The sequence below is a fragment of the Polistes dominula genome, unplaced genomic scaffold, assembly GCF_049000335.1.
Source record: "Polistes dominula isolate Pdom_NZ unplaced genomic scaffold, Pdom_raw_medaka contig_49, whole genome shotgun sequence".
NCBI lineage: Eukaryota > Metazoa > Arthropoda > Insecta > Hymenoptera > Vespidae > Polistes > Polistes dominula.
Genome location: NW_028300914.1, coordinates 3,451,146 through 3,695,000, shown reverse-complemented (window position 1 = coordinate 3,695,000; position 243,855 = coordinate 3,451,146). Strand labels below are relative to the sequence as shown.

Genomic DNA, 243,855 nt, shown 5'->3' with positions numbered 1-243,855 from the left:
GCTAACTAGTTATCTTTTTTTACCCCACTCGTATAACGAAACTTTGACATCAAAATGATGATATACAATCAGAAAAGTCAAGTGAACGAATCATCGTCATCATCATTATCATCATCATCATTATCATCATCATCATTATCATCGTTATTTCAAAATCATATAAATATCTACGTAATATGATTATACCGTATACAATATATCTCGGATTATAATTTGTTATTTTTTTCTGGCTTGTCAAAAGTTAAAGTTTGTTAAACTTAGTGTAAACTAGTTAAGCTTTTGTTTAATTAAAAACTTTATCACCGTATGAACCCCCCTGTATGATAATACAATATTTTGTTGGATAATAAATAATGATGAAATTTTCAAGACAAAAAATTCTAGCATTTTTTCCAACGTTACTTATTAACCAACAAAATATGTACTTACGTATTTTGAAACATCGTAGGTATTATTACCCATGGGTTAACAGACAGAGAAAGAGAGAGCACATCTCGTTGAAAAATAAAAAGGAAGAAAAGAAAAAGAAAATAAAGTTGGAAGGTTTCAACTCGTAGCATAAAAGCAATGCGTGCAACACCGCAAAGAAACATTGCGGTCCAGTTCGGACATAGAGCAACAATAATAATAATAAAAGCGGTTTGACTTCTGCTACCGGAAGGATATTGCGTAAACGGAAATGCGTGTGTTTTCCTCGTTTCTTCCTAACTCCTCCCTCATTCAAGGGATGAATAAGCGAATGTAACAATGCTCCTACGTGGAAGTAGAATGAATGAATGGGACCAAGGGATATGAATAATTATGAGTTGTCTCGGAAATCGATGCTCTTTCCCCATAGGAGGATCTAAGCCGATCGTTGACGAAAATTATTAAACTTGAACAACCCCACCACCAACATCACCCGCCACTTCCTTCGTACTTTTAATTTTCTTCACGTGAAACAACTTCTTTACGGAGTGGGGGAATAAGATATCCTGTTTATTGTAAAAATATATCTTCTTTATATATAAAAATTTAGTGTCACGTTGTTGGTTTCCAATAAACTTCGAAAATACTGAATTTTTGTTTTGGGATCTCTAGCACTTGAATACGCTATCTGGTGGTTAAATTTAAAATTAGAGTAGATAGGTCGAATTGCTACGCCACGCCCCTGCCAGAGATCCCATTATTTTGTGTGTTATTTTCGACTTAGTATTGTTAAATTTTCTGTGGTTATATTACTCAATAAATTTAATATTTCAAAAAGTATATAGGATAGTTTTTATCGCAATTATTTGTTATTTTTTATTGCTAATATAAGGATTTATTATTTAGAGGTTATCTAGGTCTCTAGGTACTGTAAGTTTTCAGTAGATAGCGTTGTATTACAATTCAATTATTTCACGTTTTTTTCAGATTTACATATGACTTATCTAACCTTACTTTCTATATTTTTTCGTGTATTATTATTTTATGTATTCCATTATAATTGTAGTATTATTTTGTGTGGTGTTATTATATATTATATATTATATAATATTATTTATATTTATATTTATATTTAAATATTATATATTAGATATTTATTATATATTATATATACTAACCCTTAGCACTCCGCAAATATTTGTACCACTGCTTGTAATTAATTATAACAAATATTATTTTTAAATATTTACTTATCGAATTTTTTACATTTTGTTTTTTTATTTTTCTGTGCTTTCTTAAATAATGCATGAGCACATTTTAACTACAGATAACAATTATCAATCGAAGATACTGTAGCATCTTAAGCATAAAGCTTAAAAACATTTAACTCCGCTGAGCTTTAAGGGTTAAAAATTTTATATTGTTATAATTTACTAAGTAGTTTAGAATTACATTAAATCAACATTTTATAACAAAACCACAGCAACGCGTAGTTGATGCATCCTAGTATTGAATATATATTTCAAAATTGAGATACCAACTTTTCGAACAATCCTATAATATAAAGTTAACAAATGTATATTCTATTTTATAAATCATGCATTACTTTTTCTATGCTTCGATAATTAAATAGTAATCGTTTACAATGAAATATTGAAAGAATTTCGTACAGTGATATAATATGTTTCAATTGTCTGAATCAATTTGCTTTATGCGTGTGTGATAATTCTCTCTTTCACATACACACGATGAACGAACGCACAAAATAGTCTTAAAAAGTACAATCTTCTTCCGAAAAAGGGATCGTATACTTCCGCAAAAATCAAAAAATATTCCCTGACAATCCACATGATCTTTTTCCATTACGACGTGTTTTTTTCGTTCTTTTACAACTTTTGGTACGCGTATGTCGCGTCTACACACATAGTGACGAGCACACGCGTTACCTGCATTTAAAGTACAGGGTACACAACGCGAAAAGAAAGGTCCTGATTATACACCGAGAGGTACACCGGACTCTGTGCATGACGACGCCGATCTTAAAAGTCACGGTCGCATATATCGAACTTGTGTACCCCCTGCGGGTTAACGACGATGATGGTAATGGTGATGGTGTGTTGGTAGTGATCGTCCACCGACAAATTTTACTTAAAAAAAAAAAAAAGAAAAGAAGAGGAAAAAAAAGAAATACCAAGGAGAGAAAATTAGAGCTTTTACTCAATCAAAAATAAAATAAAATAAATCTGAAGGTGTAGCTTTTTATTCTCGGTGTATACCTGTACGAATTAAGAAACGAGTCGATGTTTCTTCTTCCGATACTGACCTCGCTCTTCTCCTCAATTTTTTATTTTCTTCATAAAAGAAAAGTATGGTTGAAATGTATCGTGAAATGACGAAGATTCTCACGTTGAGATTTAAATATACGGAATTAAAGGATATTTTCAATGATCTTCTTGGAAAGTGATCTTACGTTTAAAGTAAAGTTGAACACAGCTGGGGGAAAATTTCGATTAAATGTAGAGGAAACGATTAGAAAAAGAATACAGGATCAAAATGATTTTATATATTTTTTTTATGATGATTGTGATAGAATTAGATCATCTGTGCCTTTAGTTATTGTTCGTATCTGCGTCAGATTGATCATGACGAGTATCTATTTTATATTATTTTTTCCTTCATATCCTTTAATTCGATTAAAAGTGTTATCGTCAAAATGAAATCCGATTAAACCCCTTGGTATTTTTTTTCTTTCTTTTTTTTTTTTTTGTGAACGAGTATAAAAGTGTCCTGGAACAGATCTTTTCCTGTAGAAAGATCCTTTAAAAGAAATGGTTCAAAACATATGGGGGTTGTTTAAAAAGGGTATGCTAGTCATCTCTTAAAAACTTACGATAGGAAATTAAAAAGGAAAACGTGAAAAGGGGTGGTATCAATGAGGTGATATTTCACGCAAAATATCATTAAAAAAAAAAAACAGAATCGATCGGCTATTAAATAAAATCCTGGTAGGTGTTCTCTAATATGGGGGTATATCGAAAAGAAATGATTTCTCACTAAGCAAGAAATTGTCTATTGTCTAAATCGTCTTTTGTAGTGCGAACCGTTTAAACTGTCTTAAAAGGGTCCACATAGAATTCATGCCGACCCTTTTTACCGCCCACGTGGAGAGAGTTCTAATGTAAAAAAAAAAATTTCCTTAGTAAGGAAAGAAGAAAAAAATGTAGAGAGGTGGAGCTTTCGGCTATTTTCACGCGGTCAAATCGTTTACAATGGGTTCGATAAATGAAAATGAATGGTGAAGAAGTTTCCTTAAAACGATGATTGAGAACCACTGGAATAGGTATAAACTCTACTAGAGGAAAAAGAAAAAGAAGAAGAAGTAAGAAGAAGAAGAAGAAGGAAGAAGAAGAAGAAGAAGGGGTTACGACGAGCACGTGCGAGAAACAAATTGCTCGCGTGGTAGGTGCCACGAGTTGAATCCAAGTAGAAGAAGAGTATCCGCTCGAAAACCAAGATTTCTAGCACGATCAACGCCATCATTTTTATTGGTCTAATCGCAATAGTGATCCCTAATGACCGAACGTAAGTATTACACCAAATTGAGATATTCCAATTTAACGAGTACGTCTAACGTAGAGTGATTTATGAACGAACGATCCACTTTTCTTTGTAACTCGAGATGTATCTCTCTCTCAACGGGGTACGAGTTCAGATTGAAGATCCAGAGAATGAGAGAAAGAAAGAGAAACGAAAAGAGTGAGAAAGAAAGAGAGAAAACGACCACCCATCGCGGAAGTGCCGCGAAGACGAATTAAGTCACAATAAAGCCCGTGAAGATTTCGGGATCGCATCAAGCCGAATTTTGTTTCTTTTATCTTCGTTTTGCCGCTGGCCAAATAACCTCAACACGGCTGCCAACTTATTCCTCGTATAATATACTTGAACAACTTAGAGTTTCTTCTCTTTTTTTCAATCTTCTGCATTCAGTTATGTTAATTCATTTAACAACTTGACAATCATATTCATATTTGTCATACTTCTTCTTTTCTTTCATTTTTTTTTAATGAAATCTGCATATTAAAAATAGTAAAACTATGAGATAGACAGTGGTGTATTACTTTATAATATTGTAGCTCGCATCTCTCACTATGATGTCATTTGCCTAGGAAGGCGAATTTAAATTTAAGAAATAATTTAGATTTAGGTTAAAAAACCTAGCAAGATGAATTTTTATCTTTTTAGAAAATAAGAAAATTTTATAAAGTCATTAAGACGATCAAATATAAATAAATAATAGTTTATAATAGTTTATAATAGCAAATAAATAATAGATTATAATAAATTATAATAGAAAAATATATATTTATTATTATTTTTTAATATTCTTTTACATTCTTAGCAATAAATAACGATTTATACCAAAATAGAGTGGTTATTGGTTCAGTTATGCTCTTTACTGTATATATTTAACAGAAATTAAGATAAATGTAATTTTACAATAACCTATAAACTAGACACCTCAGTAATCTTACATATAAATAACAAAAATGTGAAATGACCTGAACGGTTAAGTTCAGAGTAAAATATACACGACCTATAGGGCACTATGAAACGTGTTTTAACAACACAGTAGCGGAATTTAAATATAAAGGAAGTACTTATTTTACAAATGTTAATTTAACACCTTTTTCATGGATGTTTTGAAAATGATCCATAGATCTTCGGTCACGTGAGATATCCGTGCGTGACAAACAATTAAAACATCGTAACGCGTACGCAAGATTCCGTATAAGGAAAACGACAGTTAAAAGGTAACTTTTAATTTACAACTTATTAAATTTTTCCTTCGGCATCTCTTTGACGATTTGACTAACTGTCCACTTCGTAAGAGATCCTCTCGTCCTTGATCCCCGCAACATGATTTATGATGAAAATACATTGACAACGACACGATGTACGTTCAGTACCAATGATCTGTCAATAAACCTACCAACGGTACTTTAACAAATAACTAAACGGAATTTTCAATTCAACTCAATTCTTTTTCTTTCTTTTTTTTTTTTTTAAACAAAGTTATTGAAAATAATGGATATATCGAAGGAATGCATCATTAACCACGAACAAAATATACAATGATATTTATTACTGTTTTCTCTACTGCATTTTATTTTGTATACAGTCACATAAAGAAAAAAAAATACGAAAAGACTTATATTTATGCAATTATCTATAATATACAAAATGTGATTTAATCTCGTGACTTTGATCACGGTAGCACCCAACCCTGACATTTGTTCATTAGACACATGTTCTATTCTTTATATTTCTACAAAAGAAAAATAAAAAGGAAATAAAAGAAATGAGAGAAAAATTCATTTCCATTTTCATCAGAACGTCTAGGTGGTCCTTTCATAAGACCAATTTAACAGGAGAGAAGGAAAATGAAATCCACGGCAGGTTAGAATATAACAACACGGTAGCGATAATTTCGGTCATCGAAATCAACCAAGGAAGAATCACATCAATTTCAACGCGTTGAAGTCTCCTCTCTATTCCTCTTTTGTCATTCGAAGAAGTAGGAAGTTCATTATGTCGAATGCATTCGCGTCGATACGCTTATCTAACATAACTCTGGTAAAGACTTTCATCTCTTTCTTTCTTTCATTCTTTCATTCTTTCTTTCTCTTTTCTCTTTAGAAGAGAGCTCCCTTTTCGGAAATAGAAAAAAATATGAATCGAGTCTCTAGAATGGGAAGACCCGTCGTGAAAGCTTTCCAATGAGTCATTCTAAACACGATCGTGAACCACCAACCGCCAATCGTACGTCATGACGATGCGCGAATCACATCATAAGACGAAGACGTGCATACAAACGATTAACCAAACGAAAGATCTCATCGATATAGCCCCAATGCGACAAACTTATTGATTAAGAATCTATCAAGTTTTCATTTTAGTTTTTTTTTTCTATGAAATCGTGTGTGCCAATTTTCCATCTGAATAATATCATTTCTATAATATTATATTATATACATACTACATACGTATGTACTGATAATTATGACAACCGATTAAGTTCAAAAAATTTATTTCTTCCTTTTTCTCTAATTAATTTGATGATTAATGTTGTATCATACAATTGGATTTATTTTAAATAAAAAAAATAAATTTTATAATTTTGTCTTACTTTACCGACACAAATTATTATTATGAATTTTTATTTTTAAAAAAATTAAGTGTTATTTCTATTTGATACCGGAGAGAAAATATAATTTTTATTACACACCAGTCACCTGACCGGTTACGTTATAAATAGGTATACATAAAATTGTCGGTAAAATTAATGTTTAAATTTTTTACGTAAAAATACAAGACGAATATTAAGTGTAGCTATACTCGATTAATTTTGTAATTTAAGACTCTATCTTATACTTACTTTGTTTCCCCTTTTGTATCTCTTTTTATGTAGATATAATATCAACAAAAAATTCTACGCATATTATCGAAGTATTTAAACTAGATTCAACACTTGTTTTTTTGTTTTCTAACGTAAGATATCAACCATAAGAGACCGTCCATTTCCTTTGCTTTACCTGACACGTCCATGTGTTTTTAAAACAAAGTTATCAAGTAATCTTTATTAGACAGTAGCTACTGATCAGGTATAAAAATATGATAGACAAAAAAATAGATGAAGCGTGCGCATCCTTGAGGAAATCACTGATAGAAAAAGAGAGAAAAAAAAAGAAAGAGATCGTTTCTTTTTAGAAGAATCTATAATGAAGATGAAAAAGAATACTACCCTTCACTTTAAAAGCTTAATATTCAATGATCGGTATCTAATAATTAAGCACCTGTTATATGCCACCACTATTATCATCATCATCATCATCATCATCATCATCACTACCGGACATATGGAACATCATCGCAACTCTTTTCTTTTCTTTTATCTGCTTCTTCTTCTTCTTTTTATATCTATTTTTTTTTTATTCTTCAACATCCCTTTTCCCAAAGGCGACCCCATTTTTATATACACCCACCTTACAACAACGACAAAGTCATCCCACGCTTCTTTCCTTCTGACTTCCTTTTGACTTCCTTTCATCTCTTCGACCTTCCATCTCACGCGAGAGATACATGAGGAGTACATCCCGTCTTCCGTTCCCAGGACTCTTTCCTTTCTTATATTTCTATACGAAAAACATGAAGACCTTTATTTTGTGATTTCCAAAGACAACATCGTTTCTTTCATTTCTTTACGATGTACGTTTGTTTCTTTCTTTTCTCTTTCTTTGAAAAATAAATTTAATATAACACACAATAATTCTTATTGTATTTTTACGATAATATTAAACCTATCAATAATTTAATTAAATCCAATTGCATCATTCCTGAAGGATCATGTTTTTAAACAATAATGTAAATTTAATATAACACACTATCCTTTGCTAATAATTTTTCATATATTTTTACAATAATATTAAAACTATCGATAATTTAATTAAATTCAACTAAATCATTCCTAAATTGTCGTTTTCTCAAAACCCTAGTAAGGTAAAGACACCATTAGTTGATCAGTTAAGACAAATTTTTATCGTAAACGATCGTAACTTATTGTATATTTATTATATAGTGGGGTTCAATGCCTGAAAATATTCTTTGAACTTCAGACATCATATAGCAAAGCATACTTTTTCGAAAAGTAAAGCATGACACAAAAATTATAAACGTTCATCGACGGGGTATCACTGCATACGTAGTTGACCTACAGGTAAATTAAGTTTTTGAAAGTAGAATAAGAAAAACAATCTGCTTAATAAATATAAAATTTATTGACAATTAAATTGTGAAAGTTTCAAGCAGAAAGGTTCAAAACTTAAGAAATTAATTACCGTCAACTGTGCACGATTCTTAATGATAATGTTAACAAGGTTATAGTGTCGAGCAATACAACTGACATTACCAAGTTTAATCGTCCGTAGTTTTGATAAACAGTTGTATCCAAGGAAAAAGATATGTGCATCGCGTCGATAAAGGACGTAGCGCGTCTATCTTATTTGTTTTCAGAGACATTCATTTATAAAAAGCTTATTTTTAACGTTTTAATTGAAAGTGGTCAACTTCAGGCACATGGTCAATGACTGATGCTTTTACCTTATGTCATGAAAACAAATGAGATTTATTTTAGATGAAAAACATTATAAGAAGTTAAATTTACTTTTAAGTGAACTTATATTACTAAAAATGTGTTCATGTAAAAAAAAAAAAAAAAAAATTAACTCAACACTTTTTCCTCTTCTTATTCTCACATGATCTGTCTCAGTATATCTCACATCAATCTTGTATGTATAAAATAAACGATTTCACATAGTATCGTATCATCTTTGGATAACACAAAAATGATGAAAGAGTAGAAAAGCACGGTGGAGGCAGGTTTTAACACCCTTTTAAATCATAGTCGAAGTTACATGGAGAACGAGAGGGTATAAGACCGGTTAAGAGAAGGGAAGAAGATAGAAAAGAAAAGCAAAAAGATATATATATAGAGAGAGAGAAAGAGAGATAGAAGTAGCATAAAAATAATGAACAGAGAGACCGCCAAGTCGAGCCGTTTGAGCAAACGTAAAAATGACTACGAGATATACGACGTTGTTACCAGGATTGGAGCTAATTACCACCCAGAAGCGACGTCCATATCCTTGGTAATAGTGAATCAGCGTTAGCTGACCTCCTATCAGCCGACTATATAACCCGACCTCGAAGTCGACCTTACCGATTTATTCCCGATCTAACGAGCTAAAAAAGACAGAATATCATAGATGATACGACTACTCGTCGTGTGTCGTGTCTTTACGATATTATATGCGAAAGAAACAAAAAAATAAACAGATATAGGAAGAAGAAGAAGATAAGTCTAAACAGAACCCTACGCATGCTAATTGTCAAGCAATACTCATAGACGTTCGTTTAGCGTACCCATCATCATCATCATCATCTCTAACCGTCATCATCACTGACAATGTCACGTTTCATCATAGTTATTAGCACTCACTATTAAACAAAAATATTTTTCATCGAGAAAATATGGTCATTCGGTTAAATCACGATACAATGTTTTGCAGTTAAATAAGAAACGTTTAGATTTAACGAGAGAGAAAGAGATAGATAGATAAATAGTAAATCATTCGCAAATGTTGAAAAATAATGATCGATAGTTATCTGTTAGATAAATTTTTTTATGAAACAGATCTTATATATTAATAGATACAAGTAAATGTGAGAATTTATTATTGATACAACTGAGATAAGATAAATTTGAACTAACGTATCATCTTTCTCTCTTTCTCTCTCTCTCTCTCTCTCTCTCTCTCTCTCTCTCAATGTTTCAAATGAGGAAAGAGATAGAAGTAAATTAAAGACTAATGATTGTTAACATTTTCATTTAAAACGATTTAAAACGATTAGAAAATCAATCGACGAGGAGTTCGATGATGATGATAATGATGATGATGATGATACGAAACCATGAAGGAAAGGTCAACGAAAGAGAGAGAGAGAGAGAGAGAGAGAAGAAGATAGGTGCTAGGAGTTGTGAAAGTACTCACTGATCTCAAAGGGAAAAGGCAAAAGCAAGAAGGTTGTAACGGTGGCTGCGAAAGGTAGCAGAGTGAGTGAGAGTGAGAGAGAGAATATAAAGAGAGAAACAGAGTGAAGAAGAGAAGAGACGCCAGCACCTCGCTCGGTTTTTCAAGCGAGTAGCAGAGGATAGGAGGGAACTGATTGCGCGGGATTCCCGCTTTGAAGTGGCACCGCGAACGATGCACAACCATCTCGACTCGTTACTAACTCTCTTCTTTCAGTTTACGGAATCGGTATAAGGTTCTTATGAATTTCCTTTCGATTCTTTTTTTTTTTTACAAACATCCAACAGTTTACAAAATTTTCCTTAACTATACGTAATAATAATAATTGATTTGTGTGTGTGTTTTTTTTATAAACAATAATTATAATTGTATTAGGTCGTCCCAAAAATTTTTTATATTTTTTATGTTGAATAATATACAATAAAGCAAAAGGTAATATAAAGTAGAATCGATATTATTTAGTAAAATAATAAATTATATACAACCCAATAATATAAAAAAAAAATATTACGCATACAATATTGTGCAACTTATCGCAAAAAAAAGGGAAGAAATTTTCGGGACGCCTTAATAAATAAGAAAAAATAAAATTAAAAAAACATATAGAACTAGGGTATTATAACTGATTCGCGTTAAAATTCGTTTGAAGAAAAATAATGATAATACACAATTATTGCAAAACGATTCGAGAAGACATATGTAGAAGCAAAATAACACGAATTTAGTTATTTCGATAGGGCGCATATGCCGTGTACGGTAATGATCATTACCCCTCTAATGACCGGAGGAATCGATCGAGTATGATCGATATAGACAGATATATATATATACTACGAGACAGGTACGCCAACGTATTTGTAAAGCCATGTCAAGAGTTTCGCACCACCATAGTGGATTGCCGTATCCCTCGCTTGCAACACCGCTTATTAGGTGAATTAAGTGGTTATACTTTGTTTGATCGGGCCCACGGAGGCCCGAATTAAGTTGTTATCGGGAATTAGCTGATTACCGGGCCGCCGTAAGGTGTCGACTTGATTTGTTGTTTGCGAAATAGTGTATGGTTTGTTTAACTTCTTGTTTTTTTTTGGGGGAAGAGATTACTTTTTTTGCGTATGTGTTGTTGTTGTTGTTTTTCTTTTTATTCTTTTCTTCTGTTTGTTTTTTTAAGCAAATCGCTGACTTGGCCATTAAAGCTCGTGGTTTCATTGAACTAAGTTGTATTTCTCTTTCTTCATTGGTTGTTTCACTTCTTTCTTTCATTCTTTTTCTATTTTCATTGGATACACATTTCTCTCAATGTCTTTCTCTTTCTTACCTGAATAAAATGTATTTACCTATACCAAGAATAATCGTAACTAACGGTTTAACAAGCAAATTTTTATTCGATGTTACCAAAACGAACGAATGAACAAACTCTTCTTCTGATTTTTGATAAACGTTCTTTGGAACGTAGAATTCGAATCGTTGTGTTCTCAAAAAGAGCTCCTCTGCACGTTCGTTCGTTCGGAATCTCAGTGCAAGAAAAAGCGAGGATGGCACTGCGTGGACGTGCCAACCTGTAATTGTTCTCCGATGTAATTGTCGAGTGCCCTACCACCACCCTTTCCCAAAGGAATTGAAAAAAAACCTGATCGAAAATTGCTAAGCCAAATATATATACAATATAATATTTCAAATAGAAATATTATTCGAACGATACGTATTATTTTATTTACGAATAATCTCGTAATAAATAATAATACAATGCATCAAGTCAAATATAACGCGATAATTTAACAAATATTATTTATCAAAATTATTATTATCTATTAAGTTGTAACATAAATTTGTCCCGTTTGATTATATTTTTGTATTTAGACAAAAGAACGTTTCTACGTACAGCTGTAATATAATAAATGAGAAAAAATTGAACAACAGTTACTACAATTAAATATTATCAATAATGATAATACAAAATCATATTCTATTAAATTCTATCAAAATGTTCTTATTGAGAGAAATGATCCTATATGAAAAAGATAATTCGCAGAAAAGCAAAGTCGATGTTGGTGTGATTAGAACGTAATAAATAAAAGAAAAAAAAAGAGATATAAAAGAGAGAAAGAAAGAGGAAAAGGTTGGATGGGATGGGGGATAGAAAGAAGAGGGTAGAAAGGGAAGATAAAACGGAGAATTCGATACGTTTACGGAGAGGATCGAATAAGGGTCTCGAACATAATTATCCCTCACAAGTGAAGGAACCCAACAAGGGCTGCGAGGAAAGGAATAAAAAGAGAAAGGGAGAGATAAAGTAAATGGGGGGGAACGAAAGTGAGTGAGTGAGATAGAAAGAGGGAATCTTATTCTTCGGTACGGTTGGAATCTGAAATGTTCGGAGGGCGTATTATCTTCTTGCTGAGGCCCCGGTCAGCGCCACTCGCGGATTCCACGATAGGAGGATACATCGTACTACGTATGTGTATTTATACGTGTTAGTAGTGTGCACATCATCATGAACGTTAGAAAGAGAGAAAGATAAAGTGAGAGAGAAAAGAAAGGAGTATGCTCCGCTATTGGAATATATAACCTTGGACGTTATTCTACGGGAAAATCTCATTCGATGGGTAGAAGGGGGGGGGGGGTAGAAAAAAAATGAAGGTCGTCCTTTTTAACGAGCAATTAAAATTCCAAAACCATTCGGAAAAGTTAACAGCTAAAGGAATATTGACGATAAGCTTGAGAACTCTTCTCGAAGAAAAATGTTTCTTTCATTTTTACTCTCTCTCTCTCTCTCTCTCTCTCTCTCTTTCTTTCTCTATCTTTCTTTCTTTATTTATTTCCTTCTTCGTCTATCATTCTCTTTCTTTTTCTTTCGATACTCTCGAACCGGACCCTCCTCTTCGTCGTGTCTCGTACATCGACGCTCGTGTGGCTCGTGCCTTTTTGCATCGTCATCGATGCTACTAAGGGGTGAGAAATTGAAATGTAGCGACGCGTTCGCCTAATTACCACTTTGATTTCAACTACGATACTACTGTGTGTCGTTAAAAGTATATAATGTAATAGAAAAAAAATAATCTTCAAAATAATTACCCTATAAATTTATACGTATATACATACTACATATGTGTATATGTGTATATTAAATACTATACTATTAATGGTATATTATATATATTATTTATTATATATACTATAATATATTATTATATAATATAATAATATATATATATATATAATATTATAAATTTACCTATATATATAAATTGAAAAAAGAACAATGGTAAAATTGGTTGAAGATCATTGAAGTATTCTCGGTATAATATAACCAGTAAAAAAGAAGAGTATAACGAGACACGATTCTGTTTGCTACAATATAAGCGTTGTTGGCTTGACCACATAATTTGGAGAACGGTAGGTATGTATGTATGTCTACCTTAGGTTCGCGTGGAATCTTCGAGAAGGTATTTCGAGTTATGCGATCACACCCGAAACAAATAATCATCCATTCTCTAACACGTCTTTCTCGTTGCAAGCACTTCGATTGTTTGTATTAGAAATAGAAGTAGGATAAATTTAGATTCAAATTTTACAATCAAAAATCATACCTAAACTGTATGATCAGTTAGTTTGTTTTCATGCATATTTCAAGATAAAGTAAACATTTATTAAGAGATTTATTAGCATAATGTTAATTGTAATCAATTGTTAAAAAATTTTAATTTTCAATTCTTCCATGTTGCAAAAAAATGATATTTTATATTTAAACCTATAATTTTCTTCAACATCGTGTCGACAATACACCAATTCATAATGAATAAAGATGATAATAATAATGGCTCATATTTATGTAGCACTGGTGTTATAAATTAAATAGAATATAGGTATACATATATAGAGAAACCGAAAATTATAGAAATTCGGCGCTCGTGCGTATTGAAAATTATCGGTTGAACAACCGTGGTAGAGTTTATTAAACAGTAACAGAAGAAGAAGAATAGGCTTGAAACCGCAGTCCAGACGCTCGAAAAGGGGTAAAAAGAAGGAATCAACTAAGAGAGAGGGGGGGAAAAGAACAATGTACGATCAAAGTTGAAGAAACGAAAATAGGGTGTACCAAACATAGAAGAAAGAGAGAGAGAGTAAACTTCATCGTGACGAAGAAACCCGCTGTTATTACCTTCTAATATCATGGGGTATTGTGCCCCCAGTGAGAAAGCTCAAACGATATAAAAGAAAACGTGCTGAGGGCTCGTCGTCTCGAAAAAGGAAGTAAATAATTTCAAGCGGAAAACAAAAAGTGAGGACGTGCGACGATCAGGTCCGACACTTCTTTTCTTGAAATTCTTTTCAACGGCACGACAGTGTTCCTCCCCCCTCCCCCTCCCCCTACCCCTGTCCCGCGTTCTATTCAATCTCACTTTTAGCTCACGCTAGGGGTGCCTTCTCCTAATCACTGAATTTTACCAACTACCGAGATTAGCGTTGTTAGAAATTCAGATGAGCCAATGTTACGACGTGCACGCGACGCGATAAATCAGAGACAAAAACGTATAAGAGACTTCAACTTTTTTTTACTGTCTTCGAAGATTATTTCAAATCTAAATTATTTACAATTAGACGACGACAATGTCTTCTGTAATCTAATTATTATAATAAAATTCGTAACAGTTGACATAGAATTTTGAAAGCATTATAAGTAGTGGTATCTTATTACTGAAATAATAATCCATAAAGAATAACAGGAATAACTTTATATAATGTCCTAAATATTATAAAACATTTATTCATTTGGACAAACTAAATTTACAAAATCGTTCGATCCTTTTTTTTTTTTAAATTATTATTTGAAGGAACCCAAATTCGGAATAAGAGAATGCGAATGTAAGGTTCGATTTTAAAGATGATGATCGTTTGTCCGTCCGTTCGTTCTCTTTCTCGGTTTGTCTCCCGTCTTACGTCGCATTGCGGTCGATGTTCGATAATCGCGAACCGGGACGACGAACGATGGGGTTTGTTTTTGCTCGTGGCGCGCGCGCACTGCTACTACGTGCTCTGATAATTAAGACATTTCCATTTAGAGTTGACGTCGGTCAAAGATTGGTCAGAGTCCCACACCGCTCGTGGCCCAGACGTACGCTTTCGGCAGTACGATGAGATCGAGAAAAAGGTAAATCGTTATGCATCGTGTCGATAATTAATGGATGTATGATTGAAGACGAATCCTTCTTGGAACTATTAGAATTTCATTCGAATGCAAAAAAAAATAGAGGAGTGAAAATCTTATTTGCGATATATTTCAATTTATCACACGCTATTGTATTATATAATATACCGAGAAAACTGTAAAAGAAAACGTAAGTAAATTTAAACTCAATCCATCATTCTTATATTTTCTTATTAAAGAATAAATATTGGCTTGGCAAGAAAGTAATTTCGGTTTTCTAGCGTAAAATAAAACTCAATTGTTTCTAAGCTAATAGTTGTAAACAAAATTACACGAAATTTGTTTCTATAGCAACCTAAAAGTGTCAACTATCAAACCTCAAAAGAAAAAAATTCTAACATTAACAAAAGAATAACGAAACAAATATAACGCTATCTATTGGTGCAAGCCGAAATTACTTTCTTGCCAACCCAACATATATATATTTAAATTTTCTAATCATAAAAACAATTTAGATATTTACTATTATTACACGAAATATTAGTACTTTTGGTAAACTAGCACCCCATTCTAAAGAATTGTCCTTGTAATCTCTTTAACACGATTTTAACTTATACACACTACAAATATATATATATATATTGGGTTATCCGGAAAGTTCGTGCCGATTTTCGATAGATGGCATTAAAATTCTTTTGCTAAAAAACCTGAAAAATTCTGGAAGCACGAAATTTTAAAGTTATTATATTATTATATTTATTATTTATTATTATATATTATTATATTATTTTTATAATTATATATACATTTATATAATTATTAATATATATATATATATATATATATATATATATGTTATATTCATTATGTAATAAATATATAACCCAAAAAAAACTTAAATGGTTTGAATTTCAATCTTCCGTCAAAATCGGCACGAACTTTCAGGACGACCCAATACCTTTACAGTAATAACGTATGTATAAAATCTTGTTCGATATCGCTACTCGTGTTTAACCCTTTCAAGATTCCTGTTACCTATTGAAAGAAGACGAGAAATGAAACGTATTGGCGGTGATTCATTGCATCGGGCAGATGTTCATAATTTACGAGGATTCCCGCGCCAACTAAGTCAGCTACGGTCATAGCGCCAAATCCGAACCCAGAACCAGGTACGAGAGAACGTTGGCAGGTTCTTTTCTACCTCTGTGGCTTGACAAAATCATTAAGAGACTAAATCCAATAAAGGGGGATGGACCTCGTCGTACGGGGACACCCAGCATAAGAAAACATTCTCGGTGAGGCGATCGACTGCATCGTAATCGACATCAATGATATCTCGTCGAGAGTTAGCGAACCAAATCGGATTGTATGTCGACAGTCGTTTCCATGTTAAACTCTTACCGTATATAACACATATATCCTTCTTATGACACGTCTTTCTACTTGCTACTCTCTATTAAATTAGCGAAATTCCTTTGAGGAGTAAACGTACTACCCATCGGTAGAATAATTATTGCGTGTTTCGAATTCTTCTCTTTGAAAGTAACGTTTATAAAAAAGAATTATTATAGAATCGAGTCGTACAATTTATTACACCTGAAATAACTTTTTCGAAATAGGTGATATTTACTCAACGTATATATTTGCCCAATACCAATTACTCTTACGTCTTCAATTTACATTGAATTACATTTTCAACGAATTCTTGGATCTCTGAACGAAGTAGAAAAAAAAGGTACCTAAGAAGAAGAAGAAGAATTACGTATCGATGATCGCGTCAATCATAGAGAGAGAATAAACTGATCTCATCTTGGAAAAAGAAAGAGTATTGAGAATGGAAAAAAATAAAAAAGAACAAAAATAAAAAACAATCAATCGCAACGGCGCGAGTTTCGATGAGAATGATCACCAACCGTTTCGTATTCACTAGGTGGTTATAAGGGAGAGTGATCATCGAAGGACAAGAAGGTAAGAAACGAAAACACGAAGATCGATATATAAGAAAACGGTCGCTTGGGCAAACTCCGACCGGATATATATAATGGATATCTCTTTATTATCGTTGGAAGAGAAAATTTCAGTTCATGGGAGTTGGAGTTCATCGATGATGGATCATAACATAGTGGTGATGATTCCGATCAACAACGACAACAACGGTTAAGCTACACTACTACCCATCACCAGTAGAAGTTGTAGTAAAACTTCGGTTCCAATTGGTCCCCGTCTCTTCCCCTATCGCTATAAATATTTATTAAAACGATACGTTTATACGTGAACGACAAGACCGTCCGCAAGTTTGAAAAAAAACCGGGAGATTTATCGGAACGTGGTCTCGCGCCGACAGCCATTTCTGAAGCCTATCATACATCAAGTCGTGCTGCCTCCACGACGATCTGAATTCTTTCCATTACTTTTCGTGGGACTTAAACTCGTGAAATCCTTCACACTAATTTTGATATATTATTAATTTATGTTTTTCTTTAGATAATTTTCTCTACTAACTTGGTTTAGTAAACACAAAATGTTCAGTCGTTTTTGACGTGCAGTGGCAGTACAATGCTAATATAGTTTTCTTCTTGTTACAGATGATCATCGTTGGATTTAACAACAAACCTTTGAGATTTTCTTCATATGTTTATACATTAAAAATTAAATATAATTATTTAAAATTCTATTAGACACTACAACTGTACTATTATATATACTATGAAAGAATACAATACTCTTTGATAGTATTGTACCGTCGTCACGTTAAGTACCTACTATCGCCAACTGGTGGTCACGATAGTAACTACGATGAATCTGATTAGAAAAAAAGGGGTACTTTTGAGTTTTTATGTACCTCTACACTCTTTGGAAAAAGTATGACACTTACGTGCACGATGTATAAAATAATATACAAAAATTAAATAATACATTTACATGTGTTTTCTTGAATAGTAAATACTAAGCAGTTGTAAACTGTTTAGAATTAAGAAAAGAAAATTTTACGATACAAATATCGACATTCGCTTTTAACTAATTAATTCATATGTTTCTCCACTAGATGGCACTAAACAACCAAAAATCGATTAATAGATACCTGCAAGTTGGGTTACCTACACACACAAAACTTTTATTAAAAATGTGATATACTCCGCTTCTAAAAACTGTTCAAGTGCTTTCTATGAGAACGTTTATTATAACGATCGCGTTACGTCATTAATTATGTCATAATGGAGGCATAAATACTATTAACGTATTGAAAAATTCACCATTTTTAAGGGTAAAACATAAAAAATTAGATTTTTAATATCATACATTAGACGAAATATTGAAAGTTAACTTGCGATTGTACTATGCTATCATTAGAACTATACACGTTATTATAACTAGATGCAAGTTCGTAAATGCACAACACGACACGATGATACGCCTACCATTTTTAAAATGAAGTACTGCTTATATGTGCTTACGGAGTACAAATGAATTAGAACTATTATTTTATTGATTAAATGTGAATACAATAAAGAACCATATTCGCACAATGCGATTAGTATTAGGATGTACAGGAGGTAAAATTAAAAGATTTACGAATACTAGAAATACTGTTATAAACTATAAAAATGAACCTATCCATACTAACCTCGATACTATCCTGAAATCAGCTGTTACAAGCAGACGATAAGCAGGTAACGCATTATCTTTTATATCCAATAAAATATGTACATATTAATTATTCATATTTTATTTCATTTTATACAAAATTATATTATATTCTTGTTATAATTCATTTTGTATAATTTTATATTATATTTATAAGAATGAAATACTTGATTTGTAATATTCCAAAGTCTTGCACATAAAGATTTATATACATATATATGGATATATATATATATATAATTAGAGCATATTTATGTTTAATATTAGTTATGTTAGATTTTTTTATTTATTTAGGATATGGAAATTAGTGAAACAGATGTACAGATAACAAATCGTCCTATTGACTTTATTTCGGTATATGTCAAGGAAGAGAATGATGAATGTGAAACAGACTTTAATGATGTTGAAATTATTGCTGCAGCACAGCATTTTTGTTCTATTGAAATAAAAGAAAGCAAATGTTACGATAAAAATTATAAACGAAGAGAGTTTAATATAGATAATGATAATAGCTGGGAAGATAGAAAAAATATAGATTCACCCAATTCTAATACAGATGCTATGCAATCTAGCGAAGCTTGCAATATTGGTAGCATTCTAACAGACTCTATTTGTCTGGATACATTAGATTCTGATGCTACAAATGATCAAATTAAAAAACAAATTAATCAGCCTTCCGAAGTTTTTGAATCTCAATCGGAAGATACAGAAACAAATTATAATATCTCGACTGTTGCTACGTCTAATCAATTTTTAGAAAGCTTGAGTCTAGATATAAAGAAAGAAAATAAACAATCAGGACATAAATCTAATTCCGATGGAATTTATATGACAGAATGGTTATGCGACGTAAACAATGATGCAAATCTAAGATTAAAAGTTTTGAAGAACGATAAACAAGAAGTACAAATTCCCACTGACATTGAAGCTACAATTACACCGATAGCTATTTGTAAAGATCAAACATTAGACCACAGTGGTAATTTGACAAAAGAAGAAACTAAAAAATACAATACAAGCAAAAAAAGAACAAAATTAAAGTCATCGACAATAAATGATTACGAAGAAAGATTAAGGAAAAAAGCTGAATGCATGAGAGAAAAACGTAGAAAGTTGTATGAAAATGAAAGTGAGGAACAAAGAATACAAAGACTTGCAAGAGAAGCTGCCAAAAGACGAGAAATGAGAATGTATTACGAAACTCCAGAGCAAAGAAGAAAACGACTTGATGCTGAGGCAGCAAGAAAAAGGCAATATAGATTGTATAACGAAACACCAGATGATAGAAGAAAACGATTAGACAGAGAAGCAGAAAGAAGAAGAATTAAGCGTCTCTCTTTATATGCCAGTGAATCTCCAGAACAACGCAGAGAACGATTAAACAGAGAATCTGCCAAAAGAAGAGAGGCTAGATTAAATCAATATGCAAAAGAAACGGAGGAAGAAAGGAAGGAAAGATTACGTAAAGATGCTTTAAGAGCCCGAGAAATAAGATTCACAAGAACTGCAGTAGAAACTGAAGAGGAACGTAGACGAAGGTTAGTAAAAGATGCTCTTAGAAAAAGAGAGGTAAGAATGCATGGAAATCATTCGGTAAACAGCGGTTTTACAGAACTTCAAACTGTTCGTAATTTTGAAGAATTAAACAATGCACAGATAAAAAACAATCCAGATAATCAAATAGGAGGTCATTATCTTAGTAACTGGATGATGTGGTTTCAAAATACACTAGCTCAGCCTGTACATATTGGAGACCAAATATTCGAATCACGTCCACAAAATAGTGGATAAACATATTATTCTCTATATTACTTTTTACTGACCAAATAAATTAAAAACTATTATAGACAAATAATAACTGGAATAAATGTGCTTTTTCCATACTTCTCACGCCATTTTAAAAAATAGTTATCAGACTGTTTTCTTATGTTTTGCTTACATTAAAGAGTATTTTAATCCATTTCAGTTGGAACAGTATTATCACTGATCTACCAAACTAGAAATGACTGTACAAGACTTATTAGTAATAATATTTTATATAATGTAAATATTATATAATTTAATATGAATTATGATTTTTTTCAATTTTCAAGCTTTGTTAATTTATGTAAATATATTGAGCTTCCAAATTAAACAATAAAATATTTATGAATGTGTGTGTCAAAGAATTTTAAATGAATATATGAAAAAGATATTATTGTTGTCTATTGGCTTTCATTCAATTTTTATTAATTTCTAAATATGTTATTGATGAATTGAACAATAAATTATATCATTTTTAATCTTAAGCGACACATATCATACATCCAAAAATATACTGATTAAAATATAAATTAGATACTGCTTTGTAATAAGTGTTTGTTAAAATATATATTGTAAATAATTAAAAAAAACATATTATTCTTGCCAGTGCCTTTTGTTCAATATTATTTATCCAGATCATTTGATTATTATCAATGCTTTATCATATATCTGCGTTAATATTAATCTGTCATTCTGCATAAAGCTCGTCATTGGTGTGCGGATATACATAAATATTATGTACTTTTTACAATCCATTTATAATAAATAAAGATTGAGTAGAGATCTATTTGTTACTCTTTTTGCCTTTTTTTATTCCTTAATAAAAATTATTTAATGCTATATATATTATTATTAAGAATATACTAATATATATCAATTTGTATTATTAAATAATTTATCTTAAATGAGTGTATCATAAAAATCATTTATGTCTATGAAACTGAAATCCTATTTTTACTATTTTATAATTAATATATCATTATCCTTCTTATATAATTATTTATTAGCTCAAAATTTTTGCTAGATCCAATTTACATCAATATTAAATTTAATTTAATAAACAATTGTTATAAAATAAAATTTATTTATATCAACATAAAAATCATACTTTTTTAGTTCTAATATATATATTTTCTATAGAGGGCTCTGTCGTTACGTGCGTGCATATTAGGGACCCTATAGGAGGGACGCGCCATACATATTGCTGGGGTTGCTATTGGCTGAAAATTTGGGGGGACAGCTTCCGATGCGCAGCCATGTTTATCTTTAGTATGTATAAATAACAGCTGTGGTTCTATTTTTATATAAATTAAATATGGTTCATTTTTTTCTGTATTTGATGCAATTCATTATTTCATAATTTTTTCAAACCAATTCACCACTCTACCTCCTACACTATTCACTATTACTATATACAACTTTTATACTATTTAAAATGTTTGATTCATTCGCGCGCAATCACGTGACTACATAAGTTCCTGTCTCCCAAAATTCTTTGGCGCGTCCCTCCTAGTGCATATAAAACTGTTTACATCACCACGTGGTTTTAATAGTATCGTGTTATTTCCATTGAGTTTGTATCATGTGCATAACCTCAAAAATTCAAATTTATTATTATACGTATTAATAATTGTACTTGTGCATTTGTTATTTATACGCATATAAACTATAAATTAATAAATAATCAGTATTTATACTTAAAACAGTCAAAATGAGTGTTAAAATGGGTTTAACAAAGCAATATTTGAGATACGTTCCATCCGGTAATGTGAATATAATAGCAAGTTCCCGGTGCAACGTGATTTTTGTAAAATTAGAAGGACAAGAAGGAAGATACGTAGCAACAGGAGCATGCGAACATATTATTATTTGGGATTTAAAATTAAATGAAAAAGTACAAGTTTTAACCGGAGAAAAAACAATAGTAACGCGTTTAGCTGGTTCACCAGACAAGCAATGCATTGCTGCTGGTTACGAGGATGGTATTATTAAGATATTTGATCTTAAATCTGGACAGGAAGTTAGTATATTTGCTGGACATCGTTCTGAAATTACTACATTATCATACGATGATTTAGGCCATAGATTAGCATCTGGATCCAAGGTAACATTAGAGAACAAAATAATATATTATATTTATTTTATATATGTGTTGATATTCTTGAATATATTTTTTCTTTTTTTCAGGATACAGACATAATAATTTGGGATGTAGTAGCAGAAACAGGAATATGTCGGTTGAAAGGACATAAGGATATCATAACTAAAGTTATTTTTATGTCTAAACATAATGTAATTATTAGTTCCAGTAAAGATACATTAGTCAAATTTTGGGATTTAGATACAGAACATAATTTTCGAACTCTCGTGGGTCATAGATCAGAGGTACATATATTGATTACATTTTTTTGTAATATCGATAATAAGTATATATAAATATTTCTTTTGTTACTAACATTTAGGTCTGGAGTCTTGCATTAACAAAAAATAATCAATATTTAATTACTGGATGTCATGATAATGAACTACGTCTATGGAAATTGTTTTTCATTGATGAAGGAACTTCTGAATGTGATATTAATTTAGATGCCTTAAATATCGATGAAGACGAAACTACAGACATGGTATGTCTGAGTTCATTTTTTTTTTTTTTTTAAATATAAAAAATGAATTTAATATTTTTATTAAAAACTTTATAGCAAAAGCATCCTTTAAGATGTAGTTGTGTTGGAAGTATTTTAAGAAGTTCCAAAGGAAGAGTTGTTTCTCTTGAAGTTGATCCATCGCAATCAATACTTGCTTGTTACGGAACAAACAATACAATAGAATTATTTCATTTCTTACAAGAAAGTAAAATACATGAAAATATGTCAAAAAGACTGAAAAAGAAACTGAAGAAGGCATCTGAGTATGTTTATGAAAATTGATAAATAAATATATTAAAAAATTTATTCAATTAGAAATAATAAAAAATCTATGTTTTTTTTTCCTGCAGAAATCCAGATGAAGCAAATACTCAATTGCTTAATGCGGCAATTTTAAAAGATGAAATTAAACGTTTACCCCAAATCAAAGTATCTCATAAAGTTAAAGGATTAGATATGGTTATGGGTAAAGGAAGTGAACTAAGGGTTAGTTTTATAATTAATATTATATAGGCTCTCTCTACTCTCTTTATTATTATTATAAAAAATTACTAATTATGACATATGTTTGTTGTAGGTTTGCGTTGGAGTCGATGATAACTCTCTTGATTTATATTCTTTATTAGTAGAAGAAAAAGAAGAACCCAAATGTTTACGTTCTATAAAAGCTCATGGACATCGTACCGATGTTAAAGTTGTATGTTTCAGTTCTGATAATCTAGCTTTCGCCACAGTAAGTGGTGATTCTATTAAATTATGGAATAGGTACTATTTTTTATATATAATATTATTTTATGCATACTTTAACTTTAAGTAAATTTATTTATTGTATATTTTTTTTATAGATCTTCATTAGCTTGTGTTCGTACGATAGAATGTGGACCTGCTTTAACAGCCACTTTTGTACCTGGTGATCGATATTTAATAGTAGGATTAAAAGCTGGTACCATGCTTATAGCAGATATGGCGTCAGGTGAAATTATAGAAAAAGTAGAAGCCCATACTAAGGATCTTAGAAGTATTACTTTATTCCCGGATATGGTAAATTATAATAATAATAATAACAAAAGATCATTTACATTTTCTTATAAAGATAATTCAATTAAATATTAATTTTATATATAGAGAGGAATTGCAAGTGGTGGTGACGATAAAATGGTACAATTCTGGAACTTTGAGCTTATTACTGATTTTGATAGTACAACAGGTGCTAAAATTTTATCTGTGACACATAGCAGAACTCTTAAACTAGAGGAGTGTGTATTATGTGTAAAGATTAGTCCAAATAATAGATTTGTTGCAGTTTCTTTATTAGATACCACTGTAAAGATATTCTTTTTAGATACATTTAAGGTAATTAATAACGAAAATATTAATGACAGTAATATTTAATAAGATAATATATTTTTTTATATAATTAATTTCAGTTTTTCATATCACTTTATGGTCATAACCAACCAGTTTTATGCATGGATATATCCAGCGATTCTAATCTCATAGCAACAGGTTCTTCTGATCGTAACATTAAAATTTGGGGTTTGGATTTTGGAGATTGTCATAAATCAATATTTGCACATGGTAATTCCGTGACAGGACTTGCATTCGTTCCCAATACTCATTATTTTTTTACTTGTGGTAAAGATGGTAAAGTTAAACAATGGGATGCTGACATATATCAAAACATCGTGACCTTACAAGTAATATATTTCATAAATAATCAAAGTTTATATACATAAACTAGGAAATAAATATATATAAATGTTTTTAAATAGGGACACGCTGGTGAAGCTTGGACATGTGCAATATCACCAAATGGTGTTTATGTTGTATCTTGTGGATCAGATAAAGTAATAAGATTATATGAAAAAACTGCTGAACCTTTAGTATTAGAAGATGAAGCAGAAGAAGAAAGAGAACGTGCAGAAAATGAATTAATTACTGGAGAATTGTCTGCTGTACAAGGTCAAAAATCCCAAATATTACCTTCAAGAAAAACTGTGAACAGTGAGAAAGGGGTAAGAAAGAAAGAATTACATCTTGAAAAGATAGTCTATCATTTTGGTTGTTGCTATATTGTAAATTATTTATTTTTTTTTATATAGGCAGAATTAATACTAGAATGTTTAGAAGTGGTAAAAGCTTATGATGAAGAATTATCTAGAGCTAAAGATTCTAATGCAGTAGAATTACCACCATTGATGCAAGCTTATAATTGTAAAACAAGTGAAGACCTATTCTTAGAAATTATAAAACGTGTTAGAGCAAGGTAAAATTGTAATTGATTAATAGATTTAATTTTAATAACAGTTTATTAAATTAAAATGTTTTTTCTTTTTCTTTTTTTTAGTGATTTAGAAGAAACTTTATTGCTACTTCCATTTACGAATGCGTGTGAGATTTTAAAAATGATGCCAAGATTATTGAAAAATAATTTTTACACAGAATTATTAACTAGATTGACTGTTTGTTTAATACAAGCTCATAATGGACCCATCACATCCAATCAAAATCTTTTAGAGACATTAGAAACTATAAAACCAATTATCTTTGAAAAGATTAATACATTAAGGGTAATAATTTATTTTTTTATATATAATTATTTAAATATTAAACAGTGATCAAAACAAAGATAATGTATTTTCAGGATACTATTGGATATAATTTACATTGCATGTTGCAAGTAAAACGTAAGCTAGAAGAAGATGAAGGAGTACAGTTCTTTAAAGATGCGACTCAAAAGAAAGAACATAAAAATAGAATCAGAAAAAATAAGGAGAAAGCTTTAAAAAGAGCAATTATGGCTTTATAATATAAGCAATAGCACTGTGCAGTCATGACACTGAAGTAGTGCCATCTGCCATAGAATTAAAATAAAAACCTGTGTATATACGCATACTAAAATATCAAGTCTAATAATAATTGTGATATTTTTGTTACGTTTCTTTTAATTATTATGAAATAAAAATAACATAATTATTTAATTATTGCTAGATTATTTAAGATTTATCTTAACGTTATTACATTTTTAACGTTTGGTGGCGTTGATGTTTCGAATATTTAGTACAAAGTTCGACCGCTAGGTGTTAACACACCACCACCACGTGACACGACACGCTTTAATCAGTTTTGTAACTTTAACATGGTGGTTGTATTGTGTAAGAAGTACGTGTTTTCGAATAACAATTAAAATAAAATAATGTTTCTCTTAAGTTAGAAGAAGATATCAATTACTTTTTACGATAAAATAAGAGGTGTATACTTTTTTTTAATTATATAATCTAAAATTAAAATACACTATTAATAAACACGGTGTACGTTCCTAACCTATATTTTTCGTTTCAAGAGATCTTACAAATAAAAATCATAATGGAAGATTTTATACAAACCAGAGCTTCGAGACAATTAAAAAAACCAGTTGAAGAGTTTGTCTCGGTTACTTATATAGCTCCCAAAAAGAAAGCATCAAAATCGTCGAACGATATTAGTGAACAAGATAATGTTAACATAAGGACTGACAATGGTGATAAGTTATCTAATAAAAAAGTTAATTCACAGTTAGATCGTAAGAAGCAACAAGAATTAGAAATGAAGAGAGCTAGGTATGATGTCATCAAATTTGGTATTTCCGGTTTTAAAAGTGCAAAGGCTAAAGAAGCTAAAGTTGAACTGGCTATAAAATTAGGTGCAAAACCTCCCAAAAATCCAAATTTGAATTATAAAGTTTTGAAGGAAAAAAGGAAGAAAGAAGCTGCACGTCATAAGAAAAAAGAACCGATATCTGGACTTAATAAAAGTTTGATAAAACATAAAAGTAGGAACAAGTTAAAGAAAAATTCAGGTATTTTAGGAATGTATGGAAAAGTGCACAAGGATGCACTTGTTAAAAATAAGAAATAGATTTATAACCATAAACATTTAAAATATCTTTTGTTAACTCATCGTTGTCATTATACAACATCAATCATCTATGCCTAACAACGTCCTCTATATATTGTATATTATATAAGAAGAATAACGAGTAATAAAATAATATTTTCATGTATGTTCTTGGATAAATCCAAGTAAACTTCGAGCATCGATAAAACGGTATTTTTGTTTTCTGTAGTTACATTAAAAATATATTCTCACATGTACATTTGAAATATGCCATAGTGGAATGATAAGATCTTTAAAAAACCATTTTCGATGTTTTATATCGGAATCAATCGAAAGCAGCTGCTGTCGGCGCCACCTCTAGTAACATTTGAAGAAAAGCATTTATTCCTTCTGAAATAATAAATAATAATAATAAGAATAAATATTTAATTTAACAATTTAAATGCAGTTATAAAATAAATTATTAACTTACCCATAAATTTCGGCACATATCCATATTTCACGAAGGGAAGATAAACAAACATGCCTGCGAAAATAAATCCGGTTGCATATAAGTACTCGATTTGAGGCTTGTCGATAATGGGAGCCACTATCAGGTACGCAGAAATTACAAGTACAAGTACGGGTATAATCAAAGGACATTTGTAAGGTCTTGGATGATTTGGTCTAGTTCTTCTCATCACCAACAAAGCTAACATCGATCCACCATAGAAAATCCATGCGGTAAAGGAAAAGAAATCAATTAAGGAATCTATATTTCCAGAAACGACCATTGCACCTGCACAAATTGGATTAGCATATGCGAAATTGTATTTGGTTCTTAGTATTTGTAATACTGATTTTTATGATGTATCGTTATTATACCTGCAACGATAGAATGAAATATAAGGCCTGGCGCAGGCGTAAAACGGCGCACATGTACATAACTCAAGCAATCGAGCAAGTGTCCTTCTCTAGATGCAGCAAAACAAAGTCTACCTGCCGCGAAAAGAGTTCCATTTGCAGAACCGAAAGTGCTTATAGCAACCGATAAAGGCATAAGCCATGCCATTACGCCGAGTATCCGATTACCAAATGTCTGCAAAGGGAAAAAACGAATAAAATTTGTAAATAATTAATAAAAATAATAAAAAATAATATTAAAGCCAAAAATATTCGTTTATCTTACCACAGCAACAGCTTCGCTTTCGATCATTTCGGTAGGCGACATGACCGCCAAATAAGAAACATTAATCAGCGCGTAACAAAGCGTAACAAGAGGTATCCCAATCATAATAGACCTCGGTAGATTCTTCGATGGGTCCTTGATTTCCTCCGTAACGTAATTCAAATTATTCCAGCCGTCATAGGCCCATAGACCCGTGTAAAAAGCGGTAGCGAGTCTACCGAAGTTAATGTTACTACCGTCCATGGTATCTAAGGCTCCTTTCAGGTGTTGCGTATTTCCCTGTATCAACTTGTACGCACCGCCGACGATAACTACAAGTATAGCAATAAGTTTCGCTGCGGTGAAAGCATTTTGTACTCCGGTTGCCAGATTAACGCTGTAACAATTCACCAGAAGTATGAGAACGATCGCAAGGAGGGCGACCAGCTTGACCACCTCATCGGGAGGATCGCAGTCCGCTACGAAAGCTTCAACGACGTATTGGGCGAAGGAGAGGCAGATTATCGCCATTTGCGATGGTTTCAATACCAGGGTGGATACCCAGGAGAAAAGGAAAGCCGGTGGTGCACCAAAGGCGTCCATGAAATAAGCGTATTCGGCGCCGCTGCTGGTGTTCATCGTGCCAAGCTCTGCGTAAGCGAGTGCACCGCACAAGCTTAAAAGCCCACAGGCCGTCCATACGAAAAAGCTAACCCCGACGCTGCCGGTTCGAACTAGAAGGCCCGATGGCGAAACGAATATCCCTGATCCGATCATGGTGCCAACGATTAAAGCCACCCCACTGACGAGTCCCACCCGTCTCTTGAGGTGAACAGCGTGGTTCGCCTCTGGGTCCGTCCCCTCCAACCCTCCGCTCCCTCCACCCCCGTCTTCGTCATCCCCCACACCTCCAGATTCGCCTTGTTGCTCTTCTTGGTGCCTCCGCAATTGTTGTTGTTGTTGTTGATGTTGCGGTAACGACGATGATTTAATCCCTTCCCATCCACTACCGTTACCACCGTTGCTGTTGTTACTCCGAGCAGCCCTTGATACGACCGTCGTTTCACCTGGACTTCCCAACCATTGAAGTTGTTGCTGTTGTTGCTGTGCCTGACTGCCGTTGTTCGTCTGCGGGTCATGTCCAACGGTAGCTGAAATATACAATTTTCTTTGTTAGTACAACTTAAAATCGTAGAAATATTTATAAAGAATTTTCTAATTGGTCACAAGTTATACGATACTATAAATGCATATACGTATTACATATACGTGTAGTATATATGTATAATATACTCGTATATAACGAACGAAAGTAGATTGCATAACAAAATGACACGTAAATCACGAACTCTAACAATGATTCCTTTGTACGAAAAAAATAACGTATTAAACGAAACGTGAAAAATATTACGTTCCAGCTAGATGATCTCCTAAGTTTAGAGTTACCAAGGATGAACTACGTGATCAAACTTCATGCATAATTTTTACTACGCGACGTATAATCCTACTTTGTCTTGAAATAAGATTAGATACTTTAAATAATGTATCAAACAACCAAAAATGTCTTCTTCATTCTTTATTGAATGAACCCTTTGAGCTAAAGATGTACCAAAAAATTACTTCGAAAAAAAACTCTGAAATGTTAATCGGCGAACACAATAAATTTTTCTTAACAGGTGTCACGAATGATATATATATATACATATACACCTGTTATTTCAGTATGTAAAAAACAATCTTATAAAACATCTGGTTTGAACGTTATTTATTAGTAATAACTGTGCTAATTATAGCCGAATCAAGATTACCGAATAAATAATAATATATTAATAATAATATATTATTAATGATATATTAATAATAATATAATAATGCTTTTATAATAATATTACTCGAATCTCGTAGATACTCGTCAAATAACGTGGCCGTTTTGTGTCGCATCCCTTCACCGACTGACCGAAGTAACGTTTCTTCAAAACCGAGAAGGAAAATTAAATGGTGCGTATATTTGCGTTTTTGTAGCACGTGACAAGATATATGCTATTATATTTATTGTCATCGAATAGACGTCGCAACCATTATGGTTCGTATGGCAGACTGCCAAAATTCGTAACTTGCGAGAGTATTTCGTTTTCTTTCTTGTCCAATGATTACGATATATATATATATATATATATATATTTTGAAGATATTTTTCTGAACTAATTTGTCAAACGGAAAGAAATATTGTTTTTAAAACCGATATTGGTAAAAACATATATATTTAAACATTTGTTAAGAAATTAAATATAATTAGTACAATTTACGTTATCTATGTTTAGTAAAGAAATGTTTTAAGTAAAACATGTTAAGGTGCACACTTATCTCAACTGTGACGTATTGATTTATTGATCATTCGTCAAAGAGAATTCTTTATCGGTGGCCACATGTAAAGAAAGATTGCGTTGTTTAAAACGATATTGAAATAATTAACAAAACGCTTACGTAGCTTTAAGCATAAACTGAAATCAAATCTCAACGATGAGATATTCTTTGTATTCTTTTATCAAATCCCTTTCTTTATTTCACAACATATATATGTAAAATCATAAATTTCACAATTTAAAATATGAATAATCGATCGAAATTTCTAAATATAAGAAATTACAAAATATAACAAAAATAAAACGTCGTACCTTCATTCGAACATATACATTATGTTATAGTCGACAGATTTCAAATGAGTACGTTTCTACCGCTTTTAAAAGAGTGATGACGTAAATGATCACCTTTAAACCATCGCTTCTAAGTAATGTTAAGTCAATATTTATGAATTCGCTAATACAGCAAATATTTCGATATAATATGCTTACATATTCTCTAAGAATTCATCTTTCTTCCTTAAAGTGGAAATACAACAAATTTTCAAACATTTAATCGTTCAATTAATTTATCGATTAATTTCATTCAAATTAATTCATTGATAATAAACAAATATATACATATATATATTTAGATTAATTTATCGATTAATTTCATTCAAATTTAATTCATTAATGATAAACAATATATATATATATCATATCATCATTTATATTATATATTATAGTATATAGTAGTATATTTAAATATTACAATATACATAGTATTATATTTATATTTATATATTTAAATATATAATACTTATTTCTATTTCGAAAAATAATAATGCGATAATGTCGGATGATAAGAATAAAAAAGAAACGAATATTTTTTTTTAACTCGTAGTCGATCGTACGAAAGAAAAATAAAAAAGGATATAATTTCATATACATTTATTTTATCTACCTATGCATATTATATATATATATATATATATATATAGTGTATCGAAACAAACTCAGGCAGAAAGTTGATCATCTCCATTAGACATGTTTTATACACACGGGAAAATCAAGCACCACCTTTTATTCGCCAAGTATTTACTATGTAGATACGTTCATCGCACATCATTCCCGTTCGATAATTTAACCCAACGTATAAAACGTCATAGAAAATATATATATATACATAATATTCTTCTATATTTATGTTTTAACAAGAAATAGACTAGAAATAGAGTCAAGAACTATACATTTTTTTTCCACGTTTTTAAAGGTAGAAGGCTAAGCGTATAGTCAATATTACGACAAATAATGTTTCTATCGAAAGGTACTTTCACTGACCAAAGAAATAAAGATAACCAAATAATTTCATTTGTACAAGGACATGAGTTTAAAAATAAAAAAAGGAGGAAAAATTATATAAATTACAATACATTTTCGACAATAATTACGATATTTGTTAAAAATAACTTAACGATACGCGTAATTTGTGGTTTTACCAATGACACGTCATACTTTTTTTATTTTTTTTATTTACAAGATAATAAACGCTCTTAAAATTTATGTATAGTTATATATATGGTAACATGACCGGTCACGTTATAAAAGTAGTTAATTGAATGATAGAACTTTAAATTCTAATACGAAGCGACAACGAGTTAAATGATAATTGTTATAAACGAAGACAAGAAATGTATATACATATATATATAACACATATATATAACACATATATGTGGATGAAAATACGTATAACAGGCGTCTCTCTAAATTCCATTAAAACTCATTGTCACAAAATCATATCAATGAATCAATTGCAGTTAATTCTCGGTGCCTCGTGAGGATCTCTACCTAATGCAACATCGACTTAAAGAAAATATTTTTTGTTATATATACTTAGTAGAACAAGGTTAAAATAGAACATAAAAATATATCAAACAAAATAAATTACGAGAAATTCTATTCTTTAGAATTCATCGAAATGTTTCTCCTCTCTCTCTCTCTCTCTCTCTCTCTCTCTCTCTCTCTCTCTGTCTGTCTGTCTGTCTGTCTCTCTTTCTCTAATAAAACCTTGAAAATCAAATAAACACGAATTAAATTTGCATATTGGCAAAGTTAGAGTTTTAAAAAAGAAAATATACGAGAGTTTATTTCTTACAATCATATCCAATTTAATAATAAAAAAATAATAAAAAACATAACCCTCATTATCGCATCAATTTTCATCGTTAAATATTTATCTAATCTATGTATACAATATGACACTGTGACATAAAATAAGATTATCGATAATTGAAAAAAGAAAAAAATGAAAAGGAAATAAAAATATATTAGTGCGATAATAATCGTTAGTGGTATTAAAAAGTGACACGCATAAAGTTGCATTTAACATAAGACGTAAAACGTGTAACAAGTTAAGTTCTCTCTTCGTAGAAATACTTAAACAGATTGGAATGTCTTTGTTGGATGAGAATGACCAGCATGACCAGCAGCATATAGTTTCGCGTGTAAAGAATAATCAGCTTAAACGATAGGTCGAAGCCTCTTCGATCAGTTTATATACATACATCGAAGATTCGTCCGATCTATTTTTGTAGAACACAATTCACGTGTTATATATCTTTAGTCTGAAGATTCTTTTAAGAACTCGTCGAGATCATCATTCGCGCATTATGGTTAGTGAAAAACGATATCTAATCTTTGTTTATCGATTACTTCCTTTTCTTTTCTATTTTTTTTTTTTTTTTTTTTAATTTAATTTTATTATCGATATTAGATCGTATTAACATTAGATATACCAGACCAGTCATTTTAATTCAAAATTTCTACTTCATGTAACATTTGATTTCTGTAAATAATTAAAGCGTTTTGTTATTTAAAAATGTCTATAAATCCATTTATCTATTAAAATTATTATTGTTAAACATTTTTTGTTATTTTTTAAGAATAAATAAATACTGGAAGCCTCAAAAAGCATTTTTTTTTATACACCAATCATTTTGACTAGTGTGGTAGAAATAGATATACTAAAAATGGTGGTATATCTAGTGTTAAATATCAAGCAAATATTACGGTCTGTGAAAAAAATTCTGCTGCTGTTTGCTGCACTCTTTCTATTCCGAGATGATATTCGAAAAGACAAAAAAATAAAAAAATAAAATAAGGTAGAGAAGATAGAAAAAGACGATGGTGGTTGAGATATTTTCGAAACGTTGCCATCACGCGTTCTGCGCGTTCCAGAAGTACTGAGTTTCTGGTTTCGTGCTATGACGCAATCGTCGTAAGTTTTAGTGCACAGTGCTTGCACACATTACATAATAAGCTCTTTCCGAGACTAGTTTCGGATAATAGATCAACGTAATTTAAATCTAATTCGTCTGTTCCTATAAAAGAAAAAAGAAAGGAAAAAAGAACAATTCATTTTTTTTCTTTCGATCACATTTTTAATTGAATCGATTGATCGTCCTTGTACGCGTAATTTGTGATTGCGACTTAATTTATTTCTTTAATTTTATAATTACATTTGAATTTGGCGCCCTAAATATAAATAATTTCATTCTATTTAATTCAAAATTAAAAAAAAAACACATTCCAAATATTTTTATATATAATTCTATAAGAGAGACTTATTGTTATATAGATCTTTTCAAAAGATTTCACGAGAAATTATAAATTTGTTTTGAAAATACACGTAACACATCGAGGACAACAACAACAATAGATCCCCGGTGTGTTACCTATAACAATTATAATTAGCTCGCCAAGGCAAACAAATAGGAAGTGGATGGCTCCAACAATGGATCTTGGCACACACGTGGTTTTAAACGTCCGATGACCAAACACAAATTATTGCTCCGTAACGACCAATAAATGTTTTTCTTATCATCAGAATGACGATTTAAAAGAAAAACACACACACACGAAACGTTACATCATAAAAATACTTATTACACGAGGAAAGCAATAAGAAAAAAACCCATCGATAAAAATCTTGCAAATGATTTGAACAAAGATAAAAAAATAAAAAGGAATACGTCATATAATTGAAATAAAAGGGTTAGCCTATCGTAGATGAAATTTCGCAATCTAAAAATTGATCGAATAAAATGCCAGTGACCTAGTGAAAGTTACATAAAAAAAAAATGAAAAAAAAAAAGCGCGCGAATCATTTCCAGATTTCATTCATGTCTCATTGACCAGTTAAGAAGAACCACTCGAGTAGGGTTGTGTGAAAACGTTAAGATAAACGAATGTTAGTGTTTAAGAGTTGGTTAGTTTAGAAGAAGTGGGCGGGCATAAGGGTCTATGCTTACCTCGTTTGAAGGGCGCGACATGCATGACTTCAGGAGGGACCGATTAAAAGGGCGGACCGTCAGACCGCCTCTCATGACACTATACGCCGACTTTTCGGTGCAACCAGTTGGTCCTTTGCCACCCCCGCTTTGCTACCGATGTCAATACCTTCGAAAAATTTCACAGCCCTATTTTGTCACAGCCCCTTAGCGAATAAAATTATCCGCGAGCCTTTTTTTTTTTTTTTCTTTTTTTTTTGCTCTTCTTGCGTGCACGATTTTTCTCTAAACTTATGTTCTCTTTTCTTTACAAGCTTTACGCTTTTATCTCACTCTATCTAGGGGGGAGGTCGTCTGGCTGTTTTACCCTTTTCTAAATTTGATTTCTCGATAATAGAAATAAAATAAATTTGTTTTCTTTTTTTGTTTATATGTATATATATATATATATTTCTTTCTTTTTTTTTTATGAAGTTATATTTTACTTTCGTGTCGCAATATTCAAGTATTCTATTTCAATGTAGTAATAATACCTAATTCGTAGTATGTTAGTTTTATGTCGTCTAACGTGTTACGATCCGCGTCTTACGAGCTTTCGCGCTCAACTGGGCGTTCGCGATACGGAGAAGAAGGATGAGAGAGAGAGAGAGAGGAGAGTAGCAATGTGGTGGAAAGATGAAGGGCGATCGGGGCACAAATGGAAGGATAGAGATGAAAAGAGGGTATTTCGTACGACGAGAGAGACCGAATAACACCGGCGTCGGCGCTTCGAGTCGCTCGATATTCATCCCCGCTGTCATTGGACTCTTTCTAACGGGTAGTCATGAAACTGTACGAACTATTTTTACGTCTACAATCTCCTGTTTTAACTCTTGTTATTTTTTTGCTCTAGAAACAAAACAAAAATCTAAACGAATGTCGAAGCAAATTTTTTCAAAACGATCATTATCTTAAGTTATTTTCTTATCGAAATATATTAACGAATTGTACAATCGATATTTTATATACATTTTTAGTTTTTCTTTTTCTTATCGCGTCAATCAACGCGTAGCTTATAATCCCTTCCATAGTAAAATAATAATTTTATATATGCTAGATTACAATCTTTCGAATTACGTGACTTTCAAAACGTACAAACGATTAAGATAATTCTAATAATTAATCTGACGCGTATCGATGCTACGAGATATGCTCATTGATAAGGATACTAATTGAGATTGGTATTTTTTTTTGTTTTTTTTTTTGTTTAAATATATTTGTGCTATATATCGATATATCGATATAGAATTTTATATTCTTTGAGTATTTGAAATTGATCTTAAGATACAATGACGTAAAACTCGTAAAGAAAAAATATTATTAAACAAATTGACGACATCGTTAAATAATAATGCTTAAATTTTCATTGATCATACATTATCTATTCTGTAGATAATTATGTTAATGATGTCGATTTTTATTTATTTGTCCCATCTGCAAAAATGAAAAAACATAAGTTATTACCTGTGAACCTATTTCATAAAAAGTTTATAATAAGAATATCAACATTTATTTATTTCCAGGAATATTCATTTACATTTACACATCTTTAATTTCTTAATCGTAATGTACTGTACATTCATTTTTGACGAAAACATTTAATCTCTCACGTTTCTCTTACATCATATCCATATCATATCATATATCATTATTTATAAACTTATTTATAAGGAAACATTTTTAAAAATGGTAATAAAAATATAGATCACGCACATTTATATTGTTGTATAGAAATGTAAATTGTACGATTTCTCAAATTCTTTTAGTATCAAAGGTAATGTTTTATTTTTTTCAGGAAGCTCACCACAGTCATAAAAATTAAATTAATTTATTTGTTTTGCTTCATAGCACTGTAATGACTTATGCATGTGTATATATATATACGTATATTATATATATAACGTCGTTCGATGATATCTTTATATAAATGCTAGACCGTCCGATTTTATATACTAATAGCTTCCAATAAAAAATAATTACAATATTGTGCAACATAGAATGATTGATCACGCGAAATGATACATAACAATTAATTCTTAACGTGTTAAGATATAAATATAAAATAAGATAATAACCTTATGGAATGTCTCAATGTGCACTGATGAAATAACGGTAGACAACAGTCGCTAGTAGTCCAAGTAAAACAGGAATCAGCCAGGATTTCCAAGAGCCACTGCAATAGCCAATCATCACATGACTATGCAGCAACTACTATTTATACATATACATGTAATTTAAAATAAAATTGTCTTTATTTCATTCATTTGAACAACACATGGATGAAACCAATGGAATTGAACTTCTCACCACCATTTATATGATTAAAGCCAGGATCAGACTGCTTTGCTTTAATACTTTTGCATGTAGTAAAAATAAGTATTAACAAGAAACGTTTTATAACTAATAGCAAAATTTCATTAGCATACCAAAGCCATGAAAAAAGCAACCCTTATGATGTATATGAAACAGAATCTTATTTTAACAAGAAATAAATAATAATTAAATTGACATGACAAAAACATAAATATTATATAAGAATGTATAATACATTCTTTTTGATAATATCTTGTATCTACATACCTAGAACTGTCTCCATTTGAAGTTCCATTTGCCGAATCCTGTTTTTTTTTATTATTTTTGGTTCTTTCTTCCTAAATTGAAATTACAGAAGTATATAGAAATGTTTTATTATTTCTATATAAAATATTTATACAATGAAGATATTAATTTGAATCTTATTTAAATTTTACTTACTTCTACTAATTCACCTATTTTATATGGTTCCATCATTGCTCTTGCATCACTGGAATGACCAATATCTTCAAAAGGTTCTGTTCCATCTTTTCCAGCATGTTCTAAAACAACTTCTTCACCACCAGGATGCTTCATTGAAGACAAAAAAATATCTTATTTTAAATGGCAACTTTAAACCGGTAAACTTTAATAAAAATTATAAAAGAAAAAACTACAAATAGGTTAAATATTATTATTCAAAAAATTAGTTACAATGTTACTATAAAAATTTCATCAAGAAAAAAAATCATTTAACTTAACATATTAATATAACTATGAATATAATGTAAATAAACTTTTTGAATAATATAAAATGTCATATATTATAATTAATATTAAAAAATGATTACTATAATTATTATAATATTACGATACCTGTTTAACAAAATTGGTCACATCGTACACTTTATCGTGAATAATTATCCATGCACTTTGCGCAGTATTATATTTTTCAACTTCTGCACGCGTATAATATTTAACTGTAGAAGCACCAGTATCATTTTCGGACGCCATCCTACTATTCTATATTTTACAATATATCTTTAGGCAATATTAAAATAATAAATTAATACTTGTATAATTAACTACTGTAATATCTAATCTTAGAATGATTTTATCCTAAAAGAGATAACCATTCAAGACTAAAGTCTAACGAGGACCTCTATTATCAATAGATAACTATTGACATTAATGAATATATATATATATATTCCAACTATATGTCATGTATATATGTGTAGTTATCATAGATGCTATAAATTTCCAAGAAAATCTAGTGATGCAATATATACTAATTTAAAGGCGAATTTTCACGGATCATATGATTAGGTAATACATGCAATATCGTTTTCATTACTATGGCAAAATTATTTACATTGCTATTGGTGGATAAAAAAATTGAATTATTATTAATTATTTAAATTTAGAATTATTAAAATAATGAAAACTATATAAATCATTCAAGAGCTATATATCTATTAATTAGTAAATATACGTAAATATATATGTAAATATAAATTTCTATATAGTGATAACAAATATAGTGAAAAATTATCTAAGTTGGCAATGTTGCTACAGTTAAATCCATACAAATTCAAAAATCGCGTAACGGTAACAAAAGTTTACATCGTCTTTCTTTTACTTGACTTAAGAATTTATTTTGATATAAAATATTTTGTAAAACATGGCAGAATTCCGGACACCTATTAAGACAAAATGTAGTCATTTAATTGACAGCAATTTATATTCAAATCCCATTGAAATTCCAGCTTCTCCATTTTTACAACAAATAGGGCACGGAACTGGTATGTACATTTAAATAAATATTTTTATAATTTTATTTATATTTATTTATAACTTTGTTAATTTAAATATGTTAGGGGTGGATATTCTTAAATTTGAAAGATCTCCATCAGTTGGTTTTGTGAAATCACCATGGGCAATCAAAAAAAGAAATAAAAAATTTTGTGGAGGTAAAGACTATGACAATCGTTTAGAATTTGAAGCAAAATTATTGAAGAAATTAAATCACCCAAATATTGTGGGTTTTAGAGCATTTACATTATCCTCCAAAGGTGATCCATGTCTTGCCATGGAACAACTGGACATTTCTCTGGGTATTTTATAAATCATTCATATTCTAAATAGATTATCTTCTCATAAAATATAAAATAGAAAAAATTCATAAACAAATATAAAAAGTTATTTTTAATGAACTTTGCGGCATAGAAAAAGCTGCTTGAAAAGAAATGATCTCCAGCACTTATTCTTTTTATTAATTGTCTTATAGGAGATTTAATTGAAAGTAAAGTTGACAAAGGAGATAACATTTTTCCTGCTAAAGATATTTTATATGTAGCTTATGAAATGGCAAAGGGCTTAGATTATCTACATAATACTATGCATATTTTACATGGAGATATGAAGAGTTTTAACGTTTTAGTTTCAAATGATTTAAAAAAAGTGAAACTTTGTGACTTTGGAGTTTCTGTTCCACTGACAGAAACTTTAGAATTGAAAGATACAAAATTTAGATACGTTGGAACTGAATGTTGGAGTGCACCAGAAGTATTAGGTATATCAATATTTGTATTAATAGTTTCATACATGGTCATGGCTATTTTATAGAATTGATATTTGGTTCTTTTTTTTTCTTTTTTTTTTTTTTATAGAGACTGGTCCTATAACAGATAAATGTGATATATGGTCATATGGTCTCATCTTATGGGAAATGATCGCCTTGTCTCCACCTCACGTTTATTATGATCCAAATGAATTGCAAAATAACACTGAGGATGAAGAATCTTTATCTTTAAAAGTTGAAAGTGATATTGAAGATCAAAGTCTCGATGATAGTTCGTCATTTTTTTTCAAGATGGAAAAAAAATTTGGTAAATAATTCTTAGATAATTTGATGAAATTTTTAATGAATATTTACAGTAAAAAATATTTTTCTAAATGTTTTTGTTTAGGCACACGTCCGCCATTACCTGCAATTAATCTAGGTGTAGAATATGAAAATGTATTAGACATATTTTATACGTGCACTTGCAATGATTACAAACTGAGACCAAGTGCAAAAGGTTTACTTAATTATTTTTCAGTATGTAAACTTATTAAAGTGTAAAATGATGTCTTCAATTGACTTTTTGTACAAAGAACATAACTTCAATCATATAAGAATGTTTTGTGAATATTTTGTTTACGAATAGAATAACATATAAGTTAAATTTTAAAAAAGAAATTAATTGAGAAATAAGATAATTAGTAGAATAAAAAATATTATTATCCCAACGATAATACAAATCTTTATTTTTCTCTGAAAAAAAAGATAAGAAATTTTAGTAATAGACTCTTATATTAACGTGTTTAAGAAAATATCTATTATGTTTACTTTTTTATATCTGCCACTCCTTTTCTCTGCTCTTTTAAGATTTTTTTTACCACTTTCAACATCATCTGTTGTATTTTTTGCAAAATATTCTACACTGTTTATCTGCTCACCCTATAAAAATTAAATATATTTATTATATATATATTCAAACATGTATAGTATTAGTAATTACTTATATTCAATATTATTGTACTTACTTGTTTTTCAATAAGAAAAGCTGTTTCAGTAAACATATCTTTAATATCATGAATAGATTTTTCCAATTTCAAAACTTCATTATGCCGTACTTCTATAGCAGACAATTGCTCTTTGGTAATTTTGCTGTCTTCTAGGATCTACTTATGAACAATTTGTAAAAAAAATTATTTATACGATTTAAAACATCTTTCACAATAACAAAAACTGTTTGTAAAATTACATTATGAATACTCACATTATCTACAAATATATTATTTCCATGTACGCTATCTGGTTCATCTATCTCATATGTCGTATGTTTCTTTACTGAATAGAAATGTAATTAATTAATTATTTTTAACGATATATGTTATATATATATATATGAACATTTAATTGATTATTGAATTGATTTTTGAAATAAAAATTTTAAATATTTTGTAAATTGAAGTTAATGTCTTTGACTTACAAATAACTTTTACATTATTATACTATGTATATAACTTACTTAACATTCTCTGTTGTTGCAAAAGCTGTAAACATTTATCATGATATCTTAATAATGATGCATTATAATCCTCCATAGTATCTGAAAACATCTTTAACATAGTTGCATATTGTAATCGTTTGATTCGTATATGAGCAGGATTTTCCTTTATATTATCTGTATTAAAAGAATCTGTAGCAGCTATACTTTCCTTCATACCTGAAAAAATGCTAAATAAATAGGTGTACATCATATCCGGCTAAATTTATTTATAGGTATATATTCGATTTATATATAGTAAAAAATAAAGCCTTTTTTGTTATCATGTAAAAATGGTTTATTCTATTTAAACAGGTGTTTGCCGCGCATAATAGACCAAAATGGTAGACAAGTGTAAAATAAATAATTTATTTTTTTTAAATATACAAAATAACAAGTCAATAAATGTCCATAATTTTATTTATTTATTTATTAGTCTTTATTTATTCAAATGTAAAAATTCTGAAAGTCTAAAAATAGAAAATTTATAAACAAATACATCAAAGTAAATTAATTTTATCCATGTATATATATATATGTATATATATATAGATTTTATAACGATTATGATTGGCTTCTTGGTTTCCCTCCTTTAGGTGAATGATATCGTTTGTTCCAGCGGCAACTGTATTTTAAACGAAATGTTATATCACATGTATTTAATAAGTATCAGTTTTTGTGATATCAATTGGAACAGGAACATATATTCATTATCTATAGGTGTTCAAAGAATGATAACCTGAAGACTAAGCTTGCTTTATCGAAAAATGATAGATTGAGGTTATCTTCTCATATTATACATCATTTATAAATAGTCATACAAAACAATTTTACTTTATTCTTATTTCTATGATGGAGCTTTTACAAATTTTTAAGAATTTTAAATTGCACGATTTGAACGATAAGTGGGTAAATACTGTGTGGGATTCACAATTCTTAACCTATGAAGAACCACCTCAGGATGATTACTTTAATTTTATTAAAAGCGAGGATATGGATTTATTATTACAAAACACATGTGAAGTCGTCAAAGATTGTCTTGCTGAAATTGATACTTCCAAAGAATGTAATAATGAAGAAGGAAAGATTTCTTGGGATGCATTAGTAAGTTTGAATATAAATGTGCATGCTTTGTTATCGGTTTTACACTATATAATTAAATCCGGTCAACATGACAAAGCTAGCAAAACAAGTAAACAAACTTGTTTAAATGCTACAAGTTTATATTTCATGTTATTAGCCATACCTGGAAGTCATGCATTTAATATATTTCATCCAAATCTATATGAAAAAGCAATTGAATCTTTGAAGTTGTGCAAGCTCCTAATTCCAACGAATAAAAAAGGAAATAAAACTGTTCATTTAGAATGTATGGATATTAGTGAAGATGAATCAAATGATCATGTTTATTCGCCTTCCGAAAAGATTTTATTGATCGAAGGTCTGGAAAGTATTTTGTCTGATTTCATTGCAATGATTAAATTATTTTCATTTCGAACCTATTCAGATTCATTAGATATAACTATCTTCATATTACTTGAAGTTATTGATATTAATCAGTTTGAATATCAAAATACAAGAAATAACTTGTTTTGTAATGCTTATACAGCACTTTATGAATTATGTGATAATAAACACGGACCTATCAATTCAACTATTATGATAATAGTAAAATACATACATCCTTATTTCCTCTTTAATAAACACAATGATCATCAAACGAAATTAATATCAAATATGCATGAATTAACAATAGATTTATTAAGAAAATTATTAGATACTTATGAAAAAGAAACTAAGATTGCTTTAATGACATTGATACAATATATTATGGTTAAATGTCCAGAAAGACAAGAAGCTCGTCAGAAGCAAGTTACATTATTATTAAAACTTCTTACGATATGCAAAGGAGACATCATGGTGTATATTATTAATGATGTAATATCTCTTTCACATCATACGAAAGTGTCCTGTAGAGTATTTGCTCAAGAGATCATTGGAAAACTGTTACTAGAATCTAATTTAAGTAACTACAATTTAATTGAATCTTTTCAACAAAAGAAAATAATAAAAACATTGATTGCTACAACATTAAGTAGATGTATTGATTCTTCTAATATAGTAAGAAGCAAAGCTATGGCAATAATTGCAGAGTTTACGGACAAACAAAATAATATCACTGATATGATCGTTGAAAACACATCTAAAGTATCATGCTCAGATGAAACACTTCCTTTATTTGATGAATTAAAAAATATGTTAGTAAAAGATGTTAATCCAATAGCATTGAATGTAGTATTTGTTATGTTAATAGATCGAGTAGAAGACGAAAGAGCATTAGTAAGAAAAAGTGCACTGCAAATTTTCAAAAATTTGACTATTAAGTTTCCCATACTGACATGTCAAGTTACTCCTATAATTGGTCGTCGTTGCAGGGACCCTGTAATGACTGTACGTCGTTTTGCTATACATACATTATCTGTTATTTTACAATATTTTCCTAGTGATTCACAAATTCTTAACGAGTGGATAGAAACAGTATTACCACAAATATTTGATACTGAAATTAAAGTACAAGAAAAAGCACTAGAATCTTTCCAAGACTTACTAATAAATAAGATAACAAATCATTCCAATTATATTGATAATGCATTAAACAGTTTACCATGGAGAATCGTGGATAAATTAATTGATATGAAAATGATAAAACATTTATCAAAAGCTTGTGAAATATGGATTAAAAATAATCTTATAAATAATTCTTTAATCAAAGATATACAATCACATATTGGATCAACAAATGATAGATCTGCATGGGTTCTTTTAACAGCAATATCTGAAAGCATGAAACTACCAAATTTGAATAAATATATTGGCAATTGTAAAGATCTTATAGAAAAAAATAATTATCATACAAATTTAATTTTACAAATATTGAAAAATTCTTGGTCGTCTTTAAGTAAAGATGACATGAAGGATTTGTATAAATATCTTTATAAATGCCTTCGTGAATTTAAAATTCATTTTGGTTTAATTGGTATTTGTCTTGATATCATTGGTGGAATAATCAAAAAATTGCACCCTGACGATAATAACCAATTAGTTCAATCGAACATGATGGAATTAATGGAAATATCAGAATTACGAATACAGAACATATTTGAAAATGATAATAAAACAGTCATAGATATATCACATTTCATAAAAGCTATGTCTACATTAGGACATACTGCATTTTCATGTACTAATAAACTTTCATCATTTACTTTACGTATTTTGGAAGGCATATTACTCGAATCGGAAACATTACCAGATTCAATAAAGGAAGTAAAAGAATTACATGCTTTTGCTGTGGTTGTACTTGGGCAACATGCAATCAGAGATTATAAAATAGCACAAGAAGTAATACCAATTTTAGGTAGACTTTTGCGTACAAATATAAATCACAATTCAAGCACAGAAGTAGCAATAAAGGTGAATGCTGCAAAAGCTTTAGCAGATCTTTGTATTAGGTTCACTACATTAGTTGAACCTTATTTGACAGATATGTGTATTTGTATGAAAGATCGAAATCCTATAGTAAGAGAAGCTATTGTTATAATATTTATACAATTATTGTTAGAAGATTTTATAAAAGTAAAAGGACCATTCTTTTTTCATATATTAACCATGTTATTTGATCCAGATAAAATGATACGAGAATTAACTATTTTTTTAATTGAAGAAAGACTTTTAAAAAAGAACAAATTACTAATTTCACAAAAGTTTTTGGAAAGCATATTTCATTATAATAATTATCAATTTAAGCACGAATTATATAAGCGTAAAATGCGAAAGGAAGAAAAAGAAATATTAACATTTCCTGGAAATAAAAATCATAGTAACAGAACAATTATTTATAATTTTATGATAGACCATTTAGATCCTCCTGAAAAAATAAAATTACTTGTAAAACTAACTACGCAAATACTAGGTAGAATTTGTAATGGTGCAATTAATGTTACAAAGCAAGAAGGAGCATGTGTTTTAAAAGACACATTATATATACTTAATAATGAGAGTTTACAACTATTTCTATCATCTAATAAAAATACTATAAATTCTCAAGATCCAGATGATTCTATAAATCCATTAGATATATTAACTGCTAATGCAATAACTGTAATTATAGAAGGAATGAAAAGGCATGGTTTAGAAGTATTACTGCCAACATTATTAAAAGTTAAAGAGAAATTAGAAATTTTAAAATCACCTTTAAAACAGGATCTAATGAGATTTGTTTGTAGAATGTGTACTATTTACAACAAAGAACAACTTACAAATTTGTTAAATGAATATCCACAATTGGAAGAAGAAATAGATCAATATAAAAAGTATATCTTTAATTTCTTCTTTTCTATATAAAGATATTTTATGACAATAATGTATTGATTACTAACGTAACATTACATTTCAGAAGTGTTGATAAAGATGTAAACATGGAGACTGATAATATTGAAATACATGAAAATTTGGCATCACATAAGAATGGTACTGAAAATCTTGAAACCAATATACAACTTTCAATTTGTAATCGTATACCTAAAGTTATTTTACATCGTATTTCACCAGCATCGCTTAAAAGAAGGTATTCCAAAATATTATTTTTCGATATAATCAATAATTCATAATCTCAGATCTCAATTTCTTCAGATAATCTATCTCATTTAATATTTAATAAGTTAAGTAACTCGTGTATTTTTAGCCAAGAATCTAAACCAAGTACAAGTACACCCAAATTATCTGACAGAAGATCCAATCATAAACGTAGTTGTATATTACCAATTAAAAAATCTACTAAAAAATCTCATTCTCAGGAAATGGTATTAAATCATAAAGTTATAAAAAATAATACAGAGCAAATTGAAAGTGATAATGATTCTGAATAGCTAAAATAATAAATTTTATATTTAACAAGAGAGGTGGCAATAATAAAAAATAATATATATATATATATATATATATATAAGAATTATACCTACCTCGTAATTTTTGTTGGATGTGAAAAGCCGTTTGTGAGATGATTTGAGTACGAGTTTCAAGTTCTTTTTGCAAATCTAGAAATAATGAGATAAAAATGGATCTTCAACTAATATTAATATTGTCAAAATGAAACATACCTTTGCTTGTGTGCGATAAAACATTATTATGCAAATCCTTAACAATGGATATATTTTCCATAAGCAATTGTATTAAACCACGTACTTCTTCAACCTACATTAATATTATTTTATATTTTTATTATCCAAGTATCATATAATTATATATATATTAATTCATTATACATACTTCCATTAGCACTTCTTTTAATTTTTTATTTTGTGCTATTTGAATATGAACATCTTGCAAAAATCCTCTGCCGAACGTAGTACTGCTATTACGACACTTGAAATAAAAATACATATATTTATATAATGTTCTTATAAATTAAACAATAATATGATTAACATGACTAAGTATTTAAGTAACACAAGAATAAGATGAATAAGCACAAAAAACAAAGTAATATTTACTGATAAGCTTAAAATAAACTGTATTTGTATAAGACAACAAAATATTACACATTCATATGTGTAAGCAATATTAATATATAATTCTTAAATTATATAATTTTGAGAAAAAATATAGATATATATATATACTAACGGCACATAAATCCGGTAAACGATCGCGAACCATGATGAGTATTGTTTCAAGATCAACGTGTAACTGACGATACTGATGAACTGAATACACTTGATATATATCTCATTATCCATCTTATCAGGGCGTTGCAGGTAATAGATAAAAGTTGATATTCCATTTATTTCGTGAAATCGGGTGTGTAATTTAAATTTATGAACAATTTTTCCATGAACATCCTTGGCATAGTTTTAATTTAAAATAGATCGTCTGTGTAAATGAAGATACTTTGCATCTGGAATGTAATAGGAAACAGCCACTTAGCAGCTGAGCTACAAGGCCGAAATTTAAATCAATTGCGAACACGTGTTTGCCTTCTTCATCTTAAGTGAAAAGCATTGTAATCCCATTTAATATACTCTGTGATATCTGTATCATAATATGCATGATGCATGCAATAACTTTTTTATTTGGAAAAAAAATATATATATATCTTAAATTTTTATTTAAGAAAAAATATTGTATAATTTTTTCTTTAACTAAATACAGGTATATATATATATATATATATGCAAAATATGAAATTATATTAATATAAATATTTAAGGTATATAAAACAGAGAAAGAGAATATTTATTAGATTTAGTTATATATATATATGTAAAAAGAGAGTATAACTTATCTTTACTTTGAGTAACATTTAATTTTTTATTTTATTATTTTATTATTAATTATTAACATTAAATTTAAGCAATACTGTGATATTTTAATAAAATAAAACTACTAAATAAGACTTGGAACATGTAATGTAACGAAATATTATATTAGAATCTTTATTATACCTAAATGTATATTTATATAGGTAAAAATATAATTGACAAAGTTTATATATTTATTTTTTAATTATATATATTCTTTATATAGAATAATTATAATAAATATATTATTATTATTATTATTATTATTATTATTATTATTATTATTATTATTGCTATTATGAGATTTCTATATTATAAAACAAGAAGCTCTTTACATTTTATATAATGTAGAATCATTTAATACATATTAATACACGATAGTAAAAAAATACTGTGCTGCTATAGTGATATTCATTGCATTTTATTATTGCATTTTATTATATCTATCATTTAATAACAACAATGTGTGTATAATTTTTAAACTATCTCAAAAATAGGGAAGACAATCAGGGTGGTGCAGGTAACATGATATGATAAATCAGAACTTTATCAAGCATTACTGTTAAATATTAATGCGTGGATATATTAATTATTTTAATATTATTTAGATGTTTTCAACTATTGATTGAATTGTTGAGTATATTTCTTAAAAAGAAATATAAATTAAATTACTCTGCTTTAAATTGATGACATTATGTTTAAAAACAAAATTATAAAGTTATTATGACATTTATGCTTGGTCTTGTCTTTTCATTGACACTGTAATATATAGTACATTTTTATGTATTATTACGACACAATAGTATTTACTTTCCCACCGGTGGAAAGACATACATTTTACCAATTTCTAAGTTTCATTTCTACGTGATATGTTTCAAGGCAAATCAGTCAGTCTTTTAAAGATCTTAAATCTCACGAGAATCATTACCACGTGTATACCACTATCAGTTTCTTACACTTCTCAGACTGCTAATAAGCACTGAAACTTTGTAAGTTTAGTTACTTTAACAATTACTGTATATAAATAACAAAGTGTATACATAAAAAATAAATATATAACTTTCAACAATAAATGTATGTATATCAATTTTTCAAAATCAAATATATCTTCTGCATATGCAGTAATTAGTTTTAACTTATTAATCGTTAACAATAACATGAAATTATATTACTATGCTATATTATATATTATACTACTAATATTAACAGGAATAAAAATGGAATTTCTGAATTATCACTGAATGTTTACTATATATACTGATTATCTTGTTAGTATCACGCACAAATTTATGTTTTTATACGATATTAAAATTGCACTTGATCAATATTAAAATACATAAGGAGTATTTTACCTTATGCTAATGTGCGTACACTTGCACATACGTTTATCTGTATGATATCTTTGAAGACTTGAAAGTAATCTTTAAAAATCATGGATATTCTTTTTAAAGTATAAATAAAAAGATTCTAACATGCTGCGGTTCGTGTCCTTACTTTATCTTTAAGATAATTGGCAACTTGAGTTTGTGAGTGTCTAACAGCTAGTTGAAGAGGTGTCACACCTTCTTGGTTTACAAGTAAGGGATCAGCTCCTGCTCCTACCAATTGTCTTACAACTGTCATGTGTCCTGCTAAAGCTGCAGCATGTAGTGCACTTTCACCATTCTAGAATAACGCATAGATATATATTTTCTCAAATTCTATGATGTATATTATAAAATTATCATTGTTTTGTGATCATATCAAAGTAAGAATATTAATATTTATACACTTTTGGTTTTAATTTATAGTTTTATGAAGTGCATAGACTTTTATATCCGTGAAGACAAAAATTTGTCTACTTATTTTATTGAGAGGAATTGTTTGGTAAAAGAGTAATAACTTTTATAAACACCAGCCACAAAGCAAGATAAGCAAATTTGCAACACTTTTGTGTTTTATATAAAATTATTTAACTTACAGGAAGAATACCAAGTGAAGGACGGTATTTGAGTAACTCTCCAATAACAGCCGTATGACCTTTATGCGCTGCTTTAAATAAAGGAGTTGCACCATCCTATATAAAATATAATAATTTATTAAGGAAATCATATAACATTTACAAAATTAATTAATATTTGATGTTGCAAAAAAACTTACATGTCTGGTAGCATTAACATTTGCTCCGGCTTTCAAGAGTTGTCTGACAATATGATCATGCCCCATCTGCGCTGCGATCCATAAAGGTGTAGCACCATCTGTTCTTATAGTATCTATTCTTGTATTATGCTCCAATAAAACTTCTAAAATGCGCACATGACCATTTTGTGCAGCAATGAATAATGCACTAGCTCCATCCTTTTATATTAATAATAGTCATTTTATTTAAATATAAAATCATTTTTTATAATAATAAGTTTGCTTACTTTCATATGCGCATTTGGATTGGCACCTTTGCCCAGAAGACCTTCGACAACATCTAAATGACCATATTGACAAGCTACGAATAATGGTGTACCTCCATCCTACAATTTATAGGAATGCAATAAATATCATTGATATTTATAAATTTTTTCATTCGCTTACCATACTGGAAGAATCAACGAGTGCTTCATGTTCTAAAAGCAAATTAGCAATGTCCATAAAACCACCTTGGGCAGCAAAGAAAAGAGCTGTGGTCCCTGTCTAAAAAGAAAAATACCCTACAACTAAGTTAAATTAATTTAATGTAAGCATATACTTATATAAATTAACAGATTATATAATACCAGTCTTTTAGCATTAGGATCTGCTCCTTGTTGTAATAGTTCAGTGACAGCTTCTATATGTCCTCCAGCAGCAGCAAGTATCAAAGGAGTAGTTCCATCCTTTTAAATTTAAAGTTTCTATATTTATTTTGCTATATTAATTAAAATTGTATACATTAATAAATGTTACACAAACCTTGTCTTTACAATCAACATGAACTCTACCAGAATCAAGTAATATACGCAAACGTTTTGCATCCCCATGTGCAGCTGCAAGATGCAATTCTACATCCCAAGGTGATTCTTTCTAAAAGAGAGAAATGAAAAAAAAACCTATTACACAACTTTTTTATCAAATGTTAAAATCTAAATTATTTAAGTCACTGAATAGAACTATCATTTTTAAATTTATGAACTAAGAAACGTACTTTCATTGACATGTTGAGTCACGCATTTATTGCACGTTCACATGACATTTTCGAACGGTGATATGTCAAATCCTTGAATTACTTCGTTACTATTGCATTGTGCTGCAGCAAGTATACTTTCGTCTGTGTCCACGTGTCAACTTCGCCCATATCATCTTTGTAAGTAACATATGATGTATTATGTGTCACCTCGACGACTTTTTTGCACATTAAAATTCATTATTTTGACGAACATTAATTGTACTAGCTTTTAATACACTGCAATGCAACAATCAAAACCTCCATTTAATCACAATGACATAGTAGCTAAATAGACTGTACTATCTATACAGTGTTGTCAGCTTGATATAATCATTTTCAATATGGCGCTTTATTTAAACTCAATTTTAAATCTTTAAAACAATAAGTAAAGCAATAAAATTAGTTAATTATTCAAGCTATTAAGTGCTACAACAGTAATCAATATACATTTTAACAGGATAAGTACCAAGAAATAGATATATATAGTATAAACAAATGAATAAACGTAAAATAATTGATATTTTTAATAATTAATAAAAATCGACTGAAGAAAAAAACAAAAATGAAATTTAAAAAAAAGTAAATTGAAATACTTCGTATCACTGAATATGTTATTTGTTTATTCTTGTAGAGAACGTTTCTTCGATTGTCCGCGGAATAATAATTCGTGCAACATTGTATGTGATTCTTCATTTTTATATACGTGCGTTGCATACACGCGATAAACGCATTTATCTATATATACATGCAGGTGCTTACTTGTATGCATTTAGCGCGCGTAAAACGAAATTTCATTGTATATGGTCTAAACACATACACATACGTTTCTCCTGCATATTTCTTGTATAATAGTCACATAAACAAGTCCTGTAATCGTAAAGTTTATCAAATTACAATCAATCAAGTTAACGTTAATAGAAATTCTTCTTTTTATAAAATAAAATGCACGTAAAAGAAACAAATAAATAAAGAGAAAATCGGAGCATTTGATACACAGGAAGATGATTTTACGAAGGCTTTTAAGAGGGGCCTGATTCGGACTGATGCGATTGGTGGTCTTAGCGTGTCACGTGGTGGCAGTTTACGTGGGTGGGGGTCGGAGACGCGGCACCGCGGGCGAAAGCGGTGAGTTTCGTTCTAGTATTTACCTCGCAGTGCGAAGATACTTTACTCATGGTTGTTCTAGCGTAGTATTCTCTATAAACTGATCTGTGGGTTCTGTGAATCAGGTAAATAATCAAATTCAACGACCTATCGAGAATAACGGCAAATATTATATTACGATGAACGTCAAGTGACAGAATTGGCGAATCATGACGCGGACGTTCGCCATCTTCACAAAATCGCGCGAGTGATCGGTTGATTATAGGAAAAGGAAATATTTTTTTCTTTTCAATTCTTTCTTCTTTTTCTACAAATGAAGAATTTGAATTTATTATAATAACACTATGTCAACGTTCCTCGATCATTTTTCACCTTACGGTACGTTCTTGGATAAGTTTACGACTATAAAATAAAAAGGTGATTTATAGAAAGATAAAAAAAAGAGAGAGAAAGAGAGGGACTGTTAGTAAAAGGGTAAAGGTAATAAGGACGAGAAAGAGAGAGAAACAGTGAGCGCAACACCGTGGGATTGTGGAATGTGCGCGCTTACTTTACTACAGGTATCGGACAGACACTCTGCCGCGCATTACCGTAGCGTTTCGGAATTCTCCATGCGTTTCTAACCTCCTTATATCCTTTTTCTACTCTATGCTCCTTTTCTTCTTTTCTCCGCCATCTCCTTCTGCTCCTACCCGATGATCGCATACTACCCTCTCCTTTCTCCTTTCTTTTCTTCTCTCTCTTTCTCTTTCTCATCTCATCCTACTCTAATCGGTACGTTATGTCCTACGTATTTATATATACGGTGTCCCATTTCTATCGATCTATTCCGACAGTGAGTAACATCAAAATTCATTCAGTTCATAAAAAAAAAGAAAAAGAGAAAGATAAAATATTTATATAACGGTTAAACAAATACAATCGATGTAGATATTGAAAGGATACTTGAAAGATAAAGTTTTTTAAATGACTTCGTTCTTTTCATCATTTATAATTGTATTCTCATAGATCGATTAATATGTAACACCTGTTACCTGTTGTATTTGAACAAACAAACATACATATATTTCTTTGTATGTGTCACGCGTGCATTTGGATTACTTATATATATATATATGACATGCGACTACGTTTTAACACGATCATTCACCTCTTTCAGTTTTTTTTTCTTACATCTCGATCTTCATCCAACATTCTTCTGTTTGACGCGTCATGGATGCTGCGGTGTCCTTTGACAGCTGCTAACGGGTGAACTTCCTCAGGGGGATATAACACCGTATATCATTCCCAACCGTCTTTCTCTTTCTCCCTCTCTATTTCTCTTTAATTCGATCCTTTCATTTCCTTTCGTACGTACGTACTACAATGTGTCAAACAAGTAACCCCAATAAAATGAACACTTAAGTCGGATTTATTCTTTTATCGGATCAATCTACTATCCATATAAACTTTAAATCACAGTACATACCTGTATCCAAAGGTTGCATAACACCGTCACAGATATTAACACCGCCACTTTCACCTCACAAAATATAATTTAACCACATATATACCTACTTTTTCCGTAATAATATATGCATACGATCTGCTGGTAATTATGACAATGGATTAAATCAATAAAATGGGAAACAATTGTTTCCTCGGGATTTACTTCAAACCAATTTTTGTATAAAGTAAATTGTAAAATAAATTTTGTTATTGGTTTTAATTAGTTATCATAATTATTGGCACATATATCTTACATGCACGCACGCGTTCTTAAATTCTAGGAGACAACACAAACTCCGTTTGAGACTTCGTATTCTTCTTGAAAAATAATTCGGTACAAACCGGATCGAACGGAAAGAGAACATTTCACTCTCTCTGATGATCGTAGAACGTAATTACGTTTTACACGAAGTATCCACTTTCTTTAATTCACCCTACGTTGGGGGCGTATACTTAAATTCTTATCGAATTAAGTCGTCGGTACTTTAGCGAGTTAAAGAGAGTTTCACTCGTTGACGCGTCGTTGTCCGATTTCGTCCGGTTCAACGATCCACAAAAAACGAAAGATCAAATCAAAGTAGACAAGTCTTCCAATTTAACAACACATTTTTCTTCTTTTTCTGATTGATTTAGCGTTACCAAAATGGCCGCCGTTGTCGTCGTCGTCGTCGTCGTTGGATTCGATAATCGAACGTACGAGCTTTGATAAAACATCGAAAATCTTGGGCTATCAATAAACGTAGATTCTTATAAAAAGAAAAACATGGTATTAAATCATTGGAACCATAAGCCCGAAGGCTTCTTCTTTCTCCTCAAGGGTGAATTAGACGGGAAAGAGATAGATAGTTGAGTATGAATGGTGTTTAAACGGTATAAAACAAAAGACAGGCGATTCACCGAGGCGATTAATGATTGGCTGCGCTTGAGGGGCTCGAATATATTGCTCCCTCTTTTTGATCTCTCTCAAAGAAAGAGAGAGAGAGAGATAGAGGAAATGACCGATAGCGATTTGGGAATGGTAACGTCGCCGCCGGCGTCTGTGCTGGCATCATCATGCACAGGGACAATGGAGGACGAGCAGGAAAAGTCCTCCCTCGATGGATCCATCGACATGAATCTGGTAAACGGACCGAATCCATGGCTTCCGGCCTATGGTTTCCAACTACAACATCATTCCCGTTTTCAATCCACACATGAAGATCTACGTGTTAAAGGTTTGCTCGTTATATATACATATACATATATCTTTCTCTCTCTCTTTCTCTTTTTCTTTTTCTTTTTCTCTCTTATTGCCAGTCTTTGTCTGTCCTTTATATCTGTCTGTCTCTTCTTCTCGCACCTTCCTCTTCTATCCGTTCTCATACCAGTTACTTCTATTTTCTCTCTTCCTCCTCTTTCTCTTTCTATTTCCATCTCGCTCATACTCATAGATCATTTTATTCAGTACTTAATACGGAACAACCTTCTTGCTTTCATGATCAAGACCGCTTTCCCTTCTTTCTTGATACCATCTATCTTCTACGAGATACTCCTTTGATGATTACTTCAATAGCTCGTGGGAGGATCTTTATTTTTCAAGGATTTTCCGCGATCAAGTTTGTTGTTGTTGTTTTATTCTGAACAAAATATTACGTCGCTATTGCAAGTAATGTAAATACGTTGGAACGAATTATTTGAACGTTCGCGTTTCACATCGATCGATCGATCGATGAAATAAACCTTTCTGAAATTCCGTTCTTGATATACTCTTTAATAAATTTAATTGACTTGGAAGTAAAAACTAACGATAATTTTCCGTACAAATAAACTCGTATTTAATGATCGACCAAGGATAAATGGAAAAGTTATTATCTTTTCAATGTATCTTTTCTTATTATATGAAAACTTTCATAAAATTTCTACTTGAGTGGTAAAAGAAAAAGTTGAATTTTGATAAGAATCATAAATGTTTGTTTTATTATACAGCTCATAAATTTACAATAGATTTAGTTCTATTCCATTTATTTAACGTTATTTTAAAAATTCGACATACTTACTTGCTCTACATAAAAGAATTATTTGTAATTGCAGACGCAGTACCAGTACAACAAATAGATTTTTTAGAAACCATTTTCGAAGAGACCTCTGACGATTTGCAGAGTGATTCCGATCATAGTGGTACGACTTATTGGTTGGGATCAGATTCGGAAACGGAAAGTGTTATTCACATTGAGAGAAAAAACGTTACGGGTATGTCTAAATGGATCATTATTTATATGGTAATATTTCACATTCAACCTTATATACATATAATCATTCAATATTATTTTCCAGGTGAAAGAATAAATGATAATGATGTCGAATATAATTCTATAATACCTAAGAAGAAATGCCGAAGAAATAATAACACAGACGAGCGAGATCCTTATGCGACTTTTGATGATTTTCCAAGATCTCCGAGATCTTCAAGGTCCTCTGGATCATCTAGATCCAGTTCATTGTTACAGTTTGAGTCTCTAGAAAGGACTTGCGCCACTTTATCACCGTCCAGTTATAGTTTCGATTCTCTTGAGTATTCCAATCATTCGAATGTGTCTCACTTGGGGAACACATCACCGGATAGTCTTGAACAAGATAACGATGCAATAGTGCAAAATGGGTTTTCCAATTCTGTCGATAATTTTCCAAGAATCAGGCCCTACCGTAGTTTCGAAAGTTTAGATATTTGTCAAAAAGCTACGGACTTTGAAGAGGTGACAACTTTCAATGAACGTATATCGTCTTATCCTAAGAGGAAGTTGAATTTTCCAAGATCCGAAAGAAATGAACTGCGATCTAGGTGAGATTTTCATTTTTTTTTTTCAGAAACGAATTTTTATAACGCGACGGTATAGTTTTTAAAGTAAAAATAAATATATTATTATTGTATATAAAATTACGTGAATTGCATGAATAATCGTGTATAGTGCGAAATAGAATATACATCACATTTTAACTGTCTTGGCAGCGGTTACACAAATCGCGCGAATTAGCTTTAGGTATAACAAATGTTTGTTGGCTAAGATAAATGTGATCCTGGCCATGAAGAAACATCCTTGACTTTACACCTATTATTATCAAGTTTAGAAGTTAAACTATTGTACAAATTATACATTATATTTAACAAGATTTATACACACAAAAAATGTATTGTTATTATCTTGCCGTTTCTATTGCATTATACTTTCTAAAGTAACTCTATAAGTTTTTATTTTATATGAAACAGAAGCTTTTGGTATGGAGAGGAAGAAGAGGAAGAGGAAGAGGAAGACGAAGAAGAATACGAGAACGACGGTGACGACGAAGAATTTGAAGGAGATGATCGGTTATTAAATTCAAGTCGCCATGGTTATTTCGAAGACCGATTGCACATCTTCGGTGATTCGAGTTGCAACTACGCGACGTCATTGGATTATAAAAACACTATAGATTTGCGAGAGATCGGTATTGAGTCAAAAAGGGATGCGTTCTTAGATCTGAAGTCTGGCCAAAAGTCAACGTCGTCTTCCACGCGTCTGCTACAGACAAGTTTAAATATAACCGGTAGCACGGCTCATGGTCATAGTAAGATGAACAGCGAACACGATGCTCGTCATTCTCGTCATCATCTTCGTCAGCAACAGCAACGTTTCGGTCACGAGCATCTTCACGAGCAGCGGCAGCACCAGCAATATCAACGTCAACGTTGGACCGAAGAAGAATGTTTTAATTTTAGATTCACGGATAAATCTCAAAGCGCACCCAGTCTGCCTTCGATCGTCGACGAATACGCTCACGATCCAGAACTCGTTTCTTCGAGATCAAAGTCGTTCGTATCAACGTCTAATTTATTCGAGAATTATACTAAAGTTAACAGCGTACCGATAGATCTGGATCTTTGTGGGGTATCAACATCAACGAGAGAAGAGGATGAACGATCGTGTAACGATATGAGTATGAGAGATCACAAAATGGCGGAAGTTAAAAGCGTACGCGGTCTGGAGGATATGCTGAATCACGAAGATGGCGAATTGCTTGGATCTAACGAGATGGAGAATAATATAGAGACAACAAAACGACAACGATCAACATGTTCGGTTAGAACTCAGCCTGCGCAAAATGCGAGAATCGATGTTGGAGCGATGCACAATGATCTATCGGCAACGAATATGCAGAATGGCGAGGATGAGAACATTGATGCTGACGGTGATGAATACGAGGGCCAACTACAGATCGCATCTACCGTGAAGACTCAAGATCGTAGTAACGTATTGGATATAGCGATGGCTATGGAGAACAATATAGATGCGGTAGTCGACGTGGCCATGAAACGGTTGCAACAAGAAAATGGTGGTAGCAACGATATTGTAGATGCTATTCGTAAGCAGTATGCCAATAAGCAAGTATCGCAGAAGGTAAAGAAAAATGCTAGTTACGAATTGGCCCAACAATTTGAAGTTGACGAGAGAAGTTTCCGAAGGCGTGCGATACCATCCTCCAGTGATGAAAATACGAGATCACCTAGAAATACTGGTAGGAAGAAACGTGTTATCAATAATGCCAGTTATGAGTTGGCACAGCAATATGATTACATCAAGTCTCTTGAAGCTAGTAGAAACGCTTTTCAACGAATGGACGCCTGCGATGAACTGGAGGAATCCAGTTCAGGACGATCATCGCATCTCAAAAAACCTGACTCTATATCGGCGCGTACTGGCAGCAGCTCAGCGTTGAATCTAAGCGGTGATTCTCGTGCCAACGATTTCGCACCCTCCCTCGGCTCCTATTCAAAGTCTACGGAGAATGTATCGAAGCGTATCGACGACGAATCGCTTTTTGGTCAGATAAAAAAAAACTCGGCTTTATTTTCGGTGCATGGAGAAAATGTTAATAAACGTATTTTCGTAGACGATGAGGTAGATTATCCCTGCCTTGAGAGTAAACCCATAGGCAAGCTTAACCTGATGGATACCATGTTAGAAGAGGAAGAAGATCCCAATAATAGTGAACAAAAAAATAATGACAGGACCTTTCGTGACCTTTTGGAGGAAACGATGTTGCTTGAAAATATCGCTTCCTTGTGCGACGATGAGACGACGAGAGAAGAAGAAAGTCCTGGCGAAGTGAAATTGCAAAAAAAGAGATCTTTCATAGGTGAATTTTATCCAGAAAAGAACAATTTGTCTACTAGTACAAGAGAGAACGAAGATGATTCACCATCGGAAAAAAGAGAGAAGAGAGAGGAGAAGTTGACAGATGGTGGCGGAGTAGACGACGAAGAAGAAGAAGAAGAAGACAACAACAAGAAAAAGGAGCGGCAAGTTAAGAGTGAGATTTCCGGTAGGAGCATTACGAAGAAGATGGTAGACGTTGGGGAGAATGTAGAAACGATGATAGAGGGGCATAATAAGAAGAAGAAGGAGGCGGAAGCGGTGGTAGAGCAAGCGTGGGGACAAACTGTTCATGGTGATCGTACTTCCCCACCAAGCAGCAGCAATAAAGCCTACAGCCTGAAAGTTAGTCAAGGTAGTGGGAGTCAGTCAGCGACGGCAGTTGCTTTGCCAGTTGATACGAATCATTGCAGTGATCGCGACGGACAACAGGAGGAAATGATGAAGTCTGCAATAACAACGGCGACGGTGACAACGAAGACAACGGAAAATATAACTTTACCGGCAAAAATTGACGATTTTTCATCGACGAGTAAGACCATGGATTCCTATACAAAAAATGTTTCAAAACCAAGAATAAATACCACAGTTGAAAGATCAGCAAGTCTCAATTCTAAGCAACCAACGGTGCTGAAGAGCGAAGAAAGGAAGAAGGGTGGTATCGGTTGTTTTTTACAGAGATTTTCTAAGTTAAGGTTCAGTGGTAGATCTAAGGTACCTCGCTCGGAGATACAAACTAAAGGCGATTCACGTATTGCACAACATTCGAATCGCAATGAGTTTTATCAGGAAAGAACGAAGAAGGAACCGGATTACATCATTATACCCTTGCATCCGCCGGACGAGGAAAGATCAAAGGATGAGGTCGTTGCACTTGAAAGTAGACCTGACGATACTAGGAGAATAAACGTCGATCTTCAAAGGAGTGCCTCTAGTGTTAGGTGAGTCATTTTGTTTTTCATCGGTTCCTACTGGAGTCAAACCAACGAGTATAAATTCTATGCTATTTTTGTATCAGACGTTCTGTTACGTTGCCACGAAATAAGATCAAGTTACGAACTACCCAAATATTACGAATCGTCGTTTTCTTATCATTTTCGTTTAAAATAAAGCAGACCTAGTTGTGTATATAATACGTTTGCGCAGCAAGCGATTTAATTACACAGATATATATATATGTATAAATAATACGTTTCGCAAGAACGCCCTTTCGTTTCTATCATTATGAAATACAAGGCGTATCTTATACTAAGCTTGACTGGTACCCTTACGCCTTTGCCGCGTGTTTGTTTACATTAGATTCGATCTGATGCTTTTATCGAGCAAGGGATCTCTTGTTTGACACGCATTTTTCTTTTGGACGTTAGCCAAAATTTCTCTCTTATCTTTTAATATGCACATTGATCTCGTTTAACATTATTTATGGATCATTGCTGGAATATTATGAATAATAATAGTAATCATTTTGTTTTTCAAAGTAAACAGATTTATTGTTACGCGAAACAAAACTGCTATCTTGACAGTTTCTGATACGTAATAGAGTTCCCCGGGACAAACATAGGATAGTTAACAAATGACGTGTAGCATGCATGCATGCACCACCACCAAACGTGGATAATTCTATTTTACTTTATTGGATTTTCATGAAATATATCAGCTTGTTCGAGAATAAGTTTCTTAGAAAATACTAGTTACCGTTTGACTAGCTTCGAAGAATAATTTATAACGTGAGTTCGCGTTGAGAAAACCTTAATTTCTTTCTCTTCTCCCCCATACCCCTTCTCCAAAGATCTGTAGAAACGGAGCTTTTTATAAACCCTCGTTTATTGCTCGTTCCGGGAAGTACAACCTAGTTAAAAGTATAACACCAAACATTCCCACGTTTTCGTATCTCCATTCGCGAATGATTCTTATTTTTCTTCTTCTTCTTTTTCTGAGCTTTATTAAAGTCTCGTTTTTTAACATCATTCTTCTTCGTGAGATCGTATAAGTTTCTTCTGATTGTTTTTTATCACTGTCTTTGTTTATCTCTCTCTTTTTCTCATTCTTTTGAAACGTGATAAGTAAATGCAGTTACAGTGTTTAGATACGATGCACGGTGCATTGTACTTACGAAGTCTGGCCATGTTTGAATTGCATGTTCTAGTAAGCATCAGAAATAACGATTACGTAACGCACTATACATGCATATATGATGAGTTACGAGAGAAGAGAAAGAGAGAGAGAGAGGGAAAGAATATAATTCTTACCGGTTTAAGTTAATTGCAAAGTATTTACTAAGATGAGTTAACTCATATAAACACGTAATATTATTTAATGAATGTAATATTATTTTGTATTGATTATAATATGTCGTATAAATGTTGTTGCGTTGCTAAATGAACTTAACTCACTAAAAAGGAACAGTTATGTCGTTCTCGACAGCAGAATTGGTGTTCCGTTACGAAGCTCTCCAACGAAGGGGTTGAGATACTCATCGTACATACTTAATTCACGATTTCCTCGATTACATCCGTTAGTTAGAACCTGCACGTACCACTTTCACGTTTAGGCATACTCTGCTATTTTGTGTCATTGACACGCGACGTCGCGTAGGTGTCATTCTGTGTCGAGTACATGATTATTGAGTTCCTGACTCATGTTCGTTACTATTCAAGATATTATAAACTAACGAGATATGATTTTTAATCTAACTAACTTGTTTATAATCGATTTATTTATAAATATCGATGGGAAGATAATTATCCAAATTGAACGGATACAAATTGGTTTCATATGAAATGATTACAAATCTAACATGGCGCTTGGATTTAATATAAAAAGGTAATATTTAATAATTTGTAATATATTCTAACAAATGTGCAAATAAATCTTTTGCATACTTAAGCGATAGAAAAACATAGTAGAAAGTTGTAACGTACGATGAAATTTTTCTTTTTCTAAAATCAAAGATTATCGCCAATGGTTTGACCATCGACATATTTTCTTCAAATAATTTGTTTATTTTTTTTTCTTTACATATAAAATTGCATCTTCGTGAGATTCTTCGAGATTACATGCAATAATAACTTATTGCTATTTGTGGGAAATGATAAATGCAAATTTATACATTCGCAATATATCTGAATCGTTATCTGTATGTTTTAGAATTTTTCTTTTTTTTTTGTTTCTCTAATAAATTATCTTTCAAACGGTAAAAAGATAAAGAAACTTTCTTTAATGGATATAAGACACCATTCTATCGTTAGATATAACTAACATAAGCTTTAGAACAGTGGTTTACCATATGCTTTTTAACATCGAGGACAAACATGCACTGTTCTAAGACTCGTCGCGGAGTATGAACCCTAAATAACTACTATTTTATTCTTATTTGATAACTACGAAGAAAATCCGTGTGAATGGAAACTATTGTAAGGAATACGCGTTCTCATGAATCGGATTCTAACGATAAGTAATAGAAATAGTATTAGTAATAGTAATATTCTTACTGGAAATTGTAGATATTAAATGGAATCTTAGTTTAAACGATAAAATAACGATAATTATCAAAATTTGACCAAAATCATTATCTCGATGTTGCGAAATGAAAAAATCTAGCAAACATAATGTATTTACAAGTATCAGAACTGTTTTGACCAATCTTAGACGTTTTGTCGATGTCTTATTGTCATGTATACGGTGTCTTAGAAAAAGACGGAAACCTTAAGGAAATAAAGGTGTTATTTTTTTTCAATGCGAACTGAAAATAACTATAATATACGAATTTGTTAAACGAGATCATACGTAATATCTAACACGTTATTTTTTTTACAAAGTAAAATTAAATAAAAAGAATTTTATGGTTAAAAAAAAGAAAGAAAAGAAAAACACAAGTAACAAGGGAAGTTAAATTGACTTTCTTGGTAGTAGTAGAGTAATAGGTAGCTTCTTTTTGGGGTAACGTATGATGTAAGAGTCTGAGAGGGTTGTTTCAGTTCCGGTAGGAGGGCGCCAGTATGCAGCAGCAAACCACCCCTACCACCACAACCACCCCGTCTAGTATCATCCGGGTGTAGAAACTCGGGTGCGGTGGCATCATCGTCGTCGACGACGACATCGGCACCGTTGTCGTTGTCGTTGTCATCGTCGTCGTCGTCGTCGTCGTCTTCATCGTCATCGTCGTCGCCAGCAGCAGCAGCAGGGGTGGTGGTGTCGCGCCGACGCGCCGCGACAGACCTTGGAAATCCGGCGGCCATCGAAATGGCGAAGGCCCGCGCGATGCAGGCTGCTCAGCAAGAGCAGCGTCCGGTCGGGCTTCTAGAAACCGACCTCGATGACGAGGTCGTATTAAAAACAACTACGACAACGATTAACAACATTGTTGATTCATCGACGGGCTGTAACAACGTTGGTAACGGCAACAAAAAAACTAGAAGTCTTTTAGATCTGAACCACACCTCCTCAGCAAGCGTCATCGTACCCCAAGGTACGAGCTTAGAGAACGCCCTACGTGTACCTCAGTTGCCCGTCGGCTCTTGCCACAGGAACCAACGAAACGACGGAACCGCGTCTGGCATCGATCAACGCCCGCACAAATCCATGGAGTTTCTCCTTGACAAGGAGAACCTTCATTTTGTTAAGGTAAGATATCATCGTTTCTTTGCTTTTTATATTCTTATTCACCACCACCCCTATCTTTACTTTTTTTTTATTTCTTATCTGGTTACTCTTTAACGCTATTTCTTTACTTTATTAACGAAGAAAGAGAAAGAAAAACTAAGGAGAGACCTATATTAAAATTTCTACTACTTTCATGACGTTTCTCAATCATTTATTTCTTCGTCCATTCTTATAGATCATTTTTTTTCTATTTTTTTTGTCGGTGATCTTTCTCATTTTCTTTTTTCAATTTTGCACCGTGTTTTTCGCGTTAATAATCGTCGTCTCAGCTACTTACTTACTTACTTACTTACACTTAACGATTACCGTTTCGCTCGTAAAGTCTATAGACAGATGTCAGCTTTAAGATATAAAATAGATAATGATCTTGACAAGTATTAGAAAATACCTTATCGGGTTTTTTTGTTTTCCTTTGACATTAATCTCTTGCTCTTTACGAATTCTTTTGATATTAATTATCTCTATAATATAATAAAGTGTCAATGTTAAAAACTAGTCATAGGTAAGTTAACTACCTCTACTACTCGTTTTATCTCGTTTTAATTGCGACGAGTCTTTGCTCGCGTAACGCTTTTGATATTTTCAAATTATTATTTTCTCTGGTCCCCTTTTTTATTTTTTTTTTTTATCGTAAGTATTCTCGCGTTACTTGGTACTCCCTTTAATAGCGCGCGTGCTCTTTGTGAGAAGTACGGTAAAAGTGGAAGTCGCATGAAGATCATCTATCTCCGTGGTGTGCGTATATATACATTTATATATACATATATCATGTACTTTCATATGAGGGTGCTATTTCGTTCTCAGTGTAGTATTTTACACGACTTCTTCGTGTATGTTCGCCATTACAAAACATCAAATGGTAAATTAGCATCCCTTTCAATTAACACTGTTAAACATCGATCGTTAAACAATATGATGCATCCCGATACAATTTATTATATTCGTGATAATGTCTCTCTTAACATATTCATGTTATAATTCAATATTCATAACATATTTAATTTTCAAGGTCGCATTTTAAAATATTCCATACTATTTCTATTTATTTTTTCTTTTACTTGTCCTAACATGTCCAATAAATTTTCCATTATTCTCTGATTAAACTCATTTAATTTCGAAGAATCCCGATAGGAATGTCTGATATTGAATCTCGATTGCCCCTCATAGAATATTAAATTAGGTTAATCAAGGATAGAAGATAGTTCTGGTACAATATCCTTTGAATGTAGTGGTACCTCTCTCTCTCTCTCTCTTCGAACCCTCCGTCTACCTGCCCTCATTACACATTCCAAGCCATTTTCAGCCGTACTAAGATTCTCCCTTATCATTTCCCTTTTCTCCTAAGATGACGTACGCACGTTCATACTTTATAGAAACTATTTTTGTTCTACTTTCCCCTCCTCTCAACCCCCTTCTATTATCATGATAATGGTCGACATCTGGCGTGATGAAAAATGTTCATACCCTCTTAATTACTTTGATACGCTCTTCCATCTCCCTTCTTCCCTCCTCCTCTTCCCATAAAGGAATCAAACACACGTCATGTTCAACAAGTCCTCTTTAATATGCCATTGTTACATGTCACTCCAAACGATTCATAAATTTCTCCATGTGGAAAGCAATTGTTCCAAATTCCTCCTCCCAACGAATCAGACAATGCTCGTTGCTTTTGACAAAAATAGGTCTCCAATATTGTGCTGATATATTTTTAGAAATCTTATCTGCAACTATCTGTAAAATCTAGAACGCTGTCTAGAAAATCGTTGGAAGTTACCGATTATCGATATCCGTAGTTTTGTGTCGTATCTTTTCTCTTCGTTACTACATAAGAAGGAATCTACAAACTAAACATGTGTATAGGAACAATATTGTATAACTCAATATCCATAGACACTAACCTAAAGCAGTGGTTGTTGTTCGTCGTGTCTACTACGGTACCGTCATCGGATATCATGATGAGATCAATAGCGTTCTTTTACGAAGTGCGCATAACACCTTCCAAAGCAGAATCAGCTTTCCGCTTTGGAAAGTTTCCACACATCGGTTACAGTTACTACCCTTTTTTCTTTCTCTCTCGACATTACTATTATTCTATATCTCGTCCTTATTGAATAGCATAACTGGAAACATTTATTCTCGAAACTGATCACAACTCTGCATTGATAACTTTTACAAAATTCTTTTTCATTTTTTTATATTCTTTTTTTCTCTCTTTTACTTTTATATTTTAAAACATCGATCAAATTATATTTCGTCTTACTTTCAATCTTATTTTTGTCAGTGAATTTTGATCAAAAACAAATATTTATGATCTCATTTTTGTCAAATGGTATTTTATCATCGTATAATGAAATAGGAACTCTTCACTTCCGGTTTATATTTGAAAGCAACGAAGACGAAGTCGAAGATGAAGAAGAAAACGACAACGACGACGATGATCTGCGCCAGCGCCCGTTTGTCTCTCTTCTCCCCTCTTATCCAACAAAATTGTGTCGCGTTTAGATTCTTCGTATCTCTGGCAAATCGATTCGAAGACCCCCACACCACCTGCATCTAAGTACTTTCATACCACGCATCTATGCAAATGGCACACATGTATTATGCCGAGGCGTAGAAAGAGAGCTGCTGCTGCTGCACGTGAAATACTTAACCGCGTGCCACGCTTTTACAATCATAAACACACATTGCATTGAAGGGACCCTCATTGCGTAACATTCTTCCTATTCGTACATTGACGTTAGGCTTCATTCGTACAGGAATTTATGTCACTGTTTTAACATAATGAATATATATATTTATTTGTATGCATATATATATATATATATATATATATATATGTAATATAAGTATATTTACTGTGCCACTTACCGACCGAATTCCATGCTCCTTAAGAAACACTATTATGTATTCATCGAGATCTATTGTTATAATATATTATCTCTCTTATCTGAACACACGTATAAGTTTTCTTAAATAATAATTAAAAAAACATCGATCATTAGCCTTTCATCGAGATTCACTCGAAAAACTTCTAGGGATGTATCTTCGATTGTTTTTTAATATTTAACGATCAAAATCAGTGTCATGGTAAATTTCTGTAAAAATAAAAAAAGTAATTATAATATGCATAGAAGATAAATTTAATGACAGTAAGATTAGATTAATATTTTATAAATATGGCAAAAAATGTTGCAAGCTTTTTATGAAGAGAATTATTGAAGTTTAACAAAATTTATACAGATAGAATGATATATAGAAACGATATCAATCGTAATGATTTTGCAAAAGGTTATTTTTTTTTTATATAATATTTTTTTTTTATAATATATATAAGTATATATAATATGTATATATATATATACATATTATATATATATATATATATATATATATATATATATATATTTTTATTTATTTATTTATTTATTTATTTATTTATTTATTTATTTACGTATATCTGTGTTGAACACAGCCACCAGAAAACGAACTGCAGAAGGTCGGTGAACGTGTGCCAAGTGAGCACGAATTAAGGGTACAAAGGTCTCTACAACGACTGAACGTTCCGGACTGGTACAAAAATTCTCCCACGGCTCGTGATGGTTTCCGATTAAAGAGGCACTCCGATGCATCTCAGCATGGAGGTTGGCGTGCGCTCGGCTCGAAAACCACCTCGTTGTCATCTCTTTCATCCTCCTCGAATAGGCAACCAACCACAGGTAAATGCACAATATGTTTTTTAGACTTCTTTTTTCTCTCTATTTTATATACCATGTACATTTACGTAAATTTTCCTAAACTTTCTACTCTTTCTAAGTAAAAAGGTTTATAAAAAAAACCAGTTGAACTCAGCTATAGTTAAGGTTTTTATTGTTGTTTCTTAGGAGCACTATTAAGCCCTAGTCCTACACCTCCTGTATTCTCAAGATGGAGTACCAGTTTGCTAAACAGTGCTGGAAGTTCACCGGCGAGTTCAGCAAAATTATCGTTCTATCATCGGCAACCATATTTGGGTTGGCGTTCGCAGGAACGGCTAAGCAACCCACGTACACCGGCGGAACGTCTCGCTCAGGGTATACTTTCTCAACTGCAATCGCCAAATAAGGTTAGTCTATAATTCATTCGTAAGGCTAACGAGCGTAAGACCGATTTGTCTAAAGGATAAAAGATTTACATTCACCTTGCAGCAACAGCAACAACAACAGCAACAGCACCATCAACATCAGCACCAACAACATCAGCATCACCAACAACAGCAGCAGCAACAACAGCAACAGTCGCAACAACCACCGCAACAGCATCATCAACAGACGACGAATCAGCAATTGGCAGTGAGAAATTCTATAAAGGAAGTGACTTCAGCAATTGTGCATTATGTACAAAGCGGCCAGGAAGTCGACGGAAACGAAAGACTCTCTCCCTTGCCTCGACCAGAAGACTGGGAAGATAGGGGTGAAGTAAGATCCACCAGTCCCAGAGGTGAGCACTAAACCCCGCCAAAAACACCTCGTTACCACGAACGCACTATCACCATTTTTGTTCTGCAAAACACAGGTAAATTTTTATTCTTTCGTCTTTTTTGCATTGAATAATTATATATTTATATACATATTGTTTATATTCTATCTTTCTCTTTGTTTCTCTGTCTCTCTTTCTCTATCTTTTTCTCTTTCTCACTGTCTCTCTGAGGAGTAAGTCGTCTCTAATTTATATTTCTTTATCTCTTATCACTGTCGTTCTCTTTATCTTTTATCTATCACATGTCCATGCATCTTTACATTTGCACACACACATACACACATACACACACTTTGTCGTCTACGACTTTTCTATTATAATAGCTAAATAATAATTTAATTTAGAATTTATGATTATCAAACGAAAGCTTTTTATCTTTGGTTGTTCGGTTTTTTATCGTTTAACGATGGATCATTTTATTTTGTCTATCCTTATAGCTATTTCATAAGAATACTTTTTCCATAGAGTACTACTACCCATACGTACTCTATAAATCGCAGACATCGTTATCCACATTTGTTGTTATTTGTCGGTTCCAAATTTTGTGTTCCTAGCAAAAAAAAAATACTGTGTACAAATTTTCTTTCGATTTTTTACTTATTTATCAAGGAAATGAGAAAAAAAGAAACTGATAAACTATTATATCATCGTCACACACATGCTCGACGTGGATTTTACGAGCGTCGTTTTGTCGAGCATCGTTTATTTTTAACGAGACGTCGCCGAAGACATTTACGCAAAATTCAAAATAGGTGAGCGAGAATTTAAATGTCTCTAAAAAACTTCTTACACATGTTTTGTACGAAGACGCCACTTCAAAAACGGAACAAAGCTACGCGGATAATCGTCACCTTGATCTTTTTATCGAAGAGAGAAAACAATATGGGTCAGTGTTTTAAAAGCCCTATCATATATATAGATATATATATACATGTATATATATATATATATATCATATATATAGATATATATACACATCGATTCGACCGCGAAGAAACACTGCTTCCTCATGTAATTAAAATAGAATGATGCCAGAATACATATTACATAATTTCCTGACGAAAGAATCATATATTACTTACGTTCGCAGTGAAATGAATTTCGAGAGAATGATCAATTCCATAAGCGAGAATAAAGCTTATATAAATTCATGGCAAAAACGACGAAGAATTGATGGAACATTTTCTTACTGTAATACAATTTTCAACTACTAATATTTGTTCCAAGGAAAATATCGAACGTTATTAACTCCTATGATTAATTTCACTCGTACTTCGCAAAATGATCTTATAACTTTTATTATATATATATATATATATATATATTTATTATATATATATATTTATGTTCATTCCTTTTACTATCACGATTTATTCTCCTTTTAATGAAATTAAAATAAACAAATCAATAATGCAAAATTCATTTGCGAAATGCGATGATAATAATGGGACGTGGTATTTCTCATCGATTTCTTTTCTTTTTCAACACATTACATTCTCTACTTTCTGTCTTTATTTCTAAAAACGGTGTTACTACTAACGAATGTCGACATTCACCTAATTAATATGTATATGTCATAAAGGTCACGCGTGTGGGTTCTTTTTCACTTATATATATGTATATATATACATATATGTATATATACATATATGTACACGTGAGAAATGTTACGATGGAAAGAAAAATAAAACGTTTTTAGCGACTGAGAAAAAGTAAATAAGTTGCGATTCAAAAAAAAATTAAAAGTTACCAAATTGTGTGTAAGATAATCCTAAAAAAGTCGTGTGATCTATTTCATCGAAGGAAGCGCGAGGCTCTGCTGGATGGAAAGTTCGTTCGTTGGTACGAGACCTATGGATTCGCCGGAAACTCCGATGAGCCTGGCTACGGATACCGAATGTTGCGTCGGGTGCAATGCTACCGGTACAGAATCGTGCAGTTGCATGGACTCTGCAACTTCCGGTCTTTATCTAGACGTTACACCGCCACTCGATGATGCACAACCACTAATGTACGGAAGTTTCCGTGGCAGTCTCTGTCCGTCACCTTCGTCTTCATCCGCCAATTATAATCATCCTCAGATATATCAACAACGGCAACAACAACCACAACAACCACAACACCATCAACAACAACAACAACAACAGCAACAACGACATCACCGTGGTGAGTTGTTGCTCGCCTAGCGGAAAACCAAAATCAAAACCAAAACAATAATAAATAAAAAAAAAAAACAGAGCTGAAAAATGTCGCCAAAGCCGCCAAAAAAAAAAACGTAAACGAGAAATGGAAATGATCTTCTTCTTCGGATTATTATTAATCGCGATAATATAAAATACCTCGAATTTCGGACAATAGAAAATACCAACTCTTCGTAACTCCTTACTTCTTCATTCATTCGTATCAAATTTATTTTCTTAGGCAAGAGCGATTTTTCTTTCTCTCTACTTATCTCTCTCTCTCTCTTTTTATTCTTCAAATATTTTCTATTTTTGAACGAGAAAATTCCTATATATATATATATACTCGTACACATACAATACATGCGACTTATATATCGAGCAATGTTTCGATTCTCGCTTTTCGCACATTTTTTAAAATACACCTAATATCATAATAAGGTTACGCTAATATTAGTGACCTATTAATTGATTTCCATATCAGAGAGAACCCCGTGGACTCTAACAATATGTATAAATATTTTTGTTTCATGTATAATGATGTTAGCTATTTTCTTTATTAATTTTTATGACTATTTTCTTTTCTTTCTCTCTATTTAGTATCATTATCCAATAGTAGAGATTAGAAGTAGCAGATAAATAGAAGGGAGGATGATAATACTCCCTCTATTCTCCCCCCAATTATAGTGCAATTTTTTACACACTTCAAACAACAAAGATTTAAACTTTTTAGATTCATTGTTTTTTCTTTTTTAAAATAACAGTTATCCATGTTGCGATCGAAATTCAATTGTATGTTTGTTGTAATTGGTGGTTATTATCACGTCTTTCATAGATTTAAATTTACAATTTAGATCGCTAAATTATAAAGCTATCCCTGATATATCTTATGTCCAGTAAACGATTCGCGATCATGCACGCAATTAGCGTGTCAACTTACGTACCTGGATGTGCCTCTTTTGCTATTCGTTTCTTCATGAACATCATCAATCAATCTATTTGTATGTACAGCGTTTACAATTATTTTTGCTTTAGCAATGCGCTGATCGCTTTTCATTTATTCGTTTTTAGAAGAATAGTTATTGAAAATGATCAATGGTTGATACAAGAAAGCGATTAGGCTATTTAAACAAAACAAAATATTTAAAAACAATTCTCTATTCTTCTGCTTGAACGTACGTACAAAATATTATCATAACGTGCCTATGAAGAAATTCACAATATAAATATATACAAATATAATATACTATATTAGTACGCGAGGAATAATTTTTTATCTAGTTGTTATTATTATTATGATTATTATTATGATTATTATTATTATTATTATTATTATTATTATTATTATTATTATTATTATTATTATTGTTATAAGCGTCGAAAGTAATGTGCATGCCTACAAATGTGTGCGAAAGAGCATCCAGTGCTTTTCCGAGAGTATGTACATAAATAATTTTTTCATTAAATTAGGCTAAACTTTGTTACAATCTATATATGCTATTTTCGTTACATTAGATTATAGTATTATCGATTATAATAATTATGGAACGATCCATGACATATCGCCAATTAACGTCATTTTTTCACGAACTGAAATGAACAGCCAACTATTAGTATAATAATATTAATATCTTATTTTAGATGAATTTTTTATAGTTATTCAATGTATATACATACATAGATATATGATGTATATTCATATATTATATATGTGTATATCTGATTAGTACAATTATTATAGAGACAGACTATTAATGGTGCATTCACGCAGTGCTTTCATTAACAGTTTCAAATAAATTTCGTTTAAATAGATCGACGAAATAATTTACATTATTAGAATCGTCTAGTACAATCAGTTTACATATCGTTCTTCTAATTTTCATTGAAACTTGTTCTTCGCGTTATATAATCGACGGGTGCTTCACAATCCCTTTAAGTCGCTCTGTAAAATATTATATATATATATATATATAATACATATCGTTAAAATAGAGTCGCGAAAGGGATAAAACTAAATAATTATAGTTCTTTATTTCTATAAAAAAAATAATCATTTGTATTTGTTATTAATCGTTAATCTTTTTAAAAATCATGACAATATACGTTCTCACTTAAAACAAGCGAGAAATCTTCCGATATTTCTCTACGTCCGAGCGATCGCAACTAAATTGTGCGATTAAAAATATGCAAATGCACACATATCCTAATTTCAAATTCAATTCTTCTTTTATGCTACGCCGATAAAATGAATTTTTTTTTGTTTTATTACTTTTTCTATTGCACACTTATATATTTTTATTCTTCCTTTTTTGTTTTTTCTTTTTTATATATAATAATATTACACAATCTATAAACTTAATGAAAAAGGATTCTACATTTGTATGTCGTACGAAAAAAACCGTTTCATTTTGTAAATTAGATTTCGTGTGTTCACGTAACTGAAATAATACAGTATTTGTTAGAAAAGGTCTCATTATTTCCTTTGTCGCACGAATTTTTATGATATATTAATATAAAGCTACACGAAAGGTCCACCTATTTTCTTTATTAATTACCACATTCTGTGCTCTCTTTATAATTATAATTACGAACCTATATAAAAAGAAAAAAAACATTTAAAAAAAAACAACAAAAAATACAACAAAATAGAAAAGAAAAAGAAGATTCTATTAAACCATAAAACGAACTTTAATAATAGTACTCGTAGTTAAACTGCTTCTTCTTAGGTGCATACGTATAATATTCACTATAAAATTGATTACGTTTTTGTGCTGTATAAAAGTATCGCTGCCACAGTATTGCATATATACATACTGTAATTCAATTTTATTTATGCATACTTGATAAATTTACTGCGTGAATATGCATATACATATATAAATATATATTTTACATATATAATATACAGTATGCATACATGTAATGTATGCGTGAAAACGTACACATTAGTGGATAAAATGTGTGTACATATATCACATGTATTACTCATTATTTGTACGCTATAGCTGCAGCGACGTTATTGTTATATTGTTGTTGTGTTGTTATCTTTCTTCTTATTCTTAATTATTGATATCACTGTTCATTGTATTATTGTTTAATATCGCTATTATTATTATTATTATTATTATTATTATTATTATTATTATTATCATTATTATTATCATTATTATTATTACCGTTGTCAGTCGTAGTAAAAAAAAAAGAAGTAGTAGTACTACTATTATCAGGATTGCTATTATCATCATTATTCTTGCAAAAAGAAAAGAAAAAGCACATTCGCGATATACAATCAATTTTCTCGGGTAACAATTTGCCCAAAATTCGGGAAGGTATACTTCCTATTACAGAATAGTGATCGCAATACCATGATCGCTCGCCGTAGAATGTATGTACATACATCGTGTTCAAAAGTACGTCCGTGGGCCGCATTAATTTTGCTCTATAAATATCGTACTTTACTCTTTTTTGTGTTCGTTAATACATATATATGTATTATAACGAATATATATACATATATATATATGTATATATAAAACAAAAAGCCGTTCACGTATGAGTGCTTCCAGTAGAATCACTCTTCAAAGATAATTCTTGTACTTATATTTTTTGTTCTTATTTATCTGTAGAAAGTATATTTATCCTTTTTAACAATAAATTATTCTTTTCACCCTTTGCGTTAGGTTCACCCTTGTTTCCTTTTTTCATCCCTCTTTAAATCAATCCGAACCGTTTTTCTAGCATTCTTCAGATGCTCTTATATAATATTTTATCCAATACAATTTTCGTCCAGAATTTTTTTTTTTTTTTAAGGAAATATTTTTTCTTATTATTATCATTATTATTATTATTATTATTATTATTATTATTATTATTATTATTATTATTATTATTTATAATCCATCCATGTTATATTTCCACGGTAAGTGACGAATTTTGTGTTATAATTGGCTTGTTATCATTTTTCGCTATACGCTTTTTTTCGTTTAAAATATTCAAAAAATCACATGTGTTTGTTCTTTTTTCTTAATACTTTCTATTTTTTTTCTTTTTCACTCTCTCTCTCTCTCTCTCTCTCTTTCTCTTTGTCTTGCTTTCGCGCGTTTTTATTATTACATAAAAAAAATCTCATATAATGTAAGCTCGTTCGCTCCATAAGAATAAACTTTAAGTATATGAGAATAATAAGACTTAAAAATTAAGAAACAAAAAGAAAAATTATAAATTACGCATAAAAACAAATTAGAATTTTTCTCTCTCTCTCTCTTTTTGAGAAGCAATCGTAATACAACGGATTCTTTCCACATCGATTACATTTCGGTCTAGCTCTAGGTCAAGACTAGTAGACGACAGCGTGGCTCCCAAACGGAATCACGGTCAGAAGTATATTTACGTGTAATATATCTATCACTGGCCTTAGTTTACAATCTATGATAAAATACTTCAACAGTATTATAATAGCCAACCCATAAATGCTCAATGACACGAAGAATACTGGTTTGTCCCATATTCATTAACCGTAAAGTGATATAATTATTTTTTTTATTTTCTTTTTTATATAACGTTCATCTAGTAAACCTGCATTAACGATAATTTAAGAACTTCAATAGTTTCCTTTCGTATAACTCTTTATCATAACTACTATTATATATATATGTATAAAAAGAAGAAGAAAATTGGCAGCAGCTACAACTAAATTGCAGATGTTTGTAATTGCTTCTTTCACCGTATATCTTTCGTGTGATTTTCATAAAAGCGACCCATATCCGTAGCATGCCACACAACTGGCGCACTTCCTTATGTAAATTCCTATATTTACTTCGTTCAAACTTTTCTCTCGTTGAAAATCGATTTCATATAAAAATTTCATTCACGCGCGTTCTCAACACTTACAAGGATTTCATATGACCTCGTCGATACCGATTTTTTTTAAAACTTTACACTATTATAGGGGTCCATTAGGAGACCACTGATAAATTGTACAAGCAATAAGACCCAACCGTTTTCTATAAAAAACAAAGGAAGAAGTTTCAACCCACTGTCGCGTGTTAGGCTCAAAACTTTTCAATCAATCCCATCGCGTGTTGTATTCCAAACTTTTCAGCCCCTCTCGTCGTGTTAAGTTCAATATTTTTCAATCCACTTTTGGTGTTAGACTCAAAACATATCATTCCAACGTCGCGTGTTAGACTGAACATTTTTTAATCCATCCTCGTTTATTATTATTATTTTTATACTACTATATAACAATGAATGTGAAAACTTTTCCCTTCGTTTTTGTCTTAGAAACGATTGAGTATTGAATAGTCTTATTGTTTGAACTATGTATTTATGGTCCTAATGAAACCTGACAATAGTGTATAGTTTTTCAAAAGTCGGTATTTTGAAGGTCTAATGGAACTCTTGTCAATCGTTTTTTCTTTCAATTATTTAAATAATAAATGAAGTTTTTTTCTAAATTCGTATTTACGCGCATGCCGCTTCTGATCGTGTTCTTCTTCTTATTATTATTCTTGATTCTCTATTTTTACATAATAATAATAATAATAATCGGTATTAATTATATAGCTCGCTTGGACTAATAAACGCGATATGTAATAATGATTAAATAACGAGTTAAATAGCATTATGGGAATAGGAAGTGAGATGATATAACAGATAAAAATATTCGCTTCTTCTAAGAGAGTGACCTTGTGCCTTGTCTCTATTTTTTTTTCTTTTCTTTCAATAAAATCGATTAGATTCGGGACAGGGTGACATGGTCGAGATGACGATGACATCGGCTGTACCGCGAAACAAACCAAGCCCCGGGTCAACGACTCTAGAGGATGTCCTTGATTCCCTTCTGGGTCTGCCACCTGCGTCGCGTACACCTAGTCCTGGACCAGGTCCTGTAGTTAGCTCTGCGACTTCGGCGTCCATGCGTCATCGATCTAACATTGGTCAGACTAATGCTAAAGCCGGGAAAAGCTGCAGCGACCTACGTCAAGACCTCCAAGGTAGGAGGACTATGTAAGTTTACGTTTTGACGCACAACAAATTTCTCAACAAAATTTCTATTGAGTTCTAATACCGTGTATGTATATCTGTACATACGCAGGTTGTATCACTTGACGTAATCATCAAAATATACATTATGTAGAACTCCTTTATCAAAAAAAGATACACGATCAAAAAATTACTCATAAATGACGAATCTTTATAATACGAATCGAAATAATGCTTAACGCTTTAATACGATAATGGTGCAAGATGGAGCCAACGCAATTAAATAAGAAAACGAATGTACAAGAGAATCAACACGAACGATCGAAACGGGCACTTTTTAAATGTCCGAAGAAATAATAAAAAGAGAGGAGATGTTCAAAAAAAAAATAAATCAAAAAATAATAATAATAATAATAATTAAAATACAATTATAAATATATCTTATTAACGATACCAAGTGCGCAGTGGCAATCACTACAAAGTTCGAAATAGAAACCAATGTGTAAAAATCTTCGATGAATATCAAAAGAGAAAAAGATTTCTGGGATCGAGTATCAACGGGACAATCGTTTATCATCACGTCACGACGGACTGGAGTATCCTCTATATCTGTAAAAGATTATTTTATTAAAGCATTATGAATTAAAATTGTATTTTTAAATGAAAAATGTGTGTGTGTGTTTCGATCGAACGGAAAACAAAAAGTGATATAGATATATTAAACGTTCAAACACCTGTATATGTATAATTGTTACAATTATAAGCTTGAATTAGTAATAGCGTAGGGAATATTGATAATTTTACAAAATCGATTTACCTAATGAACATAACAATTTATGTAGTTAATTTAATTGATAGAATAAATAAATATTTATGAATGCACGAATTACATTGAGATAGCTATTAACGGTAAATAATTTATTATGCATGATTAAAACCAACGTTTTGATTTGAATTATTACACCACAACCTGTGTTAGAAAAAATTATGTTTGCAACAGTTATAAAATTCCTGGTAGAAGTGTAAAGTCTGTTGAAATCACAAGGACATCACCAATTAAGTATCTTCCTTGTGTTAATTGTTCCTGTCTATTACCTATCTCATCCTAAAAATCAATAAGAAATATGTTCTTAGGTAAATATAATAGAATTGTATTAGAAAACAGACAAATAAGGTGTCCTTCCTTCTCCGCAGCTTATTGTTATCCCATCTTGCCTTTTATCGCTTAAATTCAAAATTATGTCTTACTCTGACGATATCGAAAATTAATGAAATGTCGCAGAGTCCGTTAGAAGCACGCTCGAGCTACAGGAACCGTACGAGGATCAACGTGGCTCGTGTGACGCAGTAAAGCTGACAAGACGAAAGAGCGATGGGAGCGACCTGATATCTTCAAAAACTTCATCAGCTTCCTTGCAATCAAAATCTGTTGGTCAGCATCGTCGACGACGGGTCTCCTTCGATAATGCTCAACAAGAGAGAAATGGTCTGACAACGAATGCTACAGACAAGATAGTGCACTGTCGAAATAATAAATGCACTAATTCTGCCACTTTACTCGAAGCAAGAAAATCCTACAAGAGCTGCCATAATTGCACCTGCTTGTACTGCTCAAGAGAATGTAGAAGGGCTCATTGGCAGCGACATAGAAGAATCTGTTTGCATTCTCGTGCTGGTAGTCTCTGCAAAGAAGTATTATCATCAGCAAAGGAGGATCCAAGAACTTTAAGGCACATCTCCGCCTTGGCTAAACGCGGTTATGCTTCCCATGGACGTGGCGCAGTCAAATGTTTCTTTTCAAGTCCAGAAGCAGCAGAGAGATTCGTTGGAAATGGTTTTCCAGAGCTTGGCGAGCCTACTTACATCAGATGGTCAGATCTCTTACCTGGTGAAATGGGTGCAGAGCTCTATGCTGAAGTAATGAGGCTTTGTAAATCCTACAACCCAGACACCAGATTGGTCCTTTATGTTGCAATTTGCGTTGTTAGCGAGGTACCAACAAGCGGTGCTGTTAAATGGGAACGGCAATTAGTATCACGGTGCGCCAAACTTCGTTTGGATTCAGCTTTTAGACAGCCAAATTTCTCTACATCACCACAAGGTAAGCAACAAACAACGTCGCCATGCAACATTACCAGGGAAATGGACTCGCCAGAAACGCTTGTTCTTACATCATTGCCAACTAGCACCAGCGTTGGTCAGAATGCATCTAGAAGAGCAAGAGAAATTGGCTTTACAAATATTCAAAGACAATTAAAACTTCGTGGCGTTTCTCTTAAGAGGCACTTCCCTCAAGTATATAGGAAACTTTGCTCATATGTCGATGGTTCTGTTGATAAGTTTGCACCTGTAACAATTTATCCAAGAGATCAAACTTCGGGTAAAAGCTTTATGTGTATCATTATGCTTGATGCAGAGCCAGAACGACTTCGGCTACTTCCAACTGACTCTTCCAGAGTGAAAACTGTTGACATTAGCGTAGAACAGGAATAAAATATAAAACATGAAAAAAATTAGATTGCAACCTTTTTAATCTCTTTAATTTTTCAAGATATATCGTCCATGGGATAGGATAATGCTGTATACTCACAATAATGAGCGATCTTGCAGAATAAATGATGCATTTTGTTGGAGATAAAGAATACATTAGCTATCAGTATATAGCTAATCGAATATACTTATCCGTGTTATTCGATGATTGCTGATATATACTAGATTGCTAAATTTCATATTACAAATATGCAGTATATAAAAACTGTGATTTTACACGTTTGAAAGTTCTTACCATTTTGTCAATCACTATGAATGCATGTCGTCAAGAACATTAAGCATTAAAGGATAATTTTATCTCATGAAAGTAGATGTCAGAAAGTAATTAAATATACTTGAGTGAAATATATAATTAAAAGTAATAGTTATAAACAAAATGTTTTGATTTAGTAAATAATATACACAATAGAGAATACATTTCTTTAAAAATAATTATCTGTGATAGCTGACTGATTCCTGATTCCTTTCTTTATTTCAGTATGCTATTATTATTATCATTATCATTATTATTATTATTATTATTATTATTATTATTATTATAATTATAATTATTATTATTATTATTATTAAACAAGTCTTCCATAAATTTTATATTTTCAAATGCAGTAGAGTAGAAATTAATGTACTAACTATTAAAATGCTATTACAGTTAATTCACGCAAAGAAGTATTCTCTTAATCTAAAAATGATTTATATTATTGTGTATGTTAATATCTAAATCTTAATTTTTATTTATATTTGTTATATTAGTATATTAAGAAAATGTTTATATATCCCAATAGATTTACTGACGATATGTACTCAAATTGGCCAACAAGTTGATAATAATTTTAATTAATAATGTTAATGAAAAAAGTAAAAAAGCTTTATTTAAATTTATTACAAATGTTTTTCATATAAAATGTAGCAAATCAAAGATATATATGTTAAGTTTAAATTATAATTAAATTAAATTTCCCCTGTGTAATGAAAATTATCAGTAACTTACACATTCTTAACAACCACAGTCTTTATTATAAAATATTTAATACTCCTTTTTAATATTAAAATTAACATTAATAATAAATAATAATAAACTCTTAATTTGAGATCATATTAAATCTCTTATCTCCATATTAACTTACTGAAATATTTGATAAAGTATTAAATACAGTACAAAGGTACCAGTATTCTAAACATTACTACTCGTGTTTATTCCATGATATAATTTAATGGCGCAAAAATAAATTGTCATATTACCTTTCTTTCAAAACAAATTTAAGAAAGAAGTAATAAACTCGCATTTATTTATTATAAGAAAATATTATAAATAATTTGATCTGTATATTACATTAAATCATGCACGTCTAATATAAAATTTATTAAGTCACACTTCAAACGCATACTCATTATTATCAGCCAAATATTTAAAACTGCTAATAAATAGTAATAAGAATATCAATTTTTATTTTAACCTCAAATTTTAAATCGACTTGTAATAATTCTTATTATAATATCTATTAATTCGTCGATTTATACAGGGTGTTCAATAAAAAGCATTCAATATTTATATGGTAGATAGGGCATACTGTGTTAAGTAAAAAAGTTCTAATAAACATAGGTCGAAAGGTCAATCGTTTCCGAGATATAAACGTTTTTATTTGCTATTATCATGATTGACTTTCTACCTAATTGCCGTTATTTACAAAAGATTTTCTACGAGTCCACCATCCATTTCTACACACGCTTGGCATCTTCTTTTTAAAGAGTCGCGAACTCTCTCGAAAATTCCCCATTTTTGTCGAATTATTTGACAAGTATGGTGGATTCGGTTACGTAATTCTTCTACGTTGTTTATTGGCGAGGAATACACTTGGCTTTTTAAATAACCCCATAAAAAAAAGTCAAAAGGGTTTAAATCGGGGGATTAAGGAGGCCATGCAACTGGTCCACCACGTCCAATCCACCTTTGACCGAACACCGTGTTTAAATGCTTTCTCACATTGCGTAAAAAATGAGGTGGTGCTCCATCATGCATGTACCACATCGATAATCTTTCTGCCAAAGGCATATCATCCAAGTACTGAGGTAATGTATTGACCAAGAAGTTGAAATAATCAGCATCTGAAAGCTGATTTGGGAGTATTACAGGGCCAAGGAGGTGATCTACAATACCTATCCAAACATTTAACGAAAAATGGTGTTGGTGATTCGTTTCAATAAGTGCATGAGGATTTTCTTTTGCCCATACATGATTATTATGGACATTTGTTATTCCATTCCGTGTAAATGCAACTTCGTCGGTAAATAAAATGCAAGATAAAAAATTGGGTTGCAAAGCACATTTTGTGAGTAGCCACTGAGAAAATTCTATTCTTGCTTGACAGTCCAGTAGAGTGAGGACTTGTACTCATTGGATGTGGTATGGGTACAGTAACTGATCATGAAACGTTCTCCAAACCAAAGTACTACCGATTCCTGTGGCATCAGATATCCTTCTTACACTGGTTCCGGGATTTTCTTCTATAATTCTTAAAATACGATTCTCTACATTGGCAGAGTTTCGATAGCAAGATTTAAATGAGTCGGATTCACAAAGTAGTTAGTGAAGTTTTTGAAAGAGTGTATGAGAAGGAACCCTTCGATTAGGAAATTTTTCCGCGTAAAGACGTTTTACCGCTAAAGCACTTTCATTGGCACTACCATACATAAAATGCATGTCTGCCATTTCTTCGTTTGAATAATATGCCGACATTTCAATGAAACTTCGTAACTATCTAACAGCTACAATTGCTGATCCACGATTAATCTCAGAACGCGATTTATAAACACTGCAGTAAATAACGCATGCGATGGAAGCAAGTAAGTCAATCATGATACTAATAAACAAAAATGTTTATATCTCGGAAACGATTGACCTTTCGATGTTTACTAGAACTTTTTTACTCAACACAGTGTGATCTATCTACATATAAATATTGCATGCTTTTTTTGAACACCCTGTATATTGCTGATACACGTATAAATATTTAGGAGCATAGAAGAAACGTGTAATCGCAATCAAATGTGATGGAAATAAAAAGTGGGCAAATTATAGTACGATGAGGCTATTAAAGTAATGTCAAAATAAAAATGGCTAAATTATAATTAATTAATAAATGACCAATCATAATTTTATGAACTTTTGTTTTCCCCAAATCGTAAATTTTTGTGTATTTCTTTACATCAAAGTATGCTGTGACACTTTATTTGTTTGATTGAAATTGAGCGCATGAAGTGCTCAATACCGTAACATTAGGGACCCAAAAGGGGTACCACACTCTTCCCGAATCTAGGATTATAAAAACGTATAAATATTGTAATATGGGAACTAGCTATCCATATTTGTTCATTATAATCAAACTACTTATATTTAGAAGAATATTGTAAGAGAATCAAATAATAAATTACAAGTTATTAATGTAAGATGATTTGTTAAAGTTTTAGAATTTTGTAATAAGTATATCCGGACAATTATTCCAATATAATCTAAAAAATTTTAATGAGAAATATAAGTAAATTTACAGAAATGAACATTTAGATTTATTCATTATTTATAATTAATTTGCAATTATTATTCTTAAATTAAGACCAACGAAATGCTCCTTGGCTCCTTAATAATTAACTTATGTTAAATATTTCCTTAGATGCTAATACAATGAAAGACAGATCCAACGCATTAATTTTAAAAAATTTATGATAAATTTGACATACCATGAACCAATGTTTCTATATTACACTGCATAGATTATTAGTGGAGATACATAAGCAATAAACATAAAATTAAATATTAAGAAATGTCTTTTTACAAAATTTTAGATTTTGTATATTGGTATTACATTTGAATCTTAACCAATCAATTTTGAATGTTTATTTCGTGTTTAACCAATGATATTAGTACATTCATATGTACGCGTCGGGTTTTTCTTCTTCTATACACATTACTGTTCAGTGTAGTAAAACACCGGGCAAATTAACTGTTGGTATAGGGATACGAAAGAAACCGTTAGAAGACTTGAATATTTGTAATTCGTTGAATATACTTTAATTAAAGAATTACTAAAATAAATTAATTATGGGTAATTATATTAGCAGAATTTTGTCACATGATAGTGAAGAAAAACATAATGTAGAAATAGCTGAAACTGCGGAACAATCAAATTTAGATAAAGAGTGTGATTATTCAAGTACAAATCAACAATTGTTGACAGATCCCAGATCAATTACTACTGAAATATATAGAACGCCAATAAAGGTAAGATTTTATCAAATTCATACAATATATTTTTATAATTTATATATAATTGAATTTATTTAAAAATATACTATAGAGAAATGAATTATTCAATATTTGCTGTCACCAATTATTAATGTTTTATTTTTGTATAAATACTTTTCTTTGTGTTTGTTATAAATGATAAGAAAAATAATAAAATAAAAATTAATAGATTAATCCTACATCACCTAATAATACAAGAATGATAGTTGATGTATTAACAAAAAATATGAAGAAACCGTATTTAGAAACTAATTTTGATTCAACGATGTCACCTTCGACATTAAATAACTATCTTGATCCAAGATCACCAATTGTTAATCAGCCCAGAACACCAATTTCGGTAAGTTATGTACATTTTAACTCTACTATCATTATAATATATTTTAAACATTTATTGATCTGAATGAATCATATATAACAAGTTATATTAAATTTATTATTACTTAGGTTGATAACTTATTATCTTGCAAAACACCAACTCTTGGGATTAAAAATAATACAGAAACATTACCATTAGCTAACTTGAAACATATTGAAAGTTTCAACTATGATCCAAGATCTCCATCTACAGATTTTAATAGAACACCAATTAATATAGAAATAACAAAGAAATATTTACAAACAGAATCTGAAGAAAATGAAGAAGGCTTGTGTAGTAAAACAAATAATCATCCAAGATATTTGTTTTGCGAAACAACATCGTCTGATACACCTGAAATATTAGCAGTAGTGGATGAAACATGCGAAGCTATTAAATCTTTGCAATTTAATCATTCTGATAGTGAAACAAAATTACGTGTAAGTGATAATGTTAATCATATGAATAACGAAAATGTTAATAATGATATTACTTATAATACGAAAAACTCACAAAATAGAGATCTTACAAGTATAAACAGGATTAAAATATGGAAAGATTCAGAGTTATCTGAAAATTTAGAGCAGTTTGAGATTAATGAAAATAATGATAAAAAAAATGATGAAGAAAAATTTTCATGTCCATCTAAAGAAGAAATTGAAGTTATATTTGATGATGATGATAATATAATAAAAAGAAATAAATCAATATCTGAACAACTTACAATTACAACTGAAGATGAAATTAAAGATGTACAAGATACATTGGGTGATAAAAAAAAGTAAAAACAAGTAAAAAAACTCCTATATTATATAATAAAAATATAAATAAAATTTCAAAGGTATTCATATACAATTTATATATTATGTGCAAATATAAATAATACTTCTTATGATAATAATATTCATTTAATTTTTATTCTTGTTCTTTTGTTGTTTTTAGAAACGAACACCTCTTGGAAACAGGTGTAATAATGCTCAATTAGATACAGTATTGACTAATTCCCCTCAAAATGTATTACAAAAGAAAAATTGCAATAATTTGATACAATGTGAAAATACACCACCTCATAAAAAATCTTATGATAAGTCAAAATATAATGGAATTAAATGGGATATTAATTCAACAGTTATTATTTAAATAATTATTTATAAATATAAAATAAACTGTAATCAATTTTGATTAATGATATTGTCAAACATTTTTTATTATTAACAATATATTTATTTATTATATTATTGTTTTTTTTTAAATTAGGACAAGTGATTCTTATCACTATGCTTTTGTAAAGCCGATCGTATTTGAAATTTAACTGTTTGTATTGAATTTTGAAGATCTTGACTCGGCTTTATTAACTGTTTAATACTGAAAAATTAATATTTATTAATATTACTAATATATATTTTAAACAATATAAATTTTTATAGATAAATTTCTATCTGTATTTGTATAAATGTAAAAATTATGCTAAAAAAATACACTACCTTGAATTTTTTAAAATAATTCTTTTTTTAATTCCATCATTATCCGGTACTTTTTTAATAACAGTATTTTTGTCTGTCTTATCTGTGTTATTAGATACATTTTTATCTTTAACATTGGATTTTAAAATAGTGCTAGTATCTATAATTGATGGCCTAATTACTTTAACCTTGAAATTATCTCTAATAGATCGTCCTTTGTAATTTTTTATTTTTCTAGGTTTATCATAATTTTTTATTTCTGCACCATTTATATTTCCAGTATCTACTATTTCAGATTGAACTGGTTGTACAGTTGTTGAAGTTGATGCTTCAGTATTATATATATTTCTCCTTTCTGTTACTGCATTAGATTCATAGTTTAATTGCTGATCATTATAATAAAAAGGTTCATTGTAATTAGCTTGATAATTAGCTTGATAATTAGTTTGTTTAAATTCATTCATAGGAAAAGGCAGTGAAGTTACTGTTTGTTGTCTTTGTGATAATTCCCTAACATTATAAATAAAAAGATTTTTATAAAACATTGATTTATGATAAATAAATTGATATTGATAATTTTTTCACGCATACCTATTATATGTAAAATCTTGTTTATTACGTTTTAATCGTACGGACACATCTTTATAACGTTGCATAAGCTTTGCTCTTGTCTCTGATATAGATTCCAATTCAGGAGCATAAAAAACATGTAGAATACCACCGTAAAAATTCTTGCCATCAAGGAAGTGCTTTGCTATTCTGTACAGTATATTGTAAATGATGTTGAAAATTCTGTTATGTATGCTATACATAAATAAAAATGAAATTATTTCAATTAATTATAATTAGATTTTCTAAATATAAACCTTGCACTTCGTATATCTTGGTAATGTATATGATATGCTTCTGTAAATTCTTCTGTAGGATAATTAGAAACTACATGAACTTTTTTTACAGCTCCATAAGGACAGATAAGCTTTTTTATTTCTTGTCTTAACTGCAATTGTGGTACATCACAAATCATCAAATGTTGAGATTCATCATTAATTGTATATATCTGTTGGGTGGAGGTGATGTGTTAGAGAAAATATATGTAAAATGAAAAGAGTTATTATAATGTAAATATATATATATATGGACCGTTTATAATGAAAGTGATCCATTTTTGAAAAAAATTCATAAAACATAATTTTTATAAATATAAATATAATTGTTTTCACACAAAATATACATAGTTAACATAACCTAAAAAATCACAATATACAAAAATGATATTGTAAAAGGATACATATTTACGAAGCTACCTTAACAGCAGTCAACTTTTTCCCTTGTCTATAAGGTGGTCGTGTTCGACATAATTTTTCTTGTACATGATGAGAAAGTTGTGTTATAGCAGGTTCATTTGACACAATTTTGTTATTGTCGGCCATATTGTACCTTTAATAAAACCAATATTATGCTTCGTACATATAAACATATAACTGTCAAATAATTTCAATGCTTCAAATATTATTTATGTACACAATAATAAGTTATAATATATTATAATTATTTGTAAATATATATTGTTCATTTAAAATGTCTTTGTATTAATTGTTATTATTATTGAAATATTAACAACAAAGTAATAAAATTGTTTTCTATTAGCTAAATAAAAAAATTCCCTAGATGTTATGCGGTAATAATAATCTAGTAATAATCTTGTCATGTGTACAATGATCTATACAGCTGGATAAGACTGAATATATATATGTTTGATCAGTCCATGACGATCATGGTGTATACGAATGGTATCCACAATTCGTGTGATATTTGTTAAAATGAAAGTTTACCCGCGTCGAATATCGCGGTACTCGCAGTAGATTAATTTATAACATTTTCTTTATGATATTATCGTAACGTTATATTAAAAACAAATTGTGTTACATGGCGAATTTGTTTTCTTCAATAGTATAAACGAAGACTATAAACTGAAGAGCTCTTTAATGCCACTGGGCTTGAGAACGAACTGAAAGTAAATACACACTCTCTTGACATGTCATTTTTATATTACAAATTTTCATTTTTTCAAACACATTTGTTTGTTTGCTATACTCTTTAATTTTTCTAATTATTTTTTATTGTATACAAAACAATACAATTAAACTCAAAGAGATGATGTACCAATTTGCTTTTTAATTGATGCAGATAATTAAAGTTAACGTCTAATGATAAATTGACTTGTTGTTTCTTATCTATAAAAATGATTTTGTATTTCTTTAAAATTTCACAGATTTGTACAACTGAATAACTTTCAAACCCTTAAGTTGTAGATGTTTTACTTACAACTATTTTTTTATACAAACTTCTCATAAATGTTTTTATACAAAATCTCATAAATGTATTAAGTAAGTGTATAATATATTTTTTCAATATTATCTTAATTTACTCTATTAATTTCAAAATTATTTTATGCTTATTATTATTTATTTCTTAATTATATGTCTTATACCAAACTAGTTATTGAATATCAAATAAATAAAATGTGATAAAATAGGATTAGGTATAGTAGTTCTTGTTTTCTAATATAATATCTACTTTTAGGGAAAGGTAGTACACAGTAGAAGAAGAGCTGCTGCAGGTACTTTCGATACTTGTGGTGGTCGGTGAATGGTGTTGCAGATAGACTCGGTGTGGGGCTGGGCGTCACCCCCACTGCGCCTCCAGCTAGCTGGAGGGACCAGGGGTGCGTCAGGGAGACCAGGGGCAAGTGTCCCATCCTCACAAAGGATGGGTGACATGGTTGTAGAACGTGCTACCTCTCCAGCACGTTTAAGTCATACATCGGAAAAGCATCCTCGTGCTATGCTTACTGAACTCAATGTTCTTCGTCGTCATAGAGAATTATGTGACGTTGTTCTTAACATTGGTTCTAGGAAGATATTTGCACATAGAGTCATTCTTTCTGCTTGCAGTCCTTATTTCAGGTAATTTTCCTTCTTATTCCAAATATTGAATGCAAATAATACAAAATATACAACACATATGTTAAATTTGTTTGTATTTGTATTACAGAGCTATGTTTACTGGAGAGTTAGCAGAATCTCGTCAAACTGAAGTTACAATACGTGACATAGATGAATTGGCAATGGAATTACTCATTGAATTTTGCTACACTTCGCACATCATTGTCGAGGAAGCAAATGTCCAAACTCTCCTTCCAGCAGCGTGCCTTCTTCAGCTAGCAGAAATTCAAGATATATGCTGTGAATTTTTAAAACGACAATTGGATCCGTCGAATTGTTTGGGTATAAGAGCTTTCGCAGATACTCATTCATGCCGAGAACTTTTACGTATTGCTGATAAATTTACTCAACATAATTTTCAAGAGGTAATTTGTAACTAAGTTTAACAAATTAATAAATATTTCTTCAACTATTAATCTTCAATTTGATTAAATATTTCAATACTATAATATTTTTCTTATTCTCTTGTGTAGGTGATGGAAAGTGAAGAATTTCTGTTATTACCAGTTGGACAATTAGTAGATATTATATCATCGGATGAATTAAATGTACGAACGGAAGAACAAGTTTTCAGTGCTGTAATGAATTGGGTTAAATATAATGTAACAGAAAGAAGACAACACTTAGCACAAGTTTTACAACACGTGCGACTGCCACTTTTAAGTCCAAAATTTTTAGTAGGCACTGTAGGATCAGATTTATTAGTTCGTTCGGATGATGCATGTAGAGATTTAGTTGACGAAGCAAAAAATTACTTATTATTACCACAAGAAAGACCATTAATGCAAGGACCCAGAACACGTCCTAGAAAACCTACGAGAAGAGGCGAGGTATTATTTGCTGTTGGTGGTTGGTGTTCTGGTGACGCTATTGCAAGTGTAGAAAGATTTGACCCAAATACTGGAGATTGGAAAATGGTTGCACCAATGAGTAAACGAAGATGTGGTGTTGGAGTAGCGGTTTTAAATGAATTACTATATGCTGTTGGCGGACATGATGGACAAAGTTATTTAAATAGTATAGAGAGGTATGATCCCCAAACAAATCAATGGTCGTGTGATGTTGCACCTACAACATCTTGTAGAACGAGTGTAGGTGTTGCAGTTTTGGATGGTTATCTTTATGCAGTAGGTGGTCAAGATGGAGTACAATGTCTTAATCACGTTGAAAGGTAGATTACTTTTGTATTTTATTTACAATATCACACACATACAGTGCAAATATACTGTTATTATTTATTATTTATAATTCTCATTGGATGATTTATTTAAATTAACAAATTATTTTAGGTACGATCCTAAAGAAAACAAATGGTCAAAAGTATCGCCAATGACTACAAGAAGATTAGGAGTAGCTGTTGCTGTGCTTGGTGGTTATTTATATGCTATCGGCGGGTCCGATGGACAATCGCCTTTAAATACTGTAGAAAGATATGATCCTAGACACAATAAATGGTCTCAAGTATCTCCAATGTCAACTAGACGTAAACATTTAGGCTGTGCAGTATTTAATAATTTAATTTATGCTGTGGGAGGACGCGATGATTGTATGGAGTTATCTAGCGCAGAAAGATACAATCCTCATACAAATTCATGGAGCCCTATAGTAGCCATGACTTCGAGAAGAAGTGGAGTATGTATATTTATACATTTATTTTTAAGTGTATTTTATCTTAATGCTTTAAGATACCTTTACTCTTTATTGTTTTAATTAATTTTATTTACTCACGTGTTTTGAAATAGGTTGGCTTAGCAGTAGTGAATGGTCAATTGTATGCAGTAGGTGGATTTGATGGAACAGCATATTTAAAAACGATTGAAGTATACGATCCAGAACAAAATCAGTGGAAACTATGTGGTTGTATGAATTATAGACGACTTGGTGGAGGTGTGGGAGTTATGCGAGCTCCACAAACTGAAAACTATATTTGGTAGCTCAGGCTACCCTCTTCAGCCCAAACGGCTGAAACGCCAGTGACTCCTCTTACGCCGGTAACTCCTGTTACACCTGTAACTCCCCCTGCTCCAATATCGGTTCCTATTGTTATAACTAATTCTAGAAAACGGTACCGTCGTTCAATGAGCATTATATGAAAAAAAAACATTTGCATTTTACAAAGAGATTTTGCCTTTCTGCCGATGAAGTCTATCTCTTAAAAAAATATTTTGTATAAATATTTTCAATCATAATTTATATCAGGGACCGAAACTGATATCTAAAATATAAGTATAGAATCAATCTATACGTCTATTTGCATCGAAAAATCATTTTTTATGATACCAGAGAGTATCATATTGTTATAATAATGAGTCCACTTATAGAAAATTAAAGATGCCTCAATAATACCAACATTAACATATGATGTAGCAAGATTTGTAATTACATAATAGATTAATTGAGAATCGGTTCCTGATTGAAAACATTATTTTATTACTTATTCTAATTTAATTAATAATATATATATAACATTATTATATATGAATTTACTCTGAAAGATTATTGAGATTTTTTGGGAAAAATATTTCTAAAATTTAAAATTGAACTATTTTGGAAGAAAAAAAAATGCAAAATCATTAAAATATTGTTTTGTATTTCTAATTAATTGGTATCAATGTATTTCTTATATGAAGACTTATATTTGATTATCTTATTTCTGCAATATAATCCAGTATTGCTTCTTGTATTTTCATTACTTTAGTGTTGCTGTCATGCCAGTCCTTTATAATAGCAACAAATGTATATATACTGGATAATGTCAATAATCTGTGCATACTATAACAAATTTGATTATTTGAAGTAATATTTAATGGATATTTTGCTTTTTAGTAGTTATTTTAAGAAACTACCAAAGTAAATGTATATTTTTATGTTCTTTTTTTTTTTGTATCTATGAGACTGATTGATCAATTTATGTAAATGTCAGGTTGTTAAATTGATTTTTTGTCATAGTTATATCACTCATCATTTTGTGATAAAAATGCTTAAACATTGGATGTTTACTTGAAATTTATTCACAACATGCAACTATATCATCATAAATAATATATATATATATATATAATTATCTTTATATTTTATTTTTTGTATAATTTTCAGTTATACGTTATGTGTATAGTTTCATCATTTTTTATTTTTATGTTAAATTTAAAGTATCAGCTTTTAACACAATGCCTAATACTGATTTTTCAATTTAATTAATTTATGATATTAAGTGAAGAAAATACTTTTTATTTAAATATTAAAATTTATATTATTTATAATAAATTACTGCCTTTTTTCTTAATTGATTAAATGTTATATTATTTGATAAGTTTTCATATAAAATTTATTTGTATCTCAGCATGTAATAAAACATAGATTCCAGTTTTAGAGATAAGCGCTAAATTATTGATGTGCATTAATTTCATTCTGTAAAAGATACTCAAGTTTTTATTATGGATAACAGAAGATACATTTAAACAATGATAAAAACATGCACGATTTCATTGAATTATATAAAGTTTTCATTTATTAATAGATTAGTAAATTAATCAAACATTTATCTTTCTTAAGATGAATTCTATTTTTGTTAGAATATAAATTTATTTATTAATCATTTTTTTGGTATCTATAGATATTATGAAAGCAATAGAACTAAAACACACAATACATTTTATAATAAGCAATGCATATTGAAATATGCATAACACCTTTTATGTTATTAAAGTTAAAAAATGCAAATTAATAGTTATCAAGCTATCAGTCTCATTACACAAAAATTAACAGAAGTAGAGGATTTTCTTAGGAGCATATTATTGTTTTATTTTAAGTAGATAATATATCACACGACACTTTAAAAACATGTATGAATTTCAGGTGTATATAATAACAAAGACACCAGAATATAAGATCATAGAGCAACACCATTTTCAAAAAGTGAACATTTACATAGCTGTTGTATTGATGGAATTCTTTTATCAATTTTCATAAAATTACAGAAAAGGCACTATATAAAATTCTTTTATTCTAAATGCATAGAAAAGTACTATTGATGTACAAAATGGTGATAGGGATCATTAAGAAACAATTTCATATTGTAACTTATGTGATAATAATCTAATAAGAAACAGCAAATTTGGCTGCATATAAGCAATATTTTACTAATCATGACAAACGTTAATTGTTAATTTATTTATTTGAACAAACAAATTTATAAAAAAAGAATTCGACTATTATATAAATAAATAATTAAATAAATAAACCATATGAAGGTATCCAAATTTTCTCTTGTTCTGTTACATATATGAGATTGTTGTGAAAAGCAGGATGCATGTCTAATATAAAAACATTCAAATAATATAATGTAGCATTTTCTGATAAACCTATTGATATACATATTATTACATTATTCTCCGTTCATTTCTTTTTATATAATATTCTCTATGAATACATGAAAATCTGCCAGTCATAGCATATTTTTTAATTAGTTAGTAAATCAAAAAAGAAATTAATTATATAGAATGTAAGTTGTATTCGCACAAGCATTGTTTGCTATCGTGCCAGATCAAAAACACACCAATACAATTCTGTTAATAGATTTATATATTTCAAATGGTACAAATTACTATAAAATATTAAAATTATAGCTATATATATATATAGCAAAATACTGTGTTTCTCCAAATTATAAACTGAGAAATATATATATATATATATATTGAATGATTATCTGTAAAAGATATATCTGATATAGTATACTTTTATTTGAAATGAAAAATGAATATAATTATAAATCAATATAATGTTTCATGTTGATTTATATCCATTAATTCATTCTTTAATTTGTACAATTATTATATAATATCAATTTATTTCTTCAATCATTCCATTAATATATATATATATACATACATATATATGTTGAAAATTGATCTTACATATACTTTGCAAAATAATGTTCACTAAGCAAGACTGGCCTAGGTTTAAGATTTTAAAATATCAACATACATAAAACAAACACATTTCCATTAGAAACTTTTATAGTAATTACATGCATCAATTTGTTTATAGGAAAATTTAGACTTAACATTTATTGAAAGATGGTTTCATGAATAAATATGAGAATATGAGAATGTTAAAGAAATGTTGACTCTTTATTTCAATCATTTGAATTTTTAATATCCTATTTTTTTTTTTTGTATTATTATATACAGTTATAAAAACAGTATTGTTAGCTTCAATTTATATAATTAAATTAATATTTCATAAATATATATACATATATATGAATGTTATTAAATTACAGTTATTAGTGAAGTATTTGTTAATATTCAATATATGCATATTATATTCAACATTCTGATAGATTATTTTTAAAATCTTTCTTTTAATATATATTTTAAAATATATATCTTAAATTAAATGCATAAAAAGAAAATAAATTTTAATTATTTTTATTTACATGATACAATTGTATATAATATTATATAATGATAAATTTGTACATTTTACTATTATAATGCATAATAGTAAAGAATTATAATAAATATAAAAATGTTAATAACAATATAATAAAATACACATAAATATAAATTATTCCAAGGAGAATGCAAGAAAATATCACATAATTATTTATCAACAAAATACATTTCTTAGAAGTCCAAAAAACTTAAGATGGAGAACTGCGCAGTAAAATAAGTTTATAGTGTAAGCAGTGCTACTTTTATACATTTTTTCTCAAATATTTATTTTAATGCATATCTTGTTCAAAATTCACTCAAATGATTGAAAAAATTGTTAATATTTTATTTTACTCAATTACTATTATAAAAACAAAATAATCAAAGCATTAATATTATTTTAATACGTTTATAATTATATTTACTGTTGCTTAAAAATTTGTTTGTAATTCGGTGTCAATAACTAAATTACTCATTTTACAGTATTTTTCTCATTGACAGAAAATTTCACTTTTCTAATCCATAGGTACATTTTGAATCATACACTGTGTCATAAAAAAACTTACTCTGTGGATTTCGAAAACATTATAAGCGAGGATAGGCTAATGGCGTCTTCCCAAACTGCAAATAAATTTTCAGACAACTATAAATACTTTTGAAAATGAAAAGAGGTAAAAGTTATAACCAATTAAATTTTGATTTTTTTTAAAACTGAAATAATTTAAATTTTAAAATATAAGGGTTGACCAATAAATCCGTAGGGATTTTTGTAAGTAAATAAACTGCAAAAACTGTATGGACTTATTGATCAACTAAATAATTATTTTTATATTTTTATAACTTTTATTATAAACATAATAACTCAAAAAATAAATAGAAATATAAACTTTTGGACATATTTCGATTAATTTTGATTATGTAACTTTAATCAGCAGTATAGCCAACAGCAGACTTTATAACGTTATGTCGTTCTTAACCTATGTTTGTGATATACCATTAATACTTAAATTACAAATCTTTTACAGTAATTATTATTAAAAGTGATCAATTAATTCGTACACAATCTTATTGTTGTTAATTTCTTAAAGTGTTTTACATATTTAACAAGTTAATTTTTGTTAGCTACATTGCAGACGAGTTATTGGCCAATTAAAATTTATTAGCAATTAATTGAAATTATTTATAAATATATTTAAAAACTGATTCAATATTTTTATTCAATGTTTTTTTTTATATAGGTTATAAATATTGATCAATAATATCATTTTTAAATGTTTATTAATTGAAAAGTGAAGTACATAAACAATTAATATTTATTTATTATATTTGTTTATTTTAAATAAATTTATCATACAAAAATCTAGTAATTTTTTACTGAATAATATAACAGTTTACTGTTAAAAGTATATTTATTATTGTTTCGTCCCTACTGGTTTCTACTATTGTATCGAATGTAGATGATAAAGTTATGTCCCTTTAGGTTTTCATATAATACAAATTCAAGTTGGGCGTACGAGGTGTGCGCGATTAAGTGTAGGAAACATTTTTAGGAAAAGTGTAGGAAACAATTTTAAACAAAATGTAGAATGTTAATAATCTAATTAATTTGTAAACTTTTAGCAACAGTGTTAGAAAACCTCGTATTATTTTACATTTGAAATAAGCTATGGAGTGATTTTTAAATAAAACAAAAAATTAATTTATTTCCATTTACCAGAGTGCAAATTTTTTTTAATATTCAAAATAATATCAAATATAATAATTATGTGATTTGCATTATTTTAAACTAATACAAAATAGAGAAAGATATTTTCTATAGAAAGTTGACCAAAATCTAGATAAGACGGCTTCTCAAAAAAAATCCTATAAGAAGATGGCGGAAACAGAGGAATTAGAGGTACGTAAAATATTGTTGTGACAACTTAGTAAATAATATATAGATGATTTATCAGCGGTAATTTGAGGGATAATAATCCACTGAAATACGAATCTGTGATTAGCATCATTGGACTACACATGTTGCCCTCTTGTAGTTTTAATTATTACTTGATTGTATATTTTGTATACTGACACAAAATATTGTTGGGTAGAAAAAACTGCTGTTTAGTCACGTGTTTCATTTGTAAAAATATTATTGCTGTGCAAAAATATTACAATCAAACGTTAATAATGGAAGGTAATCAATTTTAATTAGTAAAAGCTAATTATTGAATATATTTTTGTTCATTAGCAATGGCTAACCCAAAAATGTCGCTTCTCAGATTGTGTGTCCTTTTATTTTAATCTATATTTAAATTTACCATAGACCTTACTAATCGTGTGTTTATTATTTTATGGTATTTTATTTTAATACGTATGTATGTACATATGCAAATATATACATATATATATATAGAAAATATACGTATGTATATACATATGGAAGTATATATATGTGTATATATCTTTACATATACACACACATACACATACATACATACATACAATGTCCTTAGCCATTTGATACATAGTAAATTTATATTACATATTTTATAAAATTACAAGTATATAATATATGAGATATTAAAGATGGTACAAATAATAGTAAAGATAAGAATTTTGAATCCCTAAAAATATATTTATAAAAATTAATTTAATATTTTAAAAGTATGATATAATATTGTTAATAATTATAATAATCTTTTGATATACATATTTGTTGCTTTTATATTTGTCGAAGTTTTGTAATAATATAAATTATTAACTTTTTTGTCCAGCATTTACTTTTTTTTTTTCAATAAACGTAATCATATTATTTATTTTAAAATTTCTAGGTATTATATATATTCTATTCAATTGTATAATATATCAAGCATGTTCTTTTCTATTTGGCATGGAAGTTTGAAAATGTAAACGCATGTACATGATTTGATTTTCATTACAGAATATGATATTAAGTTTCCGAGTATCTGAGCTTCAGATGCTTTTGGGTTTTGCTGGTAGAAATAAATCTGGCAGAAAAAACGAATTACAAGCAAGAGCGTTAGAATTATTGCGTCTCAGATCACATCCAGTCCAGCTTAAAATACGAGAATTATACAAGACAATACAGTAAGTAAATAAAATGTTTCTCGATATTAATATTGAGTTTATATTGTTTTGGTAACTTATTATTATTATTGTTATTATTATTATTATTATTATTAATATTTGAATTTATCATCATTTTTTCGTTTTATGAAAATACATAAAAAGAATCTTTTCAATTGAAAAATTAAAAATACTACTAGCACATAACCCAAATATTAAAATGTATTGTGTATGCTCAGCTTTATTCTTTTTAATTAATTTCGTGGTTCATTAAATTCAGGATGTGAGATGTCTGAAATTTATTGACATTAAATTAATCATTATTTCTTTAAAATAAATCATTCAAATATAACAAATAGTGTACATGCGTTCATATATATTTAAGGTGTACAAATAATTGATAATTATTATATATATATATATAGAATATAGAACATATACTGCTTAAAAGAAGTTTTACAATTAATAAACATAGATTGAAAGTTCGACCTTTTCTGAGATATTTGAATATTTACATATATGTGTGTAAATATATTTTTAAAAATATAATAATATTATTTTATATAGAGCTGATCAATTAGCAGCACATCAAATGTATGTTCAAACGGATACAACTGGAGATACTCAAATCGATCAAAGTATGCATTCTAGAAGCTATTATACAAGGTAATTAATTATTACTATTATACAAGGTATTAATTGTTCTCTTTGGTAAAATATTTTCAATATTAACAATATAATTTGTTTATATAAAATGTCTGTAGACAAGCTATTGGTCAACAGCAACAAGCACAAAGTGCAGTTGCTTCTGAAAAAGAACTTCCACCTGCCCATCAAGCTTCATTACCTCAAAATCCAAGAACTACTGCAGTATATCAGTCTCCTGGGTATACAAGTGTAGCACCACAAGTATAATATTGTTATACATATTCCATATGGTTTATTATAATCCATATAAACTAATTTGAATTTATTATTTTAGAGAACAAATACACCATACAATCCGTATCCCCCATATACACCTAAAGTATTGCCAGTTCCATTACAAATACCTTCAGGACAGTACCCTGTTCATCCAGATGTAAAATTTAAAAGATTACCTTTTTTCGATTTAATGGCCGAATTATTAAAGCCATCAAGTTTAATGCCACAAGGATCAGTAAGATTACAAGAAAATTCATTTATGTTTCATTTAACACCTCAACAGTCGACTGACATAGCTAGTTCTCGAGATTGTCGTAATGGAAGCAAAATGGATTACATGGTACAGGTAAATTACTTATTCTAGAAATATATATAAATTCATGAATACTATTTAATTTTTTTAAATTTTATTTGGATATATAAAATGTAGGTACAGATGAGGTTTTGCTTGCAAGAAACATCATGTGAACAAGAAGATTATTTTCCACCAAATATATCTGTAAAAGTTAATGGAAAAATCTGTCAGTTACCTGTAAGTAAAGCCCAAATAAATAAATATATATATATTTTTATAAAAAAATATAATTTCTTAAAATGACATAGGTCTTTATTAGTAAATTCCAATAATCTCTCTATTTATATGAACAAAAACAGCACGTAAATGGAAGCATTAAAATGAATCCATGTAAATGTACGGATTACTGTACAAAGATCTTTAAAATCATATGATAACTATTAAATTTAATAGTTCATTATATTTATTTAGAATCCCATACCTACTAATAAACCTGGTGTCGAACCAAAACGACCACCAAGGCCTGTAAATATCAGTCCTTTGGTTAAATTATCGCCTACAGTGGGAAATCAGATTAATGTTTCTTGGTCATCTGATTTTGGTAGACGATATGCAATTGCTGTATATCTTGTAAGAAAGCTTTCGAGTTCAGAGTTATTATTAAGATTAAAAAACAAAGGTGTTAGGCACTCTGATTATACTAGAGGATTAAGTAAGTAAACCTATTTTATGAATTAAAAATAAAATATTTAATCTTTTCTCATTGAAACATTTTGCGTGTTATTTTTTTTAATTATGTATTTTAATATTAATATTTTTTCTAATTTTTAGTAAAAGAAAAATTAAATGAAGATGCTGATAGTGAAATAGCTACAACATCACTCAGAGTATCATTAGCATGTCCTTTGGGAAAAATGAGGATGAATACACCATGTCGAGCATTAACATGCTCCCATTTACAATGTTTTGATGCTTCATTATTTTTACAAATGAATGAAAGAAAGCCTACATGGAATTGTCCAGTATGTGATAAGCCAGCGTTATATGATAACCTTGTTATTGATGGATATTTTCAAGAAGTTTTAAACTCCAAGAAATTATTACCAGATGTCAATGAGATACAATTGCTTCAAGATGGTTCTTGGGAGAACTTAGTGTTAAAAAAAGAAAAAGATAGAGAAAAACCGGAAACAAAAGTAGCAGCTAATGTGCAAGATCACAAGATTGATGTCGACACAGTTGATATTGGTAAGATATGATGATAAATTACATGATAAATTACATATAAAATGTTAAATTGATATTTCGATGAAATTTTTTTATTTTTACTTAAAAAAAGAACAGTCCCGCTCCTAAAATCATTCTATATGTATATTTTATTTTAATTATTATTTTTATAATATATATACATATTTCTTTTTTATTTAGATGAAAGCGGTCCGACGTTACCGATAGTAAAGGAAAAAAAACGTACAGTTCTCATTGATTTAATATCAGATAGTGAAGAAGATGACGAAGATTCTGTACCAACGCAAAGTACAAAAAAGCATCATATTAGTTCAAGTCCTCAAAAGAAATCACAAACAAGTTCTATCAGCAGTACAAGTGGACCATTAAATTTCATGGTAATCGATTTAGAATAATTGTCTTTATAGAAAAAATAATGATATTAAAATTTAAGAAGGAATTATTTGATCTGCGATTTGATCATTATAAATTTCATACACAATGTGCAAAAAAGAAAACATTTAATAATATTATTTTTGACATAATTCTAAATAGAAGATTATTCATTTAATTTTATCATTTATTTAAGCATTCCTTTATTTTATTATCCGATATATATTTTATTTTATAGAACCTCATTGTCACAGATAACTTTACCATTATTATTTCTGTATTCGATATACTTAAAAGTAAAAAATCACAAACAATATATTATGTGAAAAATAAAGTTACCTTTCTATAAGCGAAGACTTCCTTAAATGGGATGATCTCAAATCTTATTACAATAATATGGATAATGTAAACTATTTATTTACATCAAAAGCAAAGAAGTGTATATAATATATATACGCAAATTTGTTTTCTCATTATTTACGTATGTTATCGCACAAACATATATATATACATACATATATATATGTATATGTATATATGTATATATGTATATGCGCATTCGCTTTGTATCACTTTTTCAACTATTAATTACTAATAAAGATTTACAATTGTGTATATTTTAGTATTGCAAACCTTTTTATGAATTGATTTGGTTTAATCATAAGTACTTAAATTAATCAATTTAAAATATTTATAAATTGATGTTTACTTTTAGAATAAAGATTGATTACGCAGTTAATACGTCTTCGTATAGAATCTTATGTTAATAATGAAGTTGTCTCAGAATTTACTCATCTGGTAATAAACTATCTTCCTTGGGCGGATACATATAATTACGTAATGATATTCCAGAAAGTCGTTGGTCCACAGGTTCTCTTGTATCATATAAGCTGGGAGCTTGAAATATAATGCCCAGTGTACCTCCAATACATGCAAATGTAAATATCCATAAAAAGAATCTATCTAAAACCATAGCTACAAATTTCCAGTCTTCTATTACCTATAAATATACATATGTAAATGTAGCACATTTATATTATTTAGTATATAAAAAGAAAAACAAATATTATTATATAACTGTACTTCATTATCTTTATCTGCATCTTTTATATGTTGTGCAATAAAACGAACTCCTTTTAATGCTGATATTACATCTGGAGACAAATGTCTGGGCATTGTATTTTCACTGTCAGTAACTAGAATAATATTTCAATATTAATTATTATTAAATAGATGATAATTTTCTTATAAGATAAATAAACTGAGATTAAATAATAGAATAATCTTTGATATAAAATTAAGTTAAAAGTGTACCGGATGCGTGAGGTATATGTCGAGCATCATCCTCTCTTATATTTTTATATGTAGATGTAACATTTTCAAATCCGTCTGTACCTTTCAGTTCTAAAGGATAATCACTTACGCTGTTGCAAAATTAAATTGTATTTTACCATTATAAAGATATTATATTAAATATACATTTTTTTTTATAAAAATAATATAATTTACTAATATAAACATACCTAGAATCAATTTCATTAGTGTATCCATTATCGATATATGTATCATCATATTCAGGTGTAGAATATGGTGTTCTACGCATCATTAAAATTCTTGGCATCCAATTTAAAAATACTTGTCTTACCCAAGGTGACATATTGTGTGTTGAAGGAGATCTTAAATAATTTATTCATTTATATGTGTAATTATATATTTAACTTATTTTATTTAATATCATTTATTTTTCTTACCTGAAATGGACATTTAGAACACACACAGTGATCCAAATAGATAAAGTTACTAATATCATTGTAAATAATAAATATTTTCCAAGAAGTGGTATAGCTAATGATGTTGGTGGAATTATCTCAGCTAATAGTAAAAAGAATACAGTCAAAGATAAAAGAATGGAGGAGCATAATGAGACCTAGACAAATAAATATAAAACATTATAGTTTATAAGTATCATTTATATTTATATATATACTTAATATCTTTTTTATAAACTTACTTTTTCACCAGAATCACTTGGAAGATAAAATACCAATACCGTAAGAAAAGTAATACCCACACATGGGATTATAAGATTTACAGTATAAAACAAAGTTTTCCTTCTCATTGTAATATTGAAAGTAATATCTGCGTTATTATATAGAAAGTTAAAATAATATAATTTTTTCAATTTATTTATATTAGATAATATTAATTGTTTCTTTAATAAAATAGATTAAGTAGTGGAAAGTTTTGTTTACCAGAATATGGTTCACTACAACAAGGATAATATTCTTCATTACGAGCTGCAGGAACTTCAAGAATATCCCATTCAACTGATAAATAAAAATCAGTCAGATCTATACCAATTTTTACCAAATTGCTACCAGATTCTTGTGCCATATGCTTTAGATCAACCTGTTTGTAAGGATCGCACACAGAAAATAACATTAAATTAAAAATTTACTAAAATATATTAATATATGTAACAAGATAAATGAAACATTTATTAAACTTTATGACCTGAACTCCATTATAAGTCCATGAACCAAATTTCATAATACAGGATTGTTCATCAAAGGGAAAATATTCAACATTAATTTCACAGGATGACTTGTAAATGGCTGGTGGTTTCCAAGACACTTCACCTGTATATTTTAGTGTAGCTTTTGTCATAAGTGTTACTTCATAATTTCCATCAGCACTGTCAAATAATAACAGTTTAAAAAATCATTTTCTTGTGTTCCATATTTTGTTCTCTATTATAAAAACAAAAATCAATATGATATTTAAACAAATATAATAATAAAAATGACAACATAGCATAAAATTCTAGATTAATTGAATAAAGAATTATATCTTTGATATTATTTACTTATTATATAACACAATGTCTGGAAGCCATATATTTTCAGAAGGCACATATAACATTTCAACGCCACCATATTCTTCTGGATCCCACTGTAATTTGTAGTCAAACCATTTCTATTGAAAAGAAATAATAATCAATCGTGTAGAGAATATTAAATAATAAATTATAATTAAACTATTACTTCTACTTTATACTATTATATCTTACCTGCTCTACCCAGACATTAGTTGTCATAACTTGATTCTTCAAGTTCTGTAAAATGTTAAAATAAATAAAAAGTATCAATATACTTATTTATCCTTAAATGCATCGTTTTTTATCACTCTCTTGTTTAATTTGAATAGTAGGTTTGATATTATACCATCTCGATTAGTTGTGATAGTTTTAATCCCAGCCATACTGTCAGAGTTTCAGTGTTATTAATGACTGGTCGAATAAGTCTATTATAATTAGATAATAAATCATCATAAAGTCGTTTTGTATCTGGATTTGCTTCATATGTTTTCAAAGCTGCTGCACCTGTTACAAAAATGAATTTCTTAATATTCTACTGTTTCTATCAATTATATTTAGTATGTTACATTATCGAAATGAATATATTTAAATTAATTTATAATAAGATTCTTTTTTCAATTGAATAAACTTAGAAACTGACCATTCACAACACTGAAAATATTAAACACGATAAATGCAAGTATTTGCATCTTATAAGCTTTTGGCACGTACGAGTATAAATGGGTGGGGTACTTTGTGAACATTGAATATAAAACTTATAATGTGACGGCAGTTTTAGAATATAACTTAATTTATATAAAATAAGAATAAAAAATTATAAAACGTGCAATATTAAAAAAAATTAAACGTGATAAGCAGAACACGGGTATCCCGTAAACTACTGTAAATGCAGTCAAGTGCTTTTAGATCGATATCCGAAGTTAGCGCCATTACCCCTATGTGCAAAGAGAAGTCAATGATTGGCTATAACAGTTTACGCGACTAATTCAAATTTTGGCGCGATCATGAATTATATATTTCTTTAGAGTAGAGGTGAAAAGTATTATACTTACTAGGTTTTGCCCTATTTAACATAACTTGCATGGTAGTGTATTGAAGTTTCGCTTCTATATAACTATCATACAATTTTTTTGAAACAAATACGAGAAACAAAGACAAGTTTTAATAAATGTATAAACATAGTGATAGATCTTTATAAGGTTAAGTTATACAGTTGGTTAAAGTAAACATTAAAGAATTATTTAAACAATTATTAACATTTAAGCATCAACTTATCATATAATATTTAAATAAACAAAAAAATAATTATTATATTTCTGATAATTTTGTACAAATGGCAAACGTAAAAGATTATTCTAAGGAAGAAATAAAAAATAAACATTTGGAAGCATTGGAAAGAAAAAAAATTCAACAATTAAAACGCACTTCTGAATGTTCTGTTGCTTTTCCTGTACGTAAATCTCAATATACTCCATCTAATGCTATTAACTCAGCAGTCGCATTAAAACCAAATAATTCTAAGATTGGGCCTATACGGACATTTAATTCAGTTAACAAATATGCACCTAAGACGCCTGTAACACCTAAAGAACCTAAAAATTTTTTTGGTACTAACTCTGTTATAACAGTGAAATGTTATATGATTACTAATGACAAATTTGCGGTGGAAACGTCATCTTATTTATCATCTGTAATTGATGTATTTAAGACAATGAATAGTAGATCATATGGTAAGTTGTATGAAATCTTTGTATATACATTATATAGTATTTATATAAATTAACAATTATAAATAATAATAAAAAGCAATTATATTTTAGATTCAAGTAAAAAGACATGGAGTTTTCATCTGACAGATTATGAAAATTTAATAAGAAAGTTAATAGAATTAAAATCAAATCTTTCTATAATACAAATACCAGCATCTGTTATACGGGTATTAATTTTATTATAAATATACTTATTTAAAAAAAAAAATCAAATATGCGATATTAATTATATTTATATTTCTAGCTTTTCAAGCAAAATTACTCTTCATCCGATACAACACCTTCCATTAATTTGTTATCAATAGATGAAACATTAAGAAGTACGTTAATGCCTTTTCAAGAAGAAGGCATTCGGTAAATATTGTATAATATTTGTTTACAATTGTTATTTATAACGCATTTGTATTATGATATCACAAATATTTTTTATTTTTTAGTTATGGAATTTCAAAGAAAGGTCGTTGTATAATTGCTGATGATATGGGATTAGGAAAAACAATACAAGCATTGGGAATAGCATCCTTTTTTCAAGAAAGTTGGCCTTTGTTAATTGTAGCACCATCCACTGTTAGGTAAGATTATTAAATTTTAAGGTGTCTCAAAAGTCTATTTATTGAAGAGAAAAAATCAAAAAATCAATGGTTCATTAGTAGAATTATAATAATCTGTGTTTCATTTGAAGATATGAATCTCATAGTTATAGGTTCATACTTAAAAAAGTATGCCCCTATATCAAGTATAAGCCAAAACAATTTAGAATTTATTATCTCATTTAAGTGACTTTTGAGACATTCAGTATAATGATTGTAAAATAATTTTACTAAGTAAATATTACTTGTATTTATCTATAACTTTTGTAGATATCAGTGGTCCGAAGCTATTTTTAATTATTTACCATCTATACCTGCACATTATATTCATCAATTTACCAATGTCAAAGATTTTAATAATGATGTAAAAATTGTTATAGTATCCTATGATTTATTGGCAAGATCAGAAGAATTATTTAAAAGCCTTGGTTTTGGATTTGTCATTTTGGTGTGTAGTAGATTAATTATATTTAATACATACAGCATCGCAAGTTATATTATGATATATCAATTGAAATGCAAAAATAATTTTCTAGGATGAATCACACACTATAAAAAACAATAAGACTTTTAGATTTAAAGCTGTACAAAAAATTGCATCTAATTCAAAACATGTAGTTTTACTTAGTGGAACGCCAGCTTTGTCTCGTCCTATAGAATTATATACTCAGATTAACCTTGTAATTCCTAATTTTATGGGGTAAGTATCAAATTCAGATGTAATATAATAATAATAATAATAATATAAAATCAGATAAGTGATATTAATACTTTTAATATTAATATAATTTATATATACAGTTTTTACATAATGTTTCATTTAGATATCAAGAATATGGAATTCGATATTGTGCAGGAATTAAAAAAAACTTTGGCTGGGATTTTACTGGATCATCTAATATGCAAGAACTACAATTACTATTGAAGTTAACATGTATGATTAGACGATTAAAAGATGATGTGTTAAATCAATTACCATCAAAAATAAGGTGATTTGTATGCATAAGAGATGTATATTTATACTTATATTTATGGAAAAACTTAAAGATCAATGATTTTTAGGCAGGTCATTATACTGGATCCAGACATGATAAAACAAGATATAAAAAAACAGAAAGAGTTTGACAAGTCCATTCCGCATGACTTAAAAGATCATAGTGCACTTCTTCAGTATTATAATAAATCAAGTTTTTTAAAACTTAGAGCTATCCGGTAAAAACATTATTTATTATATTATGTTTGATATTTTTCATGTGTAATACCACATTATTTTTAAATATTTTTATTATAATATTTTTATTATAATATTTTTATTATAATATTTTTTCACAGTGATTATGTTACTCGAATATTCTCGAATAAACAAAAGTGTCTCATCTTTGCTCACCATAAACATGTTCTAGATGCAATATGTGAAGTAGCAAAAGAAATGGACATAGGGTAATTTTCAGTGACATTAAATTTTAATTATATTTCTTTACATTTATTTATATACATTACGAATTATTTAATAGATTTATAAGGATAGATGGAAGTGTAAATTCAAATAGAAGAACAGATGCGGTCAATAATTTTCAAAACGATAGCAATTGTTTGGCAGCTATTTTATCTATAACTGCTGCAAATTCTGGTATCACATTAACAGCTGCACGATTGGTAGTTTTTGCAGAATTATTTTGGAATCCTGGAGTACGTATTACATCTATTATATATACATATATTATCTATATATATATACATATATAGGTATATAATTTTATCTTTATAATTTATTATTTTTATGTTTTAATAAAGAATTTAAAAAATTTAGATTTTATTTCAAGCGGAAGACAGGGTACACAGAATTGGACAAAACGATAGTGTTATTATTCAATATTTAGTGGCAAAACAAACGGCTGATGATCATTTATGGTCATTATTAAGAAGTAAGATAAATACTCTGAACAAAGCTGGTCTTAATCAAAATGATTTAATGGAAAATACGAGAATGGACCAAACATTAGATTCTCATCAATTACGAATAGATAAATTTGTGGAAAAACATCAGAATAAATCATTAGAAATGAATGAACCTGAAAAGAAAGAAGAAACTTCTATCGATGATATTAAAGAATTGTTAAATTTTGATAACGAAGATCTACAAGACTGTGATTTTAATTTCTAAATAGAATATAAAATAATATTGACATTACACAATATTAGAATAATATTTTGAATACAATTAAAAACTTACAATAGAGATAAAATTAACTTTTTATTTATATCAGATTTATAATAAATTTATATTGATTATTGTATTTTCATATTAACGAAGCAGTATTATATTTTAATTTAATAAAGTGCTATACAATAATAATTTAATGTTAAGTTTTTTCTAACCTTATTTATATGTATATGAATTACAGTAAAATAGAAAAGCAATATACTGAGTTGATTTTTAAGTTTCTAATGGCAACAGTATGTTTATTGGTTTATTTCAATCGTATTTTTAATATGACCTTGCCAGAATATCCTTTCATGTATCATATTCGTACTCTGTATTATTTCCATTTGATAACAATTTTAAATAATAACATATTAGAAAAACTTATAGATCTGCAAAAGACGCAAGCATAATAAAATACTTAAAAATATTAAGTCATAAAAACTTTTAATTATGGTACGATGAAAATCTCAGCCGAGGTTGGTCAATTTTTCTAGCGAACATAAGTAATAACATTTCTAAAGGTATTTCATCAGATAAATCAAAAGGAACATTTTTAAATAATAATTTTCTTTGAAATTATTATTTTAATAGCGATCGAGAATACGCGAAAATGACCATCACAAAAGAGACGCATATTAAGTGATATTATATATCTTAAAAAGACCACACAATCTTCTTATACCGAGAGCATCGTTTCTTCGTTTAATTAGACAAGTTTTTATAGAATTATATTCTCGGATATAATAGGTATTTAATTTTACATTCATATTTCAAATATTTTAATTTAAATTTACAAGACCGATACAATAATATAGACAAAAGAAAAAGAAAAAATAAATAACGATATTTTTCCTTAACATTTTCAAAGAATACAGGTAATTGCATTAGAGGCATTGCAAGAGGCCTTAAAAATATAAATAGTACAATTTTTCGAAAATTCATTCTTGCTAACTAGTCATGCAAAGCGTGGTACACTTCAGTGGGAAGATATGATATTGAACCGACGATTAAGAGGTCGAACTGACATTATCAACAAATGAAAATAAAGTAATACTTATAATTGTTTATGAATTTCTGTCTAATTCATTATTTTTGCTTACATTATATAATATACGAGAAAAAATAATGATCTATTCGCGTTTAAAATTTTTTTGTTTGCTTCATCGTACGAAGGAATTAATTATTTACAATTTATTTATTATATTTAAATTTAATTTTAATCGTTATTAACAATTTCAAATGATTTTGCGCAATTTCCTAACACGAAGTGTTATTAAGAAATTAAAAAAAACCTAAACAATTTTCAAAATTTTAATGATAATAAATGTTTAGGGCAATTAACGTTAAAAATACAACGAAAACCAAGTAATAATACAAAATAAATATTTAGAATATGCGCACGATGGTAAATTTACTGTACGTCAGAAAGATTAATTCCCACCAATAGACTTTATAATAACGTACTAGAGGTAGAGTATATATATTTCGTTCGTTCGCTATCGTCGTGTGTGCTGCTTTGCTAAGAAAACGCTTCTGATACGTTCGTAAACTTTCGAAACTACTTTCGGTTAATCGTTCAAAGAACTTTTATTGTGTACTCGCATGAGTTAAGTTGTCATACAAGATTATGGAGGATGAGAAGAATGTAAAATTGAATCACCGAACAAGTGCAATAATGAACGGTTATTCAGAAGTTTCCGATTCTCGAGGTGAGTTTACATTTCAAGTGTATACAGGATGATTCACGAAACCTGACGTTTGCCTCCTGATTAAATTTAATTATATAGGAAACATTGTTTCATATAATATATATTTTAAAAGTTATTTTGGAAGGTCAAATTACATGATTCACCCTGTAAATATAACTATATAATGTTTACCTGAGTAAAGATACCAGATAATCTGCAGATATACTGCAAAAGTGTATATCATTATAATTCTTTAAATATGATTATTTTGAATATTTTGTAAAGTAATTAGTAAGACCTATTTTATGTTTACTTACTTTAAGTCATTTAAATATTAAATAATAATTATTCAAGGTATCAAAATTTGACAGAAAGAATTTAATGAATATTTCATTTTAAAAATCAACGGTTTTTTTTTTTATAGTTAACGAAGACAAAAAGAAAAAGATGATGGATGAAGCAATAGCTGCTGAAATACGAGTACGAATGCAAGTAAGATATTGTTAGTTGTTATTTCCTTAACGCGCACGGATTAGTTTTCAAATAAAATAATTTATTTGATTGTAAAAAGTATTAGAAGAAAATACGTGTGTATAGATATTTGTATTAAAGTTGTTTACATTATTTTTTTTTCCCGAGGAAATTTCGGAGAACATCGTTGGTCATGTTAATGAACGCGTTAATGATATGGTATCTGAGGTATTCAACAAATTTGACAGATCACAACAAATCTCGAATGATTTGAATAACAAATATTACGATAAAAGGTTAGTATTGCATTGTTATTACAAAATATGTCGTATTGTTTTGTATTATATATTAAAAAATATCTAACGTATTATCACACTTGTTCAAATTCCAATTTTTATCTCGAAGTATATATATATGTATACATAATATCAGAAAAAAAAATAAACTCGAGTGCGCTTGCACTCGGATAAAACGGTCACAGTTCAATTCAGTTTACTAGTTTTATTACGTTAATATTTGATAATTTTTCAAACAAATATACAAGAAATTACTTTATGCCATTTATATAGATGAATGAATGATTCCATAATCACAATATACATATGCGTTTAGATTTAGCATTATAAAATTAATGAATCTAATGATATGATTGAGTGTGACCCTGCTGTCTTGTTCTATATCTTTAAATGCCACTAATCTTATTTGTGCTGTATGCATCTACCATTCCCATACGTTCGATTGTGCATAGTACTACATCATATAAAATTTTCTTACCTGTATATTATTATCATTATAGTATTATGTGTATATAATAATTTTACATTTTATATATATTAAATTTTGTATATTTATTTTATAAACAATAAGTTTATTAATAATAATTATTTTTTATTATACTTGATGTCTGTAAATATGTATACGAAAAATGAATATTCGTATTATTCCAAAGTTTCGAAAGTTCATCGATCTCATTGTCAATTTATTTCTACGATATTTATAAATGAACGTAAAAGAATCATTGATATCGCACTTAATATACACTTTCATGCTCTCCCCAACGATTGTTTTATTAACGAAGATTTATTTTATTATTAGATATAGTACTGTTCGTCTGTTTCTCTTACTTATTCTCAAAGACAGAGTTATTGTCCAGATTAGGAGTCGTCTCGTCGGTTCGAAATTGATAATAGTAACACATGATCATAGGCGTACGTTAAGATTTGAGTACGGAATGTTTATTCTCCTTTTCATTTCTTTACGTAATTGAAACAAATACGATGATATTGATGAAAATTATTCGAATCATTTTAATAAGAAATATTTTTCCAGATCTACCAGTTCAAATAAGGTCAATCATCATAATTTTATTTATTTAATTAAATTAATAATTGCATCATTATCGTCATATATAATCTAATATGTTTAGAGATAGTCAAATTCATTTATTAGCACAAAGTACTTTTGAAAATTATCATTTTATATAAATCTCTAGTTACAGTATTGTTAAAAAAAAAAAGATAAATCCATGATTTAATCACTTCAAATATTTGGCAAACTAAAATTTCTAATTTTTTAATTCGATTAAAGAATTTTTGAGATACCCTATATTTAACTTAACACTTAGCCGACCGAACACCCCACAGAGACCTCTACAGTTTCCACCGCGCTCGGGAAAGCCAAACTGCGCTCTCCACCGCGCATTTTTCTGAAGTAGTGTTTTAGAAATTAATTTTATGGTTGGCAAAGACTTCATCGGAAATCCCGAAAATAAAGAGCCGTAATAATGAGCAATAAAAGATTTCAAAAATTGATGCATTTTATTATATGTTGTATCCTATATAAATAAGCTCTATAGAGAAAGAAGCGTTCCTCAGATGAAAAGGGTAGATCTACCCGAGCGGTCGGCTAAGTGTTAATATATTTATATTTTTTAAATTCATTTAAACTATGTCATTAACTTGACGAGGAAATCATGTTTTTATTTGATCATAAAAACTCTTTTTTTTTGTTCGCAGAAAATTATCTAAAGAAAGTATTTTACCGGAGAAACAATTTTTAGAAAGAAATTCATTACTTACTGATCTTTTTAATACCAATGAGCATGTAAAGACAGTATATAATATATTTTTAACGATTCTAATATTACTTTTTATGAATACTATTACATACGACATTGTGAATGATGAATCGTAAGTATGATTATTTATAGTTTTATTTCATTGAATATCGAGGAAAAAATATGTGTGAGGGTTGATAAGTTTTGAGCCTAACATAAGAACACAATTATTTTTTATATTATTCGACGTACTTTCAATACTATTGGAAAAGAATAGGATCACAATTTTTCAACCCACTATCATATATACAATGCGAATTTATTTATATAAATAAAAAAAGAGTAAACAATATAGTAAGTTTTAATCGACTAGTACATCAATTTTTATCTTCTCTTTTTTTTTCTTTTGGGGGGTGGGGATATTTTTAGAATAAATGCTGGGATTAATACCATAAGATATTCTTTTGGAAAGTTATCAAGCGTCCTCTACATTTGGGTCTTAATGAAATTAAGCACGATTGGAATTTACATTCCTTTCTACATCTGGTCGCACAAACGTCTCGATTTTTTGCCTTCATGTAAAAAATACATGGTTCTTTTTTATTTTTCTTCTTCTTAAAAAAAAAAAAAAATATTTAAAAAATAACAAAACCAAAAAATAGAATTCCTTTCCAAACGATATTTACAATTTACGATATTATTTAACGTAGCACTTACCTTGAAAATATGGGACTACGGATGGCTTACAGGATATGTGTTATATCTGATTATTTTCATCATCCTACCGGCTAAAGCTGTAATTGATGAATGGCTACCTATCGCCTCAAGCACTATAATACTTTTAGAACAGGTAAATTTATTTTAGAAGTAAACATGTATATATGATCGTCCCGTTACTAAACATCTTTATGATTAGAATTATTTAAATGCAAATTTATTTAAATATATACAAGTTATATACAGGGTGGGTACAAAAAAGTATTAAACTATTTATGTAAAAAAATTATTACTTTCGAAGATATTTTAATTTTTATGTCTATTTACAAAAGAGGTTCAATGTGGCGACCATTTGCATCAGAACACTTCCTGAATCGAGAAATTAATGACTCATTAACGTTTCTTAATGTATCTGATGTTATTTTCTTGCATTCATTGACGATACGATCCTCATATCGGCCATTGTAGTCGGAGGCTCAGCGTAATATTATACGCCAATAGATTTCTTCAACGAAATACTCCATCACGTCGTACCTTTGATAATATTTTTAAAAAATTTCACCAGACAAAAACCAGAAGAAAACGAAATTGTAGTGTTAGCCGCAGTTACGATAAATCCATCCGCTAGCTCTCACGAAATCGAAAGACCAGCTGGAATTAGCCGCAAAAGTATTTTACGCATACTGATAAAGCACAAACATCATTTATGTCATGCATCAAAGGTTCAAGAACTGATCTCAAATGACTGTTATCAATGTTTAGAATTTTGTAATTGGGTTCTCAATCAAATAGACAACTTTTTCAGCAATGTTATGTTCACGGATGAAGCAACGTTTACGAAAAATGGATCAATGAATTCAAGAAATGCCCATTATTGGTCAACGGAAAATCCTCATTGGTTTAGACAAATGGATAATCAACATCGATGGAGTGTAAATGTTTAGATGGGCATACTCGGCGATAAACTTATTGGTCCATACTTTATCGAAGGATCACTTACCGGACCAAAATATGCAAATTTTTTATCAAACACTCTATGGACATTTTTAGACGATTTACCAATGTATACACGACATGTAGATACAACAGGATGGTTGCCCTGCTCATTATTCAAGAATAGCAAGGGATACATTAAATCAAATGTTCCCAAATCGTTGGATAGGACGGAGTGGGCCCATTCATTTTCCGGCTAGATCACCAGTTCTAACGCTCCTCGACTTTTTCTTATGGGGCTACTTAAAAAATAAAGTTTACGCCGAATCTCCGACTACAATGGCCGATATGAGGGATCGTATCGTCAATGAATGCAAGAAAATAACATCAGATACATTAAGAAACGTTAATGAGTCATTAATTTCTCGATTCAGGAAGTGTTCTGATGCAAATGGTCGCCACATTGAACCTCTTTTGTAAATAGACATAAAAATTAAAATATCTTCTAAAGTAATAATTTTTTTTACATAAATAGGTTAATACTTTTTTGTAAATAATACGAAAGAGCATCAGATGATGCAATAAAAAATATATGATTCCGTTTAAAAAAACATTAATGACGTTCATATGTCCTTTACACGTCCACCTACAAAAAAAAGTAACATCAGTATAAACCCCTTTCAAAGCCATTCAACTCCATGTGAAACATTGTCTGCTACGCGTAATAATAATAACGTAAACCTAGATGGTAAAATGTGATGACCCATCCTGTATAAATATAAATTTTTGGTATGAATACATTTAAGAACATATATTTGAAAAGGTGATTAAAAATCAAATTTTTAAATATATCGATACACGACCTAGAAAACATAGTTCTTAGAATTAACATTTTGATTGATTTTGTTGTCAAATAGGTTCGTATGCTAATGAAATCTTACGCTTTTATAAGAAGTACGACGCCACAATTTCTTAAATACAAAGCTCACACGGATACGAAAAAACCAGAACTACCGGATGTTTCGAAATATTTGTATTTCTTATTCGCACCGACGTTAATCTACAGAGATCATTATCCAAGGTAAGTTCATTGAATTAATTCGAGAGTTATAATTTTTTAATAATAACAATAATAATAATTACATTTGTAAATTATATTCTAGGACAAAATATATTAGATGGAAATTTGTTCTCTGGCATTATTTGGAAGTTTTGTTAATTATTTTTTACATAGCCTTCCTATACGAAAGTTTTGTTAAGCCAATATATAAAAAACATGGAACGAAACCTATGAAAAAGGAAGAAATTTTTTACAATATAATAAACCTATCCTTGCCTGGAATTCTTTTCTTTCTTTGTGGATTTTATTGTCTTTTACATGCTTGGTTAAATGCTTGCGCTGAAATACTACGTTTTGCGGATCGATTGTTTTACAAAGTAAAAAAACAAAGGATTTTTTCACTTTTTCTTTTTCACTTTTTCTTTTTGTATAAAATTAATTTATAATCGTTAGCATTATCGCATGATTTATATGTATTTTCTTTCTAGGATTGGTGGAACTCATCTTCTTATAGCGTCTATTACAGGACCTGGAATGTGGTTGTACACGATTGGCTTTACGCTTATGTATACAAAGATGTGTTTGAGATTTTAACGAATCAAAATAGAATTATTGCAACTTCCTCCGTATTTATTTTATCCGCATTAGCTCACGAATATATAATGTACTTTGTTTTTAAATTTTTCTGCCCAGCAATGCTATTTATGTTTGGTTTTGTTGGCTTTCCTTTAACATTTGTTACACGAAAAGTAGGCAATACATTTTTATGGTTTTCCCTTATCTTGGGTAATGGTATAATATGGGGTATGTATGTTATAGAATATTTTGGAAGAAAAAACTGTGTTTCGCATCCTGATAAATTCTTAGATTTCATTTTACCGACCATTTTTTATTGCAATCCTAGATCTGAATAGTTAATAAATAAGATAAACAATTAAAATATCGAAATTTGATGAATAGCTTGCGACAATCTATTTTCTTATAAAATACATGTTGTTGGAACATAGGTGTATTTTGATGGTGCTAGAAAGAACTAACAAAATTGTAAAGGATATATTTATATTGATTTATATATGTTATCTATGCCAATATAAATATAATATTAAAAACTGCCATTTTATGTAGAAATGTTTCTATCTTTTTTTTTTAGTATATAAAACTGTGTGTGCCTTCAGAAATGTATTTACAGATATATTTTAAAGAGTAGTCATTTAAGGCGTTCAAATGGAGAAGAATCAAAAAGGTTTGTTGTTAAGTTTAACGAAGATCACCTGTAACAAAAAGAAAACTATATTAATCATACAATCAACTTATGCAATAGCCTGACATATAAATCGTCCAACTTGCAGATGCACTTTTTAATTTACATTACAATTTATTTTTATCAAATATCCATTTATTGTTGCAATGAAATTAAATTGAAACGCGTGATTTTAGATTTACAGAAAATAAAAAAAATAAAAATGTAAAAGTACAAGTATTAAGTTACTACAAAATAATAATATCTATTATTTATTATGAAATACTTTTAAGCTGCATTATATAGAAAATTAATAAAAAATACGATCACAGTTAAAAATCTTAAAGACAAAAAAAGAAAAGAGAGATTAGTTTAACATTCAAAAAACGATAATTAGGCTTTAAAATTTAAAAATAATGAAATTTAAATTTTTTGACTCGAACTAACTAAACACATATGCATTTTTTTGACGATTTAGACACAAATTTGGAGTCCCAAGGAGATGGAATGGTTCATTATCTCCAATTACAACTACAAATTAATGACGAGCAAAAAAGTAATATAATAAAATATAAAATATGACTAAAGAACCATTCTCGAAAGATTCAAACATGATGTTGAACCTTTGAAAATAATTCAGTAGCCAGTAGTTGCCCTCTTCAGCCACAATTAAGTGGGGGCCTCTTCGGCATTAAGCCTCTTCTTTCTTCATTCTATGAAAACTGCATTTGGACATTTCCTACTTGCAAGCAAGATAAGATCTTTCATACTAATTTTGCAAGTGAACTCGTATTTTGTTATGATTCTAATTCTTACTTATTCAAAAATTATTTTACATTTCGCGTTCATTTTTCTAACTCGTGGACCATCAATGAACTTAGAGTTCATTGATCATACACGAGAACATTTAATCGAATGTCCAAGCTGATAATAATTTCCCTCGATGACCTAATAACACTTCGCACTTTTAACGTCGAGTAATAAAATCGAATTGAAATAAATAGTGCAATAAATGAAATGCATTTTCTTGCAATACCTTCATTTCATTAATTCGTTATATTTAATTAAATCAAATATTTCTAGCTGTAAGACGAGATCGCGATAGTGCGTAGTGTTAATCCTGAAATACTTAAAACTAAGTATCAAATGCATCAAAGAATTTGCGAATTTGATTCGACTCTATCTCGTTCGAAATGAAATCGAAGTAGAAATGAATCTTTCAAATGTTTGCAAATACCTTTGAATCATGATACATAATAAAGATCACAGAGTAGTTACAAAATAAATTACCAATCAAGCATAATGGAATGAAATGATAAGATTTTGTAACAATTCTGTATAAATCAGGAGGCGGAATTTCCACTCCGGAGTGGAAGCAAGAAAACCAATGCCTTTCCTGGATCCTACCTACTTAAAATTAAAGTTTTCACATTCATTCAGAGAAGTATTCTACCTGCCTGCCTATTATCCATATTTTTACCCATTTTAAGAAAAACCATACATACCCACCCACTCACTCCACGGTTCTCACACATACCACCAGGGTGCAAAAGCCTAAACTAGAGAGCATGCCCCGGGGCACCTCCGACACCCTAGTTCAACCACGTTTTATAAACTTATATGCTAATGGGTATACGTACGTTTTGCTGTAATCGACTGCCAAGGCTAATGATTATTGCATAAAAAACTAAAGCAAAAATACAAGTATACACTAGTATATATGTATGCATACTAGTAATATACAAGTATATCAAAGTTTCCACAAATATATGCAGTAACTCTACTATGCAAACGATTATCAAAAAAATGAGAAATATTTAATATATATATATAAGAATGAAGATAGATATGTAGAAGTAATGCTTTAAGTATTTAATGATGTATTAAATGAATAAAAAAATATCGCGTAACGATGTACAATACATACTACCTAATACGCACACACAGGTGTAACGTACATCGTGCAATCACTAGCACAATAACAGCCGCCAATAGGGGAAAAAACTAAAACTAAACCCACGCTAACTGTTTCTCACCCATACGTGTAACACCTGGGCACACGCATAGATGAGAACGCAGAAAGTATGGGGGGAGAAACGGGAGATTAGTATATTAGAAGCTGAAAATCCTGATCTAAAAAATATGATTAACACATATATAAATATATCAAAAGATTTTAATAAAAATTCATCTAAACGGGTTAAGGACTCTACAAGTCATTTGGTGAATAATGACTTAAACAAGCGAATGAAAAAAAAAGTTACCCCATATGAAACAATCATAGTTTCGAGGTAAAGATGTATTAAAAGACTCTACAATGATGATGGATATTTTTTGCAAACCTCGGACGATTCTTTCACTAAATGGCTGTTCTAATGAAAGAACTGGGCTTTGAGCCACCACTTAATTGCCAGAATCTATCCGTCGCGAATGAGTTTGTCTTCTTGCTCATTTATTTAAAATATTAAAGTATTGATATATCAAAATTAATTTCGATTACATAAACTATGTACAAAGCAATGCATGTAAGACATTTATTACATGCTTTTAACACGTAATAAAGAAGAGAGTGCATTTATTAATTGTATTTTTAATTAAATGAATTTAACCGATGAGACAAGAAAACCTATCCTGAACTAATAATAAAACATACAATAAAATATACAATTTTTATGAGTAACTCCTAAAAAGGAATTACTCATGTGCTCGTCAATAATTTATTTAGATAATTACAACCAGTAACTCGTGCCGATTTGGACCTTTCATCCTCGGCATGATTGAGCACTGGAGGGACTTTAAATACAAACTCACGGTTTAAGAAGTTCTGCGATGGCTCCAAAACACTCCTACTTCGCAGCAAGTATTGTAGTCTGACGATGGAAGACGATACTCGATTTGCCATTGAAAAAGATCCATCGAAGAATTCATTCAACATCTTTGAAAGGAAGAGAATTCATGGTTATATCTGTAAAATAAAATAGACAAAACGATAAGTTATCTGGAATATTACCAGAAATCTAGTTAAAATCAAATCAAATAAAATGTAAATACAAATGAATACTTACAGTGCATTCCAAGAAGATGCAGCCCTATTGCACCATGGTGATGCACCTCGCGTGAATCTAAAAACGCGATTTAAACGAAAATAAGAAACTATAGATGAGTTTCTTATCGCGAAACCGATATTTTATTATACGACGAACAACACTGACTCTAATTTGCGTTTAATATTAATTTATTACTCGCCCGATCACTGATTCTAAACTGCACTCATTCAAAGATTGCATTGCTCGCAGTCAAATGCAAGAACAAAAATTTCACTCCCGGTCACTTCACATGGGCCATTCGTGCACGATTGCAATCTGAAACTGAAATAAAAAATAATACTATTAATATCATTACTATTACAGAAAATCATTAAAATTTTCAAAGAATTATTTAATAAAAAAATATACTCACTTTAAATCTTTATTGATGAATACACGATGGGTCACCTACCCTTACGGATGACGATGAGCACATGTTTAAACCGAATAAAAGAAACTTGCGAGTTTCTAAACCGAGCAAACGAAACTTTAATATACGACGATCAACACTGAATCTACTTGTCGACTTTTTTATATTTTATTTTAACACGATGCAACACACGATAACCTCATTGCCTACGCGCTCGATTGCAATGATTTTCTGAAACATAACAAGAAAAAGAACAATCAATATCATTGTTACAATAAAAATCCATTGAAATTATTATAGAAATGTTTGATAGTAAAATATACTTACTTTTAGTCTTCGTTGATGACTGCAGGATGGGTATCCTACCCTTAGGATGACGATGTATAAAATAAAATTAAATAAAAAGTCTGAAAAGCTGAAACATACTAAAGATTATATTACAATATAACCTGTAAATCATTCTGAAGGCAGGGCACACATTAAAAATATTTTATCAAAAATATTCAATGGTAAATAGAAAGAAATAATTTAATAATCTATGAGAGTTGACATAATTAATTGTTAAAGTTATTAAATATTTGTGAAATTGATCAAAGTATGCAACTATTTGCTTGCAATATTACATATCAAGTATGTAATGTTAGTATAAATATTAATTAAAAATCTTTAAAGTTGTCTAAATAAAACAGTAATTGTATCAGCAAACTCAATAAAGAGTAACATAAAAAATAAACCAGTTTTTATAGCATTCTATGCAATGTGAAAAACTTTTTAAATTATTAAAATCAAAACGATAACGTTAGAAATAAAATTATTAAATAACTTAATACATCTCATTTTCGTTTATGTTGTCTCGTTGAAGGATAGAAGACGAATACGAGGTACGTTAGTATGTAACCTTGGTAGAGGAGATCTCGGGAGTGTCGAATGCTCGGCTATTATACCTATGTTATCGGCTGTTTACGTTTTGTCGTCGGCTCGAGAAATTCCTGGAAATAAAAATACATATTTATAATAACCTATATGTCGAGTGTATTGTTTTCTTATTCTTCCTATCTCCCTCTCACTCCTTCTCTCTCACTCTTTCTGCAGTATTTCTATATGCTTATATGCTTATACTTAAACAAAATAATGCTCACCTCGCCGTATATGGAGAAGATAAAAAAACTTGCCACAAGGTAAAAAAGGTTAGTGAATTCGTATTTTAACTCTCCCATGCTCAGAAAGCTAAAAAAAAGTAAAATATGAAAAAACTCACGTATAAAAATCTTGTATGTAGTATTTGGTATATAACATTTATTATATAGTATTTCATTGTGTATAACATTATATATCATTTGATAATAGGAAGGTATAATTTAGAAAATTATTTGAAACAATTACCTGAAATTAACGGGATAACAAAATCTGCTACAACAAATATACAGATGACAGATTAAAAAATTCGAAAGATTCGCCATATTGATGTGTATAAAACATGCGCGTAAGACTGGCGCGAAAATACTGCATGCGCGAAAATGATGCGCAGTATATCTTCTTTCCATCTATAATAAAGAAATATTTTTGAATGATTAAAAATACGATATAGGAACATAAAATTGTCAAAATATACTCAAAAAATCAAAATTGATCCTTATATTCTTTATATATTATAATAGGAAGGTGTAAACCTTACAAAATATATTTTAATTACCTGATCTTAACGAGACGATTACACTCCGATGTGTTAAATAAATTAAAAATCATTTCTATTTTTCTAATAAATGTACACGTAACTTATAAATAAACGAAGATCATTCTACATGAATTTTTATGCTATAAGATATTCTCTTTATTCTTTTCATTATTTTTAAAATAATTATAAGTAACAAGTAACAATTTAATTTGTAATCGAAAAATGAAACATACTTTTATAAAATATCAAAATTATTTTCTATTTAATGTACGTTAAAACATATGAAATGTTTAAACCAATGTATATGCATAGAAACAATTTGAAATGTAATTAGAGTATATTAGAATAATAAAATAATTGTTAATTAAAGAATGAGTTTGCTTATTTTTATTTAAAAGCTCATTACATATAATCTATGTACCTTTTCCTCGAGATTCACCTTTTGACTGAGACATAATTCTCTATGAAAATACTTTTTTCCAATGTTGTTTAGGTTATTTTTCAAATGTTGCCTATTTATGCAACGCAAATAATATTCAAAATAAACAGCAATTCAGAGTATAAATCTATAATTTTTACACTATTTTCATTATACACAATACTTTACACACATTACATGTAAACAATATAAAAATAATAAATAAAATAAAAAAAGAATGCAGAATGTAAACATTATCTCATTGCATTAGAGAAAATAATCATGTAGAAGAGAAACTTTTTCAAAGAAATTTGTAAAACAATTGCAACAATAAATAGATATTTGATAAAAATAAATTGTAATGTAAATTAAAAAGTGCATCTGCAAGTTGGACGATTTATATGTCAGGCTATTGCATAAGTTGATTGTATGATTAATATAGTTTTCTTTTTGTTACAGGTGATCTTCGTTGAACTTAACAACAAACCTTTTTGATTCTCCTCCTCCTTTTTTGAATATATATAAATGCATTTCTCAAGGCACACATATAAACGCTAAATATAAAATATATATATTTAAAAGTTCATAATAAATATAACATTGAATATTTACACAGGTTTACAAAAGATTTTAAATATCTTTGTTAATTAAATGTTTAATTTATTAACATATTTGTTTCAGGATTTAAGACTAAAATAGATCTACTAGCTTTTTTTATTTTTTAAATATGTATGACGGGCATATCAAAAGGATGTGATTTTATTTTGGTTGTTGAAAATTTTGAATATTTGAAAAATTTATAATTTTTTTATGGTTTTCCAAATCATCGCCTGCGATTGTACGTCACAATCAATAAGCAACACAATTGGTTACAATCAATCCATGTATGTAATAATATTGTTATGTACAATTTATATAAATGCTCGTTAAAAATTGTGTAAATGGTTAGTCAAAATATTCTAAATGCATGAATATACTTTACTTATATCATAAATATACGATTCAGTAAAAAGAACATACATAGAATATATATATATATTTATAAAAAGATATGTATAAAAATTATAATAAGATGAAATTAAATGATCGATTTAATACGATCACGAACGATATGTAAAATTATTGACAAATCTACTTATTCAATTATGATAATAGATGAAACTATTATATTGTTTCTAATGTGTAATCTTATTTTACATGTAAATATTGGATTCATATACACATATATTATCATATACACTTATTAGAACCACAGTTATATCATTCAATGGCACGAGTAATATCTCCTTTTTTGATAATAACGTTATACATTATATATATATGAAAAAAAAGCATCAATATCATTAACTTTGGTATATTTTTCTGTATACGAAATTTAAATGAAATTTCGTTTATTATTTATTCTTGATCATTGTTTAATTTGCAATTTGTTTGCACAGTTACATCGGTTCACTTACTCTGACTAGAAGCACACTTATACAGATGTTATAAAGTTCATATGTGTATATGTATATGTAAATTTATTACGTAAAACAATTTGGATCGTGTAACTGTGCTTTGAAAACGTGTATCGAATTTTGTTTGACCTTTTTATTCAACGTAACGTACTTTATAAAAATTCGTCGAACGTTAGTTTAATCGAATAAATAAATTGAATAAAAAAAAAAAAAAATAAAAAATGAATGAGATAATAATATCAATAATTTTTTCGTATATGTAGGGTGGTTTCTGATCGTAACGATTGACGAAAAGATTTACGCCATTATTCGAATCGTCAACAACTTCGCGCTGTCATTTGCATTTGACAAATGATTAGGAGTTCTCGAGGAAAAATCGTTTAACGCGTAAACTTTCGACAATAATTGTTAATGGTATGTATATGTATATTAAAAAAAAAAAAAATACCCAAAAGTTTATACTAACAAAAATTACTTTGTCCATCTCGCTCGCATACTTTTCATCCCTTCAATTAATCACCCTAATTTATACGGAATGCCTCGACTTTTTGTCTCAATATTAAAATTAGGAAATTTATAAATACGAGTGGGTTAAATAAATTATACATATACAAAACTTTGGTACTTCGTAAAAAATACATCGTCGATATTTAACTCATACTAATTGATTTTCTTTTTTTTTTTTTTAAACGTTCACTGATGCCAATTCGGATTCGTGTTCCTCGCTGACGGGTGTCGAGGGTGCTTCGGTTATTGGGGTTGGTGGGTCACCACTGCTGAAATGATTATCACCTGTACCTAAAGATTAATGAATTAATTGTTCATCTCCATTGATAATTAACTGTAAAAAAAACTAATTAAAAGAAAAATGAGTTTCTCACCTGTAAACGAATTAGATCGACTTCTAGCTGGCCAACAAATTCTACAAAGTGGTTTCAATAAACGGAATCTTGGTCGTGGCATTCTAAGGAGTACGTAAATGTACGGATCCAAGGTGAAATGTATACACAATAAAATGTCAGCGACTACGTGAAAAATACGAATGCATTTTTTCAATGTCACCATCTTTGCGGGCAATGCCATCGAGAATTGTGCGAGCGGAATGGAAAACTATAAATGCAAACATAATTGAAATAATTAATTAATTTAGTTTTAGTTTATAACTCGAATGAAAAGAGGGAGAACAAAAAAGAGAAAATAGGAAAAAAAACGAAGAATTAGAACAATTTCGTTTTGTTATCGATTATTATCCAAACCAACGTAGTTATATTTTTTCAATAAACGAACACAATGTATGTTCGATTTGGATGAAACATTTGTCGACACGCGTGCGCTTAATTTTATTATCGATGACATCCGGTTTTGATCAGCAAGTCTATTTTTCGCGAGACGAAGTTTCTTTCGTTGGTATCGATGGATCGTACGTGAGAACATTTGAAAACACGTAGACCTATTGAATATTAAATTAAACGTTAAGGAAATAGAAAATTAGATTATTTATTGTTAAATGAAATTTTCTCGTAATTGATCAAATATTTGTACAATAAATTATCGAATAAAATAATGTATAACAATAAAACGAACAATGTAATTTTGCCTGTGTTTTATTTATTCTTTTTTATTACTTTTTTCTTTTTTTTTCTAACCTTGTAAAAAAAGAAAATAAACAAATTTTTATTAGCAATATGGTACAACGAAACTAAAAGACAATAACTTGAAATGCTTCGACAGTTTTTTTATTACGAACGAGTTAGTCAGAAATATTTTCTTTTTTGTTTCTCGGCTGCGTAGGAGTTAAGTGTCAACTTCAATATCCCTTGCAAGCACGTCACGTAAAAACCATTGCTTCCCATAAAAGCGACTGACTAGCCGGAAGCTACTAAGTTTCTTTTTCCACTAAGCTATTTCTCCTTCAGGGTTGTGAGCCTCGCTAAAAACGGTCCGATCATTTTCTCCCTACGAAGTAGTGTATAACTATGAAGGACAACTCGAACCAAAACTATTTACGACTTCTCATGGAACTTTCCTTTTTTTTTTTTTTTAATAATTTATAAAAGATATCGAAGATAAATAAGAGATTGATACAACATTTTTTAAGTGGTATAAAATATCTTTACGTATATGCAATAATTTATAAAACAAAAAAAAGAATTGAACAAGAATACTTTATTATTTTTGTAAGAATGTTAAAAAAGAAAGAAACATCATTAACCATAAAAAAATAATACCGTTTAGAAAGATATTTGGTAAGGCAAATTTAGAATTCACCCTTCGTAGAAATAAATCAAAGATCTATTTTACGGTTATACGTTGTAATTTAACGTGACGACTTATGGTTATCGCTCGCAGCAAAATTGCATCGAGTCATATAACCACTCGACCTTGACCGAATGAAAGTAATCGAAGAAGAGAGAATCCGGAAAAGGAAAAAAAAACAAACAAAATCTCGTTTTGCTTTATTTCTTTTTCACGAAAGAGAGAGGAAAATAAAATTGTGTCGATAGAAATAGTATATAACGGAAGGGGGAAAATAAACAAGTACATAATTATTTTGTTTAAACAAAACAAAAAAATCCCCTTACCATTTGTGGCATCCAACAAACGACGAAAGATATCGAAAGCACTGCCATTAGTTTAGCAAAAGCTCTTTCCTCAGCAGTAGTTACGACTTCTGGTGTGGGTCCAGTTATAGTTAGCAATGGTTTAGCCCTTGAAGAAGCCCTCGAGATACGTCTCAGTGCTCCAACTCGACGACTTAGTCTATTCAATGCTCTGGACACTGCTAAATTACACCAGACAATGGACAGACATAGAAGAGTACCTAAAAATAATAAATATTTAACATTTATCATATATTTTTCAAACAAAGTTATATCTGTACTGCATGCCAATTCATCTATGTTCAATTAAAAGTTAAACTAATTTTTTTAATATGAACAATTGTACTTTATGTTAATACTTGAGCAAATTATTTTATTGATACTTTTAACAAAATTTAATACATGAATGATAAAATATATTTATGAATATAGGTAAATCATTTTAGGATAAAAATGTAATTAATGATTTTTGATTGAACATAAACATAAAAGAGATCATTGGCACTTACCAAAAACAAACCACACGTATGCATAAGCTATGTCAGTAGGTTCGGTAGCCTCTCTATATCTAACACATTGATAGTCTTTGTAATAAAGACCGAAGCCCAATACCGGTAGGCTGGTCAATGACAGAGCAGCCAGCCAAAGTGCCAGCATACAACGGACAATTACCGGATACGTCACCTGCTGAAAGATACATGCGTGTCATCGATTGAGCAAAATAGTTCATTGACCTCTTTAACGAAATTATTGTGAGGACCATACGAATATTAACCAACGATTAAACCGTAACAACTGTTAATTCATTTGATTTATACGTTTGAAATACTTTGAAGGAACATTCGAAATACCTGCTAACGTGTTTTACGAATCCTAAACTGGCGACTGTCTGTATAAACATTTTTTTTTTGTAGAGAACAAAGTATTCAATGAAGTTTAATTGATCAACGAGATATTATTCACCCTTCGTTTTAGTTTACCACCCTCTGTAGTTTTAATAAAACTCGAAGACAGTGATAGATGGATACGTGCACACAAGTATATAATATGTATTTGCTATTTATCAAAAGATCAACACACGAACACTTGATCTCGCGTATAATCGATTACTAATCTCTCTTTCGTAGTTGGAATTAAAACTCACAGTTTAGAATAAGAATTTTTGTTGTTGACGTACGCGAATGGAATACTCCCGCATTGCTTCTTCAAATGTATTTATATATGTATATATATACGTTGGTATCCACATCGCGAACAATGACATCGAATAACTACGAGAATGGCATATTTTATGTTAATGACTATGCATAAAAATAATAGCTCCTTTGAGTATCATCCCGCATTGTTTTAAATCTTATCTCACTTAATCGTTACGTGCATGATTGATAAACGAATCAAAGAAAAAGAAAGATAAATGAAAGAATTTAATTAGAATGTGTTTCGCAAAGTGATTTATAACAAAAAAAAGGAATACAAACACACACATCAATTATTATTTTCCAATTAATCATTCTCTCAAGTTTTCTTCAAATAAAATTCAAAGTATTATTTTTAGATCTTCGAATAGATACGAGACATTGAAAATAATCTTTAGACGATCCTTAGGGAATATAAATAAATAAAAAAAAAAAACGTAGATGGAACTCAGAACGAAATATCTAATTAATTAAAAGCTTCTTTTTCTAAGAAGACGGGAGCGTCTCATTCGCGTGTTTGTCAAAGAGGTTGTTCGTCTTAAAGTAAAAAAAAAAACATATATACTAAAAGTTATTAGATATAGTCATCAACCGAGCTGCTGATCCCTGTCATTTCATTCTCGTATTTTTTGCGAGTAAACATCGATCGAAGAAAACCCATTAAAAGCTAAGATTTATTAAGTAGTATGGTAGAGTTTGAAATATATTATGAAGAAACATATAAATGTAAATATTTATCTGAAAAAACATATTGTAGTTTCTTTTTTTTTCTATTTTTTTAACACATCCATTATATTACTTTTCATCATTGACATTTGATATACTACATTCGAGGGAAAAACTTTGAAAATTTGTTTAGACGTTTTGACGTTATTGCTAAAGAACTATAACGTGTGCTAATATGTAGTTTTCTTTATTTGAAATTTCTATTAACTAGTTAGTTATTCCTCTAGTATTTTTCTTTCTCCCACTTCTTGTTTTCATTGATTCTCAATGATTAAGATTCTTATTTCAGATTGGTAATATATATATATATATAGAATGTGATATATATAATTCGAGGACCTTGTAAACATCCGCGTCTGGGAAAAATATGTTCGTCAAAATAGAGATTAGGTCGAGAACGTCTATTAGGATACTTACATACTACTACTACTATTACTACTACTACTACTACTACTACTACTACTACTACTATTACTATTAGTAATGATAATAATACTAACATTAAATGTTAAGGAATGCAACATGTGTATTGAGCAATATCGGTATAAATAAATAAAAAACAAAATATAGTAATGTCAATGTCCGAATCTTCTTGTTAAATTTTATTCGAGGAAAGAATCGAGCATTGATGATGTTCGTGACTTTCATCAACCCCAATAAACCCTTAGTATAAGACTCATGCTATTGTCTAACGTTATATCGGAGGATTGGCTTTCTTAGAAATTAAGGAATAAACTTTACGGGGGTTAAGTCTTTCTCAATGATATTAATCGATCTAAATTAACACTCGTAAATTGTCGTCTACAGGATGAGTCAATGAAAGCTTATTATCTTATATAATAACTTATAAATAACTCGTTGTTTATTTTATTTTATTTTTTAATGCAATTAAAATACTTTCAATGTAATCATTTTTATTATTGCCAATACTGTGAACTTAATTAAAATTTGAATTGAAAAACTTAAAAGAGTTAAAAAAAAATCTATAGTATCTTCATTAACAAATAAGTTAAAGTGGAAAAAAGATTTAGTTATAGATTTAGTTATAGTCGATCTTCCGGAAAAATACTTTTTCACTTAACAAATCACTCGTTCAGACAATTTTGAATACTTGTAAACATCGTTGCTCGTAAATTAAAGCTGGCTTGATCCGTAAACATTGCTTTTTCCTTCGATAGAGGCCTTCAAAAAGATAATCTTTATATCGCGAAAAACGTAGATAGATATTTTAACATGATAGGCAGATTTAAACTAGATTTGAAGTTACATACACACGTGATTGCAATTTACAAAAGCAATATGTGTCGGATTTACTTAGAGAAAGACTGTGTGTGGGCGGCCTAATAAAAAAGAAACCACCAAACACACCAAAAAACCTACACAAATATCCATAATATAATATTTATATTAGATAATAAAATTAATTTTTTAATATATATATATATATATTTTTTTTTGTTAAAATATAAAATGAATATAATTTTAATTTAATATTCAAAATAACACATTGATGCAATATTATGAATAACGTAAATAATGTATACGTAAAATTTGAATAAAATCAAATTTGTTCTAAAAATAATAACACGTTCCACGCAATATATATATATACGCTAGATAAAATATGTGTAGTAGGCTTTAATAAAAAACAACTCGTTAAGATTTACGATGAGAAGTAGCTACGTTCAATGGGTAGCATTAATTCCAAAGGAACACAAACATAATCCAATCTTAGCAATTTTTTATTTCTTTCTTCTTTTAACAAAAAAAAAACGGAACTAATTTATGCACGTTTCTTTGACAAAATAAGATTATTAGATTTCAATTTAAATAACAAAGTCGATAATTAAATTCTATTACTTCATCATCCCGTTGAAATCTTATTATGAAAATATGAAACTCTAATAAAATACTTTTGGATCGTATAAATTTTAAAAAGAAAATCTATCTTTATTTATTTGTCATTTTTCATTTCAATCTCGAAATAATCAATTAATATTAACGAAAGAAAAGACATGATGAATTAATAGAATTAAAACGTGTAAAAATTTACTTTTAAAAAGAAAATTTAATAAAGTAAATTCGATAAGGTTAAAAACTTGAACAGTCCAATTAGTGACCTATATTAATTTGTATTCGGTCTTGGAACGTTTGAGGGTTAAAAACTGAAATATATATTGGGTTGTTCGGAAAGTAATTTCGTTTTTTCCCGACAGAAGATTTAATTGTATTTTTTCGAACCCAACTTCACACTTAAGCCGCATAATCATTATATGTTTTGAGAGCTGATATAGCAAGGCTTGTGTGTGAAAAATTCCAATTGATTCTACGCAGTAGTTATTGGTTGGTACTCTTTTTAATATGGAGAGCAATAAGCAGCATTTTCGTCATATTTTACTTTTTTACTATAGAAAAGGTAAAAATGCTGTTAAAACCAGAAAGAAATTAACCGATGTGTATGAAGAAGATGTGTTGACAGTACGCCAGTGCTAGAACTGGTTTGCAAAATTTCGATTCGCCAATTTTGACGTCGAAAATGCACCACGTTCTGGAAGGCCGGTTGAAGCTGATAGAGACACGATAAAGGCATTAGTTGATACAAATCGGCAAATAACAACATGTGAGATCGATGAGAGGTTAAATTTATCAAATTCAACTGTTTATGACCACTTGAAAGGCCTGGGTTTAAACTCAAAGCTCGGTATATGGATTCCCCATATTCTCACGAAGAGAAATTTGTGTCGTCGCGTTGACGTCTGTGATTCGCTTCTCAAAAGTCACAAAAATAATCCATTTTTGAAACGCATTATTACTGGAGACGAAAAATGTGTTATATATAACAATGTCAAACAAGATATCATAGAGCAAAAAAGATGAACCGGCTTTTTTTTAAGCTTTTATCCAATAGCACAACAATTAATTTGGAAGTCTACTATCATCAGATGAACAAACTGAATGATGCACTTCAACAAAAAAGGCCAGAATAATCAACAAAAAAGGTGTAGTGTTCAAGCAAAATAATGCGAGACCTCATGCAAGTTTGGTCACCCGCCAAAAGCTTTTACAGCTTGAATGGGATATACTGTCACACCCATTATACTCTCCAAATCTCGTACCTTCGGATTATTATTTGTTCCAGTCAGAGAAAAAGTTATTAGACGGTAAAACAATTAATTCAAATGAGGAAGTCGAAAATCACCTTGATCAGTTTTTTGCCAGCAAAGAGCAAAACTTTAATGAGCATGGAATCATGCTACTACCAGAAAGATGACAAAAGGTATTGGACCAGAATGGCCAATATATTATTTAATAAAATATTTGTTCATTATACGAAAATTGTCTCATTTTCACACAAAAAAAACGAAATGACTTTCCGAACAACCTTATATTTGTGAGGTGTGAGAGTGTGAGAACGTGAGAGTTTGAGGGGTGTGAGTGAGGACATGTAAGTATGAGTGAGCCAAATCGTGTGCAATCGGACCAAAAATGAACAAATGCGAAATGAACAGCCAAATAGCGTTAGCAAGAGCGTCGCCGAAAGAAGAAAATAAAAGAAAAGCGAGTGAGAGTTAGTCATCGTTTAGAGGCCAAAGAGAAAAGACGTTTTATCAACTATTTTGTATTCTTATTATTTTTTATATTAACCCTCTATGGGCCAAATTTTTTTTTTCAATCCAAAAAAATTAGAGGAACGAAAAATCAGCAATTATAAACATATATATGCAAATAAACCAAAAATTTTTTGTTTAAACAATTTTATTGCAGTATATTCAATGTGTGACTTTCAGGTAACAACGGCCTATAATATTCGAACTTCTGTGTATGAAAACTTAAGCGTGAAATTCTACGAAACAGTTATCACTTGACATTACAAATAAATATATATAAATATACTTTATCTTTTAACACGTTTTTTGATAGAAGTATTGTATTTGGTCTTCTTTTTATATTCTTTATAGACGTCCCCTTTTTTTACGGATTCCTTTGTACTCCTGACGTAGACAGAATGCAATTTTAATTTTAAATGTTAATAAGTTTAATTGATTCCTGGGTCTTACAGAATGCAATGAACAGTTTTACTTATATTACAGCTAAGCATTGACCATCGATCTAAATTATCTATTTTTTCGTAAAAATTTATCCTTTTAGAATGTTCGAATCTTTTCCTCAAATAAAACTAATAAAAATGGTCAAGAATTGTTTACTGCTACGAATTCTTCAACTATTTCCAACATTCGATGGAACACAAAAGTGTGATCCTAAATATACAGAAGATTTCTTTATAGGTCAATGTTACTTCAAAGTAACAGAACTTTATCATAAAAAAAAATTTTTTAAATGATATTTAAAATGCAAAAAAATTCGTTTTTATGGATTTTCCAACTCAGAACTACTATATACATAATTTTTTATTCGATAAATACCGATAGAAACAAAAATAATATCAATGAAAAAAAAGGTTTCGCTTGCTTCTACTACAGACAGTTGGTACAAAATTTATTTTGTTATTTTATGTTAATTATGCTAGTAACCGTTATGTATATGGTATTAGTTGTCTGGGAAAGATTTAAAAATTAAGATATATATGACATTTCATTAAAACAACTAAAATTGTTTAGTAAAATGCTGAAAAATGAATATGTTACTTGAAAGTTATACGGGCCCATAGAGGGTTAAATATTGCATATCCGTGAAAAGAGGTTTTTCCTTTTATGTCAACCTTTGACAACACCGCGGAATTCCTTCGTTTCTTTGATTAGATATTCTTTCGGAAGACTAACAGGAAAAGGGGAATCCCACATATATATATATATATATATTGTGCTCGTAATGATTAAACCCAAACTAGTGCTGGTCAATGGCCTTTTACTCGTATTGTCCGGTTATCAAATTTCACGATGCGAAATAAAATAAGAAACTGAAAAGAACTCGACCCTCCCCCCATGTTTCGAGAATAAAGCATGCGTATTTTGCTTTATCTTTTTCTACAAATATTATTACGTGAGTTAGTAAGTTAAGCAATGAACTTTGAACTTCGTATCGACGATAAATACTTATCATTTTTGTTGTATCTGTACATTTTATTGTATAATAGGTGTAGGCCTGAATTTTGTTAACAAACCTGCTACAAGGTTTGTTAGTCTTGTTTGTCTTAAGAAAGAAAGAAACAAGGTAGGAATTTGCGATAGAAAATGATTGATCAGTTGACATTATTGGATTTGTCGATTCCAAGGTAATAGTAAAAACCCGGACGTATAAATAAGTAGCAAAAATTAGTATTCTTTTCTCGTTTAATACATCGTATTTACTTGTCGAGTTAACTAATACAAACGTCAAAAGATTTTTAATGTCGAATTATATTAAAATCCTGACTCAACGATTAATTCAATAACTCTCAATATCATGATACAGAGATAATTTCAAGAACATCGTTTGATATCATTTATTTGGGACTAGTAAGATCATCTAAAGAGTATCATGAAATGGGTCAACTCGGTATAACATCTACCCAATCTTCTATGAATATATACATATATGTAATACGTAGAAATAAGAATGTACAAGTTTATTTTATTCATCGATTCGATACTAAGAAAAGAAAAATATGTTTCAGATGTATGAATATAAGATTTTACCAAACTTTGTGTCTCTAATAGATATATAAAAGTAACATGATTATAAGTAACACATAAAAACATATTGTTATTTCATTTACATTAATAAAGAATTAAAATTCCCATATAAAAAAAAATAAATAGATAATTAAAATTCTCGTTGGTGCGTATTATGATCATCACCATTATCGTCATCATTTATATATTTATTGTTTCACTTGTAAACATTACGCACGAACGATTAAAATAGAATTATCAAAGGAAGATGTTAATAAAAAAAAAGAAATGAATCATTAGTATAATTAATCAAATGAAACGAAGATACATTATTATTATTATTATTATTATTATTATTATTATTATTATTATTATTATTATTATTATTATTATTATTATTTTTAGGAATCTTTAATCTGCTTACCTTTTGATAAACGAAAGGTCTGGTTAAAGCTAGCCATCTTTCAGCAGCCATAACGATAGCTACGCAACCACTGAACAATCCAAAAAGTCTCCAAACAACTCTGAGAGAACAAAATGCTCTGCTCGATGTAACACCGGCCACGTAAATGCTGATATACATTTGTACCAACATACCTAATAACGCGACGAGATCGTTACTTGCCAAGCAACGTAACATCAGCAGGTGTTTACGGTTTCTTCTCTAAACAAAGGGAAAAAGAAAAGTAAGAATCAATAAACGTTAAGATGAGATATAAGATGAGAGATAAGTGGGCTTATTAGTGGGAATTCTAGTTTTTTTTTTTTTTTTGGGTATTCTTTTCCCTTATTTTCTTTACCTTATCGCGATGGAAGAGAATGACCAGTGCTGAAATATTACCAATAACACCGGTAATGTATACCAAAGTTAAAACTGCTTGGGAAATAAATGTCACGTGTCTTTTAGGTATTGTAGGAAGATTAATAATATTCGTAGTCATCATGGTACTGGCTAGATCAATGATAGACATAGTAGAATTATCATTTTGCCAAGTTTCCGTATGGAAACTCGGTTTTATTTCATCTACCATCTTCATGTTTTAGTTTTATTTTTATTTTTTTATCAATCAAACGATCTTTGTTTTATCTGTCACTTTCGGTAAAACCCAAATAACCAAAATTTTATTATCGTAGTTATAGATTGTTGGTCTTTCCTTCTCAATCTTCTTTTTGATTTTTCGTTATTTTATTTAATTCAAAGATAATTCGAGCCATGGTTGTTTCATTATCATCAAACTCAAAAGAAAATTTTGTTTTCTAGTTGAATTCACACAAATGTCAGTCTCGAATGCATCGTTCTGTTCGAACTATTTTAGGCTAAAAGAAAAATGATCAATTTTTTTTTTTGTCTCTTATCGTATTCTCCACTTTTGTCGTTGTGTTACTGATGTATGCTTGCTTACTTGCAGCTTGCTTGTTAACTTGCTTGCTCGTTCTCGTTTTTCGGAGATGTGACAACACCGGTCATCGATTTGGGACCCTTTATGGAACCCTTTTTATGTAGTTCTTTCGTTTATTCTCAAAACCTGATTTCTCTTTAAAATGACTTCGTAACGTTGTCGATAATTATTCTCATAATACTTCGATTATATTAATAAGAAACGTACGAAGATGAAATATATATATCAAAATAAACGAAGAAATTTTCAATCTACGGGGCTATCTCTTTTTTATTTGTCTTAAATTAAGATCAAAAGAGAAATTCCACGAAGATCTACAAGATCAAATCTTCGAATTAATTGATTAACCGAAAGAAAAACGAAATCCTTTCTTCCTAACGACAAAATAATATTTTTATTCTTCTCGAATTTTATCCTCGGTACAAGAAGCACGAATAAGAAAAAAAAAAAAGAAAAAACAACGTAACACGAATCAACTACGTTTATTCTCCCCGTTCTATCGATCTGTCAATATTTCATTCAAAAGTATTCTTTTCAATTGATAAAAATTGAAAAAAAAAAAGAAAACAATGAAATATTAACGCAATTCGAACGATCATCGATGAGAGAATCTACGAACTTTGATGGATTTCTTTTTAATTGTTTTTTTTATCTTGCAATTATTTTTTTTTCTTTCGTACTATTATTATACGAGGAGAACTTCGGAACGAATGAAAATAATAGAATTAAGGACAAAGTAACATCCTTCCTCCGGCTTTGCCGGCGCTTCACTGATCGAAAGCACACGTTTTATCTTTTCTTCGCGTGGTGTGCGCGCCGTTCTTACGAAAATTCATTCCTGCGCAGGCGTTAGGACTTTTTTTTTATTCTCTTCTTTTCCTTTTCCTTTTCTTTTTCTTCTTCTTTCCTTTTCTAACAAACTGCGCAACCATTGCGCGGGCTTTACTTTGCGAAGCTTTCTCGAACAAGAAACACGAGATGAATAAAATACTCCTCTTTGAAATCTTCATGTCTAGCAAGAAAGAAAAAAAGAGAGAGAGAGAGAGAGAGAGAGAGAGAGAAGAAAAAGAAGTTCTTGATTTACGAGCAAAAATTTGTTTACTTCGTATTCCATTTGTTAATTACTCTTTCGTGATCTTTCTTGAACTGACCTTTCGATTCATTACTTTTTTTGTTGTTGCTTTTTCTTCTTTTCTAAACAAAAAAATAAATACTTCGTCTCTGTGTTTAACTCATTGTAAAATTAAAATTTAATTAACAATATATATTATTTGTTTATTTTATCAATTTTATCTATGATTGTTTTTTTTTTTCGATATTTATCATAGAAAAGTTCGCACGATCAACACTAATTCGACGTTAGATCTGTATGTATGTATGTATGTGTGTGTGTTTGTGTAAATGCTACTTATAAATAATACATTCTACGTCGATCATTCTCTCAACATGGTGGCTACTTCCACGTGTCGCGTCGTAGAAGAATTTCAAATGCGATAACGATAATGTCTCTCTTATATTAACCGAACAAGAGAACTGAGAAGTTGATTTTCAAGGATGCAGGACACGACAATTTCAATTTCAATTTCTTTCTTCTTTTTCCTGTGAATCGTCAATTAACGTAACATACAACGATGTTTAAATTTAGAGCCTGATCCAATGACGCAATTATTAATCTTTTGCTTTTAATTTTCTATTCGATTCGTTTGTAATAGACAAGAAATCAAATTTCAATTTGACGAGAGAGAAATGTATGTTACGAATGCAATTCAACGCGTTAGACACGTCGTATTTTCTAATTTCTAACGTACGAGTAATAAAATCACCACTCGTGTATTGATAAAAGGACGTTAAGATCAACTTCGAAGTAAGATTTTGGCACGATCCCCTCTATGATTAAGACTTGAACAAAAGAAAAAGAAAAGAAAACATTTAGGAGAGAATAATGATAGAAATTTTCAACGCAAATAAGATCATTCGTATTAAATCGCTATGAAAATTTTATCGGCATTCACACATCCGGACTGCATCTAATAATTATCATAAGCTCGAACGAAAGGAAAGGTATGACATTCCAAAGATGACATATTTGGTGTATACTTAAATACACGTATAAACATACATACGTACTACTTATTTATTCGTTTACATATACATAGATTTACACATACATAACATGCATGCAAATCATTTGAAATCTGTATGCATTTCTATTTTCTCTTCTCCTTTGCAAATAGATAGATAGGTTTATCTTAGAAGTAAAATTATCATCCCGATGGTGGTAAAGTGTTAGAAAAGAGAATATTGAAATTGGAACATTGAACGTCAAGGAAAGATAATAAAACTAGGATATCTTTGACAATCTGGGGGTTATTTTTGTTCATGGTAGTTAATAATCATACAATAAGCAATGCCAGAAACGATTACAACGAAAGAAAAAAGTCAATGCTAATCATTCTCTACCGTGATTCTTGCATAACGATCGTTTCTTTTAAATTGTATCCTGCAGATATAAATGATTAACGGTGGGGGTGGGTTGGTAGGGGGTTGGGAAGGAGAAACGGGAATTAGCGAATTTGTATGTTTGATTGAACCTCTACCAAGATCAGCTTTATTTTTAGAACGACCATTTTTCTTTTGTTCAACTTCTATGTTATAAAATCGAATCGATTCGAGTAACTTCGAAGACACGTGTACTTCAAATTTAGATTTAAAGGTACAAGCAGATATTTTCCGTAATATTTCTTCTTATGAAATACCATTCGCATAATTGTAATTCTCTGATTGATCAGATTATATACGATTGCATTTATATGACGTTTACGTGACAAAGTACAATCCTGTATAACAAATTGCTAAATCTCACAATATCCTTTAAGCTATATTACCCCTTACCATTTTTGTGTATTTCATTAAACAAAGTGCACCCTTTGACTTCACACGTAAAAACATCTTAAACATTTCATCTTTATTAAATGCTTTCAAAGAGAAGAAACCTTATATTTATTTACTGGAGCATGATACCTACCAACATGAATCTTCTCTCTTATAAACTTATAACATCGATGTGCAATATAATGGCTAGCGTTATTTAAATGTACAAGAAGAAGAAATTAAATGATGTTATTTTTTAGACGAGAAAGATTTCTCTCGTGATATTAATAATGTAATTATTGTTTGAACAATAACAAAAAATAATTGCAGTAGCTATTATAGAATATCATAAAAATCGTAGCAATGCAATTTGACATCAATTATTAATCTACTGCTCTTGTTTGGAATCTTCTTGAAAATATCACGTATTCATAAGTAATTTCCATCGAATAAAACGGGGTAGGAGATGGATCGATTTCCATCGAAAAAACAATTATCAAACAAATTTAGAATTCCTATCGATAAGATAGTTTTTTAAATGGAAGGGTTAATTTCGATAAAAATAATTCGGTTGATAAAGTAGATTCGATGATAGTTTGTCAAAGATCCTACAGATAGCGCGCGAAACAAGATTCGCGGGAAATTCGTATTTATAAAAATAAGCTAAAGAAGAGGAAGAAGATCAATTTTTTTTTAATTTTAATTCTTTATAGAATCCACTCGTATATTTATAATGTTTAGATATTGAATAAATTCATTCGAAATTGTTTATTCGTATAGTAAATATATTTCATATTTTTATTAAGAAGTTTTTAAAATTATTAAAGATAATCATGTGAATCGTGGTTTCCCCTACTCTTCTTCTTCTTCTTCTTCTAAATGTACAAATACGATGGACAATGTTCTTCGGCTACGTTCGTGTATGCCACCTCTACGAGAATCTAAGTTTAGAATACGTTTTGGAGTAAGAACGTATTCCCGAAATAACAAGCGAGACTTCTCGGGAGAGAGATACCTTCTGTTTCTCGCATTGGCAGTGTCGTTCCGTGTTGCCATCGTATCATCCTCATCTTCTTCGCCATTGTTGCGCGAGCGCATCGTTCTCCTATTACGAGAGTATATTAAGTATACTTTCAAACATATCCTATATATATATATTTATACATACATAACACACAAACACACACATATATATATATATATATATACAGTAACCGAACGTAATCATAAACTTTATTATCGAACGAATAAAAATGACTACTTTATCTTTTTATTTTCTTTTAAACAAATGTTTCCTCGTTTTTTTTTTAAACATCGTGCGTTTAATCCTACCCCCCTTTTCTTGTTTTTCCAACGAAAGAAGAATCAATTTAAATTAGATTTACTTTTTAACACATACATACATCGTGAACCCCGAATCGAATTAACACTAGATTTACGAATTGAGCCAATTTGACTCATTGAACATTTGATTATTTTATATATTTATAAAATTTAAATACTATTTTTTGAAAACTTATTGGTTTTTAGTTACGTAATGAAATATACGTAAATATTAGTTCAATTCCTTTACTCAATCCTTTATTCAAACAATGTTATTACGTCATTAAAAAATAATGAACAAAACATCCGTAAATCTAGTGTTAATCCTGGTATATTACATAACGATTGAATGTGTATAAGTTAAAACGAGTAAAGGACAAAGTGCATGATATAATTATAAATAAGACACGAAAATAATTAATCGTGGATGTTTTTTTCTCTCTTTTTTTTATTTATTTATTATTATTTATTTTATTTCTTTTTTCAAACGAACAGCTGGAGTTCTTGTTTATTACACACACCTACGCGTATTTATATTTAGGGTAACTGTTCCTAATATGAAACAACACCTAATATGGAACACTATAATATCTTGGCAAGTAAATGACATAAATTATAGGTAAGCTTGCGAAACGTTTTTTGTTATAAAAAAAAAAACAATCATATACTATTGTTAAAACTTGTGTTGAAAATCTTTGATGAAAAGTTTTTTAAAAATTTTCTACAAATTTCCTAAGTGTTCCATATTAGGTATCACATGTATTTAACTCAACGCTTTCTACATTTTATTGCAATAATTTTACAATTAAAATTTGACATAATTAACTATTAACATACATATTAATATAACGTAAATGTATTTGTTTTGTATAAGTTAAGTAAAAACAAGAACGCCATATTTTGTTTCATTGGTCAAAGGGTCATTCTTGTCCTTGCATTGTGAATTCCTTCGTTTTTACGGGTACAACGATAATAAAAATACTGTAACGTAGGGTGTAAAACCTGCATCTATCTTTCTCTTATCTTTTTCTATTTTTATTTTGTCTTTTTCTTTCTTAAATGCGCGCGCGCACTTCTGCGTTAACTGTTTTCATCGTTAAGAGAAAGTAAATAGTAAATAACGTTGTAACTTATAACGTAATACCCCATTTGTCATCTATCTTTTGTTCTCTTTGCTTTGTCTCTCGTAGATGTTCCGATGATGGACGATATCAGCGATAAAAACTCGAACGATGAGAATCCTACGACGGAGGATAAAAATGAGGTAAAAGAATCGGTTAGAATAATGCACATAACCTCAATGTGTTCATCCTGTAACAAACAACAATATTTCGGCTTAATGCCAGTTAAATGAACAATACATTTAACGTTATTTTTCTATTAACGATTTCAATTAAATGATAATCGACGTATGATCATCGATGTCAAAATATATGTTGAAAAAGTCAGTTTAATGTGCATAATTAAATATCCGTCAATTGGTTTAATATACGTCAATTTCAAAATTCGTCATTTAATTTGAATTTTTGTTTTTTTTTTTATATTAGGTTAAACCGATTGATCGTATAAAGGAAAGGAAACGTCCTAAGGAAGAAAAAAGTAAAATGAAAAATGTCAAAAAGACTGGAGTACATCTTTTAGAAACTGTCAACGATGTACAAACTTTGAAAGAAAAGTTGGATGTTATGTCTAAAAAGTACTCCGATATGGTAGACGATAACAAAAGATTGTTGTTAAATTTAAAACAATCGGAGAAGAAGGTAGTGTTGTTGTTGAGAGAGAAAGAACAGTTTCAAAGCGAACGTAATAAAGCTCTTTTAACTAGGAAAAGGTTAGAGAATTTATGTCGTGAATTACAAAAACAGAATAAAACTGTTAAAGAGGAGTGTTTGTCGAGACTCAAAAAGGAAGAAGAGAAGAGAAAAGAACTCTCTGACAATTGTAAAAGTATTTTGGCTCATATTAATCAGCAAATGAATTTAACTCATGAAAAAAATGAGAAGATGCAAGAAGAAAGTTTAGAAATGAATAAATTATTTAAATCTTTGTGCGATCAAGTTGCATTTAAGGAGCAACAACTTATGCAAGAACATTTGCGTACAAAGAATGAGCTTTATGTAGCATGTAACAAGTTGGAAGAGTATAAAATAGAAGCTACGGTAGAGAAAGAAGTTTTCTTAAGAGAAAAACAACAGCTTTTGCTTGTAAGTAATAAATGTCTATTCTTATTATTTTTCTAATATAATTGAATAGTTATTACATATATGAATCTTTCATTTCTCAGACAATAAATGAATATCGAACAAGAATTGATGAATTACAAGCAGCAGAAGCTGCTATGAAAACTCAGCTTGACTTGTATACCAATAAATATGACGAGTTTCAAAATTGTCTTAAAAGAAGTAACAAAGTTTGTGGAGAATTTAACGAAGAGATGGAAAGGGTTAGTAATTACTTAACATTATCTCCTTAATATATTTTATATATTAATATTTCATTTTATACAGATGTCTAAAAAAATACTTACCTTGGAGAAAGAAACATCTTTATGGAAACAACGATGGGAGCAGAGTAACACGGTCTTTGTCGATATGGCATCTCAAAAACAAGCAAGAGATTTGGAATTGAAAAAATTAAAAGAAAAATTAGCTTTGTTACAAAACTTGTGTAGAATATTTCAACAAGAAAAAAAATCTTTGGTTGCACAATTGAATGAGAAAAATGCTAAGACCAATAACAATTCGAGTAAAAACGACGAGTCTCCCAAAAATAGCAAATCTAAAGAAAAAGATCATTCGAAGAAAGAATCTATATCATCGGAAAGTAATAAATCTAAAGAAAAAGATGATCATTCGAAGAAGGAATCTACATCATTAGAAAATATTAATGAACAACTTGCTCCAACAAATGTAGTTGTATCAATTGAACAAAGATTAGAAACGGAATCTAATACAAATTCCACGACTGAAAAGAAACATGAAATAAGTGAAGATGAAGAAATGACTAACTCAACGATACAGAATTGTTTACTTTCTTCTGAACCCTGCTCCGAGGATATGGATTCTTCTTCTCAAGAAAATAGAATAGAAGGACAGGAAAAAATATCTTCTGACGTAGAAATGGTAGAAGAAAATAGTTCACAGACCCAATCAAGTATAGTAGAATCATCTTCCGTTATTAGTACTGAAAATATAAATGAGAATGAAGTTGTAGAAATGGAAAATGAGGAATCAATAGAACGGATAAGTAACATGCTGTGTGATAACAGTACAACAGAAATTAAATCTAGTTCGGAAAATACAATAAATGAAAGTACAGTACAAATATCGATATCTAAAAAAGAAGCTGTTGAAACAGAACAGCAAGATACAGAAAGTAGTAACCAAGAAAACAGTACTGAGAAATTAATCGATAATATAGAAAATAAATGCACTGATGTAGCTTTATCTGAAATAGAGACAGAGACTACGATAGAACAAGATAGAACAACTAATTTGTCGGAAGAAGATGTAATTGACAAACCATTAGACTTATCTAATGTTGAATTAGAAATAAAATTAGATGATAAATTAGAAGAAATGAATATTAGTGTAGAAAACATTCAAGAGATTGAAAAGCCTGAATCTGAAATAATAAAAGATTCCACAGAAGTGAATCCTAGTTTAGAAAAGAAAGTTAAAACTGATATGCCTTGTTCTAAAGAAGATAATAAATCAACGAAGCAAAATGTTACGACTGCAACTAAGGTAATATTAATTTTAATTGAATATAATTATTTGAAATGTTATCAAAGTATTGACCTTAACTTTGCTATTTTATTTTAGAATGTAAGAAGAAAGAAGAAATAAATAAATGATAGGAGCATTAGAATTATATTTAAGATAGAATCAAGCAAAACTACATTTTTATTTTTTATTTTATTGGAAATGATGCTGAGCTATCACAAGATTTCTGTTTCATTATTTTCAAATGGAGGAATATCAGATAAGTGCATGTCTTCTTTTTTAAGTAAGATATTCAATGAGAATCAACGAGGTGTTTAGAAATTGTATCATGGAAAAAAAAAACGATTTTACACGCTTTACAATTCTACAAATATTTTACTTGATAATTCATATTATTCGTATGATACACTGTACTCTCTTGAATTATAAAATGAAAATGATAGTGTGGTCGTTGATAGAATTATTTATAGAGAGATATATTATAAATAGATAATACAAATCTATAGATTTATACGTCACATTGACAAAATATGATAATGATCGTAGCATAGCTCTTGCGTTTTTTACATTTAATCTCATCAGCACGTACGCAGACAGTTACTGCATGTAAAATATTATATATTTTTCTTTTTAATTTCAAGAAAACACTGCAAATACCGAATTATTATTTTATTCCTAACAACATGTTTTCAGTGTTTACATGTTAAATGTATCATCGAAAAGTTCTATATCGATATTTCATTTAAAAATAATTATTAATTATAATTTAATAGAAAGTGTTCATATCAGTATCCTGGACAAATTTAGGCTGCCCGCGAACGTGTTCAATCTTAACACGAAAAGATGTAGTTTTGCAATTTTCTGCACGAAAACAAAAAAAAAAAGAAAAAAAAACAATATTTTCTAAATGCTACGACTTCTATTATAATTGTTCATTTATTCTAATAAAGATTTTTAAACGTAGTGTTTTAATAAAAATATTGAACTATAAAACACGAGATTTCATTTGATCAATATTTGATTGAATATTTCAAAGATTATTTGCCGCACGCGAGTATAACAAATTATTTTTAATTAAACATTTGTTTTTCCTTTTTTTTCTTAATGTTATTTGCAATCATAGTTTATCTTTAGCTTTTGACGAGATCAGTTATAAAAAGTTAAATCATCTTTTAATATATATATATATATATATATATATATATTATAATAAAAATAGAAATATATCTTAATTTTGTAATGTTTCAATTAGATACACTGTTTCATATGAATAATTTACTTAAGTAAGTAAACATACACGCATATATCGTGTAGATAAATCTTAAGACCATTAACGAAGCAATAGAAAGGTCGATGATCGAGGAAATAGAGAAAGGATTTGTTAGATCGGATCGACAAAGAGAGTCACGTAGATGATGCAGTAGACGAGCCTTGACCTACTTATATACGGTTGACCTTCATATGGTCAAGTACATAATGACATCTTCCAGAATCCTCATAGTAATCATCCGGATTAAATGAAAGTGGCTATGATCTATCGGCACTCATCGTTTGAAACATATTCAATTGCAATTGATAGATCGTCTGCAATCATCTTAACTGATTCGCAATAATTCAAGATATATTTTATGTTTCACTATCCTAGAGTATCTATTAACCGGTTATTTGTGAACAAGATATGATAAAGTTCTATCATTTCGCGTAAAAATAATATGTATGTACTTTGTATCAACATTTTAATGTTACATCAGTTATGTTGCACTGTAGATACTATTATAATTGAGTAAAAATATTCGAGTTCACTTTTCGAACTATTTCTACTTTCTCCTCAGAGGCGTTTAGATATTATTATAATTGACATCGTTTCATTAGTATGTATATAGGACAACATACTAGTTTTTTCTTTTTTATATTCATTTTTTGGTACATGGTACATCAATCGATGTTCTACTTATATTTATAAATATGTACGATCATCATTAATATAAATTTATATGTTGATTTGATTAATAATTAGAAAAAAAAAACTTCGAAATAGTAATGAAAGAAAAAAAGAAAGAGAACATTGAAGAAATCGAGTTTGATAAATTAAATAATTTGATAAAAATAAAAGAGATCATTGGACTTGACCGGTTGGTCCACCGAGTCCACTACCAGCAATTTGTTTTTCTTTTTCTTTTGGAACATACGCAGGAGGGTCCCGTTAACGCGCGTGTTACGTGTGAGTGGGTCACCGGTACCATGCCAAGTTTTTTTACTTATGGTATAGCTGCTTCAATGTACGTACCGAAGATGGGAATAGATTTTTTGATCATACTGAGAGAAAAAAGAGAGAGAGAAAGAAAGGTTGAAATATTCTTAATGTTTAAAAGATTACATGCGTATCAAAATCATTAATTATTATTCGACCTTGTGCCTATTTTTTTTTGTTTTGTTGCAATTTCTAACGAGATTTTATATAATGTCAAAGATGTTCGATGATTTTGATTTGAAATCATGTTTCGAATGTAAATATAAATGTTAAACGTTAGCAAATTGTACATAATGAAAAATCAATGGGATTTTTTTTAAATTATTATTTCTTATTAACGTTCGATTTCGATTGGAAAATATACATCTATATATAATATTGAAGAGAGATTGTGAATGATTATATATATATATATATATAAAATACAGAAATATATTGTAGAAGATAATTATTTTTATTGTTGTTAAAAAATATAATTTGAAATGATTGTGAAATGATATATAATTTGTAATAGATCGTTATTAAAGCGATCAATGACGAACGATGTCTACTACGATGACTACTTTCTTTTCTTACGGCCCTGGATCGACCGGTTGTACTCTGAAAGTATCTCGCGTGTGCTTACCTTTGAAAGAACGTATTCACGAGGTTTCAGTTTGTCTTCATCCATCGTACCAGCGTGAACCCGATTTTTCGTCCTTGCGCGAGTAACATCCTTTCGTTTCGATCGAAGGACGAAAAAAGGATCGTCCGGAAGTTCGATAGAATATTTTTGTCAAGTTCAACAACCAATTTTTGGGTTTGTAATAATTCGACGATAATGAAGATTGCTGTTACCTTGTTTCTTTTTGTCGTCGTTGGTGAGTACAAATAATTTATCGATGATATCTCAATAGTGTACATTTTTACAAATGTTTACATACATTTTTTTAAAGCTTGATTCGAAAACATTTGGATTATTCTTTTTATTAAAATTGTCTTAATTAATATAAAATAAATTTTAAGTAATTTATACTAGTGAAATTAATATAATTTCATTCAAACAAAATTATTAATAAGTTTTCGAATTAACTTTACTTTAGATTTGTAATTAATTAATTTATCATTGATCGATAAATTTGTAATATAGTAGTTATATATATATATATATATATATATATATATATATATATATATATATATATATATATAAAATATTGTAAAGACATTTTTGTAAAGTATTATAATATACTTTATTTTGGGTTAGTTGGTAGGTTTTTGGGGATCTTTTGTAAATTTGGAATTCTGTGCTATCGAATCTCGATACTTCTTACTACATATTGACAGAAAATGCACTGCTCATTTTTTTCTTTCGACTATCAATAATTTATTAATAACTTATTATCTCTCTATCTCTCTTTCTCTCTTTCTCTATCTTTTTATTTCTCTTTCTCTTTCTCTTTCTCTATTCCTACTTATTTTTACTAATTATTTTGCCTTTCAACTTTGTATATAAACGGGAACAGATTTAGGAGAGGGAAACAGGATCTTAAAGTTTATGGGAAATATCCACATTAATAAACTCCATAATTTTTTTTTTATTTAAATCATTTCATACAAATATATAATTTTGCAATGAAATAAAAGTAAACGCGAAATTTAAAATAAGATAATAATATAATTAAACTTTTCTTTTATTAATTAATGTAAAATAATTATCACACGTTTGAAATTATAAATAATTAGGGTGATTTCCACTCATTCGTTGCTTTGAGGGTCTTCACATTTTTAAATCCGGCCCTGTATATAAATATACGTACGTAGGTACATGTATATATACATTCACATTTGATCTTTGATAAATGGACGAAGAATCGTTAAGGATCGTTAGCAAGTCATAATTCTCATTGAACAAAATGAAATACAAACGTAATAATAAATTAATAATAAAACTATTAAATGATATTTAACAGGAATATAGATACCCTTTTTTTTTTTTTTAATAGAAAGATTTGTATTTTTTATCGACATTTTTATTTGGAAGAATTATTAATTATTATAGGAGGAAACATATATTAAACAACTAAAATATTTTATATATTTTTTTATTTATATTTTATTATATTTTATTTATATTCTTATTTATATGAAATATAATACACACACACACACACAATATTTTTCTTTAAAATAATAATTAAAAAAAAAATATATATAAATGTAGTTTTACGTTAGACACATGAAAAAGAAAAGAAATTAAATTTAACTTTTATTTTTCTATTTCTATAAATAATATCAGTTCGGTTTTCATTCTGTACTTGTTTATACTTGACATACAATCGTACAACCATTGAATGTAATATTTAATTTTCCGATCGAGAAAGGAATCATCGATGGGGAAAATAAAAGAAGTATCATAAGGACGATTCATGCATCGATGCAGATGAACTAGAAAGTGCAAGAGTATCGGTTTTCATCGGTGGCAAAAGTCAATTCATTGGCATGAGAGATATGAAAGAGAAAGAAGGAAAAAAAAAGAAATAGAGAAAGAGAGAGGGAAAATATAAAACGAAGGGGGACAAGAAGAAAAAGAAAAAGAAAAAAAAAAGAAAGAGAAAAAGTAAGTAAGAAAGAAAGCGAACAAACTGCCATAAACGTCATCGATAGAGAGTTACGTGTATGTGTTGTTGTTGTTGATGTAGTAGTAAGGGAAAGATAGTATATATATATATATATATATATTGATACTTGATTTAATGAAAATTATAGTTCGTTAATAACACTATACCTTCCCTTAGTTTGATCTACAAATAATTGCATAGATTTTTTTTGTTTCTCAAAAATATATAATTTGAATAACGATTAAAATTAATTAAAGAAATAAAGAAAAGAAAAAAATGGTAGATAGAAATATGAAAGCATCGATTAAAGTCATTTTCAAATAAAAAATAAAAAAAGGAAAGAAAAAGAAAAAAAAACAATAATAATATCTTATAATAATAGAGATAAATTATTATAATTCATTGGAACAACTTAGCGAATAAACTTTCTCTTTACGTTGTTTATCGAAAAATCTTGTTGTCACATTTCTTTTTCAAAACTTAAGATTTCTCGTATACGTGTATTATAACGGAACTAATATCCTTTTCTTTTATTAATTTAGCTCAATCTTTTCTTCCTTTTTTTTTTTTTTATGTTCAGTATGTGAAAAAAAGAAAACAAAAAAAAACTGTAACTACCAGGTGTAAGTTTTATAAGCATTGTATTTTATTCCAAAGATTGTCTCATTAGATATGTCTCTATTAGAATATTACCTAGTAATTTATCTACATTTATGTTTTTCATATGACAACAAGAAAAGAACTATAATAGATATTTTACTATTCCAAGGTAAAATTGAAGTATAAGATAAATGAAAGAAGATAGTTAATAAGATCTCGTTTGGAAAACAAGTCGTTCTTGTATTTTAGCGTTTAGCAAACGAAAGTGCAATCATGGTGCATTTTCATCTCAACGATTGTGTATATTAGTATAAACCTTACGTCGATTTCATTCCTTGTCAAATAGGAAAGTAGTTTTAGGTTTTTGTTAGAAGAATAAAGTAACATAATCCATAGAAAACCGGTTAACAGGTGAACGTTTAGTCAGCCATCAAGTGGGTCACTAGGCTAGGACATTGATGACGTACCTTTGATCCGGAATCTGAATATTTTTTTAATGAATTATACTCATTTCTATTAAATTACGTCAAATTAGACACATTGTTTTTCTTCATTCTTGGTTTAATATTTCAGTATATACATTGTATTTTTATTTACGAGATTTCAACGAGTAATAGTTTTACTTTTTTTTTTTTTTACGTTAGTTGGTCAATCAAATTATGTCGACACTTACGATAAAAAAGTTAGTCAGGTTTTAGCGTAATACAACTCTCATATTTTTTATCGAAAATTCCGAAAAATTAGATATTTATTATTACCTAATTCAATTGTATAAATCCCTTAAATTAATAGAATAACAAATAATACTATTGTTATCTATTTTTATAATCAATTAAAATAATATAATATATATAATATTTAATAAGTATTATAAAATATATAAAATATAAATTTATTATTATATTATTAGATATATATAAAATATAAATTTATTTTTATTTAATTATATATAATTTTAAATATATATAAATTTAATTATATATAATGTAATATTATATATAATATTATTATTATATTTATATAATATAATATAATAATAATATTATATATATATAATATTATAAAATATATTATTAATATTATAAAATATAAATTTTATAATATTTTATAATATTTAACGTGATATATATAATATTTATATATAATCAAAAGTTATTATATACTTTTGGTTCAAAATAACATTGTTTACAAATTTCATAAATAATCCAAATTAAATGTACTTATATTTACTTTTTCTTAAACCTACAATTTCATTTCCATTTGTTCGATGAACAATATAATTCAGATAAATTATTATAGTTACTAACTTGTAATTTTTTCATGGACTATTTGTTAAACTCGTAAAATAATTTTATACGATTTTATTAAATGTTCTCGAAAGACAATTTAAGAAAATGTTTTTAATATCAAAGTAAATAATTGCTTATCTACCACGATGAAATACGTGAGAGATTTCTGATAGTATTGTCCTAAGTGGTTAGGTCTTAACCTGAGAAGAATCTCTTCACCTAGACCGATCATCTTGATTCTTCTTAACTGTAATTTCTGATTCTTCGTGCTCGCATCTAACTGTCCGTGTAACGGTAGAACGCGTCAAAGACATTATTGCACGTTTGTGCAATAGAACAACAACAGTGAGTAAAATGAGTAAATGAATAATACTCTCTCTCTCTCTCTCTTTCTCTCTATCATAATTGAAGAAATCATTTTGTATTTTATGGCAATTTGTTGTGGCGAATAAAATCGTGCTACCGTTTCGCGTTTCTCACTTGTTTAATAAAACCCATAGCCCGAATAGAAAATAAATAACCTAATTCAATGGGAGGTAAAAAGAGAAAACTTATTGAAACGATAATTAGAAAAAATGTAAAAATTAATTTTTATTTAACGATACCTTGGGGGAGGGGAGGCGGAGGAGGAGGGGGAGGGGAGGGGAGGGGAGGGGAGGATCAATAGCACAGAACAGTCGTATATTACAAAAATGAAGATAAAAGATCATTTTCTTTCATCTGCATGGATCATCCCGATAAAAAAGAAAGTTTTGTAATTATCATTAGTCAGGGGGATCCATGAAGTTTTTGTTTTCTTCCGATTTGGTTGCAGGCTGCACGTGGCGGGCTACGCTAGGCACATGCGTCTTTCAATCCGACTTCGGATTTGCTTTAAACTGCGCCTTCAAAAAATCCGGCCTCTTCCGGGTACGAAATCTCGGAGGTGTCAAAGGTTACCTTGGCTTGGGTGAGTGGAAAATCTCGATAATCGGATCGTTTGATTATCTTCAAAAAAGAAAAAGTAAAAACAAACGATCGATGTTATTTTTCGAGATTTGTCTCATCGAAAATTCGTCTCGCGAGAATGTTTTATATATTTTCTTCCCCTTTTGTTTTTTTTTTATTTGATAAAAAATGATTTAAATTTTACGAGTAGTTTACTTTTTATTTTATTCGTATACGTAATAATATATTTATTGCTTATCTCACTGGAATAATAAATCCATCGGTTGTGGATTTATTTTTATTTTTCTTTTTTTATTTCATATACCAACGGAGATTTGTATTTGGTTTACGTCAACCGCATTCAGAATCAGCAGTAATAATAATCATCGTTACGCGTTTAACTCGAACAACTACGATGATAGACGTAGAAAGTTAAAATCGTGATTCTTCCGTCATACTATATACATATATATACATATATATATCACAACGAAACGATATTATTTCATTTTCCCTTTGATAACTTACGTGTGCATAAATTTCACGTTTCTAAGAAATTATATACCGATCGGGTCGAACGAATTTACCGGAAAAAGGTGGATATAATATTGCTTAAAAAAAAAAAAATGTAACATACAAATTATTATTACTGTTATGTCATTCACAAATGACAATTGTCTGTTTCCTTATAAAAAAAAAGAAAATAGAAAAATAATAAATAGGATGTTAATATCGGAAGTGAAAGAACTTAACTCGAGTGTGACACTATTTACGAAATGAGATGCATATGATAATGGAAGTCAAGTGTCAATACGTTTTTTAAGATTTCAAACTCAAGTATTTAGGTACATATTTACATAGAGACAGGTACATAAGATAATAAAACATATACATATGTATGAATAAGTGTGAAATGCAGCTGCGTTTATTATCAGGCTCGCGAGTTTACAGATGTTACCCTCTGACATACTTTGATCTTGCTTTTGCAAACGAACGTAAAAAGAAATTAAAAAAAAAAAAAATGCATTTACGGATATGATTTATTCATTACCTTGACTTGACCGAGTTGTGTCGAGAAAAGAATACATAAGTTTCTTACGTTTATTCTACTGTATACTCTTCCGACGTATTAGAAGAACAAGTATAAATAGTAAAACAAAATGATCAAACATTAGAAAATATATATTTATGCAAAACTGTCATTCAAACGCGGATTGTATTATTTGCTTGTTTAACCATTTTTTCATTGTTTATGGGAACACGGTTGTTAACCCTTTCTATACTCAACTTTTCTTTCCTGTCCACAACTTCTTCTTCTTCAAAATCGTTCGATTAATTCAACTATAGAATAATTAAAAAGGGACGAGAATAGAACGAACACTTTAATGTACAAAATTATATTTTCCTTTTCTTTCTTTATTGTCATTTATTCTTGCAGGATTTACTGTAGGTGATGAACTAGGATTTAGGGAATCATTATCGAACGTTGAAAGTGCAAGAAGAAGAAGTGTACAAGCTGGAAAGACTACTGGTCTTTCTCTTGGTTCGACAAATGTGGTAAGAAATAATTAATAATTAAATAAAACTAATTAATCTTTTTCTTAATTAAAATCTCATGTGGTATATTCGTGTTACGAAATCATCTCATCGAATAACCAATCCTATCACGTTATGTACGTTAAATATAATCTAAAATCTTACGTAAATTTACGATAATTTCTCTTTAAAAATAAAATAAAATATTTATACTATATATAAATATATATATATATGAAAAAAACGATAAAAATAAATTCTTAAAAATAGGATATGTCAACGCCATAAAACGACGTGATTAGGCGTAAATCTGTAAGACCCTTCTCTTTTTCCCCCTGTCTACCGTTTACTCCTTTGCAAAATAAGTTCTTAACGAGAAATAAATAGCATCGATAAAACCGTGTTTCGAACTCGTCTTCCATTTCGTAGATTTACAATTTAACACGACATATATATTCTTGTTTGTATGTATTTGTGTACATGTTGTGTTCTTTACTGTGGCGTAACACACGACTACCGCAATTCTCGTTCGAACTTCATTCCTTGTCTGCTTGCTCTCAGAGTTGAATTAATTACATTCATTAACATTCGTGAAACGAGAGAAACCACATATATACATACGCATACACAGAAATACAGAGAAGTATTTTATTTTTATCGAATGTTTTTTTTTACTATCAACTTGCGTGTAATTTTTTGAGTATTTAAATTAAAAAAATAGTACAGATATTAATAGTTAAATATTTCAACAAAATTTGAAATAATTCATTTCTAACATATTTCGCAAGATAATTAAATGTAAGGTGGTTTAATACTCGTTTACGATGCAACTAGAATCGGCCTTGTAAGCAATTGGTGTATGAATGTATCGATACAGCTTCATTCACGTGCGTGTACTCAATTTACGTACTTGATTCTCACCATGTATTCGTAATATTTCTTACGAGAAATATTAATACCATTGAAGATGGATGAATAATGCATTAATAAAGATTACAATCAATGTCCGTTATTAAATAGAACGCTATGCAAGATGATGATCTTTATATGAGATAAAAAGGGGAGTCACGGGGTCGTGTGAAGTCACCTTAAAATTGATTAGAAAAAATATATATGTATATATACGTAATCTTGTCGAACTACTTTCATTCCCCATGATCTTTAGACAGAGGTAAAATGATCAAAGGTACTCGTATGCAATCTCGATTAATACTTTTAACATTTATTTAACTCTTATAATCATAAATTTTGTTTATAAAAACAATGAATAAACAGGCAACAAATCGGAATGACAATCAACAAAAAGCAAGACAAGTCGTGCCACCTTTCAAACCTTTGCCAGTTGGAATGAGTCGTCCAATGGGTCAACAACCGGAACGTCAAAAATTGGTGGTTCAACAAAATACAACGGCACTTAGAACGATAGCTGCACCTTCCTTGGGTACTCACGATGATATGATAAAATATCAGCAACAACAGCAGGAGGCAAAATCGAAGCAACAACAAAAGTTACAACAGGAGGCATTGGCGTTGCAAGTATTGAAACAACAGAGACAACAGCAACAGGAAGCTATGCGTCAACAGCATTTACAAAAGATGCAACAGCAATACAAGCAACAACAATTATTGAATCAACAACAACAACAACAGAAACAACAGATGATGATTCAACAACAAAAGCAGATCCTAGCGATGCAAACTAAAAGGATACAGGTTTGTTGTTTTTATTTTTTAAATAATAATATTTTGAATTTTATATTAAATGTTATTTGTGTGAATTATACGAATAGGCAGCAATAGCAGTAGCAACGACAACGAAGGCTCCCCCAAGTGTCGTAGTTTCATCGATAGGAAATATGGTGCAAAGTGATCATTTAAAACCTGTTTCATTGGCAATGACGTCCGTGACTAGTAACGGGTTACCACCTTTCATCGCCATGCCTCAATCATCTTCCAAGCTTACCGATAGGATCAGCAATAGTGCTACGTTACTTGATGATTCTGATAATGAAGTACCTAAGGATGATTATAATCAGGTATTACACGTTATGAAATCTTAAAAAAGGATCGCTAATTATACGACTAATAAGAAATATATATATATATATATATATATGTATATACCTGGTTTCCTATGATATAGCTTCCGTTACCAGGAGAAGAAGCAGCATCTTCTGTTAACAAAATGACCCTGCTATCGTTGCAACCGATCAGTAATGCAGCCGAATCGTCACTAAGTTTACCATTACAACAAAATGAAAAACGACAATCGTTACCAGCTTCTTTACCTTCGTTAGCACCGATCCAAGGTATGGAAACATCATTGAAAGCTTTAGCTGAGGCAAGTAACATCACGTTAGAAGCTTTAGAGGCAGCTATCCTTTTGAGACAGCAACAACTTATGCAGAAACAGCAGGGACCTAGTAGTACAACCAGTACAACTACAACTACTACAACTATTTCACCACTCGTTAAAAAGTATTTTCATTTAAATATGACTTTTATAATTATAATTAATGTATCATTGTGGATCGTATTTAATGAAAATCATATCTCGTTCTTGTTTTTCAGCAAATACACCACCAATTCAGGTGCTACGAAAGTAATGAACGCACCGAACGAATATTATCCCATTGGATATGATAAAAATTTCGACGATAATTTTGCAAGTCGCGTTGATCTACCCGACACCAGTTTTTATTGCGGTGATCAAAAACATTTCCCGGGTCTTTACGCCGACGAAGATTTGGGATGTATGGTAAATATATATATTAATTTTATAATATATTTAATAATAAATTTAATCAACGATCCATTTCTCTCATTTCATTTAGGTTTTCCACGTATGCGCGTTAACCGATGACGGTTTGATCATGAAGAGTTTTCTGTGTCCTGAATCAACTTTGTTCGATCAAACGATCTTAAAATGCAACTGGTGGTTCTACGTTGATTGTTCATCATCGAAGAGTCTCTATGATAGTAATATTCCAATCAGCAAGAGTTATCAGTTAATGAAGGCACTAGCATTTTTCTCTGCTTACAAGAATCACGATAACGGTACCATTTCTAGCAAGGATAACATTGACAGTGAAGTAACTCGAACGTAATTATTTGTCTAGAATTTAACGCCCATATCCATCATGTGTGTGTTTATAGCCATTAATCTAAATCAAAAAACAAAGGGTCAAGAAGAAACATAGAAGGGCGAGGTAAAAGTAATTGAAGTCATTTTTTAAGTAGGATAATAAATATGATAATGGTCATCGTTGGATTATGTTTATCCATCGATAAGATCGAATGTTTGGATATCTTTTGTATGATTGTTTTTGTATGAGTGTATATATAATTTATTACATAATTAATGGTGCAACGGTGTGAATATTTTTTTTATGTAAATAGTTAATTGAAACTTTAAACAATTGTATTATTGTTAAATATTATATTTAATATATATATATATATTTTTTTCTTTTTTTATTCAATATATTAATTACGTCATTATATAATACTGTAATATTCTCCTAAAGGGAATCGTCGTATTCCTTCCTACACGTGTGTTATCTTCTCTTAATTAATTAATTAGCCCGTACAACTTGCGATTAGATATATGACAGAGAACCAAAAAAAAAAAAAAAGAAAGAAAGAAAGAAAGAAATAAAAAGCGGAGTGACGTCACATTTGAATATTTTCACCATCATTTTAAAACTAAATAATATTTCGTACAGTTTCGCAAATAGATTCGAATCCTTACAAATTAATATTACTATAATGATATATAATAAATATTTGACAGTGACAGATTAACATCGAAAGAAATTGCAACGTCGGTAAACTTCATTGATACTTGAAAAGCGTCATTTAAAATCGTATCATTTTTCTCGTGACCTTTTAACATAGACACAATGATTAAATGATTAAGCCACTACTGTGAGTAAACGTAGAAAGCATCTTTTACTAATAAAAAAAAAAAAACAAAACATACGACTTGTTGGAAGACTGAATATTGCATCGCGTTTAATTCGATTCGCGTGTAATTTCTTTATCTTACTTTCACGATCGTTGAATTTTAAATGCATCGTTGGTTAAAACTAAATTTCACTAATCACATTATCTTTGTTTTTTTTTTTACACCAATTTATATTAATTAACAATAATATCTTATTTGTTGTTTTCATATGGTTGTTTTACTCGTTTATCTCATTCCGGTTCGTGTTTAGCTCTGGAACAAGAAAGACAACACGATCGTTGATAAAATTGATAAGTGCATAGACGTGCTTGAATCACCAATGCACAATTCGGTATGTTGTCCTTGCAAAATGGATTATCTTCGAGACCTGAAACAATTAATTCTTAAAAGAAAAAACAAATACAAATAATTATTTGTACAAATGCAATATATCATTCACACCATTGTATATCTCTGGATCATCTTGAACTTGCGATACTCTTGGAAGATTTTCCGAATTGTTAGTATCATTTTTGCAAGGATAATCATTGCAGGTTCGTCGAGAAACAGGACGATCTTCTTCGTAGCAATGTATTTGATGATGATACTCGTTCGATGTATTTTCCGGTGATAAACATTTGACTTCTCTTCTCTGTATTCCTTTACCACACGAACGAGAACACTGAAAAATAATGATAACACTTTTTAGACATAAATTATTGAATTGAAAGAATAATGAAAAAAAACAATTTGTTAAAGTAATCACCTCGCTCCAGTCGGACGTAAACCAAGCGTACGAGCAAGGTGGACCTCTGCATGATTTTCTCGTTTCCGGTTTATTCGCAGGACAATTCATATCAAGGACAACACGTAATGCACCGCGTATTGTAGTAACGCATACGGCTTCTCTCGTTTTTTCGCCAAAATCGCAATTCGAAGAACACTGTTTTAATGTTTTTTTTTGTGTGTAATTATTTAATCAAATACTTTTAACGTTCTATTTATGGTAAAGTTCATTAACACTTTAATGGCCGCTCACATAACATGTGTGTGATAGCCGGAACATTGGCCGTTATTTTATTTATAACTTTATATATATATATATATATTTAAAATTATATATAAAATTAAATTTGTTGTTTTTTGTTTTATGTTTATTTTTTCGTGAATGACAATAAAGTTTTTTTTTTAAATTAATTCTTGAAAAATATTACCGGGCCTCCTTCACGACGTTTGACTGCGCATACGTACGGCCATTAAAGTGTTAACAAAAAAATGTATTACTTACAATTATTGTACTCATGCAAACGTGTGCAATTGTTGTACGAATTAAATCGTCAAAGTTTTTTTTTTTTTAAACGGGTTAATAATTTAAAAGAAAAAAAATAGAATGAATATATTTGAATGACACAAACCTCAGACCATGGTCCGACAAACCATTGTCCACTGCACGTTATGTTACTCGAACATGATCTGGATGATTCTGGACGATTCGTACGATCGCATTCCTCGTCAGAATATTTTTCACAAAATACTCTTCTACTTTGCATACCAATTCCACATTCAGCAGAACACTGAAGAAAAAAAAAATCATTTTATTCAATAGAATTTATTTGAAACGTAATAATATAAATTATACAATATTACAAACCTGTTCAGACCATTCGGTATAAAGCCATTGAGAAGTGATGGTGGTTGTGGTGGTGGTTGTTCCCCTTGGCTCGGTCAACGAAATTGCATTGCTTGAAGAAAATTTCACGGTGCAAGGGCCCAAATCGCAAACCTCTTGAGAAATCGGTTTCTCTGCTGTGTTACAAAAGTATTCTTCTCGTTCGCACGTTACGAGTCTCGTTCTTTTACCTGCCCCACACGTCGTCGAACACTGTATCGTAAAATAAATGGTAGGGAAAGTTTGGATAATTAAATTTTACATATAAGCAGTAATCAAATTATTAATAAATCAAATTGGCTCATTTATTCTTAAATTTATTAGCAAATCTATTATTTTAAAAGAAGTTATATATTTAATTATAATTAAGTTATATTTAATTATTATTAGATTTGGTTATTTATGTATATTATATTATATATTATATTTTTTATTTAATTATTTTTATTTTATTATATATTATATTTATATTATTTTTTTATTAATATATTTTTTATTATATTTTTTTTTAAATATATATGTATATTATTATTTTTAGTTTATATAGAAAAATAAATAAATAATAAAAGAAAAAAGGTGATACCTCGGACCAGGATCCAACAATCCAGTTGAAGGACTGTTCACCTCCATCCGATATTTTTCTGTTATCTTGTTCGCAAGGTTGTTCGTTGCACGTTTCGCTGATAGGTAAATTTCTTGGTTCAGTGCAAGCACCCTCGGATACAATTACCGTTAAGGTCGGTTTGATCTCTTGAACGCATTCCATATCTCGTATACGAACGCCGGTACCACAGCTGACCGAGCATTGGCTCCATGCTGTTGGTCTCCATCTAACAAACAACCATTAAAAAAAAAAAAACTTTGTTTTTATTCCTTTTTTTCTATCTTCTATTATATTCTAATTCCAAGATTATAATCTTTTATGCTCACACGGGTGGACAGAGATTGGTGTTACACTTCAATCGAACTTCTCGTGGCTTTTCCAACATGTGACACCTTTTATCGGGTACCTGTGCCTGTATATGTTCTCTGATACACATGTATCTCATCGTTTGGATACCTAAACAAATTATTTATCGAAACTATACCACGAGAAATATCACTTAACTCGTAATTTAGTTTAGTTCAAAGTTTCTTTTTTGTCTATTTATATTTTTTTCCACTCTACCTTCAGTCCCCCTCGTTTAGAATTATCTCGTATATCTATATTTATCTTACCACTTAGATTTTATATAATATATATATAAATTATAATCATTTAGAGATATACCTCCGCCACAGGATTTATTGCATTCCGTATAACCGGCAGGTTTCCATGCAAATTTTCGTTTTTTGTATCGCCTAGGAATGTACGAGCCATTTATAGCTGAATCGTCGATAGTTGTCAATGCATTGGTGATAGTACCATTCGTTCTACGAGTAAACCAAGAGACAAACAATAGAAATATTTTGTTTTGTTTCAAAATTAATGACTGACATTGTTTGATGCAAATTGTGAACTCTAACAAAGTAAATACATTGTTTTCTTACTTTCTTAACAAAGTACTTGCTGATGGTGCTGATGCTTCGTTCGATCTATTTAAAACTGAAAATGAATTATTATTACTATTATTATTATTATTATTATTATTTGATTTATTTCTGGAATGACAAAATGAACAAAACAAAAAAATATTATAATTATTTTCTTAGGATTATTGTTGATATTGAATTGTTCGGTATGTTCGTGCTTCGATTTTCGGTAGGTAGCATAACGTTCTTTTGCTAAAAAAAACCTGAGAAGTTCTAGAAGGATGAAATTGTGATGTTATCTTTAAAGATGGAGGAAAAGGTTGTGGAACAAAATGGCACTTATATATAATTTAATAAATATATATCAATAAAGAAACTTCAATGCGTTGCATTTCAATCTTCCGTCAAAATCGTCACGAACTTATCGGAAAATCCAATATAATAATCGCGATTTTATAATACGTTACTAAACACAGCGAAAGGGAGAATAATTGCATGCACGCGTGCGTTTGCATTGCATTGCATGCTTCACGACGACGACGACGACGACGGGTTGATGTTACGTAAGAAATCTTTACCTGTATTGCGAGTGAGATGAGAATTACTCGGTGCACTGGCGGTACTACTTCCAGGAATGATATAACGGTAAACTATACCAGGATTGGGCTCTTGATACAGCACCTATATAAAATAAAGCGGATCAATTTGAAAAATGCTAAGTAAAGTAAGAGGAATGGGAAAAATAAGAATTATGAGAAATAGATAAAGATATAGATAGAAAGAGAGAGAGAGAGAGAGAGAGAGAGAGAGAGAGAGAGAGAGAGAGAGGTACATTTTTCTTAAGATCGAAAGTTAGATCTTCGTGTTTGGTAGCCTACGGTCATCATAAAATATCGAGGAATTCTTGGCATTCTCGTTTAATATCTTTTTCTCTTTTTTTTTCTTTCTTTTCTACGTAAACACAGAAGGAGAAGGAGAATTCTTATCGCGAAAACAGGATTATAAATAATACCAAATTGGCTCGTTATATTCCAAAATTTTTGCTTATTTTTTGTTCGTTCGTTCGTGCAACAGTATGGTAAAATCGTTGAATGGTTATAAGGAGGGATTTAGTTCTTACCATAACATCGATGGGTTCGTGCAACGGACCAGCGGCTGAAAAACTTTCCAAATTTTGTTGGCTTTGCCGTATGTATAGGAATGTTGTGCCAGCTGCGTTGTATTCACCGGACCAATTGATGCTGTAGTTACCGTTGAGCAAATAACTGCCATTTTGCAATCTGATAGCTGATATAATATAATGATATCATAAATTATTACAAATTTCGACAAAAATATTCAAATGTTATGAGGTTGCGATCTCATCTCATTTTATCTCATCTCATCTCATGTATTTATGTATGTGTGAAATAAATACAATAGAAGATGGCAATCATTGGGAGTAAATGAGTGGGATCAATGATCTCGTACGATAAACGTAGACGAGAATCGAAGAACCTACGATCGTAAGATTTATGTAATCCACGTGACAACACTATGAGACAACTACTGCATCCAATTTAGAAAGAGTGAGAGACAGACACACTATGTCGTTTCTAACTGTCTCTTGTGTTTGTCGAGAACGAAGAGAGAGGGATTGGATTACACGATACGAGACAAATTAAAATGCTCGACAACACGCTCGGTGTGTCGTTTCACTAGATAAAATTTAAGAGATAAGTATCTCTTCAGATAGGATAATAAAGAAAACATATTGTAGTTCTTATCCAAATAAGAATCGTCTATTCTTCTATGATTTTTTTTTTTTATTAATTTTTATTTTTTTTTCTTCCAACAATAACTATTGTTAAACATTTCAATTTGATGAAAGGGTAGAGAGGGAAAATATATATAATTATATAGAGAAAATATTATACTTTTGAATGTGATCTTACATCACGCACGCAACGACGACGATGCAACTATTCAAATAAAATGATGCTGTTTTGTTGTTCTTACTTAAAATGAAATGATGGTAAAGAGGAGGATTGCAGTTGAACGTATGATTTATAATTCATTCGTGGTAAGAGACTAATATAAGGTATTACCTTGCTTACTTGTTAAACGACAACCACACCCCTTGACCCTATTAGAATCATCAAGTTACATATATATATATGTTCATGCAATATATCGTATTTGGTGTTCGAGAACGAGAATCAACTTGAGAGGATTAATTCGTACGTGTTCGACGAAAGGAAAAGTTTACTGAATATATTTAACGATCATCCCGACAAGATAAATATTATGCAAATGAATCAAAGAGAGATTCCCTAACACATTTACGTTTACTCACCTAAATAATTTTGCGTGTGACGTAACTCGGTCACGTTCAATGCCACAGCACCTCGTGGTACCGTAGCCACAAGATTATAACCTGGTTCTAAGGTCGGTTCCGTGAAGATCCCATCGATCAGATGACTCTCGATTGAAATCACTGATAACTGTAAAAATTATTCATTTTTTATTTCATTAATTATTGAGTTTATACAATGTAATAATTAAACAATTTTAATTATAATATATATACTTATTTTTTTATATTTAAAATAATTTATATAGTTTATATAATATTATATAATATAATATTTTGTATAAATATATAAAATAAATAAATACAATATATAAAAATTAATTTATATATATTATTATTATTATTATAATTTTATTAATTTTTATTATTTAATTAATATTTAATTTTCATTAATAATTTATTTAATATATAATAAATATTATTATTATAATAATAAATAATAAATTAATTTTATTTATTATATTATATATTATAATAATAAAATTTATTTATTTATTTTATATATTATTATATTATTATATTATTTATAATTAAATATTATATTATTATATAAATAAATATACTTATTCTAAGTATATTTTTTACATAAAAATGACTAATTAATTAATTATTATATATAATGAAAATTTGGATTAAACTAAAATATTTACATATATGTGAAAAGAAATAAAAAAAAATGTGGACGTTGATTTTTTTTTCGTATTTTTGATTCGCGACATTTGATAGATATTCGATCGTGCATAAAAAGGAAGAAGGATGCGATTGAAGGCACGCCTTTTATAGAACGGATTTTTTTTTCCTCTCTTTTTTCCTTTTTATTTTTTTTTTCCACGGTACATCCGCGATAAGCATCTCTTGTTACTTCTTTTCATTATTATCTTCATCCGGACGTATATAGTAAAAGGGGGGTAATGTATCGTTCATCTCTCTACGGGAATAACCGAGAGAGAGAATTGTGTTGTGCATACGTGTAATGCGCAAACTCTCATGTTCATTTCAATCTGCGAAATTATTACTCATTCTTATTATTATTTATAAACGTCATGATATCTCGTATAAAGATATCAAGAATATATATGTGTATATATAATTGGATACATTAGTTAATAATTAATTCAAATTTTTATTTATTAGATACTTTAGAATAATTCAAGAAGTCATTTAACACGTTGAATGTCACGTCAGCCATCGGTGACTGACACTAGACTTTCCGTTTAGACCGTGTCAATCACCGATGACTGACAGTCTGTTCCATGATATTTCTAAGTGGTGCGCGTGGCCTGACGGAGAACTTTCTTTGAAAATGAATGTGTCCTGACGGGAACTTCTTTAACACGTTGAGTGCCACACGAACTCTTACGAAACTTTTCGTCAGGCCACGCGTGGCAAAACGAAAGGTTAACGTCAGGCACAAGTGACTGACACGGCTTGAACTGGAAGTTCAATGTCAGTCACCACAATGACGTGTTAAGAACACGTTCGAGTGTATTAATAGAAGAATTATGAACAAAAAAAAAAAAAAGAAAAAAAAAGCTACAGAATATAATTGAGAAATGTAATTTTAACATTGCACATAATTTAGCAAACCAAATTACTTCATTTTCAAGAGTTATTTATTATAATTGACTTGATCCTAAATATACTAACACATGTTTATGGACGTTTTAAATGAAGATTAGTTTAAAAAGAACAAAACCAATGGTACAAAACAACCAATACCGTAACAAATTAGAAAACGAAGCGTAACGAGAGCGTAACATTTCTCGATATAGGTGAACACATACGATGTTTTCTCGCGAAATGTATAAACGTCCCTGAGTAAAAGCTTTTCTTGTCATAGTGTTATGGTTGTTCATCGTAATAAGAGTCTTGCTATCTCTCTCTCTCTCTCTCTCTCTCTCTCTCTCTTTATATCTTTTTTTTTTTTGATTTCTTGTTTTCTTCCTATTTTCTCTCACTCACATTCATTCTCTCTTTCTCTCATTTCATTTACATATATATTTACATATATGCATGCATCACACATATGTGTATATATATATGTTTCGTATTAGGCGAGGCAAATTTAGAAGGACAAGGAAGAGATCTTAGGAACTTTCATCTGGTCGTCGTCAAAATCAGTGCAGTTCTTCCGGCATGAAAATACGATGACGACGAAGAGGAGGAGAAGGAGGAGGAGTAGTAGGAGGAGGAGGAGGTGCATGAACTATGGTAGCATTTAAGCTGACTATTATGTAGCTATTACGCGTCCTCCTATCGAAAATTACCCATCATCAAAACCCGTCGAGTTATATTCAAGTGTCTGATATGCAAAAGGTTTTTTTTTAAAAGTAAATCGAGAGAAAAATTTCTTCACTGATTTTTCTTCAATATTTTTTCTTCTCTTTTCTTTCCTTTACTTTTTTTTTTTAATTCCACGAAATGTAGGTGCCAAAAATAAAGTCAACTGAGGGAGCGTGCGTGCATAATTGGCGCGTGCATTCACTTACGAAAGGATCGGTTGCATATTTATGAGAAAACTTTAAATCACAGTTGACTTTTCGTTATTATTATTATTATTATTATTATTATTATTATTATTATTATTATATTTTCTTTTTGTCTATCTTTTTCTCTCTCTTTTATTTTTTTTGTTATTTTTGTTATTTCACCTTCCATTTTTACACTTCTTTCCACGTCGGATTGAGTTATATCCAAAGATACATTCTACTTGCATTCTCCTTTCTCCACCACGTAGGTACATATACATATTTATAAATTAACATATTTTACATCTATATAGTATAGTATTATATACTGTATAACATATATGTAGAACAAACACATATATGGTCTCTATTCTTTCGTAATGTCAATTATTAAGTTATCCTATCGTAGGAATTTAACGATGAATCGTCTAACATAAAATGTTAATAACAAAATGATAAACATTAATCGCGTTTCTTTTTTGTCTATCTATTATATTATACCGTCTATGTAATATATATGTATGAAATAAGTATTAGTATAAGTTTGCTCATGCGATATTCATACAAATTAATATGAAAGCATCTTTGACTTGTGTGTGACAGATAAAAGTCGACGTTTGAGGGGGTGGGGGTAGAAGGGGGGGGGGGAGGGTTTCGTATATGAACGTCGTACTCGGCAGATTAATCCAACAGAGAGAAAGGAGGAGTGTCCCTTTTGGGCGCGGCATTTATTCGATCGATGGATCGAAACCTATCGATCGAATCGAATCAGATCGAATCGATTGGAAGCTGGTCAAGAAAAAAATTGTCCAACACAATTTTTCGTACTGGATCCTACGTCTTTCTCTTTCTCTCTCATTCCCTTACTCCCTTTCTCCCTTCAATTGGAATAATATAGATATTCTGAAAGAAGTTTCGAGATATCGATGTGATCTTCGTGAAAGGGATAGCCCTCGTTGCAATTAAATCGATACAAGGGTTTTTTGCACGAAGAATTTAATCGGATGAGAATCAACGTACTCTGATGCATGTGTGTGTATGTGTGTGTGTGTGTGATAAAATCTTATTGAAAAAAAATAAAACGTATTTCCGAAGATGAGAGACAGGAGGAGGTGAGGGGGTTACGGGGGGAAACGGCGTGTAATCATGTGGCAAATTCGATATGCCTTTTAACGATGGGCCGAGGCGCGAATGAGAAAAGATGAATGCATTACTCGACGTGTAAAATGAAAATGATCCCTCTCGATATGTAGTCGACCTCGAGGAATCGTTTTGAAATAAATTAAAACAAAAAACAAAAACAAAAAACAAAAGAGAAGAAAATAAATAAAAGTAAGCTTCTAGAGAATGCAGAGTATCAGGAGTAAGATAATTGTAGGGTTTATTTACTATAAAAAATATCATGTGATTGATTTTGAAAAAAGTTCGATGAGTCTATGAAGAAATTAGTCAATGATCGGAGGACATCGTACATTTTGAACAAAATTTCAATGAGTCTACGAAAAAATTCGTCAATGATCGAAGACTCGTGCATTTTTAACACGTTTCATGCCACGTGTACCACCGGTGGTATACTTACCATTAGACATATTTATTTAAATGAAAATATATATTTATAACAAATTGAATTTTGTAGAAAAAATATTCCTATTAAAATATTGATGTATTATACAAAATGTAGTATAGAACAAAGCACATAAGTTTGTTTAATTGTTATATTTACAATAATTAATAATTACATGTAATGGTTGATTTTGTTCAAGCAAAATGAAATGGCCTGAATGACAAGTCAGGTAAAAAGGGCTTGGCTGGCACGGAACATGTTAACAAAATTTCAATGAGTCTACGAAGAAATTAGTCAATGATCGGAGGATTCGTGCATTTTGAAAAAAATTCAATGAGCTACGAAAATAATCGTCAATGATCAATGAGCGTAGGACTCGTGCATTGACGAATTTTTTCGTAGTACATTGATTCTCATAAATTGAACAAATTTTTTGTCGTACATTTGTGCATTAATTGAACTTTATGTAGACTCGTGAACAAATATGCGACTCCACAATAATTTTAATCGACTAGAGGAATTTCTTTCGTACGCAAAAACTTCTTATCTCGTTGCTTTTATAAAATAATCGTGGTAAATTGTAGTTGTTAACGTATCGAGAACGAGACTTCTGTTTGGATAGTCTCGTTCTCGAAACAGGTGCGTCACCACTTGCCTGAGCTTTGATTTACACGATACAGCAACGGCAGCAGAAGAAGCAGAAGAAGAAGAAGAAGAAAAAGAAATTAATACAGTTTCATTTTAAAAAAGAATTCTATTTCTTTTTTTCTGTTTTTTTTTTTTTTTTTTATATGAGTATACTTTTACTCTCGTTCACTCTTACTCTATTTCTTTCTCAAATTTTTTTTTTCTTTCTTTCTTTTTTAATTTTCATTCGCTTTCTCTCTATCTCTATTTTTCTTTAGAGAAGAAGTAAGAGAGGAATATAATTCCTGCCGATACCCATCCTCCGGTGTCTAAGAATACGCATTACTCGCAACATTTAACTGAAAGAACGCGTTCCACACGATGTAAAACTTCCTGGATAAATCTTCCTATGCTACAATATATATATATATATATATATATATATATATATATATATATATATATATATATGTGTGTGTGTGTGTGTATGTGTGTGTGTGTGAAAGAGAGAGAGAGATAGAATGAGGTATTCGAAGCAAAGCAAATTTACATTTGAAAATTCTTGTACAATTCTTTTCTTTTGATTTCATTTTTGATTTCATTTTTGATTTCATCTTGGCTATCGTTAATGAAATGATTTGTCTTCGTTACAATGTATGTGTGTGTTGTTATCGATAATGAAATAATATTATGTAAAGAAGAGTATGCACTTGGATTAATTTCATTTCTTTCAAGATAGATACAAAGAGAAAGATTAATTAATTTTATTAGATTTTTTGTTATTGATATTATTATCATCAGAAGAAAAAGAAACGTAGAGTAGTAGTACGAGATTTTGGGAGTCAGATAAAAAGTTATTCTTCTTCAGCTTCGTAAGAAAGAAAATAAAAAGAATAGAAAGAAAGTTTCTTATCATCGAAAGAAACGAAAGTAACCTACCGTCTTGTCCCATGATTATTATTTTTATTGCTTGGTAGAAAGAAGACAACCCATCTTTGAGGATTATCTCGTGGTAGAGAGAACGAAACGGAACGAACCAAATAAAAGAAAATAAAAAAAAAAATAATAAATAAATAAAAAGAATAGGAAGTACAAAAGAGTGGGAGAAGGGGGAATCTTATGGTGAAAGAAAAAAACAGTGATAGACGGAGGGACAGTTCAGAGAGAAAGAGAAAGAATAAATTTGTTCAGAGACGTTTTGGAAGATCAAGGAAGTAAATATGCCATGGCATGGGCGCTTTTAAGCGTCGAGTAAATCGTGTATTATATTATAAAATAATATAAGTAATATATATATAATAGAGAGTATGTTACACATATACCCAATAGTATTATATATTTTAAAATACTTATATTATTATTATTTATATACTATTATATTTATACATATACATATTATTATATTATAAAATAATATATATAATATTATTGGGTTGGCAAGAAAGAAAACCAAAATTATTTTTTTGCCAACCCAATATATAGAAAAAGACTCACAAAACTGTAATTTGTCTCTCGACGAGTAGTCTCTTAGAACGCGTAGGTCGTCATTCGACTTTGGTTGGGCCCAAAAAGAAAAAAAGAAAGGATTGGGGAAGATTTTCGAGAAGCTTTACAAATTATAATATTCGACCGTGACACATAAGACTCTGATCGTCCCTATGGCTATTTTTGGTAAGTCAACCAACCCTCTCTTTCTTTTGTTGTTGTTTTTAACTTTCTCCTGTCTTTCTCTTTCTTTCTTTCATTTTAATTCTCTCTTTCATAAAACGAGGATCGTGTTACGGGTTGCAATAACGGCAGCTTTTATAGTCGAAACGAATGCGAAATGCGATTTTACTGCTGCTTGCTATGAAAAAAAGTATAACGAATTTATGAACACGTGAAGACACATGATCGAAAGAGAGAAAGAGAAAGAGGATGAGTTTTTGAAAGATGAAAAAGTGAGAATAATTTTTTGTTTCTTTTAATATCTATGCCTAGCTGCTGCTACTGCTGCTACTGCTGTTACTAGTAATAAACGTTCAATTTTTTTTTCTATTTTTTTGTGTGTGTACGTAATAAAGTCAGTAAACGAGAATCTTATTTAAAATGTTTATTATTTATAGATAAGGTGGATGAGAAATTCAATGGTATTTCCTGTGTATATTCAAATCGTGACGAAAGATGATAGGAAGAAGTGTAAGGAAGGAAATCTGAATATATATGTTAGATAGTATGTAAAATAAAAAATGTATATATATATATATTTAAAAGTGGAGAGGTTGACGTGGCGAGAGTTTCATGATCATTCGTTTGATATATGATATTGGTACTGTGATGTCATAAGAAGGGACGAACGAAGAACACCTTAATGGTGCAATAAATCAAACCTCTGGTACCTTTAGTATATACCGCAAATGCATAACTTACCGTTAAAGTTAGCAGCAGATGAGTGTAGAACAATCCGTGTTGGTATTGGTGCATCTTCGACGACAGGATGATAACAACCACACGATGAATTTGACGAAGAAAAAGAAAATTGTACAATTCTTTTCTTGTCTTCTTTTCTTTTTCTTTTTTTTTTCAATTCAATTACGATTGCATCGTTTGATCGAATTTCTTACGATATACCCCTTCGTGTTTCTTCTTATAATTTTTCAATGATATTGAAATAAACACTCATTGGCGCACGTATAACACACCCACGCATTGAAACAATTTTAAATCACACATCACAGTTTGTATATTTATTGTTTTTTTGTTTGAGTTCACAATGACACCTTAAAAATTGAATGATTAAAAATATTTTGAAGAGAAAACTGTCAAGCGGTGATGATAGGAAGAATGATAAAAAGAGTAGTTACAGTTTTGACTATACCTAAACTATATTATAAGATAAACAAAGAGAGACAAGTTGAATCCGCGTTAAACGTTTGGAGTTGCAATTTTAACGAGTTAATGAAGTGTTCGCTGATCTTGTTTAGTAGGTCATGTGTAAACGACTAAGTTTGCTTAGAAAATTTCTATTTGAGAAATTCATGATAACAGAGATCTTCCCAGTTTTCCTACGATCGAAAAAAATCTATTTGATATCATTAAGTATATCGTTGATAAGTTGTTAATTCATGTTGTTGTTATTAATATGTAATATATTAAAATAGCGGGTGTGTTACGTAGCATACATATACACATATACACATACACACATCTAACTCTTTTTCATGCTCCAGTTGTCAGCCATCGGGGAATTAGAATTGAACGATTCTAAAACGCAATCTAAACACATAACTCGGAAATAAACTCGAACGGTATGGGAAAAGTTAAAAAGAAATCGTTTGTTTATCTACAATTGATATCGATAGATCGATACAAGCAAAGTAACTTCCTTATACGTTATTATTATTTATCGATTATTTGCAAAGCTTTTAATAGACGTTAAGAAGGATAATTAGTTAGTGTCTAACATCTTGCAGCATGTGAGCTCGATTAAAATCTTTCGTTCTTTTTATTCATTCTCGGTCATCCTATTACTTCTATACAAACGTATACGTGTATACGTGTTCTTATATATATATATATATATATATATATATATATATATAAATATATTTATATAGAAATATGCACACGCGTCTACACATACTACATACATATATATATAAATATGCATGCATTAAACGTGTGACGAACGTACGCGTAAAATTACACTTCGTTACGCGGATATTAGCTGCGAGAAGCACGCGTATCAAAACAGATCGTAAATTAATTAAACCGTCTATCTTGGTACATACACGCAACAACATAGTGCGCTCATACAACTGGTAAACCTTTAAAACATGCAAGAGAAGGGAAGAGAAGAACTTTCTTATTAGTACTAGACGTGAGAACATTTTTTCCTCGGTGTTTTTAATGTATACATAATTTATTCGTGTTATTTCTGATATTTCTCTGATATTAATCGCGGTAAAAGGCTTTTATACGTTGATCTTTAACGTAGCAGCAAATAGTTTGTTCGTAAGTATCGTCGTTTCTCAATGAATTTTTTTTTCTTTCCTTTTAATATGCAAACTCACAGTAGAATTCATGTTAAAAGGAAGAAAGAATGAAAGAGTGAATCCTTTCAACGATAGACGACTAAAATGCCGTTTATTTTTATGATTATACGTTTTGAACGCGCGACGTCGTGTACTATTAATAAGTTTTTCCCTTCGTGTGTGTGTGTGTGTGTGTTTAATATGCGTTAGTATGAGTTAACGTGTTTACTATATGTATATTTTACATGAGCTTTGGGAAATATGAAAAAATGAAGAAATGAAAAATAGGCGTCAATTTGTAGCGTGCAAAATTTGATTAGTTTCGTTTGATTAGTTAACGCGAGTTAAACTTTTGCCAAAGGTACACCCCCTCTTCTTCCTCTTCCTCTTCCTCGTATTTTTTTCTGCTTTCATGTGCCGATAAACGATAAGCCTACCAAAGTCGACTTGGATCTTTCTTCTACGAGAAAAAAGAAAAAAATACTCGGCAAGAAACTCTTGAGATATTGCAAAGTCAAGGTCGATCGTTAAAAAAAGAAGAAGAAGTAGAAGTAGAAGAAGAAGAAAAAAAAAGTAGAACAAATTTAAAGCGGTTCTAAAATAAAAATGAGAGAGAGAAAAAAGAACACACACACACACACACACATACATACATACTTGTACTTTTATCTTCTAATCGTAAACTATGTCACGTTTGAATACACGCGCTCATGCGTGCGTGCGTGCGTGCGTGCGTGTAATTTAAAAAACGACAAGAAAAAAAAAAGCAGAATTATCGAATATAAAGAAATAACACGTAAAGAATATTAAATTCATGGAGTGTCGTTTGACACGATTATTAGTTAAATCAAGTGAAACGAAGAAGAGATCTTGTTAGTTAGAAGAACACGACGAAGAGTATCACTTTTCTCATATCATAGGTGAGAGAGAGAGAGAGAGAGAGAGAGAGAGAGATCACGGAAATGTATGCGCATAATGACGTACGTAATTCGAAGAAGAAGATGAAGAAGAAGAAGAAGAAGAACGTAACCTGTTGCATCGAGATGCAACAAGCTCTCTTATTGACATCTAATAAAACAATTCAATGAAAATACAAAATTGTCACATGCGTGCTTTTCACGCGTTCACGATCAATTTGTTATATTTAAATATATCACATTCGTACGTACGTAAAACATTGTTGTTCTTTTAGGCTTTCGATAAAAGCACGAATACGAGATCAATTCGTAAAATTAAACAAACGAACGACACGTGAGATATTCGAGAATATATTATACATGAGTCTTGTACATGTTTCCCAAAAATTGGCACGTTCACCGATAACAATTATCCCACGTAATGTTTGATATTTCGTTCTGTACGAATCACTGAAAGATATTTCAATTGAATAAGAAAACGAAAAAAAAAAGAAAATAATTAAAAGACAAAACAAAATAATAATAATAATAATAATAATAATAATAATAATAATAATAATAATAAAAATTATAATAATAATAATAATATCACGACTTTTATCCCGACGAATTACGATATCTTAAAAATTCATCTCGAATTCTAATCCGAAACACTCGGAATGCTTTTAACCGGTGGTGAAGGAATGAAACTTTTTTTTTCTGTTTAATGAAATAGGATGGGAAGAAATGTATGGATATGTCTGTGTGTGTGTGTGTGAGTGGGTGTATGTTTTAAATAAATAAATATATAAAGTAAGAAAAGAAAGAAAGATAGAAACAAGGAGGCGTATTCTTCCGGCGTACTTTCCAGAGGTGTCGTTTAGAACTGACGGTTCCCCACGATGGAGGAGCAACTTTATACTTGCGGCCTAGCACTCTCTGAGAGAGGAGAGTGTGCGGTATGAACGTGGCTTAAGGCGCCACTACTATGCCACGACGCCACACAACAACCACTGTCACCTGGCAACGAAACGTTTCCTATTACCATACCGTCCGACACTTTAAAAACTATTGTACAATGCATCTCATCTATTTATTATAATATTGATCATTACAATTTCTTATAATTTGAGACACCCTGTATATTGAACTTTAAACTTTGTTTACTTTATCAATTATTTTGGTTTGTTTTTATTAGGGTGAACCAAAAGTTCGCGTTCTTTCAAATAGCGTAATGTGTGCAATTTTTAAATTGCACAAACTTTTGGTTCATTATAAAATAAATTTAACATTAACAATAAAATAAATAATAATTATATCAAATATAACAAAACTAGGATTTGGATTAGTAATGCAATTTTTTGGATATTTAATTATCCGAGTTGGTTATCGATTAAAAACAACTATCGTGTTATCATCATCTAGTTTATATTTTTTTATTGATGTTTTTTCATTTGCTAGAAATTATCTCATCTCGTCAAGAGAGGATCCGATGACCAGGATAACGCGTTTTACTTTATCTCTCGTACAGATGAGAGAGAGAGAGAGAGAGATCTTCGTTACGACCGGTTACCCCCTTTTTTTCTGCCTCTACTTTATTTTTATGTTTTATTTTTTTATATTTGTTTCTTAATAAGTGAACACCTTCCTCGGAAATACATCAAATGGTTCTTTTATATCTAATATAAAAAAAAAAAAAAAAAAAAAAAAAAACTAGACGATAAAATAATACGTTAAGATTATGACGTTGGTGAATAAGAAAAATTTGAAGATCAACTAAGGGATAATCTACAATTAAAACGTAACATATAAGCAAGTGAGTTATAAAGTATGGAGTAACAAGCTCTGTGAAAGAAATTATTGACGTATGCCGTTGAGATGAAATTAACAACAGCGCCAGTAGTCTGGCCACGATGGCGTTAAATTGCTGTATTCCTAGAAGACATTAGAAAAGTGTTGTTGCATCTTCATACGTCTAATCGTATCAAAATGAACAGAAACGAAAACATAAGCTGTACTAGCTACTTCACGAATTTGTAATCGATTAAATAGAATAAGAATGATAAAAAAAGAAATGGGGATCAATTAGTGTGTTTTTAATCATTAAACGTGGATAAAAATGAGGAACACAAACACACACAGACATACGCATATTTATTAATCCTTGCAACTATTACGATGATGATGATGATGATGATGATAATGATGATGATAATCTAGCGAAGCGCAGAGATAACTTCCGTTTTTTGCTACCTCCATTGGTGGTGTCAACGACTCGATGACACGATTCATTAGTATCATTAACGTCGGGTCAACGTTGCCCTGTATAGTCAGATAGAAAGAGAAAGAAAGATAGAGAGACAGATGATAAGGATCGATGGGTTATGAACGTGGAACAACTCGCACACGATCTAACGATAATTATGCCAAGGTGACTAAAGTTTAACGTCAGTTCTTAAACTGAAAAGAGAATAAAAGGATAACGGGAGATGGGGGAGGAGGAGGTGTCGTTCGATTGAAACGGTCAATTAGATGATCATTAAGAAGAAGAAGAAGAAGAAGAAGAAGAAGGAGAAGAAGAAGAAGAAGAAGAAGAAGAAGAAAAAAATCAAATAAAAATCTTCAAACAAAATTGTCAGAAAACATTGCCGATTAAATTTGAACTTAATCTCGATATCTCGAACGTGTCCTAATTATTACAGTTGTCTTCTTTAGCGAATCGTGTCAAAGACTCCGAGGATCAGAATGATAGTATTAGTTAGTGAGTGAATGAGTCATATGAAGTTACGAATCTATTGGGTGGGTCTTTTTTTTTTGTCTTAAACCATTTTTTATATTTCATTCGTTTTTATCGTGATTTGTTTTTTTTTTTTTTTGTTTAAATTCTCTTTCTTTCTTTCATTCTCAAGACCTCGAGCTTGTTATTTATTATGCCATAGGAGAAATAAGCTCTCCGTGAGTTAAAGTCCGGTGCCCGAGGTTTCTCTCTCTCTCTCTCTCTTTCACTCACTGATTCTCTCTCTTTCTCTCTAATGGCATCTCGAGAAGGACTTTATCGGGCCGGAATCCGTTCTCTACGTCCACTCGACTCGGCCCAGCAACTCCGTGTGTACGTGTGGTTTAATATTAGAGTATGAGCGGATCCGTTAAAAATACTTTGACTCGATGCGAAATTCGGAAAATCGCGAGAATTCCCAAATGAAATTCTTTATACACTTGTGTTAGACAACGACCTGAAAACCTCGTTCGAATAGTTCTTCTTCACGTGCTATGACCTCGAGTATTATCATCATAATCCTCACCTCACACCATACCACACCACTCCACCCCCAACCCAACCGAACCTCTTCTAAAGTTTTTTGCTATCTTCACTTGAAACTTTGACAAATTTTTCATTTGAGTACAACTGTTGATAAGGGGATGATTTCCCACCCCCTCATCCACTTTGGATTTCCTTGATCCATATTTTGAAATGCATGTTGTTGTTGTTGGTTTCTAACAAAAGTCGTCATTTATTCTCGTAGAAGAAAAACATACGGAAATTGGGAGAGAGTGAGAAAGAGATAGAGGTTATTATTCTTCCGTTCGATATGTTTTTACTCTCCTATATCCATTTCTCATTCTCTTCTCTTTCTCTATCGAATTGGAGTAGGTCTAGCTGGCTGTTTAATGTCATTAATAAAGTTGCATCAGCATCAGCAGTAGCAGCAGCAAACCGAACGTGGTGCATTATCGATGATACATCGGTGAAACATAAGGAGTGGTTAGAAATAAATGGATCGATGAGATGGATGCGTTTAGTAATAAGAATTAGATAAATAGAAATAGAAAGAGAAAATGATCTATTATATATTGGGTTGGCAAGAAAGTAATTTCGGCTTGCACCAATATATAGCATTATGTTTGTTTCGTTATTTTTCTTGTTAATATATTAGAATTTGTTTCTTTTGAGGTTTGGTAGTTAACACTTTTAGGTTGCTATAGAAACAAATTCCGTGTAATTTTTTTTACAACTGTTAGTTTAGAAACAATTGAGTTTTATATCACGCTAGAAAACCAAAATGACTTTCTTGCCAACCCAATAGTTTAAGACCAACCTCCCATCTCTCTCTCTCTCTCTCTCTGTCTCTCCCATTACTATTACTATTATTACTATTACTCGATATAGCACAAAGGAAGATTATCGTACGGCATCTTCCTAGAAAAAAAGAGAGAAAGAGAAAGAGAAGATTGAAAACAGAAACGCGTAGGTACATCTAGGAAGTAAGAAGTAATATAAATGGATCGGTTGGAACGACGTAATCTGAAATATTTCAGATATGCGACTTGGAATATCATTAATGTATAACTTACTTACATATATACATACATACAAATACACATACACATCTTTAGATAGTATAGAACATCTTACGTCAAAGTACTTTACATAAATCTGCCAGCAAATGAGAGATCTCGAAAGTTTCGAGCATCTACTAACCACCACGACCATGACCACCACGATGATCATCAGGACGAGGGACGACAACTATGAAGAAGGAGGTGGAGGAGAAGAAGGAATACTTGTTCATCCGATATATAACCCTTTCGGCATCACTCTTTCGATAAATCTTTGTCCGTGCATAGTAGTTCTAGCGAAATAGAGATTCCCTTCTTTCCCTTCACCCCCATACCATCGACAAGTCTATCCCATGAGTTTCAATCGAAACGTTAGGAACTGGTTAGTAGTTACTCGGCTTATCGGTACTTTAAAATTAATGTAATAAAGAGTATTTTAAGATAGAAGTTAGTTTACAGATAATCTAATATGCAGGATAGATAAAAAGAACTTGGCTTAAGGCTGATGATACCGTTGTTATCGTGATTTTTGTTTTTTTTGTAATTTTTTTTTTTTGTAATAAAAAGGTTGGAAAAAGGAGATTGGATAATTTAATAAAAAATGTAGAAAATAAATAGAAATAAAAATAAGGAAAAGTTATTTAGATTTGTCGACAAAGTTCGAACGAGTTTAAAACGTTTATATAGAATTCTAAGAAATCGTCGTATATCATTGAAATTGAATGCAAATAAAATTGCAACTTATTTATATAGTATAAGAGTCTTATATTGGAGTCGGTACTTTTGATGATTACGACTATGGCGACATTACCAATCGACGAGGGCATAACTATTCGCATAACGATTCACGTTTGCTTTTACCTCCATTCGTTTTACCAATGCAACTTGTTACAATATCAAAGAGTATAATAATCGTACCAGTTCTTCGTCGTCATAGTCATAGTCGTCGTCCGAATCTTATACAAAATTCAACTGAACGTTCCCTTCTAATCCAGCTTATAGTCGTTTTTACGTCTACGATTAACCGCGATATTTCATTCGCGACCTTGTTAAAACATCAGATTTACTATTCGATCGTTGAGTGTATACATGCATATGTTAGAAGTTCCTAGTATTTTGCATTAACTTACGAACAATTATTCCAAATTATTGACAATATTAAATTGTATTTTAATAATCTAATTTCTTCGAATTCAAACGTAACTAATGGTAAGAAAAATCTTGAAGTATCAACACTATGCCGTTCGCACGTCTAATCTTGATTTTTTCGTATCGGCGATTATTATATAATTTGTTATAAAATATAATATATAATATTATTATTATATATAATATATTATAAAATAATTACAATTTATTATAATTATAAAATTATATTATATTATAATATTATATAAATATATAATAATATAAATATAAATATAATATAATAAAATATGTATATATATCGGACTTACCCGATAATTTCCGAATGGCACCAACGTAGAGCCACCGGCACTTACCGGATAATTTTTGCGTGGCACCAATGTGAAGTCACCAGCACTTATTCAAAAGTTTTCGCATGGCACCAACGTGGAGCCACCAAACGTCATAGTGTTAACATGTGTTTTGCTATAAATTTGATTGCGTAAATATTTTTCGTTAGATTTATATTAAACAAAAGAATGATTAAATTCGCGATTAATTAAATCACGATGTATTTTCATCGATCAAGGTGATATCTTAAAGATCATAACGTTTCCATATAGTATAATTTGCTTAAGCTTTGAGAACTAGGTATAATTTAAACGCTTATTGGCATATGACTAATTTACGACACGACTTAAGAATCATATGTGTGTTACGCCTCCGCTTTCAACGTTATTATACGTAAGGTAGTAATTGTGGTATACCAGCACATTTAGTTGGCACGCATAGTAAACGTAGAAATTATTTCTAAAAGTCTTATCTCATATGAAAATTCATGCTACTACCAATTGCGTTTGATAAGTGGGGCTAAAATGACGACAGAGTACGCAAAACATTAACTTTGTATTAGCACGTGTTTAAGATCGTTAAACAGGATCATAAGTTTCGATTCTTATTGCATGACATTTTTAATAATAAATAATCGTATAAATAAAACAACTCGTAAAATTCATTGAGTAGTATTTTAATCATTGCACTATTATAATTCACCTATTTAATTCCTATCAATAAATTCATTTCTAACTGGTTATTACACGTTGATATGAAATTCAACACGAAAACTAAATGATACGATAATATGATTAAATTAATTTTATTATTATATATATGTATATATATTATGTTTTATATATATGTTTTATATGTTTTATATATATATATATATATATAAAAACATATATATATAAAACAAGCACAACAGGCAATAAAATCGACGATTGATATTAAACATGGAGTTTATCGATAAATTCCTCAACCATGGCAATTTGTTTTTGTAAGACCTTGACCGCATCGTCAATGAGTTTCTGTTCGAACACGTTAACCCTACCGAAACCTAAATTTTTATCGATGCCAGCTGGACCGAGTAGCAATTCATTGGAGAAGAAACGAGCTGGGGTCACGCGAGATTCCGTGTATGCGGAAATAATCACGTTAGGCTCGTGGTGAATGGCACGGCTAAGACTGTGAATGAAATACATGGCTGCCGATGCCATGGAATACGTTGTACTTGATTTCTTTGCCTAAAAATAATTAAGAGTAACACATTCTCTTACTTTAAGTTAGAATAATAATATCTATCATTGTTCTTCTTATTATTATTATTTGGCACAAATAGCAAGATCATAAATAGCAATTTCTAAGTATCGGTTCTAACTTTATCTCATTATTGTATCCCTTCCCCCTTTCTCCCGATTATAAATGCTTCAAGGTTGGCGCCAATAAACGGCCAATTAATTTCCGCATTTGTCAGATAAAAGAATTTTAAAATTACATCCTTTGGATAGATTTTTTTTGCCTTCTTATATTATGAAAAAAATAAAAAGAATCAAAAGAAGTAGTAATAAACCGTTGAAGTTAATTACCTTCATGACCTTCTTCCCGGCTATTCTAACAGCCTTGGTAAGCTTCATCATCTCTTCTGGCGTTAATTTTATGCTAGGTCGACACTTAGAGAACAATGGTACGGTAGTATTCTCCGAGTGACCACCTACAACGGGAACGTAAGTCCACTTTGGATTAGCACCAATCAAATCGGCAAAATAATGGCGTGCTCTTAATTGATCCAAATAACAAACACCAAATAATTTCGATGGATCGTAACAGCCGTGTTTTTTGAATATATGAGCGGCTACTGGTACCAATGTGTCTATGGGGTTTGTTATTATAACTATCAATGCTGTAGGACATGATTGTACACAGGCCTTGCATATGTTAGCGCAAATCTTTGCGTTGTCCTATTATAAATCAATAATTCCAAATGTTTAATTATCTTATATCGTTTTTGATTCTTATTGGTAGGTTTTGTTTTTCTTTTTTTATCAACATACAAACCGAGAAAAGATGTTCTCGTGGTGTATCCTTCTTTCTCGTTGCACCTGCCGATATTACAACGATGTCAACATCTTTTAAACCTTGACAAAGGTTCTCCATTCCACCTATACCATAAATAGGAAGTTTTATTGGTAATTGATTTAATTCTTCAACTATTCCTGATGGATCACTTCTATTTAATAATCGAAGTTCTGTCAATGTTCCAGGAAACATCTTCAACAGATGAGCCAATGATGTACCAACACCACCCAAACCGACGATTGCAACACGACATTTTTCTATGCAACGTAATTCACTTCGATCTCGTGGCAGACAATTGTTCGAACCATGTCTTTTAAAAAATTTTGATAATAGTTTTATTCTTTTATTAAATAATACTTCGTTATCGTTGATACGTTTTTCTAAAATTGACAACAATTCGTAAAAGCAACGTGTTTGTAACCTCATTTTTATTATTTTATTTTTTTTCTTCTTCTTCTTCTTTTATTTTTGCTTTTTTTATTAAAGGAGACATTACAAAAATATTATCTTACAGATTATTCACGATTCGTGGAAGAATTTTTCACTTTTTTTTTCTATTTCTGATTCATATTAATTCGGATAAAAATAATTGATTACTCATAATTGTATACACCTTCTTTTACATGTCGCATTTAATTTGCAATTCTAAAATGTATACTTTTCTAACTTCTCACATATGATTCGATTTAAATGAATAATCTCGCATGACGTAAATGTACAAATTCTACCTTATTGAAATTTTATTATCCCGCACTATTTTTAAATTTTATTAATACATCGATAATACAGTATCGAAAAATCCTAATACCAACAATAGGTACTATAAAATGATCCATTTTATGCGTGGGTGTTATGAGTCTGTTTTACCAACCGTTGATATAAAGGAAAAAAGGGGGAATCCTCCAATTACTTCGATCATGTAACATCTAACGATATCAAATAAATAATCTAATAATTTAATATTTAAATAAATTATATTAACAAATATCTCGAATATCAGGAAAATGAATATCTCTAATGTTACGTACTTCGTGTCATACGATCTGTCATTAATTTTATTCGAACCTATAATAATAATCATTTATTTATAAATATAATAAATATATATATATATATAAGAAAAAATAAAAAAGAAAAAAAAAAGAGAGAAAAATAAAAACGTGTTAGGTCGTCGTAAGTTTCTCATCCGAAAAGGGCAATATTATGGGCAATTGCCTTAAACCGAGGGATCCCTTAGAGGAAATTCTTCCGAGAGAAAGCGGAATCGATGCATCTGCCGTTAGAGATGCTAATCCACCGATTATATGCCTAATCGGTGGACCAGGTTCAGGAAAATGTTAGTATTAATATCATAAATAATAAACTTCTCGTTTGAACATCTCAAAGTGAACGAATAATTGTTGTCATTTTTTTTTCAGTAACACAATCGATAAAAGTAACAGAAAAATTTCGTTTGGTTAATATAATAAGTTCTGACATATTACGAGACGAGGTACACACTAGATCAGTTAAAGGAGTTGTATTAGCAAGATACATGTCTCAAGGACGATTGGTACCAGCCGACGTTTTGATAGAACTCATTAAAACTAAGTTGTTGGCACATTTAAACACGGCAAGGGGTTTTTTATTAGTAGGATTTCCACGTGAAAAAGATCAAGGAAAATTATTTGAAAGACAAGTTCGTATCAATTTTTAATTCATTCATTTTCTAATCAACATTCGATGATAATTAATTGTACAATTCACAGGTGAAACCGTTTGATCTGTTGATCTATTTATCAGCAAGAAATTCAGTATTACGCGAAAGAGTAATGGCAAAGGCAGTTACGTTGACCGAAAGACTCGAGGCAAGTGAAGAAAAAATGAAAGAACGTATAAAAGGTTTTCACAAAATGAACAAACCTATATTACGTCATTACAAAAATAAACTCGCGGTAATTAACGCCGAAAATGATGATGAAAAAGTTTTCGAGGATATATGTCGAGCTATAGAGAAAACATTGAAAATAGTTTCACCGATAAACGTAATCGCCTAATTAATTATTAATTACTTTGATACGATAGATTGTAATTATTTATGATTATTAATTATTATTAAATGAAGTATATATTGTAAACATTTGCATAAGAAAAAAATAGAATAGAAAGAATAGTGATAACTAAAGAAAATTAAAAGTTGAAAAGAAAACGATCGAAAGTAAGTAAGGGAAAGGGAAAGGGCTATCGAAATTATAGTCAACAATTTTTCTTCGTCGGTGTATCACGTAAGGAAGATAATCCGCTATCACGATAAATAAGAGCACCCTCATCTTCGTTCGTACCACCCCCCAAGAGTGCAGGATCGAATCAAGAGAGTGAGCTTACCGGTGTCGGAAGGGCGTAAAGCGTGTTAAGAAGGATAAACAGAGATGCATAGATAGATAGATAAATAGATAAATAGATAGAAACAGATATATATACCATAGTAGAAAACACAGGTAAACTATATAGGGTGGGGGCGCGAATAGGTGCCTTCGACCTCTTTACGAGCAGGGAAGAAGGGTAGAACCGAAATTGAAAAGCACCCCGGTGGCTTTAGCCAAAGAGAAGGATGAGGAATAATAGTAGTAGTAGGTTGGGGTGGTTGGTTGAGGGAGATAGAGGAAAAGAAGAAGAAGAAGAGGAGGAGGGGTAGTAGATTGGGGTTGGGGGTGGGGGTGGAAAGGGGGTAGCGATCGCTGACAAGCGAAAGACCGTATCAGAGGGTAATCCTATTGGTGGACGGTAACGTCGCGATGTCCTGGCGTCATTGGTCTGGCTAGTAGTTCAGGGGCGTGGCCACGATCCTTCCCTCGTTGGTAGGGGGAGGAGGAATCTCTCTTTCTCTCTCTGCTGCTGCTGCATCCCCGGCAACGATTACCAGAAAGCCACCGAGTGTCGTCCGAAGGCAGAAATCCAGCATGGCGGACAACACATCCCCCTTCAAAACGACTTTATCACCAACCACCACACAACCACCACCACCACCACCATCAACATTGCTACTCTCGGCTTCCCATAGAACTTTACTTTCCAGGAAACGCGATCTGTTGATGAACGTGAACTGGTCTGATCGATGCTGTCAAGTCTCACAAGAGTGAATTGTTTCATCGGAATAGGATCTAAAGAAACAAATGGACAATTTAATACGAGTTCAATTTTAGCTATGATTTTTAAATAATAATAATAATAATAATAATAATAATAATAATAATAATAATAATAATAATAATAATAATTGTCCATGAAATAATTTAATCATTATTATATAATATTATATATATGTATTTATAAATTATTACAGTTTATCTGAAATAGTTAACCTCGAGTTTATTTGAATAGAAAGAAAAAATATTATTGAATAGTATCAAAGAGAGGAAGAGAATCAAGAGGTAGAATTAGTAGTAATAGTAGTAGTAGAAATACTGATAGTAAATAGTGGTAGTAGTAGTTGACGGTGGTGGTGATGGTGATGGTTGTGGTGGTGGTGTAGCAGTAATAGTAGTAGTAGAAAGCATCGGAGTTTGACGGTCGCTGCTCCGATCGTTGCCCGTCGATCTCGTCTTTCGATCGAACCAACCAACAGAAGCCCTCTCTCTCTCTTTACTCCGATATTCGAATTGGCGATCCCCCACCTTGGGCCGTCAAAGAGGCAGGACGAAAGGGACCTATCGGATAGAAGCGGTTTCCCGTGGAAGGGAGCGAACTTACGGGAGAAAGAGGGAGGAAGAAGGGATTGAGGAGAGCAGAGTGTAGCCAACGATCAACAATTGTACGTAGGAGGCCGAGATGGCGAGGGAAAGGGCGGAGAGGGGAGAAGGATGAATGAGCTAGGATCCTCTACACATTGTACTACTACTACTACTACTACTACTAACATTGTGGCAGGTTGTAGGTGGTGGTGCGCACGCGTCCTACCCAGTTGGATACTTGCAGGAGGAGGCTCGTGTCGCGCGTCAAACGTGCTGGCTATAGGTTAAATCCTGGCCTTCCTTGTTTTTGTCGTTTTCTCCGCCGTTGCCTCCTGATCCCGCCTTCAAAAGTGTCGGTCGACCAATCACCGCTAGAGCCCACTCTTACTTCTCTTTCTACCTCTCTACTTCTCTCTTACACTCTCTCTCTCTCTTTATGTATCTTCTCTTACTCTTTTTCTCTTATCATTTCTATCTCACTTACTCGCTCGCACCCACGCGTTCAAAGTATGGAAACCGAGTGAGAGAACGACGACGAATATACTAGTAGACTACTACACTACCTACTACTACTACTACTACTACTACTAATACTACTACTACTACTGGCAGCAGCACGATATCGATGTTCTTCTACCTCGACGACGAGGAACACGACGAACGGCAACGAGTCGACGACTAGGAACACGACGAGACACAAGATATTCGCGAGGATTCTCTCTCGTTTTGCGCTACTCAACGAGAGAGAAAACTTCTCTTCTTAGTTCTCGAGGTTTGCTTGTTTTCTTCCTCATTAGCCTACTTTTTCCTAATCTATTACTCTCTCTGTCTCTCTTTTTCTTTCTATTCTTATCATTCTTTGCTGTCCTCCCTCTCTTAACTTCTACTTCTTCCTCCACCACTTACTACTCCTTATATGCCATTCTTATTCTTATTCTTCTTCCATTTCACTTGCAATCGCTCGCGAACTTTGCTTCAGAACTTATTGAACGTTCGGTGAAATTGATTGATTCACTTCTCTTCGTTCGTTTGTTTGTTCGTTCGTGCATCGTAATTAAAATATAATATTGTAGTTAAAAAAAAAAAAGAAAGGTAGCGTGTTACGACGACGAGTGTTATTTTGTTTATTGTTAATATTATAAAGCGGTAAGAAATACGGAAGAATCACGGAAAGGATCAGAGATTTTCTTGGTGAGCCGGAACTTGGTAAGTACTTATTTATTACATTATTTATTTAACAATTATTTATCGAAAGAAAGCGTTTCCTTTTATTTATTGCTAAGTGATAATATTTATTCGAAAGCAAATAAGTGAATATCGTTATGCATATTGTGGTTCAAAAATACACACTCGACAATAAATGCAAAATAGATTCGCGAAATAAATTAATGGAACGATCTTTAATCAGGAATAATTTAGAAGGTTGACATTGTTAATGTAATATTAAATAACTATACGAAATTGTTATTAAAATATATCACACAGGAAATAACACTAATAGTTCGATTTAACATTGTACCGTGACTATTCGCCGTAAATACGTGATCGTTGCGAAATCAAGAATAATTATATTTTTGTTCGACAATCATTATCATTATTTGTTCGATTGATTAAATTTTTAGGTGAAGTTCCGTTGGTGAGATTCGATGATCATCGAGAAAACATCATGAACGGAGCAACGACCGTTGGTACTTCGGGAGATTTGCAACATCAGCAACAGCAATCGCAAAACGAAACGGGTTCGGAACATCCTCGAAGTCCTGCAAGTCCACTCAGTATCCGTCACGGTGAGTCTGTTACTTTTTCTATTCTTTTTTGACAGAGAGAAAAGAGAGGAAAATTTACTAGAAACGAAATTTTCTCCTGTAGACGTCGAGACACGAAATGGGCTACAAAACTACCTAACTAAATTTTTTACATCAACGGTGGGCTAATCAAATTAAAAAAAAAAAAATAACTCCTATCTCTTTTTCTCTAAGCACGCGTCACGATCTTGTTTAATTAATTAAACGAGAAGAAAAAGAGAAAAAGAAAGAAAATCGTGTTACCCCATAGTAGTCCAGTTCAGGTTGAACACAGATCTATTGGAAATAACTTTTAGAGAACGATAAAAATGTTTATATTATAATCGAATTCCTGTCAAATAGATCACACTCCAATCAATCGATGTGAGAGAGTAAAGATAGTACGGACAGACATACACACACATACACACACACTATATTATACTTCCTCATATGTGTTTGGATAAAATCAATCTGCGAGCGATCACGTTCGTCTGCTGTCACACGTAACATTCAGGACTATATAGAGAAGAGTATCACGATTATTCCTTTGATTCGATGCTTTCGAAAGCTCTCATAATGTCGTTATCAGTTAAATCCAATGCGTATGTATATATATATACGTATTGGTACACGCATCGAATACGCTAATATACGAATCGGTTTTTCACACAACCAAACTTGTCTCCCTCTCTCTATACGCGTTTACCAATATCTATCAATATATATGTATATGTGTGTGTGTCTGTATATACAATAGAATACGGGGAACATCGTTAGGCCATTAGAGTAATGAAATTTCGTTATGGCCTGGCGGAATGCACGACACGATGCAGAACCTCGTCTCGAACGTGCGGGGTTAAACGAGAAAGAAGAAAGTGTCTTCCTCTCGACGACTCCAAGCTTCAGAATTGAAATCTACGATGAAGGTGATTGGGAGAAATAGAAAGAGAGAGAGAGAGAGAGAGAGAGAGAGAGAGAGAGAGATGCACGAATAGGTAGTACTAATACATAGAGAACTAGATGCATATATATATATATATATATATATGTGTGTGTGTGGGTGTGTGTGTGTGTGTAGAGAATGAGAGAGAGAAAGATAGGCGACAGCAGGGGCGTCAAATTTCATTAGCATATCAATGCTGGCGGATGGCGAGGCGCCACCTGCGTCCCTCGTATTACGGGATCATCGTTGGATACTTCCAACGATAGGGGGATAACAGGGGGGAACGGGGTGAACACGAAGAGGACGAGGACGAAGAGGAATAGGGGGGACAAGGGTGATCGGCAAACGGGTACCCGGTCTGTGTGTATTTCGAGGGACGCTTCGATGCTTTTGCTAACTCTCAGAAACTGAGAGAATATTTTTCATGGTTAAAATCGTCGAAGGATGCTTCGAAAGGGTAACTTCGAGGCAAAATAAGAGGCAAAAGGTGTATTAGAAAGGATGGAAGGTACCCTTCGGGTTCGAACCTTTTTTTTTATCGGTTCTAGTTACCATTTTTTCCGAGATTAATGTGGTACCTTTTTTTTTCATTTGGTTAACATAGTATATGTAGGTATAAATATGTAACTCATTCGTAAATGAGTATAGCCAATGGGGAATGTTGTATGGGAAATGGGTGAGTGGTAATTTTATTCTTCTTTTTTCTCTCTATCTCTCTCCCTCTCTCTTTCCAACCCCCATGGCATTTAACGAGCAATCCAAACGAGCTTTCGATTCGACAAATACGATTTCTACGATAGACTCCTCACACCCTTTTCATCCCCCTGTGACTAATAGACCGGTGTGAAAAATCGTATTTCGTTTGAACTATTATCTACCTTCATCGTTTTATATTATATATACATGTTTTTTATTCTTTTACAATTTCTTTATTAATTAGATATTCATATTTAATATATTTTGAATATGATAAGTTTATATTTTATATTTTTTCTTTTCCTTATATAAGAAAAACTTCTTTATTTTTCGTCATAAGAAAAAAAAAAAAGAAAGAAAGAAAGTAAAAAAGATAAATGGTATAAATATTTATGGCAAATAAATCTCTTTACTTTCTGAGCTTTTTCAAAACTCATTTCTCGATGTAAATACTGTTTGCCTCTACGATCCCTGAAGGTAATCCTTAAAAAGGGGAATCGAAGACGAAAAACGGTGTCATCTCCCAAAGGAAAAGAAAAAGAAGAAACACTGACTGACTTCTTCTTCTTCTTCTTCTTTTTCTTCTTCTTCTTCTTCTTCTTTGATAGGAAAAAAGAGAGAAGATTCTCTTCTATGTTCTGTAATTTTTTCGAGGACTTTAATTCCCGATCATAATATTTCATCGTAATAACTTTGGAAACAAAAAGGGGGTGACCCTTCCTCCACTCGTTATTCTAAAAACCAACCTTAGAGAAAACGATTTTAAATAACTTCGTATAATTCTTTTTAATCATATAGACGACTTTTATACGAGAAATAACAAATTTATATACTCCGTATAATAATTTGTTAAAGGGGAAGATTGAAGAACGGGGAAGAGGGTGGAAAAAAGCTTCGGTAAAAAAGAAAATATTCATTTAATTTAATTTTTATAATTATTTTTTTTTAGATAGATAGATAGACTTTAATCGAATTTTTATAAGATCCTTGTAAACGTTCAATAAAATATGTAATAATATTGGTATCAGATGGGATCTGCATATCGGAATCATCAAAACAAGTAGAACGTAAATTCTACGTGCCGATTCATAACGTTATCGTATTAAACTTGAATAAAATGCAATTATTATATTTATATATCCTATCTTCCTGTTTACGAACCCTGTGTTTCGTGTGAGAATCAATCAAGGATGGAGAGCATCCATAAAAGCTATAGAAAGGGGGTAGAAGTATGTTGGGATGAGGTTAGAAGTATAAGGGGAGGAGGTCAGGGCACGTTCTTGCACAGTTTTAGGGGTAAGGGGGTTGGTTGCTTTGATATCGGAACATGCGAAAGAGATTTCTAGGATTAGTTTGATACTATGGTGGTACGGTATGAGAGGATCGATCAAATCGAACGAAATCTCGTTCAAAGATTTGAACCAACAGGGAGAAAAGTCATCTCATCCCTTAGCGTAAATCCTTTCGTCTCGTGGTCTACGATTATTAATTGATTTGATGTCAACAAAAAATATTATATATAGAAAGAAAAAATTATCTTTCAAGACATAATTTATATTTAAAACGATAAGAGTATATATTTTTATTCTTTTCTTGCTCTTTAATCGCGTGATTAAATGTTATTCGTGAAAAGAAACGATTGCGATAAGAATAAGAAGAAGAAGAAGTAGAAAAAACAAATCAAATTTTTATTTATATCTTTGAATACAATTAAAAGACCGACAACATGCTGCGTCAACATTTCCTTCCTATTTTCTTTTCTCTTCTTCTTTTTCATCATCATCATCATCATCATCATCATCATCATCGTATTCGTTAAGACAATTGTACAAAGTCTGAATATATATCGAAAGTAAAATAAATAAATATACATTTGAGAAAAATATTTCTTCTTGATATGAAAAACAAATGTTAAAATATCATTTAAACGAAACAAGATTGATATGATTTATTATTAATCTAACCTAACCTGTATATATCGTTTTGTTTAACAGATTCAGGTGAGAGTAGTGTGATATCTCCTGGATTACCGGAACGGTATAGTCCATTAGGAGCGACAGGATCTACATCCAGTCACGATCCTTACGCCTCGAGACCAGTACAAGAATGTCCTGTGCCACTTTGCAGAGGAATGCCGACGGATTTTCCTTTAGCGAGATCACCGTATCTTACCGCACTCGGTAACGGACATCCACATCTTTTAAGTCAAGTTCAACAACAACATCAACAACAACAACAACAGCAGCAACAACAGCAACAACAACAACAACAACAGCAACAACAACAGCAACAACAATCGCAACATAGTAGCAAGACACCAAGAAGTCTTGGTCTCATATGCGTTGTCTGTGGTGATACCAGTTCTGGTAAACATTATGGGATCTTAGCGTGCAATGGTTGCAGTGGATTCTTCAAAAGAAGCGTCAGACGTAAACTGATATACAGGTTAGTTTATTATTTAGTTGTATAATAATCTTCAAACTTATATTATTAATTAGATTGAAAGGTTTTTTTGTTCACCCTAATATTGATCTTAATTTCGACAAAAGATTTATTTCAAACAAAATGTTATAACAACACGTTTCATTTGATCGAATTCCTAAAAAAAAAGATGCATATACATAAACATTCTCTTCTCGAGTTTATATTTTACTTAAAAAGAAACATTGTATCACGTATAAAATGAAAACATAATACATAGAAGAGAAGGGAAGAGAAGAGAAGATATCATTTTGAGTATTAGGATCAAGCGGTAAAGTGGAAGTCGGTTATAGTCGTCGGTTGGCGCCATGTGGCCTCGAGTCGAGTGGGCTCATCGTAATACCGGGCAACAATGCAGAACGGCATAATGTTCCATTGAGCTCGACCAACATGAGGGCCTATCCTATCCTATTCTATCCTATCCTATCCTATCGTAGCAAACCCGTGTGTATACGCGCGCGATCAAGCCAGGTTCCAAAGCTCCGCGGACCGTTCGAGGAACTATTAGCATCCCTTGGGAACGGCTATCCATCTCCATCGAATCCCTCTCAACTCAGAATCGGTGCTGTGTGTGTCTTGCTACCGTTCACGATCCTCTTTACGCCGGTACCCTACATCCACTGTTACTTCACCCCCAGCCCCACCCATAACCCCGACTCGTTTTCCTCGTCCTTCAGTTTAACCAGGAGTGAGTAGTGTCATATCCTGGCCAAGGATACTCGATATATAAACTATTAACTCTCTCCTTCTCTCTTCTTCTTCTTCTTCTGCTTCCCCTCGTCAGTGTTTTCGTCTTCTTTGTCTTTCACATTAAGCAATGGCTTTATACAGATGTACCAGACCAATTGATCATAATACAAATAAATATAGAATTGATTTAAAGAGATTTCTTCCCCCTACCCTCCTCCCCACTATTCAAATCGGAAGACTCATTATCGATGAAAATATTGCGAATTCATGATAATATGTACACGTGGTTTTGAAAGAAAAAGAAACATATGTCAGAACGTTCAATCGCGATAAGAAAAAGAAGAATTCGATCCATTGTCAGACGATCATAACCTTTGCCAAGTGTTTTAGCCGAAATACCACTGAATAAATAATTATTTATCGCAGCACCGATCGAATCGTAAAGCAAACATTTCGATCATCGAAACATACACACACGGAAATAAAACCGTGTTCTTTTTTAAACGGTCATAAGGAAAACAATTACGTTTGAATAACTTTATAACACCTGTTTCAATAAAACAACAATATATCGAAGCCGGCCGGTCTTTTGACGAGTTCGATAGAAGGTTATGATGAGAGAGAGAGAGAGAGAGAGAGAGAGAGAAAGAAAGAGAGAGACAGAAGCCGGTCGTCGATCCCTCGTTGTTCTTCTTCTGCTTCTTCTTGAACAAGTACGTTTTAATCGATCCTTTTTGAGGTCATCGTAACGCCGTTCACCTTTTTCTTTTTTTTTTTTATTCTCCCAGTATCCGTTCCTGTCAGATGGTCGTAACGCGGTAAAGACCGAAGAGCCTTCGCACAGATAACCAATTACTCCGGTAAGGGGGAAAAGTGCCAGGCCTCACCCTAGCTCCGGTAAGAGTACGAGAATGAGAAAGATAGAAAGATAGAAGAGAAAATAAGAGAGAAAGAGAAAGATAGTTAGAGTTGCGACAGATGCGTCCCGACGTCGCGGCAGCCACCGGATCGACGGATTAACCGTAAAGCTCGACACTAGGTTGACCGGGCCGATCCTATCAATTGTCGAATAAAATTAAATCGGTATCCTAGATATCTCGATAAGATATTCGAAATCTTTTAACGAGTTAAAACAGCACAAACCACCCTGTATTACGTGACGTATCTCTCACTCGAAGAAGAAAAAAAAAATAAAATAAATTTCTAAGCTATTCGTCAGGGTTGATGATGATTTTGTCTCTGTCTGTCTCTTTCTCTTTTAGGAAGAGAAAAAGAATGACTGTAGTAGTACGTGCAAAAGAGAGATTCCGCTCGATCGAAGAAGTATACGAGAGAAAGAAAGAAAGATATAGGGTAGCCGTTGAAGAAGAGTCGGGTAAATAAATGCGTGATGTGGTTCTGAAGGGTGAATGGATAGGAAGAGGAGTCCGTTTTCTATCTTCATCTCTCTCTTGGGTGTCCCCCATCGTGTGCTACTGTACCCAGTAACAACTACTACTACTACTACTACTACTACGACTACCAAGTGTGTCCTCTCGCGAGGATGTATGAGAGAGTTCGCGCGTGTGTTCGAAGCTCCGACGGGGTGTGAACGCAAATCAATTTGTGCGACGCCACCCGCTGGCACGGCACGCAGCCACCCTTCTAGCTTTGGATCCGTTCTTCTTGTCGCGTTCCAACCGCTGCCTCGGGTCAGGATGGTTTGGTCGACCGACCAACCGACCAACCGGATATCTCTCAAACTCCCTTCTCCTCCTCCTCCTCCTCCTCCTCTTCATACTCCTCATACTCCTTTTCCGTTCCTCTTTCCTTTTAGCCCGATTCTCATTTCCTTCTGACTGACGTCACTTAAAATCGTCCTAACAACTACGGATAAATTGATCAAGCAAGGATACCCTCACCACCCAACCCTCATTTTACTCTGCTCTGATATCCTTTTGAACTTTCTTCCTCTTTTCTTTTCTTTTTTTTTTCTTTCGAGTAAAACGAGGGCAAATTATCCATCCTCGTCTTGTCTTCGTGTTAGAATCGTAATATTCAGATAGATGATCAGGATTCGATAATAAACTCGATTGGACGTTTCCGTTTTTTTCTTCTTCTTTTTCGTTGCGATTGAGAAAAATGAAAGAATAAAGGAAAGACGACGTTTGTCCCTTTTCTTGGAGAAAGAAAAGAGGATAGAGGATAGTTCGCGAAGAAGGAAGTGTACTACTAGCGAGCACGCCACCGCGGGATTGGACGAGATTAAGAGGGATAAGAAGAAGGTACGTGACCCCCGGGGTGGTCGTCGGCTCTTTACGTTACTACGCTCCAAGGGATAACCGGGTTAGCTCAACAATGAAAGTAATCGAATTTAACGCCATCCTCCCGTGAGTGCGCAGCCTGGATTTTCGACGAACATAGGCCCTCGTAGTTTATCGTCTTGCTCTCTCTCTCTCTCTTTCTCTCTCTCTAAATAGTAACGCTCCAAAATTTTCTTTCGTAAAAAAAAAAGAACCAAGTAACAATTTGAAAATGTATTTGTTTATCTGTCATAGATGTCAGGCTGGAACAGGAAGATGCGTCGTGGACAAGGCGCACAGGAATCAATGCCAAGCGTGTCGTTTGAAAAAATGTATGCAGATGGGAATGAACAAAGACGGTTAGTTGAAATAACAAAAAAATAATCCATTAAATTTAATAATATCGATAATATTTTATTCGTATTTAATCTAAATAGATTTCATTTGGAAATAAGTCGTGTTAGAAAGATAGAAAGTCGATCGGTTCGATATGGGAGTTAACCGAAACGACGATACCTTTGGATAATCCGTTCTCGAATCAATCAGAGTAGTAGACGTCCCCTGTGTATCGCGATCAGGAAATTCACGATGGAGGAGGAGAAGAGGGCCCTTTTATGTTCGCGACATAAATAACTGGATGAGAACGAAGAGAAGAACGCGTTTCGCGAGATAGAAAGAGAAAGATACACCACCACCAACAGGAAACTCCTGTTAGGATAGTAAAAGATGAGAATAGAACGATGGAATGAGAGGAAAAGCAGTTGGAAGGGACATAAGGGGAGGGAGGAAGGGGTGGTTCTAGAATCGTTCGATTCAACTCTTAATGCCTCTCGACGAGACACAGCAGCACCTGCTTCTCTTTCTCTCTTTCCTCTTTTTCTTCTTTTTTTCTCCCCCATAACTTCCAACCCCCATCCCCAAACTTCTCCTCCTTCCATCTTTTCTATAGTTTTTTTCCTTCTTTTTCCCCCTAGTCAACGTGCAACCTCGTTTCGCTGTTACCGCTAACTTTCTTATTGCCGAACTTGACGTCGTCGTCGGCATCGGCATCGGCATCGGCGTCGTTGTCCTCGTCGTAAGATAAAATTGGATAGAATCGAGACGCACAAGTTTGTCTTATACGTCGAAATCTCGTCGTTTCCTATAAAACGAAGACGTGACACAAACGATTGGAATTCACGAGCAGGTTAATCTTTTAGATCTGGTATAACATCGTACACACTTGATACCAGTATATACAATTTTTATCTTATCTAAATAATTCGAAGGTTAAGAATTTTTTATTATTTAAAAAAATCAATTATTATCATTCATAAGATAAACAACAAATTCTTTTCTATCTCGTATCATAAAAATCGTGCACATCAGTGAGATTCTAAAATTCATAATAAATTCACGAAAGGTTTCATTATAAGAATGACACGAATAGAATGAACACCGGTGTCTCGTTGAAATCTAAAGCAAAAGGATTATACACCGTTTAGTTGAGAAAGCAATCCAGATTCCTTGCGGTTAACCACAACTACCAGGATAACAACCACTACTACTCTAGCAGAGATAGAACATAGAAAGCAAGTCTCCTGTAGCCATCGGTAAACACTATGGTCGTTAACGATGGTCGCGTGGCTCTCGAACGGCCCGAAGGGTTAATTGGAGGAAATAAACGTATGCAAGGCAAAAGCAAAAGCGCGGTGTGTGTTAGTTCGTGCGATGTGCACGCGGAAATCTGAATCCTTCGATTTTCGTCCTACAGTCAAACTCAACCCAGCCCAACCCAGTCCAACCAGGCAGGCAGGCAGGCAGCCACCCGCTACGATTCCCATCCATTTGCAATTATTATACTTCTATCCTACATGGAAGTGAAGAGAAACACACGAAAAAAAAGAAAAAGGAGAGAAAGAAATGCCTAAGGGTAAAGGGCGTCGAGCAGCGTTTATCTTTTCGAATGGAGGTGGAGTATAACGTGGTTGAGAGAAAAAAGATGAGAGTCACACGCAACTGAGAGAGAGAGAGAGAGAGAGAGAGAGAGAAAAAAAAGGGAATGGGAATGAGAGAATGAAGGACGACGAGGAAAAGGCTCAGTGAGAGACAAGAGGGACCCTATTAAACCGCTCAGCAGGCAGGCAGGCAGGCAACCAACAACGCGACGAAAGTAAAGCGAGCCGACACGCTTTTTTATTATTACGAAATTACTGCACAACAACCGTGTGCCACGGTTAAAAAGGATGCTCTTCCTCTGTCCTACCTTTCCCCACCGTTCTTCACTCACCACTCATTCCTCCTCAACCTAGAGAAAAATGCTTCTACTCGAGCGTTACGCGCCACTGAGTGCCCTTATCGTGGCTCCATTAAAGCTTAATGCTGCATGTTTCATGAGAAATACTCTCATTTCTTTTTTCTCTCATTTTTTTTATTTTTTTTTTTTTAACCAAACCTTTTCTTCCTTCGCATTTCAACTCTGTGCATCCCTTTTGTTTTTGTTTTTTTTTTTTTCTATTTTTCAGGGATTCTTCGTTCGGTCAGTCAGTTGAATTCTCTTCATTTTTTTTACGAAGTTTTGACGAAAGGAAATCATTGTAGGGCTCTACTAGCCCTTCCATAGTTCGTCCGTGCTCGTTAAATTTTTACACTAACAGCAGCGTGTCCTGTTCGATCCTTTCGGCACTTTATATCTTTTATCTCGTTTTTTTTTCTTGTACCAACCAAAGGGATGGATGACACATCGTTTTCGTGACGATCGGATGGCCACGAAGATCAAAGCCCGCTCATTTGAATATATTCGCGAAAACGAAGCGACGTTTAAAAGTACGCGAAGCCAAGTAATTTGGCACAGCACGAGGTGTCGCGTGTCATCATCGGGGATTCGTTCTTCTGTGAGAGAACACTACCACTTGTTTGTTCATTTCTTTACCTCAGACATTTTTTCATTTTCTCGAATAAATTTTGCGAATGACCATGTTGGAAATGGGTTTCACGCTAATGAGTTTCGTCAAACCGATCAAACAACCTTTTGTTTTTTTTTTCTTCGTTTTGCAAAGTTTAAAGGTTTGATGCATTTCGTTGTTAGAAGATAATATTAACAGATTGTAAAAAGGTAAAAGTAAATATGTTCCCAACCGATTAAGTGGAATACAAAAAAAAAAATAAAAAGAAAACACAATGTTCACATCGTCAACGTATTAAATTATAAACAATTACGTAATTATTAATAACGATTCGATAAATACGATAATAATATATATACATATATAATATTCGTGAAGTATTATTAACCCTTCTATAAACCCGTTATGCTGTAACTTACAATTCGCGTACAAATAAATTCACACACACACATATTATTTTTGTATAATATATAAATTATATTTTCTAACATGATAAAATATGATAATAAATTTAGTATCATCGAAAAAGAAGGATTTTAATTAATTCAATTCATCGATTTTCCATTATATTTAGATATTAATATTATTTAGTTAATATCACAAGTTATAATCGATTATTTGTGTAATCGCGGTTGGGGGAGAAGAAAAAATAATAATAATCAATAGTCCAATAGATGCGATGATCAAAATAGATAAAATATCTTAATAAAGTTATCTAATTTCAAACGCATTACATCTACATTCCCTTATTACAGAGGTATCTAAATATGATCTAGCTGTTAATAAAAAAAAAAAAAAAAAAAAAATAGAAAGAAAGGAAAAACAGAAACAAAAAGATAGAATATAATAGAAATAGAAGATGAGAATAATAAGTTTCTTTTTAGAATAATATCGAGATATGATGGAAAATGTGTTGCACGAATCGATCCGATCGTCGATGAGAATTCCTAGCATCGTTGGTTGGTTCCGTAGAATGGGAGTTACCTAACAGCGAATATAACCCAGGCAAACAATAACTCGGTCTGATTTCTGCGCGTCCGTTAAACTCCTCGTGCTTGTCAAACGCACGATGTTCGCATGACATAACCGTGAGTTACGTGAATTTGACGAGACGCGAACGAGAGATAGAAGTGAGGGATGAGAGAGAGAGAGAGATAGATAGAGAGAGAGAGAGAGAGAGAGAGAGAGATGGGGGTTGGTCGTAGAAGGCGGAACGCGTTTGTTCCCTGATTAATCTGCTGAGAACCATCGAAGCGAAATCATCGTAATATTTCAATTACCACTCAACGAAATTCGCCATCCACCCACCCACCGTGTTTCAAAATCAACGTCGTGTCTGTATTGACAAAATAAAACAGAATAAGAGGGAAATAATATTTCTTTGTAATTTCAGCCGTACAGAATGAAAGACAGCCTAGAAACACGGCAACCATCAGACCGGAAGCACTCGTTGAAATGGACCAAGAACGAGCATTACGTGAAGCAGCAGTTGCCGTTGGTGTATTCGGGTAAGAAATCTTTTTATTTTTTTTTTAAACCACATATAATCATCTATTTCTAATCTTTACCGTTTCTATACGATTTCTCGAGGAACACGCATACATACATACACACACCCACACACATATATGATATATGGGAAAGCTTGTTAACACACAACATTTAACCGTTTATTAACGTGACGCAAACGAGGTCTTCTTCTTCCTTCTCTCGTTTAAAGGCTTCAAGAAGAGAACGCGTAAAAGCGAGGACACCGAGAAGGTGATCGATAATCGACGATACATCGAATGAGAGAGAGAGAGAGAGAGAGAAAGAGAGAGAAGAATGGTGAGAGAGAAAGAGGAGGCACAACACCGGACGACGTTGCTGGAACGTTTGATCTTGTGCTGCGCAACGACTTACCTTTCACCATTCACGTTGACGAACAAGATCGCTCGCGACACGCCACGCCGAGCGTGATCTATCATGAAAAATTACCTTTGACCGTTAGCCCGTGCATAGGTAACGTTTTTCAAGTAACCGACGACCCAGGCCGGAAGTAATGGAAAATCCATAGAGTGCCAAGGGGTGAACGTTAAAAGCGATAAACGACAACGACAACGACGACGACGATGTTCTCGATCGTAGCTAGCATGTTTTCTCTCTCTCTCTCTCTCCTCTCTTCTCTTTTCTTCTTTTCTTTAAAATAAGAATAAACGTAAATGAGAGTTTACCTTAAGTTGGAAAAATCCATAAACGATTATCTATATTTCATGTACAATCTCACAGAAAGCTTTTAAGTAAAAAAAACGTGTGCTAATACAAACGATCACTTAATCTTAAGTTTCTTTGTTTCTTCTTCTTATTATTCTTCTTCTTCTTCTTCTTCATCTTATATAGTTTACTATATAAATATTTGTATATAAATTGTTTTTTTTTTATTTCGATTTTCAACCGATCGAAAAATTTCCTTCAGCTTCACCATTAACGAAACGAAAAAATATATCTTTTGCTCTTTCCACGGAAGACATGTTACGTTTATCACCAGCATCCAAACGATTATTATGTATCAAACCTTTCAATGATTGACCCACCATCACGTCAGGATTATCACCGATATTTGTTTCAACTCGTACAGGTGATAAAGGTTGTTGCTTTTGTTTCCTTCTTACGTCTCCCTCGGATTTCACGAGTTTTTTCTTATCAAATCTGTTTAAAATGAAATTCACGATTATAAGTGTGTATGGGTTTTCATTTTTCATAGAAAAAAAAATTTTTAAACAAACCTAGAAGATTCAACGATAATTTCATTATCATCCTGGATCGTTTCTTCTATTTCCTGTTCATCGTCCTCGATATCAACGACATATCCACGTCCTAAATTCTCAGATTTAGTTTTTCTAACGATAGAATCAATACGACGTTTAACATCTTTCCCAATTGCAAGATTTTCTTCCAAATTTTTCCTATCTAATCTCGAATTTCTGGTTAAACTTTCCAACAATTCGACCAATCTATCAAACGACACGCAAATATCGTTCAACGAACGTTGACTGACCAATAGAAAACCATCAGTTTCTCGATCCTTTTCTCTCAAAATATTTTCCAAATCAGCCAAATCCGTACTCATGCCTCTCAATTTGGTCTCGGCAATTTCGCGTTTTGCTTTTTCCTGTGCCACTAAAAGATCTTGACGTTTGCTTTTCTCTAATAAATAATCGTGAGTTGCTCTAGCTAACATAAGTTCTTTCGTCATTTTAATGATCTGTTCTCTATCCTCGTTTTTCTTTTCCAAATCTATTCTCGTCGAAGTATCGAATTTATTTCTCGAAGAAAATCTAACGTTGGATTCGCTCATGACCAAAGAATTCGTCGTCGTTTCAACATTCGTTGGTTTTATTCGCGATTGAAGATCCAAATGCAATGAAGGTTTAACGACAAATCGTGTTGCTTGAACTTTATTCAATTCCGTAACTTGTGAATTATCTTTACGTGTTTTCATCGATTGCGTTAATACCTTGGTTTTGTTAACGACCAAATTATTTTCACATCTACGATTTTGTTTCTTCTCGTACGCACCATTAATTTCATTTTCTTTATTACTTTTGTTAAGTTTTTTCTTTAAAAAATTCATCGAAGATAATTTGCAATCCCTACGAGAAGAATTCAACCAACCATACTCTCCATGTTCTTTACCATCCAATCGTTGTAAAATCATTTCTATCAAATTATCATTCATATTTGGATTCTGTCGTACATCGAGTACGGTCAAAGAAGAATTTTGTTCCAAAAGTTCAAGTAAATCGTTGCCTATTTGATCGGTTAAACCACAATGCCGTAGATCGAGTGCTTTCAACCATAAACTATCTCTGATAACATCGATCATCTTTAATACAACGGAATCACCCAATCGAGGATTATCGCTTAATGTCAATCGTCGTAGACCGGGCATAGCTTCGATATTTGGTTGACGATATCTCAAAGATTGTTTCCATGTTTCATGGTATAACAATAATTCTTGTCTTGATAATGTACTGGCTAGAACCGTGCCGCATCTTACGTTGAATTTTAATTCGAATTAATACATAATATATCATCATTCGATCAATACGTGGGAGAAAAACATAAACACGTGAATAATGAAATTGTAAACCCGATGATTAAAACAATTAAAAATCCTAAACGATATTTATAAAAACAAAGAAACAAAAAAAGGAAGATATTACATGTATATGTAGATATATTTATAAACTAACGTAATCAATTGAATCGACCTACGCGGATGAGATAGATGATGGTCTCAAGTCTTGTCTAACCTGGACGTAAGATCGCAATCGCTCAAATTCAACGATCTGATCGTCCGTACGTCGGTTATTGCACGACAGACCAGTTCACAGCCAGCATCACCGATGTAACAACGCTGAAAGGAAAGATGTTCTAGGGTTTCCGTGCCAGCCAAACCGACGCACAATACAGCCAAACAGTCCGTCGGAAAGGGTATACCCTCTAGCTCCAGATGAGTCAAACTGTACGAATTTCTAACGCATTGTCCGATACTATGGGATAACCATTCCAAAATACATTGGGTTAATACGCCAGGACCTTTTTTTGTACGATTTTTTCTTCCAAACTTATCCTCCCACCACCACTTTCCGATGGTTTACGATATTGATATCGACTACGTATGCTGATCGATCTAAAAATTCCCCAAAAGAAAATGGGATATTCGTTCGATTCAATTATTGGACAAAGTGTGTTTGTTTTTGTTCATTAAAGGAAAATGATAAAAACCTTAAGCTACGATCTAGCGACAAAGAATTAAGTATCGGTCTCCAATCTTCCATTTTAATGCGATCGGTTGTAAAATCCAAGCTGTAGGGTAAAGTCACGCAGATAATCGGTAATGGTCTCAGGTGATACCTCTTACAAAGTTCCATGTAACATGCAGTGAAATTTTTTCCAGTTGGTATCGTAGTATCATTTTTAGTTGCAACGGTAGTTGACGATTGATCATTTTTTTTACGTTTACGACGTAATGCAGTTTCTCCTTTTGTTGATCGTGGCGATGATGCCAATAATGTTTCACTCATTTCGACCATTTTTTTTTTTTCTAATAGACTATTTCAACGACACGAGTACAATCGTCGTTTTCTACAAATTTATAATATATATTTATTATTCGTTTAATATTCATTATCAATGCTTCTATCTCGCGTTTGTTTAATTAATGATTTTTTAATGAGAAATCATAGGGTTAAGTTTTCTGTCAACGCGTATTAAATAAATATTATTTATAAATTATCAAAATTATTAAGTTTACAATATTTATAATGATTTATATGTAAAAAGATTAATCTAACGAATAACAAAATAATAATTACACGAAATAAAAGTGAAACATAATAATTCTATCGTATATTATCGTGCAATATAAAATGATAATATTGTCGCAATAATAATATTGGAATAAAAAATGGTGTTTAAATGAAAGAAATAATTGCACTAACCTCGGTTTTGAATTATCGAAACGACTTGAACCGTACACCACCCTTTAACCGATCCGACGGGCAACAACGTCATCCGTATCATAAGCTTCGAAGTTAGTCCAGCGAAGAATCTGAACGCATTAACGTGTTTTCAAATAAAATAAATAAAATGAGAGGAAGAAAAAAAACATAATATATAATATATCGTTCGTAATTAAATATAAGGCCAAAGGGAAATAGAAAAAGAAAGAAACGAAAGAAAAAAGAAGAAAAAAAAGAAAAGCTCGCGAATTCAGTGCTTTTCTCAAGTTTGAAGAATTCACCAACCACCGCGAGATGATCGACGTAAACGAAATAATGATGACGATTATGATGATGGGGAAGATCTGACGGATGGTGTTGGTCCACCACCATCATCACACAGTACGCAAACAAAATTCGTCATAATTGATTTTTTTTTCTTTTACCAACGTGAAACTGTCGAGATTGTTTTCTTCTATTTACATTTAAACAATTTCTTCCTACTTTTAAAGCGAATCGAGTTACGTGAAAACGCGAAGAAAAGAAACATTCCTTATCAACAACCAATAGCAACAACGAATGACAAAAATAAATTTGTGTACGGTTTTTTTCTGTTTAGGCCACCGGTGTCTTTAGCAATGGCAAGATACACGGCACCCTTACCGTTACCCTCGATCGCACCCACGACGAATTCAACTACCACGGCTACTCCTCCCAGACAAGAAACCGAAGATGGTAAGCCTTTCATAACACACGATCAAAACTTTTATAATTGTTATCTCAAAACACAAGTATTCTTATAAAATGATAGATCGATAGATATTAAGGTGAAACAAAAATTCGTGAGTTTAACAAACAACACACGAACTTTTCTCATTCAACCTAATATAAATTATTTAAGAAATGTTGAAAATGAAATGGGATAACAGGTAACGCGTCAGAGGACAGTATAGACGTGACGAACGAGGAACCATTGACACCACAGAGAAGTGGTTGCACTCAACTTCCACCAGTCATACCATCCCTTTATTCACCTGCCAGTGCCGAGACTGTCTACGAGACGAGTGCGAGATTACTCTTCATGGCTGTTAAATGGGCGAAGAATCTTCCTTCATTCGCTAGTTTACCCTTCAGAGATCAGGTACAAACAGGCCTATTAATACAGCCATGATAAAAGAGTTTTAAAAAAGATTCAAAATGGAATAAACAAAGTGGAGTTATATTTTTGTCAACACGTGCAATCACGCGATTCGTTCAGGTGATTCTATTGGAGGAGGCCTGGTCAGAGCTGTTTCTACTAAATGCAGTACAGTGGTGTCTACCTCTCGAATCATCACCACTCTTCAGTGCACCAGAATTGACAGCGTTAACACTTTCACCCCATCAGCATCCACATTCGGGTCTTCATCTGCAAAACAGCACCGGTAAACCTAGCCAAGTTGCTGCCGATGTCAGACACCTTCATGATACTTTGCAAAGGTACAAGGCTGTTATGGTAGATCCTGCGGAATTTGCTTGCATGAAGGCCATCGTACTTTTTCGACCAGGTAACATTTAATATAATGTTTGTCAGATATTACTAGTCGTATCACCTTTAAAAAAAAAACAACGTTGCAACAGTTCGAATGTTAAGTTTTCCAAATGAGTTTTTGTTAGTATTTGTTTTTTTTCTCTTTCTATTTCTTGTAGAAACACGCGGATTGAAGGATTCTAGTCAAATTGAAAATCTTCAAGACCAAGCACAGGTGATGTTAGGACAACACGCGAGAGCCCAACAACCAGGTAGTCCGGCACGTTTTGGGAGGTTGTTGTTGCTTCTACCGTTACTCAGAGCCGTACCTGCAGCAAGAGTAGAATTAATATATTTTCACAGAACCATTGGTAATACGCCGATGGAGAAAGTGCTTTGCGATATGTACAAGAACTAAGAGAACCCATAAACATCGAACGTTTAAAACGTTAGATAAATCAAAACTATCCAACACAACTATAATTATGGAAACAAAAGTAAGAAAGGAAGAAGGAAATGGCCTAAAAGAAAAGGGGATAAGAATTCGATGAGAATTCTTAATAAGAAAGAAATGATGGGCAGGCAACACGTTGCTTGTATTGAAATTACTAAAGAGAAACGGCATCTAAAAAGAAGAAAAAAAATGTGTGAATGTGAAACATACAATAAGAAGAAATCTAGAAGAAGAAGTGTTATTGTGATTGTCACAATATGAGTGTATAAAAATACGTGTATTTATTTATTATAGAAAATGTTTATCGAATCATAGGTTCGATTTGTCGAATGGGATTATCATTTACGAAGAGATCATTCACGCATCATACACCTCATACAGGCAGACACCCATAAAACATATACGCACATTAATATCACGTATATTGTTGTCTCCTACGGTAAGGATAAAAAAAAGTATGAAAGAAGACACAGTGAGATCTGAACTTTTGTCTTCTCGCTTTATGTTCATAAGTATTTTTATTCTAATTATTTTCTTCAATTTATCTTTTTTTTTTTTTTCATCTAAATTAAATCTTTTTTTTTTTTATTCGTCTAACAAAAGACACGAAAGGAAAAAAAAACCGAGGGAAGATTCACGAGGCTTCCAACAGAAGCACGACTCACATATTACACGTAAAGTACTTTAAACATACCTCGCTACGAATGTCCAAAAAAAAAATAGATATACATAGTAGTTAAACTTCGATGATGTAAAGATTTAAAAAAAAAAAAAAAATATATGAAACCGACGTATGTTCAGCCGTGCTTCAATTCTTTATACTTCGTGTTGTGATACTGTTCATTGTAAAAGTGTACGTAAAACTCGATCGATGCATAACGATGTAACGATGATAACGTCTCATTACTTGTAATAAAAAGGAAACGCGATGAAAAAAAAAAACAAACAAACAAAATCCTAATTAATAAATTTGTCATTATTTCACAAGGCACGTTTTGTCACGACTGATGAAATTTTGGAAATATATGGAAACGGGGTAAGTACTATATCAATTTTATACAAAATAAAATGGTTGTTTGAAAGATGTGAAATAATACTTATATGATGAAATTATTTAAACAAATTTTTCTTCAAGACACTCTCGTTTACATGGTGTCCCGTACTTGAAAATTTTGCAAACATATTTGAAAAAAAAATAAAAACTTTATACGAATAAATTTGATTTTACATTTTCATATATTCTGTTCGTTTGTACAATCAATTAAAAGACACCATATATATAAATGTATAAAGGATATGTCAAAACCGGTAATGAATATTTTTCCTCCAATTAGATGATACAATAATGAAAAAAAAACAAACAAATTAATATGAAATATTGAAATTGTAGGAAAAATTCAATGATATTACATTAATATGATTAAGATATAACGACGTGATGAAATAAATATGAACGACAAGGTTTGTTTGATATACCCAGTGATATGTATAATATAATATAATCATATAAATAATCGGTTAACGATCGACAAATTTTGATTAAATCGATGGAATATAATATTACGAGGGTTTATATATTTCTATTGGAATTTACCGATTGTGCATGTGTGTGTGGTTTTTTTTCCTTATATGAGAATACGAAGGGTGAGAGTTCGAAAGGGAGAAAAAAAAACAATCCGTAAGGGAACCCGAAAAGGGAACGAGAAGACGTCGCGAAGGTTGTGTGGTGACTCGCGCGTGATTACGCCCCCACATAAACGTTGCCTTTCGTTGCATAAAAGTACATATTTATTTATCACCGTGTAATCCCTGACTTCCCCCTTGACGGGGGTGTGGGTTTGCCACATGGCAGTTTGACGATCCCCGCTGGAATTACCCTTCGCTCGCTTATAAATTACGTCTGGCTTGAGCGAGGTTTAAGGGCCTGCTTAAGTTGTCAAAGCAGTCGGGGAGTTAAACACCCTGACACGGGGGTGTGAGCAACCGTGCTTAATGTTTTTTATATTTGAGATCAGGAACCGACGTTCTTGAAAGGTTTTCTTTCTATCGTAAGAAAGCTTTTAAATACTACTCGATTTTTATTACTCTTTTATTTCGTTTTCTTTCTCTTCTTTTATTTCTCTTTTAATAATAAATAATTAATGCGTATAAAATAAATACGCTAATTGGTATAATAATTATATCTACGCGTATTTATTACGAATAATAATTCTGTTTGTTCTACGTATATTGTAAATCGTAGAAATACATTCGTACACACACGTTCGCTTTTCCACTGTAAAATTGAAATAATTTATATTTCCATGTAATAACAACAAAGCATTCAAATTCTTTTACGTTTGAAACCTATTTTTTCAAATTATTCAACATTCAAATTGATAAATATAAATTTCATTGCAGAAAGAATAATCATTTTGTTCTCAAATAAAAATACAAAATTAATAATAATTATAAATATCGATTGTTTTTAATAATATAAGTATTACCTTATTATGTAATATTTTTCATTTCAATTAGAAAAAAAAATTAATTTCGTAATTTTCCCTAAGGAAGAAAAAAAAGGGAGGGAGGGGGTGGTAACGTACCTTCGCTTCCGCGTTTGACCGTTCAACTACTACTACATTGAACATGCCGATAACCGACGCAACGAGGAACGAATTTGGAATGAGATGAAAACGGGGGAGGATGTTAGAGGTAGCCGGTGTAAGATGTGAAAGGGGTTTTCCGAGGGTAAACTGGGACGGAAGGGCGCACGTTGCTGCTAGTATTGACTCGAGAGGAGCTTTCTGGTGGTGCTGCTGCATGGGCGGAGTTTTCGACCTATCGCTGTCTTTCTCGCTCCTTTTAAAACTACGAGACGGCGTCGTTGGCGGCGGTTGCCCTCTCGAATGAAAGTGGGGATAATGCTCGTTGCTGCACGAAAGGGGGAGGAAAGGGACTGCTACTACTACTACTGCTGCTATTGCTGCTTTTCCTCCCTCTCACCCTTCCTTCCTTCCTCCCTCCCTTACTCTTCTTTACTCGCGACAAGCGACAAAACTTCCACCGAACCACCGGTGATCCAGCAATGGCGGTAGGACTTGTTGTATTTCGCTTTCGAGGTAAACCCCCTTGCCCCTCAACTATTCCCTTTCTACCTTTTCGATCTTCATCCCTACCTCTACCTTTACGAACGATTTCCCCCTACCCTCTCTCACCCTCTTGCTGCTGCTGCTACTGCTTTGAGGAACGAGCTAGAAAGAGATAGATTAAGAGGCGAGGAGGAGGAAGTTAGGTAAAGAGAAATAAAAGAGACGGAGCTAACTCTCACTGAGGCCAACTTCGATGGTCGGGACAAAAAAGGGAGGAGTGTATAGGAGTATAAGTAGAAGAGAACGTGAACGATGAAGAAAGAAAATGCTACAGAGAGAAAGAGAAAGAGAGAGAAAGAGAGAGAAAGAGAGAGAGTAAAAGGAAAAGGTGGGAGACTATATCGCTCGGAAGCAGTAGCCTCCATTTATTTTATTACATTATCATACCAACTAGGCGCTCGATAAGTGGGACTTTAAAGCGAAGGTTCTCAAATCGTTTTTCTTATCGGAACGATTCTAAAAGCATGATTTTCGTGTTTTTATCATTAGATATACTATAACGTCTCCATCAACTGTCAACCCATTTATTTTTTTTTATTTTTGTATAATTTAAATAAATTATTATTATAATATATAATTTATAGATTAACACATAATATATTATATAATTTAATTAAAAAAAAGATTTCCTTCGATAATTTTGAAAGGTGGCATGGAAGGTGGTACCATCGAAATACGAAACACAGGTAGATATCGGTTGATATTCGAATGGAATATTAATAATATCGAGAGGGACTGTAGAGAGGAAGAGAGAGAGAGAGAGAGAGGGAATTCATCGAAAATCCCTTTTTTGGCAAACGCATTGATAAACAAGGAAATCCGATTCCCAAAACAAAAAGCATTGGGCGACGTGTGTCCTCCTCCGTGCAACCCTCGACCTGTAATACGGGTGGTACCATTTGATTATCAACTTAAATTTAAATGAAATTAAATACAAGAGGAGTATAAACGTTTATATCGAGCTATGTTTTACAATTTCGTTGGTATTAACTATTTTAGGGAATATGGCCGTAATTCAATTGGAAATAAATATGAAATAGGAGAGACTCGCGATTAATTGAACTACCCAGCCAATGATATTGGATATTATTTTATTGAAATGAAACTCTACCCGATGTAAATTGTCGAATCGAATAATCTCTTTACATCTTTCTCTTTTTTTGAAGTGAAAACTTCTTTAGAATGGGAGTGATTTGAAAAGAATGAAACACAGCGCGACTTAACATTGAGGCGAGCGGTGGCAAAACGGAAGTCCCGCAGGAATCGGTCCTTGGCTCCACATTATGGAATGTGGCCTACGACAGTATCCTTCGTGCTTCGTTGCCAGGGGGTTCCCGTGTTGTTTGCTATGCGGACAAAACGGCCCTCCTGTCGTCGGGGTGGGACCTGGCGAAGACTATTAGTAAGGCAGAGTGGGACTTCGGGGTCCTTGTGAATGCGATAGAGGGACTGGGTCTTGAGAAGGAGAAGAAGACGGAGGTCATGGCCTTCCCTACCTCTGCCTTCCGCAAACCAGAGGATAACCAGAGGGATAGGGGTCCCACCCCCTAAGATTTGCCTTAGGGCTGTTAGTATAAACATAAAATCCAGCGTTAGGTACTTGGGTATTATTTTGGATACACGAATGAATTTTAGGCCCATCGAGATCATGCCCGTGCCCTTTGTTATATATGGTAATAATATTATAATAAATAAACCCTACAATTATCTTACTCTTGATACTGTGCATTCGTCTCATTCTCTCGAAACTTAGTTTTGTGAAGGTTTCACTTCTAACACGTGTGATCTTCACACATGATATTTTTTTCCCTTCCCTTCTTCCTTTCTTTTTTTTTAATCATTCTCGTGTTAAATCTCAAAACCCTTACTCTTCTTCCTGTATATTTTTTCTACACAATTTCTTTTTCTTAAATTAAATCGTACAAAATTTGTTTACAATGTAACGATTAAGTATTGGGTCTTATTACTGAATCCCATCAACTGTATAAAATTTTAATGAAAATTGATATCCCGTCAACTTGGCTCACACACCTTTTTTGTAAGTTACAAAAATTTGACAAACATAAATGTTAAGATTTATAATAATGTCATGAAATAAAATGTGTGTTTCTTTCTCTCTCTTTCTCTCTCTCTCTCTCTCTCTCAATAAATCTTGATACAGTTAACTGTTCAAAGTACTTTTCACGATAGAGTAGGGATCAGATTGAAGAAAATCCTTGGAAATTTTTCATTCGACCTCTTTCTTCTTCCACGATTTACGAAATACGACCGTTTGAATGACGTCCAAAAGAAAAGAAAATCAAACTTTCTGGTCACGTATAAAACCTAAGGATTATTCGAGATCTTGTTTTCAAAATTGAATGGAGCCTACTTCATTTTCCTGAACTGATATGTATTATATAAATATCATTTATATTTTCTCAATCGAATGAAATATCTGCAAAATTTTGATTTCATACAAATATTGAGATTTTAACGTATTCATTTGTACAAATAATGTGATCGAGGACTTTTGTTTTTCTTTAATTGAAAAATAAAATAGTAATGAGACATGTTATAATATTTTTCAAGAAGACACATGTAAAGTCGTTGAAAGGATGAAGAAGAGATGATATCAGGGGAAAAAGTTTCTAACGCGGAGTAGAAAATAAAGCTACGATGGTCAGGAGAAGCTATTGGGCTACCTTTATCCCCTTACTTTTCCTCGCTTGTTGCCTCTCATTCTCCCTCTTCCCAAAAATCAATAACTACGCTGACGGTCACCGTGATAGACATTATATATATATATATATATATATATATATATATATATATATATATATATATAACGTAACTATCAAATAATTATACCAAGAGATTATCAATCGAGAGTACAAAAATAACATTTTCTAAAAATATTATTATATAATTTTAAAGATACACCTCTTCGTGTTAACAACGTGTAGAAATTTTCTATACGCTTATATAAATATTTGTTTTATTATTAAATCATCTAGAAATTTTCTTAATAATTTATTTTGTATTTTATATATTATAAGATAGTAAAGTATTTAATATTTTATTATTTTATTTAACATTTTATTATATTATTATTAGTAAATATTTAATATGTTATTATATTATTATATAATACAGAATATATAAAATTAATTGATTGAAATTAATCACACGAAATAATATTATAATTATCTGAACGATTAAAGAAATGTTAAATGATTTTAACAAAATTATTTTTTAATATATTAACTATTTTTTCCAATTATATATGGAATATCTTAATTATATTATCCATGAATGAATATTTGTTTTCAAGCAACCCTATCAAGGAAACGTATACTTCTGGAGGAAGGAAGGAACTCAATTCCGAGTTAAACAAGGAGCATCTTTACATAATTTACCGTTGCGTAAAATCCAACGTCAAAGGGACTAGCGCTTTTTAAGGGTCCTGTGGTTCCTTCTTAAAGGTTTCGATATATGCCTCGACTTTCAAAGAGAAGATTGCTTCGACGCGAAAAGGGGAGCATCCCTTGTGCAATGATTTTCCTCCAAGGAGTTTTATCCTTAAGAAAAATCTCTAAACATCTTAAACGCGAATTTTCATTATCAAGGTATTACAAATACTACTCTATTATTTATACATTTCAAATAATTATTATGTTATTATCAATTATTATAGAATTTTGAAATGGTTAATTTATTATTTAAACTATTTATTGATCATTTTTTTTACATTGACTGCTTTTAAATAATTTATATAAATATTTAATAATTAATAATATTTATTAATTATATTTAAATACATTTATATCATATAGTGTTTTAGGAACATAGGACTAAAATAACGCATACATACTAAAATGCAACCTTGTTAACTTTTATTACTCATATGACGTGTTTCCGGGTATAAATAAATATTCTTATTTTGAACTATTGAACCTGTTCCCGCTCTATGAAATATTATTTCCAATACACCTTGCATACATATATATATATATAAACGAGCCCTTCCGTAATATAATAAAATAAATTTTCGTTAAGGTGCTGCCATCTAACAGAATTTTTTTGAATAACGATTACCGACTGCGAATCAGCATCTACTTAAAAACCATCGATAAAGAAAATTCTAATATTTACAATTTATCTTATTCTAGTTTTTGTTTATAAAGATTATTAAACAAGTGTTTTTTATTTCAGGAATGTATAGGCTTAATGAAATATAATTTGGGTGTAAATTTGATAAACAAATACTTATATATATTAATATATTATTATTAATAAAAAATAAATATTTCATTTTCAAGAAAATAATAAACATTATGAAAAGTTTAATAAAAAAATATATTCATTTTTGAAAGACCTTTATACATACATGCTATGCTGACATTGCACATCGAAAACCAAGATTTCCAGCAGATGTGTCAGGTGTATTTTGACTACGTGCAGCACATCTGTATCGATAACAATAGCTTTTATGACATAAGTACGATCCACCTTTCTTTACTTTGTCTGAACCACTCGGTGGTCCTTTCTAAAATATTTACCATTAGAAAAAAGTATATTTAAAAAATAAGTTCAATAGAGTTTAAGTTTATTTGATTGAAATTATTACTTACAGGATTTGTTTGTCGATCACTGGAATGCTTTGTGAACCACCAGTCTGATGTCCATTCCCAAACATTACCAACCATATTGTGTAATCCATATGAATTTGGTAGAAATTCTGTAACAGGAGCAGTACCAACGAATCCATCCTCTTTCGTATTATTGTATGGAAATTCTCCTTGCCAAATATTTGCTCTAGAAAAAAAAGATAAATATTAAATATACTTCCTTGTATTATATATATATATATATATATATTATTTTTGTATAAATGTAGTTTAATACCTGAACTGTTCTTTGGGAGTTAATTTATTTCCCCATGGAAATAATTTGTCTGATAATCCTCCTCTACATGCAACTTCCCATTCTGCTTCTGTTGGTAATCTTTTATCTAACCAATTGCAATATGCGAATGCATCATTCCAAGAAACATGTGTAACTGGATGATCCATCCTGTCTGAATAATAGTAATTAAAATATTTTAATCATAAATGATATAAAAAAAGTAACTACAATTTATTTCAATCATATCATTTACAGCTAAATAAACTTACGTTTTATAGTTGATTGAGGACCTTCAGGATGTTGCCACGTAGCTCCCTTAACATGTAACCACCATGGTGCTTGTGCAACCGCTTGTTTTATTTCTTTCTTAACATCTTCTTCTATAAGACCTTCGAACACGAAGGAATCTCCAAATTGTTCTGCTTCTGTTTTATATCCGGTTAATTTGACAAACTCTGAGAAATCCTTATTGCTTACTTCAAATTGATCTATGTAGAAACTATCCAAGACAACTTCTCTTCGTGGTCCTTCGCCATCGGCTACAAAAATTGGACTATTTGTTCCTATTGAAAATGTACCACCTGTTATTTTAGCCATATTTTCAATATTTGCTTTTTCTTGATTGTTCCTTTTCTTTATTTTTTGAATATCATTCATCGAACATTGTTCTTCACCATTTTTAGTATAATGTGACTGTCTGTTTATATGACTTCCACAATGATTATTTTCTTCGGTAGAATAACCAATTATAAATAATAAAAATAATATGACCCATAACTGGGCATGCCAAAAATTCCACATATTCAATATCATAGATGAACAGATTCTGATTTAACTTTGAAAATCATCAAGAATAAGAATAGTTGCATACATATTTGCTTTTAAAGATAATTTAATTCGAACATCTGTGTCAAGAAAGTATTTATGTCAACTGTCACTTAAAATGATTTAATGACACATTCACATTTAATATATTAGTTTTTGAAATATTTACTTGCTTTGAATACAAATGAAAAGTTACTATTAAATATTGAAATTATTAAATTTAATTATATTTGCATATTCTTGTTAAGCAAAATGTATGCACGTGATGACGAAATTTGAGGTTTGCATTATTATTATCGATAATAATTTTCGATAAACTAAATCGATATAAATCGATAAAATCTTGTTAGTAGTAAGATTTGAATGTAGAGCGCGCTGTCGGTCTTTTTATCGACACACCAATACATACTTAGTAAATGACATTCAGTGATAATATGAATGGAGTATAACCTATCACTAAATGCCACGTATATTTACGTGTCATGATAAAAAAAATTAAATTTTGCTCGAGAAAAGTTTTTCCATTGGCATGGATAATTAATAGTATTTTACTATTCGAAATTTATTCAATAATAAACAGTTAATTATATAAATATATTCTGTGACAATAGATGATTATTAATCGTGCGAGATGTCGAACAGTAAACATTCCAAATTATTTATTTGTGCCGCCGGTATATTTATATGTTACTTTTATTTTGGCATGTTACAAGAAAAGATAACGAGAAGTCAATATGGTGATGAGAAAAACAAAGAAAAATTTACGTATATGTTTGCCCTCGTTTTCACACAATGTTTGGTTAATTATACATTTGCCAAGATGACATTATTAACAGTTATGAAACAGGGTGAAGATACAACACCTACATTATATTATGCTATTTCCTCTCTAACATATCTACTTGGTATGGTCTGTAGTAATATGGCTTTACAGTTTGTAAACTACCCAACTCAAGTAATAGGGAAAGCTGGAAAACCTATACCTGTTATGGTACTCGGTGTATTACTGGGTAACAAGGTGAATTAGATAATTTTTTTATTTGAATATAATTTTGTTTTTTAAGACAATCATTCAGAGTAATTTAAACAATAAATTCTTTCATTCTAGGTATATCCGATAAGAAAATATGCCTTTATATTTTTAATCGTGATTGGAGTCGCTTTATTTATGTATAAGGATGGAAGTATGTCGAGTAAACAAGTGGAAGGACAAACGTGGTTTGGAGAGCTATTACTTTTGTTATCATTAACAATGGATGGATTAACAAGTGCAGTACAAGAACGCATGAGAGCCGAACACAAATCTAAATCTGGACATATGATGCTCAATATGAATCAATGGTCTGTTGTATTTAGTGGCATAGTAATTCTTATCTCTGGTGAATTGTTTGAGTTTATTAAATTCTTACAACGTTATCCTTCTACCATTTGGCATATTTCAACATTTTCTTTGGCCGGTGCATTCGGACAATATTTCATATTTTTAACAGTTGCTGAATTCGGTCCATTGCCATGTTCAATAATAACAACTACTAGAAAATTTTTCACTGTCTTAGGTTCTATATTAATTTTCGGTAATAGTCTTTTACCTAGACAATGGATAAGTACATTTATAGTATTTATGGGTTTATTTTTGGATTCCATGTATGGCAAAGATAAACAGAGTAGAAAAGAAACAGTCAAGTAATCAGAATCAGTACAAAATAAAATCAATAATCGATGCAAACAAAAAAATAAAAGTAATCGTCGTTCCTTGAGTATCTAGATTTTATTCAATTTTAGTTCAATTATTTTGATATTGAGAGAGATACCTATCGAATGCCTTTAATCAAAGTACATTTTCTATGCCAATGGAATTAATACTTTTTTATGTATTAGATACACGTAAAATTAACTACACAGAAAATGTATCTGTAAAATATATCTAGGAGACTTTAATATAAGAATATTATATATATATATAGATTATTATATAATATGTAGGATAATTGAAACGTCAATCATGTAGGCACAAATGCTAGATTATAAACAAATCTTCCAAACGTATACACTTTTTATTTAAATTCTATTATATTTATTTAAAAAAAAAAAAATGAAAACAATGGAAAACTAAACAAGTTATAATTTGTAATTAAAAATACATTATCTGCTTTTCGTTGTTACGTACTTATTCTTAAATATTGATATTATAACTCTTTACTGTTATATTTATTTTATATACTTGGTATTTTCTATGCATAAATACTTATTATTTATGTCAAAATATTGTGCATTTTATGTCAGGTATATTAATTTATCTGCTCTCTGATATTTTCTCTCTTCCTTTGATATCTTCCCAACTTGGACTCAATTAATAACATATTAAAATACAAAAAGCTATGTAATGTATTTCACAATGATTCAAATGAAATATCCTAGCTACAACATACATAATCTATAGTTATATTTTTTGAACCATATTAGTCTTATCAAATCCTTTTCCTTACGCTAAAAGATAATCAAATGTCCTTAATTGTACATTAAAACTATGATTTTCCTAAATAATTTCAAAAACGTATAATCAAAGTTCTAACACGAATACTCTTCATATCGTTTAAAAAAAATTATTAAATTAACGTGTGTGTGTGTGTGTGTGTGGGTGATACACACGATTAGATGATGTAAATGTATACAAATGGCATATTCGTATTTATTTAAATGTAGATATTATACATTGGTAATTTTCGATAATATAAAACGATCTATCTTTTCCATTCGATTTAATTAATTAAGTGTAAACGTTGTCGATGCTGAATTTAAAGATTCCTTCGCGATGGAATTTCCGAGCTCCAATCGACCGATTAAATTCTAAGTCACAATTATTTATATTTCTTCTTTTTTTTTTCTCTCTCTCTCTCTCTCTCTCTATCCATGTAAAAATCAAGAAATATATACATATATTTATGATTGAGAATCGTTGCTATTGTATTTGTTTAAAATCCAAATTGATTGAGAAATCACGAATTAATATCAAGATTAAGAATAAAGATATACAAGAATGGGGTGGGAGTTTGAGATAAATCCTGGGGAAAGTAATAAATACATTATATATATATATATATATATATATATATATATATATATATATATATATATATATATATATATACTTAAGTAGGTAAAGTTGACCAAGTAGAATAATCTATTCGGATCTTTCATAATGTTTAAATCACATATAAGATAATCGATAATCAAAGTTATCTACACCTAAAAGACTTTAGTACAATACATGTATTTTACTTTGCAATGACACAACACGTAAGATAAAATTGTTCACGGATACAAGTTAATAGTAAAGAAGTAGAATGAGGTGGGAGAAAGGGAGGTTTAAGAGGGAGAATCGTAATCAGTTAACTCTATCATAAATGCCGGAGTCGTTGCAAAAGAAGCAGTTTAGCTTAGGTAGTCGGTTTGGTGGTCGGTTATTTTTTCAACGTCGGTGTCAATCATCATCAATCATCCCATATTAATCAACCAAAGGAATCGTGTTTGTGTGTGTGTGTGTGTTAAATCGTAACATCTTTTTAAAAGATCAAATAACAAATATTACATTAGATAGTTATGACAACCGGCCTGAGATTTATCGTAACTTGCATCGTATGCATCGTATCTTTAACCACGTGCTTGCAATTAGTGCAAGCTCAAAGTATAGACAATGTTGGTGAGTGTTAAATTCTCTAGAGATCTATGATATTTTTCATATTTTTTTTTATCATTTATCTACTCGCCTTAAAAATGTTGTTTTTAATTAATAAATAAAAGAAATAAATAAATATATAAATATATATATATATATATATATATATATATATATATATATATATATAATGTTAGTTGTAATTATGATTATATTATAGTATTTTGTAATAATAATAATTTGAATTAAATTTTGTCTTTTGAGTTTTGCCAAATTGAAAAAGAAATAAATTATTATAAAACATAATTATATGTATATATATGTATAAATATTGAACTAGAATTATCAATCAATTGAAGGACGGATGTCATCCCAATAGCAGATGAAAATAATCGATATAGAGTAATCATTATTATCGTTAACATTGGAATTTGTAGTTTCGGTAAACTTCGATAAATCACGCGGGTAAATCCAATCGTAAGATAATGTTATTCCTGTCATTGAAAGAAAAAAAAATGATATCGATTATTATTTACAAAATTTCTTTAACGTGATAAAAATAATATTTGTCAGTGTAAATTATGCCAATTTTCAAAGAAAATTCGTCTCTCTATTATTTTCCTTAATTGTTAAGGATAATTTTCAATTCGAGACGCACTTATTTAACATTATACTTGTGAGATAAATAGTTTCGTGAAACAAAAGAATGCTAAAAGAAAAGATTCTATACCGAAAGAAGATTTTAGATCATTATTATTATTATTTTTTTTTCTTTAAACGTATGCAAAATAAAGGATTATTGCAAATAGTGTAAAATTGAATAAACCCAAAGTTTTTCCGGACGATGAAATTTTTCCGCGTTGCATCGTATTTCCGTATATTTGTATGTATCTTTGTGTGTGTGTATGTGTGGATCATAATGGATCGATGCATTATTCAGATATGGCGAATAGTTTAGAATCGGTATCTTCGTATTAGATTTAAACGATGATTAGTTATGTCAGATTTTTATTCTGTCATTTATTTCGCATATAGAAAAAGTAATCTGATAATTGCATTCTAAGAAGTTTCAATAAATATATTTAAACGTAAAAAAAAAAAAACACATTTTCGTTATCACGTTAACCGCAATAACAATAATAATGAACCCTTTGAAACAGAAAGTATTTTCTTAGAAATGGAGATCTTACACGCGTTAAAATGCATTGTGTGTTCTAAAGAAATAAAAGAATGATAAACGATGTTAAATATTTCAACGAAAATGCATCAATGCAACTATAAATATCTAAAACCGCATAAACCATTGTCCCACGCAATCATAGATTCATATTTGCATCTGCATATTTTTCATAACGGATTTTAAGAAATGTAAAAAGTATACATAAATATATATATAATACATATATGGAATAATAAATCAAATATATTATTTACTTATTTTAGAATCCGTGAATGATGGGATTGAAAAAAGTGAAAATTGTACACCACGTTCGATCAATGACTTTCCAAAGGACATATTTACGACAGAACAACGTGCACAAGGGGCAGTTATTTTACACGCATTCCTTGGCTTTTATTGTTTTTTATTGACGGCTTTCGTATGCAACGATTACCTTTTACCTGCACTCGATTGCATTTGTTCCGGAATTAACATATCAGCTGATGTTGCTGGAGCTACTTTCCTTGCTACGGCCAGTTGTTTTCCTGAACTTTTTGTCAGTGTGGTTGGTACATTCTTAACTGAATCTGACCTTGGAGTTGGTACCGTGGTTGGTAGTGCAGTATTCAATACATTTGCTACAACAGCGTGTGGTGCACTTTCAGCTCGACACGTGAGTATATTTTAAGATTTTTTTACAAGAAAAAAAAACGTTCCTTTTGTTTCAATTATTTTGAACATAACTTAATTTCTTTTAACAAGCTCATGTAATAGATAAGTAAATAATGTTAATAGTATTTTCACAAAATACAATTATACCGTATGTGTCGACTTAACTTCCAAACCGGTTAGAAGACATTATAATAATTATTCATCTGCCTTGATTACGTTTGTTCATTATTGTAACTCTGATTATTATACTGCAAATGAATATTTATGAGAGATATTATGATCGATTTTTCTCGTTAATTCGTTTAAATCAAACAAACTTGAGATAAGGAGTCGCATTGTTCAATTTCTATTATCATAACTTCAATTAATATTGATGATCGATTTTTCTTGTTAATTCACATCCAAAGTAAATAAACTTAAAGATAGGATTCCCCCATTAGAACTATCTTGAATGACGATTGGGGATTTTACAAAGCTGCTGTTTACGATCATCGACTATCTTGGATAAATTATGTATCATTTATTAACATAATCGTCAGGTGCGTAATTTTCATTGTATTTTTAGAGCGTTTTTTTTTGCTTTTTAACTTTTCCTTTTCTATATTTAAATATTTAAAGGTCAAGCATAAAATACTTCAAAAATGCTTACTATCGCATTGTATAATGTTAGTTACATTTTAAAGTCTTCCTAACTTTGGTCGATTATTTTTTATTAGATAGTTAACCTTTGTTTTATTTTTTGTTGTCTCATTAACATTTTTTCGAGATAAGAGGCACAGCAGGTAAAAACGTTTTTTTCTTTAACTTTTAAATGTATTTATGGGTTTATCGATGTATAAGATAATACTCGAGTAGGTATGAAAACACGTAAATATATACGCAACGTCTATACAATATCCTCAAATATGTTCATATTGACGTAATTATATAATAGTTATATAATTATATATATTGACATGAAATCTTATAAAATGTAACAAAAAAAAAAAAAAGATTTTATCAGTTATCGAATATGATATTTCATTTCCATTCAATTTTAGGGATCGGACTTTAATCTTTTCAATTTTATCATCGATAAAATCTTACGCGAGCATATTTCGTAATTAATTTTATTCGCGATTAATGTTTCAAAATGGAAATAGATTAAACATTTTGATTTTTTTTTTTATTGAAAGATTACGAGCAAACGTACAATTAATAAATGTGACAATTGTCAACATTTTCTCTCTTTCAATGAGAGTCTGCCGATATCTTTCGATCGTCGTAATCGACGGACATCTAATCTTACTCGAAAATTTAATCTGCGAGTGCAAAATCACAGATAAAAGAAAAAATAACTTTTGCCAAGAGCATTTATCGTTTACGTCAACATAAGCCAAGTATTATTTTAATAATAATATTTCGATAATTGATTCATTAAAGGAAAAAAACATAATCTAATGTTAGATGCGCACCTCTGCGTTATCACAAAACTAGTTATAATTGTTATAAACATGCGTAAATAAGTATGTGTATATATACATACATATCTTCGGTTTTTCTTCACTTATGTTATTTTTATAATAATGATGATGATGATGATGATGATGATGATGATAATATATAAGCCGATCATTTGACAAATCGATTAAACAAACAGCTGGGGAACAAATTGATTAAGTTACATTAGTTGATTGTGTTATTTAAAAACACGAAACTTGTTTGAAAAAAATATAAACAAAAAAAATTTCTATCTATAAGAATTTGTAAGAGAAAAATTAATTATTTTTAAATTAATAGGTACGAATGACTATTCAATGATTCACTTGTATGTGACTCAGTAGGCGTTGCACTTAATATGATTTATATCGAATAAAATAAAAAATAGGAATAAATCAGGTGTAATAGAGAAAATAGTTAAACAGGTATTAAAATAGAGGACCAATGAAGGAAAATAATAATAGTAAATAGAATAAAATATTTTTCTTTCGATGTTATTAGTCAAAATCTCTCTTTATTGCATACGAACGGATTCGAAAGAATGTGTGGTGTCGAGTTAAAGTTTAAACGGTTGCTAATTGATAATCGATATTCCAATTATCGTAAGTAAATCTTATTTTATCATATCTCTTATAATATACTACGCGTTAGAGAGAAGAGCCGTGTTAAGATAATAATCATTCACGATGATGTCCACAACGACAACGACAATGACAACGACGGACAACGACAACGACAACGTACGACGATTATGGTCGATGTCGGTCGACATTGTGTGCGTGTGTTACGTTATTATTAATATAATAATAATTATTATTATTATTATTATTGCTCCGAGACGATAAAATCCGACGAAACGAATTCGTGACACTAACGATTCCGATGCCGGTATAATATTTAACAAAATTGGACGAGGAGGAACACACCTGTATAATAATATTACTTTTTCAATATTATTATTGTAAATTAGGGTGAACAAAATTACCATTTTTTCGTTTGTTATATTTTCTTTCTTTTCTTAACATCACCCAGCATTTACCACCCCTCCTTCTTTCTTTTTCCTCCCCTCTTATATTTTTTCTTTTTATTTTTTTTTTTTACAATTTGTCATTACTATTTTTTTTTTCTTCGTCTCGGAACGATTCGTTCGCTGACAAACATTGACGTGACATTCGTGATTTGAACACGCAAAGTATATTTTCTTTTTATCATTGTTGCACGAAAATATTTTTGTTTCCTTCTACAAACCCTCGTTGTTATACATTAATCACTTATTACTCACATTATCGTATTATTTTAAAAGATAATAATAATTTTCTCTTTATCTTTCTCTTTTTCATTTTTCGTCACGAAAATCACGTCGATCGAATATCACTTATGTCAGATATACAATTTTTACGTATTGTACATTGCTTTTAATCGTTATCAATATCTTTTTTAATACATTATCATCCCTTCCCTCTCTCCCTTATGCATATATATATATGTATGTGTCTGTATGTGTGTATATTATATTACAAGTGCAATACATATGTGTATAATTTATAACCAAATTTCACGGCTAATGTTTCTTACTTTTTTTTTTCTTTATTTTCTATTCTTTTCTTTTTTTTTTAATTATTATGTTTTATCGCAAAAAATGTTCAACAGGGTATACAGCTAGAATGGCAAATACTGTCGCGCGATTGCATAATCTACGTGATATCCGTTGGTTTGTTGGTATTGGTTATGTGGGACGGTCTGATCACCTGGTACGAAGCTACGGTCTTCATAGTATTGTTCGTTGGTTATTTGGTCCTTCTGTTCTCCGGCGAAGGGATAACACGTTGGTATAACAAGATCAAACATCTTTGTTGGAACGGTACCGAATTTACGGAAGAAAGTGGTGAGTTTAAGTCCACCCCTATTTCATTTTAAATATCATTTTTGATTTCTATTTTTTATTAAATTTGTTCTCATATGCTATGAGATCAAATGAAATGAAATATATAAATTTATCGTTATGAATTTTGTTATTGTTTTTATAGCTGCTGCTAAACCGACGACCGAACCGATGTTACACGGCATGTACAAACCATACGTTCATGGTGAATTGATAGCCGAATATAGAAAAAAGAGTATCACCATGATAGCCGAAATTAAATCGACCAATAAGAATTTCGAAGAACCACCAGAAAAAACCGAGGAATTGGTTGATTATGTTGAACCTGGTAAATTTCTTGAAGTTTTCATCAAATTTCCATCCCCAAAAATGTGTTAACGCATTTTTCTATTCACAAATAATATTTCTTTTCATAATATATTTTTTTTTTCAGATACACCATTCGTATTACCAACAGGTAATTTACTCACGAAACTATGGTTTTACTTTACCTGGCCATTAAGGATTTCATTATTTGTCACAATACCTGATACCAGGTACAAAAGATTTCGTTCGTGGTACTTCGTAACATTTTTCGTTTGCACCATGTGGATAGTAGTGTCTTCTTACATGGTATCTTGGATGATGACCGTCGTTGGTGACACCATGGGTATTCCTGATTCAGTTATGGGAATAACTTTTCTATCGGCTGGTGGTAACATGCCTGAACTCGTCTCGATCGTCATCCTTTCAAGACAAGGTAGAAAAAAATAACGATTCATTATTATTATTATTATTATTATTATTATTATTATTATTATTATTTGTTTTTAATTCATTAAATTTATATCTTTTTCTGTCATTTATTTTAATCTTATCTCTTCTTCGTAAGATCTAACGAACAAAAAAAAACAAATCTTCGAAGTATCAGCAGAGATTTCTTTTTTGTTTAGGTAACGGTGACATGGCCATGAGCAACACGTTGGGTGCCAACACACTTGATATTCTTCTCTGTTTGGGTTTACCATGGTTGATCAAATCTTTAATGTCCGGCAAAGATATTGAAATCATATCCGGTGCACTATCATACAGTGTTTTATCTATCATCGTATGCGTTATATTTTTCTATTCGGTCACGGCATTTTATAAATTTAAATTAAACAAAAAAGTTGGCGCGGTTTGTCTAGTTATGTATGTAATATTTTTAATATTTGCAATATCGGTTGAATTGAACGTTTTTTATCAAATTAATTTACCAATGTGCCCTCGATAGTTTGCCAAAAAAAAAAAAACATTCTCGAAGTCAATTAATAACTTGAACGAATGTGTGTGAGTGTTTGTGTGATAGAAAGAAAGACAGAGAGAAAAAGAGAATGAAAGTGAATACAAAATAAAGTAAAAAAAATAATTATTTATATAACAGATTGCGCGCGTGTATGTGTGTGTGTGTGTGTGTGTGTGTGTGTGTGTGTGTGTGTGTGTGTGTGTGTGTGTGTGTGTGTGTGTGTGTGTGTGTGTGTGCATGCTTGCTATGTATATATGTTGTATATTTGAGTTTTATTTTAAGTATAGACGAATAACAAATAATACTCAGGGTATACTCGAAATAGAGTAACTAAACAAATTAGTTTACCTTAGATATAAGATAATGTTTAATATAATTTTTGAATTATAAGTAATCAACACGATTTAATTCACGTGTTTTAGTATAAATGGGATTGGTGACCCATTTAGGGGGAAGGGGGGAACCGTATACTTCAATGTGTTTTCAACGAGGTGATAAAAAGACGCGACTTCTTTGATAGTATTGAACAAGTATGTGAGAAAAGGTGTGTTAGTTTGAACCCTTTTAAAAAAGGGAAACAAAAGACACAATAATTTCAATTGAAAAAACATTTTCTCAACATTTTCCGCATAGACGAACAGTATTAAAAAAAATATATATATTTGCATTAAATTCTTGATTAAATTTAATTTGATCTTTAATTGCTTTTCTTTTTTTTTTATTATTATTATTAATAATAATAAATCCTCTCGCAAATATATATGTGTTCTACAAATTGATTTTTGTCATTAAATAAATAAGAAGGATAATAATAAATAATATTCTCTCGATTAGTTTTTTCATAATAATAAATAGTATCCTTTATTTTTCATTCTTTCGTAATCGATGGCAACGAAGGGAGGAAGATCTTGACTCGGTTTTTTTTTTTTCGTCATAATTTAATAAATGAGAGGAAAGAGAAGAAAAAAATAATAATTAAAAATGAAAAAAAAAGAAAAAATTCATCAGTCACCTAATTATATTCGACATATCTACGTAATGTAATTGAATATTTGAAGTAGGTGTAAATCTCAGTGCCTAATAAGAGGGAGAGGTATTTATTTGATAAGTTTATAGTATATATCGAATGCATTTAAAAACGTATTTATATTAATAATATTAATGTTAATTCAATTTTTGTTTATAAGAGCAATCAAATTTGATTGGATTTTGTTGGTGCACGAACATGATGGACGAGTATATCAGCGTGATGTTGTAATGCGAGAAAGAGTAAAATAGAAATAGAATGATAGAAAAATAGTAAAATACATGTGAAACTTTGAATAAAGTTTTGTTAAAAAAGAATAAAAAAAAAATAAAAAAAAGACCACAAATTTCGCTCATGACCGTTCGACGAACGTTTTCCTTATTTTGTTCGTTTGTAAATATTTTTGTTTGTTTGTTTGTTTCTTTATCCTTTTCATTTTGTTTCCTCATTTCGTTCCTTCTTTCACGTTCGACGGAACAATTTATTCGTGTAAAGGAGGTGTAAAACGATATATAAAATAGAAATATCAACTTGAGTGACGGATAATATTTTTTTTGTTTTTTTTTTGTTTTTTTTTTTTTACGTACAAGGATGTATCCGATTAAAAATGGTGATGAAATTTTGTTCTATTGTAAAAACTAAGTCGAAGAAGTATCATAAAAACTAATAGTTTGTTTAAGTTATCTCGTCAATTACTTATCTCATTCAATTTTACAAACAATTTTGTTTCCTTTTCACATTTACGTTACCTTCGTGATTAACTTTGCTCGACTAATATTTACATTTTCATACGATAATTGTTTTTCAATTTTACACCAAAAATATTTCGAATACATCCCTGTATAACATCGTAATTTAACACATTCGCGACCGCTGACGTGATTCACGTCATTTTAAATTTTAATAATTTATATTTTATTATTTAAATATAAATTGAAATAATTCATCATTTTTGCCGCTACTCAGTATTAAAAAAGGAAAAAATATGCTGGTCGCGAATGGATTAATATTTTAATGATAAAGCGAGCAATTATCACGCTGATCGTTTCCTTTTTAGCAACGATCGTTATATATATTTTATATATATTTAATAATATATTATTATAAAAGAAAAAAATAACCTTTTTTTTTTTTTTAAACATGCAACAATTATCCCATGTTAGTTAAACTTTGACGTGAGCAATCAGCAGCAGAGAGAGAGAGAGAGAGAAAGAAAGAGAGAGACAAGGCAGGCAAGATATATGTATAAGTATACGTATTTTACATTATATGTAAGTATATAAGTCAAAGTATATATATATATATATATATATACATCTCTCTTCAAAGGCAAAAAATTATACTAATTGTAAATATATTAACTTATCTTCTTCTCCAATTTAATTTTTTTCTTCTTCTAATTTCTTTATTTTTGTCATCTTCTTCTTCCGTTTTTTTTTCTTTTCTTTTTATTTTTTTTTTCATTTTTTTATTTTTTTATTATTTTTACTTTTTTACTTTGCATTATTTCTTTTTATAGTTTTTATGATTTCTTTCAGTAATCTGTTATTATTTGAAACTTCTAAAAATTGTCATAAAAGAAACTTAGCCGTGTTCAAATATATATCACTAATCTAATCTAACCAAAATTTGGACTTAAATAACGTGATATCGTTATTATTGTCCCCCTTTCCTCACTTTCCCCTCCTAATCATATAATCTCTTCCGTTTTTTTTTCTTTTTTTTTTTCTTTCAAAGTAAACATTCTCCTTCATTTCATCATTTTCTTCTTTAAGTAATCGTCCTATCTTTGTTGGACTGGTTAAGCTAAGGAGGGATGGGGGGGAAGTAATATCTGAATTTATATCCAAAGCGCGTGTGTATTATTATTATTATTATTATTATTATTATTATTATTATTATTATTATTATTATTATTATTATTTAAAAATAATGAAAGAAAAACAAAAAAGACAAAATTGGATCTCTCTTGTTATGCTTGGTTTTTTTTTTTTTTGCTACGTATGTAGGAGGTACGTAAATGTATTGAGAATTATGAACGAGACTTAACTTGGTCCTAATTATTTTTTATACTCGAACGATGGTATATTATTTTTCTTTTTTCTTCTTCTTTTTTATCTCATATCATTTATTTATTGACGCTGAAAAGTAAAAAGGGCGTCTCTCCTCGTCTCCTCGTCTTCTTCTTAATTTTATTCATAATAATAATAATTTAAATATTTTTCTTCTATCATTCCCATAACGACTTTCTAGTGAAAATCTTGTTCTTCCTTTTCTCAAAATATCATCCTCCATCACCACCATCCACCACCACCTTCGTTATACGTGTATTTACATAATTGTATATATAATTATAGCTCGGAACGAGCTTACGCATCAATTAATTTATTTTATTTTATATATATATATATATAGATTTAATTAATTAATTAATTTATTTATTTATTTATTTATATATCTAATCATGTCAAAACGCAATTTTTAAAATCATCCCTTAGCGTTCATTCAATTTGATTAATAGGAATATTCTCGATTTATATAGGAAACTATGTGGTAGTTTAATTAGCTTAATAATAATAATTATCAACGTTGTTGTTGTTGTTGTGGCATCGAAAATGACAATCAAATGTTGTCTTCTTCATTATTATTATTATTTTTTTTTTTTAAACTCTTTTTTCCTCTCACTCTATCTCTCTTTTGTTATTCTTTATCTTGTAAATAACAATACGATTCCCCTTTCTATTTTTTTTTTTTTTTATAATCAAATCATAGCAATTTTTCTAGAGTCACAAATGTTTACTAAGATAATTCATTTGAATTTTTTTCACGGCTCTTCCAAATTTATTTTAATCGCATTTATTAAATTTAATGAACTTCTTTCATTGAAATTTTTATTTTCTTATTTTTATATCGTTTTAATTTTTTTTCTTTTTTTTTTTTATAAAGCGATAATAATAATCATTATCATCATCATCTTCTTCATCATCTTCATCGTAATAATAATAATAATAATAATATTAATATTAATAACAATAATAATAATAATGACAATTTATAATTATAGTAATTATTATTATTATTATTATTATTATTATTATAGTATAAGAGTCGGACGTAATCGCAATATGATCTACGTTTTAATAATAATAATTTCTCTTAATTTTTTTTTCTTCTTTTTCTTTTTTTTTTCTTCTTTTTTTCTAATAAATTTATTTTCATTCCGTCGTTCCATAGTTCTTCGATACTTATGTAACTTCTCTTTTCATTTTTTTTTTTTTATTTTATTTCATCCAGACGGAATTTTTTTGCTTTCATAAGTTCGTCGCGATTTAGAAAAATATTTGAAAAATAAAGCAGCGGCAAGATTAATTTATTGATTAGCAGCGGCAGCAACAGCAGCGGCAGCAGCAATAATAGCATCATCATCATCGTCATCATCATCATCATTATCATTATAATCATAATCTTCATCATCATTATTAATCAGTATTATTATTTTTTAATAGAATAAGTGTTACTTGAATGTGATATCGTCATTTTTGTTGTTCTCTCTCTCTCTCTTTCTCTTTCTCTTTCTATCTCTTAAATTTGATTTTTCTCTTATCGAAAACTCTTACGAACGAGTATACGAAAGAGTATATATGTGTGTGTGTGTATGAGAGAGAGAGAAAGAAAGCAAATAAGAAAGTGAAAGAAGAGAGAAAGAGAGAGAGAGAGAGAGAGAGAAAGGCAATAAATGCGCGAAAAGACAAATGTATGTGTACTGAATATGTGTGTGTAGGTATCTAAGAGAGAAAGAAATAGAACTTTCTCGGCAAAATCGAAGGTATTGTCATCAACTCGTTTTAAATGTCCCATTATGACGACAACGTGCACCGGAACAACAAAACATAATCAACAATTATTTGTTGTTCTTCTTTATTCTTCCATCATCAATCTTGTTTTCTTCTATTTAATTCTCTTCTTCTTAGATTTATTTTTATATCACATATCCGGTGGCGTCGAAGCATGGATATCATTATTATTAATATTAATATTATTATTATTATTTGTTTAAACGTGTATCATAAATCGATGCGTCGTGCGTCTGTTGCATTTGCGTCATCATCATCATCATCATCATCATCATCATCATCATCATTATCATCATCATCATCATTATCATCATTTTATCATTATCACCATCGTCATATCACTGATTCCATCCTTCCATGTTCATTGTATCTCGCAGAATGACAACTTGTTGTTCATCTCCTTTGTTTGTTCCTGATCTTGGCTGTTACCACCCTCGCTCTTGGGGCTACCACCCTCATCTAAAGAGCCCCCACCACTTCCGGGGGGCAAATCGATTGTCATCTAAGTGCCAGAGTCGACACCATCGGTGGCCGGGACGGTTTGTTATCGAGTATCCTCTCGATCTCGCTCATTACGGTTGCGTTTAGCTTTGGGATTAACTGAAATTCAAAGATTATCTCATTAATAAGTTTACATATTATTAAATGTTTTAACACGTTTATTATTTTTATCAATGAAGACAAAATCAATAGAAAAAGAAAAATAAAACACGTGTGCAGATCACACATGTTAACAGTAAAACCTTAAAAAAAGCAAATTTATGAGTGCATAGTATCAAAAATAAATTAATTTATTATATAATATTATTATGATATTATTTTTACTTTTTTTTCGAATTATTTATTCAATAATTAGAAAAAATGTGCGCCTGTACGAATGCAACCCTCCAGACACACTTTGAAAATGTTGCTTGCGAGCGTCATCTATTGGGACGGAATTATTTTTCTGCTCGAAAGATAGGCAACCCGTAATACATGCGTGTATAAACAGTTTGGGCTTAACAAAAATTCCGTCCCAACAGATGGCGTTTGCAAGCAACATTTTCAAAGTGTGTCTGGAGGGTTGCATACGTACAGGCGTAGTATTATATAAATAATGATAAAAATTAAACTTTAATTTTATATTTAAAGTAGAGACTACAAAGCATCGCACAAAGTGGAGATCGAGAATAGGAAAAAATTATATAATATATTCTATCTCATTCTTTCTTAGGCTAATCGTGACTTGTAAATATTATTTTACCTGTAAACTCTGAAGGCTCTCGTACAGTTGATCTGTATTTGACGCACCGAGGAGAAGGCACTGAACACTTTCATTCTTAAGAGACCACGCGATGGCTAATTGTCCGAAGGAACATCCTAGCCTTTCGGCAAGTGAACAGACGTCCCTTAATTTATCCGAATATTTTCGTGTTTCCTCGTCAGCTGATTTATCCTTCCAAGCGTATTCCTACAAAATGTAACACACGATTTGTATTATTCAATATTCCCTTATTTATACGCATATTTATTATTTTCTAATTTATAAATGTTATATCCACGAACATCTAACACATTCGATCCTACCGTAATAAAAATACAAGAATCTAAACATTTAACGATTAAAACGCACCTCCTTATACAAAGACTGCGTTTCATCTTCCGTCCAACTGAAGGAAGAATACTTATTCTGAAATTAAATTAACAACTATCTGAATCGATAGAGAAAGAAGTAATACAAGTAGAAGTAGAAGTAGAAGTAGTTAAGGAAGTATAGGAAATATGAGAAGAAAGAGGAGCAAGAAGTGATAGAGTATTTTTTTTAAGGGGGTTAGTTACCAAGGGTCGATATAGTGAGCTCGAGTTTACCTTGTAAGAGGATCTCGAGAGGAAGGACACTCCGCAATCTTCCGGCTTGGATGACACCATTCCGATGGTGACCGTGGACCATGCCATTAAACCGACACCTAAAAAAGTGTTTGAACAAAAAAGAAAAGAAAACGTTAAATATAGTTGCCCTTATTTAGGTGTTCCTTTTTTTTTTATATCAATAATTTTGGGTGATTAACGAGTTAATGTTTACAAAATGTTTCAATTGAAATATTATTTAGTTCAATGAAATTTACCAATTTTATTGTACAATTCTGGCATATATAGTTCAGGTTTCTCTCTATAGAAAAGATGATATTCCGCTTGTTCGACAATCGGCGTGACACAATTAAATTGTCGACAATTTGTATAGGCCTCCATGATCTCAACGGGAGACCATCTTGACGTACCCCAGTACATTACCCAACCTTTACTTATCACGTAATTCATAGCTCGTACTATCTCTGAAAAGAGAACGTGTAAATAAATGTTAAGAAATTATAAAGATTATTATCATTATTATATATATATTTATATATATATATATATATATCAGTTATTGTCGTTCTACTTGTCTTTGTTTCGTCATTGTCATTATCGTATTTTTATGAAAAGTGTCACAATGATTATTTGGAAATTTTTTCAAATATTATTTTATCTCGTGGAAAAGATTTATTTTCTTTTTCGAAATCTTTTAATAGATAATTTCACGTTGAAATGTAAAAAGGGGAATGGTTTAAAGTATATATACCGGAAGAAATTCTCTCATTGAAAGTAAGAGACCTATTTATACCTCTACCAAGTATTACGTATTTATATCTCACATTTAGAACGCATTCGTGCGTAATTTTACGATCCTCTTATACACAATCTTCCCACTCCCCACCTCTGCCCCATCTTTTTTACAATCTTTACGAATTTACGAGATTTTAATATACTCGTATAAAGATTTATTTATTTCAATTTGTTATATTTGATGTATAACAGAGATTTACAATTAGTAGTAAAAAATATTATTCAAATATAATATTGAAATTTTGTCGATTGGTAATTGTAATACAGAGTTCTGAGAGTCATACGAAAAAAAGAAAAAATAAAACAAAGTGAGCAGGTGTAATCGATAAAATATGAAAAGATTTGTTACCTTCCATCGGACACATTGGATCGACTTTGTGAATCATGACGATATCGATGTAGGACAGCTGCAGTCTGACCAAGGACGATTGCACAGATTCGATAATGTGCTTACGCGATAGTCCTCGACCCTCTGTCCTGTCGAAAATGATTCATTTTTTAATAAATTAGAATTCCACAAAATTTGATCTTTAACCCATCGACTGTTAGACATATTTAGAGCGTCTTGCCTTAAATTTTGAAAAAATATTGGATTGACCAGAAAGTAGTTTCGGCTTACACCAATAGATAGTGTTATGTTTGTTTCGTTATTACCCTAGTTTAGTTCTTTTATATATGTTAGAATATTTTAATTATTTAATTTAAAGTATATGTTTTAGAAAATGAAACTTTATTTTATTTTTTTAATTATTATTTTTTATTATTATTATTTATTTAATAATAATTAAACTTTTATTATTTAATTATATATTTTTTTTAATTACTATTTTTCACAGAAAATTAATAAAATTTAGTTATTTAATTTAAAGTTCAATTTTTTCTATAGAAACAATAGAGTTTTATTTCACACTAGAGAAAACCAAAATTACTTTCTTGCCAACCTAATATAATAATATTAAGTAACTGATATAATATTGTAATGGTATTTACAATAATTGATAATTCATGTTTTTTATAGCATATAAATACTTTATTCAACCTTTTTAATAACTCTTAACGCAAATAACCATTTGTAATTAATCTAAAATTGCAGATTCACACGCTACGAGATATCTCGTAATTGGCAGTCAATGGGTTAAACATTACGTTTAAAAAAAAATTGATCATTGTTAATATAAAACACATTGTTTTTGATAAAAATTTACACATTCAAATCAAAAAAAAGAGAACGTGATTAAATTAAAAAGAAAAGAGAGAGAGAGAGAGATACCTGGTATGCAATAAATTTTGAACAACGTTCAATGATAAATCATTTTATCTGAATTTGTCTCATTCTAAATCATTTGATTAGTTTCAACACAATTAATAAATAAATCAACGTGTACCACCGATGGTACACGTGGCAAAATAACGAGTTAATCGTCGAGAAAATAATTTTTTTCTTTTTTATATTTTTCTATACAAAAATCATTGGATTTTATTCAACCCTTCACCTACATTGTTTCCAAACAATCATACGTGAAGAAAAAATATAGAAACAAAAGATAAAAGTTAATAGCAAAGAAACACAAGGGTGCATATAGGCATATGCGTGTGAAATAAAGATAGAAGCGAGAAAAATAGAAAAATAGAAAGAAAAAAAACAACAGAAAAAAAATAGTCAAGTAAAATCTTTCTCACACATCGATCGCATTCAACCGCGACCTCCTTTTGTCGTGTTCTTTTCTCTGCTAGTATATATGTGTACATATATATATACATGTACATAGTAGTATTTCATACCTTTTGTCGAGAAAAGGCTTGTGTATTGAAACGAATTCTACCTCACTGAGGTAGAACGTGGTAGAACGTTTTAAACTGGACAGTTCGTGGACAACAATAAGCTTTGGCAAAGCTTTTCAAGCATAAGTGTGAGAAAAAGTATTAAACGGACAGACAGATGAACAGACACTGACAAATAGGACAGATAGATAAGCCGTATATAGAAAGAAAAAGAGAGAAAGAGAAACACAATGTTCTCACTCTTTCTGTATTTTATTTTACACCATTTTCGAAGAACACAAACGTAAGTATGGTGAATGGTTTAACACATTTCATATTCTGTTCGTATATTCGATTTGACATACATTGTATATGTACACAGTACATATATTACTACTTATATACATAGGTTGTTACATATATACACGCATACTTACGTTTGTGGTTAGCAGCGCGTGCGACCTAACATTCGGTCGTACTACTTTCAACCCCTAAGCTGTACGATCGAACGCGTTTACACCACTGGAATGCGTTCTACTTGGTATCGAATAGAACAAGGAGAGCATATCTCTTTGTATATATATATATATATATATATATATATATATATATATATATATTGTACATGTATATGTTTGTAATACATGTATGTATATTTATTACATTAATAAATGTAATTAATTTAATATTAATAAATTAATTTATTTTTAAACTTATTAAAATTATTATTATTTTTTATATTTAATAAATTAATAAATTACATTAATAAATTGTATTTTATACTATACTATAACTATATAAATACTATAATTAGTATTTATATTTAATACTAATTATAAAAATTTAGTTTAAATGAACTAAATATTATAGTTAAAAAAAACTATAAATATGAGTTATTTATAATTAGATAAATAACTAATAAATATATATACATATACATATAGATATGTATTTTACGTGGGCTAACTACTCCTCGTTATATTCACGAATTGTTTTCTAGTTCTTTTCTCTATTGTTTTCTCTAGGACCACTTTATAATATATACACTTATCGTATCTTCAATTATATTCAATTGTTTATATTAAACATTGTTATCTTTTTTTTCTATATGTATTTTTTTATATTCGTTAAAAAGATTTAAAAAAAAAAGGTATGTAACCCGAACGAATTTATCGCGAATGGTTTAACACTCTGAGTGCTGCGCGCGTTTTCAGTGAAATATCCTTCAGGCCACGAAGCATATTCTGCTGGATATTCCGATCGATATTTTAACACATTTGCGACTAGCATATTTTTTTTTACAAGGCTTACATTGCCGGCGATGAGGAAGAAATCAGATTTCCTAGAAATAGAAATGTTAATAGAAATTACATCGTCTGATTCCGATTCGGATATTGATGAGTGCAATCGTAGTGATACTGAATGTAATGAAAATTCCATTGACGAGATTTTGCAAGAATTAGTCATTGATGAAAAAAGAAGAACTGATGATACCGAAGAAAATATAATTGAATTTGGTGAATGGAATGAATTTAGTGATTGGCAGAAGTCATTTTCTTTTTTTGAGACGGACGGCCTCATTAGGCAATTACCAGGTGATGTTAATCCATATGATGTGTTTGAGCTGTTCATTGATGACGAAATAATAAACTTACTTGTATCAGAAACAAATAGATATGCGGAACAAAAGTTAAATAGATCTAACCTAACACCGTGTTCACGGATGCATAAGTGGAAAGCCACTAATCCTGAAGAAATAACAAAATTCCTAGGACTTCTATCTACAAAACACGCTCCTATCATAGTACCATGTACAAAAAAATAATCGTAACATTCGTGCTGTTTCTCCAAGCCAACAGACATCTACAACACTAAAACCACTAACTGTTGTTAAATATATAGCAGGAAAGTGTAGTATAGATTATTCCGACCAAATGGTTTCTAATGCCACCACAATTAGAAGAAGAATCAAGTGGTACCGAAAGCTTGGCATTCAACTACTTTTGGGAATTTCTGTTGTAAACGCTTTGACAGTTTACAAAATTGCAACAAAGAAGAATGCAAATATTAGAAGATTTAGGGAATTATTAGTTGCAAAATTATTAGGGTTGACTGACAATACAACAAATCCTTGTTTTCGTCGGAGTCAGCATAATATAGCCGTTCGGAAAAATGATTTCGGAGAAAGCATTAGACACGCATGCAAACAATGTTATGCAGATAAAAGAAGTCGAATGAGCAGATCAGAGACACGAGAGAGTTTAAAGAGAACAACAACTTATTGTCCAAGTTGTCCCGACCAACCCAAGGTTTGTATAGATTGTTTTAAAGTTTTACATTCATAATAATTTTCTTCAAAAACCGTTATCTCTATTACTTCTATAACAATAGTTTATATTAATAAATATAGTTTTTTTATATTAATTAATATTCAATAGTTTTGTTACTTCCTCTGCGAAATAAATATTTTTTCAAACACATACGAATATCCTTCGCAAGTAGTCAAATAAGCGACACTCCAATACGGGTGACGTGGCAGTCAGAGTGTTAAAAGAAAATTCATTTTACGTACAACGCAATGTTATTGTTGTTGTTGTTTGTTAACAACATTTTCCCATCAAATTTTTCGATAATTCGATGCTACTGCATTATTATGCAGTAGAATATTTTTATCTTTTATCACATTTTTTTGTTCTTCTTTCATATCACCATACGTATACAAATATTATTAACAAAGATTAATAAAAAGAAAAACGTGCAGAAGGTGAGGAGAAAAAAATCAAAAAGGATGCATAGAAAATATTTAAAAAAAAAAAAAAAAGTCAATATCGTTCATCATAGTAATATGGAAACTTGTAAAGCTTTTTTTTTCTCTTGGAAGTTTTTTTCCGGGTTACGAGCAGGATCAAAACGAATTTTCCTAACAGTGTGTCAGACGAAAACTGTGCCCTAATTAAAATCGACACCTTCGTGGGTACTATACTCGCGTTCTCGCATACACATAGACATCTTTCTCTCTCTCTCTCTCTCTCTCTCTCTTCTTTCTTCCTCTCGTACATTTCCAAAGTCAATTACGGAGTTAACTTTTGAGCGAGCGTGCAACAGCTTTAGTAGGGTATCCCTTTTCTCTCGATTTAATTACCGTATCGTTTAAAAGTCCACGTTTGAGATAACGAGCAAGTTTTCAAACATTGAGTTATCAAAATTTCTAGGATTTTTGTCATTAAATAAAATCGATAAAAGAACATAAAATAACGAAAATGATAAAAAGATTAATCTAATGCAACAAAATGATGAAGATTTTGGATAAAATTAATTTTGATCAAAAATAATCAACAAATTTGAAAAATAGGAAAAATATTCTTGAATTATTTCGTATATATATATATATGAGGCACACCCACTTATTAAAAGAAAAAGTGTATGTGTGTATGTGTATTAGAAAATTTGTCTTACTTCGTGTTCCAATATATTTTGGTCGTTACGACGTAGCTCGAACGATTCCATGCACGGCGCAATAAAATCCGACCGAATTGTATTTCAGCACGATGACCGCTATGCGCTTCGCTCAAATCGAACACATTGATGCCACTGTCGTATGCAAGTGCAACGACAGCTTCGGCAGTTTCTTCGTTGCCGCATCCCCCAACGCCAAAGGTGGTCCAAGTACCTAATCAAATAATTCATAAATACTTATAATTAATAATTAACATTTTAATATATATTATAATAAAAATAATATAATAAACAATAATAATAATATGATAATATATATAATAATAATATAATATAATAATATAATAATAATAATAATTATAATATATGTATAATATAATATAAATTATAATTATTATATTTGATAATTAACATTCGTTGCAATTTGTCAATTGGATTAATTTACAATTTTTATATACGAGTATGTTTTTAAAACATTGGAATACATTCAAATTTATAATACTATCAAAGTAAACATTTGTTAATAATATATTTCTATTATTTTAATAAAATAAAACAAAATTGTAATAATTGATCATGTCAAGTTTCGAAAATATGCATTCGGCCAAATAAATCAATAAATAACTCAAATATTTCATGTACAAAGTAGAATCGATAGATGTACCCTACGATGGGTATGTCGGTCGTGCTTGTAAAATAAAAAAAATAACTTCGATAGGAAAATGTCGAGATATCGAAAAAGGGAACATCGAGTGGTGAGAATTTTATTTGACAATTCTATTATAATCGAATGGTATCAAAGCGTATACGATGATAACGATTACTCCGCATTTTTATTTTGTTTCTTTTTTTTCTTTTTATATCCCTTCCATCAAATTAATCAACATTCGTGTAGTCATTTTTTATACGAGAAAACTTTTCAATAAATATATCTATATATATATTCGTTATTAATTCGTATCACGTTTCAAACATTTATAATACACGGTACATTTTGAAAAACATTTTGAAAACAAAAGTACGATTCCATTATTACAAAATTTCTATTAAATAAATAAATAAACTAATAATTGACAAACAAGCAGTTCCACGAATCAAAACGATGATGCTTTAAAGTATCGAATAAAAATGAAACTAAATAAAAATTGGATAGTGGTGGTTTTCTTACCTAATCCAACATTTGAAACACGTAGACCACTTTTTCCCAAGTTGCGATACCGAATACCTGGCGATGGATGCTGTAAACGTTGCGCTTGTGCAGCAATGCAGCTAGTCAGTAGCTGCTCTTTCGTTCCTGCTGTGTTGCTGCAGTGCACTCCTGTCTCCGCACCACCGCCACCCCCGTTGAACTCTTCCATGCAATCCAAACTGGCTATGGGTGCGCGACACCTACGACAAATTCATCAAGAAGACAATGTGCCACTTAACAACAACTAAATTATCTTCGTTTTATCGTAATGACAAGAGAGAGAGAGAGAGAGAGAGAGAGAGAGAGAAGATAGATTTTTATCGCATCGTTTTTCTTTGTATTTTTTAGTATTTTTTCAAAGCATCATAAAACAACCCATAAATAAGAAAATATTTCGATTATACTATTTTCTAAAATATTTTTCTTTTACACACACAAATCTTTTTACATTGGAAATGTTAAAAGTGCATACTCTTTAAAGTCAAAAAAGTTTGAATAAATTTGATGAAATTACATTAGAAATTTTGACGATACTTTATTTCGAAACAAATTCTTTTCTTATTTATGATAATATCTTAGGAACAACTTTTTCGTTAAAAGTATAAAATTTTTTGGCAAAAGAGCAATAATTACTAACAATTATTGGGTTGGCAAGAAAGTAATTTCGGTAGTAAGTATTAATTATATTATAAAATATTATATAAATATATATATATATATAAAATTTATATTTAATTATATATTTATTATTATATATTAAATTACTATTATTAAATTATATAATAAATTATTAAATATTATTATTATTATTAAATTATATAATAAATTATATATATTTATTATTATATATTATATAATTATTTAATTTTATATTATAATTATTATAATATATTTTATGTATATATATATATTAAAATATTTATATATAATATTTTATATTATTATATTATTTTATAATATAATTAATACTTACTACCGAAATATATATAAATATATAATATTATTGAGTTGGCAAGAAAGTAATATTTCACACTAGAAAACCGAAATTACTTTCTTACTAACCCAATATATAACAATAATAAATAACAAGAACGAATATTATGACAAAACAACAATAATAGCAACAACGATAACAAACAATTACAATGCAACGATAATGCAACGATTGAAAGTAATTTGTTACAAACATTTTTGTTGCTTTGGAAAATAAATAGGGTAAACAAAAAAAGAATAAAATAAAAAAGTATCCTAATCAGTATCAGAAGCATACTACTACTCTCGAAGATGGAATGTTGATTTATATGCACAGTCAGTCGGTCACTTTTTCAAATTGGATAACTTGTTTTCTTCTTCTTTTTCTTTTTATTTTTATTTGAAACTCTTAAACAAAGTTCTTTTAAAATGCTTTCTCTACATATATTCCATTGAAATGAATCTAAATTCATTGAAAACATTCAACAACGAGATTACTTTTCTTATCATTTCGAACAAAAATGTCGACAACAATTTGTCATAGTTGTTACATAAACACAAAAAAAAACAAATATATGTTAATTATTATTAAATTTATTAAAAATATTTAATAGTCATAGAGTTTTTTTTTTTCCGGATAAAAATCATTTTAATTTGAAAAAGTGTTACATAGGTATGGGTGTATTAAATTTTAATAAATTTTAATATTAATTATATTTAATTTAATTTATAATAAAAATCAATTTTTTTTATATCAATATAACATTTAATTATATTTAAATAATATCTAAATTAATTTTAATAAAATTTTAATATTAAATTTATTCAAATATTTAATATTAATAAATGTGTTTTTAATTTTCAAAAGTGTTCGAATATTTTTATTAACTGTATAATAAATTTAATATATATATATATATACAACGTTATTGAAAAAGTTTTACTCAAATAAGAAAATATATATATATATACTTATATAATATAATAAAAGATTTCGTTATATATATATATATATATTTTTAATTTTCCTTTTCACCAACTTCGTTGTGTACGTCAATATTTCAAACGTTATATATATATAATATATAAATAGATATACTAGAATAGAATAAAAAAATAAAATAAAATAAGGGTATACTCTTGAAAGGTTTTTTTTAATCATTTTAAGAAAAAATTGATAAATGAATATTATCGACTACTCATGTATATATGTACTATATGTTTTTGTGTGTGTATAACTTTTGTTATTGTATAAAAGATAGAAAAGTAAAACGCGGGACAACTCGAGTTGTGGGGTTGTTAGATTACGTTTGTGCCCCTTTAAAGTCCGGGACTACCGCAAGGACTCCAATGTGGGTCACCAGCGCGGAAAACGATACCTACGCTCTTTATTATTCGCTCAGGACGTATTTAAACAGGGCTCTCCTCACTCTCTCTCTCTCTCTCTCTCTCTCTCACTCTCTTTCACCCTTTTTACTTTTTTTTTTTTTATTATTCAAGCTGATACAACACACACGTTGCGCCAAGTACCTAACTAAAATACCTCCTCTCATTTCTAAAACGTTTCTATTCAAGTATGCGGGATTTATAAGCATGTGTGTGTGTGTGTGTGTGTGTGTGTGTGTGTGTGTGTGTGTGTATGTATGTATATATGTATGTGTGTCGTTTTAAAATCCATCATACATCTATTTTCGTCAGTTTGTGTTCACATTTTCTTGGATAGTTTCGTTCATTCAATTTTTTTTTTTTTTTTGTATATTTTTCTTTAATTAAAATTATTCTTTCTTTTTTTCTTTCTATATTGTTTCTTTCTTTTTTATTTATTTAATAATAATATACATGTAGAAAAATTGTTATAAAATGTTTTTAATAGTATTAAAAAAGGAAGATTAGTTTTGATTATTAGTTTTAGTTTCATTCGTTTATTTTCACTCATCCTTTTTAAATGTTATAAGCGAAGATGTTATAAATTTTTTTTTTAGGATCTAGGATTGATAGTTTGAATTTGTTTGAGTAATAAGATCGAGACGAGTCCATCTTTGAAAAAAAAAAAAAACTTACCGATAAATCGTTGGCAGTGGATAAGAATCGTCGTCCTCCATGCTGCTGTTCGTATTCGCGTTGTTATTCGTATCATTTCCCCCGGTCGACGTATTTGCTAAATTGCAAAGCATTAGTCGTGACATTACTTACGACGACTATTTTTCCCTTAATTTGTGTCTTAATGTGTGATCTCGTAAGTACGGGCCACCCCCACCAATCTCAATTTCAATTCTCTTTCAATTTTTATTATTTTTCTTTATCTATCCGTTTGTCGCAAAACCAATAAAGATTTATCTCTCTCACGGAAGGAGGAATTAATTGAATGATGAATTTTTCTTTGTTAATTTTAATATGCGTGTGTGTGAGATATTCGTGACGTTTTTTTTATTATTTAATCCACGCTTTATTTTTTATTTTATTTTTATTTTTATTTTTTGTTTTTTTTTTTAGGCACTAGTTTCCCCTTTCTCTCAAATCACCCCAACTGAATTTTTCTTTTACATAACCCCCTCTCTTTTACCACCCCTTTCTTTTTCTATTTCTTTATACTTTATATTCTCTTTCTTTCTATCTCTCTCTCTCTCTTTCTCTCTCACGTTTATTATTTCCTTTTTGTTTTCTTCCTTATTACTTTATATATCGAATAACTTCTTATCTTAGGCACCTCGTATTTTTGTTTTAATATTATTTTTTTATCTATTTTTAAAAAGAGATAAAAGCTCGTTCGGTTTTCGGCTTTTTTAACCGAACGTGTCGCGTTCCCAGCTGAGGGATATGATATTCATATATATACACATAATACACACACACACACACACACGTATATTATTATATACGTATCGTCAACGTTGTTACACGCTTGCTTATGAAAATCATCATAATTTCTGACTTAATTAATAATTCTCGCGACTTATATCTATTCATTTAAATATATACATATATATATATATCATATATATCATATATATTTATATGAATACTCTTCTATATTTTTTTTTTCTATTTAAATTGAAATCTTTACTAACAATGAGAATGATCGATATGAACGTTGGATATGTGTCTAAATCCGAGATGTGTATATTATTCTGAGCCGAATATTAAAATGGCCATTGTTTGTTTTATTTTGTTGAAAAATATAATTCGTGTTAATAATCGCGTCGTCACAACCACCAACAACTACCGTCCTCGTTTCCTCTTCTTTTCTTTTATTTTTGTCTTCCTTCAATTTCTTCCTTTTTATCGAGATTTCTTCCTTTTTATCGAGATTTCTTCCTTAACTCTCCTTGTCTTCTTCGCCAGCTCGACCGATCCAGGAAACCTGCTCCTGGTTCACCTCCACCTCCACCACCACCACCACTACTACCACAACTACCACCACTACCTCTCTTCAATACCAACACCAAATTTAGCTCCAGTTTCGAAATAATTAATACCAATGGATATTATTTTAATCAAATGTTTTTTTTTTTTTTTTTTCAAACAATATTATATAACACGATATAGGACTAATTATAATTATTATGTAAAAATTCGTGAGGATCTAAAACGCGTAAACCACGCTATTCCAAACATCATTCCTCCTTTTAATAATTTGCTTGACAAAACCTTTTTTTTTTTTAATTTTATATTTGATATTATATCTTCTTCCTTTTTTTTATTGTATTCGTCTTATGATTTATCTCATTCGTCACACCACCTTTTTATCCTTTCACTTTTTCATTAAAATTTTTCCTTTTCTTATCTTTTCTTTTCTTTTCTTCACTTGTCGATCAAAAATGTAATTTTCGTTTCGTTTACAAGAGTAAAACCGTAGATATATATATATATTATCATCTGACCGATAATACGCGATATGATACACAATTTGATTTTTATCTTTCTCTCAAAAATCAATCTATATATTATATAGTATAGATTATATACGATTTCATATATATATCTCGTTATATCCTGGAACGATGTTATATATTTCTCTCTCTCTCTTTCTCACTCTATTTATCTCTTCTTTCTTCGTTGGGGGTTGGGGGAACAAGGATATATATTTTTTTTCTCTCTTATTTCTTTTCTTTTCTATTTTTATTTTCCTTCTTTCTTTTTCTTTTTTCTGAATTTTTCTTTATTCCTTTTCTTTCCTTTCCTTTGAAATATGAACGAACACGATGAAACACCGTTTAGTGTTAAAAGTGAATAAATCAGCACACCCAAAAATTTCTAACAATGATGGTAATAATAAAGAAGAACAAGAATAATAATAATAATAATTATAATAATAATAATAATAATAATAAAAAAAAGGTAAAAAAGGAACAGAAAATATTCGTAGAAACGGGGGTTCCGAGAGACGTGCGGCGAGTGTCGTGCACCCTGCGCGGTAGGCAACACTGCACACACTCCGCTCGTTTTGACTCGCCTCGAGATAGAAGCCGCCGTTAACACCCTCTCCTCCTACCAACCCACCCCCACTACCTTCCTTTCCGCCCTTTCCTTTCCTTTCCACCACCCAGCAGCATTACCTTGCTCCTCACCCTGTTCGGTGGTGCCGGTGCTGCTGCTGTTGGTTCTGGTTCTAATGCTGGTGCTGCTACCGTTCCTTTTTGTAGGGTGGGAAGGGGGTTGTTGGATAGGTGAGGTGAGGAAAGGAGGGTTGTTTCTCGCACGGGAATCTGCGTGGGCGCGCTTCGTCGTCGTCGTCATCGTCATCGTCGTCGTCGTCGTCGGGGTAAAGTCGACGACGATCGAGAAAGGGTTTGTGTGCGCGCGTCGTTGTCCTCAGTCGATTCTTCGAGTTCTACTCTCTCTCTCTCTCTCTCTCTCTCTCATACTCTCTCTCATTTTCTCTTTTCCTATCTCAAAATCTTTCTTTCCAGTTTCGAGAGGATACCCTTTTATACGTACTTCACTATTATAGTAGTGTACTACTATGTATACTTGAATACCACTACAATTAAGTCTAACTACCATTACTACTACTACTACAATTATTATTACTACTACTACTACTACTACTTACCCCTTCTCCAGTCCCAAGCAGGTAAATTCATATACAAACGTGTTTGTGAAAAATAAAAGTCTAACTAATCTAATCTCTTCTTAGATGTTACAGAAACAAGAAAGGTATAATAAATACAAACTAAAATATATAAATATAATATAAAATATTATAAACGTATATATATATATATATATACGTATATAAAAAATATGTATGTATTATTTAGATATATAATTAATCGACGATGATTTAAAAAAGTTGTGTTCTATTCCTCTTAGATATAATAATCCTTCTTTTGGAGGATATAAAAAAATAAAAAAGGGGATGTTCGAAGAAAGAAAGAAAAAAAAATGTTATTCGATAAGATGGAAGAAGAAGAAGAAGAAGAAGAAGAAGTAAGGAAGCACGTGATTGTTAACGCGCGTGGGTCTCGCGATTAGAGAGGGCACGAAAGGAAGATTCTACGTGCGAAGGAAGTACCGATACTATGCTGGATACTATGCGCATGGTGAAAAAGGGTGGTTAGTTGAGAGAGGATGAAGAGGAGGAGGAGGATGAGGAGGACGAGGAGAAGGAGGATCTGCTTGGAAAATGGTAGAGGTAGAGGTGGAGGAGAAGGTGTAGAAAACGCACACACCTATGCACGCGAGGCGCTACGTTCGCTAAATTTGTCCCTTCTTCCGGTCTCTACCTATCTATCTATCTATTTATCTATCTATCTATCTATCTTTATCACCATCTCTACAACTATACTTTCAGAGTTTGTTACACGCACGCGATGGCGAGGGTTAACGTGTGTGTTCGAGTTTTCATCGGCGCGCACGCGATACCTCTTTTAAAAGAGGGGTAAAGGGACAAGGGTAGTAGGTAGGGTTGAAGAGAAGGGAAAAGTAGGGTTGGTTGATTTGGCGAAGGTGGACTCGGTAGAAGAGATAGATGGAGGTGATGGCGGTGATATGGTGATGGTGGTGGTGGTGGTGATGGTAGTAGTGGTGGTACCGAAGCTTTAAAGGGTAGGGGGTTGGTTTGGCGAAGCAAACGTTTCATCGGCAACGCCGCATTGCAGATCTGCTGCGCTGACGCGCAACCAAACCTAGCCTAACTTTAACACGCGCCTTCTCCTTCGTTCGTTGGTTCGTTCGTTCGTAGTCGACCTACCGACCTACCATACTACCACGTTTTCTATCTCAAAACTACCTTTCATCATCTCTCCCTTTTGATGCTCCCTTTAACTTGGATCGATGAAAACGTTCGATAATTTCTTTACTTGGAAATCAGGATTCTATTATTATTACTATTATTACTATTGTTCTTCTTCTTCTATTTAAGTTTGTTATTATTTTTCTGCTTCATATTTTCCTTATTGAACGTTAGTATCCGGTTGACACTATTTTCCTCTCAAATAAGCTTTTCCAATAATCATTGGTTTTATCGACTTAACTTTCCTCTCCCTCCCCTAATTCCCTCTTCCACCCTCTCCCACCCTCTCTCTCTCTCTCTTTTTCTGTAATCGTTACACTCTCTAACGCGTTTAATCGTAGCAGTTTATCGCAAAACGAACGATTCACCGAAGATCGCCAACTACCGGAACCCTCTCCTCCTTCTCGTGACCCCCTTCTTCCCTTATCTTCCTCCCTTTCTCTCTCTCTCTCTCTCTCTTTCTTTACCTCTTTACCTCTTTTTCCGGCCTTTTCCAGCACGTAAACTTTCAAACAACCTTCTCTACCTCATCTCTACCTCTTTTACCTAACAAACTACCCTCTTTAGCTTCGAAAGACTAAAAAGGTTTCCGTGTGTGCTACGATTTCTAAGCGATTATTATCTAGCACGACGATGAATCGATTAGGGGGTTGTTGTTTCTTGCACGAATAGCGTGTTTTAAGCGTTCTAGTCAATTTCAAAACTCGTCGTCTTCTTTCTTATCTACTTTTTATCTTATTTCATTATTTCTAAACTTTTACACAAAGATATATATATATATATATATATATATATATACATATAATTATATGATAATTTTGTAAAACTCATACATACAATATTTTTTTTATTTTTATGTATAAATGTACAATATAATAAGTTTTATCTATGGTATATATATAAAAGGTATTATATTATTATTCTTACCCTTCTTAACTCGTACGATAAGTAATATCCTAAAAGATAGGTTCTTCACATGTAACACGTAATCACCGAATTCTCCACGATGAATGTATATATATATATATATATATTTTTTTTTTTCTTTATATATATATATATATATATTCATTCACACCATAACTTCCTCTCTCTCTCTCTCTCTCTCTCTCTCTCTCCTTCTCTATTTTATTCCTTCGAGTACACGCGACACGTTGCGGTAAAATCTTACACCTGTACAACCGTACAACCGTTATTTAAAAAAAAAAAACAACCAAACTCGCACGCAACTCTTTTTTTTAGTGTTTCCCTCTATTAACCCTACCTTTCCCCTAACTAAAGGAGGAATTGATAAAGGTGAAGAATAGAAGGAAGAAAATAAAAGTTTCACGTAAGAGTGGTCAAGAACAAAAAAAAGATTGAGAAAAGTTAGAAAGAGGTATAAGGAAAAAAAACCAATAGAAATGGATAGACGAATAAATGGAAAAGATAGACGGACAGATAGATAGATAGATAGATAGATAGATAGATAGATAGAAAAGGAAATAGAAAGAGAAAGAGGGAAATAGAGCAAAACAGCTTGGTTCGCTGCTAAAATTTCACTGGCCGCTCGCGGACGACTTTCTCTCCCCCGTTCGTTCGTTAGACGTCGTTTCCTCTCTCTCTCTCTCTCTCTCTCTCTCTCTTCTCTCTCTCTTCCTATATATCTATGTGTATGTGTGTGTCTCTCTTTATCGTGTAGAAGAGCGGGAAATACGTGCAACGAGGCGAACACGTCATTGAATTCGTGCCAAGGGTAATATGGATTCTGCGGCATGCGATCTCGAAAGCTTTTCGGGGAGAAATACAAGAGTATAAGAGAGAAAAGAGAGTGTCAAAGAGAGAGAGAGAGAGAGAGAGAGAGGAAGATAGATAGAATAGAAGACACAATATATGTGTATGTGTATATGAGAAAGAGAGAAAGACAAGACGATATTCCTTCGTTCGATCTTTCTTCTTCAACGTGTCCCAATTGTCAGTGGCGTGTGCGCCTTTGTGTCTCACATAAGAGCCCACAAAAGGGCATTTTCGGCTCGGTGCCATCAAAAGTATAAGCTCCCAGAAAAGATAAAGTTATGGTGGGGGTAATGATTCAATTGCTGGAGGGATGATATGGAAAACTATCGCGAGAGACAGATTTTCTTTTCTTTCTTACTTTCTTTTTTTCTTTTTTCTTTTTTATCTCAACCGGTTAGTTTTTTTTCTTCTTTTTCTTTTAAATCTTTTCTTCGTCTTCTTTTCTTTTCTTTCTTTTTTTTTTTTTTTTTTTTTTTTAATCATTTTTAATAACTTATTACAGTACTTTATTCGATTATTAATTACACTCTTAAGTTGTGATTCATCTAGTAGGTACAATTGCGGTCGCAAAAATATTGATACAATGTTTCATTATTTATTTATTTTTTTTTTGTTCTTTTTCTATTTTTTGGCTTTTTTTCTATTTTTTTTTTTTTTTTTTTTTTTTTAATAATAACCATGTTTCGTTTCTCTTGTGTATGATGCGTATATTATGTACGTGTGTATGAACGCGTGTGATTTATTATTATTATTATTATTATTATTACTATTATTTATTATCATTATTATAATTATTATTACTGTTATAATTGTTATTATTTCATAAGAATTTTTTGTTGTTCTTGAGTAAGGCCACGATCCACGGAGAGAAATAAATGACAGATTTCAAATTACAATCCTTTTTTACATCGAGCATCCATTTTCTTTTTTTTTTGGTTTCTTTGCTTTATCCTTTCCTAAGTAATAAAGGATCTATTTATACTGTATATATGTATATATATGTATGCATATGTATCAACTAAACGTTGTTTATAAAAGCGGCAGTCTTTTACATGCTCTCGTTCTGTCTCTAGCTTGACAATGATAAAATCGATTATTTTTCATAAAGCTTTTGCTTCACAATTTTTCTCTATTTTTTTTCAATTTATTTATTTGAAATTTTATCGAATAAAACAAAAAATATGAAACGAGTTTCTTCTTCCCGTGGACCGTGGGCAAACGATCGGTCATTGACAAATGCAAAATATTCGTTAAAGTGATTTTTGCTTTTTTTTTTTTTTATTTTAAGATGACCGATAGAAGAAAAATAATAAAAAGATGATAGAGAGCTTCTTCTTTTCTTTTTTTTTTCTTTTGCGAGATTCCTTACGATTAGAAGTTTTACGTTTACATCTTAACAAATTCTTACTTTCTAAAACTTTTGGTCGGAATTAGCTGTTCGTCCTCGAACGGCCGGCTTGGCACTTCGTGGATCGTTTTTATTAACTGTAAACTTTCATGTTTTTTTCTTTTCTTACCGTTGTGTACAAAATGCGCCTTGTGAACAAATGTTAAATGATATATAGACAAAGAAATAGAAGAGAAAAAGAAATAGATAACAAATGATGAGATTACAAATGTGTAATACATGAAAATATGTCAAATAAAAACGGAGTAGTAGTATGATGATGGTTGTTGTTTAAAATCTAAAAGGATTAACTTAAAACTCGACAAAGTAATATAAAAGTAATTAGAAAAAAAAAGAGAAAGAAAATGAAAAATAAAGAGAGAAAGAGAGAGAGAGAAAGAGAGAATATGAGCAATCTTATACAAC

General features: G+C 30.6%; 31 protein-coding genes and 3 long non-coding RNA genes across 72 annotated transcripts in view; 19 read left to right on the top strand and 15 right to left on the bottom strand.

Annotated features, from left to right (window-relative positions):
- The first annotated feature begins 18,305 nt into the window (after window positions 1–18,305).
- On the top strand, window positions 18,306–21,436 carry LOC107069060 (uncharacterized). 2 transcript variants are annotated; one of them, XM_015326012.2, is made up of 3 exons: window positions 18,306–18,872; window positions 19,141–20,384; window positions 20,813–21,436. In XM_015326012.2, the coding sequence occupies exons 2-3, from the start codon at window positions 19,144–19,146 to the stop codon at window positions 20,844–20,846; spliced, it is 1,275 nt and encodes a 424-aa protein (XP_015181498.1). In that variant the 5' UTR covers window positions 18,306–18,872; window positions 19,141–19,143; the 3' UTR covers window positions 20,847–21,436. The 2 variants fall into 2 exon arrangements, with proteins under 2 accessions (XP_015181498.1, XP_015181497.1); XM_015326011.2 differs by having other exon boundaries at window positions 18,309–18,466; window positions 18,577–18,872; window positions 19,141–21,436.
- Window positions 21,437–21,767: 331 nt separating this feature from the next.
- Window positions 21,768–26,275, top strand: LOC107068977 (WD repeat-containing protein 3). The gene is made up of 13 exons (XM_015325854.2): window positions 21,768–22,753; window positions 22,837–23,034; window positions 23,112–23,273; window positions 23,349–23,557; window positions 23,645–23,780; window positions 23,872–24,059; window positions 24,140–24,335; window positions 24,420–24,647; window positions 24,722–24,991; window positions 25,067–25,309; window positions 25,397–25,560; window positions 25,642–25,864; window positions 25,939–26,275. Exons 1-13 carry the CDS (start codon window positions 22,361–22,363, stop codon window positions 26,101–26,103), a joined length of 2,775 nt encoding a protein of 924 aa, XP_015181340.2. The 5' UTR covers window positions 21,768–22,360; the 3' UTR covers window positions 26,104–26,275.
- On the top strand, window positions 26,135–27,215 carry LOC107068983 (uncharacterized). Its single transcript, XM_089169759.1, has 2 exons — window positions 26,135–26,545; window positions 26,638–27,215. Exon 2 carries the CDS (start codon window positions 26,661–26,663, stop codon window positions 27,189–27,191), a length of 531 nt encoding a protein of 176 aa, XP_089025885.1. The 5' UTR covers window positions 26,135–26,545; window positions 26,638–26,660; the 3' UTR covers window positions 27,192–27,215.
- Window positions 27,205–35,540, bottom strand: LOC107068978 (b(0,+)-type amino acid transporter 1). Of its 2 annotated transcripts, none has more exons than XM_015325856.2 (5): window positions 34,973–35,540; window positions 28,339–29,468; window positions 28,035–28,248; window positions 27,643–27,948; window positions 27,205–27,560 (listed from the first exon to the last, which is right to left on the bottom strand). In XM_015325856.2, exons 1-5 carry the CDS (start codon window positions 34,995–34,997, stop codon window positions 27,496–27,498), a joined length of 1,740 nt encoding a protein of 579 aa, XP_015181342.2. In that variant the 5' UTR covers window positions 34,998–35,540; the 3' UTR covers window positions 27,205–27,495. The 2 variants fall into 2 exon arrangements, with proteins under 2 accessions (XP_015181342.2, XP_015181341.2); XM_015325855.2 differs by lacking the exon at window positions 34,973–35,540 and adding an exon at window positions 30,210–30,365.
- On the bottom strand, window positions 35,365–38,472 carry Cyt-b5 (Cytochrome b5). 4 transcript variants are annotated; one of them, XR_016175746.1, is made up of 5 exons: window positions 38,159–38,472; window positions 37,745–37,873; window positions 37,571–37,641; window positions 37,066–37,201; window positions 35,365–36,424 (listed from the first exon to the last, which is right to left on the bottom strand). XR_016175746.1 is itself a non-coding variant. In XM_015325862.2 (5 exons), exons 1-4 carry the CDS (start codon window positions 38,294–38,296, stop codon window positions 37,079–37,081), a joined length of 423 nt encoding a protein of 140 aa, XP_015181348.1. In that variant the 5' UTR covers window positions 38,297–38,471; the 3' UTR covers window positions 35,365–36,424; window positions 37,066–37,078. The 4 variants fall into 4 exon arrangements, 2 of the variants coding, with proteins under 2 accessions (XP_015181348.1, XP_015181349.1); XR_016175747.1 differs by having other exon boundaries at window positions 37,066–37,198; XM_015325862.2 differs by having other exon boundaries at window positions 37,066–37,163; window positions 38,159–38,471.
- Window positions 38,473–38,706: 234 nt separating this feature from the next.
- On the top strand, window positions 38,707–40,409 carry LOC107068981 (lymphokine-activated killer T-cell-originated protein kinase). Its single transcript, XM_015325857.2, has 5 exons — window positions 38,707–39,087; window positions 39,163–39,399; window positions 39,573–39,857; window positions 39,955–40,173; window positions 40,255–40,409. The coding sequence occupies exons 1-5, from the start codon at window positions 38,967–38,969 to the stop codon at window positions 40,407–40,409; spliced, it is 1,017 nt and encodes a 338-aa protein (XP_015181343.2). The 5' UTR covers window positions 38,707–38,966.
- A 50-nt stretch (window positions 40,410–40,459) lies between these two features.
- Window positions 40,460–47,670, bottom strand: LOC107068982 (syntaxin-1B). The gene is made up of 9 exons (XM_015325858.2): window positions 47,065–47,670; window positions 46,708–46,803; window positions 46,539–46,632; window positions 46,401–46,475; window positions 41,362–41,559; window positions 41,110–41,180; window positions 40,874–41,011; window positions 40,677–40,787; window positions 40,460–40,601 (listed from the first exon to the last, which is right to left on the bottom strand). The coding sequence occupies exons 1-9, from the start codon at window positions 47,095–47,097 to the stop codon at window positions 40,527–40,529; spliced, it is 891 nt and encodes a 296-aa protein (XP_015181344.2). The 5' UTR covers window positions 47,098–47,670; the 3' UTR covers window positions 40,460–40,526.
- On the top strand, window positions 41,935–46,735 carry LOC107068976 (condensin-2 complex subunit D3-L). Of its 2 annotated transcripts, XM_089169746.1 has the most exons (4): window positions 42,343–42,483; window positions 42,620–45,752; window positions 45,836–46,006; window positions 46,124–46,735. In XM_089169746.1, the coding sequence occupies exons 2-4, from the start codon at window positions 42,751–42,753 to the stop codon at window positions 46,305–46,307; spliced, it is 3,357 nt and encodes a 1,118-aa protein (XP_089025872.1). In that variant the 5' UTR covers window positions 42,343–42,483; window positions 42,620–42,750; the 3' UTR covers window positions 46,308–46,735. The 2 variants fall into 2 exon arrangements, with proteins under 2 accessions (XP_015181339.2, XP_089025872.1); XM_015325853.2 differs by having other exon boundaries at window positions 41,935–45,752.
- Window positions 47,671–48,138: 468 nt separating the features above from the next.
- LOC107068985 (uncharacterized) lies at window positions 48,139–51,203 on the bottom strand. Its single transcript, XM_015325865.2, has 8 exons — window positions 50,893–51,203; window positions 50,661–50,771; window positions 50,486–50,584; window positions 50,304–50,402; window positions 50,144–50,242; window positions 49,878–50,075; window positions 49,699–49,794; window positions 48,139–49,403 (listed from the first exon to the last, which is right to left on the bottom strand). Exons 1-8 carry the CDS (start codon window positions 50,902–50,904, stop codon window positions 49,206–49,208), a joined length of 912 nt encoding a protein of 303 aa, XP_015181351.1. The 5' UTR covers window positions 50,905–51,203; the 3' UTR covers window positions 48,139–49,205.
- A 468-nt stretch (window positions 51,204–51,671) lies between these two features.
- LOC107068986 (uncharacterized) lies at window positions 51,672–82,117 on the top strand. Of its 7 annotated transcripts, none has more exons than XM_015325872.2 (12): window positions 51,672–52,142; window positions 54,139–54,719; window positions 55,576–55,734; window positions 55,819–56,323; window positions 56,750–59,614; window positions 62,651–63,296; window positions 66,808–67,051; window positions 67,217–67,437; window positions 67,520–67,811; window positions 69,654–70,016; window positions 75,769–76,026; window positions 76,128–76,901. In XM_015325872.2, exons 2-12 carry the CDS (start codon window positions 54,362–54,364, stop codon window positions 76,139–76,141), a joined length of 5,925 nt encoding a protein of 1,974 aa, XP_015181358.2. In that variant the 5' UTR covers window positions 51,672–52,142; window positions 54,139–54,361; the 3' UTR covers window positions 76,142–76,901. The 7 variants fall into 7 exon arrangements, with proteins under 7 accessions (XP_015181358.2, XP_015181356.2, XP_015181357.2 ...); XM_015325870.2 differs by having other exon boundaries at window positions 51,673–52,142; window positions 75,769–76,039; XM_015325871.2 differs by lacking the exon at window positions 76,128–76,901 and adding an exon at window positions 77,298–77,440 and having other exon boundaries at window positions 51,677–52,142; window positions 75,769–76,039.
- Window positions 82,118–82,259: 142 nt separating this feature from the next.
- On the top strand, window positions 82,260–84,407 carry LOC107068988 (uncharacterized). Its single transcript, XM_015325873.2, is given in 5 exon segments — window positions 82,260–82,838; window positions 83,032–83,202; window positions 83,310–84,000; window positions 84,003–84,061; window positions 84,163–84,407. Coding segments are annotated over 5 exon segments (1,299 nt in total). The 5' UTR covers window positions 82,260–82,658; the 3' UTR covers window positions 84,361–84,407.
- A 2-nt stretch (window positions 84,408–84,409) lies between these two features.
- LOC107068989 (uncharacterized) lies at window positions 84,410–86,291 on the bottom strand. Of its 2 annotated transcripts, none has more exons than XM_015325874.2 (5): window positions 85,988–86,291; window positions 85,550–85,740; window positions 85,275–85,442; window positions 84,705–85,193; window positions 84,410–84,585 (listed from the first exon to the last, which is right to left on the bottom strand). In XM_015325874.2, exons 1-5 carry the CDS (start codon window positions 86,111–86,113, stop codon window positions 84,474–84,476), a joined length of 1,086 nt encoding a protein of 361 aa, XP_015181360.2. In that variant the 5' UTR covers window positions 86,114–86,291; the 3' UTR covers window positions 84,410–84,473. The 2 variants fall into 2 exon arrangements, with proteins under 2 accessions (XP_015181360.2, XP_015181361.2); XM_015325875.2 differs by having other exon boundaries at window positions 85,972–86,216.
- A 152-nt stretch (window positions 86,292–86,443) lies between these two features.
- Window positions 86,444–92,755, top strand: dbo (Kelch-like protein diablo). Of its 2 annotated transcripts, XM_015325877.2 has the most exons (7): window positions 86,444–86,697; window positions 86,956–87,070; window positions 87,267–87,649; window positions 87,738–88,053; window positions 88,162–88,859; window positions 88,978–89,320; window positions 89,431–92,755. In XM_015325877.2, the coding sequence occupies exons 3-7, from the start codon at window positions 87,333–87,335 to the stop codon at window positions 89,620–89,622; spliced, it is 1,866 nt and encodes a 621-aa protein (XP_015181363.1). In that variant the 5' UTR covers window positions 86,444–86,697; window positions 86,956–87,070; window positions 87,267–87,332; the 3' UTR covers window positions 89,623–92,755. The 2 variants fall into 2 exon arrangements, with proteins under 2 accessions (XP_015181363.1, XP_015181362.1); XM_015325876.2 differs by lacking the exon at window positions 86,956–87,070.
- Window positions 92,756–93,291: 536 nt separating this feature from the next.
- On the top strand, window positions 93,292–99,651 carry Su(var)2-10 (E3 SUMO-protein ligase Su(var)2-10). Of its 5 annotated transcripts, none has more exons than XM_089169754.1 (10): window positions 93,292–93,797; window positions 94,965–95,023; window positions 96,050–96,216; window positions 96,763–96,861; window positions 96,960–97,104; window positions 97,178–97,465; window positions 97,550–97,651; window positions 97,886–98,126; window positions 98,246–98,662; window positions 98,843–99,651. In XM_089169754.1, the coding sequence occupies exons 1-10, from the start codon at window positions 93,788–93,790 to the stop codon at window positions 99,055–99,057; spliced, it is 1,743 nt and encodes a 580-aa protein (XP_089025880.1). In that variant the 5' UTR covers window positions 93,292–93,787; the 3' UTR covers window positions 99,058–99,651. The 5 variants fall into 5 exon arrangements, with proteins under 5 accessions (XP_089025880.1, XP_015181367.1, XP_089025881.1 ...); XM_015325881.2 differs by having other exon boundaries at window positions 94,927–95,023; XM_089169753.1 differs by lacking the exon at window positions 93,292–93,797 and having other exon boundaries at window positions 97,556–97,651.
- nAChRbeta2 (nicotinic acetylcholine receptor beta2) lies at window positions 99,432–102,841 on the bottom strand. The gene is made up of 12 exons (XM_015325888.2): window positions 102,553–102,841; window positions 102,259–102,416; window positions 102,105–102,149; window positions 101,901–102,010; window positions 101,549–101,729; window positions 101,287–101,443; window positions 101,046–101,173; window positions 100,786–100,961; window positions 100,558–100,710; window positions 100,349–100,458; window positions 100,118–100,230; window positions 99,432–100,034 (listed from the first exon to the last, which is right to left on the bottom strand). Exons 1-12 carry the CDS (start codon window positions 102,653–102,655, stop codon window positions 99,822–99,824), a joined length of 1,647 nt encoding a protein of 548 aa, XP_015181374.2. The 5' UTR covers window positions 102,656–102,841; the 3' UTR covers window positions 99,432–99,821.
- A 160-nt stretch (window positions 102,842–103,001) lies between these two features.
- On the top strand, window positions 103,002–106,627 carry Marcal1 (SWI/SNF-related matrix-associated actin-dependent regulator of chromatin subfamily A-like protein 1). Its single transcript, XM_015325886.2, has 11 exons — window positions 103,002–103,642; window positions 103,733–103,848; window positions 103,926–104,035; window positions 104,119–104,253; window positions 104,542–104,719; window positions 104,808–104,971; window positions 105,096–105,260; window positions 105,334–105,483; window positions 105,604–105,711; window positions 105,786–105,960; window positions 106,082–106,627. The coding sequence occupies exons 1-11, from the start codon at window positions 103,246–103,248 to the stop codon at window positions 106,433–106,435; spliced, it is 2,052 nt and encodes a 683-aa protein (XP_015181372.2). The 5' UTR covers window positions 103,002–103,245; the 3' UTR covers window positions 106,436–106,627.
- A 1,325-nt stretch (window positions 106,628–107,952) lies between these two features.
- LOC107068995 (sterol O-acyltransferase 1) lies at window positions 107,953–114,515 on the top strand. The gene is made up of 9 exons (XM_015325889.2): window positions 107,953–108,186; window positions 108,590–108,657; window positions 108,805–108,932; window positions 110,652–110,825; window positions 111,122–111,270; window positions 111,403–111,542; window positions 113,260–113,423; window positions 113,506–113,779; window positions 113,891–114,515. The coding sequence occupies exons 1-9, from the start codon at window positions 108,105–108,107 to the stop codon at window positions 114,314–114,316; spliced, it is 1,605 nt and encodes a 534-aa protein (XP_015181375.2). The 5' UTR covers window positions 107,953–108,104; the 3' UTR covers window positions 114,317–114,515.
- A 148-nt stretch (window positions 114,516–114,663) lies between these two features.
- On the bottom strand, window positions 114,664–120,594 carry LOC107068996 (uncharacterized). The gene is made up of 3 exons (XR_001476070.2): window positions 119,482–120,594; window positions 119,238–119,325; window positions 114,664–119,087 (listed from the first exon to the last, which is right to left on the bottom strand). It is a non-coding gene; the product is annotated as an uncharacterized LOC107068996 (long non-coding RNA).
- Window positions 120,595–122,316: 1,722 nt separating this feature from the next.
- On the bottom strand, window positions 122,317–133,970 carry LOC107069059 (prostaglandin E2 receptor EP3 subtype). Of its 5 annotated transcripts, XM_015326007.2 has the most exons (8): window positions 133,863–133,936; window positions 133,186–133,556; window positions 132,583–133,099; window positions 132,207–132,446; window positions 124,758–124,935; window positions 124,231–124,469; window positions 122,530–122,758; window positions 122,317–122,446 (listed from the first exon to the last, which is right to left on the bottom strand). In XM_015326007.2, the coding sequence occupies exons 3-8, from the start codon at window positions 132,817–132,819 to the stop codon at window positions 122,334–122,336; spliced, it is 1,236 nt and encodes a 411-aa protein (XP_015181493.1). In that variant the 5' UTR covers window positions 132,820–133,099; window positions 133,186–133,556; window positions 133,863–133,936; the 3' UTR covers window positions 122,317–122,333. The 5 variants fall into 5 exon arrangements, with proteins under 5 accessions (XP_015181493.1, XP_089025883.1, XP_015181495.1 ...); XM_089169757.1 differs by having other exon boundaries at window positions 122,317–122,440; window positions 133,186–133,970; XM_015326009.2 differs by having other exon boundaries at window positions 124,758–124,932; window positions 133,186–133,968.
- A 2,878-nt stretch (window positions 133,971–136,848) lies between these two features.
- On the bottom strand, window positions 136,849–137,465 carry LOC107069050 (uncharacterized). The gene is made up of 3 exons (XR_001476076.2): window positions 137,457–137,465; window positions 137,069–137,158; window positions 136,849–136,984 (listed from the first exon to the last, which is right to left on the bottom strand). It is a non-coding gene; the product is annotated as an uncharacterized LOC107069050 (long non-coding RNA).
- LOC107069048 (uncharacterized) lies at window positions 137,045–142,903 on the top strand. Of its 5 annotated transcripts, none has more exons than XM_015325984.2 (6): window positions 137,045–137,178; window positions 138,567–138,640; window positions 138,924–139,580; window positions 139,661–139,819; window positions 139,884–141,122; window positions 141,201–142,903. In XM_015325984.2, the coding sequence occupies exons 2-6, from the start codon at window positions 138,575–138,577 to the stop codon at window positions 141,222–141,224; spliced, it is 2,145 nt and encodes a 714-aa protein (XP_015181470.2). In that variant the 5' UTR covers window positions 137,045–137,178; window positions 138,567–138,574; the 3' UTR covers window positions 141,225–142,903. The 5 variants fall into 5 exon arrangements, with proteins under 5 accessions (XP_015181470.2, XP_015181471.2, XP_015181473.2 ...); XM_015325985.2 differs by having other exon boundaries at window positions 137,059–137,169; XM_015325987.2 differs by lacking the exon at window positions 137,045–137,178 and adding an exon at window positions 137,703–137,918.
- A 1,113-nt stretch (window positions 142,904–144,016) lies between these two features.
- On the top strand, window positions 144,017–154,281 carry mtg (mind the gap). Of its 2 annotated transcripts, XM_015325940.2 has the most exons (8): window positions 144,018–144,212; window positions 148,656–148,790; window positions 150,207–150,325; window positions 151,580–152,017; window positions 152,095–152,340; window positions 152,448–152,782; window positions 152,876–153,062; window positions 153,139–154,281. In XM_015325940.2, exons 1-8 carry the CDS (start codon window positions 144,173–144,175, stop codon window positions 153,409–153,411), a joined length of 1,773 nt encoding a protein of 590 aa, XP_015181426.1. In that variant the 5' UTR covers window positions 144,018–144,172; the 3' UTR covers window positions 153,412–154,281. The 2 variants fall into 2 exon arrangements, with proteins under 2 accessions (XP_089025882.1, XP_015181426.1); XM_089169756.1 differs by lacking the exon at window positions 148,656–148,790 and having other exon boundaries at window positions 144,017–144,212.
- Window positions 154,282–154,411: 130 nt separating this feature from the next.
- On the bottom strand, window positions 154,412–170,342 carry LOC107069028 (thrombospondin type-1 domain-containing protein 4). 6 transcript variants are annotated; one of them, XM_089169750.1, is made up of 14 exons: window positions 170,217–170,342; window positions 166,853–167,202; window positions 159,767–159,914; window positions 158,552–158,718; window positions 158,010–158,112; window positions 157,450–157,504; window positions 157,190–157,332; window positions 156,850–156,979; window positions 156,503–156,749; window positions 155,902–156,132; window positions 155,666–155,824; window positions 155,017–155,193; window positions 154,713–154,932; window positions 154,412–154,653 (listed from the first exon to the last, which is right to left on the bottom strand). In XM_089169750.1, the coding sequence occupies exons 2-14, from the start codon at window positions 166,904–166,906 to the stop codon at window positions 154,502–154,504; spliced, it is 1,986 nt and encodes a 661-aa protein (XP_089025876.1). In that variant the 5' UTR covers window positions 166,907–167,202; window positions 170,217–170,342; the 3' UTR covers window positions 154,412–154,501. The 6 variants fall into 6 exon arrangements, with proteins under 6 accessions (XP_089025876.1, XP_089025875.1, XP_089025874.1 ...); XM_089169749.1 differs by having other exon boundaries at window positions 170,192–170,243; XM_089169748.1 differs by having other exon boundaries at window positions 169,626–170,233.
- Window positions 170,343–176,093: 5,751 nt separating this feature from the next.
- On the bottom strand, window positions 176,094–178,197 carry LOC107068960 (malate dehydrogenase, mitochondrial). Its single transcript, XM_089169758.1, has 3 exons — window positions 177,210–178,197; window positions 176,741–177,112; window positions 176,094–176,398 (listed from the first exon to the last, which is right to left on the bottom strand). Exons 1-3 carry the CDS (start codon window positions 177,654–177,656, stop codon window positions 176,102–176,104), a joined length of 1,116 nt encoding a protein of 371 aa, XP_089025884.1. The 5' UTR covers window positions 177,657–178,197; the 3' UTR covers window positions 176,094–176,101.
- An 82-nt stretch (window positions 178,198–178,279) lies between these two features.
- LOC107068961 (adenylate kinase isoenzyme 1) lies at window positions 178,280–179,278 on the top strand. The gene is made up of 3 exons (XM_089169790.1): window positions 178,280–178,566; window positions 178,649–178,908; window positions 178,979–179,278. The coding sequence occupies exons 1-3, from the start codon at window positions 178,434–178,436 to the stop codon at window positions 179,264–179,266; spliced, it is 681 nt and encodes a 226-aa protein (XP_089025916.1). The 5' UTR covers window positions 178,280–178,433; the 3' UTR covers window positions 179,267–179,278.
- Window positions 179,279–180,235: 957 nt separating this feature from the next.
- Window positions 180,236–209,271, bottom strand: LOC107069032 (formylglycine-generating enzyme). 3 transcript variants are annotated; one of them, XM_089169785.1, is made up of 5 exons: window positions 208,442–209,271; window positions 208,173–208,344; window positions 207,899–208,082; window positions 207,655–207,813; window positions 180,236–180,370 (listed from the first exon to the last, which is right to left on the bottom strand). In XM_089169785.1, exons 1-4 carry the CDS (start codon window positions 208,983–208,985, stop codon window positions 207,658–207,660), a joined length of 1,056 nt encoding a protein of 351 aa, XP_089025911.1. In that variant the 5' UTR covers window positions 208,986–209,271; the 3' UTR covers window positions 180,236–180,370; window positions 207,655–207,657. The 3 variants fall into 3 exon arrangements, with proteins under 3 accessions (XP_089025911.1, XP_089025910.1, XP_015181433.2); XM_089169784.1 differs by lacking the exon at window positions 180,236–180,370 and adding an exon at window positions 206,429–207,379; XM_015325947.2 differs by lacking the exon at window positions 180,236–180,370 and having other exon boundaries at window positions 207,136–207,813.
- LOC107069029 (photoreceptor-specific nuclear receptor) lies at window positions 180,580–201,109 on the top strand. 2 transcript variants are annotated; one of them, XM_089169782.1, is made up of 10 exons: window positions 180,580–181,712; window positions 182,085–182,146; window positions 182,563–182,727; window positions 186,361–186,811; window positions 190,075–190,178; window positions 194,098–194,212; window positions 198,810–198,925; window positions 199,120–199,331; window positions 199,449–199,737; window positions 199,880–201,109. In XM_089169782.1, the coding sequence occupies exons 3-10, from the start codon at window positions 182,607–182,609 to the stop codon at window positions 200,116–200,118; spliced, it is 1,647 nt and encodes a 548-aa protein (XP_089025908.1). In that variant the 5' UTR covers window positions 180,580–181,712; window positions 182,085–182,146; window positions 182,563–182,606; the 3' UTR covers window positions 200,119–201,109. The 2 variants fall into 2 exon arrangements, with proteins under 2 accessions (XP_089025908.1, XP_015181429.1); XM_015325943.2 differs by having other exon boundaries at window positions 180,581–182,146.
- LOC107069034 (uncharacterized) lies at window positions 195,023–198,802 on the bottom strand. Its single transcript, XM_089169787.1, is given in 5 exon segments — window positions 195,023–195,392; window positions 195,470–196,738; window positions 197,000–197,300; window positions 197,303–197,379; window positions 197,475–198,802. Coding segments are annotated over 5 exon segments (2,214 nt in total). The 5' UTR covers window positions 197,783–198,802; the 3' UTR covers window positions 195,023–195,133.
- Window positions 209,272–209,410: 139 nt separating the features above from the next.
- meigo (Solute carrier family 35 member B1 homolog meigo) lies at window positions 209,411–211,430 on the top strand. Its single transcript, XM_015325948.2, has 2 exons — window positions 209,411–210,015; window positions 210,106–211,430. Exons 1-2 carry the CDS (start codon window positions 209,629–209,631, stop codon window positions 210,682–210,684), a joined length of 966 nt encoding a protein of 321 aa, XP_015181434.1. The 5' UTR covers window positions 209,411–209,628; the 3' UTR covers window positions 210,685–211,430.
- A 705-nt stretch (window positions 211,431–212,135) lies between these two features.
- Window positions 212,136–222,922, top strand: LOC107069030 (sodium/potassium/calcium exchanger 4). The gene is given in 5 exon segments (XM_089169788.1): window positions 212,136–212,697; window positions 214,117–214,505; window positions 217,634–217,868; window positions 218,011–218,604; window positions 218,798–222,922. Coding segments are annotated over 5 exon segments (1,638 nt in total). The 5' UTR covers window positions 212,136–212,597; the 3' UTR covers window positions 219,118–222,922.
- Window positions 220,467–236,547, bottom strand: Hk (potassium voltage-gated channel subfamily A regulatory beta subunit hyperkinetic). The gene is made up of 9 exons (XM_015325914.2): window positions 236,093–236,547; window positions 233,039–233,259; window positions 231,871–232,084; window positions 227,003–227,130; window positions 226,116–226,322; window positions 225,859–225,956; window positions 225,623–225,679; window positions 225,254–225,460; window positions 220,467–224,610 (listed from the first exon to the last, which is right to left on the bottom strand). Exons 1-9 carry the CDS (start codon window positions 236,215–236,217, stop codon window positions 224,509–224,511), a joined length of 1,359 nt encoding a protein of 452 aa, XP_015181400.1. The 5' UTR covers window positions 236,218–236,547; the 3' UTR covers window positions 220,467–224,508.
- Window positions 229,736–231,864, top strand: LOC149033318 (uncharacterized). The gene is made up of 2 exons (XM_089169850.1): window positions 229,736–230,071; window positions 230,220–231,864. The coding sequence occupies exons 1-2, from the start codon at window positions 229,736–229,738 to the stop codon at window positions 230,757–230,759; spliced, it is 876 nt and encodes a 291-aa protein (XP_089025976.1). The 3' UTR covers window positions 230,760–231,864.
- Window positions 236,548–238,633: 2,086 nt separating the features above from the next.
- LOC107069016 (uncharacterized) lies at window positions 238,634–239,526 on the top strand. Its single transcript, XR_016175755.1, has 3 exons — window positions 238,634–239,105; window positions 239,169–239,188; window positions 239,345–239,526. It is a non-coding gene; the product is annotated as an uncharacterized LOC107069016 (long non-coding RNA).
- Window positions 239,527–242,478: 2,952 nt separating this feature from the next.
- Window positions 242,479–243,855, bottom strand: part of zyd (sodium/potassium/calcium exchanger zydeco) — a 10,824-nt gene continuing 9,447 nt past the window's right edge. For all 4 annotated transcript variants that reach the window (XM_015325911.2, XM_089169783.1, XM_015325908.2 and 1 more), the window contains one exon: window positions 242,479–243,855. This exon is cut by the window's right edge and continues 621 nt beyond it. The gene's annotated coding sequence lies outside the window, so the exon portion shown is untranslated.

What these genes read in the sequence shown, in the direction of transcription:
- LOC107068976 (XM_015325853.2), top strand. Translation starts at nt 42,229, where the DNA reads ATGATGGAGCTTTTACAAATTTTTAAGAATTTTAAATTGCACGATTTG. An exon ending in GAAATAGATCAATATAAAAA is followed by an intron (nt 45,753 to 45,835) that starts GTATATCTTTAA and finishes ATTACATTTCAG; the next exon opens with AAGTGTTGATAAAGATGTAA. An exon ending in CCAGCATCGCTTAAAAGAAG is followed by an intron (nt 46,007 to 46,123) that starts GTATTCCAAAAT and finishes GTGTATTTTTAG; the next exon opens with CCAAGAATCTAAACCAAGTA.
- meigo (XM_015325948.2), top strand. Translation starts at nt 209,629, where the DNA reads ATGTCGAACAGTAAACATTCCAAATTATTTATTTGTGCCGCCGGTATA. An exon ending in GTGTATTACTGGGTAACAAG is followed by an intron (nt 210,016 to 210,105) that starts GTGAATTAGATA and finishes CTTTCATTCTAG; the next exon opens with GTATATCCGATAAGAAAATA.
- LOC107068995 (XM_015325889.2), top strand. Translation starts at nt 108,105, where the DNA reads ATGGAGGATGAGAAGAATGTAAAATTGAATCACCGAACAAGTGCAATA. An exon ending in TCTCGATTTTTTGCCTTCAT is followed by an intron (nt 111,271 to 111,402) that starts GTAAAAAATACA and finishes TATTTAACGTAG; the next exon opens with CACTTACCTTGAAAATATGG. An exon ending in CGGATCGATTGTTTTACAAA is followed by an intron (nt 113,780 to 113,890) that starts GTAAAAAAACAA and finishes TTTTCTTTCTAG; the next exon opens with GATTGGTGGAACTCATCTTC.
- LOC107069059 (XM_015326008.2), bottom strand. Translation starts at nt 132,819, where the DNA reads ATGAAGATGGTAGATGAAATAAAACCGAGTTTCCATACGGAAACTTGG. An exon ending in TTCTCTTCCATCGCGATAAG is followed by an intron (nt 132,447 to 132,582) that starts GTAAAGAAAATA and finishes CCCTTTGTTTAG; the next exon opens with AGAAGAAACCGTAAACACCT. An exon ending in ATACGTGTGGTTTGTTTTTG is followed by an intron (nt 124,470 to 124,757) that starts GTAAGTGCCAAT and finishes TATTATTTTTAG; the next exon opens with GTACTCTTCTATGTCTGTCC.
- LOC107068960 (XM_089169758.1), bottom strand. Translation starts at nt 177,656, where the DNA reads ATGAGGTTACAAACACGTTGCTTTTACGAATTGTTGTCAATTTTAGAA. An exon ending in CACGAGAACATCTTTTCTCG is followed by an intron (nt 177,113 to 177,209) that starts GTTTGTATGTTG and finishes GATTTATAATAG; the next exon opens with GACAACGCAAAGATTTGCGC. An exon ending in CCGGGAAGAAGGTCATGAAG is followed by an intron (nt 176,399 to 176,740) that starts GTAATTAACTTC and finishes AATTATTTTTAG; the next exon opens with GCAAAGAAATCAAGTACAAC.
- LOC107068961 (XM_089169790.1), top strand. Translation starts at nt 178,434, where the DNA reads ATGGGCAATTGCCTTAAACCGAGGGATCCCTTAGAGGAAATTCTTCCG. An exon ending in TGGACCAGGTTCAGGAAAAT is followed by an intron (nt 178,567 to 178,648) that starts GTTAGTATTAAT and finishes TTTTTTTTTCAG; the next exon opens with TAACACAATCGATAAAAGTA. An exon ending in GAAAATTATTTGAAAGACAA is followed by an intron (nt 178,909 to 178,978) that starts GTTCGTATCAAT and finishes TACAATTCACAG; the next exon opens with GTGAAACCGTTTGATCTGTT.
- mtg (XM_015325940.2), top strand. Translation starts at nt 144,173, where the DNA reads ATGAAGATTGCTGTTACCTTGTTTCTTTTTGTCGTCGTTG. An exon ending in CAAAGGTTACCTTGGCTTGG is followed by an intron (nt 148,791 to 150,206) that starts GTGAGTGGAAAA and finishes TTATTCTTGCAG; the next exon opens with GATTTACTGTAGGTGATGAA. An exon ending in CTAAGGATGATTATAATCAG is followed by an intron (nt 152,341 to 152,447) that starts GTATTACACGTT and finishes CCTATGATATAG; the next exon opens with CTTCCGTTACCAGGAGAAGA.
- LOC107068977 (XM_015325854.2), top strand. Translation starts at nt 22,361, where the DNA reads ATGAGTGTTAAAATGGGTTTAACAAAGCAATATTTGAGATACGTTCCA. An exon ending in ATAAAACGTGTTAGAGCAAG is followed by an intron (nt 25,561 to 25,641) that starts GTAAAATTGTAA and finishes TCTTTTTTTTAG; the next exon opens with TGATTTAGAAGAAACTTTAT. An exon ending in AAAAGATTAATACATTAAGG is followed by an intron (nt 25,865 to 25,938) that starts GTAATAATTTAT and finishes ATGTATTTTCAG; the next exon opens with GATACTATTGGATATAATTT.
- LOC107069048 (XM_015325984.2), top strand. Translation starts at nt 138,575, where the DNA reads ATGATGGACGATATCAGCGATAAAAACTCGAACGATGAGAATCCTACG. An exon ending in AAAAACAACAGCTTTTGCTT is followed by an intron (nt 139,581 to 139,660) that starts GTAAGTAATAAA and finishes TTCATTTCTCAG; the next exon opens with ACAATAAATGAATATCGAAC. An exon ending in ATGTTACGACTGCAACTAAG is followed by an intron (nt 141,123 to 141,200) that starts GTAATATTAATT and finishes ATTTTATTTTAG; the next exon opens with AATGTAAGAAGAAAGAAGAA.
- LOC107068981 (XM_015325857.2), top strand. Translation starts at nt 38,967, where the DNA reads ATGGCAGAATTCCGGACACCTATTAAGACAAAATGTAGTCATTTAATT. An exon ending in ACAAATAGGGCACGGAACTG is followed by an intron (nt 39,088 to 39,162) that starts GTATGTACATTT and finishes TAAATATGTTAG; the next exon opens with GGGTGGATATTCTTAAATTT. An exon ending in GAGTGCACCAGAAGTATTAG is followed by an intron (nt 39,858 to 39,954) that starts GTATATCAATAT and finishes TTTTTTTTATAG; the next exon opens with AGACTGGTCCTATAACAGAT.
- dbo (XM_015325876.2), top strand. Translation starts at nt 87,333, where the DNA reads ATGGTGTTGCAGATAGACTCGGTGTGGGGCTGGGCGTCACCCCCACTG. An exon ending in TGTCTTAATCACGTTGAAAG is followed by an intron (nt 88,860 to 88,977) that starts GTAGATTACTTT and finishes AAATTATTTTAG; the next exon opens with GTACGATCCTAAAGAAAACA. An exon ending in TGACTTCGAGAAGAAGTGGA is followed by an intron (nt 89,321 to 89,430) that starts GTATGTATATTT and finishes GTTTTGAAATAG; the next exon opens with GTTGGCTTAGCAGTAGTGAA.
- LOC107068985 (XM_015325865.2), bottom strand. An exon ending in ATGTTGATTGTAAAGACAAG is followed by an intron (nt 50,585 to 50,660) that starts GTTTGTGTAACA and finishes TAAATTTAAAAG; the next exon opens with GATGGAACTACTCCTTTGAT. An exon ending in ATCCAAATGCGCATATGAAA is followed by an intron (nt 50,076 to 50,143) that starts GTAAGCAAACTT and finishes TTAATATAAAAG; the next exon opens with GATGGAGCTAGTGCATTATT.
- LOC149033318 (XM_089169850.1), top strand. Translation starts at nt 229,736, where the DNA reads ATGAGGAAGAAATCAGATTTCCTAGAAATAGAAATGTTAATAGAAATT. An exon ending in ACGAAATAATAAACTTACTT is followed by an intron (nt 230,072 to 230,219) that starts GTATCAGAAACA and finishes CTCCTATCATAG; the next exon opens with TACCATGTACAAAAAAATAA.
- LOC107068989 (XM_015325874.2), bottom strand. Translation starts at nt 86,113, where the DNA reads ATGGCCGACAATAACAAAATTGTGTCAAATGAACCTGCTATAACACAA. An exon ending in AAAAGTTGACTGCTGTTAAG is followed by an intron (nt 85,741 to 85,987) that starts GTAGCTTCGTAA and finishes TCCACCCAACAG; the next exon opens with ATATATACAATTAATGATGA. An exon ending in ATTATTTTAAAAAATTCAAG is followed by an intron (nt 84,586 to 84,704) that starts GTAGTGTATTTT and finishes TTAATTTTTCAG; the next exon opens with TATTAAACAGTTAATAAAGC.
- LOC107069060 (XM_015326011.2), top strand. Translation starts at nt 19,144, where the DNA reads ATGGAAATTAGTGAAACAGATGTACAGATAACAAATCGTCCTATTGAC.
- LOC107069029 (XM_089169782.1), top strand. Translation starts at nt 182,607, where the DNA reads ATGAACGGAGCAACGACCGTTGGTACTTCGGGAGATTTGCAACATCAG. An exon ending in TCCACTCAGTATCCGTCACG is followed by an intron (nt 182,728 to 186,360) that starts GTGAGTCTGTTA and finishes TTTGTTTAACAG; the next exon opens with ATTCAGGTGAGAGTAGTGTG. An exon ending in CAGACAAGAAACCGAAGATG is followed by an intron (nt 198,926 to 199,119) that starts GTAAGCCTTTCA and finishes ATGGGATAACAG; the next exon opens with GTAACGCGTCAGAGGACAGT.
- LOC107068978 (XM_015325855.2), bottom strand. Translation starts at nt 30,258, where the DNA reads ATGCGACACAAAACGGCCACGTTATTTGACGAGTATCTACGAGATTCG. An exon ending in ATTTCATTCTATCGTTGCAG is followed by an intron (nt 27,949 to 28,034) that starts GTATAATAACGA and finishes CAATTTGTGCAG; the next exon opens with GTGCAATGGTCGTTTCTGGA. An exon ending in ATATGTGCCGAAATTTATGG is followed by an intron (nt 27,561 to 27,642) that starts GTAAGTTAATAA and finishes TTATTATTTCAG; the next exon opens with AAGGAATAAATGCTTTTCTT.
- LOC107069028 (XM_089169750.1), bottom strand. Translation starts at nt 166,906, where the DNA reads ATGCACCAATACCAACACGGATTGTTCTACACTCATCTGCTGCTAACT. An exon ending in TTGTTGGATCCTGGTCCGAG is followed by an intron (nt 156,133 to 156,502) that starts GTATCACCTTTT and finishes TTTACGATACAG; the next exon opens with TGTTCGACGACGTGTGGGGC. An exon ending in TTGTCGGACCATGGTCTGAG is followed by an intron (nt 155,194 to 155,665) that starts GTTTGTGTCATT and finishes ACATTAAAACAG; the next exon opens with TGTTCTTCGAATTGCGATTT.
- nAChRbeta2 (XM_015325888.2), bottom strand. Translation starts at nt 102,655, where the DNA reads ATGTTCACAAAGTACCCCACCCATTTATACTCGTACGTGCCAAAAGCT. An exon ending in TATCACAACTAATCGAGATG is followed by an intron (nt 102,150 to 102,258) that starts GTATAATATCAA and finishes AACATTTTACAG; the next exon opens with AACTTGAAGAATCAAGTTAT. An exon ending in ACTAATGAAATTGATTCTAG is followed by an intron (nt 100,459 to 100,557) that starts GTATGTTTATAT and finishes ATTTTGCAACAG; the next exon opens with CGTAAGTGATTATCCTTTAG.
- LOC107068986 (XM_015325866.2), top strand. Translation starts at nt 54,362, where the DNA reads ATGGTGTTTAAACGGTATAAAACAAAAGACAGGCGATTCACCGAGGCG. An exon ending in AGAACCTTCATTTTGTTAAG is followed by an intron (nt 63,297 to 66,807) that starts GTAAGATATCAT and finishes TGTTGAACACAG; the next exon opens with CCACCAGAAAACGAACTGCA. An exon ending in AACTGCAATCGCCAAATAAG is followed by an intron (nt 67,438 to 67,519) that starts GTTAGTCTATAA and finishes TTCACCTTGCAG; the next exon opens with CAACAGCAACAACAACAGCA.
- Marcal1 (XM_015325886.2), top strand. Translation starts at nt 103,246, where the DNA reads ATGGCAAACGTAAAAGATTATTCTAAGGAAGAAATAAAAAATAAACAT. An exon ending in AATGAATAGTAGATCATATG is followed by an intron (nt 103,643 to 103,732) that starts GTAAGTTGTATG and finishes ATTATATTTTAG; the next exon opens with ATTCAAGTAAAAAGACATGG. An exon ending in GTAGCACCATCCACTGTTAG is followed by an intron (nt 104,254 to 104,541) that starts GTAAGATTATTA and finishes TAACTTTTGTAG; the next exon opens with ATATCAGTGGTCCGAAGCTA.
- LOC107069032 (XM_089169785.1), bottom strand. Translation starts at nt 208,985, where the DNA reads ATGATATTGAATATGTGGAATTTTTGGCATGCCCAGTTATGGGTCATA. An exon ending in TCCTCAATCAACTATAAAAC is followed by an intron (nt 208,345 to 208,441) that starts GTAAGTTTATTT and finishes ACTATTATTCAG; the next exon opens with ACAGGATGGATCATCCAGTT. An exon ending in GTGATCGACAAACAAATCCT is followed by an intron (nt 207,814 to 207,898) that starts GTAAGTAATAAT and finishes TAAATATTTTAG; the next exon opens with AAAGGACCACCGAGTGGTTC.
- LOC107068982 (XM_015325858.2), bottom strand. Translation starts at nt 47,097, where the DNA reads ATGGTTCGCGATCGTTTACCGGATTTATGTGCC. An exon ending in GCAACAACAGAGAATGTTAA is followed by an intron (nt 41,181 to 41,361) that starts GTAAGTTATATA and finishes ATTTCTATTCAG; the next exon opens with TAAAGAAACATACGACATAT. An exon ending in ATAATATATTTGTAGATAAT is followed by an intron (nt 41,012 to 41,109) that starts GTGAGTATTCAT and finishes GTTCATAAGTAG; the next exon opens with ATCCTAGAAGACAGCAAAAT.
- Cyt-b5 (XM_015325862.2), bottom strand. Translation starts at nt 38,296, where the DNA reads ATGGCGTCCGAAAATGATACTGGTGCTTCTACAGTTAAATATTATACG. An exon ending in TGACCAATTTTGTTAAACAG is followed by an intron (nt 37,874 to 38,158) that starts GTATCGTAATAT and finishes TCTTCAATGAAG; the next exon opens with CATCCTGGTGGTGAAGAAGT. An exon ending in AAATAGGTGAATTAGTAGAA is followed by an intron (nt 37,642 to 37,744) that starts GTAAGTAAAATT and finishes ATTTCAATTTAG; the next exon opens with GAAGAAAGAACCAAAAATAA.
- Hk (XM_015325914.2), bottom strand. Translation starts at nt 236,217, where the DNA reads ATGTCACGACTAATGCTTTGCAATTTAGCAAATACGTCGACCGGGGGA. An exon ending in AAAATATATTGGAACACGAA is followed by an intron (nt 227,131 to 231,870) that starts GTAAGACAAATT and finishes CATTTTCGACAG; the next exon opens with GACAGAGGGTCGAGGACTAT. An exon ending in CGCAGTCTTTGTATAAGGAG is followed by an intron (nt 225,461 to 225,622) that starts GTGCGTTTTAAT and finishes TACATTTTGTAG; the next exon opens with GAATACGCTTGGAAGGATAA.
- LOC107068983 (XM_089169759.1), top strand. Translation starts at nt 26,661, where the DNA reads ATGGAAGATTTTATACAAACCAGAGCTTCGAGACAATTAAAAAAACCA.